The sequence below is a fragment of the Saimiri boliviensis genome, chromosome 13 (genome assembly GCF_048565385.1).
Source record: "Saimiri boliviensis isolate mSaiBol1 chromosome 13, mSaiBol1.pri, whole genome shotgun sequence".
NCBI lineage: Eukaryota > Metazoa > Chordata > Mammalia > Primates > Cebidae > Saimiri > Saimiri boliviensis.
Genome location: NC_133461.1, coordinates 63,595,654 through 63,884,011, shown reverse-complemented (window position 1 = coordinate 63,884,011; position 288,358 = coordinate 63,595,654). Strand labels below are relative to the sequence as shown.

At 43.4% G+C, this 288,358-nt stretch overlaps 1 protein-coding gene and 3 pseudogenes across 2 annotated transcripts; 3 read left to right on the top strand and 1 right to left on the bottom strand.

Moving 5' to 3' along the window:
* Positions 1–51,308: 51,308 nt before the first annotated feature.
* LOC101041708 (mitochondrial nicotinamide adenine dinucleotide transporter SLC25A51-like) lies at positions 51,309–52,818 on the bottom strand (annotated as a pseudogene).
* A 16,278-nt stretch (positions 52,819–69,096) lies between these two features.
* LOC101041401 (T-complex protein 1 subunit beta pseudogene) lies at positions 69,097–71,019 on the top strand (annotated as a pseudogene). The gene has a single exon (XR_012513182.1). The product of XR_012513182.1 is annotated as a T-complex protein 1 subunit beta pseudogene (transcript).
* A 5,172-nt stretch (positions 71,020–76,191) lies between these two features.
* LAMA1 (laminin subunit alpha 1) lies at positions 76,192–256,833 on the top strand. The gene is made up of 63 exons (XM_003924833.4): positions 76,192–76,340; positions 114,693–114,863; positions 115,059–115,171; positions 143,881–144,123; positions 145,913–146,092; positions 148,852–148,941; positions 150,935–151,052; positions 152,037–152,215; positions 152,863–152,968; positions 154,917–155,077; positions 156,503–156,643; positions 157,695–157,868; positions 159,346–159,447; positions 160,737–160,948; positions 162,515–162,626; positions 163,443–163,553; positions 169,732–169,859; positions 171,624–171,710; positions 172,744–172,955; positions 179,038–179,144; positions 179,770–179,950; positions 180,568–180,704; positions 182,293–182,529; positions 184,238–184,381; positions 184,897–185,076; positions 185,974–186,159; positions 187,031–187,158; positions 187,806–187,926; positions 189,321–189,458; positions 194,595–194,716; positions 197,159–197,245; positions 197,510–197,703; positions 199,834–199,976; positions 201,943–202,032; positions 204,762–204,873; positions 205,780–205,942; positions 211,943–212,153; positions 212,324–212,440; positions 212,561–212,724; positions 214,738–214,873; positions 215,666–215,759; positions 217,269–217,385; positions 220,106–220,288; positions 220,605–220,759; positions 222,421–222,564; positions 223,459–223,592; positions 225,328–225,478; positions 226,553–226,677; positions 231,129–231,279; positions 232,001–232,145; positions 232,625–232,766; positions 235,372–235,486; positions 235,672–235,845; positions 238,132–238,283; positions 239,324–239,509; positions 240,923–241,052; positions 242,493–242,605; positions 246,997–247,186; positions 248,668–248,826; positions 249,365–249,518; positions 250,617–250,750; positions 255,175–255,397; positions 256,337–256,833. The coding sequence occupies exons 1-63, from the start codon at positions 76,268–76,270 to the stop codon at positions 256,495–256,497; spliced, it is 9,243 nt and encodes a 3,080-aa protein (XP_003924882.1). The 5' UTR covers positions 76,192–76,267; the 3' UTR covers positions 256,498–256,833.
* Positions 256,834–265,020: 8,187 nt separating this feature from the next.
* Positions 265,021–265,121, top strand: LOC120361716 (U6 spliceosomal RNA; annotated as a pseudogene).
* The last annotated feature ends 23,237 nt before the right edge of the window (positions 265,122–288,358 follow it).

Here is a 288,358-nt window from a genome sequence, read left to right as displayed (position 1 = left end):
TGCAACCTCCACCTCTCAGGTCCCGGTTCAAGCAATTCTCCTACCTCAGCCTCCCAAGTAGCTGGGATTACAGGCATGAGCCACCATGCCCAGCTAATTTTTGTATTTTTTAGTAGAGATGGGGTTTCACCATGTTGGCCAGTCTGGTCTTGAACTCCTGACCTTGTGATCCGTCCACTTCGGCCTCCCAATGTGCTGGGATTACAGGCGTGAACCACCGTGCCTGGCCGACATAATGATACTATACTCAGAGAAAATGTTATGTATGGTTTCAGTCTTTTGAAAATATAGGGACTTGCTTTATGGCCTAGTGTGTGGTCAATTTCTGTAAATGTCCTTGTGTACTGGAAAATAATTTGTCTTCCACCACTGTTGGGTCTGGTGTTACATGTGTATATATTTGACCAAATTGTTAACTGTCATATTCAAATCTTCTCTATCATTATAAATTTTTTCATACTTATCATCTCCTGAGAGATGTATATATTCTAAGTTATGTCAACTTTTAAAAATACATTCACAGCTATAATGTAGAAGTTGCAAAAGATGCATAAAAGTTTTAAATTGTTATATCTTCCTAGTTAACTGGAACTTAATAAGAAACCCCCTCCAAGTTCATCCATGTAGTAACATATGACAGAATTTCCTTCTATTTTAAGGCTCTATAGTATTCTATTGTGCGTGTATACCACTATGTACCATGTCATCTTTATCCATTTATTCGTTAATGGACATTTAGGTTGATTTTGTAAGTTGGCTATTGTGAATGATACTGCAATGAACACAGCAGTGCGGACATCTTTTCCACATACCTAGTTCAACTATTTTGGATAAATACCCAGAAGTGGAATCTCTGGCTTATATTTAGTCTATTTTTGGTTTTTTTTGAGAAACCTCCAAAAAGGCAGGGACAGAAAGACAAAGACTGCTTGTCTTCCCTTACAGGTGGAATCTAAATCACTTGGATTCCTAGAAGCAGAATGGAATAGGCTGGTGATTACTAGAGGCTGGGCTGGGGGACTTGAGGAGATGTTGGTCAAGGGGTACCAAGTCTCAGACGGGAGGAATAAGGTTTTCCTTGGAGATCTATTACACGGCATGGTGAATATAGTTAATAAGTGTATTGTACATTTCAAAGTTGCTCAGGTGGTACATTTTAAATGCTTTAACTACAAAAAAGGAAAGCATTTGAGGGAATGGATATGCTAATTAGTTTGATTTGTGATGATTATATTGTATTCATAAATCATAACATCACTTTGTGTACCACAAATATATACAATTATAATTTGTCAATTTACAATAAAATAAAATTCTTAAAAAGAAAACATAAAAAAGCACCAGCCTCAGTGGCTCATGCCTGTAATCCCAGCGCTTTGGGAGGCCGAGGTGTGTGGATCATCTGAGGTCGGGAGTTTGAGACCAGCCTCACCAACATGGAGAAACATGGGCTCTACTAAAAATACAAAATTAGCTAGGCGTGGTGGCACACACCTGTAATCCCAGCTACTGGGGAGGCTGAGGCAGGAGAATTGCTTAAACATGGGAGGCAAAGGTTGCAGTGAGCCAAGATCGTGCCATTGCACTCCATCTTGGGGAATAAGAGTGAAACTCTGTTTCAAAACAAAAAAGAAGCACCCTGTGTTACCAATTTTGGGGGTTTTGTTGCCATAAGATCTGTTTTGCTTACTATTAACAGGTTTCTTCTGGTTAGTGTTCGGATGGTTTACCTTTTTCTTTTCTTTTTACTTTCAACCTTTCTGGATCCTGTATATTTTAGATGCTTTTAAAAAATAGTTACTGCAGCCAGGCACGGTGGATCACGCTTGTAATTCCAGCACTTCCGGAGGCCAAGGTGGATGGATCACCTGACATCAGGAGTTTGAGACCACCCTGGCCTACATGGTGAAACTTTGTCTCTACTGAAAAGAAAGACAAGAACTAGTTGGGCATGGTGGTTCATGAATGTAGTCCCAGCTACTCTGGAGGCTGAGGCAGGAGAATTGCTTGAACCTGGGAGGCAGAGGTTGCAGTGAGCCAAGATCATGCCATTGCAATTCAGCTTGAGCAACAGAGCTAGACTCCATCTCAAAAATAAATAAATAAAATAAAAATAAACAGCTTATAATTATTTTCTTTTAGTAATTTCTCTCTAAAATCATTGTCATTTTGCTGAAACTTTTAGCATGTTAATGTGAATTATAATTGGTGTTTAATTTGGATTCATTTCTACCATATTATTTGTGCTTTTTGTTTTCTGAGACAGAGTATCCCTCTCTTGCCAGGCTGGAGTCCAGTGACACGATCTCGGCTCATGGCAACTTCTGCCTCCCAGGTTCAAGTGATTCTCCTGCCTCTGCCTCTCTCCAGGTGCGCGCCACCACGCCTAGCTATATTTTGTAATTTTAGTAGAGATGGGGTTTCACCATGTTGGCCAGGATGGTCTCGATCTCCTGATCTTGAGACCAGCCTGCCTTGCCCTCCCAAGGTGCTGGGACTTACAGGCATGAGCCACTGTGCCTGGCCGTTATTTGTGATTTTTATTTGTTCATCTTGTTTTTTGTTGTTATTTATTTTTCTCTCATTCCTTGTCTTCTTGCATTGATTGAATACTTTTTCCATTCTATTTCTTGGTTGAATTTCAATTGTTTTGGGGGTACAGGTGGTTTTGGTTACATGGATAAGTTTTTTAGTGGTGGTTTCAGAGATTTTACTGCATCTGTCACCTGAGCAGTGAACATTGTACCCAATATGTAGACTATTATCCCTCACCACCCCCAGCCTTCGCCTCACAAGTGCCTGAAGTCCATTATATCATTCTTATGCCTCTGTGTCCTCATAGCTTAGCTCCCACTTATTAGTAAGAACATAACGATATTTGGTTTTCCATTCCTGAGTTACTTCACTTAGAATAATGGCCTCCCCCTCCATCCAAGTTGCTACAAAAGACATTTTTTCATTCCTTTTTATGGCTGAGTAGTATTCCGTCATGTATATACACCACGTTTTCTTTATCCCTTCATTGATTGATGGGCACTTAGATTGGTTTCATATCTTTGCAACTGCCAGTTGTGCTGCTATAAACATGCATGTGCATCTGTCTGTTTCATATAGTGACTTCTTTTCCTTTGAGTAGATACCCAGTAGTGAGATTGCCGGATCGAATGGTCTATTTCTTTGGAAACAATTGTGGCAGTTATGCATATTTCTTTTTTATTGGTTTATTCATTCCTCTTTTAAAAAACGTTGACAACCAACTATATTCTAGGCACTGTCATGGGTGCTTGGGAAAAGACTGATATGCAAAGTAGAAAAGTCCTGGCCAGGTGTGGTGGCTCACGCCTGTAATCCCAGCCACTTTGGGATCACCTGAGGTGATCAGGCAGGCGGATCACCTGAGGTCAGGAGTTTGAGACCAGCCTGGCTAACATAGCAAAACCCTGTCTCTACTAAAAATACAAAAATTAGCCAGGTGTGGTGGCTGGTGCCTGTAATTTCAGCTACTCAGGAGGCTGAGACAGGAGAATCGCTTAAACCTGGGAAGCAGAGGTTTCAGTGAGCCGAGATCGCGCCATTGCACTCCACTTTCCTTTTCATGAAATATGCCTGTCACAATTTCTTTAACAGAGGTTGGTGGCTGGAAAACGCTCTGTTTTATCAATTTAAATGTGATTTTATTTATGTTCATTTCTGATAGATTTTTTTGCTAAGAATACAATTCTGAGTTGATATCTATTTTCTCAGTTATTATTATTGTTAATGTTTTGAGGCAGAGTCTCACTTTTTTTTTTTTTTTTTTTGAGATGGGGTCTTGCTTTGTTGCCAGGCTGGAGTACAGTGGTGTGATCTTGGCTCACTGCAACCTCCATCTCCCGGGTTCAAGTGATTCCCCTGCCTCAGCCTCCTGAGTAGCTGGGACTACAGGCGTGTGCCACCATGTCTGGCTAATGTTTTGTATTTTAGCAGAGACGGAGTTTCACCATGGCCAAGATGGTCTCGATCTCCTGACCTCATGATCTGTCCACCTCGGCCTCCCAAAGTTCTGGGATTACAGGTGTGAGCCACAGTGCCCGGCTGAGTCTCATTCTTATTGCCCAGGCTGGAGTGCAGTGACATAATCTTGGCTCACTGCAACCTCCACCTCCTGGGTTCAAGTGATTCTCTTGCCTCAGTCTCCTAAGTATCTGGGATTATAGGCACCTGCCACCACACCTGGCTAATTTTTTTGTATTTTTAGTATAGACAGGGTTTCACCATGATAGCCAGGCTGGTCTCAAACTCCTGACGTCAGGTGATCCACCCACCTCAGCCTCCCAAAGTGCTGAGATTACAGACGTGAGCCACTGCACCTGGTCTGACATCTATTTTCTCTAAGGACATTGAAAATACTATTTCTGGCCGGGCGTGGTGGTTCATGCCTGTAATCCCAGCACTTTGGGAGGCCGAGGCGGGTAGATCACCTGCGATCAGGAGTTTGAAACTAGTTTGGCCAACATGGTGAAAGCTTGTCTACTAAAAAATACAAAAAAAAAAAAAAAAAAAAAATTAGCCGGCCATCGTGGTACACACCTGCAATCTCAGTAACTGGGGAGGCTGAGGCAGGAGAATCACTTGAACCCAGGAGGCAGAGGTTGAGGTAAGCTGAGATTGTGCCACTGGGTTCCAGCCTGGGTGACAGACAGAGATCCCGTCTAAGGGAAAAAAAAAAAAAAAAAAAAAAACAAAAACTATAATATTATTTCCCTCTCCTGAGCCTCCCACTGTTGCCAGTGAGAAATCAGATCTCAGACTAAATGTCATTCAAATGTAGTTAATCTGTGTTTTCTAACTGGCTTTTACAAAGGTCTCTTTGTCTTTGTCTTACTATGACATAACTACATGTACATTTGTTTCTTTTAATTGTGCTTGGAAATTGTTGTGTTTAGTTCATTTGTGAGTCAAAGCCTTTTATCAGTTCTGAAAAATCCACAGCTATTATCTCTTCAAATATTGCCTTTGTTCCCTTCATATATTAGACCTTTTCCCTGTAGCTTCCACATCTCTTAACATCTCTGTCCTGTTTTCCCTGTTTGTCTCAGGCATGGCACTGAGCTCTGATTAATTTCTTTAATTATGAAATTAATTGAATGAAATAAAATGAAATAACGTTCATTTTGCTAATTCTCATCAGGTACAAATGAACAGCTGCCAAAACCTTTCAACGGTTTTCATGTCAGTCATTACACCTATCTTGCCTATAAATTTTACGTTTACTTTTAAACTTGCTTTTTTAAAAGCTGTTTTAAGCTTCCAGTTTTATTTCATTAAAACATACTAGACATTCTTATTTTATATCCTGTGTCTGATGATTCCAATACTTGCTGTCTTTGTGGTCTAGTTCTGCTGTTGTTATTTTTGCCAGCTCTTGAGAGTGCTGACTTGATCCCTTGTGTGCTTTGTGGTTTTCAGTATGAAGTTTATGTTTCTTGGAACTTTACATGAGGGGATTCTTTGAAGGTAATGCCTGCGCAGACGATCTCATCTGCTTTTGGTCATAGTCTCAGAGCACACCAACCCTGGACTATCACAAGCTGAATTATGGCTTGGAAAAGTTCGGGACCACCAAAACGGAATGAATTCAAGGTAAAAACCTATAGAAGACCACGTGGTAATGATACATTTTCAAGGAAAATTTATTGTTCACTCTACCTGAAGGGTGTAAGCTAGGCAACTAGCCTTACAGTCTCCGGAGTAGGATACTGATTGCCTTAGTCTACCTTGACACCAAGGAGGTAACTGCTTAAGGCTCCAGCTTATCACAAGGGGATCTCTTTCTTGCGCTAGACGTGAAAACCAAAGTCCAAGATACCAGGTTTGGCAAATGCACTGCGGGCTGAAGCTCTCTCCTATCTACTTCCGATTTCAGGTCCTCCTTTCATTTAGTTTTGGCCTCTGTGCATGCCTTACATTCTTGGTGGTTTATCAGTGGATTATAATTTTTTTTTTGTAGTCCAGCATATTTAGTTTATACAGATGGAAGAAATGGTCAGGGTCTCTCATACCCAGACTGTTGGAATCTCAAGTCCTTCACTGCCATTTCATTTTAACCTTAACAGTTGCCATATTATATCATCACAGGCTGATTTACTGTAATTGAAAAGATGCTGCTTTTGGAAAATATGCTTCCTTTGTCACCACAGATGGTTTTTAAAAACATATGTAGGGAGAGAAAAGAACAGAATAAAGGAACCAAGGTCTTCCATGAGGTACAGAGGGTTAAGTGGGAGATGGGATGAATTAGCTCTCCAGCAGAGACAGTGAGCCTCTCACATGCACACACATTCCTGTGGCCAGCACAGGCACATTTAAAAGGCTTGGGCAGGATACACAGTCCCAAATAATCACTGCTGGAGGTAGCCAGGACTCCAAATTTGGATCCTATTCCAGAACACATATTAAGACTTAATTTGTTTTTGATCCATCAGATTCTGCTCATGAAAGCCAATTGCCTTGAAACTCATTTTCCGTGTGTTTGTATCAGAAACTCTGTAGCTAACCCTGAATTATTGGATTTGTATTTGCCTGCAATTTCAAACAACTGTGAATGTTTCACTTTCTGGTTCAATGTCTGATCTTCTCTTTGATCATTTCGTCGGATGTGAAAAATGGTAGGTTAATACTAAATGTTAACCATCTCTCGATGGCTTCCATTTCTCAATTTCCTTTGGTGGTAGCTTTCCTCTAATATGGTAAGTGAATGCGATTAGAGTGTGGATGAATCACATTAACACATGTTCATATTCAGTACTGATAGAGTCTGAAGACATATTTCTCCTCTGTCAAACCTTCTCCAGTATATTATCAAATCTTTATTGATTTGATTTTTCTGTGCAATTTGTGGGTCTGAGTAACTTGGCCTTTGGGTGTCTTTCAGTTTAACTTTCAAAGTCTGCTGGGAATCGTTTTTCTCTTGTCTTACATTAACTTAATTATGCAGAATAATTTTCCATCTGGATGAGTGAAGAACTAAAAAGGGCAATAATTGATGTCACAAATTTCTTCTAAGCTTGGTTCAGGCTCAGAGAAGGTTTTGAAAAGAAAAATTGGATATGTTTTTCTTTTCTTGGCATTTCATCATTTCCCCAAATGTATTTGTGGCAGCTGTTGAACCATATTTATCAATTTCTCATGAAAATTCAGTTAAAACATTTTGTTCTTACCAGTAGTCTAGCAAAATAAGCTATTCTTTTAATAAATCCTGGAGATTATATTTTGATGTTAAGATGAGTGAGTGTTTTAAGATAATTAAATTCACTTTTATCTGTGTTTATTCAGATTTCATTATTTACATGTATGTATATAGTGTAAAGTCTTTCAGTTACAAAAAGAATAACGGATATATTATGTAACTTCTTCCTAATTGATAATTAGTATTTTCACCTATGTTCAGAATAATCTGCCTGTGAAAATCTGCAATAAAATGAGGTTTAAATCTGAATTTGTGCTCACTTCACAGGGTTCCTGTTAGCTGGTGTGAGCATGTAGTACCCCCATTATGTCGCTAGGGGGAGGTGTTGGTCCTTCATTACTCAGTGAAGCAGCGCCGGCCTCTGCCGCCTCTGCGTCTGTGAAGCTACTTTCTGAGTAGGAGTGGTTCACTATCATTTCATGCTTGGCACCATTACGAAAACTCTGTAATCATTCAGAGAGGCAGCAAAGCACTAGGAGAAAGAAGCTGATAAACTCGATCAGATACCTTGAAAACTTCTAAAGAACATTCAGCTGGCTTAGAGCTCATCATCAAATCCTAACAACTTCTCTAATAGAGAAAGTAAAATTATGAAAATTCCATACAAAGAACACATTTCATTAAAGTTGAAAGGGACAGTAGGTTAAGAGTTACATGATGAATGGACCCAGAACTGCTTATTAAAGTATAAACGGCCATGAAAATGTTGTCAATCAACCAGGCCTGCTTTTTACTTTTTTCTTTTTCAGTTCAGTTCAAAGAACCTGGTGATATTCAGCCCTCACCAGCCAGGGGGTGTAAGGGAGGTCATATAAATACTGACAGATGAATTTTTGCTAGCTTGATAAACCCATTTTGTAACTGCCATACCTCAGCCGCATTTGGATGTCTTCCCCCTATTCTAGAATCTTCTTGGAGCACATCTGCTCTCAGGAGCCCCATGGTTGCCCCTGGATGCTTCATTTTCATCAGCCTCATTTCCTTAAGTCAGTTTCCAGGCCTATCTCTGGGTATCCTCAGTCTCACTTGAAGGTAAGGGGGATGGTTCTTCAAAAATATTAAATTAATGGATTTCTCACTTCTTTCCCCTGGAAGTCATGTCCCATGGCAGGCACTAGACCGTTTATGAAGTGGGTAAGGTAGATCAGAGAGAGAAATGTGGGCCAGGCATGGTGGCTCAAACCTGTAATCCCAGCACTTTGGAAGACCAAGGCTGGTGGGATGGCTTGAACCTAGGCGTTTGAGACAAGCCTAGGCAACATGGTGAAACTGTCTCTACCAAAAGTACTAAAAGGAACCAGATGTAGTGGCACATGCCTGTAGTCCCAGCTACTCAGGAGGCTGAGGCCAGAGGCTTGCTTGAGCCCAGGAGGTTGAGGCTTTAGTGAGCCAAGATGGCGCCACTGCACTCCAGCCTGGGCGACGGAGTGAGACATTAGCTCAAAGAAAAGAAAAAGAGAAGTGATAAGAAAACTTCCACCTAGAAAGAGAAAGGAAGGCTGGGCACCGTGGTTTATGTCTGTAATCCCAGCACCTTGGGAGGTCAAGGCAGGTGGATCACCTGAGATCAGGAGTTCAAGACCAGACTGGCCCAACATGAGGAAACCCTGTTTCAACTAAAAATACAAAAAAATTAGCTGGGTGCGCATGCCTGTAATCCCAGCTACTTTGGGAGTTTGAGGCAGGAGAAGTGCTTGAACCTGGGAGGTGGAGGTTGCTGTGAGCCAAGATTGTGCCATTGCACTCCAGCCTGGGTGACAAGAGCAAAACTCTGTCTCACAAAAGAGAGAGAGAGAGAGAGAGAGAGAGAGAGAGAGAGAAAAGGACAGTGAGAGCTGGAGCTTCTGGCTCCTGCCAGCAACAGGCTGGAGCATGGGGGATACGATAGAGAAGGGGCCTGTTAAGGGCTGAACTGCATTCCCCAAACTCAGCTGCTGCAGTCTAAAACCCAGTACCTCAGAATATGGCTGTTTGCAGAGGGTTCTTTAAAGAGGGGATCAAGGTAAAATGAGGTCATTAGGGTGGGCCCGGATCCAATCTGACTGGCGTCCCCATAGTCAGCCCACAACCCGGTGGCCAGGAGGGACAGGCCTGCCTCAGCCTGCTGCAGGTGCCATAGCAAAGAATCATGGGCTGGGAGGCTGAAGCAAGACATGTCCAAGACATGTGGACGTGGAGACCCACACAGAGGGAAGACCACGTGAGGACACAGGAAGAAGACAGCCATCCAAGCCAAGGAGAAGCCCCATGAGAACCCACCCCTGCTGACACTTTGGTCTTGGACTTCAGCCTCCAGAACTCAGAGGAAATAAGTTTCTGTTGCTTCAGCCTCCCAGCCCATGATTCTTTGTTATGGCGCCTGCAGCAGACAGAGGCAGGCCTAACTGTCCTTCCTGGCTAGTGGGTTGTGGGCTGACTATGAATCGGCTGGTGGGCTCTGAGGGCAGAAGCTTCCTTGTTCTGCTTCCCGTTGGGATTATGGGCAGAAAGGCTCTGAGAGTCGTTGATCCAACATGAGGTTCCTGTTAGTCTGCAGCATCGCCAGGGATGGAAGAACACATCTCAGCTGCCCAGGTCTCCCTTGGCTCCTGGGATGCCCAGCAGATCCCTAACCCTGGTGTGGGCCAGATGGAAGGTGCAGAAGGCCACTCACGTGTGAGAGGACAAGCTGAGGGGGACAGTGGTCTCTGTGAGGGAAAATCCTGGGCCCCATAAGCCAACACAGCAGAGCAACTGCCTGGCTAGGGAGCGCATGGAGTCACAGTTGGCCTCTGCTCCTTGGCGAGGAAGGTGGGGCCGGGCCAGTGGGGAGAGGCTGGGCCAGCTGACCTGAAAGGGTGGTGGCAGCAGTGATCAGTGACCAGGGTGGCAGTTACCGTGGCTGAGGGGCCAGAGGATCCCGAGAGCAGCACAGGCCCCAGCTACAGAGCTCAGGCTTCTTTGCCCAGGCGCTTTTGGAAGATAAAGGAGAGGGCGTGGGTGTGGGCTGCTGACAGAGGGAGCGTTCTCCTGTCAAAGGCAAACTGCAGCAGATGCAACATCCCCGTCTACCTGGCAGGGATGGGAAACTACAGCTTTCCTAGGAATCTGCAAATTTCCATGCATGGAGCCTAGGGGTGGCAAACGCAGCTCTGGATTCCAGGGCTGGCCACCCCTGGTCCTGCTACACTGCAAAAAAGTTCCAAGTGTCATCTGGGCACTTTGCCCAAACGGTGGAAGGACACTACTCTCTGATCACCTGTCCCTCGTAAAATGTCCCAATGGTCCCTCTTTTGTGTGTGTGTGTGTGTGTGCGATGGAGTCTCGCTTTGTCACTCAGGCTGGAGTGCAGTGGTACAATCTTGGCTCACTGCAACCTCCACCTCCTGGGTTCAAGCAGTTCTCCTGCCTCAGCCTCCCGAGCAGCTGGGACTACAGGCACGCACCACCATGCCAAATAATTTTTGTATTTTTTTAGTAGAGACGGGGTTTCACCATGTTGGCCAGGATGGTCTCGATCTCTTGACCTCGTGATTCACCCGCCTCGGCCTCCCAAAGTGCTGGGATTACAGGCGTGAGCCACCGTACCCAGCTAATGTTGGTATTTGGTAGAGATGGGGTCTCATTATGTTGCCCAGGCTGATGTCGAACTCCTGGGCTCAAGAGATCCTCCTGCTTCAGCCTCCCAAAGTGCTAAGATTACAGGCGTCAGCCACTGTGCCTAACTCTGAGCAACAATTTTCACAGGAAACCAACCAGGGCTCCAAAGGATCCGGCAATTTAAATAATGCAACATTCCAAAGTGCAGGATGAAGTGATCTTCTCCCCAGTGCTTTCTGAACCAAGGAAATGTTCAGCTAATGCATGTTCCTGCGCCCAGAGGCATAGCAGCCTCTTCCCTTCCCACTGACAAGGGTCACGTTGTCTTGTCTTCACACAAACTATAGGCTTGAAGGCCAGCTATTGTCTTGAGAGAGAAGTTTCCAGATTCCCCAGCCCTGTCTTAGCACAGCAACCAGCAAGGAAGGCTGTGCCGCTCAGAGCAAATCCCTGGGCTTGCCCAGCCTCCAGGTGGGGTGGGCGCTGGTCCTGGGCTGAGAGCCATCTGGCTGTGGCTTTGGTCACTTAGGCTCCCGGGCCTTTGTTTCATCATCCGTAGGGAGGAGAGGATATTAGATAAAGTCTGTGTAAGGCTAAATGGGCCAATGTGAGCACCTTCCCACCTGGGCCCATGCTAAGCTCTTCATCAACATGAACCATCATGGTATGGGGCAGGGGGGTCTACTTTTTGTCCGTAGGGGAAAGAATGGGAGAGACATCTCAAAAAAAGCAAATAGAAGTAGGACTCCTAATTCCTCTCTCAGGGACACTCTGAAAGGGAAGGGAGGAGCGATCGCTCTCCAGCCATCCCTGCACCCTGAGGAGCAGTTCCAGAAAGGCACACATAGGAAAGCATTCATGGTGATTCCAGAGCGGTGTGACTGTGGGGTCGCTCCACACAGGAATCGAGGCAGTCATGCCCCGGAGGCCCTGTCGGGGAGTGCAGAATGGGCTGCGGTGGCCTGGAGCTTCGCAGAGAACCCCACAAAGCTGCAGAGGAGAAGGTGCCTAGGAAGCCGACAGGTGTAAGAAAGGCTCAGGCCTATGGTGGCAGGGGTTTTGGGCGGTGTCTCAGAAGAAGCAGGGACACCCCCAGCCCCCAGCCCCAGCTCAGTAAGCCTAGCTGTGTGGGTCTCAGATGGCTAGGGGCCTGCAGCCCCAACAACCAAGAGGCCATGCCAAGGACAGCACCTGGGGACAGCACCCTCCAAGGACCCACTGAGGTAGGGCCCCCATCCACACCTCAGAGCTGTCTTCTTGAACCCAGTTAGTTCAACCTTGCTCTAGCCGAGCCCCAAAAATGCCCATAGACACCCCAATGCCACCAGATCTGAAGAAGGTTTTAAAAAGGGCAAGTCAGTGTGGAAAGATAGGATGTTCTGGACAATTGCAGTTAAATTATCTTAATTTTGCCAACTTGGTAAAAACAGATGACCCTTTGAAGATATTACCGGGGTGCCTCCTAGGCCTTACAAGAGACTTAAGTGAGTGGGGAGCCTAAAGGTTGCTTGGTTTCCCCATATGCTCTGGTCTACTGGAAAGAACTGAAATCTCAAAGGAAACTGGGGATATGGTGAATTTTCCTCCCGATTATATCTCTGCCCCATTCTGTTTGCTGAAGCTAAAATCCAGTTCCATTTAGAGAAAGGCTTAACCCACTGGCTTTGGAAGATAAAGTAGATTGGGTAGTAAAGAGCTACATGTTAATGAATTAAAGCCTGCTTACAAAAACCTCGTCATCAAAAATGGGATTTGAGGCAGGTTCATAAAATACAATTTATCCTTAAATGTTCCCTTGGTAATGATTGTGCAGGATGTGAACATTAATCTCTGAGACCTTGGACTTTAAATTCTTAATCTAATTGTTGCCTACTTTCTTAGGCTTCCTGACCTTTCATAGCCAAGGAGTTTATTGTTATAGGCTTTCTGCTTTATGGGGTGGTTTTTAAATTTTTAACTACTCTGGGGTAGCACATAGAGAATATCTCATAATGGCTGCAAGCACAATCTTTGGCAAAATAAAGCCACTGCAGGTTAATTAAGAAATTTAGAAGATTCTTCCACAGACAACTCTGCGCCCTGAGAGGAAAGGTTATAATTAAGATGGATTCAGTGTCATTAGGATCATTTAAAATGCCAAAGCTTCAAAAAATGAAGATAATAAAGTCAGCGGGAGAACACGCACTATGCGTTCAACGGGTTTATTGGATGAACTGACCTTGCTAAGAAAAAGGAAAAAGGAACTTTTGTTCTTCCCACCACTGTCTTCACACCGGCGCCCCGCTGATCTCCGTTCCTAAGGCCTGGAAGATGTCCTTGAGCTTTCCCTGTGACTTAGGGATTAGAGCAATCTCCTTCTGAGATTAAAAAGTGACTTTCAGAGATTAGAGCCATCTCTTTCTGAGACGTTACAAAGTCCAGACCCTTTGACTCAAAATGCAAAAGTCTCATTCGATGGAAAGCTTCCACTGCCCCGGCCTGAGCTGGGTTTGGCAGCTCTAGGCTGGTTTCTGGCTTCTCCGGGGCAGGGTGAAGGGTGGGGCAGACAGGGAGAGGGGGCTTCTTGCGTAAGGTTGTGGCCATCTGGTGTGGCAGTGGTGCCATGATGACGGTCTGGAGGGCTGTTCTTGTGGATTCTTCAGGCACACACACAGCTGGAGATATTGCATGAGGCCCCTCCCTGAAGGAAGCAAAGCAGCCTCTGGGTGACTTCCTGAGACGGGCTGTCAGGCCTTGCTTCCACACCACAGAGCCCCTGTCTGTTGGGTCCCCCTCTCCATAAGGAGATCTTCCTGGGCAGAGCCATCTTTGAAGTTGGCTCCAACTTGGCTCAGTTTCCCTTCCCTTCCTGCAGGGCAGGTTCCACCCTGCACCACCACCTCTCTGCTCCTGGGGACAGTGTCCACCATCTCTTGCCTTCACACTTTTCTAGGTGAGAGCCAGGGGGTGGTCCCGGGGTGGGGGGCACCCGACCTGGGGGCTCCCCTACAGCTCCCACAAGGCCCTGCATCCTGCCCTGCTCTTCTGGCCCAGGGCCTGGGGACCTCCCCTCCTCGGCAAACCTTCAGCAGCAGAACACGCCCTTTGGAAGTAGTAGCTGGGACTGCAGTCTATTCTCTTACACTGTCAGCTGTTTTCAAAGAAATCGCCTTTTCCAGCTGGGCGCGGTGGCTCACGCCTGTAATCCCAGCACTTTGGGAGGCTGAGGCGGGCGGATCACGAGGTCAAGAGATCGAGACCATCCTGGTCAACATAGTGAAACCCCGTCTCTACTAAAAATACAAAAAATTAGCTGGGCATGGTGGCGCGTGCCTATAATCCCAGCTACTCAGGAGGCTGAGGCAGGAGAATTGCCTGAACCCAGGAGGCGGAGGTTGCGTTGAGCCGAGATCGCGCCATTGCACTCCAGCCTGGGTAACCAGAGCGAAACTCCGTCTCAAAAAAAAAAAAAAAAAAAAAAAGAAATCGCCTTTTGCCCCAACCATTCTCATCTCTTTTATTTTTATTTATTTATTTAAATGGACAGAGTCTCACTCTGTTACCCAGGCTGGAGTGCAATGGTGTGATCTTGGCTCACTGCAACCTCTGCTTCCCAGGTTCAAGTGATTCTTTAGCCTCAGCCTCCCCAGTAGCTGGGATTACAGGCACCCACCACCACATCTGGCTAATTTTTGTATTTTTAGTAGAGATGGTGTTTCACCATGGTGGCCAAGCTGGTCTCGAACTCCTGACCTTAGGTGATCCACCCGCCTTGGCCTCCCAAAGTGTTAGAATTATGGGTGTGAGCCACCACATCCAGCCCGTTCTTATCTCTTTGAGATTATAAATGGATGAAAAGTGAGTGACATTCGGGGCTGCACAATTGGCTTTGGGCCCGCCCTGAGCAAGTTCTGCCCAGATGGCCTCGCACCACTTTCTAGAATGCAGAGGCCATGGTGACGCATCGTTCTCAGCTTCAGGGCCTCACTTGAAATTCTTTTTTTTTTTTTTTTTTTTGAGACGGAGTTTCGCTCTTGTTACCCAGGCTGGAGTGCAATGGCACGATCTCAGCTCACCGCAACCTCCGCCTCCTGGGTTCAGGCAATTCTCCTGCCTCAGCCTCCTGAGTAGCTGGGATTACAGGCACGCACCACCATGCCCAGCTAATTTTTTGTATTTTTAGTAGAGAGGGGGTTTCACCATGTTAACCAGGATGGTCTCGATCTCTCGACCTCGTGATCCACCCGCCTCGGCCTCCCAAAGTGCTGGGTTACAGGCTTGGGCCACCGCGCCCGGCCTTTTTTTTTTTTTGAGACGGAGTTTCGCTCTTGTTACCCAGGCTGGAGTGCAATGGCGCGATCTCGGCTCACCGCAACCTCCGCCTCCTGGGTTCAGGCAATTCTCCTGCCTCAGCCTCCTGAGTGGCTGGGATTACAGGCACGCACTACCATGCCCAGCTAATTTTTTGTAATTTTAGTAGAGACGGGGTTTCACCATGTTGACCAGGATGGTCTCGATCTCTTGACCTCATGATCCGCCCGCCTCAGCCTCCCAAAGTGCTGGGATTACAGGCTTGAGCCACTGCGCCCGGCTGAAATTCTTAGACAACATAGAAAACCTGTTGTTTATGAAATTCATGCCTTATGATGATCTGAGGGAAATTCTTCCTGGTGCAAATTCATGGAATGCAAATACTTTTCCTTCTGGTATCATTGACTGATACAGGAAGGCAGGGCTGGCTTGAGTGCGAATCGCCACAGCCATGCACAGTGTGGGCATCCACTGGGTGAAAGGCTTTTATGGACATCTGATCCTCCATAGACATTCAGTTCTCAGAGTCTGGAGTCACAGACATTATCTTCCAGGTGAGGAAACAGACACAGGGACATCATGTGACTTGCCCAAGGTCAACCAGCTTCTAAGTGGTAGAGATGAGGTCAGACCTCAGAGCTATTCTGTCTCAAGGCTTGTTTTCTCTTATGCCCTCTGGCTTGATAATTATTATGAAAGTGCTTGAGGCTGCTGTCACCTCTGTCTCCTGCTGCTTCTTCTAAAGCCCTGAGCAAATCAATCAACTCAGTAAATGTGTTAACGATGGTTTAGATCGGTCAGGTGTTAAACACAGCTCCTCAACTTGGGGGCAGCATTCAAGGCCCTTAGGGGTTTACTGGGGAAACAGCCTAGTATCTGGAAGACTAGTGAGAGAGCAGGGGAGGCTGTGGAACAGCAGGGACTAGCGTGCGGTGGAGGCTGTAAGTGGCAAGAGGGGAAGTCATTGGGACGGAGGGTCGTGGGGGGTTGAGGAGGAGGAGGGCTTCCAGGTAATCATGGAAGCACAGATAGGAGCGCGTGCGAGCACAAGGTGGTGAGGCGGGGTCTCCCAGGTCAAGTGCAGGTGGCTAGCGGGGACATACGCAGGGTGTGAGGAGGGTCATGGCTCACTTTCCTGGAGCTTCTGTAACAAAGCACCACCAACTGGCTGCTTAAAAAGCAGAAGCTGACTATCTCAGAGTCTGAAGCTAGAAGTCCAAGGTCAAGGGGGTCAGTAGGGCCACGCTCTTGCTGAAACCCACAGGGGCTTCTTCCTTGCCTCTCCCAGCTGCTGGTGTTGCCAGCAACCTGTAGCATTCCTCAGCGTGCAGCCGCGTCACCGCGTCCTCCGCCTGCATCGCCTGCATCGCCTGCGGCCTCCCGCCCCAGGTCTGGGTCTCTTCTCCTCTTTAGGAGCACCAGCCGTTTGATTAGGGTCTGCTTACTCCAGTATGACCTCAGTTAACCTTAACTAACCACATCTCCAACAGCCCTTTTTCCAAATAACATCACATTCTGAGGTATGGAGGCTAGGACTTTTTACCTTTTTGAGGGGACACACTCAACCCTTGACCTGGAAAACTTCTGCTGTTCCTTGTAGCGTAGAGTTCAAGTCTAAGAATGAGGGGCACCCAAACTTGCTTAGTCTGTCCTCGGCCCCTTCTCCCTTCTTCCCATTCGTCAATCTCCTGCTCACTTTACGACAAGCTTCCTGGGCTCCCAGGCCAGAGGCACACTGTGGTGTTGGTGGGCTCTGTCTCCTGTCCCCACAGTCCCCACTCCAGATCATGCTCAGTACCACCTCCTTCGCTGTGCCTTGCTTCCGCCTTCACCTGGAGGAAGAAGGAATTCCCCGTGGCATTTTCTTTAGAGCACTGTCACAGCATTCACTGTGCGATTCAGTTACCTAGCTGTGATCCCATGTTAACTCAGCTGATCACCTGCTTTGGGTTTGGGGCTCACTGAGTGATAGGGTTGTTAGGATCCCAGCCAGCCCCCCGGAACCACTGAACCCCTAATCCGGTTGAAGTAAAACGCTGCATGTGATGACTGGCCAAACAGTGTAAGAAGACACCATCTTCCCACGTGGTAGGGGCAGGTGCTTCCAGAGTGCAGGCCAGGTGTCCACAGGTGATGTGTGCCAGGCAGGGGACCCGGGAGGAGAAGTGATGGGGTCACGGGCTCTGGCTGTTTTAGGACAGCAGGAAGGCTGTGAGGGAGAGGGAGGCAGAAGGAAAAGAAGGAGGGAAAGGGAATTCTAGGCGGCTGCCACTGAAACGGAAGAGGAGCTCTTTTGCCCAAAACCGTAGGCGAAGGACCCAAGGTGGGGGACAGGGTTTGGTGAGTGAGCAGGTTCTAAGCATGCCACATGGAATACAGAATAAGAAACTGCATCTGGAGATAATGTTTCTTGGGGAGTGACAGATTATTACCAAAGACAGATGAAGTAATAGAATCACTCCAGTTCCACGCAGGAAGCCATGCTGCGCTTCTCCGGCTGCACGGATCAGCAGTGCCATCTAGTGGGGCTCGGAGCAAACTGTCGTGGTCTGGAAGGCGCGACCTAGTCCTCTTTCTTGCCAAAACGCGCAATTACTGCATTCGTGTTCAGTATGACTTACTGCAGGTTAGGATTAAACTTTAATGCTTTTTCATTTATTTTATTATTTTATTAAACCATAATTTATTTATTAAGTTCATTTCATTTATTTTATTAAACCATAATGCTTTTTCATTTAAAACGGTTGGGAGGGGTGAAGGGAGAAAACTGTTCTGTAGCTCTGAACAACACTTCGTCATTCAAAACCGAGAACGATGTGCCTCCCAGGCCTGAGGTCAGCCCGGGCACGACCCTGGTCTCGGGGGATGTGGTGTGGAAAGCGCAGAAAAACTTGTGTTCACTCCCTCGTTGAAGAGAATCTCTTCACACTTGCACTCTAAGAGATTATGGGGAGAGAACTTTGACTTTATGCAATTCCCAGAACACTCGAAAGTCCATGTCTTCGTTTTTATTTTGAGTTAATAGTAAATGTTATCTCTGCCATCCCAGGAACAGGCTCATTTTTGCTCCTCCCACCTCTCTGACTGTAGGTGCTTCCCATGGGAGCTGTCCTCAGTCCTTGTCCCTCGAGTCCCAAGACTTTACCTGCCATGAAGATGCTGATGACACATGTGTCTACATCTGCACCCCCCACCCCCCCCCCCACACACACACCATCTCTCTGCTTACTTCCCAATCCACCTGCCTGAATGCCTAGCAGTCATCTCCATCTAGATGACTTGCTGGCACCTAAAACTCAACATCCAAAGTCAATTCAGTATCCTTAAATCCGTCCCTCTTACTTTCTTTTCCTTGGCTGAAGGCGTAACGCCCACCAGGTTCCCCCCAAGCCGGATATCCTGGCACCATTCATTCTTGGCTCTTTGATCTCTTGAATCACAGCTGCTTCAGCCGTAAGGCACAGTGCTGGGACCATAAAGAGTGCAATAGTTTACATAGACAATTCAGGAATCAAAAGTCCTTCAAACAGAAATGATATAAAAGCTAACATGTACATGGTGTGGTTTGCGTGGCAGGCACAGACCTAATACTGTAGTGATTTAATCACCATTCAAATGTATTGGTCCATTTATGCAATCAAATTCTCACTGCAACTCTGAGCTAAGTATGATTATTATTTGTTTTATAGATGAGGAAACTGAGGCATAAACCTGTTAAGAAACTTGAAAAGTTCACTGGGGCCGAGTGTGGTGGCTCACACCTGCAATCCTAGCACTTGGGAGGCTGAGGCAGGCAGATCACTTGAGGTCAGGAGTTCAAGACCAGCCTGGCCAACACGGTGAAACCCCGTCTCTACCCAAAAGTATAAAAAATCAGCCAAATGTGGTGCAGCCCTGTAATCCCAGGTACTCAGGAGGCTGAGGCAGGAGAATCACTTGAACCCAGGAGGTGGAGGTTGCAGTGAGCCAAGATCATACCCTGCACTCCAGCCTGGGTGACAGATCGAGATTCCACCTCAAAAAAAAAAAAAAGTTAATTGAATGGTTGGGTAAAAATATATCATTGCTGCCTTCTGGGAACTCATAGTTATAGAAGAGAGTCAGATAGGCGGCAACCACTTACGTGTGTGGAAGGGCTGTAATGGGGATGTGTAGAAGGCTCCCCAAGGATGGGGATATACTCACGTATGTCTGAGATGAGACAGGGACCTGTACTTTGGTGAGATGTGAAGGATGAACATTAGTTTGAGTCTCCACCTTTCTCAATCCCAGTGTGTGGGATTTAATTCAAGCCTATCACATTTCATTCAAGCCTCATTAGGGGTGTGTCATTCATGGCAGGCTCATAACGCTACAGGAATAACCCCCAAATCCCGGGGACCTCATGCACTAAAGGTTTCTTTTCACTGACACTACACATTGGTGCAGGTCAAATGGGGCTGAGCTCAGTGCCATCTCTCGGGGTCCCAGGCTGATGGAGGTTCCAGCTGGACACAAGTTCGCAATCACTGAAGCAGTGATAAGGGGCTGTGGCAACTCACACATGGCGGGGCCGGCCATGGTGGCTCACACCTGTAATCCCAGCACTTTGGGAACCCAAGGCAGGCAGATCATCTGAGGTCAGGAGTTCAAGACCAGCCTGATCAACATGGCAAAACCCTGTCTCTACTAAAAATACAAAATGAGCTGGGCATAGTGGCATGCGCCTGTAAATCCAAGCTACTTGGGAGGCTGAGGCAGGAGAATTGCTTGAAGGAAGGCGGAGGTTGCAGGTTGTGGTGAGCTGAGATGGTGCTATTGCACTCCAGCCTGGGCAACAGAGCAAAGCTCCATCTCAAAAACAAACAAACAAACAAAAAGAAAAAAGAAAAACTTCCATCCAGAAGGATGCAACACAAGTGACTCCTGCCAGGTATTTTTGGCCAAGAGAGTTGCATGCCCACATGGGACTACCAAAGTCACGAGGAATTATAATCCTACCAGGTCCCTGAAGAAGGCAAAATGGATATTTGTGAACTATCCTAATGGCTGCCATGGGGCTGGGGGCTGCAAGTGTGTTCTCTGAACATGATCACATGACTGGTGCCTGACTCAGGTGTGGAAACAAAGCAGCCATGGCAGCAGGAGGGAAGAGGCTGTGCTGGGATGGCCCACATTCTTATGGTGGCAAGGCAGGGGGCAGTGATGCCAAGCACAGAGATAAAAATAACTAGATTTTTATAGCTCTTACTATGTGCCTATCACTGCCCTAAGTGCTTTACATATATCAACTCACTTGACTCTTCAACCTAAGGCCCTAATAATTGTAGAGCTACAGAAGAATCCCTCTCCAGAAGAATCCCTCTCCAGAAGAATCCTCTCAGAGGGTTTCTCGTATCTAAGCTGTCTCTTCTTTTCACTCTAACACCTCACCAGTATGCTCTGTAACATCCTAAACCCAAAGCAAAGTCAATAGACTGAGTAACCACATTCTTTTGCAGCAGGGTGTTATCAGTTTGGTGGGAGCTGGAGGATAAGACTCATCCTCCAGTTTCCATTTAGAATATGGCTTCAAGATGATAAAGTTGGCCAGTGTCCTGTCTCCGGGATAAACATTTGCATCCAGGGATTTGACGGTGGCTAGGGAGACACCTAGCAAACAATGTGAGCTTTTTAATCCCTAGGGTTCACACATGAGTACATTTCTTGAATGAATTTGGGTGGCCTTTGGCAGAAGCCAGATTGTTGAAGGGACAGTGGGATCCCCTAGAGAGAACTTGTACTTAGCAACAGAGCAGTAGGGTGGAGCTAGGGAAGCCTGGGTCAGGGTCCTAGGTGCAGTGATACTCAAATCCAAACACCCTGTTCATTTTCTGCTGCTAACACAGAATACACAGACTGGGTAATTTTATTTTTACAAAGAGATTTATTTGGCTCACAGAAGCTGGGACGTACAAGATTAAAAGCTGCGTCTGGCAAGGGAGGGCATCATGTGGTGACAGACCCTGGGAGAGAGGGACAAAAAGGGGGCTGAACTCCCCAACTTATGAATCTCCCATTTCTGAGATAATGACTTTAATTCTTTCATAAGAGCAGAGCCCCTATGACCTAATCATCTCTTTAAGGTCCCATTTCTTTTTTCTTTTTAGACAGAGTTTCGCTATTATTTCCCAGGCTGGAGTACAATGGTGCGATCTCGGCTCACTGCAACCTCCACCTCCCAGGTTCAAGTGATTCTCCTGCCCCAGCCTCCCGAGTAGGTGAGACTACAGGCATACCCCACCATGCCTGGCTAATTTTGTGTTTTTTTAATAGTAGAGACAGGGTTTCTCCATGTTGGTCAGGCTGGTTTCGAACTCCCAACCTCAGATGATCTGCCTGCCTTGGACTCCCAAAGTGCTGGGATTACAAACGTGAGCCACCACACCCAGCCGGTCCCATTTCGTAATGCTGTCACGTGGCAATTAAATTTCAACATGAGTTCTGGAGGGGACATTCAAACCATAGCACATGGAAATTGAAAATGCTGTAACACTCTGTAAGGAAACAGTGAGCGTTTCAGAGCTCCAGCTGTGGGGCAGCATCTTCACAGAATTGCCATGGGTTGGCTTCTCAGAAGCATGGAGAGGGTTCTGCCATCATTCCCACCATGACTCATACCTATAGAGCTTGAGCAGTCCTAAATGCTCTACATACACTAACTGCCACAACTGTGGCAAGTAGGTGCTATGGTTATATTATCTTATAGATGAAAAGTCGCAGAAAGGTTAAATGATTTGCATAGGTCACACTGCTGATAAGTTTAAGAGTCAGATTTCAATCCAGTCAGTCTGGTTCTAGGCATTGGAAAGCTGTGAATATTAGAAAGAAAAATGGAATGGAATTAAATTCTAAAGAGAATCAGACCACTTTATTGTGAGCTGAGAGTGTCCCTATTTTCTTCGCTGGGGGGTAGTCCTCAAGTCTGGGCACAGGCTGAGAACTAGTATTGGCCTGGGCAGAGGAAATTGCTGAAGGAAAAAAAAAAAACAGAAGCAGAGTTTTTGTGGCCATATAAATTGGCTTAATGAGTTGAGACCTAGAGTGGAACCAAATGAAAGGCAGGTTTTCCATTTCCTGATTGCTAGATCACAGGATGAGTCTACTGGATTAAGCTAGAAAGGAATAGTAAAAATCTCTCACAATCTCACTTTGCTTGAGAGACAGATTCCACTTAGAGGGGGAGTCCTGCAAAAAACATACAACAGACCTCTGTGGTCTTCCTCCCAAAAATCTGTAACCACCATCTAATCATGAGTAAAAAACCAGAACAATTCCAATAGATGGACATCCATGAAATACCTGAACAGTACTCCTTAAAACTGTGAAGGTCATTGAAAACAAGAGAAGTCTGAGAAATCGACACAGCCAATAGCAGCATAAAGAGATATGACAAGTGGCCGAGCGCAGTGGCTCACGCCTGTAATCCCAGCGCTTTGGGAGGCTGAGGTGGGCAGATCACAAGGTCAAGAGATCAAGACCATCCTGGCCAACATGGTGAAACCCCATCTCTACTAAAAATACAAAAAAATTAGCTGGGAGTGGTGGCGTGCACCTGTAGTCCCAGCTACTCGGGAGGCTGAGGCAGGAGAATTGCTTGAACCCCGGGAGGCGGAGGTTGCAGTGATCCCAGATCTCGCCACTGCACTCTAGCCTGGCCACAGAGTAAGACTCCATCTCAAAAAAAAAAAAAAAAAAAAAAAAAAAAAAAAAAAAAAAGATATGACAAGCAAATGCAAGGTGGTATTCTGAATGGGAACATAAAAAGGATATTAGGTAAAAGTAAGGAAGTCAGAATAAATGACAGACTTTGTTAATGGTAATGGATCCACGTCGATTCATTAATTGTAACAAGTGTGCCATTCTAGAGTAACAGGTTCATGACAGGTGGAAACAGAGTAACGTGCATATGGGAACTCTCTACTAACTTTTTAATTTTCTGTAAACTTAAAAATGTTCTAAAAATAAAGTTTCTGTAAAAAGTATTGCTCAGAAGGAACAATAATAATGTTTACGAGCTTTTTAACCAGCAAAAAGGAGAATATTTGGCTCCAATGCCACAAAAACTGTGAAGGAATAAATGAGATAAAACTGTTGTGAGATTCTCATGTTGTTTGGGAAGTGGTAAAGTAGTGGAAAAGATAATCACTGATGAATCTTTCTCACAAATATACAAGGTGATATGGTTAAATGGACATTTGAAAACCAATTTATATAATTCATGTCATTAACAAAATAAAGGGGAAAAACCTATATGAGAATCTCAATAGATGAGAAAAAATGATTTAATAAAATTTAACACTTTTTAATGATAGAAATCAAAACAATTATAAATGAACTTTTTTTTTTTTTTGAGACGAAGTCTCACTTTGTTACCGAGCTGGAGTGCAGTGGCATGATCTCGGCTCACTGCAAACTCTGTGTCCCAGGTTCAAACGATTCTCCTGCCTCAGCCTCCCGAGTAGCTGGGACTACAGGCGTGCACCACCACGCCCAGCTAATTTTTGTATTTTTAGTAAAGATGGGGTTTCTCCATGTTGGCCAGGCTGGTTTTGATCTCTTAACATTGTGATCTGCCCGCCTCGGCCTCCCAAAGTGCTGGGATTACAGCCATGAGCCACTGTGCCCGGCCTAAAGGAACTTCTTAAATCAAATAAAGTATATCTTCAAAATGCCCTGTTAATTGTTTATTAAATTTTTAACAATTCTCTTGATTTTTCAAAATAAGAAAAGAATGTCACTTATTCGAGTTTCTGGTCAACATTTTATTAATGGTCTTAGCTGATGTAATAAGCCAAGAAAATTACATTTTAAAAATAAAGACTGGAGAAGAGGAAGTAAATCTATCTTTATCTGCAAGTGTTAAGACTTGTATACAAAGATAATACTAGCAACAAATAATTGGAAAACAAGTTTGTTTGTTTTTTTAAGACAGAGACTTGCTCTGTCACCCAGGCTGGAGTGCAATGGCATAATTTTGGTCTCTACCTCTCAGGTTCAAGCAATTCTCCTGCTTCAGCTCCCAAGTAGCTGAGATTACAGGTGCCCACCACCACACCTGGCTAATTTTTTGTATTTTTAGTAGAGCCAGGGTTTCACCACGTTGGCCAGGCTGGTCTTGAACTCCTGACCACAAGTGATCCACTCACCTCGGCCTCCTAGTGTATGAGCCACCACACCAAGCCCAAAGAACAATATCATCTGTGTTACTTAAGCAGTTTCAATACTAGACAAGAACAGCTCCAAGATGTATTATCATAGCCCAATAAAACTAAAGACCAATATTATATATGAATATTAAGGCAAAAGGAGCTAAATAAGGAACAAAGAATTATGGTAAATAATTCAGAATGCCATAACCAGGTGGTGGTTATGCCAGAAATCCCCCAAAAAATTTATTAGAAAATACATTAATATATTTCACCATAATAATAGATAAAATGAGGAAAAGCATATTGTATCTCTCTAGAGAAGCATGTCCAATAGGAAGATAAAGTGAGCCACATGGGTAATTTTAGTTATTCTAGAAGCCATATTTCAACTAAGTAAAAAGAAACAGGTAAAACAAATTTGAATGATATTTTATTTAACCCGATATATCTAAAATGTGCTGTCCCAGCTCACTGCAATTCAGACATAAAATTTTCATTGGAAAAGCTTGATCTGCATTAAGATTTAATGAAGTTTAAGATTAAAAAGTAGAGCCGGGCGCGGTGGCTCAAGCCTGTAATCCCAGCACTTTGGGAGGCTGAGGCGGGTGGATCACAAGGTCGAGAGATGGAGACCAACCTGGTCAACATGGTGAAACCCCGTCTCTACTAAAAATATAAAAAATTAGCTGGATTGAGGCCGGGCGCGGTGGCTCAAGCCTGTAATCCCAGCACTTTGGGAGGCCGAGGCGGGTGGATCACGAGGTCGAGAGATCGAGACCATCCTGGTCAACATAGTGAAACCCCGTCTCTACTAAAAATACAAAAAATTAGCTGGGCATGGTGGCGCGTGCCTGTAATCCCAGCTACTCAGGAGGCTGAGGCAGGAGAATTGCCTGAACCCAGGAGGCGGAGGTTGTGGTGAGCCGAGATCGCGCCATTGCACTCCAGCCTGGGTAATAAGAGCGAAACTCCGTCTCAAAAAAAAAAAAAAAAAAGATTAAAAAGTAGAATTATATATCCAAGTTGCGAACATACTTGAGTTTTTCTTTTTCTTTTTTTTTTTTTTTTGAGACAGAGTGTCGCTCTTGTTACCCAGGCTGGAGTGCAATGGCGCGATCTCGGCTCATCGCAACCTCCGCCTCCTGGGTTCAGGCAATTCTCCTGCCTCAGCCTCCTGAGTAGCTGGGACTACAGGCACAGGCCACCATGCCCAGCTAATTTTTTGTATTTTTAGTAGAGACGGGGTTTCACCACGTTGACCAGGATGGTCTCGATCTCTTGACCTCGTGATCCACCCGCCTCAGCCTCCCAAAGTGCTGGGATTACAGGCTTGAGCCACCGCGCCCGGCGAGTTTTTCAATACTGGATTATCAGTCTTAAAATTTAGTTAAATTAAAATTAAATTAAAAAGTTAGTTCCTTGACTGGGCGCAGTGGCTCTCGCCTGTAATCCCAGTACTTTGAGAGGCCTAGGTGGGCGGATCACAAGGTCAGGAGATGGAGATCATCCTGGCTAACACGGTGAAACCCCCTATCTACTAAAAATACAAAAAAATTAGCTAGGTGTGGTGGTCACGCCTGCAGTCCCAGCTATTCAGGAGGCTGAGGCAGGAAAACCGTTTGAACCTGGGAGGTGGAGGTTGCAGCAAGCAGAGATGGCGCCACTGCACTCCAGCCTTTGTGACACAGCAAGACTCCCCTCTCTCTCTTTTTTTTTAAAGACCTCAGGTGATCCACCCGCCTTGGCCTCCAAAGTGCTTGGATTACAGGCGTGAGCCACCACGCCCAGCTGCAAGACTCCTTCTAAAAAAAAAAAAAATTAGTTCCTCAATCACATTAGCCAAATTTCAAGTGTTCACGAGCCAGGCACAGGAGGTAGTGGTTACCTTATTGAACAGCACACTTCTAGATGACGAAAAAGAATTTGATAAAATCATCTTACATTCTCGATTTTAAAATCTCTGTCCACTTCTCTGGGGTTTCAAGTAGTTCTTTTTAGAGGCAACCAATGTTAACTTAGAGAAACCCTGAGGGAGACATTACTTGTATACTCCTTTTTTCCTTTTGAATTTGTACTAAGTTCGTCATAACACACGAAGACAAAATAAAACGAATCACTTTTAAATCTTTTTCATACAAAATTTTAACAAAACTTTTCATGAATGTAAACATCTTGGTGAAGAATTTAGTGAGTGCAAATGTCCATGAGGCTTTTTTGCAGGGGTGATAAAAATGTTCTTACAATACTGTGGCAATGATTATGTAACCAGTAAATTTCCTATTAAAAGTCATTGATTTGTACTCTTAAAAAATAAATGGATTTAACTGTATATAAATTATATCTTGATAAAGCTCTTAAATAAGTTTACTCCATATATGGATTCATGTAGATATAGCTGTAACATATAGATATAAACATAGACACAAACACAGATACAGACATAGAGAAAGTAACATACAGGTAATTTAAAAAAAATAACTTCCTGATTATCTACTATATATTAGGTACTTACAGATATTATATGTAATGATGACAACTTTTCCAGACAGGAATTAGGAATCCCATTTTACAGATAAAAAAACTGCAACTCAGAGATATTGGGTGTAGCTGGTAGTAAGTGACAGGGCGGAGAGCTGAGCTTGGGCCATCCAAGGCCTGTTCTTATCTGGGTCCACTTTATTGCCTCTAGTACGAGAATATCCCCGAATAATCTAGCCTGGAAGCCAGAATACCAGAGCTTCCTAGCATTCTCTCCTGGGATGCAAACCATAAAACTACGGCTGACATCTGAAAGGAGGAGAAAGAGGGAAGATTTAGGCAGTGGTTGGTGCCTCCGTGAGTCAGTGGACAAACATTCCCCCTAGAAACAGTCTCAAGCTCTGAGGAATGCCTGCCCTCCCGCTCCATACACAGCCCAGGATTCCTGCTCCCTGCTCCGTCCGCCTCAGTCTCCTGATTTGGGGCTTCCTTCTACTCCCATGCCATACCCAACATGTTCATTCCAACCCAGCCTTGCAACAAAGCCCTCCAGACGCCACCTCTCTGAAGTCATCCCAGAGTTTACAGTTCAGGTAGAAGAACTACAGCAAGCCCAGGGCTCAGGGAACCACCAGAGCAAGTTCTCCAAAACTGTCACCTTTTGAAGGGATAAAGGTAGTACGTACAGGTGATGATTGCTTTTTACGAAGTTCAAGAGAACTTGGAGGAAGCAGTGTGAAAGCAAGAGCTGGAGGCTTTTCCAGGTGGTGAAAGGAGTCAGTGGTTCGCAGAGCCCTGCTGGGGCCTTCTTCCTGAATCAGCCCACCCCACCAGAAATCAGAGCCACACTATGCCCCTGGCTGCAGTCTCGATAAAGTTTGCCTTGTTATCTTGAAAAAGAATACTTTGGGTTAGTTTGCTTTGCTTTGTTAAGGCTTTTATCGGAAGATAAGGCGAGCTGACTTAGTTGGAGGCTGTAGGTTCATCGTTGCTGTCACTGATAGGTTCAGAACAGGCAGACTGCTTCCTTTAGCTGGAAATCAGGGAGCACACATATGAACATGTCCACTGAAGACATTCCCCTTCCTCCCTCTCTCTCCCTCTGCTCAGAAATGAGTAGGTTCTACAATAACAGTGTTAGAAGATGGAGAAATTGTCCCAGGTTTGAGCCCAGAATTGGCTCTGTGCAGCAAACTAGAAATCCCTAGGTCTATTTCTTTGCCCTTTTGGAACACTTGGGAGGCCCCCACAAAGAGCACCATATTAGTGCCCTCAGGCCATCTACCACCCTTCTGCCATTTGCTTTACCTTGTTCTGTTACCTGTCTTCCTGATTTGCTCCCTTGCGAGGTATCTATTTAATCAGGTGTGAGTTAATTTAATCAAATCCTAGGAAGGGATGGAGATAGAGTTATTCAATGGCTTCTTTTCTGGCACAAGGCTAAATGCCCCAAACACTCAGGGAAGCGCAATAGTTAAAGTACAAGAATCTCTCTTACTCACAGTTTAATCATTTTTTTCCTTGCCTAATGTTAAATAGTACTTTGATTGAAGGTCACTCTTGCACCTCAATAAATAAATAAAACTGCTTGCATTTCTCAAGTATGTTTATATTTCATTTCACATCACCTAGTAACCAAGCCCTTTTTTCATGTGACACCCTTTAACTTGCTAACCAAATGACTGATATTTTGTCCAAAACTTAGCCCTGGGAATGGGGAGAAGAAACAATGTATTTGTCAATGTGTTGGTTCCTTCAGCTTAATGCACAATCGCTAGAGTCAGTGATACATTAACTCAAACTTCCAACTAGTCTGTCCTGGAAACCGTAAAGTCTACACTCCAGTGGATAACTCGATTGCACTCTTGTATTTAATGTTATGGGGGTGTCTTAATCTGTTTTTCTTCCTTATAACAGAAAACCTGAACCCGGGTAATATATAAAGAAGATGAATTCATGTCTTACAATTATGGAGGCTGAGAAGTCCAAGGTCAAGGGGCCACATCTGGTGGAGACTGTCTACAGAGTCTCAAGGTGGAGTAGGGCAATCACCACTTAAAACCTCACCTCTTGCCGGGCGCGGTGGCTCAAGCCTGTAATCCCAGCACTTTGGGAGGCCGAGGCGGGTGGATCACGAGGTCGAGAGATTGAGACCATCCTGGTCAACATGGTGAAACCCCGTCTCTATTAAAAATACAAAAAATCAGCTGGGCATGGTGGCGCGTGCCTGTAATCCCAGCTACTCCAGAGGCTGAGGCAGGAGAATTGCTTGAACCCAGGAGGCGGAGGTTGCGGTGAGCCGAGATCGCACCATTGCACTCCAGCCTGGGTAACAAGAGCGAAACTCCATCTCAAAACAAAACAAAACAAAACAAAACAAAACAAAAAAAAAAACCTCACCTCTTAATAATGGGACTTTGTGGGGCCAGGTGCAGGGGCTCACTCCTGTAATCCCAGCACTTTGGGAGGCTGAGGAGGCTGGATTACCTGAGATCAGGAGTTCAAGACCAGCCTGGCCAACATGGTGAAACCTCATCTCTACTAAAAATACAGAAGTTAGCTGGGTGTGGTGGTGGGCACCTGTAATTCTAGCTACCTGGGAGGCTGAGACAGGAGAATCACATGAACCCAGAAGGTGGAGGTTGCAGTGAGCTGAGATCGCACCACTGCATTCCAGCCTGGGTGACAAGAACAAAACTCCCTCTTAATAATAATAATAATAATAATAATAATAATGGGACTTTGGGGCTTAAATTTCAACATGAGTTTCACATGGGACAAATAATCACACCACAAGTGGGGGAAAACAGCAAGCAACAGTTAAACATTTTAGTTAAATCTTCATGATTGCCTGTTGGGCTCATTATTCTCCACCTGCCCCTAGCTCCCTTCTCTGTCCTCTTCTGCCTGCCTCCTGCCTCCAGAGGATCCCCATGAATACTTCACCTGGGCTCCCTGTCCAGCTTGCATCTGGTGGATTTAGCCTGCAAAGACACCAGCAAGAGACAGAGGAGCGAGGAGGAGACAGCGGTCAGAGTACATCTGCCTGGCTTCCACCCTGCTTTGGCACCCTGTCGTCAGCTCTGTCCTCCCATGACTATGCTGCCCTTATAAAGACGGGTATGGCTTCACCAGATGGAATTTTTCCCAAACAAAGAAAAAATAGGCTAGAAAGGAAGAATATAACCCACTGGGCTAAAAGGCATCACAGGCACCGAGAGACTCTGGGAACTGACATCAAAGGTAGGTCAGGCCTCGTTGCTGAGGGTCAGAGCCAGGCAGGAGGGTTTCAAATTACCTGGAAGGCTGAGGTGGGAGCTTATTCCGTGAGATGCATCTGGCAGCAGTTTAGAGGAGAGATTGAGAGAGATATGAGACACAGGATGTCAAAGAAGTGATTGCAGCCAGGCTCGGTGGCTCACTCCTGTAATCCTGGCACTTTGGGAGGCCGAGACGGGTGGATCACCTGAGGTCAGGAGTTCGAGACTAGTCTGGCCAACATGGTGAAACCCCGTCTCTACTAAAAATACAAAAATTATCTAGGTGTGGTGGTGAGTGGGTGTCATCTCAGCTACTCGGGAGGCTTAGATAGGAGAAGTGCTTGAATCTGGGAGGTGGAGGTTGCAGTGAACTGAGATCATGCCATTGCACACCGGCCTGGGCAACAAGAATAAAACTCTGTCTCCAAGAAAAAGAAGACAGAGAGGTTATTGTTGATATCCTTTCTTGAGCAGAAAGACTGAAAAGTGGGTGTTGAGAAGGAGATGGAATGGTGTTAGAGGAAGACCCTTGGACAAGCCCTATATTTAGAGAAGGGACAATGTCATGGAGCTAGGGCAGAAACTGCTATTTGCCTACTTGGCAAATTCACCTTGAAATTATTGCTTAGGTAAGGCAATGTGATTTTACTTGGTGTGAAGAAATTCCCCACCTAAAAAATTACCTTGGTGTGAAGAAATTTACTTGGTGTGAAGAAATTCCCCACCTCCCTTAATGCTAGGCTGGGCCATGTTCTGGCCAAAGAGATATAAGTAAAACACGCAGAACTTGGAAATAAATTAACTTAACAGAAGCTGAATCTGGAAGTCATACCTTTTTTTTTTTTTTTTTTTTTCCTGCTTGTTGCTTTAGCTCCAAATGCAGACGTGTTGGCTGAAACTCCAGCAGTCACGCTGGGCCCTGAGATGACACTCAGGTGAAGCCTCAAAGCAAGAACGATGGGGCAGAAAGAACGAAATGCCCTGGGTTCCTGAAGATTCTCTGGAAAGCCCTTGTCAGTCCTGGACTAGCTACCTTTGGTGCTCTTCTGAGTGAGAAAACAAACATGTTTGTGTTTAAGCCACGATTGTGTTGGGTTTTCTTTTATATGCAGCTGATTTTTTTTTTTTTTTTTTAGACAGAGTCTTGCTCTGTTGCCCAGGCTGGACTGCAGCGGTGCCTCCTCGGCTCACGGAAATCTTCATCTCCCAGGTTCAAGTGATTCTCTTGCCTCAGCCTCCCAAGTCTCTGGGATTACAGGCATACACCACCACACCCAGGTAATTTTTGTATTTTTAGTAGAGACCAGGTTTCACCATACCGGTCAGACTGGTCTCCAACTCCTGATCTCAAATGATCCACCTGCCTCAGCCTCTCAAAGCGCTGGGTTTACAGGCATGAGCCACCGTGCCCAGCCTATGAATTTTATATGGACTGATATAAAACTGAACAGAATCAATGGCAAAGAAAAGAGAGGCCAGAAGGTAGCTTGTCGACTGCAAAAAGAGCCAGGGAGTCGGAGCATGCTTGAGGTTAAAAGACAAACAATAAGGATGAAAGTATTTTTGATACATGTGGCTGAAATGCGATCAAGGGGATGTCCTCAAATCCACCTTCCTTTTTTAAAAATTTTTTTTATTGCATTTTAGGTTTTGGGGTACATGTGAAGAACATGCAAGATTGTTGCATAGGTACACACATGGCAGCGTGATTTGCTGCCTTCCTCCCCATCACCTATATCTGGCATTTCTCCCCATGCTATCTCTCCCCAACTCCCCACCCCACACTGTCCCTCCCCTATTTCTCCCTGACAGACCCCAGTGTGTGATGCTCCCCTCCCTGTGTCCATGTGTTCTCACTGTTCAACACCCACCTATGAGTGAGAACATGCGGTGTTTGATTTTCTGTTCTTGTGTCAGTTTGCTGAGAATGGTGGTTTCCAGGTTCATCCATGTCCCTACAAAGGACACGAACTTATCCTTTTTGATGGCTGCATAATATTCCATGGTGTATATGTGCCACATTTTCCCTTTCCAGTCTATCATTGATGGGCATTTGGGTTGGTTCCAGGTCTTTGCTATTGTAAACTGTGCTGCAATGAACATTCATGTGCATATGTCCTTATTGTAGAACGATTTATAATCCTTTGGATATATACCCAGTAATGGGATTGCTGGGTCAAATGTTATTTCTATTTCTAGGTCTTTGAGGAATTGCCACACTGCCTTCCACGATGGTTGAACTAGTTTACACTCCCACCAACAGTGTAAAAGTGTTCCTATTTCTCCACATCCTCTCCAGCATCTGTTGTCTCCCGATTTTTTAATGATCGTCATTCTAACTGGCTTGAGGTGGTATCTCAATGTGGTTATGATTTGCATTTCTCTAATGACCAGTGATGATGAGCATTTTTTCATGTTTGTTGGCCTCATCTATGTCTTCTATTGTATAGTGCCTGTTCATATCTTTCACCCACTTTTGAATGGCCTTCTTTGTTTTTTTCTTGTAAATCTGTTTTAGTTCTTTCTAGATTCTGGATATCAGTCCTTTGTCAGTGGGTAAACTGCAAAAATTTTTCCCTTTCTGTTGGTTGCCGATTCACTCTAATAACTGTTTCTTTTTCTGTGCAGAAGCTGTGGAGTTTAATTAGGTCCCATTTATGTATCTTGGCTTTTGTTGCCATTGCTTTTGGTGTTTTCATCATGAAGTCCTTGCCTACGCCTATGTCCTGAATGGTTTTGCCTAGATTTTCTTCTAGGGTTTTTATGGTGTTTGATCTTATGTTTAAGTCTCTAATCCATCTGGAGTTAATTTTAGTGTAAGGTGTCAAGAAGGGGTACCTTCCTTTTTTTTTTTTTTACAGAGTCTCACTCTTGCTGCCCAGGCTGGAGTACAATGGCATGATCCCGGCTCACTGCAACCTCTGCCTTCTGGATTCAAGCAATTCTCCTGCCTCAACCTCCTGAGTCGCTGGGATTACAGGCACTTGCCACCACGCCCAGCTAATTTTTGTATTTTTAGTAGAGACAGAATTTTACTTTGTTGGCCAGACTGGCCTTGAACTTCTGACCTCAGATGATCCACCTGCCTCGGCCTCCCAAAGTGCTGAGATTACAGGCGTGAGCCACTGTGCCCGGCCGTCCACCTTCATTTTAAAACCCCTTTGTTTCCTTTAAGATTAAATTGAAATACCTGGGTCCCCACTCTCTCTACCTCACCTACTGTGGGAAGTCTGTGCCTGTCGCCATCTCCAGAGCATCTGCTGGAGGGTTCTACCAGAGTCCCTCCTCACCACCTGTTCAGAACCCCTTGTCCTGAGGACCTCTCAGGGGCCAGGCAGCAACTTGCCACTTTCTTCTTTACCTCCTCACCCAGGACACCGCCTCCTCCCTCATCTCACAGAGCTTCCCTAACACGAGGCGATTTCAGCAGGGTGAGGTTTTGAAGTGCAACAGAACATACCCCTGTTGTATAATTTCTCCACCTGCAACTACAAAGAAGTCACATTCGTGTGTGTGTGTGTGTGTGTGTGTGTGCGCGCGCGTGTGCACATGCTTGCAGTAGAGATGAGGTTTCACCCTGCTGGTCAGGCTTGTCTCAAGCTCCTAACCTCAGTGATCTGCCTGCTTCGGCCTCCCAAAGTGCTGGGATCACAGGCATGAGCCACGGTGCCAGGACGAGAAGTCACATTCTGTGCCACTTCCTTCGTGGCCCCATCTACTGCTGTTTTGCTTGAACCCCTCTCTCCCTGCCAAGACCCCGCCCTCTCCTCTCTCAGCTCTCCCTTTCAGTCCAGGTATCTCACAACTTCGTCTTTCCAGCTTCTCCATTAGGGAAAGACTTAAGGGTTGCATCATTACTTTAAAAAAATATTCTCGTGGGCTGGGCATGGTGGCTCATACCTGTAATCCCAGCACTTTGGGAAGCCAAGGCAGGAGGATCACCTGAGGTCGGAATTCAAGACCCTCCTGATCAACATGGTGAAACCCCATCTCTATTTAAAAAAAGAATTATCTTGAGCAGGGAAATTTGGTTTTCTTTGTTGTAACCCTTGCCCATAGACATTACTTGCCGGAGAATTCATCAGAGCCAAAGGGCTCATATGGCGTTTTACAAAACAAAAGGTACCTGAATCCCAGATCTCCATCCTGGCAACATGAAAAACAGGCTAGAGCTTTGAACTGAAGGTTTCTTTTAACTTGGGTCAGATCTCAGACTTAGGCAGTTTGACTCTGCCTCTAAGCGGAAGGAGTCAGTAGAACACTGCTGTTTTCATATGGCCAGAGCAGGGGTCCAGGACTCACGGTTCCTGTTTCTCTTCCTGATGCATATGACAAAGTGTTAATATCTCTTACATAATAAACCCTTGGACATTAATAAGTCATAGAAAAGTAGCCAAGCAAGTTATTCAATGAAGAAAACATACATATGGGCAATGAATTTATTTATTTATTTATTTATTTAATTTATTTTTGGAGAGGGAATTTCACTCTTGTTGCCCAGGCTGGAGTGCAACGGCAAGATCTTGGCTCACTGCAACCTCTGCCTCCCAGGTTCACGAGATTTTCCTGCCTCAGTCTCCCAAGTATCTGAGATTACAGGCACATGCTACCATGCCCGTCTATTTTTTTTATATTTTTAGTAGAGATGGGGTTTCACCATGTTGGCCAGGCTGGTCCCGAACTCCTGTCCATCTGCCTCGGCCTCCCAAAGTGCTGGGATTACAGGCACGAGCCACTGCGCCTGGCCGAATTTATTACTTAACGTCTCTCCGCATCATGTAATGACGAGGTATACTTTTTATTATAATGTTAGCAAAGGCAACACTTTAATGTCGACAATATGTCAGCGTGGGTGAGGGTGGGGAGGAAGCGGCTATTCTCATACACTGGTAGTGCATGTCCTTATTTTGGTTTGTCTTCATCTGCCTCCCAGGCCTTTGGCTGCTTGCCCAGTGAAAAACTCCAGATACCACAAGAGCAGCTTTGCGTCTTAGCACTGCAGATCACCTTGGCTTCCCCTGTGAAGGCCAGTCTCTGGCCTGCGGATCGAGCTTCCCTAGCAGCTGCCCTCTACCCAAAAGGGAAGGGAAGTTAGCACCCCACGGCCTGTGAGAGACAACAGCTGGTAATTTCTCTCCCTCTTTTTTTCCAGCAGACTGTTCCAAGGCGCAGTCGATCCCTATGACATTTCCAGAAACATTCTCTTTACAAAGCAACTGAGTTTTTGCAAGAAGTTATGACCCGCTGTGAAAGACATCTCTTTACTTTGCTCTCTTTCCTTCGTATTTCCTTTTTTCCCTCTTGCTTGCTCTCTCAAGACAGCACACCCTCAGTAGAGTATTCACGTGTAAGCTACGTATCAGACTCAGTTTTCTAAGACACTAGAGAGGTGGTAAAGTAGTATAACTTTTTTGGAGGGCAGTTTGGCAAAACATAGCAAATTGTAAAAGAATGCATGTAATTTTTTTATTGTGGTAAAATAGAAATAACATAAACTCTACCATCACAACTGTTTTAAGTGTACAGTGCAGTGGCATTAAGTACATTCACATGGCTGTGCAGTCGTCACCAGCATCCAGAGCCTTCTCATCATTGCAAACTGAAACTCCGTGCCCACTAAACAACAGCTCCCTTCCTTCCTTCCCCCAGGCCATGGTAAGCACCAGTCTACTTTCTGTCTCTAGGAATCTGTCCACTCTAAGTGCCTCAAATAAGTGAAACCACAGAGTATCTGTCCTGCTGTGTCTGGCTTACTTCATTTGGCATTCTGTCTTCAAAGCTCATCCATGTTTTACCGTCACGTGTCAGAATTCCCTTCCTGCCTAAGTCTGAATAACATTCTAGTGTGTGTGTGTGTGTGTGTGTGTGTGTGTGTGTGTGTACACTACAATTTGTTTATCCATTCCTTCAGCAATGGACACCTGGGTGGTATTCACCTTTTGACTATTGCGAATAATGCCGCTATGAACATGGGTGTACAAACATCTGTTTGAGTCTCTGCTTTCAATTCTCTGGGGTATATGCCCAGAATTCTATGCTTACTAGAGCATACAGAACTCTGTTTAATTTTTTGAATAAGCACCATTTCATGGTGACTGCACCCTAAAACATGTATATACTTTGTTTTTTTTTTTTTTTTTTTAATTTGCTTTTTTTTTTTCAGACAGAGTTTTGCTGTCACCCAGACTGAAGTGCAACGGTGTGATATCAGCTCTCTGCAACCTCCACCTCCCCAGTTCAAGCAGTTAGTTTTCTTGCCTCAGCCTCCGGAGTAGCTGGGATTACAGGTAACTGTCACCACGCCCGGCTAATTTTTTGTATTTTTATTAGAGACAAGGTTTCACCATGTTGGCCAGGATGGTCTTAAACTCCTGACCTAAGGTGATCCACCCACCTGGGCCTCCCAAAGTGCTGGGATTACAGGCATGAGCCACTGTGCCCAGCCAACGTGTTTATACTGGTAACACAGGAATCACTTCTAGAGAGTGATCCTAAGGAAATGAAAGACAGCCGTAGTGCTTCTGCTGAATTAACATTTTGATATTCAATTTTCATTGATATTTGTGTTTCTCTGTTGATATATTTACATAATATACATTTTTGTATATGTACATACAAAAAGCTGAATACGTTTTTAATGAAAGGTATTTGTAAAAGTCTTGAGTGACATTCCAGATGAAATTGATAGAGCACTAACATCTTGTGAAGACATTTTCAAAGTCAAGCTGAGGAGTGTCTGCAAGAGTTCTATACCTCACATGCTGTAGGGGCTAAAAGAGGCATCAGAGCAAAATTAATCACACAGCAGTTGTATTCTTGAATTATCTTCAGAACACAATGTTTTAGGCATTTAATCTTACCGTATCTGTAACAAAGAATTTGACTGGTCTTTGTCCTCAGTTCCTAGGAGGTAACCTCTACACTCTTGGAATTTCCAGAGTGATTGGCATTTCTTTGTTATTCACGGCAGGCCCAGGGGACTACACCTGACAGTTCATGCTAAGAAGGTGACTTGTGGTGGCCCTCTCCATACTTTATACTGATAAGGTGGCTTGGGATAGGGACTGGCCTCAGCAGAAAAACCAACCACATAATTATAGGATTGGGGCTTTGAGCCACATGCTATCAGTGTGACCTCTGAAGAAGGATGGGAACTGGAGATGGAGTCACATGGGCAACAATTCAATATGAAACACCAGTAAAATTCTGGACACTGAAGCCCAGATTAGCTTCCCTGGTTAAGAGTACTCTGTCCAGAGCAGGGCACAGTGGCTCACACCTGTAATTTCAGCATTTTGGGAGGCTGAGGCAGCGATCGCTTGAGGTCAGGAGTTTGAGACCAGCCTGGCCAACATGGTGAAATCCCATCTGTACTGAAAATACAAAAATTAGCTGGGTGTGGCACATACCTATAGTCCTAGCTACCAGGGAGGCTAAGGTGGGAGGATCACTGAACTGGGAGGTGGAGGTTGCAGTGAGCCGAGATCACACCACTGCACTCCAGCCTGGGTGACAGAGCCAGACCCTGTCTTAAAAAAAAAAAAAAGACTGTTCATATTGTGCACGTCAATGTGCTGGATTGTTGAGGAAAGGGGGAGATGCATCCCTGAGGATGACGGGAGGTTTTGCATTTTGAATCCTCCCAGACCTCACCCTGTGCTTCTCTCTGTCTGGCTGGTTTTAATTTGTATCTTTTTGTTATAATAAAACTGTAATTGTAAATAGCTCTCCTGAGTGATATGGATCATTCTAGCAAATTATCAAACCTGAAGGAGTCTATGAGGACCCCCAAATTTGTAGCCAGCCGGTCAGAAGTGAGGCAGCCTTGGGAATCCCCAAACTTGTGGCTGGTATCTGAAGTGAGACTGGTCTTGTGGAGGGCTGTGCCCTTACCTGTGAAGTTTGGCTTAATTTTGAGTGCCATAGTAGTTTGCCTTTTTATATCATCACTTTTGCTATTTTTTTTTTCTTTTTTTGAGACAGAGTCTTGCTCTGTTGCCCAGGCTAGAGTGCAGTGGCACGATCTCAGCTTACTGCAATCTCCACCTCCCGGGTTCAAGTGATTCTCCAGCCTCAGCTTCCCCAGTAGCTGGGACTACAGGTTCGTGCCACTGTGTCCCACTGATTTTTGTATTTTTAGTAGAGGCGGAGTTTTACCATGTTGGCCAGTCTGGTCTCGAACTCCTGACCTCTGGTGATCCGCCCACCTCATCCTCCCCTAAAGTGCTGGGACTATGGGTGTGAGCCACTGCTCCCGGCCTTTGCTATCTTATAGTTACGTTTTTGATAAGCACTAGGGTTTGATGTTTATATGTAATGAGGAACACTAAGTAATGAGAAATTTGTTCCTTGTTAGCATTTTTATGAAAACATTTGAATTTTAGGTCTAGATTAGCCATAAGTAATGTGTATTTGGAGAAGTGCATAAATGTTTGTTTAAAAACGATGTTCTTCACCAATTTTTTTTAAGATCCAAAGTTTGGAAACAATCTACAAACAGCTTTTGAAGAAATGCAGATAGTAAATATATACTAGACCATCTCTAGAGGATGTGGGACAGAAAGACATTTCCAGGTGGAAAGGACTGTTGAAGAAATGTGGTTTATTTGTTTACTTATTTATTTTTAGAGACAGGGTCTTGTTCTGTCACCCAGGCTGGAGTGCTGTGGTGGCATCATAGCTCACTGCAGCCTCAAACTCCTGGGCTCAAGTGATCCTCCTGCCTCAGCTTCTCAAGTAGCTTAGACTACAGGCTTGAGCTACCACATCCAGCTCTTGAAATCTGGTTTAGAAAGTCTCAGTTCTGGCTGCATGTGGTGGCTCATGCCGGTAATCCCAGCACTTTGGGAGGCTGAGGTGGGCAGATCACCAGAGGTCAGGAGTTCGAGACCAGCTTGGCCAACATGGTGAAACCCTGTCTCTACTAAAAATACAAAAATTAGCCAGGCATGGTGGCAGGCACCTGTAATCCCAGCTTCTTGGGAGGCAGAGGCAGGAGACTCATTTGAACCCAGAAGGCGGAGGTTGTAGTGAACCAAGATTGCGCCACTGCACTCCAGCCTGGGCAACACTGTATCCAAAAAAAAAAAAAAAGAACGTCTTGGTTCCCCAGAAAAAAAAAAAAAGAGGGATGCTTCTTCCCTTCCATCCACCCCTCTTTTTACCCCTGTTCTTCCAGAGCAGGAAATGCCCTATCCCATCAGTCAAGGTGTTGGTTAGGTCCCACTTGATAGTTGACGGGGCCACTGGGCACCAGGAGTCCTATACTCACGGGCTCTCGCTCTGCTGTGCCCTGCAGTTAAGCTGCTAGGACTCTCAGGAAAACCTAGCTAGACCTCTGCACTTCTGCTATCTCTGATTTTTTTAAATATATGTTTTATTGCATTTTAGGTTTTGCGGTACATGTGAAGAATATGCAAGATTGTTGCATAGGTCACGCATGGCAGTGTGGTTTGCTGCCTTCCTCCCCATCACCTATATCTGGCATTTCTCCTGATGTTCTCCCTCCCCAACTCACCACCCCCCGCCATCCCTCCCTTATTTACCCCCAACAGACCCCAGTGTGTGATCCTCCCCTCCCTGTGTCCATGTGTTCTCATTGTTCAACACCCGCCTATGAGTGAGAACATGCAGTGTTTGATTTTCTGTTCCTGTGTCAGTTTGCTGATAATGATGGTTTCCAGGTTCATCCATGTCCCTACAAAGGACACGAACTCATTGTTTTTTTTATGGCTGCATAGAATGATCTTCTCTTATACTAATTCTCTTCCCGGAGCTCTCCATTTCCTCAGTCAGTGAGCTAAACTGAACCTGGCTCCGTGCTAGAGGACTGGCCATCTCTTCTCTCTCTCTCTCTCTTTCTCTCAGCAGGGTGAGCAGGCTTATTAATGTGATAGACAGAACTCTAAGAGTAATTCTCGGGGCCCTCTTCCTTGTGTGTGAAAACATCACTCGTGTGATTACGTTATGCTATATGCTAAAGAGAGATTACATGAGTGGCCCTAATCTAATCACATGAATCCTTTAAGCTTCAAAAGCTTTCTCAGGCTGGTCATCGAAGGGAAAGTCAGAGAGATTTGAAGCCTAAGAAAGCTCACTGTTGCTGGCTTGAAGATGGAAGAGATGGTGTATGAAGAGGACCAGAGAGTGGCTTCTAGGAGCTGACAGCAGTCCCAAGACAACATTTAGCATGAAAATGGGGACTTTTGCCCTGCGACCATGTGGCACTGAATTCTGCCAATGAGCTGAATGAGGCTGAAGGCAGATTCTGCCCCCGATCCACCGTTTCCAGAGAAGAGCCCCAGCCTTTGAGACCGTAAACAGGGAACCTAAATGAGCCCACCTAGACTTCGGACCTTATTAACTTGAGGTAATAAATGAGTGTCATTTTAAGTTGCTGGTTTGTGATAATTTGTTACACACAATAGAATGCTAACACAATGACCTCACTATTTAAACAGCATGAGCTACCGGAATTCCACTGAGCCTGTTATCTCATCTATAAAACAGGAACACTAACACCAGATGGGTTTGTTGCGTAGTTTAAATGAAACAATAAACGTAAAAAAAAAAACTTTGTAGAGTGCTGAGAAAAAAGTGTGTCGTATTCTTATTATCATTACTGAGCATGTGCTTGAACTGGGCCCAGTTGGTGGCCTGGTGTCTTCATTTTTATCCCATTAAGAGTGGGGCAGTGTGGGCGGGGCACAGTGTCTCATGCCTGTAATCCCAGCACTTTGGGAGGCCGAGGCGGGCGGATCACGAGGTCAAGAGATCGAGACCATCCTGGTCAACATGATGAAACCCTGTCTCTACTAAAAATACAAAAAATTAGCTGGGCATGGTGGCGCGTGCCTGTAAACCCAGCTACTCAGGAGGCTGAGGCAGGAGAATTGCCTGAACCCGGGAGGCGGAGGTTGCGGTGAGCCGAGATCGCGCCATTGCACTCCAGCCTGGGTAACAAGAGCGAAACTCCGTCTCAAAAAAAAAAAAAAAAAAAGAGGCCACCTAAGAGGATTACAGCATCCTTTGGAAGTATACTGTTAACAAATGTTTAATTGTCTCATCTCAAAAAAGGTAGGAGGGAGACTGAGGGAGATTGCCTTGCCCTTTGTGTTTTCGGTGTCTGTGACAAAGATGATCTTTTACAGACATCTTCTTCCTTGTGTTCTCCCAGCAATACTTCCCAGATATCCCTTTTCTGCCATCAGCAGGGCTTCTTGTGTCTCAATGCAAGCTTTCCTGGATTTCACAGGTATGTTAGTAACTCTTTCTCCTTGCCCTCGGGTGTTAGGAGATAGTTCCATTTAACTCTGACTCTGGTGATCTTTCTGTTACATTTCCCACAATCTCTAAAGCCCACGCATAGACATGTTTCAACCAGTTACACACATAATGGAAGAAGGAGTAGCATTGTTAGGATTAGATTTTTGAGACAAGCAAAGACGAGCTCTCATGTTTCTTCAAGCATATTTTTTTTCCCCAAAAAAGGATCAAAATGTTCTGAAAATGAATTAAATATATAATTGCCCACAGCCTAATTTAGAAAACATTAAGATAAGAGTAACAGCTTTTTTTTTTTTTTTTTTGAGACGGAGTTTTACTCTTGTTGCCCAGCTGGAGTGCAATGGAATGATCTCTGCTCACTGCAACCTACGCTTCCCAAGTTCAAGTGATTCTCCTGCCTTAGCCTCCTAAATGTCTGTGATTACAGGCATGTGCCACCATGCCCAGCTAATTTTGTATTTTTAGTAGAGATGGGGTTTCACCATGCTAGTCAGGCTGATCTCAAACTCCTAACTTTGGGTGATCCACCTGTCTCAGCCTCTCAAAGTGCTGGGATGACAGGTATGAACTATCTAGCCAGCCAACGGTAATAACTTCTGAAATAAAATGTTTCATGTTTGCTTCTAAAAAGTGAAGGATATCTAGGATTTTTTCGTCAATTGAAAAAAAATAGGCTGGGCACTGTGGCTCACACCTGTGATCTCAGCACTTTGGGAGGCCGAGGTGGGCAGATTAGGAAGTCAGGAGTTCGAGACCAGCCTGACCAACATGGTAAAACCTCTCTCTACTAAAAATACAAAAATCAGCCGGGCATGGCGATGCACGCCTGTAATCCTAGTTACATGGGAGGCACTGAGTCAGGAGAATCACTTGAACCCAGGAGGCAGAGGTTGCAGAAGTCAGGATTGCACCACTGCACTCCAGCCTGGGTGACAGAGCAAGATTCCATCTCAAAAAAGAAAAAAAAAATACGTAAACGGCAGAAGGAAATACATTTAGGTCTATCTCTATCTCTCTAACTCTCTATATATGAGTCTGAATGTTTCTTTCTGTTATTAGGTCAATGTTTTAAATAAAAATACATTATTATTATGACTAAAATTATTTGGAAAGGTTTTGCTTTTTTGTTTTCTCATTTGATTTTTATTTATTTATTTGTTTTGAGACAGAGTCTCGCTCTGTTACCGAGCTGGAGTGCAGTGGTGCGATCCTGACTCACTACAACTGTTGCCCCCTGGGTTCAAGCGATTCTCCCGCCTCAGCCTCCTGGGATTACAGGCGCTTGCCACCACACCCAGGAAATTTTTGTATTTTTAGTAGAGACGGGATTTCACCATGTTGACCAAGCTGGTTCAAACTCCTGACCTCAGGTGATCTGCTTGCCTCGGCCTCCCAAAGTGCTGGGATTACAGGCCCGAGCCACTACACCAGGCCGGCCTCATTTAATTTAAATATGCACATTATGTAATAGGCATGTCAAGAGTCTGTTCATTTAAAATCAAGGTTACCTAACATTTTGATGCATGCAGACATTTCTGAAAACTTAACTTGATTCATTCATTCATTAGCCACCTTTATATTTTCTTCTTTTATTAAATATGTTCTATCATTTCGTTAATGTGGTTATTGGTTTGTAACCTTGTTTTTTTCTATTTTGGAGTATAAGTGCTTCAAAGGCAGGCACCATAATACTTATCTCTGCATCTCCTATAATTCTTGGCACCATGTCTCACTCCCCATGTTTTTATTAAATTCAATTTCAAAAAATTAAATTGGCCTGGCAAGGTTACTCACAACTGCAATCTCAGCACTCTGGCAGGCCAAGGTGGGCAGAATACCTGAGGTCGGGAGTTTGAGACTGGCCTGGCCAACATGGTGAAACTGCATCTCTACTAAAAACAAAAAATTATCTGGGCGTGGTGGCAGGTGCCCATAGTGCCAGCTACTCGGGAGGCTGATGCAGAATAATCACTTGAACCCAGGAGGTGGGGAATGCAGTGAGCCCAGATCATGCCACTTCATTCCAGCCTGGGCAACAGAGTGAGACTCCATCTCAAAAAAAAAAAAAAAAAAAAAAAAAAATCAAATTAAATTAAATCAACCAAACTGGCAAAAATCTGGTGATATGTATATTTGGAAGAATGTGACAGGATGGTTTTGGCTGTAAGTAACAGAAAATACAATGGAAATTTGTTTGAACAGTGTTTTCAGTGTATCTCACATAAAAAGAAGTCTGAAAGTAGCTGGCTCCAGTTTGGTTAATTCAATAGCCCAGCAATGTCATGTAGGACAGATGATTGGCTCTTTCTATTTGCCATCTTCAGGGTGTCAGCTACTACCCTTGGTGGTCACAGAATTCTAGGCATCATATTCTCACGTAATAATGTCTAAAGGCTAGAATAGAGGGCACTCCTTAGTTCTGTCCCTTTTCTAAGTCTAAATAAAATGATTCCAAATCATCACATTATAAATTAACCTTAGAGTCAAGGCTGCTCTGGAACTGCCTTTAAAAAGTCTGAAAGCAGGCTGATGGCTTTTTTGGCCTCAGCCCACCCCCACCCCCCCAAAAAAAAAGTCTGAAAGCAGTCAGGGATGGTGGCTCACATCTGTAATCCCAGCACTTTGGGAGGCCAGGGCAGGCGGATCACAAGGTCAAGAGATCGAGATCATCCTGGCCAACATGGTGAAACTCTGTCTCTACTAAAAATACAAAAATTAGCTGGGTGTGGTGGCATGCGCCTGTGGTCCCAGCTACTCGGGAGGCTGAGGCAGGAGAATCACTTGAACCCAGGAGGCAGAGGTTGCAGTGAGTCGAGATCATGCCACTGTACTGCAGCCTGGCAACAGAGCAAGACTCTGTCTTAAAAAAAAAAAAGTGAAAGCAAATTTTGATAGCATCAAACTGATCTGAATTAATTTAACTAAATGCCAAAACAAAACCAAAACATGTTTAAAGAAGCAAAATAGGCTGGGCTCGATGGCTCATGTCTGTAATCCCAGCACTTTGGGAGGATGAGGTGGGAGGATCATGAGGTCAGGAGTTTGAGACCACTCTGGCCAACATAGTGAAACTCCGTCTCTACTAAAGATACAAAAAATTATTTGGGTGTGGTGGTGCAGGCCTGTAATCTCGGCTACTTGGGAGGCTGAGGCAGGAGAATTGATTGAACCTGGGAGGCAGAGGTTACAATGAGCCAAGATTGTGCCATTTCACTCCAGCCTGGGCGACAGGGCAAGACTCTATCTAAAAAAAAAAAAAAAAAAAAGAAATGCAATAAAATCTAGCAGAAAACAAAGTAAAAAGTGTAGCAAGTACATTAAAAAATTACTTGGCATGCAAAGAAAAAGGAAGCTATAACCCATAACAACCAGTAAAATCAATCAACAAAAACAGATCCACAAATGACAAAGCTATAGTGAGAATGTGATAGAAAAATGAAATATGTAAAAAAAAAAAATTCAAATGGAGTTTCTAGAGATGAAAAATACAGTAAATGGAATTACCAGCAGATTAGACACCAGAAGAAAAGCTCAGCAAATTTGCACACAAAGCAACAGAAACTATATAAAAATAAGAAAAGGAAAAAAGATTAAAAATCATTGGAGATCTGTGACCTGTAGGACAATATCACGCTGTGTAACATACATATAATTTGAGTCCTGGAAGAAGAGTAAATACAGGGAGAATATAAAAATATTTGAAGAAATAATGGCCAAAATTTTCCTAGTTTCATGAAGATGATACACAAACCTAAGAATCTCAATATACTCCAGGCAGAATATATAGAAAACCACACCAAGATACATTCTATTTGAACTGCTCAAAATCAGCAATAAAGACAGAATTACAAAAGCAGGCAGGAAAACAAGATATATTGCATTTAGAGGAACAAAGATAAGAGTTACAGCAAAGATACAGATACTCAAAGACAAGAGTTAATACTTTCTGACTCCTCATCAGAAAATATATAAACCGAAAGAGCAATGTCCTTAAAGTGCTGAAATAAAACAACTGTCAATGTAGACTTCTATTCCTGATGAAAATATGTTTCAACAATAAGAGTGAAACCATTTCCAAACAAGCACAAGCTGAGAAAATTTATCACCAGCAGATCTGCCATACACAATGCATTAAAAGAATTTCTTCAAGCAAAAGAAAAATGAAACAAGATTTGCACAACAGATTCCATAATCCAAATACGGCAAATTTGTGAATAAAATAGAGATTTTTTCCTTAGTTTTAAATTTTATTAGAAAAGTCTGTGCCTATCTAAATCAAAAATAACCATGTATTGAGGTTTATAATATACATAGGAATAAAACGTGGGGCAACCACAGCATAAATAATTTCTATACAGTGAAGCTTACAACAATAACTAGAAAATCATAACTAAAAAGAAGTAGCATTAATAAACCATTGTTAGACATAAAATAGAATAATGTAGAATGCTGAGTCAAGCCAAGACATGTCAGAAAAGAGAAAAAGAGGAACAAAGAACAGATTGGGCAAATAGAAAAGAAATAGGAAGGTGCTAGGTTTGAACCCATCCATATTGAGACTTACATTACTTGTAAATCACATAGATTTTCCAATTAAAAGGCAGGGATTGTTAGATTGGATAATAAAGTTAGCCCAACTATATACTGTGAACAAGAAACTTACCTTAAACATGAAGATATGCCTAGGTTAAAAGTTGCAAACATGAATCAAATGAAAAGCATTTACATTAGACAAAGCAGATTTCGGAACAAGAAATTTGAGCAGGAATAAAAAGAGACATTTCATAATAATAAAGAGATCAATTCATTAGAGAACATAACCACCACAGATGTCCTTACTTCTAGTAACAGAGTTTTCAACACACATGAAACAAAAACAGAAACGAAAGGAAAAATTGGCAAATCCACAAACATTGTTGGGTACTTTAACACTCTCTTTCCAACAATAAATACAACCAATAGACAATGAATAGACAAGAACCAACCTATCCACCAATTTGACCTAGTTGGCAATCATTAAATACTCTGCCAAACAACAAAATACAAATTTTCTCAAAATGCACACATAGCATTTATCAAAATAGACCATATTCTGGACCTTAAGACAAGTCTTAATAAATTTAAAAGAATTGAAGTCATACAAAATATGTTATCTGAGTACAGCTGAATTAAACTAGAAATCAACAACAGACAGATAACTGAAAAATACCCAAATACTTGGAAATTAAACAATACACAAAACCAAAATGCATCAAAATATGTGAGGTATAGCTAAAGCAGTTCTTAGATGAAAATTTATAGTGAAATGTTAATGTCAAAAAAGAAGAAAGTTATTGAATCAGTCCAAGCTTCTACCTAAGGCAACTAGAAAAAAAAAAAAAAAAAAAAGCAAATTAAACCCAAAGTAAGCAGAAAAGTGAAAATAATAGAGACCAGAAATAGGTGAAAGAGGACGCAGTAAAACAATAGAGGAAATCAGTGAGACCAAAAGCTGGCTCTTGAAAAGATCGATGAACTTGAAAAAGCTCTATGAAGACTGATGAAAAAAGAGTGAGAGAAAATAAATTATTAATATCACAGATGAGAGTGGTGATATTCCTTGAAAACCTGTGGACATCAAGATGGGGTGGGGCACGGTGGCTCATGTCTGTGACTCCAGAACTTTGGGAGGTTGAGGTATGCGGATCACCAGAGGTCAGGAGTTTGAGACCAGCCCAGACAACATGGTGAAACCCCATTTCTACTAAAAATAAAAAAATTAGCTGGGTGCGGTGGTGCATGCCTGTAATCCCAGCTACTCGGGGGCGGGCCTGAGGCAGGAGAATCGCTTGAGCCCAGAAGGTGGAGGTTGCAGTGAGCTGAGATTGTGCCATTGCACTCCAGCCTGGGCGACAGAGTGAGACTCCAACTCAGAAACAAAGCAAGCAAACAAATAAAAAAACTCCTTAACAAAATTTCAGCAAATTGAATCCAATAATACATAAAGTGAATAAACATTATTACTAAATAGAGTTTCTCCAAGAGATGTAAGGCCAACCTAACACATTGGAAAACCACGAGGCATGAACCCTCACCAGACACCAAACCTGCCAGCAGCTTGACCTGGATGGACTTCCAAGCCTCTACAACTGTGAGAAACAATTTCTGTTCTTGATAAATGACTCAGTTGGTGGTATTTCATTACAGCAGCACAGACAGACTAAGACAGTCACATCCTGTGATATCGGCTGTAGGTTTTTTGAACAAGTGCTTTATCAGGTTGAGGACGTTCCCTTCTCTTCCTAGTTGCCTGAGAGTTTTTATCATATAAATGTCAATTATCCTCAAGTACTTTCACTGTATCTGTTGAGGGTGATCCTATGGGTTTTCCCTCATAGATTGTGCCATCTAAGTGTCGTCCTATGATGGAACAGCGGAAGACAGAAAAATCACATCCACAAGCCTCCATCCCTCCGTTTTTGTTTGTTTGTTTTTTCAGATGGAGTCTCTCTCTTGTTGCCCAGGCTGGAGTGCAATGGCAAGACGGCTCACTGCAGCCTCTGCCTCCTGGGTTCAAGGAATTTCCTGCCTCAGCCTCCTGAGTAGCTGGGATTACAGGCCCCTACCACCACACATGACTAATTTGGTAATTTTAGTAGAGATAGAGTTTCACCGTGTTGACCAGGCTGGTCTCAAACTCCTGGCCTCAGGTGATTCCCCCTCCTTGGCCTCTCAAAGTGCTAGGATTGCAGACATTGAGTCTCCGTGCCTGGCCCCACAAACCCTTTTAGTAAGAGCCCTAATCCATTCATGACGGCAGAGTCCTCAGAACTAAATCACCTCCCCAAAGCCCCACATCTTAATACTACCAATATGGGGATTAAATTTCAACATGAATTTTGGAGGGGACACAAATATTTAAACCACAGCAGTGACTTCCATCCAAAGAGTACAGTGGGGAAAAGGACAAGAAAGCAAGAGTAACTTCACAGTGGAGAAACCTGACAAACGCTACATGAGCCAGGTGGTCAAGATCAACATTAAGAGTCACAGCTCAGCTGGGCGAAGTGGCTCTCGCCTGTAATCCCAGCACTTTGGGAGGCCCAGGTGGGCAGATCATGGGCTCATCTTGGCCAACGGTAAAACCCCATCTCTACTAAAAATACAAAAATTAGCAGCGTGTGGTGTTGTACGCCTGTAGTCCCAGCTACTCGGGAGGCTGAGGCAGGAGAATTGCTTGAACCCAGGAGGTGGAGGTTGCAGTGAGCCAAGATGGCGCCACTGCACTCCAGCCTGGCAACAGAGGGAGACTCCGTCTCAAAAAGAAGAAAACAAACTAACAAACGTCACAGCTCATGTAGACTGCGTGTGTATGTGTATGTGTGGCGGGGAGTATGATAGGATGTGATGAAAATGACACTTTACCTCTGTCTTCTTCCTCCTAAGATCCATAAACCCAACCTAATCATGAGAAAAAAACACCAAGTTCCAGTAGAAAAACATCCTACAAAATTCCTGACCAGTACTCCTCAAAACTGTCCCAAGTCATCAGAAACAAGGAAAGTCTGAGAAACTTTCATAGCCAAGAAAAGCTAAATAGATATGATGATTAAACATAATGTGATGTCCTGTGGAATCCTAGAAGCGAATAAGGACATTAGGTAAAAACTAGGAAAGTGTGAATAATGTGTGGACTTTAGTTAATAGGAATGTATTGATATTGGTTAAATAACTGCAGCAAATATACCATTCTAATGGAAGGTGTTAATAGTAGGGGAAACTGTGTACACGATGGGAGAGTACGTGAGAATTTTCCTATCCACTTACTTTTTCTGTAAATCTGAAAGTTTTTAAAAAATTGTTTTAATTAAAAAGTTACCAGGGCCGGCCGGGCGCGGTGGCTCAAGCCTGTAATCCCAGCACTTTGGGAGGCCGAGGTGGGTGGATCACGAAGTCAAAAGATTGAGACCGTCCTGGTCAACATGGTGAAACCCCGTCTCTACTAAAAATACAAAAAATTAGCTGGGCATGGTGGCACGTGCCTGTAATCCCAGCTACTCAGGAGGCTGAGGCAGGAGAATTGCCTGAACCCAGGAGGCGAAGGTTGCGGTGAGCCGAGATCGCGCCATTGCACTTCAGCGTGGGTAACAAGAGTGAAACTCCGTCTCAAAAAAAAAAAAAAAAAATGTTACCAGGGCCGGGCACAGTGGCTCATGCCTGTAGTCCCAGCACTTTGTGAGGCCAAGGTGGGTGGATCACCTGAAGTCAGGAGTTCAAGATCAGCATGACTAGCGTGGAGAAACTTCATCTCTACTAAAAATACGAAATTAGCCAAGCGTGGTGGCTCATGCCTGTAATCCCAACTACTTGTGAGTCTGAGGCAGGAGAATTACTTGAGCCCAGGAGGCGGAGGTTTCGGTGAGCCAAGATCGCACCATCACACTCCAGTCTGGGCAACAAGAGCAAAACTCCATCTAAAAAAACAAAAAAAAAACAAAAAAAACAAAAAACCAAAGTTACCAGCCAGACACAGTGGCTCATGCCTGTAATCCCACATTGAGGGATGAGGCAGGTGGATCACCTGAGGTCAGGAGTTCAAGACCAGCCTGGGCAACATGGTGAAACCCTGTCTCAAATAAACATACAAAAAAATAGCTGGGCATGGTGGTGTGCACCTGTAATCCCAGCTACTTGGGAGGCTGTGGCACGACAATCACTTGAACCCAGGAGGCTGAGGCTGCAGTGAGCAAAGATCCCGCCACTGCATTCCAGTCTGAGCAACAGAGCAAGATTCCGTCTCAAGAAAAAAAAAAAAAAAGCTACCATTAAGAAAATGAAAAGACCAGCAGAAAATGGAAAAACATGCCTGATAAAGAATTTACATCCAGAATACATGTAGAACTTTTCTATTTAATTTTCTATTTAATATTTTATTTAGAAAGACTAAGAACTGAATTAAAAAGAAAATAAGCAAAAGACTTGAACAGACACTTCACCAAAGAAGATCATGCAAATGGCAAATAAGCACAGGAAAAGATGTTCAGTATCAGACCATATCATATAATTTAACATTGGTAAATGCAAATTAAACTATGATGAGATACCATTACTAGAATTGTTGCTATTTAAAAAAAAACAAAAACAAAAAACTGATAGGCCAGGCGCTGTAACTCACGCCTGTAATCCCAGCACTTTGGGAGGTCAAGGTGGGTGGATCATTTGAGGTCAGGTGTTGGAGACCAGCCTCGCCAACTGGTGAAACCCTGTCTCTACTAAAAATATAAAAAAAATAACTGGTCATGGTAGTGCATGCCTGTAGTCCCAGCTACTGGGGAGACTGAGGCAGAAGAATCACTTGAACCCGGAAGGTGGAAAGGTTGCAGTGAGCCGAGATCATGCCACTGCTCCACTGCACTCCAGTCTGGGTGACAGAGGAAGACTCTGCCTCAAAACAAACAAACAAAAACAAACAAACACCTTTAACAAATACCAAATGTAAACGAGGATGTGAAGCTACTAGAAATCTGGAATTTTATATTGTTGATGGGAGTATCACTTTGGAAAGTACTTTTGCAGCTTCTTAAAGAGTTCATAGATACTTACAGTGCAATTCAGAAATCCAGCTCCACGCGAAGATTTGCATTTGATGTTTATAACAGGTTTATGCAGGAAAACGGTGCGTCATCTAAATTGATAAATCAATTGAGGTACACTTATGTAATGGAAAGCTTCTCAGCTATAAAAAAGAATGGACTACTGACTCACACATCAGAATGGATGAATCTCAACAGCATTATGTAAAGTGAAAGAGAAGAAGATAAAGACAAACACTGTATAATTCCATTTATTGCTTTTTTTTTCTATTAGAAGGTTTTATTCTGTTTTATTAATGCTTAAAGAAAACAGCTTTGCCCATAGCTCACTGTGGCCTGGAGTCATGACACCAACTTATATTTGGCCAATTAAGAAAGAGGCCAAACTGCATTCTTCTTAGAAGTTCTATCCAGTTGATAAATGGAACTTAACTGATTTTTTTTTTCATATAACCTTTGACAAGAACTCATAAGTTGCATCGATTATGACCCAAGAGATAAGGGACCGATGGTAATTCTGATGGGCACCTCTGAAAAGATTTATCAGTTTTCCATCCAATTCCAGGCAGATGTTTTGGAAAATCTTGAGGAAGGAAAGACTGAAATTCCCCACCAGTCTGAGACTGTATGTTTTTACAACCTTAATTGGAAAAAAGCAAGCATCCCAACGTGGCACCCAATAGACCTCTACAGAGAAAACCATTGACCAAATGAGCACTAGGAGTCGTTGTGGTAGGCAGATGCTCCTTAATGGGACCTTGAAGGCCGAAAAAAAGATATTGCTGAGTCCATTCCAGAAAGAATGGGCACCAAACCTCGATAACGTTCTCCAATTCCATGACATTTCCGTACCTTGAAAGCCTGATAAGTAGTGGGGGCAGTGGCTCACACCTGTAATCCCAGCATTTTGGGAGGCTGAGGTGGGCAGATCACGAGGTCAAGAGATCAAGACCATCTTGGCCAACATAGTGAAACCCATCTCTACTAAAATGCAAAAGTTAGCTGGGTGTGGTGGCGTGTGCCTGTAGTCCCTGCTACTTGGGAGGCTGAGGCAGAAGAATTGCTTGAACCCGGGAGGTGGGTTGCAGTGAGCTGAGAGTGTGCCACTGCACTCCACCTGGCTCCTTGAGACAGAGCTTTGCTCTGTCTCAAAAAAAAAAGCAAGCCTGATAAGTGCTGGTACATTTGTCAGGATGCTTGTGGTTTTAAAGCAATGTCTGAACTCTTTCCAGTGGAACGAAAATTGCTTCTGTTGTCCCTGCAAGCACTGCCGCCACGCCATGGGCTGCAAACTCTGGAGCACTGAAGTGTTTGTGGAAAAGGCGGGCTCAATTCTCATACAGACCGAATGTAAGTGCAAGTGGAGTTGCCTTTTTTTTTTTTTTTTTTTTTTTTTGAGGTGGAGTCTTGCTCTATCACCAGGCTGGATTGCAGTGGCGCAACATGGGCTCACCGCAACCTTCCCTTTCTAGGTTAAAGTGATTCTCCTGCCTCAGCCTCCTGAGTAAGTGGGACTACAGGCTCCCGCCACCATGCCCAGCTTATTTTTGTATTTTTAGTAGAAACAGAGTTTCACCATGTTGGGCAGGAGGGTCTCGATCTCTTGACCTTGTAATCTGCCAGCCTGGACCTCCTCAAGTGCTGGGATTACAGGCACGAGCCACCGCACGTGGCCGTGTAGTCTTCTGCATCAATGGGGGAAGGATTCCAGGATACACGTTTTGAAATCCATCCCTTCTCATCGGGTTTTGCCATACAGCTGCTGTTGAGAGGGACCTTTTGATTGGGAAATGTGATTGGTACGTGTTGAAGGCTGCGCAGCAGCCATGCAAGTAATGCTTCATCTCACCAACATTTGTAAATAAGGTGATATATCTTGTTTTGAAGATGTTAGTATTGGTGGCCTCTTTTCATGAGCTTCTGAATCCATCATGTTGCTTAAGATCTTTCTTTTTCATGAAGGACTTTTAAAAATGTGTAACACCATCTGAGCCTGGAGATTTGCGGGATGATAGCTCTTTGATAATGTTTCCAGTTGCTTCCATTGTTATTATTTTGTTAAGTTACCTATTCTGGAGTCAATTTTGAGAACTGGATTTCCCATCGCCAAGGCGTCCTGCAGGATGGCAAGTGAGCCAGGGCCCACGAAGGCACTTATATTTCCATGCATGTGAAAAATTTGAAGGGGCTAGCTTGTAGTGACATAAAGCAGGACAGTGGTTTCCAGAAAGAGTTGACTGGAAACTGACTAGAAAAGACAGTAGGAAACTTTTCGAGGGTAAGGAAAATGTTTTCTATCATGAATATGGAAGTGGCTGTAATTGTTTACATTTGTCAATCTTACCGAATTGTAAACTTAAAATTGCTCGATTTTCTTCTCCATAGAATATACCTCAATAATGTTGATTAGGAAAAGGAGTTTGTATCTGAGCCAATCACTGGCAAACAGAATAGAATTACCTTGATCAACTTCTGTTTATCAAGATTCACTCCCCGGGGTGAGAAAGAGCTCATCTTCCCTCAAAACAGCCTGTCATCAACCTGTAAGGAAGGTAGGGTCACAACCAGTGTCTTCTTCCCTGGGTCATCTACATGCAGGCTTTGGAGAACACAAATGCCCTCACTGAAATGACAGACTCTTCATCTCATAATTAAAATCCAACCTTTCCTGAATAGCAATTAACTACTGAGCCAAAACTGTGCAGAATGTTAATGAGAAATAGCCATTCAATTAGAAGTCACACATCAAACAAAACCTCCAGCTCAATAAGCAGGCGACCAAAAAACAGTAGATTAAGCTCCCCCAGAACAAGCTGTGACGCTGTGACCAACACAAGTGGTATGTGACCTTCTTTTAACTCCTCTTTTCCTTCGCTCCGTATGGGTCATTTTATTTTCAGTCCTTGGCTGCTTAGCTTGTCCCTCTGGCTTTGAAGGGAGGTCATTTTTGGCCTAACTTAGAGAGGAAAGGCATATGCTACTTAGCTCCTGAAATGTTTATTTTTCTCCACTACATATGTTTTGCTTCCTTCTCTAACGTCTGTACTGAAATGTAAGAAGTCTGCCTTACACCAATGGATCTCATTACAATGGGCCTAGGCTGGTCCCAGCTTCTCCCTAGTATTTTATGCAGGAGTTATAAAGCTATGCATAACTTCTGCTTTGCTACTAGCGATGCATTATTGGTACTTAAGGAATTCAGGCACAGATTAACTAAGACCTGGTATCAGCTCACTTGAAACATCTGATATTTAAGGAAGTCAACCTAATAGAAAAATAATCGGTGCATTCTTTCAGATTCTTTAGGTTCTAGATACTTTAGGAATGTAGGTAATCAAAAAACAAACAAGCCTGGCTTCCTTATCTCAGTCTCTTCTCTTTGTAAAAGCCCTCCATGAGTTAATAAAGCTGTAAAGCTGTGACCTGGGCTCTAAAGAAGGTTAATATGAGAATCTGTTTGAATTGCACTGTGTCTTGGAAACCTGTAACTAAAAGTATTGTCCATTATGCTGATAATCCACAAATATATTCACTCTTGAAATTATTTATGTTGCCGGGCGTGGTGGCTCAAGCCTGTAATCCCAGCACTTTGGGAGGCTGAGGCGGGTGGATCACGAGGTCAAGAGATCGAGACCATCCTGGTCAACATGGTGAAACCCCGTCTCTACTAAAAATACAAAAAATTAGCTGGGTATGGTGGCACGTGCCTGTAATCCCAGCTACTCAGGAGGCTGAGGCAGGAGAATTGCCTGAACCCAGGAGGCGGAGGTTGCGGTGAGCCGAGATCGCGCCATTGCACTCCAGCCTGGGTAACAAGAGCGAAACTCCGTCTCAAAAAAAAAAAAAAAAAAAAAAAAAATTTCTCATGGGGCGCGGTGGCTCAAGCCTGTAATCCCAGCATTTTGGGAGGCCGTGGCGGGTGGATCACGAGGTCAAGAGATCGAGACCATCCTGGTCAACATGGTGAAACCCCGTCTCTACTAAAAATACAAAAAATTAGCTGGGCATGGTGGCATGTGCCTGTAATCCCAGCTACTTAGGAAGCTGAGGCAGGAGAATTGCCTGAACCCAGGAGGCGGAGGTTGCGGTGAGCCGAGATCGTGCCATTGCACTCCAGCCTGGGTAACAAGAGGGAAACTCCGTCTCAAAAAAAAAAAAAAAAAAAAAAAAAACGAAGAATTTCTCTGCAGTCCTCATTGGCACTATTTTCCTAATATTTCTGGTTCTTCTCCACTTACAGGCACATAATAAGACCCCACTCTCACGGTTTCTTGAGGTTAGGTATGACCAGGTGACTTGCCGTGGCCTATGGAATATAAACAGAAACTTCAAGAGCCAGTGTGTGACTTTCTTCTTTGCTTGCCTCAGTTGGAAGACTATGTTAAAACGAAGCTTCCATCAGCTTGGATCTCTGAGTTACAATAGTGAACAGAGGCCACTGCTAATCCACAATAATGGAGAAAGAGATCTCTGTGGTTTTATGCTTCAGAGATTTGGCACGCGTCTGTTTCTGCAGTATAGTCTAGCACATCCCCATGTTATGTCCTCTCCCGGGCTGTGCTTTAATTTTTCTGTTTTTGTAGTATTGTACAGCACTTTTCACATCCTATATTTCATTGGCTATTTCAGGACTTAGTTTGCATTCTGTTTTTCATTTTACACCTTATTATCCATCACTATTCTTAGAGACATCAATATTCATGTTTACGACCTTTAGCATCTTAGACTCATAGTTCCTGCCCACCTTACCTTTAGAAATTTCCTTCTTCATATCAGCAAAATCACTAAATCAAACCTTTCTTGCAAATTCCAAACTCCACACCCCTCTGCCTGGATTCATCTTGATTAAGCTACTTAAGACATTGCCTGCCTGTTTCCTCACTGAAAAACAATGCGAATCAGCATATCTTATCTCCTAGGGCTGCCACAGGGATTCAGTGAGACAACGCACAAAAGCCTTGCGCCCAGTCTCTGGCATGTTACAGGTAGGGAGCTGCTGGCTTTAATAATTATCGTCATTATAATGTGTTGTCAGCAACTGCTCTCTACCACACTCTAAAGACTTACTCTCCATTATTGACATTTCGGATATTTTGTTCTCATTCTAATTTTGTTTTTAATTTGTAATTTTTGATCTACCAGCTTCCTTTGACAAGGAAGGACCCCTCCTATGTTTTAGCTCCATGCATCCTGGCTATGGCTCCCCCTAAATCACTCATCCCTTAGCCTGGAGTTGACTACAGATGCATGAATCAGCCCAGGAAGGCCAGCAGAAAAAGCATTAAACTGAGCCTGTCTAGCTGGCAATTCACAGAATCAACTTGAGGAAAACAGATGATTGTTTATTGTTAAGTTTGGGGATTGGTTTATGAAACACAGCAAAAATGAAAGTACACTTTTTAGCTCTGCAGACTTAAGCAGGTTAGCCAGTCTCTGTGAACCTCTGTTGTTTTACCCACAAAACAGGAATTGTATGGTTGGGTGCGGTGGCACATGCCTGCGATCCCAGTACTTTGGGAGGCCAAAGCAGGTGGATCACCTGAGGTCAGAAGTTTGTGACCAGCCTGACTAACATGGTGAAACTGTGTCTCTACTAAATTAAAAGAAAAAAAAAAAAAAAAAAAAAACAACTGGACATGGTGGTGCCTGCCTGTAATTCGAGCTACTTGGAAGGCTGAGACAGGAGGATCACTTGTACCTGGGAGGCATAGGTTGCAGTGAGCCGAGATTGTGCCATTGCACTCCAGCCTGGGCAACAAGAGCGAAACTCCGTCTAAAAGAAATGGGAATCAGCTGGGCGCGGTGGCTCAAGCCTGTAATCCCAGCACTTTGGGAGGCTGAGGCGGGTGGATCACGAGGTCGAGAGATCGAGACCATCCTGGTCAACATGGTGAAACCCCGTCTCTACTAAAGATACAAAAAATTAGCTGGGCATGGTGGCACGTGCCTGTAATCCCAGCTACTCAGGAGGCTGAGGCAGGAGAATTGCCTGAACCCAGGAGGCGGAGGTTGCGGTGAGCCGAGATCGCGCCATTGCACTCCAGCCTGGGTAACAAGAGCGAAACTCAGTCTCAAAAACAAACAAACAAACAAACAAACGAAATGGGAATCGTATTTATCTTGCATATGAGGATTAAGCAACTGGCATAGTAGTGGCTCAGCAAAGGGCATGTCACTTATCTTCTCTGTAACTTTCTGGTGTCCTCATCATGACCATTCTTTCCTCCTTTGTCCTTTCTCCTTCCTCAAATGTCCCCACTCCAGCTCTCACCTTCAATGGGTCAGTCCTGGAACCCCTTTTTGGGGAAGACTCCCACCATCTGCTAGGAGCCCTCTTGTCTTGCTTTCACTTCAGTTCTCCGTGACCTTTCTCTGCACAGTCTCCACTTGGTCAGTTCCTGTACATCAGTGACTTTGAGATCATGCAGAGAAGCCTGGATCCCCTGGCCTCAGCCACAACCTCCATCTGTCTTGAATTTCCAGCTGTTTTTCTAACACTGCCATTTGACTATCTGGTAACATCAAAATGACAACAATCAAACTGAGCTCATGATTTCCTCTCCCATTGGTTCACCTTCCATCCAACCGTTGTTTTTTTTTCATTCTCAGAAAGAAAATTTTAAGTCCACAATGTCCTTGATCATCTGCATCCAATTAGTCACTAAGTCATGTTTCGTCTTTTGAAATCTCATCCTCTTCCTCCTTCTTCATTCCCACTGCCACATTTCTCTTCCGTCTCCCACCTCCACCCTCATGGCCACTTCCATTTCTCTTCATTCCACTCTTTCTGTTTACTGCTAGCAGATAGATTTTCCTTTTCTTAAAAAAAAAAAAAAAAAAAATTCGTTTTGTTCTTGTGCTTAAGAACTGATAATAGGCCGGACATGGTGGCTCCTACTTGCAATCCCAGCATTTTGGGAGGCCGAGGCCGGCGGATCTCTTGAGGTTAGGAGTTTGAGACCAACCTGACCAACATGGCGAAACCCAATCTCTACTAAAAATACAAAAATTAGCCGGGAGTGGCGGCATGCATCTGTAATCCCAGCTACCTGGGAGACTGAGGCAAGAGAATCACTTGAACTTGGGAGGCAGAGCCAAGGTCATACCACTGCACTCCAGCCTGGGTGATAGAGTGAGACTCCATCTCAAAAAAAATGATAATGATTTTACATTGACTCTGCTTAAAGCTCAAATTCCTCACCCTGGCTTATTCCTACACATGTGGTTTACCTGCAGGATTCAGGCATATCTCCCACCTCTCACTAATTGCTCCATGCAAAGGGTCCTTTCTTTTTTTTTCTTTTTTTTTTTTTCTTTTTAGACATAGTCTCACTCTCTGACCCAGGCTGGAGTGCAGTGGCACAATCTTGGCTCACTGCAACCTCCACCTCCGAGGTTCAAGCAATTCTCTTGCCTCAGTCTCCCAAATAGCTGGGACTACAGGCATGTGCCACCATGACTGGCTAATTTTTTTGTATTTTTAGTAGAAATGTGGTTTCACCATCTTGGCCAGGTTGGACAAAGGGTCCTTCCTTCCTTCCCTCCCTCTCTCCTCCCTCCCTCTCTCCCTCCCTCTCTCTCTTTCTTTCTTTAAAGATAAAGTCTCACTCTATTGCCCAGCTGGAGTGCAGTGGCACAATCTCATCTCACTGCAACCTCCACCTCCTGGGTTCAAGTGATTCTTCTGCCTCAGCCTCCCGAGTAGCTGGGACTACAGGCATGTACCACCACACCCAGCGAATTTTTGTATTTTTAGTAGAGACGGGGTTTTGCCATGTTGGTCAAGCTGGTCTTGAACTCCTGACCTCATGATCCACCCACCTTGGCCTCCCAAAGTGCTGGGATTACAGGCGTGAGCCACTGCGCCCGACCAAAGTGTCCTTTCTTAATACAGTATCTCCATAGACAGATCCTGAAGCAAAGATCAAAATGCTGATGCTTTACGCTTTATTTGAGATATGCAAATCCATAGCAACAAAGAGGAAAATGAAGAGTGAAGGAGGAGAGATGGGGAGAAACCTAGACTGATGTGTGACTGCCTGGTGCTGCTTCACCGGGAAGAAACCCAGCATGGGCTTGGCGGGCATGTCTGCACCCTGGACTTGTCCAAATGGGCTGCTAGGGGAAACTGGGCCTGGCAGAGGTGCAGAGTAGCGAGAAACAGGAAGAGAGCCTCAGCCTGGCTCTCTCCCTCTTCTATTTCTCATTGGCCAAAATTCATCCCGTGGGGAGTAAACTGCTCCCCACTTCTGGGTTTCATCATCTATCCCATTCAGTTGTTACTTAGGTTACCTGATTATACACAGTGTGGCGTGGTGTTTCACCCAAGTCCAGAAGTGTGGGGAGGAGGAGAAACCACCAACAGCCAGGAAAAAACCAGACAGAAGAGCCCAACAGCCTCAGGGAGGGGGCCCACCAGGTTTGCAACCCATAGAGCCTGCCTGTAGCTCTGCCCCATCCGAACATTTCCAGGGTTGTCTCTATGTCCCTGCCAAAGTGATTCCCTACAACTTTTTTCTGTTTTGTTGTGCCTTTAAAAACTAGGCCTGTGCTGGGCGCGGTGGCTCAAGCCTGTAATCTCAGCACTTTGGGAGGCCGAGGCGGGTGGATCACGAGGTCAGGAGATCGAGACCATCCTGGTCAACATAGTGAAACCCTGTCTCTACTAAAAATACAAAAAATTAGCTGGGCGTGGTGGCGCATGCCTGTAATCCCAGCTACCAGGAGGCTGAGACAGGAGAATTGCCTGAACCCAGGAGGCGGAGGTTGCGGTGAGCCGAAATCGCGCCATTGCACTCCAGCCTGGGTAACAAGAGCGAAACTCCGTCTCAAAAAAAAAAACAAAAACAAAAACAAAAAAAAAAACTAGGCTTATCCTGCAATGACTGCTGGCATCTCACCCACTTCGTGGAGCTCTTCCCTCCCGTCCACCTGTGGAAGACAGGTGCCGTCTTGCTTGCTGGCCAGCAGCATCCTCCTCCCTGAGCACTCCCTTCTCTGTCTGGGGGAGGATTCCCCATGGGTGAAACTTTGTTTTCCTCTTTCTCACTCCCAGCTCCTACTGTGGAAGAGAAGGGAAGGTCAAGGCTTCTCCACCGCCCACCTGGGGCACACAACATAAGCTCAGCCAATCAGTTACTGGTTCTCCAGGCCTTGAGCCTTGAGCTGAAACAAAGATGCAGCGAACATTTGAAGGTCAGACAGCTCCGGGCGCTGCAGTCTGCTTCAGCTGGACTGTTTTTGGTGGGTGACCTTGGCCACGGATTCGTTGCATCGCATCTGTGACTCTCTTAGTTCCTGTTTACCAAGTCCTGCTCTCCAGGTTCCTGTCGATTCTGTGATCCCCGTTCTCCCTGCTGTGCTATCCCTCTGATTGACTTGCCTTTGTTTAAGGTGGCCAGAGGTAGCTTTTGTTGCGTGCGACTCAGAACTGTTTATTCTTAGCAGGTTACATTACTTTCTGCCACCTTGGGACTTTTATACCATTTGGAGCTTAGCATATGAAACATGCTTAGCATAATGCCTGGAACATAGCAAACACACAACTGCGACCAAACTATGTTATTGTCAAAATCAACAAATATTTGTCAAGTTTCAGACACTGTGGGGGAGTGGAAAAACAAAATAAACTGAGAAGAAGCATGGGTTTCTTATTTAATAGGAAAAACATGTCTATAAAATCAACAACAGTTGCAGCAGAGATTGTATTACAGAGTCGGGGCCACAAGGAAGCAAGTGGTTGGTGAGTTCTGGAACAATCATAGAAGGCTTCCTGGGGGAGGAGATGTTTGACTTGGGTCCTGAAGAAAGACCAGGAATTTAAAAGTGGGGAAAGGTGGGGCGGGGCGTTACAGATAGTGGGAAATGCAGCTGAGCTCTAAATGGATGGGGGACTGCTCAGTGGGAGAGTGAAGAGTTTAGGGTAGGGAGTGTGATTGCCTGGGAATCTAAAGGCCCCTTAGTGACCGTGGGTGGGAGTTGAAATGAGACGGGTTGGCATGATTCTCTAGTCACCTTCAGTGGCCATGGTGCAGTTAGTCATCTCTCACTGTGAAAGTGGAGTTGGAGATTTAAGCAGAATAAGTGAGACAATGGGTGTAAAGTACGATTTGAAGATTCAATACATAGTAACTGTTGTTCTTACCACTGTCATTAGAGGTAGTAACTGCTGTGACCACTACTTTTTTTTTTGAGACAGTCTTGCTTTGTCGCTCAGGCTGGAATGCAATGGTGCAATCTCGGCTCACTGCAACTCTGTCTCCCAGGTTCAAGCAATTCTCATGCCTCAGCCTCCTAAGTAGCTGGGACTAGTGGTGCCTACCACCACGAGTGACTAATTTTTTGTATTTTAGTAGAGACGGGACTTCACCATGTTGCCCAGGGTGGCCTCGAACTCCTGAGCTCAGGCAATCTGCCTACCTAGACCTCCCAAAGTGTTAGGATTATAGGCGTGAGCCACTGTGCCCAGCCAGTGACTACTACTTCTAGCAAAAGATGCAGTTATATTCATTTTACAGAGGAAGGAAACTGAGCCTCAGAAAAGGTAATTGACCTGTCGAATGGTCAAATAGCTAACAATTTCTAGAGCCACAATTTTAATTTCAGTCTTCTGACCTTCACATATCCAAGGTATTACTTCTCGAGATTAAATGAGATCCTGTAAAATGCTTTTTTTTTTTTTTTTTTGAGAAGGAGTTTCGCTCTTGTTACCCAGGCTGGAGTGCAATGGCGCAATCTCGGCTCACCGCAACCTCCGCCTCCTGGGCTCAGGCAATTCTCCTGCCTCAGCCTCCTGAGGAGCTGGGATTACAGGCACGCACCACCATGCCCAGCTAATTTTTTGTATTTTTAGTAGAGACGGGGTTTCACCATGTTGACCAGGTTGGTCTCGAACTCTCGACCTTGTGATCCACCCGCCTCGGCCTCCCAAAGTGCTGGGATTACAGGCTTGAGCCAACCGCGCCCGGCGTAAAATGCTTTTTGATAAAAGAATATTGCCTTGTCAGGCAACTGATCCTGTTAACTAGTAAGATCTTCTTCCTAAAATTTGAATATTGTCCTTGCCACTAAGCCAATGCCAGATTTACGGGTTATTTATCTCAAATTTGGCTTCTTGATGACAGGTCTGGAGGTATGTCACAAAATGACACAAGTGGAGATCGTGAGACAAACATGAATAGAAGAAGCTCTTGGAGAACCGAAAGTTAAAATATTGTAGAATATTTGTCTCCATGGGGAACGAACAGTAGGAGAACTTAGTTAAAAGCTGAAGGAAGCTCCAATAATAGTGAGCAGTGTGATGCAAATGCCATAATGACAAGTATCTTTATAAACATGTATTTCTGACTTTTTAGATAATTGGTGTCCAGCTATAAATTTCTTATTTGCTGCTACTGTTGCAAACTTCGCTTTCGAAGTCTGACTTTCCTGTTGAAAGGCTGCATTGTTACGGATACCCAGCAGGCAGAGGTGTCCTGCAGAGACCCAGGGACAAATGCTGTCTACATGTCCGTATGAACAGCTGTCTTCTGGACCCCTCCAATTTGGCTTCCTCTTCCTCTATAAAAGAAAAACACACCCACCAAGTTCCCTAAGGATCAATTCCCTGCCAAAACAATTTTTTTTGAGTCTTTTTAGTGTTTGTTATAGCTGGTTGCTATTTTACGGTAACCTCCAACCACTCCTTGGCTTTAGGGAGCTGCCCTTTCCCAGCTTGCATCTCCCCTCTGGGTCTCTAAGTGCTTCTTGCTAAATAGGTAGACAGATAATTGTTCATCTCTTTGCATATGTCCAACTGCCTTTTGTAACCATGCGTTGAAAAGCTGCCCGCCTCCATTAGAGCCCCACTTTATCGTCTTACGGCAGTTGTCCAGCGCTCTTCCTAACCTATGGTGATGAAGATGGTATCCTAGAAGAAACTAATTATTGAATGTTTACTTGATGCCAGGAACTATGCTAACAATGCTGTGTTCATTATGTCATTCAATTCTCACCTTTTAGTATACATCTTATTTTTATCCCCATTTTATAGTAAAATGGAGATATTTTATAGTAAAGTGAGTAAACTGAGGACAAGAAAGTTATATAATTTTCCACAAATTACCCAGTCAAGTAAATGTGACAGCTGGTATTTGGTCCCAGGCAGTCTGATTCTGGTATTTTTTTTTTAACCACTGCTATTTCTCGTGTAAAATCTTTGTTAAATCTTATTTAAGTGCATTTTTTAGATTATCCTCTGGAAATCAGCTATGTAAATGTAAAATACTATAAGCCCCTTGAGACGCAATTAAATGTCAAAAAACAAACGCTGTCTGGTGCTGTGGCACATCCTGTAGTCTCTGCTGTACTACAGGCTGGGGCAGGAGGATTTCTTGAGGTCAGGAGTTCTGGCCTGGAGTATGCTGTGTCAATCAGGCATCCACACTGAGTTCCACAGCAGGATGGTGATCTCCCAGGAGTGGGGGACAACCAGGTTGCCTCAGGAGGGGTGAACTGGCAAAGGCAGGAAATGGAGAAGGTCAACACTGTCGTGCTGATCAATAGTGGGACTGTACTGTGAATAGCACTGTACTCCCTCTTGGGCAATGTAGCAAGACCTCTTTTTTTTTTGAGACTCTGTCGCCCAGGCTGGAGTGCAATGCTTTCAGCTCACTGCAACCTCCACCTCCTGAGTTCAAGCAATTCTCCTGCCTTAGCCTCCCAAGTAGCTGGGACTACAGGCACACACCACCATACCCAGCTAATTTTTGAATTTTTTTTTTGAGACTTAGTCTCACTCTTGCCACCCTGGCTAGAGTACAGTGGTGTGATCTTGGCTCACTGCAACCTTTACCTCCCTGGTTCAAGCTATTCTCCTACCTCAGCCTCCTGAGTAGCTGGTGTTACAGGTGCCCACCACCATGCCTGGCTAAGTTTTATACTTTTTAGTAGAGATGGGGTTTTACCGTGTTGGCCAGTCTGGTCTCGAACTTCCGACCTCAGGTGATCTGCCCTCCTTGACCTCCCAAAGCACAGGGATTACAGGCATGAGCTACTGAGCCTGCCCTAATTTTTGTATTTTTAGTAGAGTCAGGGATTTGCCATGTTGGCCAGGCTGACCTCAGGTGATCCACCCACCTAGGCTTCCCATAGTGCTGGGATTATAAGTCTGAACCAACAGATCAGGCCAGCCTCATCTCTTTACTAAAAGAAAAAAAGAGGCCGGGCGGGGTGGCTCACGCCTGTAATCCAAGCACTCTGGAGGCCAAGACGGGTGGATCACCTGAGGTCGGGAGTTCCAGACCAGCCTGACCAACATGGTGAAACCCCATCTTAAAAAAAAAAAAAAAAAAAAAAGTGTTTGAAGTGAAAAATAAAAAAGGAAAGCAGATGCTATCTGACATTCTCTATGGTCCTTAATGGCAGGTAGCTATATTAACATAAAAAGGTGCATTAGTACCCAATTTCAAGTGACAGAAAGCCAACTCAAAATAGTGAAAGAAAGACGAAAGTTTAGTGGTGTGTGGATATAAGGAAGAATTGAAAAAACAAGATGGTGCTGAGGCTCACATAACCCCCGCCTTAAATAAAAGTCTAAGATGGTGATGGTGATTTGCCAAGCCACAGAGGGAGGTAGTCAGAGTGGGAGGCGTGTCCTAGGGATAAGGTCACCTTGTGCAAATTGGATATTCTTCTTCTTCTCTCTTTTTTTTTTTTTTTTTTTTTGAAACAGAGTTTCTCTCTGTTACCCAGGCTGGAGTGCAGTGGCATGATCTTGGCTCACTGCAACCTCTGCCTCCCAGGTTCAAGAGATTCTCCTGCCTCAGCCTCCTGAGTAGCTGGGAGTACAGGTACATATCACCACCTCTGGCTAAATTTTGTATTTTTAGTAGAGATGGTGTTTTGCCACTTTAGTCAAGCTGGTCTTGAACTCCTGATCTCAAGTGATCCACCCGCTTCAGCCTCCCAAAGTCCTGGGATTACAGGCATGAGCCACCATGCCTGGCCTGGATATTCTTCTGCTAAGCACAGAGCCATGGGAGGCGAGCCTCAGAAAGTGTGAGGAGAAGTGGTTAGATCATTCCACAGATGTTCTGTATAACAGAGAAGCTAGGAAATTTCTATTAAAAATGTTCTCTAAGAACTGCTGTCAAAGGTAAAGACCTAAATCGAATGGGAATAATTGTTTTCATTTAACAAGCAAATGTGAGGCTTCTGATATTAATCATTTTACTCATGTGGTTCTATACTCTTGCAAACAAGAGTAACGGGGTTTTGAAGAGTAAAAATTTCCCTGACACTGAAGCAGATATACAACAATGTCTGAGGCAAAGAAAAGCCATGGATACCCAGAACAACAACAATTTTGTGAGAAATATTGAAATGAGAACGTAATATCTAAATCAAAATTATTTGAAAGTTAAGAAATTTAGAATTAGAAAGAGGCATTCTATTCAGGACTAGAACATACTCAGGATAAGATTCAGCTTTTTTTGTTTTGTTTTGTTTTGAGATGGAGTCTTGCTCTGTCACCAGGCTGGAGTGCATTGGCACGATCTCAGCTCATTGCAATCTCTGCCTCCCAGGTTCAAGCGATTCTCCTGCTGCAGGCTTCCATGTAGCTGGAACTATAGACGCGTGTCACCATGCCCAGTTAATTTTTGTATTTTTAGTAGAGACAGGGTTTCACCATGTTGGCCAGGATGTTATCAATCTCTTGACCTTGAGGTCCGCCCTCCTCAGCCTCCCAAAGTGCTGGGATTACAGGCATGAGTCACCTGACCCGGCAATCCTTCCTCAGTTTTGAGGGAGGATTTGTTTTCTTTTCTTCTGGAGTTGACTCCTGTGGAGTAGCTACTTTATTATTTAAGTTTAATACATTTCTTTTTTTTTATTTTAAAATATATAATCTGGCTGGGCATGGTGGCTCACGCCTATAATCCCAGCACTTTGGGAGGCTGAGGTGGGCGGATCACGAGGTCAGGAGATTGAGACCATCTGGGTCAACATGGTGAAACCCCATCTCTACCAAAAATACAAAAATTAGCAGGGTGTGGTGACACGTGCCTGTAGTCCCAGCTGCTAGGGAGGCTGGGGTAGGAGAACTGCTTGAACCTGGAGGCAGAGGTTGCAGTGAGCTGAGATAGTGCCATTGCACTCCAGCCTGGACAACTAGAGCAAAACTCTGTCTCAAAAAAAAAAAAAAAAAATATATATATATATATATATACACACATATATGTATATATGTGTGTGTGTGTGTATATTTTATATTATATATATTTTTTATATACATACACACATATATATAATCTGTTGGGAAGCCAATTACTTTTGTTAGCTGCATAAAGGAAGAGCCTGGTTATTCAGGTTATAGGATAGTCTAGGTTGCCTTTATAAAGGACTCTATAATACAACGGCTTAAATCAAATACTATTTTATCTCTTTCAGCCATTAGGCAGTCTAGGCAGCCAGATGGCTCTTTTTCATACAGTTATTAACTTTCATCTCATCTCGTGGCTTCTCCATCCTCCAGAAGTGGTCTTCATTGTGGGGTTAAAGGAGCGTGGCAGAACAGCATCCGAGTTGAAGGTGAAAGGGGACACACCCTGTGTCTGGAGCAAGGAGGTCATGTTTGGTGGCAGGGCCTCAAGTTTTACATCTCACCTCTGCTCATGTCCTGTTGACCTGAACCTAGTCAGAGCCTGTGATGGACCACATGTTTAGCTTCCCCCCAAATTCATGTGTTCAAGCCCTTTTCCCCAGTGTGCCTGTATTTGGAAATGGGGCCTCTGAGAAAGTAATTAAGGTTAAATGAGATCATAAGAGTGGGGCTCTGATCCAATAGGATTTGTGTTCTTATAAGAAGAGACACTCGCCGGGCGCGGTGGCTCAAGCCTGTAATCCCAGCACTTTGGGAGGCTGAGGCGGGTGGATCACGAGGTCGAGAGATCGAGACCATCCTGGTCAACATAGTGAAACCCCGTCTCTACTAAAGGTGCAAAAAATTAGCTGGGCATGGTGGCGTGTGCCTGTAATCCCAGCTACTTAGGAGGCTGAGGCAGGAGAATTGCCTGAACCCAGGAGGCGGAGGTTGTGGTGAGCCGAGATCGCGCCATTGCACTCCAGCCTGGGTAACAAGAGCGAAACTCCGTCTCAAAAAAAAAAAAAAAAAAAGAAGAGACACTCATGAAAGCTTGCTCTTTATCTCCACCATGTGAGGTCACAGTGAGAAGGCGGCTGCCTGCAAGCCAGGAAGAGAGCCCTCATCAGAAAGCGAATGCTGCCAGACCTTGATCTGGGACTTCCAGCCTCCAGAACTACAGAAATAAGTTTCTGTTGTTTAAGCCTCCCAGCCTGTGATATTTTGTTACAGCAACCTGGGCAGACTAATACAGATTTAAACCCAGCTTTGAAGGAGGCTGGCAATGCAGTGCCCACCTGGGTGACTTAGTGGGTGACTAAGGGCTCAGAAGGAGAGGAACCTGGATTTCGGGAAGCAACTGTCAGTCTGTCACCTAGGGCTATGAACAGAGTCCTGCGTATCACTTTATAGCCTCTTTGTCCAAATGGTTCCCAGAGTTTACGGCACTTCTTGCACAAAAACCAAAGCTTATAAACCTCATGAATAGCCGGGCGCGGTGGCTCAAGCCTGTAATCCCAGCACTTTGGGAGGCCGAGGCGGGTGGATCACGAGGTCAAGAGATGGAGACCATCCTGGTCAACATGGTGAAACCCCGTCTCTACCAAAAATACAACAATTAGCTGGGCATGGTGGCACGTGCCTGTAATCCCAGCTACTCAGGAGGCTGAGGCAGGAGAATTGCCTGAACCCAGGAGGTGGAGGTTGCAGTGAGCCGAGATTGCGCCATTGCACTCCAGCCTGGGTAACAAGAACGAAACTCCATCTCAAAAAAAAAAAAAACCTCATGAATAGCCATTTCGTCCCTCCCCAGACCCCAGGTTCTCTGCTGCTGTCCTCTGAGACCTCTATTCCTCCTTCTCTTTTTTCCAGTATTTTAGATAATTTATTCTCTTCCTTCTGCTTTTTATTACAGGCACAAATGGAATCTTCAGGCTCTACTTCAGTGTTAATATAGATACTTATTTTCCACCCTAACTTCATCTCCACTTGCTTCCTGGGACATAGTCTTTGTCTAATGTATTAGTTCCCTACTGCTACTGTAACAAATTATCACACACTCCTTGACCATAAAACAATACACATTTATTATCTTATAGTTCCGGAATTCCAAAGTCCAAAATGAGTTTCACTTGGGCAAACTCAAGGTGTCCTTACAGCTGGTTCTTTCTGGAGGCTCTAGGGGAAGATCTGTGTCCTCGCCTTCCCAGGATCCAGATCTGTGTCTTCACCTGCCCACATTCCAGGTCTCATCATCCCCACCCCCATGTTCAAAACCAGCAATGGCTGGTTGAGTCCTCACATTGAATCACTGAGTCTTTCTCTCCTAGTCTCTCTTTCATTTATAAAGACTTCTGTTGATGACATTGGTCTGCTGGTGAATCCTGGATAATCTCCCCATCTTAAGATCTTATTTAATCACATTTGCAAAGGGCCTTTGTCAGGTAATATAACATATTTCCAGGTTCCAGCCACTAGGACATGGGGCATGCACCTTGAGGGGCCATTTTTGCCGTCCATCTCTAATTTGCCTTCATTGACTGCTAGTCCTTCCAATCCTCACCCTGGCCTAAGGTTAAGGGTCTCAACCACCTTATTTCTAGCCGTGAGACATTAAGGAGCCTTTCCTATGGTCAGCCCCTCAAGACTCTGACACCATAACCAATTCTAGGAACTGACCTCTTGCCTCTATCCTTGTAACCAAGCCCCTAGCTTTACGCTGCTGTTTCCTGCCTGGGTCCTGGTGTGATGTTCCTGTGTCCAACTCCCTACCTTGTATCTCAGTTCCTTTAGAACTAAGAGGCAGCTGGCTGGGCACAGTGGCTCACACCTGTAATCCCAGCACTTTGGGAGGCCAAGGCGGGCGGATCACGAGGTCAGGAGACTGAGACCATTCTGGCCAACATAGTGAAATCCCGTCTCTACTAAAAATACAAAACTTAGCTGGGCATAGTGGCACAAGCCTACAATCCCAGCTGCTTGGGAGGCTGAGGCAGGAGAATCACTTGAACTAGGGAGTCAGAGATTGCAGTGAGCCGAGATCATGCCACTGCCATCCAGCCTGGCGACATTGCATGAGACTCTGCCTAAAATAAAAAAGAACTGATCTGTCGGCTCCTGAGCACGAGTTGGGAAGGGATCCACTTGTGTGTGGAATCCCTCGGAACCATGGCGTCCCTTTCTCTTACACCTGTTAACATCTTCAAGGCAGGAGCTGATGAAGAGAGAGCAGAGACAGCTCATCTGTCTTCTTTTATTGGTGCCATCGCCATTGGAGACTTGGTAAAGAGCACCTTGGGACCCAAAGGCATGAACAAAATTCTTCTAAGCAGTGGACGAGATGCCTCTCTTATGGTAACCAATGATGGTGCCACTATTCTGAAAAACATTGGTGTTGACAATCCAGCAGCTAAAGTTTTAGTTGATATGTCAAGGGTTCAAGATGATGAAGTTGGTGATGGCACTACCTCTGTTACCGTTTTAGCAGCAGAATTATTAAGGGAAGCAGAATCTTTAATTGCAAAAAAGATTCATCCACAGACCATCATAGCGGGTTGGAGAGAAGCCACAAAGGCTGCAAGAGAGGCTCTGTTGAGTTCTGCAGTCGATCATGGTTCCGATGAAGTTAAATTTTGTCAAGATTTAATGAATATTGGGGGCACGACATTATCCTCAAAACTTCTTACTCATCACAAAGACCACTTTACGAAATTAGCTGTAGAAGCTGTTCTCAGACTGAAAGGCTCTGGCAACCTGGAGGCAATTCATATTATCAAGAAGCTAGGAGGAAGTTTGGCAGATTCCTATTTAGATGAAGGCTTTCTGTTGGATAAAAAAATTGGAGTAAATCAACCAAAACGAATTGAAGATGCTAAAATTCTTATTGCAAATACTGGTATGGATACAGACAAGATAAAGATATTTGGTTCCCGGGTAAGAGTTGATTCTACAGCAAAGGTTGCAGAAATAGAACATGCGGAAAAGGAAAAAATGAAGGAGAAAGTTGAACGTATTCTTAAGCATGGAATAAATTGCTTCATTAACAGGCAGTTAATTTATAATTATCCCGAACAGCTCTTTGGTGCTGCTGGTGTCATGGCTATTGAGCATGCAGATTTTGCAGGTGTGGAACGCCTAGCTCTTGTCACAGGTGGTGAAATTGCCTCTACCTTTGATCACCCAGAATTGGTAAAGCTTGGAAGTTGCAAACTTATTGAGGAAGTCATGATTGGAGAAGACAAACTCATTCACTTTTCTGGGGTTGCCCTTGGTGAGGCTTGTACCATTGTTTCACGTGGTGCCACTCAACAAATTTTGGATGAAGCTGAAAGATCTTTGCATGACGCTCTTTGTGTTCTTGCACAAACTGTAAAGGACTCTAGAACAGTTTATGGAGGAGGCTGTTCGGAGATGTTGATGGCTCATGCTGTGACCCAGCTTGCCAATAGAACAACAGGCAAAGAAGCTGTTGCAATGGAGTCTTACGCTAAAGCACTGAGAATGTTGCCAACCATCATAGCTGACAATGCAGGCTATGACAGTGCAGACCTAGTGGCACAGCTCAGAGCTGCTCACAGTGAAGGCAATACCACTGCTGGACTGGATATGAGGGAAGGCACCATTGGAGATATGGCTTTCCTGGGTATAACAGAAAGTTTTCAAGTAAAGCGTCAAGTTCTTCTAAGTGCAGCTGAAGCAGCAGAAGTGATTCTGTGTGTGGACAACATCATCAAAGCGGCACCCAGGAAACGTGTCCCTGATCGCCACCCGTGTTAAGCACTTCCATGTGCTGTTGATCTCTGGACCAATTTCTAGCAAAGTTGTGTTTGAAAGATAGCCTCTTAAAGAAGACAGTGCAATCTGTTTATCGGTGCCCATTATATCCTTAAGTTTGCACATTTAGCTGACCTTCTCTTTTAACATGGGTCTAATTTATTTGCCACATAATTTTCCATACAAATCAGTTGATTTAAAAGTTCATTTCTCATACTGTGCATTAAAATAAAAATTTGAACAGTTAAAAAAAAAAAAAGAACTAAGAGGCAGCCTTGCTTGTACCAACTCTCCAGAGAAGCAGTCCTGTCCTGTCCTGTATTCTGGGCACCATGGCTGGATGCTGGGTGTCAGGATATGGGAAAAACACTTGCCAGGCTGGGCTTCTTCATATGGCCTGTGACCATGCTCCTCTGAATGTGGCTCCCACAGCCTGCTCCACCCCCAATGACCAGAACCTGGTTGGTCTACTTGCAGGAACAGGTTGGTCTAGCTGTGTTTCTGAAACTTTGCTTCACATTAGAATTTCCTGGAGACCATTAGAAATACCTAGACATCCAAGCTGTACCTCATACCAACTGAATCACAATCGTTGGGGGTGGAAACCAGCATCAATATTGTTTAAATTCTTCCACTGATTTCAATTTTCAGACAAGATGGAGAACAAACAAGCCAGCAAGCTAAGTGCTGCCCAAAATGTGCTCTGCCTGTCCGCAGCATTGGTGTCTTGGGGAGCTTGTTAGAAATGCAGGAACTCAGGCCTCCAACCCAGAGCTACTGAATTAGAATTTGATTTCAACAGAATCTCTGAAGGGAATTGAAAGCTCCCATTTATCTAATCCCAATCTGTGTGAGCCCTGGTTTTGAAAATGGTCATAATCAAGCCTTTTTTTTTTCTAACGTTAAAAAACATAATAGTTATTAGTGAAATTACTGAAATAAGAATTCAGACCCCAGCACTTTGGAAGGCTGAGGTGGGCAGGTCACTTGAGCTCAGGAGTTCAAGATCAGCTTGGGCAACAGGGTAAAACCCAGCTCTGCAAAAACAAACAAACAAACAAACAAACTGAAAGAAGAAGAAGTAAATAATAATAATAATAAGGTTAGCCGAATGTGGCTGTGTGCGCCCGCAGTCCCAATTACTCAGGAGGCCGAGGTGGGTGACCATGGAGCTTAGGAGGCTGAGGCTGCAGTGAGCCAACATCATGCCACTGCATTCCGGCCTAGGTGACAGAATGGGACCCTGTGTCTCAAAAAAAGAAAAAAAGAGAAAAAGGAATTCATCTTTATTGATCATTTGGCATGTGCTAGGCAGACTGCTGGCGACTTCCATACATTGGCTCATTTAATGCTTAAAATAAGCCTTCTTAGCAAAACCTTCCCAAACTGCCCAATCAGCACCCGGTCCTTGCATTCTTTATCTTAATAACCAGATATTTCCTTGATAGCACTTATTAAACTTATGATTATTTTTTCTTTTTTCTGCCTTAACCATCAGACTGCATGCTCCACATGGTTGGGAAATGTCATATGTCTTTCTCATTTCATGGTATATCCTTAGCACTGGCACTTAGCAGCCACTTAAAACATGTTTATTGAATGAAAGAAGTAGGCACTATTGCTATCTCTATTTTACAGATGAGGAACTTGCCCAAGATGTCGCTGCTAGTAAGCGTGGGGGAAGAATGTGAACCATCACTAAGCCAGGCCTGAGCTTTTCTTGACTATCTACAATACCCATAACCCTACTCACCTTCTGACCACCTCAACACAACTGTTTACTTCTATATGTTGTTTCTTCATTCCTTGTTTGTATATGTGCTTTTTTTTTTTTTTTTTTTTTTTTCTGAGACGGAGTTTCGCTCTTGTTGCCCAGGCTGGAGTGTAATGACACGATCTTGGCTCACCACAGTCTCTGCTTCCTGGGTTCAAGTGATTCTCCTGTCTCAGCTGGGATTACAGGCATGCACCACCACGCCTAGCTAATTTTGTATTTTTAGTAGAGTTGGGGTTTCTCCATGTTGGTCAGGTCTTGAACTCCTGACCTCAGGTGATCCGCTGGCTTTGGCCTCCCAATGTGCTGAGATTACAGCCATGAGGCATCACACCCGGCCCCATGTGCTTATTTTCTATGTATAATTGCAATCAGAATGTTCATGTTATTTGGAATTTTGCTTTTCTTACTTAACATATGAGTTTTTTTAATTGTAAAAGTTTCATAATTTAAAAATAGCTACATAATAGCCTATCACATTGATTTATAAATTACTTAACCATTTTAACTATTGCTTGGCATTTAGGCATTTTCAATTGTTCATTATTTATAGGTGACTTTGAAGCAAGCATCTTTTTGTGTCTAGTTGAGTTGAAATTTTACTTTCTCACAAAACATGAACATTCTTGTTATAATGATTTTCAGCTTGAACAAGCCAGCCCTGCAGTTTCATGATGCTCTAGGTAATTTAGGTATTTTCCAAGCATGCTAAAGATTGGAAAAATTTGTACCGCAGGGCTTTAAAAGATGTGTAGAATTATGACATTTTGACTGCTGCATTTTATCCAAGTTTGTTCTGAATTCTTCTTTAGTTGAAATCTTTCTATTTCTGAGCAGTGATGAGTAATGCCAATTTGCAAATTTGATGCTTCCTATTCACTCCTCAGATGTGCTGACCACTTGCCTCCCTTGAAATTACACATGTGAGATACCTGCTTGTAGTTCAAAGATAAGTTTCCACTGAACTCCAGCCTAAATTTCTAGGAACCCAAGATATGGGGAGTCCCAGGGTATGGGGACACCCCTTGTGATTCCTCCAGTTTGCTTTTGATCAACATCCTCTGTGATTTCAGAGTGGTGTTGTAAAGGGCTATGGACTAGAAACCAGACCTGGGGTCTAGCTCTAGACCAGACCTTTGCTGACAGGAGAACTCACTTCCTTATCTCTTGGCAAGCATTTCAGAGCTGTGAGGATCCCAAAAGATAATCTGTATGAATGCCAGATCTTAAGACACACTGAAATATACATATCTAATGTGTAAAGGTGTGTGTAGTTACTTCAGTGCAGAAATGCTTATAATTCTGCATTTTATTAGCTATGTGCCTAATGCTATAATACTTGATCATTTATTAAGTACTAAATTTACTTATTTAATAATTAAGTACTTAGTAACAATAGTTAAGAACATCTGCATTTTAAATTTAGTATTGTACTGAGTACTCAGGGAACTATATTGCATCCTTTTTAAAGGGTCAAACTATCCTTTTGTTCAGTACTTCCATGATTTTAAAAAATTAATAGATCGTGGCCAGGCGCGGTGGCTCTCGCCTGTAATCCCAGCACTCTGGGAGGCCGAGGTGGGCGGATCACGAGGTCAGGAGGCTGAGGCATGAGAATTGCTTGAACCGGGACCCCGAAGGCAGGGGCTGCAGTAAGCCAAGGTCGCGCCACTGCACTCCAGCCTGGGATACAGAGCAAGACTCTGTCTCCAAATTTAAAAAAAACAAAACAAAAAAAAAACAAAAAAAAACCTGCCAAGTGTGTGCCTATGCAACAATCTTGCATGTTCATCACATGTACCCCAAAACCTAAAATGCAATTAAAAAAATTAATAGATCGCTAATTATTTTTTAAATTTTTTTATTTTTTTGAGACGGAGTTTCGCTCTTGTTACCCAGGCTGGAGTGCAATGGCGCGATCTCGGCTCACCGCAACCTCCGCCTCCTGGGTTCAGGCAATTCTCCTGCCTCAGCCTCCTGAGTAGCTGGGATTACAGGCACGCGCCACCATGCCCAGCTAATTTTTTATATTTTTAGTAGAGACGGGGTTTCACTATGTTGACCAGGATGGTCTCGATCTCTTGACCTCGTGATCCACCCGCCTGGGCCTCCCAAAGTGCTGGGATTACAGGCGTGAGCCACTGCGCCCGGCTAGTTCGCTAAGTATTATAACTTTATATTCTACTTGTTAGATGTGTAAGGAAGTGTCCTCAGAAAAACAGGAACTGATAAGAGCTGTCAAATGAATTCACACAAGTGAGAGAGAAAAAAAAAAGAAAATGAGATCGTGGGATGATAACGAGACATTGTCCCCGTATGTTTATATTGAGAAAATATGAAATTTGCAAAATGTTATGAATACTTTTTTGGGGGACAGAGTTTCACTCTGTTGCCCAGGCTGGAGTGCAGCGGTGCCATCTCAGCTCACAGTAACCTCCGCCCTCCGGGTTCAAGCTCTTCTCCTGTCTCAGCCTCCCAAGTAACTGCCACTGCAAACGCGGGTCACCACGCCCGGCTAATTTTTTTTTTTTTTTTTTGAGACGGAGTTTTGCTCTTGTTACCCAGGCTGGAGTGCAATGGCGCGATCTCGGCTCACCGCAACCTCTGCCTCCTGGGTTCAGGCAATTCTCCTGCCTCAGCCTCCTGAGTAGCTGGGATTACAGGCACGCGCCACCGTGCCCAGCTAATTTTTTGTATTTTTAGTAGAGACGGGGTTTCACCATGTTGACCAGGATGGTCTCAGTCTCTCGACCTCGTGATCCACCCGCCTCGGCCTCCCAAAGTACTGGGATTACAGGCTTGAGCCACCGCGCCCGGCCAGATGAGGTTTCATCATGTTAGCCGGGCTGGTTTCCAATTCCTGACCTCTGGTGATCCACCCGCCTCAGCCTCCCAAAGTGGTGGAATTACAGGCCTGAACCACTGCGCCCAGCCGATACTTTTGATAGGAAAAAAAGAAGAAATTAAAAATTCTTTAACCAGGACCATACATAGTAAAAACAAACAAACAAACAAAAACAAAACAAAACAAAACAAAACAAAAACAACAACAAAAAAGAACAAAGCAGTTGAAATCGCGTGTCAGGAGCACGTCCTCTTTCTCTAGCGAAAAGCGTATCTAATGATAATAATTAAGTCCAAGTGACCTTTCTTGCTTTCCTTAGGCAAACAAAGTGGGGAACAAGTTGCAACTCATTTTCAGAAAAAATCCTCAAGTCTTCTGCCCACGCGGAGAGGGCGGCGGGTCCGCCGAGACCGGGTGGCGTCCCGAGGGGTCGCTTTTCGCCCAGCTCCCAGCAGGAGCTCGAGGGTCGGTCCCAGGGACTGCAGGGCCGCGGCGAGGCGGGCAGGGTCAGCAGGGCACATACTTTCTCGCAATCCACCCTCCCGGGCCACCGCAGCCCAGTTTCTCCTCCCCTCAGCCCACCTTCTCCGCCCAACCCCTACTCGAAGCCTGGCGGCGGCCGCGGTCACCCTGGCCTCCCAGACCTGGGGGCCGCTAGCGCTGGGTCCCCGCGGCCAAGCTGAGCACCCCCGGGGAGGGGTCTGGGCAGCCGAGCCTGGCCGGGGCGGGGCGGGACGCCGCCGGGGGGTGTGTCCGAGGGCGGCTGGCGGGAGGGGCGGCAGGGACGCCAGGGGCAGCGCGGCCGGGGCAGGGCAGACTCGCGTCCCGCGGAGCCTTCCAAGCAGGAGCGCGGCTTTCTCTCCGGACCCACGGAGCGGCGGCGGCGGCAACATGCACTGCGGCGGCGCGTGGGGCGCGCTCCTGGCCTCGCTGCTGTGGGTCGCCGCGCGGTGCCAGCAAAGAGGTGAGCCCGGCCTGGGTCCCTGCGTCCTTGAGTCCCGGTCCCCGGCAGGCAGGCGGGCGGGGGCGGCTGCGGACAAAGCCTGGCGTGTTGGGGCTGCTGGAGTCCGGGCGCGCATCTTGGACCGCCTCGCCTCAGACTGGGGGCTTCGGACACGTGGATCTCCCGCGCTGGCCGGGGAGGGCGTGATGGGGGGTGGTTTCAGTGCCTGGGCTGCGCGGCAGCGGGTGGCGGGGCTGCTGGCGGGAGCCGGGAATGAATGGGGAAGGAGCTCTCCTGAGTCGCCCTCATTGTCCGACTGCGCTAGCTGGGTCGCCGCAGCGGGGGAAGATCGGACTCCTCTGGGCCACTCGCAGCCGGGCGGGCTAGCAGGGAGAGATGCGGAGAGAAATGCGCCCCTCGCCAGCCGTCCCGGGGAGGGGACCCGCAGGCAGTGTCCGGGAGCCACGAATGCACCTTCTTGACCCGGGCGCGCTCTTTGTGCTATAGGCGAAGTGTCCAGACCCGCTCATTACCCGCGCAGGTTTGACCGTGGGCGCGCCCGGGCGAGGGACCGGCGGAGAAGGGGGCACCTTGTTTGAACGTTACACCGATTGAGAACAGAAATTCAAAGCTAGTGTTCCGTTTCTGTCCTTGCGGCGGCGGGGGAGGGGGTGAGGGGGTGGAGAAGAGAGAGAGGGAGAGGATTCTTTTCCCTTTCGGGGGACTTTCCCAGTCCCCACGACACCTCCAGAGTTAAGTCTTCGCAGAGTGGCTTCGTGTTGGCTACGCAGCCACAAATATTTGTTGAAAACATCTTAAAGTGTGCAACACATGACAAAGGGCGTATTCCCACAAATACGAACTTCATCAAAAAACAAAACAAAACAAAACAAAACAACAACAACAAAAAAACTACAGGTCAAAAGTAGTGGGCAGAATTCGCAATGCCCTCGTGGGAAACGTGTGTTTGGGCATTGTGCTGAGTTGTGAGCTCTGCAGAAACGCGACCATCTCATTCATTCAAGCATTCATGATGGAAGCACTGGACCGGAGCTGGAAACGCAGCTTTGAATAGCTGCGAGTCTGCTGAGCGGAGCCCGGCTGGGAGCAAGGGAATTTACATAGTTATCAGCCAGAAGAAAGGAGCCTTTCGGGAGGGAGAGGAGCCTTTGACTCTGCTAGCGGACTCGTGTCTATCAGGCTGCTGAAAGTGAACAGGTCCCGGTTTCCCACAGAGTAGAGAAAGAGCAGCTTGCCTCAGCTTATTGTTCCCCGAAATGGAAAGTCTTAGACTGAGGAGATGCCCTGAGGGTTGTCCTGGCCCCTCCAGGCTCCGCACTTGGTTATGAATGGTGTTTGGAGAAAGTGGAACCTCACGGGGCTTTCCTGCTTTGAGATGTTGCGGAAAACCTCCCAGGGCAGGAGCCCTTGAATGTTTCCGTTTTTGCCTTCCGCACCCCACCAACCCTCACCCTTCCTAACTAGTATCCTTGAGGGAGTTTTGATTTATTTTTATTTATTTACTTATTTTTTTTTTTTGAGACGGAGAGTCACTCTGTCGCCCAGGCTGGAGTGCAGTGGCGCCAGCGCGGCTCACTGCAAACTCCGCCTCCCGGGTTCAAGCGATTCTCCTGCCTCAGCCTCCTGAGTAGCTGGAACTACAGGCGCCTGTCGCCATGCCCGGCTAATTTTTTTTTTTTTTTTTTTTTTTTTTTTTTTTTTTTTGAGACGGAGTTTCGCTCTTGTTATCCAGGCTGGAGTGCAGTGGCGCGATCTCGGCTCACCGCAACCTCCGCCTCCTGGGTTCAGGCAATTCTCCTGCCTCAGCCTCCTAAGTAGCTGGGATTACAGGCACGCACCACCATGCCCAGCTATTTTTTTTTTTTTTTTTTTTTTTTTGTATTTTTAGTAGAGACGGGGTTTCACCATGTTGACCAAGATGGTCTCGATCTCTTGACCTTGTGATCCACCCGCCTCGGCCTCCCAAAGTGCTGGGATTACAGGCTTGAGCCACCGCGCCTGGCCTTTTTTTTTTTTTTTTTTTTTTTTTTAAGTATTTTTAGTAGAGACCGGGTTTCATCATATTGGCCAGACTGGTCTCTAACTCCTGACCTGGTGATTCACCGGCCTCAGCCTCCCAAAGTGCTGGGATTAACGGCGTGAGCCACCGCGCGCGGCCTGATTTTTTTTTTTTTTTTTTAAAGAAAGATTTTGTGCCCCATGAATAGCATGGATTACTAGTAAAGGTGTGTGTTTTGGTGGTAATACAATAATCCTGACTTGCAAATCACCTGCAAGTTAGCTATCTAGCGCTTACCTTTTGTGTAACTTATCATTTTCAATTAACGTTCAGATTGTTAGAAGTTCCCCATCATTTTTGCAGCCTCTCTGAGTTACCCTACGACTCACAGTCTATGACCTGATGGCTCACTTTCTTTCGAAATATAACCTGTTTCAAGTGAGCTCCTCCTACGTATTGAATAGGAGGTATTGTGTTAAATTAAATAACGTGTTAAATTCATAGCTGGCAATCACATAAAATTATATTTGCTGCACCACTTCTGTTTGAAACCATCCCCCTTATTTTCTAAACAAAATAGACAATTCTAAGTATAGAAAAAAAATCTATGAGTAAAGGAAAATTCACTTCATTCTCATATATGACAGTATTCAAGTTTTGCAAGTATGTAATCCACAGTAAATTATGCATGCCTGAATTGATTTTGAAGGTGCATTTTTCTTTTCTGTTGCTGTATTCTCTAACTAAGGAACCGTGAAAGATATTGATTGTAGCAATTGGAAACAAGTGTATGTGTAATAGAAGCATCATTGCCCATCTCCTGTGTAGCCTGGACTTCAGCCCATTCCTTTTTTCCCTCTTCTTTTGCAGACATTAAATAGAAAGCCTACATCTGTAGTTAATCTAGTGTGATTGAGAATTCAGATATAACAAGATTAGAATAAATAACATACACTGATCTTTAGTGACTTGTGCCACTCTTAGAATTGCACTGCTTTATAAATTCGTATCATAAAATGTTTCTGGGACCATTTATTTCAAAGTAATGATCCTTGAAACACTGTACCATTTTATATTAATTCATTCATAAAATCCTACGGACATTCATTTTCATGTAGAATAAATTGTCGTGGGGAAATAACACAAGCACTATCTTTAAGCTTCAGGTGTTTAATTCTCTGGCTTTACTAGCTGTGGTAAATTGGGCACATAACCTGTGTTTTAGTTACACCATCTGTAAAATGGGAATTATAATAGTGCCTATCTGGAAGGGATGTTAATGATTAAACGAAATAATGTGAGAAAAGTTATTAGACCTCAACAAGCATGCTTACCTATGTTCATCATTATTACTATTTTATAAACAACTAATATTTTTAAGCTATAATTCGCCAAAAAGCATGGTTGTTTAGAAATTTGGCATCTGGATTTGGAATCAAATAGTCTTGGGCTCAAATGCCAGACTTGTCACTTTGATTAGCCACAGCCAAGGCTAAGTTGCTTAACTTCTCTGAATGTCCCCTTACTAGCTATAAAGTGGATGGCATTGATATGGTTAAATAATAGCTGAAGAATATTAGCACAGTGTGGGGCGTGTCATAGGCATTCACTGCCCGATGGTTATTACTGTTATGCCTATTGTACATGCTTATCATCCTCGACAGCCTCTCTCTTTCATTGCTGAAATCCATTTGGTCATTAAGACTTGTTGATTTTGCCTCCTGAAAATCTGTTCAGTTTCTCTCCCATTTTTTATTCCCTCTGCTGGCTAGGCTTAGGAATTGTTTGTTTTTCACAGGAAATGGTGTGACAGTACACTCAGCAGGCCAGCAGCCTCACCTCTTCCCCGCTCCTTAACCGAGCCATCGCTGACATGTTTCTAGAATCACCATTTAGATGATCACTCCTGCTCTTGTTTAAAATCCTTTCCATTTCTCACCATTTCTTTATCAAATTACTTAATGTTCCCCAGTGTGGCTGACTTTCCTTCCTTTGTGTTCAAGCAGGTGTTCTTCTTTGGTGTGCCCTTTCGTTCCACCATCCGTCTCCTGGGCCCACCCCATGGGTTTAGATTGATGTGCCCCAAACCCCTCACTTTATAAGAGGCACACAATGACAATATTCTGCTGCATCACATCGTGGGTAAAGCCAGGAGGCTGGGACCCCAGCTGGCCTGCTGTCTCAGAGCTGAGAAGCATTATCTGGTACACACCTGCACCTATTTGTAGCTAACCAGTGTTTCCTGGCACATGTGCTATTAAGTGCTGGACACGTCTTTCATCTGGGTTCTAAAGAACCCTGGAAGACCTTCCCAGCCTCTCTCTGCTGAAGTATTTGTTAGACCCCTTCCCTGGATTCCCAGAGCTTTCCCTGCTCAATGCTTTTGTCTTGTCAATAATTGGCTTGCTTATCTGTCTCACCTTCTCGCTCAGGCTTCTCAAGGGCAGGGACTGCTTTATTCATATCTGTTGATTGTTTTGCAGTGTTTCTAGCAGCTAGTAGCCACTTCTCATTGTTGAACTAAGCTGAAATGAATATTTTTATTTAGGAATTAACTTTAAAAGTATTTTGAATATATAATCTACATTTATGTTACAAAATGGAACAGGTACTCTAGGGTATGTAGAAAAAAAGTTAAGACATTGTCACCCTCTTTTGAGGTAACCATTGCCTTTAGTTTTTTGGGTAAGCTTCTAAAGGTGTTTCTTCAGGTAACTTTTATTTATTTATTAATATTTATTTTTTCTTTGAGATGGAATCTCACTCTGTCACTGAGGCTGGAGTGCAGTGGCATGATCTCGGCTCACTGCAACCTCACCTCCTGGGTTCAAGCGATTCTCCTGCCTCAGCCTCTCGAGCAGATGGGACTACAGGCGCCTGCCACCATGCCTGGCTAATTTTTGTATTTTTAGTAGAGATGGGGTTTCACCGTGTTGATCAGGCTGGATAGTCTCGAACTCCTGACCTCAAGTGGTCCACCTGCCGTGGCCTCCCAAAGTGCTGGGATTACAGACATGAGCCACTGAGCCCGGCTCAGGTAACTTTTCAAAGCAAGCTACATCATAAAACTTACTACTTCCCTAATAGTGTAAGAGGGGCGCTAGTGATTTTCTGACAAAACATGGATACATGGAACAGTATCCCTCTCTCCACTGCCCTCTGCTCATACTAACTTCTTCACTGGACCTTGTGCAGGATATTAACACATCACTTAGTAAATGTATATACTTGCAAACTTTTGACCTTGCAACTTGTCCTTCCAAGCAGGTCTTTGACAGAAAAGTATTATTAGAGCAGTGTTTCCTAGATCTTTTGGGGTTTAAAATATTGATTGATTTCATGCTGTTGTACTACTTCTAAAAGTATTGTTTACCATAGCATTAATAAGCTATTTTTAAGCCATAGAGAATTTTAAAAAATATATTTTAGAACTTTATCATTTATGATAGAGGAGTTTGAGAATAATTTTATTAAACGTTAAGGATAAGTTAATATATTGACCAATAAGTATGACTTATTACTGGAACGCTATGGTAGGTACAGAAAAACTTTATTTAAAAAAAAATTACTATATTTTTTTTTGAGACAGAGTCTCACTCTGTCACCCAGGCTGGAGTGCAGTAGTGTGATCTTTGCTCACTGCAACCTCCGCCTCCTGGGTTCAAGTGATTCTCCTGCCTCAGCCTTCCGAGAAGCTGGGACTACAGGCACATGTCACCACGCCTGGCTAATTTTTTGTATTTTTAGTAGAGATGAGGTTTCACCCTGTTAGCCAGGATGGTCTCAATCTCTTGACCTCAGGATCCACCCATCTTGGCCTCCCAAAGTGCTGGGATTATAGGCATAAGCCACCGTGCCCAGCTAAAAAAAAATTTCTAATGCATAAGCCTATATGTTGAATATAAAAATTAATTGATAGCAGCTGGACAGAACTCTGGAACTTAGACCTAAGTTGACGTTTTTCATCACATTCCTCGGAAATGTTTGGATGAAGAAGATAAACTATCATCTCCTAAGAATGATGTATGTAGGTTATTTACAAGTTTGCAAATAATTATTTTACCTTTTTTATTTCTGAATAACTAATATGCATCCATGGGCAATTGAATAAACCAAGGCATTGCAAAATTAATGAGGAGAAAAAACGCTTCATAGAAGTAATTTAGTTACGGTCATGAACTTTGATTCTGTTGGAACATGTCTATCAGGGAGCTGTTTCAGCATAAAATACCACACGATAGCTGGGTTCATTGTATTTTCATGTCCTTTATACTGGGGGTGACAGTCAGTGCCCAGAGTAACCATTTGATAATAAATAGCCAGAATCTTCCCACTTGTGTCTTTGTTTTCTCAAGGCTGGCTCCTTTCCTTGGGTTAACTTGTTCCTAGTCTTGCTTGGGGGCAAGAGACAGACAATGGAGGCAGTGAGAATCCAAATCAGCTTGGTGAATAACGTTCTTGCCTAGGTAAGCATTTATCTGGAAGTGTTCATTCAGAAATGGTGGCGGAGAAACAACCCGAAATCAGCAGTGTGATTTCAGTGGGTGTGCACATTTTTTTTTTTTTTAATCAGCCATTTGAAGTTTGAATCTTTTCATTCCAGAAGTTATCTTTGAAGTCTGATCTGCTGGCCCAGCAGGCAGTATGACTGACATTCTTGTGCCAGAGAGCCTCCTGTATAGCTGGTGGGAATGTCAATTTCAGATCCATGTGTATTTATGGAAAGTGCCATCTTTTCTCATTCCCGAAAGTATTTCCTGCATCTTGTTCCATTGCTCCATAATTTCCTGCCAGAACCTCTGGAAATTATGTGTCTCTGACCATAGCAGTGTTAAAGAAGATCATTCAATTTAGCAGATCATTTTTAGTTAAAAGAGAACAATTAGAGGGGGGGAAAAAACCCTTGCACCACAGTGTTGATTATGATACGCCATTCTTTTTTCTTTTGTTTTTCCTTTGATATGGAGTCTTACTCTGTTGCCTAAGCTGGAGTGCAGTGGCTCAATCTCGGCTCACTGCAACTTCTGCCTCCCGGGTTCAAGCGATTTGCCGGCCTCAGCCTCCTGAGTAGCTGGGATTATAGGTGCCTACTACCATGCGAGGGTAATCTTTATATTATTAATAGATATGGGGTTTTGCCATGTTGGCCAGGATGATCTTGAAGTCCTGGTCTCAAAGTGATCCTCCTGCCTCAGCCTCCCAAAGTTCTGAGATTACAGGTGTGAGCCACCATGCCCAGCCTACACCACACATTTAGATGTCTTCCAGCCTTATGGTAATGACAGAATTTTACCCACAACAAGTGGAATCTTGTTATCTCTAGCCCAAGACAAGGAATTTGTTCCTTCTCCTGATGGCTGCCATCCCTCTATCTGCTGTTCTTGGGATTCTTTCAGTTACCTAGTTTTCAGCTTCCTTTTCTGATTTTTTTTTTCTGTACCCCCTTATCCAAATTGTCTTCCTGAATTTTGTTTCTTTCCTTGAAAAACTTCCTGTTTTTTTGTTTCAGTTTCTCTCTGTTAGCACTGCAAATGCTCACCAGCTATAGTGTAACTGACGGCTCTTACTGGGTCTCTGATGCTAGCCCGCGTCCTTTTGTTTAATCTAGTCCTGCACTACAGTTAGAGAAACCTCGCCAAAATACTGCCTTCATAATGTGCTCCCTCAGCTCCTGCCCACCTGCTGCAGCCCTCCGTGATCCCTCCAAGTTTAGTCACAGCTACCCTGCCCTTCTCCACACCTTTCTGTAGCTGAACTATTAGCTTCTGTTTTCAGGGATCTCCTTCCTGTGTAACTACACGTGGTATATTGACTTGCAGCTGTGTGACTTTGTTCCATGACTCCCTCACCTGAAATGTACTCCCGTTTCCCACCTAAAATCTAACCCGACCACTCATACACAGGCTGCAACATACCAACCCTAGGAGAGCCTCAATGTGATGGCCTGTTTCCACTGTCTCACTTTTGGGTTGTATTTTGTGATAAATTGGGGTTCCCAGCCAGCCAGAGTTGCCCTCTGGTCCTCTTTTGAATGGCATGGAGAATGCCATGAGCCAATATCAAAAAGAAGGGACATTTCTGTTTCAAAGATCAAAACCTTCGCTTCCAGCATTTCTTTGAATTACGAAAACAATTCCAGGGTGGTTCTAGTGTTAAAACCTGGGTCATTAGTAGTGGGAAGGCAGTAACACTGAGAAATTCCCCACAGGTAGTCAGGTTGCCTGAGCAACCATAAGGCCAGTCCTGGACTCTGGATAACAACCCCAGCCCTGGCTCCTCTCTGGGTAGGAGGTCCTTCAGCCTCTTAGATTTTGTTCCATCCAATCAAATGGATTGCAGTTCATTTCATCTGGGTAGGAACCAAAATCTGTGTTTCAAAAAACCTTTTCTCATATTGTATCCAGAGGTACAAGGGCCTTTTCAGTTGGTCTTCAAGCAGACCTTTTGGGTTTCTGGCTTAAATAGTTGTTTCCAGAACTCTTCCTGACACTGCTTGCTTTCTATCCCTGCAGCTGTGTCCTGTGGTGGGCTAGCACTCTTTCCCCACCCCTCAAAATCCACAGTCTGTCTTCTCAGCCCTTTTATCTGAATCTCCAACTCTGTCATTTCTACCTTTGCTTTTTTTTTTTTTTTTGAGACAGAGTCCCCCACTGTTGCCCAGGCTGTAGTACAGTGGCACGATCTCAGCTCACTGCAACCTCCGCCTCCTGGGTTCAAGCAATTCTACTGCCTCAGCCTCCGGAGTAGCTGGGGCTACAGGTGTGTGCCACCAACCCAGCTAATTTTTTTTTTACTTTCAGTGGAGACGGGGTTTCACCATGTTGGCCAGGATGGTCTCGATCTCTTGACCTCATGATCTGTCCTCCTCGGCCTCCCAAAGTGCTGGGATTACAGGTGTGAGCCACTGCATCTGGCCTCTACCTTTGCTTTCGTACAAAATAAGTTTTTCCAACTCTTCAGCACTTCACCCCTGGCTTCCGGGGCACACTTTTGTTCCTTCTAGGAGTTTGGAGTGGGAAGGATTGGAGATCATGCATCCATATGTGAATGTTTTTGGAAACTCCCAGCGTTTTGCTTTAAAAGGGAGTTAGAATTTTTTTTTCCTCTGAGATGGAGCCTTGCTATGTCACCCAGGTTGGAGTGCAGTGGCACAATCTTGACTCTAACGTCTGCCTACCGGGTTCAAGCAATTCTCTTGCCTCAGCTTCCTGAGTAGCTGGGAGTGGCCTGCCACCACAGCCACCTAATTTTTGTATTTTTAGTAGAGACAGGGTTTCACCATGATGGCAGCCTGTTCTTGGACTCCTGACCTCAAGTGATCGGCCTGCTTCAGCCTCCCAAAGTGGTGGAATTACAGATGTGAGCCACTGTGCCCAGCTGGGAGTTAGCATTGATTGATTGACTGATTGATTGAGAGTCTTGCTCTGTCACCCAGACTGGAATCCTGGAGTACCGTGGCATGATCTCAGCTCACTGCAACCTCCACCTCCCTGGTTCAAGTGATTCTTCTGCTTTAGCCTCCCAAGTAGCTGGGACTAAAGGCACATGCCACCACAGCTGGCTAATTTTTGTACATTTAGTAGAGACAGGGTTTCACTGTGTTGGCCAGGCTTGTCTGGAACTCCTGACTTTGTGATCCGCCTGCCTTAGCCTCCCAAAGTGCTGGAATTACAGGCGTGAGCCAGCTCGACTGGTCGGAAGTTAGTATTTTAAAGAGTTAACACCTCGTTGGAGAGGAGAATAGTATTTCCTGGTAGGATTATTGTCATCTGTATTCAGTTTTTAAAACTTTTTTCATGCACTTGCTCATTCACGTGTTCACTTATTCATCCATGCATTGAAGACATGTTGGGACCTCCCCTCTTCCAGGCCCTGGGTCAAGGATGCTCAGAGGTAATGTGTCTGGAGAACCCTGTCAGCCGCCTTCCTCGCTGTGAATCCACAGCACTTCTTGACATTCTTGGGGTATTTGCTTTTGAAGTCCAAGGAACTGAAAAGTACATGTATCAAAAGGAATTTTCTCCATAAGAAATGATGACCAAGGAAGGAGGTAAGGAGTTAAAGTCACAGGAGTGGACATTGCCATCTATGTTCTGCTTGCTCATGTTCATGTAAGTTAGGAGTGGAATGACTAGGCCAGGTCTTGGGCAGAGGAAGGCGGGGGAGGAGGGGCAGAGGTGTGCAGCACTCACTGGCTGCATTGTTGGAGGAACAGGGTCAGCTTCTACACCAGATGCCACTGTTGGTGAATGGCTGTTTCCCTTAGGCTTCCTTTTCTCCATGGAGAACTCAGAGTCATCTGCTTGGCCAGCCCTTCTGTTTCTGTCAGAAGAGCAGACTCAAACAGTGACACAGAAGTTCCCTCTCTGGGCTGCACATTAAATTTCAATAATACCAATACCCAGGGCTTACCCCCAGGGATTATATGTCCTGTCTGGGATGGGGGTCCTATCATTTGCATTTTTAAAACACTTTTGGCCAGGCATGGTGGCTCATGCCTGTAATCCCAGCACTTTGGGAGGCTGAGACAGGCACATCATGAGGTCAAGAGATCAAGCCCATCCTGGCCAACATGGTGAAACCCTGTCCCTACTAAAAATACAAAAATTACCTGGGCATGGTGGTGCGTGCCTGTAGACCCAGCTACTGAGGAGGCTGAGTCAAGAGAATTGCTTGAACCTGGGAGGCAGAGGTTGCAGTGATCCAAGATCGCCCCACTGCACTCCAGCCTGGTGACTGGTGATAAAGCAAGACTCTGTGTCATTAAAAAAAAAAAAAAAAAAAAAAAAGCTTCCCAGTTGATTCCACTGCACAACCAGGGTTGAGAACGACTCAGTTAATATTATAAACTTTGTTGATGAATGTAGCTTACGCAGCAATGCAAGGAGGCAAGATCTGCAACCACCCCTCTTTTGTCTGTAGGGTGCAAGTTGTCGCATTGATCCCATCTTGCCTGCTGCAGACCACAGGCTAGCTCTCTGTACATAACAGATGTGGGAATACTCAGGCCCCAACTGACTCTCCTCACTTCATGTCTGTTTGCGGATATTCCCACAGCTCTGTGAAGTGGGGATAAGATAACAGCACCCACACACCTCAGAGCTGTGAGCAACCTCTGCACTTAGATGGAGCCCACGTCGGATCAGCGAAGTGGCTCAGGGAAAGCCAGTTTCTTCTGTGTCCTCATTGTCCCTTGTATAGTGTTTTTCACTCGGAAAGTTCTCATTTGATGCTTCACTGTCGTGCTCCTGTTTAAATGGGCTTCCCCACAGTTTAGTCTTGCTTTGCTGACTTGCTCATTCACCAAGACCCTTCTTTCTTTGAAAAATACTCCTCATCAAATATGACATTTAGAGTCCTCATGTTTGGGGTTACAGTGTGTTATTGCAGAATTGGGTGTTGATCGATCTGGTGTTGCACTGAATTGTTCATTCTTTAATGAATTCATCCAAAATTTACTAAGTGTCTTGCATATTCAGGCGTTATTCTGTGCCACATCTCTTCTTTCTCAGCACCTTTAAATGAACAGGTCACCGCAGCCTCTTCTGAGATTATCTGGGCCCCACCTTCTCCCCTGATACAACCTGCTGATCTCCCTTGCACCTTCTCACGTCTCGTGACTCCAGGGTGTAGCTGTCTTTATTCACCTACTGCTCCTGTCCTCTTCTGCTCTTGTCTTTTTATATTTATTTATTTATTTAGGTGGAGTGTCACTCTGTCACCCAGGCTGGAGTGCAGTGGCATGATCTTGGCTCACTGCAACCTCCACCTCCCAGGTTAAAGTGATTCTCCTGCCTCAGCCTCCCAAGCAGCTGAACTACAGGCACCAGCCTTTGTGCCCGGCTAACTTTTGTATTTTTGTAGGGATGGGGTTTCACCACGTTGGTTAGGCTGGTCTTGAGCTCCTGACTGTAGTTGATCCGCCTGCCTCGGCCTCCCACAGTGCTGGGCTTACAGGCGTGAGCCACTGTACCTGGCGTGCTCTTGTCTTTAACTGATGGTTCATTATGCATGTGCTTTCCTGGCCTGCTTCAGAAGTTTTCCTCAATATTTGGCTTATTATTCCTCTTCCACCCAACAAAATAAGAGCCATTTTCCTTTCTACATCCCTGTCACGCACAGACACACATGCACACACACACCCCTCCTACACATCCACCTATATTGACTTACAGACCAGCTGCCTACCTGGCTTCCCTGCCGCAGGCACTTGGAGTGATATCGCACTAACCCCAACAGAGCGGGGCGAGAACCTGGGCCTGGGTGTGGAACAGGTTCTTTTGGGGTGGGACAGGTTCTTCTGGAAGGGCCAGTCCAGCTGCACGTGCTGGGATGGTCTAATGTAGCCCGAAATGTAACAGTTTGGAAGAGCCCAGAAAGCTGTTGGCATTGGAAGTTCCCCTGAGTTAATGGACTGTGACACTGACCTGTCATCCCATCCCTGTTGAAATGTTTTAATGGCATCTCGGTCTCTACTAAGTGGGACTTCCAAGGCCCTCTGTGATCTGACCCTGCTCAGACCTCTCCACACCACTGCTAACCACATCTTGGCCATTCTGTGATATCTGTGGTTCCATGAGATCCACATTATTGGTGGATAATGTGACCTTTATTTCACCTGTGGCACTCTGACTTATTCCAGGCTGTCATTCTCCTAATTGCTTCCATAACGATTTCTCTGTACATCTGACTAGTACATCATTTTGCAACTATTTGTTGACTTGCCTGTCTCTCCTTAAGGGCTGAGAGTTTTGCCTATATTTCTAACACCCAGCAGAGTGCCTGACATACAGTGTAGTTCCTGTAAATATCTGTTGAATGAACAGATCCCAATACAGACAAACAATGGAAATCTATTAATAGTGGGTATTGTTTTGAGACCGGAGAGATGGGCAGAGGGGGTTAGGGAAGTCCCTAGTTAGGAAGCAGAGTGATGATCTCTCCGGGGAAGGGCAGGGACTGGCTCCAGGAGGCTAGGAGACCTCAGTGGGTCACATAGGCAGGATTTTTTTTTCAGGGGTGGGGGATGGAGTCTCGCTCTGTTACCCAGGCTGGAGTGCAGTGGCGCAATCTTGGCTCACTGAAACGTCTACCTCCTGGGTACAAGTGATTCTTCTGCGTCAGCCTCCCAAGTATCTGGGACTACAGGCACCCACCATCATGTCTGGCTAATTTTTTCTTTTTTTTTTTTTTTTTTTTGTATTTTTAGTAGAGATAGTGGTTCATCATGTTGGCCAGACTGGTCTCAAACTCCTGACCTCAGGGGATCCACCCACCTCGACCTCCCAAACTGTTGGGATTACAGGTGTGAGCCCTGGCGCTAGGCTTCAGGTAGGATTTAAGGACAGGGAATAAGGAAGAATCTAGGTAATCAGACTAAGAAAAAGAATGGACAGACCTTTTTGGAACCAAGGCCTCTGCTCACATTTTAAACCAGAGTACATGGTCAGGAGCAAGCTAGCAGCAGAAACAGGAAGTTCAGACATTCTCTGCACTCATGAGTGGAGTCCAAATATGGATACAGAAAATCCACAGAATCTGGTAGCCAGGAGGACCCTGATGACTTGAAGACATTATTAATTTGGCATGTTCTCATCTACCCAATCAATACAAAAGAGAAATGGATTACATTTTTTGTAATGGGATTATTTACTGATGATGAGTATTCCATTCAGCCTTAAAACTTAGATTATATTCAGCAAAAACTTATTTCTAGATTTAGAGCCACTGACCTCTAAGCATCTCAAGCCAGAAATTCATCAACACATGTAGTCAACAAGTATTTGTTGAGTTTCTAGGAAGTGCCATAGAGGTGACAGGTGGACCTTGTACTCCAGACCCCATTGCTAGGAGTCAAGCATGAGAAATTCCAGGAATCCTACTAAGTGTGTTCCTCAGTTCAGATTTGGGAGAGATTTCTGTTTCTGAAGGTCTCAAACACCTGTATCACTCCACTTATTTCTGTGGGATAGTATCATTGTCAACAGAAGGAGAATTCTAAGTTAACCCTATATTTCTACTGCATGAAGTCTCCTTTTAAAGAATATCACTTCAAAATACTCTTTGTGGCTGCAGACTTGTCGGCATTTGCTGAGTAGTGAGATTTTTACATATGGTAGTTTTTTTTTTTTTTTTTAAGGGAACTCTACCTGCATGGCTTTAAAGGACTTTCTTTAAGTGAGAGAACAGCTGTTCTCCTCCAGGCGTTCTGGGCTAAGACATCCTCCTCCTCTCAGGAACAGAACAAAGGCATACAGAATTTATGTCACAGATGGATTTTTGTTTGATAAAAATCACTTATTACTGAACGGAAGAATGGCCCATTCTCTTTAGAAATATGAACATAACATCTCCTGTGTCTTCAGTGGTTTCTAACTTTGTTGGTTTAGTTTTAATTGTTATTGTTGACTGAATTTAAATGGGCCTCATTTTATATGATCAAACTTTCCCTGAAAATGTGTGTATAAGATGGCTTTCTCTAAAAGGAATCAAATTCAATATTAAAATAACTCCAAAATAATATTTGAAGGTATCAGCTAATAAAGAAAATAAACCATTCTTTGGTTGCTGTTGTAGGGGCCAGATGTGGTGCCTCACACCTATAATCTCAGCACTTTGAGAGGCCGAGGCAGGAAGATCCCTTGAGCCCAGGAGTTTGAGACCAGGTACACGAGGGTTGGTTAGTCCCTACAATCTGACCACATAGACAATCACAAGAGAGTAACTTGGACCCAACACAAACTTCCACAGTCCATGTTGTGAACATCCGGCAGTGACTAGCATGCAGATGCACAACAAGTTCTAGGTCGCATCCTTCAAACTGATAGTCACAGCTTTCTGTCTTTTTGGGTATTCAGACTTCTCTCTTGGTGATTGGCAGCCTTCCTAATGCTGGGTACACGACATTTCAGGGATCAAGCCTTAGGTTCCAACACCTTCCTTCAGGATGTGAGTTTCAGGCTTCATGAATTTATACCAGGTACTTACAAGGGTGAGGAGAATCTCTGTTTTAAAGGCTTCATTGTAGCATCATCATATACCCTAAACTTCTGCCAGTTGTAAGTGTACAGTTTAATGTTTTTAGTAAATTTAGAGGGCTGTGCAGTTGTCACCACAATCTGGTGTGAACACTTCCAAGACTGCAGAAAGCGTCATCATTTTTATTTGTGCCCAGCCCCTGCTCCCATCCTTACTCTGAGCCCCAGCAATCATCTGCTCTCTGTACTTTAAGTGCCTTTTCTGGAAATTTCACATACATGGAGTCATACAAAATGGAGTCTTTTTTTTTTTTTTTTTTTTTTTGAGACTGAGTCCAGGTCTGTCGCCCTCCAGTTCTGTCACCCAGGCTGGAGTGCAGTGGTGATCTCGGCTCATTGCAACCTCCACCTCCCAGGCTCAAGTGCTTCTCCTGCCTCAGCCTCCCAAGCAGCTGGGATTACAGGCGTGAGCCACCACGCCCAGCCTAATTGTTGTATTTTTAGTAGAGGCAGGGTTTTGCCATGTTGGCCAGGGTAGTCTGGAACTCCTGACCTCAAGTGATCTGCCTGCCTTGGCCTCCCAAAGTGCTGGGATTATAGGCATAAGCCACCATGCCTGACCAAAACAGAGTCTTTTGTGTTTACTTCTTTCACTTAGTATTTCCTGGGTTCATCTACGTTGTGGCATATATCAATAGTGTTCTACTTTATTGCTGAATAGTATTCCAGTGTATAGTTACACCACATTTTATTTATCCAATCACCAGTTGATGGACATTTTGATTGTTTTCAGTGTTTTGGAGCTCTCTGGAATAATGCTGTAAACATCCACATACAATTCTTTGTTTAGATATAGGTTTCGTTTCTCTTGCGTGAAATTCCTAGGATTAGAATATGGATCATGTGATAAGTTTGTGTTTTCCAAAGTGTCTGCACCATTTTTCAGCCCTACCAGCCGTGTCTAATTGCTCCGGCTTCCCCATATTCTTACCAACACTATGTGTTACCTTTCTGATGATAGACATACAATGAGTTCAAAGTGGTATCTCATGGTATTACTTTGTATTTCTCCAATGATTAATTACATTGAACCATCTTTTCAGGTGCTTCGTAGCCATTCGTATATTTTGGTGAAATAGCTATTCAAATATTGTGCCAAATTTGTAATCAGGTTGTTTGTATGCTTAGTTAAGAGTTTTGCATATTTTCCGGATAGACATCCTTTATCAGACATGTGATTTGAAAGTATTTTCTCCCAGTCTATGCTTGTTTTTTTATATTCTTAATGGTATGTTTTGTAGTGCCATATATATATTTTTTATTTTGGTGAGGTTCATTTTATCAATTGTTTTCTTTTGTGGATTATTCTTTTTGTGTCATATTTGAGAATTATTTGCCTAATCCAAGATCTCAGATTTTCCTCTGGAAAGTTTATAATTTAGCTCTTACATTTAGGTCTTATGATCCATTCGAGTTAGTTTCTATGTATGGTAAGGAGTCAGGGTTCTAAGTTCACTTTTTGCATATAGATAATCCAGTGGTCCCAACAACGTTTGTTGAAAATACAAAATTGCCTTTGTACTTTTGCTATAAATCAATTGACCATAAATATAAGTGTAAATTTTTAGACTCTATTTTGTTCTGTTGATCTATGCATCTGTTTTTATGCTAATATCACACTGTCTGGACGTCTTTGGCTTTGTAGCAAGTTTTGAAATAGGTAGTTGTAAGTCATTCAGCTTTGTTAACTTTTTCTAAAGTGCTTTAACTGTTCTAGGTCATTTGTATTTCCAATCATATTAGCTTGTCAATTTCTACAAAAAAAAAAAAAAAAAAAACAGCTGAGATTTTGATAGCAATTTGGTGGAATCTACAGATCAATTTAAGGAGAAATGTTGTCTAACAATATTGAATCTTCCTGTCTATGAATAAGACATGTCTTTTTATTCATTTAGATCTTCTTTAATTTCTCACCCCAAATTTTTATAGGTTTTCAGTGTATAAAAGTCCTATCATTGAATTTTTCTTGAATTTCTTGAATTTTCTTGAATTTCTTTTGTTCAGATTTTTTTGTCAACTATTTTGTTCCTTTTGAATAGAGAAGACTGGTGTGGATGGAGAGCTGATCCAGCCATTCTGTGCCTCTCCTGTTTCCAGGATCTCATTGTTACAATTTTGGCTGGTCCAGCTATCGGTTGCACGAACCCTAATGGGACTAAAGCCTCAGGCCAGCCCAGCTGTGAGCTATCCCCATTCATTTTCTACCAAGGTCACTTCTTTTGCTGATAAGATCATTAGGCATGTGCTTTCACTCTGCTTCAAATCAAGCCAGACTTCTTCATCAGTGGAGCTGCGGCTTTCACAGCTAGCTCTACCTTAGGAAACTCCCCTGCCAATGGACTGGGGTGAGAATGGAGCCACCTCTGCTGGAAAGCCGCTTTCTTCCATGCGTCTTACTCAAAACTCTAGCAGTTTTTCCTAAAGAAAAGCTTCCCAGTTTGTTGTTTGACTTCAGGAATTTTCAGAGCCCTGAAATGGTTGTTTTTGAAAATTTTGTTCTCTTACATAATTTTTTGGGGTGGGAGAGAATTTGTCAGCTCCCTTATTATGCCATAGACAAAAGTTGCTCTTAAAAAAAATATACATATATATATGTGTGTGTGTAAATATATATATATATATATATATATATATATATATATATATATATAGCTTGAAACTATGTATTCAAGAGAGAGGAGAGAGAGACAGAGAGAGAGAGAGAGACAGAGAGAGAGAGAGACAGAGAGAGGGAGGGAGAGAGTCAGTCTTGCTCGGTCACCTAGGCTGGAGTTCAGTGGTGTGATCTTGGCTCACTGCAGCCTTGACCTCCTGGGCTCAAGTGATCCTCCCCACCTCAGCTTCCTGAGTAGCTGGGACTACAGACATGCACTACGATACCCAGCTAATTAAAAAAAAAAATATATATATATATATATATATTTTGTGTGTGTGTGTGTGTGTGTGTGTGGAGATGGTGTCTCCCTATGTTGCCCAGGCTGGTGATATACTTCTGGGCTCAAGCAGTCTTCCTGCCTTGACCTCCTAAAATGCTGGGATTACAGATGTGAGCCACAGTGCCCCACTCTAGAATATTGTAATTGATATAGAGACCTTGACCACCAAGAATTTCACCATTAACAACCCACTGATTTTACCAATATCCGATTGCTATATTCTCTCTGGTAATTAACAAAGTGCTGATGTCATGGAGACAGAGAGAGCAGGGTGCCTCTGGAATGTGGGCAGTATTCCCAACTGGAGTACCAGCAGACTACTCAGGAAGATACCTCACCTGTTTTAATTCTAGTTGTTTAACCTGTGTCTCTCTGACACACAATATATACCATAGCACAGTCTATACTGAAGTATTTTCAAGCTATTTAACTGGATTTTCACGTTTAGTCAGACCTCAGTTAATATCCCCAGTTTGAGTAATTGTCAGCACACTGAAGTAAAGGAGAATTCTGTGGGAATTGTAGTCCCTGAGAGGAAACAGATGCCAAATTCAAAGCAGTGCTATATGGGCTGCTTGGGCCCATAGCCTCAGAAGCTAAGAGAGAGCTGGCACTCTCCTGGAAACCAGAGGCCCTTCAACTTGCCAACCTTCTTCAGTGCTGGAGCCTGGGGGCTGGAGACAGGAAGGGGAGGGCTCCGGGAGGAGAGGGATAGAATGTGCGACCCAGAACTGAAATGAAAAATACTCACTGTTCTGTGTGCACATCGTAGTGGATTGTGCAATGAGGATAGAACATTTGAGTGCTAATGGTTTGTTTTAAAAGAAAACATTAAAGAAGACTCATATAAACGTGGTTTAAGAGAGTGGTGTATTAATGTGGTCTAGCCTGGGTTTTGATGCCTTCATTACCAAAGTGTGGACATAAAGTAAATTTTCCCTCACTGTATTGTCATAATAAAAATATAGGGAAGAACTTAGGAAACCAAAGGAAACACATTTTTGATATTTTATTTTAATGAGAGCCAAGGCGAGGGGGAGAGAGAAAAAGAGAGAGAGAGAGAGAGAGAGAGAGAGAGAGAGAGAGAGAGAGGTGTCCTGAGGTAACCAGGGAACAGCTTGTCAATTTCTACAAAAAAGCCAGCCAAGGGATTTTGCCGGAGTTGATGGAATCTATTTGGGGAGAATTGCTATCTCAAAGTGTTAAATCTTCCTATCTACAAAAAAGAATTTTATTTTTATTCATTTAGAACTTCTTCAGCCGGGTGTGGTGGTGGGTGCCTGTAATCCTAGCTACTCAGGAGGCTGAGGCAGGAGACTTGCTTGAATCTGGTAGGTAGAGGTTGCAGTGAGTGGAGATCACGCCACTCCACTTCAGTCAGGGTGACAGAGCGAGACTCCATCTCAAATAAATAAATAAATAAAAGAACTTTTAAAATTTCTTAGAAAAATTTTTATAGGTTTTCAGTGTATTGGTCTTGAATTTATTTTGTTAAATGGCTCAAGCCTGTAATCCCAGCACTTAGGGAGGCTGAAGTCGGCAGATCACGAGGTCAAGAGAGCAAAACCATCCTGGCCAATGTGGTGAAACCCCGTCTCTACTAAAAAATACAAAAATTAGCCGGGTGTGGTGGTGTGCGCCTGTAGTCCTGGCTACTGGGGAGGCTGAGGCAGGAGAATTGCTTGAACTCAGGAGGCGGAGGTTGCAGTGAGCCGAGATCATGCCACTGCACTCCAGCTTGGAACCTGGTGACAGAGCAAGACTCTGTCTCAAAAAAAAAAAAAAAAAAAAAAAAAAAAAAAAAAAAACGAAGAAAAGAAAGAAAAATTTTCCTATTTTCTTCTTTTTGAATAAAACTGAGAAATGTATGGTTCTGGGCACTGCCTGTGGGGATGGGGCCTGAGGTGCACTGCTTTGACTTAATAGATTTCCCGGGTTGTTACTGAGTTGAACTTGTTCACATGTCACGTCTTTAATTTGGAACCCTTGAAGTTTTTCCTCTTAACAGTCAGCCAAAAACCTTTGTTTTAACTGAAGTACCACACTGCCTGTAAAGATAGTTGCCAAACAACTCCAAGACTGAATGAAGAGTGAGGAATCTGGAGTTCTGGTTAGTGACAGAGAGCTGCTGGAAGGAGTGAGATCTTGTGCCAAGTTTGGCTGAATTGATTAAACTCAGGGTGTTTGAGCTGGAAAAAAGGCCTAGGAGATCACCTAATTTGTTGAACTCAATGCAGCATCGCTTAGACACTTGTTAACTCGAAGCATCTCAGCCTGACTCCAGACCTACTGAATCAGTTCACGTGGAGACCTTTGGGATGGGCATAGAAGAGACTGAGAAGTTGCTTAAGGGAAACCACAAGTCGTAGTATGATGTATGATGTATGTATGTAGCATGATATATATAGCATGGAGACAAAGAGAAACAGGGTTCAAGAAAGAGAGAAAGATGATTTTTGACAAAAGCTGCTGCCAGTTCAGTATGCTGAAAATAAACTGCTTGTTGGGTTTTCCGAGATGAACGCAATGGAGATCTTACAAAGGACATTTTTTTTTTTTTTTTTTTTTTTTTAGCACAGTCTAGCTCTGTCGCCCAGGCTGGAGTGCAGTATACAATCTTTGCTCACTCTAACCTCCGTCTCCCAGGTTCAAGTGATTCTCCTACCTCAGCCTCCCGAGTAGTTGGGACTACAGGCATGTGCCATCATGCCCAGCTAATTTTTGTATTTTTGGTAGAGACAGGATTTCGCTGTGTTAGCCAGGATGGTCTTGATCTCCTGACCTCGTGATCTGACTGCCTCGGCCTCCCAAAGTGCTGGGATTGCAGGTGTGAGCCCCCGCCCTGGCCAGCATCCTTAGTGATTAAAAAGAGCAGCTTCCCCATTGACGCTAAGTGAAGAGAGAACGTGAGGTACAGAATTGGAGACAATTAAGACAATTCTTATTGTAAACAGCCTTAATCTAGTAATAGCCTTTCGAAAAAGAGAAACACTACCAAGTTTAATGTATATGTGTTTATAAAGAGGTGGCTTAACTTCAGGGAAAAATGGTACTAGAACTGAGAAAATATAGTGTTATCAATCCCAGTGAGAATAATTAAGATAATTTAACTCCACGCACCTGTGATCAGAGTGTTTAGTTGTTAAATATATTTGTCTACCATTGGTGCATAAGGTGAAAGGTAACTCAAATGATTTCTTTGTCTGTAAGATGATCCTCTAGATATGGACTGCAATAAAAGTAACTCTAATCCTGTGGATCCAGCCACCTTGGGGTCTTCATGCTGGTGTTCTGTTAGAGGTGGTGATGCATTTGATATCTCAAGTGCTAAATGATTTGATCAGAGGTGCTGGTCACTGCACATTTTTAAGTACAATTTCCTCTTGCAGCCACCACTAGGCACGTGCAGGACCAGTCATGTAAATTGAGGAGCCAGTGCAAAATGAAAACCTGGGACTCTGTTTAAATTATTAAACATTTCAAGACAGTTTCAGCATAGCTTGGTGAAACTCATAGTTTCACCAAGAGTGATTGTACAGATCACGTACTCATGAAGTGGTCCTCAGCACATGCCTGGGATAGTGAAACAAGGATGCTAAAGTGTTAAAACATAAGCAAGTAAAATCCGTGCCATCAGGTGCAGCAGTGGCAGAAGAAAGGAGAAGAAATAACCAAGACCTTTAGGGATTTGTAGAAAAGTTCATGGTCTTTGGACGTGTTTAGGCTGTTAGAAAACTGGTGTTTTAAGTATTTAAATAGAGGATATAAATATTGCAAGTGTTATAAATGAGCTAAGCAAAATTTGATATAGCTGCATTTTAATCCAACAGAGTTGTCATTATTCAACCTAAAGGCTGCACTGGCTTTTTAATTTTTCACCTGTAAGGATTAAGAAGGAGAGAGGTACAGTGAGTTCTCAGGACAATGGGAATGATATGAAATTTTAAATATATTGCATGTTGTGCTGCTATTGTGTTTTGCCTAAGTGCAATAATTTTAATCAGGTTGAATATTTAAATTACTGCCCTTGGCCCTTGGCAACAAAAGAGAAAACCACTTCATGATGAATGAATTAAGGTTCTTTTCTCTGCAACTAAACTTGAAATGAAAAATGAAAATGAAAAATCACAGTGCCATTGAATATGAATGTTTAAATGAACCATTGTGAGAGGAGTAGGTGGATACTGATAACACACTGTTTTTCTGCAGAAAGTATTTTGTACCTAACTTGTTCATACCAAGTGTTTATCTCATAGTAAAAATCGCTGCCTTTTTCAAGGACACCTTGAGCACATTGCTAGGGAAATGGAACTCTTAGCAAAACCCTGCTAAATCCTTTGGCTTACCACCCCATCTTGTTTTCTGATTAAATTTCTCTTCATCGTCCCACATGAGGGGAAAAAAAACAACTGTGTTAAATACCAGATTCCCGAGAGTTTGGATTTGAATTTTTTCTCACTGTTTGTATGGGGTCTTTATTCCCTCCCTCCCTCCCTCTGTTCATCCTCCCCACCTCCCTCCCCTCCCCTTTCCCTCCCTTTCCTTCCTTCCTCCCCTTCCCTTCTCCCTCTCCCGTTCCCCCTCCCCTCTCTTCCTTCTCTCCTTCCCTCCTTCCCTCCCTCCCTCCCTCCCTCCCTCCTTCCTTCCTTCCTTCCTTCCTTCTTTCCTTCCCTCCGCCTCTCTCTATTTCTCTCTTTCTATTCTCTTTCTTTCCTTCAATATCTCTCCCTGTCTTTCTTTGTCACCACCCCCATATTTTCTTGTCCTGTGCTGGAAACGGCTTTGGTGCTTGCCTGGTGGAATCTCTAGAATATCTTAAAGTTTTTCTTTTACTAACAGCCATTAATGATTAAATTGGTTTAGTCCAAAAACCAAGTCTTGTATTTGCTTTTGAGGAAGCAGGCTATTCTCACCTTAGTGCTTCTACATGAAGCTGAAAGAGCTCCCTGCTTAGAGTGACTAAAGTCACCTTTCTTAAAAAGATGCTCCCAAGTGTTAGAGATCTCTTTATTTGAGTCATAAAATAACTGACTGGTGGTTTTGAATAGTTCTCTTTGGAAATGAGAGTCCTGCTTTACATTAAGCAGGCGAAACTTTGATGTATTTCACCTATTTAAGCCTTAGTTTTGATTTTTTAGTATTTAAACATACTGAGAATACTGGTCTTTGAGACACAAAACAAGTTCATTTAGTAGTAGTTTAAAATAATTTTTAATTTATAACAAATAAGCGGAAGGAGAATTTCTGTCAGCAGGGTACGCCTGTTATGGGAACATGTTTAGCGGCAAGTTTCCCAAGGAGAGGGTCCGGGAATAAGGAAGCGTTTATTGTAGGAGCCACCGTCACTTGCTGATGGGTCAGAGGCAGAGCTGATGCCTTGTGGAGATACGCAGTATTGGGAACACACGTTCATGTGTGCTTTATTTTCTTTCTTTCTTTCTTTTTTTTTTTTTTTTTTTTTTGGCCCTTTTATGTTTGGCTCTCCTAAAAAGATCAAAGAATGGCTCTGTCCCTCCTTTGAAGTCCTTTAGCATGTCCAGTTCTCTCTCCTGCTCACTTCACTTTCTTTCTTTTTTTTTAAAGAGAGGAAAAAAAGAAAAAAAGAATGAAAGAGAGAAAGAGGAAGAGAAAGAGGGAGAGAGAACAGGAGTCTTGCTTTATTGCCCAGGCTAGAGTGCAGTCTAAAAATGGGTATTGAAAACCTCTTTTATGCCAATACTTGTGCTTAACAGTGGAGACAGGAAGGAATAAGGGAGGAAGATAACAAACAAGCAGCCAAACAATATTTCATTGAAACCTGTGAAGTGCTATGCAATTACTGAGGAGTGATTTACTTCCAATTATGTAGTCACTTTTAGAGTAGGTGTGATGTGGTACTGAGAAGAATGTATGTTTTGTGGATTTGGGGTCGAGAGTTCTATAAATGCTTTTTAAGTTTACTTGTTCTGGGTCTGAGTTCATGTCCTGGATATCCTTGTTAATTTTCTGTCTCGTTGATCTGTCTAATATTGACAATGTGATGTTAAAATCTCCCACTATTGTTGTGTGGAAGTCTAAGCCTCTTAATAAGTCATAAAGAACTTGCCTTATCTATCTGGGTGCTCCTGTATTGGGTGCCTATATATTTAGGATCGTTAGCTCTTCTTGTTGCATTGATCCTTTTACCATTATGTAATGTCCTTTTTTGCCTCTTTTGATCTTTGTTGCTTTAAAGTCTATTTTATCAGAGGCGAGAATTGCAACTCCTGCTTTTTATTTACTTATTTATTTATTTTGCTCTCCATTTGGTTGGTGAATCTTCCTCCATCCCTTTGTTTTGAGTCTTTGTGTATCCTTGCATGTGAGATGGGTCTGGATGCAGCATACCGATGGGTTCTGGCTTTTTATCCAATTTGCCTGTCTGTGCCTTTTGATGGGGGCATTTAGTCGATTTAAATTTAGAATTAATAATAATATATGTGAGTTTATACTGCCATTTGATGCTAGCTGGCTGTTTTGCCCATTAGTTGATGTAAATTCTTCATTATGTTGATGCTTTTTACCTTTTGGTATATTTTTGGAAAGGCTGATACTGGTTGTTCCTTTCTATGTGTAGTGGTTCTTTCAGAAGCTCTTGTAAAGCAGGCCTGGTGATGATGAAATCTCTGAGTACTTGCTTGTTCACAAAAGATTTTATTTCTCCTTCACTTATGAAGCTTAGTTTGGCTGGATATGAAATTCTGGGTTGAAAGTTCTTTTCTTTAAGGATGTTGAATATTGGCCCCCACTCTCTTCTGGCTTGAAGGGTTTCTGCTGAGAGATCTGCTGTGAGTCTGATGGGCTTCCCTTTGTGGGTAACCTGACCTTTCTCTCTGGCTGCCCTTAGCATTTTGTCCTTCATTTCAACCCTGGTGAATCTGATGATTATGTGCCTTGGGGTTGCTCTTCTTGAGGAATATCTTTGTGGTGTTCTCTGTATTACCTGGAGTTAAATATTGTCCTGCATTGCTAGATTGGGAAAGTTTTCCTGAATAATGTCCTGAAGAATATTTTCCAACTTGGATTCATTCTCTTCGTCACATTCAGGTACACCTATCAAACATAGATTAAGTCTTTTCACATAGTCCCATATTTCTTGGAGACTTTACTCATTCCTTTTTACCCTTTTTTCTCTAATCTTGTCTTCTCATTTTCTTTCATTGAGTTGGTCTTTGACCTCTGATATCCTTTCTTCTGCTTGATCAGTTAGACTGTTAAAACTTGTGCATACTTCGCTAAGTTCTTGTGCTGTGTTTTTCAGCTCCATCAATTCACTTATATTCATCTCTAAATTGTCTACAGTTAGTGCTCGACTTACGACCATGATTGGTTCTGACAGACTGGTCGTAACACGATTTGGTCATAAGTTGAGTAGGCAATACATACAGTACTGTGAAATGATGTTATAAAAATCTTTAAGTCATATTTTATCATAATTTTCTTTCATTATTGTTATATATCATAATTTTCTTTGTTCATTTTATGCCATTTGTATCATCTCTACACCATTTTGTTTCTTATTTTTACATTCATCAGGTTTAAGTAAAACACTGCATTACCAGTACAACTGGTTTAATATTTGCAAAACATACAAAATTACAAAATACAGGTGCATACAAAAATACAAAATACAGGTGTAAAAAATACCGTAGGAAACATTTTCCTAATTGCAAAACTTATTGAAATATATAAACATGTATGAAACATTTTATTGGCCGCTGGTGCTTGGCTGTGGATCATTGATGTTGTCATCTGAGGCAGCAGTTGGGGTTACGTTTTTTTCATAAACATAGTGAGCTTTGTCTGAATTGTATGTTTCTTTTTTCTTCATAAATTTCACGATACGGATGAAACATGTCGTGCGCTATCCGTTCAATCCTTGCAAATCGTTCGATATTTGGGTCCATTGCTTTGAAATGTATAAGAAGTTTAATCAGTAAAGATAAACCGTCTGATAATCCCTTAGTGGTGAACTTTTTTTCTGGCTCCTCCTCTTCTTTCTCTGCTTCTCTTCTTTCTTCTTCCGCCACTCTTTCTTCTTCCAGTTCGATTAGGTCTTCATTTGTAAGTTCTCCGGATTCTTTGTCTAGCAACTCTTCGACATCTTCCATTTCACACTCCTAAGAAAGGTCTGAGGCGTAGACAAAGACAATTTCCTCTTGGTAGACATCTTGGGAGGGGTTTGATGAAAAATATCCAAGACGCAAAACACAAATTGCTGTACAAGTCTGGGATAACAGTTCAAATGGTGCACACGGAGATGGTAGTGCTGCCGGAAGCTGGTCCGCACTGTCGTACGCTCAGCTGGGCAACGTTTGCTCTGCCAGACGTGGAGCAGTTGTGGCTAGCGATTGTGGTCGTAAAGTTGAATGGTCGTAAGTTGCATAGGTCGTAAGTCGATCAATACCTGTATTCTCGTTAGCATTTCATCAAACTTTTTTTCAAGGTTCTTAGTTTCTTTGCATTGGGTTAGAACACGTTCTTTTAGCTCACAGAAATTTCTTATTCTCCAGCTTCTGAAGCCTGATTCTGACAATTCATGAGACTCATTCTGCATCAGGCCTTGTTCCCTTGCTGATGAGGAGCTGCGATCCCCTGAAGGAGGAGAGGCATTCTGATTTCGGATGTTTTCAGCCTTTTTGCGCTGGTTTCTTCCCATCTTTGTGGATTTATCCACCTGTTGTTTTTGTAATTGCTGACTTTCAGATTGGGTCTCTGAGTGGACATCCAGCTTGTTGGTGGTGATGTTATTTCTGTTTCTTTGTTTTCCTTCGGCAGATGCCCCTCCCTTGCAGAGCTGGACCTTCCCGGGTTCAGCTGTGCTTGCTGTGAAACTCTCAACCATCAGCATTTCCAATTGCTGTTTTTTTGTGGGGGTGGGACCAGCCGAGCCGATCTCCTGGCTCTCCGCCTCAGAGCCCCCTTTTTTTCTTTTCCTAATTGAACGGTCAATTCTCTCCCAAGTGCCCCAGTCGCTAGCCGAAAAGGTGCCAGGATCTATGCAATTTCCCGTACAGTGACCATGCTGGCTGAAATAGCAGCACTGAGATTTGTGGCTCCTTCTTGCCTGGGAATCTCCTGGTCTGGCTCCTGGCTTCAGTCCTCTTTTCAATCAACTGAATGGGTGACTCTGCCTTCCTGGAGCTCCAAACGCCAACCAAAAGGGCACCCAGTCCCGCATACTGCACACTGAGAACCACCGTGCTGGGGCCTGGCAAAACAGCTGCACCAGCCAAAAGAGTTGCGCTGGTGACCCGTGGGGCTCCTCCGCTGGGAATCTCCTGGTCCGTAGGCAACAAAAATTCGTCTGGAAGTCTGGCGTCCACTCCCTGCACCTTCACTGGGAGCTGCAATCCTGAGCTGTTGCTGGTCGGCCATCTTGCATCTATCTCGCTTTCTTTTCTTTTCTTTGTTTTTTTTTTTTTTTTTTTTTTTTTTTTTTTGAGAAGGAGTTTCGCTCTTCTTACCCAGGCTGGAGTGCCATGGCACAATCTCAGCTCACTGCAACCTCCACCTCCTGGGTTCAGGCAATTCTCCTGCCTCAGCCTCCTGAGTAGCTGGGGTTCTCACTTTATTTTCAAACACATGTACTTTATGATGCATGGCCCTATTTGTATTGTTTTCTGGGGAAATAAAAGGTTTCAGTGAAGGTGAATTTTACCACAGCTTGTAAACAGCCTCCTGAACCTGTCAGGGATGCATTGCTCTAAATCATTTCAGTTTTATTCTTCCTCCGTCTCCACCCCTCATCCCTTCCCTGTGTGGCCACAGCCCTCAGCATTGAAACATATCCCTGAAAACATGCTGGAGCATCAAATGTGAGAAATCTGATAATAATTACATTTGAAGAGGATGATTTTATTCCCCAGAGGGATAAAACCTTGCTCAGGCAACAGGGGCGCATTGAGGTCGGGGTTGGAGCAGCTGCCCACCCCAGGTCACTGGGCCTTCACAATCCACTTGGGCAAAAGGTCATGGGCCTCCTGGCTGCCTTGTTCCAGGGATGCATGGGATCCTGGAAGAGGAGGTAGGGCAAGGAGACTAGCAGAGTCACCTCCGCCTGGCCTTCTCCCTCGCTCTTAACTCCTTGCACCTTTCCCACCAGTGTTCTTTCTCTCTCTCTCTCTCTTTTTTTTTTTTTTTGGCCCAGGCTGGAGTGCAGTGACATGATCTCGGCTCACTGCAATGTCTGCCTCCTGGGTTCAAGTGATTCTCTTGCCTCAACTTCCCGAGTAGCTGGAACTACAGGCGCTCCACTGCGCCTAGCTAATTTGTTGTATTTTTAGTAGAGATGAGGTTCACCATCATCTCCTGATGGTGGTCTTGAACTCCTGACCTCAAATGATTTGCCTGCCTCAGCCTCCCAAAGTGCTGAGATGGCCCCTACCAGCGTTCTTGACCTTTTTGGTACCAGTCAATCCCTTTGACAAAGCTTGTGTTTTAGTTGCTGTTTTTTTAAGAGACAAAGTCTCACTCTGTCTCCCAGGGTGGAGGGCAGTGGCAAGATCATAGCTCTCTGCAACCTCGAGCCCCTAGGCTCAAGCAATCCTCTTGCCTTAGCCTACCCAGAAGCTGGGATTACAGACATGAGCCTCTGTGTCCAGCCTCTCAGCATATTTTTAAATGCATAAAGAATGTATTAGAGACCAGGCACAGTGGCTCATGCCTGTAATCTCAGCACGTTGGGAGGCTGAGATGGAAGGATTATTTGGGTGCCAGGAGTTCGACCAGGCTGGGCAATATTGAGAGATGCTGTCTACCAGAAAAATAAATAAAATAAAATAAAATAAACCAGGCATGGTGCATGTGCCATAGCCTCAGGGACTTGTGAGGCTGCGGTGGGAGGACAGCTTGGGCACGGGAGCTCGAGGCAGCACTGAGCTGCACCGCTGCACTCCAGCTTGGGCAACAGAGCAAAAACTGGTCTCCAAAAAATAAAATAATGATAATAATAAATAATTATTTAAAACAAAAAATGTTAGAAAGCCTGGTATGTTAAAATTCAGTGCTACCCTGCACAGCTAGCCCCTTCTCATTTTTTACATAACCTGTTCAATGTCACCTCCTGAGATGCCTTCCCTTGTTGGCTTTTGTGACAATTAGAGAAGAGATTGTGATTTACAAATGTGCAGTTAACTTACAGGGGCGCAACTACTCAGTGCTGCAAAGCCAATAGCAGCAAGAGCAATAAAAGAGAAAAAGGCAGGGAGGAAGGAGGGGAGGAAGGGAGGAAGGGTAGAGGGAGTAGACGAATCTTGCAGTGGGCCCATGCCTCGGCGAGCCCTGAGCTGAGCTGAGGTCAGCCTTTCCTTTAGGCCTCTCTCACCGTGCACATCCCTCTGGGCTAAGAGTGTTTCTTCTGTTTTGAGGTACGTGCTTTTCATACCCAGTGAAAGCACTGAAGGCCAACCACTACTTCTAAAACTGAAGAGAAACAGATTCAAATATATAAGCTGTAATCATGAAAGTATAATTATATTTGAAGAAACTTGTATTAGTGACACCCACTGATGATAGGAAAATCATAGCAGCTATTTGTTGAGATCTTAATCCACTGTATGAAACCCTTTGCCTATATCTCATTGATTTGCTAACAAAAACGTTTGCCTGGGTGCTGTACTTCTCATCGCTCAAATAGAGAGACTGGGAGGTAAAGCTCCCGGCCAAGGCCACACTGCTGGCAGCTGGTAGACCTGGAATTCACACTGGGGGCTGCCTGACTTGAAGCCTGGGTTTTTCCTCCTTACCAATGCCATCATTCCTAGGCACTAGCGATCTCAGAGTTTGGATTCCAACAGCATTGATATAAAATACATGATTAGAATTAACATTTCCATTTGAAGCCTTGAACACATAGGTTAGACACTCAATATGCCATATTTAAATAGAACTTACTGTCTTGCAATAATTCCGCATGATGTAGACTTACCCATATGCTGGGGAGTGGGCTGGGGAAGGAAGAGCTGTTGCCATGGGCGTCGGCTGGGAGCAAAGCTATCCTGCCAGGGTCCTCTGGCTTCCAAAGCCAAGAAGGCGGGGGGCATCATCTGTTTCTCTTCCAACTCATCTTATGGTAGGAGCTGCACAGAAGCAACTTCCCTGCCAGTGCTCACCCGCTGTTCATCCATTCCTATCCTGGAAGGTAGTGACAAAATCTGATTCTTAAGAATTGGAAGGTTAACCTATAAAGGGATAGATTTAAAGACTTGGTGAACTTGAGTTTTACCTGTAGCACCTCAACCAGGACTTGTTACTTCTACCAAAACTCTCACTCGTTATGATATTTTTGTCATATTTCTGAAGCCATCACAGGACATTTTATAGATCTTTCTTTTTTTAGATGAAAACATCTTAATAGCTGAGGAAATTGAGGCTGAGAAGTTGACTTGCCCAAAGACGCAGAGTTGGCTGGAGGTGGCACCAGGTGGCACCAACTTCAGTCCAAAACACAAAGAAGCAAAGAATAATAATTTTGCTCTATATTTCTATTTGGTTCTTTTGTCCAAGAAGATCAAAGAATTACCAGACTACGTCCCTTCACCTTTGTGCACATTGAATGGAGAAAAGTTTTTCTCACCTCATTTTCCAAATAGTGAGAAAGATCATGGTGGGCAAATTTAGCTGGTAGTTTATTAAGATAAAATTAAGAATCACAGCATCTCTCACCCCTGTACCCCAGCACTTTGGGAGGCCGAGGCGGGTGTATCATGAGGTCAGGAGTTTAAGACCAGACTGGCCAACATGGTGAAACCCCATCTCTACTAAAAAATACAAAAATTAGCTGGGCACGGTGGCTCGTGCCTGTAATCCTAGCTACTTGGGAGGCTGAGGTAGAATTGCTTGAACCAGGACCTGGGAGGTGGAGGTTGTAGTGAGCCGAGATCGCACCACTGCACAGCATCTCAGGGAAAAAGGACTCATAGAGGTATTCATTTAATAGCTGAGGAAATTCAGGCTGAGAAGTTCCCCAAAGACACAGAGTCGGCTGGAGCTGGCACCAGGCTGAGACCAGATTTTAGGTCTTCCTGAGGGAGAGGGAGAGGGATGGATCTCCTTCGGCTTACTCATTCTTCCGCTCAGGCATTACTGGCATTCAGTCGAGCCAGATGCTGATCTAGGGCCATTTTTGTTTTTATTTTTTGGAAAAGGATAGTGGGGGAGAAGAATTGGGGAGAGACAAGTCAGTCAATTAATGATCTCTGTATGAATGTGTGCAATGTGCACAATGGGGCATGCTGAGTTGATGTAGAACAGAAGACATTCGCCTGGGGTTCAGGAAATATCTGGGCTTGGCTGGAAGGATGAGTGTGGTGTGAATGGATCTATGAAAGGTACAAAGGGAAGGAAATTGAAATGGATCTAAAGAGCGTGGAGAGGAGTCAGTGGAAGATGTTGTATCTGTCCTTGTCTGAATGCATGCCCTTCTATTTCTGCCTAGATGATGGCTGACCATTTCTCTTGCTCTAGAATCTCTCCTCAAACCTGTTTTCAAATATTGCTGCAGTTTTACTATTATCCTTATCCACATCGATGAGTAGAAGCCGCTCTTTCCTTCTTGGTTGTGAGAACCCTGGGGTCAGGAAAGTTCGGTCATTCATCATAGTGCCCCAGAGGTGCCTGGTACAGTGCTGCGCACCTAAGAGGTACTTGTTAAAAGTTTATTGACTTTAATCAAACATTCATTCTCACCTGCTTTTTCTGATGAATATGTGCAAATCATGGAGATGTTACTGAACAGAATCCAGCCATCCTCCAAAATTCATGTCATTAGAAACCTTAATCTTATTAATCTAGAATACTTATATTATTAGAATACCTTGATATTATTATCCTGGAACATTATTAAATATTCCAGGATTTTTCACTGAATCATGCTCTCTGTAGTTGTTGGAGGTGCTGTTTTTATTGCTTAGTCAGAGGCTACCAGGTTTCAAAGAACGTACTGATTAACAGGCGAGCTTCTTTCTAATACCAGCCTTCTGCGATCAAATTATAGAGTTCACGTAGGCAAATGGGTGAGATTAAGAGTAAAATAAATAGAAAACAAAATGTATTTGAATGTTTTTTAAAAAATCACAAATTTCTCAATTTAGATTGAGAAACTTAGAAACTTAAATTCCTTTTTTCCCAAATTTCTCCATGGATTGAATAAGTAGCTCTGGTTTTCAAAATAAAAACTCCCAACACCAGAAGCCACCCTGATTATTTAACCATATGAAATATTCATACTATTTTATTTCGTTCTGGAAAAAAATGATCTGGAAATACTGCCCCAGATCCTCTAGCTAAGAATTGCAAATCGGCCAGGCACTGTGGCTCATGCCTGTAATCCAAACACTTTGGAAGCGAGGCGGGCAGTTCATGAGGTCAGGGGATCGAGACCATCCTGGCTAAGACAGCGAAACCCTATCTCTACTAAAAATACAAAAAATTATCTAGGCATGGTGGCATGCACCTGTAGTTCCAGCTATTCGGGAGGCTGAGGCAGGAGAATCGCTTGCACTCGGGAGGCTGAAGTTGCAGTGAGCCAAGGTTGTGCCACTGTACTTCATCCTGGGAGATGGAGTGAGACTCTGTCTCAAAAAAAAAAGAAAAAAAAGAATTGCAAATCATTTTCTTTTCAGAACATCACATTGATTTTAAGTATGGATCAAGCAAATATAACATTTTATAGAACACAAAAACTTTTTTTTCTCAAAATGGAAAAAAACTCACACTTCACTTACACACAAATGAATTAAGACTTTGAACACTTGGCTTCTGAATTATTTGAAAAATATTGGTGAAGAAGTTGTTGTAATGAGCCTCAGGCCTAGCCAACATTTTAGATACTTTAGTTTTAAGACAGGGAAAATATATTCTGCTGGGAAGAAATCCAAAAGCCTCTAAAAATGAATTATTAAATGATCTGGAAGTGTCTCAGGTGTGGGAGTTATGGTAGTAGCACTGTTGTCTGTCACCTTGGTGGGAATCTTCCAGTAGGTTAACATGGTCCTGAAATGCACTTCAAAAGGCCAAGTGTACTCCGGCTATGAGGAAGGTGTTTAAAAATAAAAACTACTAGTGAATGAGAGGGAATTTATTTCATGCTTGATGGAGTTTGGCTTTATAAATTTTTTAGCTGCCAGTTAAATCCACAGATAGAGAAATGATTCCATTGTGTGTCCTGAGTGAAAGAAAAAAAGTATAAATTAGTATCACAATAACAGTAACTAAAGTGAATAACATTTCTCAACAAAAAAACATGCAGACTAATTTACGAGGTCCTTGATGAAGTAGTAGGAAAACTGTGTCATGCTATGTAGCTACAGTCCTTGTTCTACCTTTGATTTGTATGTGTAAAACCAGACATTGCTTCTTGGTGTGGTCCTGATCCTAATGCTCCTTCTCACTCTCTGATTTCCTAGCCCTCCTCCTGCTCAATGCTCATGTGCTTCCCCTTTACTGAAATATTTCAGTAGTCTGCAAGGAGTCAGCAACCTGAGGGAGTTTTTTAAAAAAATTCTGTTTAAAACATGCTTGCTCTAGTAGACTTTTCTAACCTTATTTTCTTTTCTTTTATTTTCTTTTTTTTTTTTCTTTTGTTTCTTTTCTTTTCTTTGGAGTCTCACTTTATTGCCCAGGCTGGAGTGCAGTGGCATGATCTTGGCTCACTGCAACCTCCACCTCTCAGGTTTAAGCAATTCTCTTGCCTCAGCCTCCCAAGTAGCTGAGACCACAGGTGTGTGCCACCACTAATTTTTTTGGATTTTTAGTAGAGATGGATTGGCCAAGTGGGTCTTGAACTCCTGACCTCAAGTGATCCACCCGCCTTGACCTCCCAAAGTGCTGGGATTACAGGTGTGAGCCCCCACATCTGGCCCCAACCTTCTTTTCATCTTTGAACAGATGTGTTTCTTTGCAACAAAAGAATAGTGATTACTCAGGCTGGGTGTGATGGCTCATGCCTATAATGCCAGCACTTCGGGAGGCTGAGGCGGGCGGATCACAAGGTCAAGGGATCGAGACCATCCTGGCCAGCATGGTAAAACCCTGTGTCTACTAAAAATATAAAAATTAGCCAGGAGTGTGGTGTGTGCCTATAGTCCCAGCGACTCGAGAGGCTGAGGCAGGAGAATCACTTGAACCCGTGAGGCACAGGTTGTAGTGAGCCAAGATCGTGCCACTGCACTCCAGCCTAGAAACAGAGCCAGACTCCGTCTCAAAAAAAAAAAAAAAAGAATAGTGATTACTCTATAACTATGAAAAGGGAATGAATATAATATGTAAGGCATCCTTTTTAGTGAAGATTTTTTTTTTCAAATATTAGCTTATCTGAGAAGGAAGATTTAGTTTTAGTGAAAAACAACCCAGATATTTTTATGAAATTAATTATTCGAAGGTTTTACTTGCATAGGCATGCGAATGAAGTATATTTCTTCTAAATATACTTTCAATAAAAAAGCAATCTTTCTTTTCATTAACAGTAAATTTAGGACAGTCAGATGAGAAACCTGTCTAGTGTAGACAGCTGCCTGATGCTGATTACTATAATTGAGATCTTATTCTCCAAAAACAGTTAAATTTATGTTCATGAGGTCTGAGCTGCTTTTTCTTGGTGGCTCAGGGCAAAGACTCCAGCGTACAGGACGGGTGGTGCCCCCATGACTCCCTGGCCCCCTGCCCTCCTCAATAACAAGGTCCTGCAGTTCCTCAGTGGGGAGAGGCCCGGGGCAGGTAGTGGGGAGTTCTTTTGATGTCCTGCAGCTGGTAGGGGTGAATAAGAAGTAAGTGGGAACATTGGTTAACTGGTGAAGTATTTGTTGTTAATAGAGAAATGCGTTGTTAAGTCAGTTCTTGTAACCTTGGTTTCTTTTTCTTGCTTGACTAGTCTGTGTGAAGGGAATGGATACAGTTGATTGTGCTGTAAATCTAAATGTATGTATTACAGAACCAGAAAAATGTCATTTTAGCTGTTTGGACAAAACACCATAGTTTAAAAGCATATTTTATTTTAAATGATTAGCTCATGGAGAAATTAGAATCAGAATACTAGAATATTATGGTCATAAAGGATGGAGGAAATTATTAATTATCTTAGAACCAAATAGAATAAATGTCAGTACCAGCTGCAGGTAAGTACCACACAAAAGAATGTATGTGTTACTGTAAGAGCTACATTATTACATAAAATGCAAGTGTCTAGCTACTGGTTGATGAAGATAATAATTTGGGGAGCTGCATGATTAAACATAATGACTCGTATGGTTCCTCATAAAGCATTTTTTACTCTTTTTAAATTAAAAAGGAAGTCCCTTTACAGGAATATGATAAAATAAGCATCTTAAAAATGAAAATAAATATATAAACATAGTATATAATGTAAGTCTGTGTTATGTTTCAAAATGAAGAATAATAGAGTACAAATATTAAATAACTGTTTTCTCTTGAGGGGATAAGGACTTATTGCCAGAATGGGGACCTTCCATTTGAGTAGAATTACTAACAGGTAGTTCTGTTTTATGTAAAAAGTTTTTGAAAGACTACCTAATTTTTTTTTAATAGATGCATGGTAAGTTTTTTAGTGTAGCAAGTGTTAGAAAAAGAACCATTTTTGTTTTATGATTTAAAATATTAAAATGTTTATAATGGAAAAGATCATTGAACATATTAGGCAGTGCCTAAAAAATAACAATTGAAGCAATGAATTCCTTCTGTGTTACTAAAATTATACTGGGCTATTTTCAATTTCACTGAAGAATAAACATTTCAGTAATGGTATTTCTATATGGTTTTTACAAAGAGAAGATTATGTTCTGTGATCTTTTAAGATCAAGTTGTAGTATGTTAGAGAAACACCACTTAGCTGAGTCCCAGCACGCTCTCAGCTCAGCGTCCGTGTCTGGAGAACGTCTCTTCAACATCATGTACACCATTGTGTCTAGATCTTTACAGAATCTTCACTGCTATCATCCCCTTTTACCAAGACAAAGTTAAATCTCCAAAGAACTGAATGGTGGTACTTTATTCACAGCCATCCAGAGATTGTTTCCTGAGTAGTTTGGACCTTGTCCTGATCCCAGCTGCTTAAAGATAAAATCAGTACAAAGGCACAGATCAATAATGACTTGAAAAGCGTTTTGAAAACAGTCTCTGTATTCTAAAATTTTATCCACCAAAGAAAACAAGAGTAAAGAAAGAGAAAAGAGAGAAAGAAAAACATCCTAGATAATAACAGAAAAGACTGTAAATACTGCCAGAGGCAACCGGACCCAAGTGAGGACAGAATAAATGCCCTTCTTTCAAGGGAAAGATATTTGAATTGTATTGATAAATATATGCATTGGATCATTTGAAACTTTTCTTAAAGTCTTTTCAAAACATTTTATTGTAAACATTTTCAATTAGAAAAGTAGAAAAATTTTACAGGGAACACCCATCCTCTTGCCTTGATTTTTCTTTGTTTTCAGACTGAGTCTTGCTCTGTTGCCCAGGCTGGAGTGCAGTGGTGCGATTTCGGCTCACTGCAACCTCTGCCTCCTGGATTCGAGCGATTCTCCTGCCTCAGCCTCCTGAGTAGCTGGCATTACAGGCCTGTACCACCACACCTGGCTAATTTTTGTATTTTTGGTAGAGACGTAGTTTCACCAGGTTGGCCAGGCTGGTCTCGAACCTCAAGTGGTCCACTCACCTCGGTCTCCCGAACTGCTGGGATTACAGGCATGAGCCACCGCCTGGCCAATTTTTTTCAATTAACATGTACTGTACTTTATTTATCAAATATCTAACCATGTTTCTTCATCGCCCTACTTATATACCAAGTCAGTTTTTATTTTAGATACAGGGGCTACATATGCAGGATTGTTCTCTGGGCATATTGCATAATACTGAGGTTTAAGGTACAAATAATCTCATCACCGAGGTACTGAGCACAGTCCCCAGTGGTTTGTTTTTCAGGCCTTGCCTCTTGCCCTCGCTCCCCACTCTTGTGCCCAGTGTCTGTTGCTGACATCTTTGTGTCCATGAGTACCCAGTGTTTAGCTGCCACTTACAAATGAATAGTATTTGGCTTTCTGTTCCTTCATTAATTTGCTTAGGATAATTGCCTCCAGCTGCATCCATGTTGCTGCAAAGGACACGATTTCATTATCTTGTGGCTGGATAGTATTTCATGCTGCATTTGTACCACATTTTCTATCCAATCCACTATTGACCGGCACCTAAGCTGATCCCATGTCATTGCTATTGGGAATAGTGCTGCGATGAAAATATGAGTGCATATGCTTTTTTTTGGGGGGGGGGGGGCGGGGATGGAGTTTCTCTCTTGCTGCCCGGGCTGGAGTACAGTGGCATGATCTGCCGGTACATGGCTCACTGCAACCTCCGCCTCCAGGGTTCAAGTGATTCCCTTGCCTCAGCCTCACGAGTAGCCAGGACTACAAGCGTGCACCACTACACCCGGCTAATTTTTGTGTTTTTAGTAGAAACGAGGTTTCACCGTGATGGTCAGGCTGGTCTCGAACTCCAGACCTCAAGTGATCCACCCGCCCTCATCTCCCAAAGTGCTGGGATCACAGGCATGAGCCATCACACCCGGCTCATGTGTCTTTTTGGTAGAACGATTTATTTTCCTTTGGGAATATACCCAGCAATGGGACTGCTGGGTTGTGGTAGTTTTGTTTAAATTTCCTTGAGAAATTTCCAAACTGCTTTCCACAGTGGCTGAACTAATTTACACTCCCACCAATAGTATTCCTTTTTCTCCACAGCTTCACCAATAGCTGTTGTTTTTTGGCTTTTTAATAATAGACATTCTGACTAGTGTGACATGGTATATGACTGGAAGCCAGCTTACTTTTTGATGCATTTCGAAGTGAGTTGGAGACATAAGTACACTTTATTCCTAAACATTTCCGCATGTGCATTGGTATTTTTTATGATTCCTTTATTTTTTTGAGGTAGAATGTACATACACTAAGATACATGGATCTACCCATACTCATTCTATGATTTTTCACAACTGCGTCTGCCTTTGAAACACAAAGCTTTACTGAGAAACGAGCATATTACCCTAGAAAGTTCCTCTGTCCTTTCACAGTCAATCCCCACCCCTGCAACAATGTTTTGACTTTTTCCCATAGAGGAATTTTGCTTCTCCTAGAATTTCATACGGATGAAACCATGCTGTGGATCTTGTGTTTGTGTAAGGATTCCTTCACTCAGTGCATAGACTTTCAATCTCCTTCTGAGATTGAAAGGAGATTGAAATGGGGTAAGGATGGGGTAAGATTGAAAGAAGGAGATTGAAATGGGGTAAGGATGGGGTAAGCTCATTCTTTGGATTTCAAGTGGCTCAGCTGATACGGTGCATTTTGACTTTCAGGCCTGTTTCCTGCCATTCTCAATCTTGCCAGCAATGCTCACATCAGCACCAATGCCACCTGTGGCGAGAAAGGGCCCGAGATGTTCTGCAAACTTGTGGAGCACGTGCCGGGTCGGCCGGTCCGAAACCCACAGTGCCGGGTCTGTGATGGCAACAGCGCAAACCCCAGAGGCAAGTGTCACACCTCCGTTTCTGACTTCCATGGGAATGTGCACTTTCTGAAATGAGGACTGAGACTTCTGTTAGGAAGCCAGAAGCGTTGTGTCACCTTCATTACCATTTGTTTCCACTAGCATTACGGTTTAATACTTAAGAAATTTAAAGCAAGAGCTAAGAGGAGTTCATGTTTTTCTTTTCTTTTAACAGAACGTCATCCAATATCACATGCCATAGATGGCACCAATAACTGGTGGCAAAGCCCCAGTATTCAGAATGGGAGAGAGTATCACTGGGTCACAATCACTCTGGACTTAAGACAGGTAAGTGAGGCCAGAACCATTGAAGAGTGTCTATGGGCTGCTGAACTGTGGTCTTCTGATGACTTTTGGGAAAGTCTGGCTTCTTTCTGAACATGTTTACATTCTGGTCTCACTGTTTTCCATGAGGCGAAGGCAAGTGCTTTACCGAAGGAGTCCCTAGTGCCATTTCTTGTCATTTTTATCATTCCCATGTGTCTTTGGGGAGATGAGTGAAATTGCTTCCATATGGTTGATGCTCTTTGAAGCTGTGTCAGCAGAGCACACTCATCCATCCAGGATACTGTATAGGCTATTTGCTGGCTGCTGACAGATGCATGGCGAGGGAGGGGGGAATACACGTGTATTTCCTATCTTTGAGCTTACTGTCTTGCTATTGTCATTGCGCAAGTTATTGTGTAAGGATTATATAAGGCGAGAAGAAAAAAAATAACAAGGCAGTGTTAAACCTCTTGACTGTGTTTCCCCTGCCAGATGCAGTCTGTCTGGGCCAGGTAAGCTGGAGTTGCCCAATACTAACCTAAGCAGAGCCTTCAGCATAAGTTGGGAAAGGGAAGGTATGACTGACTCCAGGCACACCTGCATCCTCTTACCTTGCTTCAAATATGATATGAGCCCCAGTTGCCCTGATGTTCCTGGGAAAGGAAAAGAAAAGAAAAGGAGCCTGAGTGGAAGGAATGAAAGAGAGATGGCAGGTGTTTTGGAGATGTTGTCCAGGTTCTGATTGGAGCTCTCCAGAAAACTATCTCATGAATTCTTGTTTATTTCCATTCGGTTTCTCTTGTTAGAACTCATAAATTTCATGTAAAATATGAGATTGGTTAAAAGAGACAAATAATTGTGAATTGTAGGATTTAAATAAGAATATGGGGATTTAATGACAATCAGAATTCTTTAAATAAGTGATAGTTTTAAAATATGCAGGATTTTTTTTTTTATGGAGTCTCTGTCACCAAGCTGGAGTGCAGTGATGCGATCTCAGCTCACTGCAACCTCTGCCTCCCGAGTTTAAGTGATTCTGCTGTCTCAGCCTCTGGAGTACCTGCGCTACAGATGTGTGCCACCATGCTCGGCTATTTTTTCTGTATTTTTAGTAGAGAAGTGGTTTCACCATGTTGGCCAGGATGGTATCGATCTCTTGACCTCAGGATCTGCCCACCTCAGCCTCCCAGAGTGCTGGGATTATAGGCAAGAGCCACCACACACAGCCAAGAGCTCCTTTTTGACTCCGGCCTTTGTGTTTATCTGAGTGGTAAGAATGGTTCTCTGGAAGATTTTGGTTTTCCTAACACCTTTCTAACATATTTTCTTTTTTCTAAAGGAAAAGTAAAATTGTGTTCATTATTAGGAATATAATATTATCTGAGCCTGGCCAAATTAAGACCTGGTGGTGAGTCTGTCCTTTGTCTTGAAATGTGTCATGCTTGACTTCATCCTGAAGGGATGGACTAAGTCAGTCTGAGGAATTCCAGAAGGGAGTATCCACTTTAGATATGTAAGGCATATTTCAAAAAGCAAACATAGACATAGAGCTACAGACCGCTTTAGGTAATTTTTAGTGTTTTAGGGTAGGCTCTTAAATAAGATCACTTAAAATAATTAGTCTTCAGAAATTTCTGTCCCTACAGTATAAAAATTCTGCTGTGCTTTCAGTTTTTTTTTTTAAAGCACATTATGCTTATATTTGATCAAGCTTTTTTTATATTTATTTATTTATTGAACCTTTTTTATTGCAAACACTTTTGAATATGCAGAAATTGTATTACTACAGTGAATACACACATATCCACCCTTGAGATTTGGGGATTTTAAAACAGTGGACCATGTTCATTTCAGTGAATTGCAGTCATCATAACATTTTACCAATTCTTCGGTTTTTGTCTTTAAAAAAAAAAAGACCTTTGTTCTAAATAGATACCATGCCATTTTAGCCCCCTTGGGCAAAAGTAACAATAATTTCTTAATAACTCTTTTGCCATCCAGATTCATTTTCTTAATTTATCCACTAGTGTCTTTTACTGCCTTTTTTTAAAAACCAGGATCCAGTAAGGACCACTTGTTGCATTGGATTATTATACTTCTTAAATCTCTTCTAATCTTAATTGTCCTTCAGATAAAAAAATGATATTAAATATGTGACTAGCCTAGCCTAGTTGTCTTGTAGAATGTGCCACCTTCTGGGTTTGTCAGATTGTTTCATCATGGTTTTATTTAACATATTCTTTGGTGCTCTCTATTTCCTTTACACCAAATTCATCTCTAGAGACCTGATTAGATTTCAGTTAAATATTTTTTGCAAGAGCACATCACCAGCAATCCTGGCTACATCCTCTCGCCTCACATCAGGAGGCATCCAGGGCTGGTTGTCCCACCAGTAGTGATGCTAAATTTGAATTCTGCTTGGGTGTTAAAAGTCAGGTTTTTCCCTTGTAAAGTTACCTCCTGTTTTCTCCCCCATATCCTCCTTGTTTCTCAGATCTCACTGACATTCAGATCTATAGAGGGTTCTGATGGTTTTTCTTCTCTTGCCAAAGTCTGTGTGTTTCCTTGTTAAGCTAGCCATTAGCCAACCACCGGTTATTTTCTAGACTATATACTCCATGAGGGATGGGACCACAGCTGTCTTCTCCTCCTTTTCTCTCTCTTCCCTTTCCTTTCCTGGTTATTATTTATAGAGGGATGTCTTGTTCACTCCTACACACCCAGACACTGGCACAGTTGAGGCACTGAGTCAGTAATTGCAGTGTGAATCAGTGCTTTGTTGTTGTTGTTGTTTGTTTTGAGATGGAGTCTCACTCTGTCACCCAGGCTGGAGTGCACTGGCACGATCTCAGCTCACTGCAACCTCCACCTTCCAGGTTCAAGTGATTCACCCACCTCAGCCTCTCAAGTAGCTGGGACTACAGGCACATGACACTGTGTCCAGCTAATTTTTGTATTTTTAGTAGAGATGTGGTTGCATCATATTGCCCAGGCTAGTCTTGAACTCCTGACCTCAAGAGATCTGTCTGCCTTGGCCTCCCAAAGTGCTGGGATTACAGGTGCGAGCCACCACACCCGGACCAGTGCCTTTTTTTTTTTTTTTTTTTAACCCTTTTCCCTTCCTCTTTTCTTATTCACAATCTGATTTAAAAAGGACAAGGAACAAACTTTTCAACTGCTTTGCTTCAGTTTTGTAAAAATGTAAAATCTAAAGTATAGATTTCTAAAGTAAAATTATAGGTAGACCTTAGTTTTATCAAGAGTTGTAAAACCTAATATTACAAATGTGTTCATGTGACGGTAAATATCAGCTCTTGAGGTTTTATGACCAAATTAGCTGCATTCTGTGTTCATATGCTAACATTGATCCTGTTCCTGATTCTCTAATTGATGATAGCTGTCAAAATTATAGCATTTTTAGCTTTTATGTATTATGTTTGGTTATCTACAAGACAAACTAAAGATTCAAAAGTAGTCTTATCAGAAAGTCCATAAATGTCATATGATTTGCAATAAGCTTTAACTACAGAGTGTTTATTTTAGTAACTTATTACAAGAGGAATAATGATATTTACTTCTTTGCTTCTTTAAAATAATGTCTATTATTCATTTCTTTCATTGATTCATGATATTTCGGAAGACACACTATCAGATATCTAGCAATATCTTACTTTTAAAAAATCATGGGAATTTCATGTGTGTGGTAATTTTAAGAAAAGTAAAGCATAGTCATCAACTTTAACAAATGTAAAATTAACATATGTTGTGGTCTCCCTTAATATAATACTGCTCACCATCAAGTGGTTTAGGAACTCATAAATCAGTACTACCATTGAACAGTGATCTTTTTTGACAACTTAAAATTTAAAAGAAATTATTCTGAAAGAGCATGCACATTTCATGAATCTTGCATTTACGATTGTCAAAAATCTTACGGGTTCCACAAATTATATCAAATTTATTTTCTATGGCAGCATTTCACAGTAGAACAGCACAAAAATTTCCTGTTTGAGAAATACTGTTTTAAGAGTTAATACACTGATCAGATGAAAAGATGTTCAACGTCATTATTCAAGGAAATGAAAACCAAAACCACAATAAGATACTGCTTCACACCCACTCGGATTGCTGTATTAAGAGTTGGAAAATAATAAGTGTTGATGAGGATGTGAAGAAAGTGGAAGCTTTGTGTCCTGTGGGTGGAAATGTAAAATGGCACAGTGTTGTGAAAAACAGTATGGTTGATCCTCAGAAGTAAACACAGAATTACAGCAATTCCACTACTAGGGAATGCCCTAAATAATTCAAAGTAGGGACTCAAAGAGATGCCAGTGTTCAGAGCAGCATTATTCAAAGTAGCCAGGAGGTAGAAGCAACCCAGATGTCCATCAATGGGTGAATGGATAGAAAAAACAGGGTATGTGCATACAATCAAATCTTAGCCATAAAAAGGAATGAAATTTTGGCACATATCACAGCATGTATGTACCCTGGGAACATTATGCAAAGTGAAAGAAGCCACACACAAAAGAAGAAATATTATGTGAATCAATTCAGATGAAGTACCTGGAGTAGTCAATTCTCAGAGACAGAAAGTGGACTGGTGGTTGCCAGGGGCTGGGGGGAGAGAGGGTGGGGAGTTGTTTAATGGGTACAGAGTTTCAGTTTGAAAGTTCTGGTAATGATGATTGCACACTAGTATGAATATACTTAATGCCACTGAATTTTACACTTAAACATGGCTAAAGTTGTGGTTTTTATGTTATGTATATTTTTCTACAATTAAAAAAGAAAACTTATGCACTGTGAAATGCTTGGTGTATTATGTCAGCCAGGGTCCAGTCAGGAAAATGCAAGCCATGCCAGTCATTCAAAAGCACAAATTTGGCCGGGCACGGTGGCTTACGCCTGTAAGCCCAGCACTTTGGGAGGCTGAAGTGGGTGGATTACCTGCGGTGACGAGTTTGACACCAGCCTGACCAACATGGAGAAACCAGTCTCTGCTAAATATACAAAATTAGCCAGGCATGGAGGCACATGCCTATAATCCCAGCTACTCCGGAAGCTGAGGCAGGAGAATCACTTGAATCCGGGAGGCAGGGGTTGCAGTGAGCCAAGATTGCACCACTGCACTCCAGCCAGGGCAACAGGAGTAAAACTCCGTCTCAAAAAAATAAAAGAAAAAAGAAAAAAAAGAAAAAGAAAAGGAAGGCATAAATTTAGTGTGAGGAATTGGTTTGACAGCGTGTGTTCGGAAGCTGGGAGAGGGAGCAGGAAGGTAACTTGGGGATGGTAATGGTGGAGGAGGCAGCAACGCAGGAGGGTGAGATTATAGCACCTAGAATGTAGGAAGAAAGTCCCTTATCTTTCAGGATGTTCTTCTGGGGGTCCTGGAAAGCTGGAGGCTGAGTCAGCTGCTGCAGCCAAGGCAGAGGACCGCTTGGGCAAGGCTGATAGGACCTGAAAGGAGACAGGGAGAAGTCCTGCCTTCTTCCGCCAGCCCTCCAACCTCCCACTGGTGTTGCCGTCAGGGAGCATCAGTTTGCAGCGTCTCAGCCCCAGCATCAAAAGCTGGGCTGCCAGGTGCTTAGCAACCAGCACAAACACTGTCTTCTTAGCAGGTGGTCACTGGTACCAGTATACTAGCAAACAGAGACAGAGCAGCCCTCAACATCCTGGGGCAGTACTTTGTTAATTGTGGCAGTCAGCCACATCCTAAATATGCTCATGTTAAGTTTTTTAGATTAAATTTGGAATGAAAAGGCAAATTTTAGAATTCTCCTGGAGAAATCATGGACTGCTGTCTAATACATTACAGACTTGGTTCCCTTGGTTCTCAGCTGAGAAATGGCATCAGGGAATCAGCTGGGTCCTGAGACCGTCAGGACAGGGATGGAGGATATAAAGCAGCAGTTCCATTTGTGTACTAACTCTTGGGTTTTGGTGGCGTGATGTGGTGGAGATACATGAAATGTGGTAGGGTGATATATACGAAGTGAAATCTGATAGCATGAACGATGTAGAGCACCTCACAAACTCGTCACATTTAATAAACCCGAGTTTTCTTTCCCTCTGTCATATTTCTAATCCACAAGTTACTTTAGATATCCAAAGACCTTCTGATATCACCAAGGGAAATGTTAAACAAGGCCTTAATAGAATCTAATTACAGTTAGCTAACAGGAATAAGGAGTGCAGTTATGCAGATTTTGAGAAAATAAATTCATAACTCAGTAACTATTGTTTTCTGATTAGGATATTAAGATGGAATCATCATAGATAAATGGAAGATACAGATAAGTGTAAACAGGCAGAAACCCATCATCTCTTCACTCTGTAACAATCACTAATTGGTATCTTGGGATATTTACTTCGTCATTTGCATACAATTCTGTGCATTTCATAATGCTACGATAATACCATCATGTATTACATACTTACTGTACCAGACACTGTGCTGTGCACTTGATCAGGATTATGTCATTGAATTCTCACAATCGCCTTTGAGTTGGCTCCTGTTATTATTCCCTTTTGACAGATGATGAAACTGAGACTTACACTGTTAAAGAAGCTTACTCAAGGGTAGGATGCCCTGAAGCTTAAGCCCCTGGGCTCTTCATCATTGCACCGCTCTGACCCTCCAGCCGAGACATTATGTGAACATATAAATTTGTGTTCTAATGTTTTATGTAACTTTATAGCATGAGCATTTCCCAGTATAACTGAAACTCATGATTAATAATTGTTAAAGCTGCGTTAATAGTTTCTATATAGCTTACCCATCATTTGCCTAATAATTCTCAGGCCTGACATTTTGGCGCTTTCTCTGTTATGGGTAATAATTTGAGCTTTCAGTGAAAAAAGGTTCATTTCATACATACACCAGTGAAGTAATATAGTGAATATAAATCATGTTCAAGGTTCATATGACAAATTTATAGTTAATTTTGTTTTGAGCATCTTTTAAAAGAGGAATGTTATTGACACCTACATATATAGAAATGTATAGGTATAGGTTACAGGTATAGCATTTTTTTCTCATCCATATTATTTCATTTGCCTTTCCCAACAATTCTGGAATGTGAGTGATCTCTATGCAGGTTCAAAAATCACAGCACAGCCGGGTGTGGTGGCTTAAGCCTGTAATCCCAGCACTTTGGGAGGCTGAGGCGGGTGGATCACGAGGTCAAGAGATCGAGACCACCCTGGTCAACATGGTGAAACCCCGTCTCTACTAATAGTGCAAAAAATTAGCTGAGCATGGTGGCGCGTGCCTGTAATCCCAGCTACTCCGGAGGCTGAGGCAGGAGAATTGCCTGAACCCAGGAGGCGGAGGTTGCGGTGAGCCGAGAGCGCGCCATTGCACTCCAGCCTGGGTAACAAGAGCGAAACTCCGTCTCAAAAAAAAAAAAAAAAAAAAAAAAATCGCAGCACAGAGCAAACGGGTCACAGGCTTGCCCAGAGTCTACGGCTGCCTGTGCTCAAACTAGGCCTGGAAACCGGGACCTCTGCTTCCCTTGACACCATGCTACTGCGTCTCCTTGTCTTTGGTCTCCAGTGATTGTTTTCCTTTGATCTAACTTTCTGGGGAGATTGGCAAGAGCTCTTGCAATTCCCTCTTGATGTTGGGAGTGTTCAGATTCTAACCCCTTCCCTCTTGTTCTGTTTGTCTGCACCGCGGCTCTGAGGGGTCCTCTCTCTCCCCTGTGAATCCAGCAGGGTATTTACACTTCCTCCTTGCTTTTGCAGTGGATGGTAGAATTGGGTGCTACCTAACATTTTTTCTGGCCAAGAAACAGGAAAGTAAATCAGTATTTTCTACTTTCCTTAAAATACTTTTAAACTCGACAGACATTTCACTGGAAGCAAGGGTCAGATTTGTGAGTTAAGATGTGTAATGGTCTTTTAGAAGATAAGATCTGTTTTGTAAAAAAGGAGTTTCCTATGGCATTGAAAATAAAGCTGCCTTTTGGAGCAGGGCTTTATTTTATGTGTAGGTTTAATTAGGAAGTAGCACTTTGTTGTGGGAACATAATCACAGAGAAGCCTTTGTTTTATGCAAACCTTTAGACAAGAGCTGCTTGTTTGCTGGGTTTTGTAAAATCTCATTAATTCAGATGTCAGTTGTTTTTTTCCCCCAAAGTTCTAAAAAATTGACCAGTACTGGGTGAGGTTTATTATTATATCATTCAAATACGAAGTGTTCATTAAGCACATTGACAGGGCCAACAAAAAAAATAGGCAAATTTCACATTCTTAAGATAAAATCTTTAAAGACTGGTGACAAGAATTGCATGTAAATTGCAGCTTCTCATTACCAGTGGGTTTTGGCTGTTCCTGAAAAGAGGGTAGGCAGAGACCCTTCCTAGAAGCACTCAGATAGAAATGACTTTCACTGTATGCTTGTTTGTACTCATAATTATTCTGTTCCAGTTTTCTATTAGTTCATGCTGGCCTCCACCAGTTTCAAATATTAAGGTTTTTTTTTGTTTCGTTTTGTTTTGTTTTAATTTGCTTGGTAAAATAAATAGATTGGAAGAAATCTTAAGCTCATCATTATGATTTGGAAGTAAGCCACCCAAAATTCCTGCCTTTCAGGCATTTTTATCTTTGTTGTCATGTTCTCTGTGAAGCTGCTACCCTCAGAAATAGGTCTTTCATTATCTGATTTTATTTTCTCATACGTAGCTTCTCTGCTGGTTATCCATTGTGTAAGAAATCACTGGAAACTTTATGGCTTAAAACAACAACATTCATTTTATATGTTTCCCGATTTCAGTGGGGTCAGGATTCAGGAAGGTCCTGGCTAAGTGTGTATATCTAAGGCTGCAGACCATGGGGGCTAGAGTTGGAGCAGCTTAGGGGAGAAGGTCTCTGGGGCAGCTGAAGGAAGGGGTTCAGGGCACCTGGGGAAGAGAGTGCTGGACCAGCTGAGAGAAGGTCCGTGGGGCAGCTGGAGGCTATGTTCAAGAGAGTTCAGAGCTTCTCTGTGTGGTCTTTCCACGTGTACACGTGTGCTTCCTCACAGCATGGTGGCCTTAAGGCAGCTTGCTTATAGGGCAGCCCAGGGCAGGAGGCAGAAGTTGTGTCCCCTCTTAGACCTGGTTTCCAGTCACACAGTGCCAGTTTCCCTGTCCTCTGTAAGCCACCCAGTCACTCAGATCCGCAGAGATTCAAGTTGGGAAAGATAGACCAGCCTTGCTTGTCAATGAGAGGAGGGCTGAGGAATTTGAGGCCTGTTTTAAAACTACTACTGCCTCAGCCTTCTAAAAGGGTCTTTTTCTGGAGGCTTTAATCTTGGCAGCCTTGCATAGCTTATCTTGGAGGGGGCCCGAACCCTTGGTTTTAGGTGAGGTGAAGAGCTTGGAGGAACCAAACAGGAATGCGCAGATTGCTCTTTTAATAATAAGTGAACTGAACAAGTGAAAACAATGGAGGCCAGGCTTTAGGAACATGATGGAGTTTTGTTTCTTGACAAGATTTGTATTTAAGCTTTCTCACTTGTGCATTATCAGTGGGGTTTGCCAAATGGTCCAGGATAACTATTTTGCCATTTGGCAGAGATCAGTTTTCTCTAGGTTTTCAGCGACCGAGGTTTGGCCGGAGTGTTTCAGTGTCTCCACCCAGCAGGGCTTCTTGCACTGGGCCTGGGAGGATTCAGGGAAATCCGTGAAGACGGCTTTGCAGGATTGGAACACAATATGCTTTTCATATCCTCAACTGTTTTGGCATCAAAGTAAAGCTTTTTGTATATTTATGGGGAAAAAAGGGAAGTCCGTTCTGGAATTATTATTTCTTCCTGTTATAGTGAAGCTGAAAAAAAGGGATAAGTTGTAATTTCTGAAGAAAAATTTCTTTGAAAAATATAGTGCAGTTTGGTATCCATACCAGCTTTTCTTTTCTTTTTATGCATTGGCTTAGCTTCTACTCAGATTGCAGCATGACCATCTTTAAAAACAAAGCTGTAACAACATTAAAAAAAATGGCTTATAAAAACCTCAGCTAGACCCCAAAATATCTCTTGTGATTTTAATGTCTTCAGTGGATCTTTTCTCTACACAGAACTTCCTTTATTTTGATGTACTAGTAACACATAATAGCAGAAATTTTTTAAACTATAGAAAACCATTAGAAAAAATTACTTTAAAAAATCACCTGTAATTCTAACAATTAGGTAACTTTTGCTCTATTGCATCGTATCTGAGAACACTGAATATATTCAAGAAATTATAGTATGTCTGCCTTGTGTGTGCTGGGATCTCAGGATTCATCGATGAACAAGACAATAATCAAATCCACGTTAAGCCCTTCATGCAGAGAAAGTGCACAACACATGGGTGGTTCGTACACTATGTTGGTTATTAGCAGTGATGAGCAGGGTTGCTTTCATTGCAAGTTTGAGGCAGGCCCCAGCCCTCAAGGGGCTTCTAGTCTGGTGGGGAAAAAGAGGCTTCTGCTGAGTGGTGTAGGCTGTGCAGGGGCAGGGTGTGCACGGAGAACACATAGGAAGGACCACTTGGTGATTCAAGGAAACAATGGGAACAGGCCCCACTGGAGGAAGGGAGGAGGGAATACAGGAGGAAGCAGCAGGAAAGAGCAGGGTAGGAAAGATCTGGAAATTGGAAAGTCTGGCATGTCTGTAGAGCTGACATAGTACATTCAGCCCTAGAGTAAACATTTAATCTCGTTGTTTTTTTTTTTCTATTTATTGAGACATAATTGACATACAGTGAAATGCACAGATCTGAGTGTATAGTTGGGTGAGTTTTGATAAATACAGACACTTGTATAAGCCATTCCCTCGTCAAGGTACAAAATGTTTCCATCATCCCAAAAGGTTTCTCCACTCCCTTTCCAGCCAATTCCCCACTTGCTCTCCTCCCTCCCACCAGAGGAACCAGTCTTGAATTTTTTTTTCACTTTAGAAGTGTTTTGCCTGTGAGATGACTTCTTATCAGTGGAATCACAGTGTGTCCTTTTTTTGTGTCTGGCTTCTTTCTGTGAGCATGAGGTTTGTCAGGCTCACGTGCCGTTGCTTGTATGAGTGGCTTGTTCCATGCATTTCTGCATAGTATTTCACTTTATAGATATACCAACATCTATTTATCCATTGTCTTTCTGGTTTCCCCAGTTTTTGTCTATTGTAAAAATGCTGCTGTGAACATTCTTATGAAAGTCTTTTTCTGGGTGTGTGTTTTCATTTATCTGGGAGTGGAACTGGCCACAAGGTATGTGTATATTTAACTTTATAAAACATTGGCAAAGCACTGTCCAGAAAGTGCCTCCAGGCTGAAAGCAAAGCAATCCTGGCTCTTCTCCCTGGAGTCCCTGTCCTGTGCTGCCTGCTGTCCAGTATTTGAAACCCATTCTTTATATGCTGTGTCCAGAATTCCAGCTATTTTCCCTGTAGGAGAGCCAGGTGGTACCAGTTTCTTCTTTATGGAGAGAAGTAAAATTCCTCTAGTAATTTTTAATGGCAGAATGATATTTCATCATCTGGCTACACAATAATTCATTTAACCTGTACCCATTGAAAGACGTTTAAGGTGTTTCGAATTTGGGGCTATTCTAAATTATGCTGCAACAAATATTTGAATATTTTATAGCTGTTACGGTAATTTGTTTTTTAGTGTCGATTCTAAAAATTTAGATTATTTGATTAAATGCTTGAACTTTTTAAAAACGTGATTTCTATTGCCTTATTTTTTAAAAAAACATTGCTCAATTTATATGCTCAGTAACAGTGACAAAGTGTGTTTCACAACTCCTTGGCGATATGGAGATTAGAATTTTCTTTTCTTTTTTTCAGACAGAGTTTCACTCTTGTTGCCCAGGCTGGAGTGCAATGGTGTGATCTCAGCTCACTGCAACCTTGCCTCCTGGGTTCAAGTGATTCTCCTGCCTCTGCCTCCTGAGTAGCTGAGATTACAGGCATGTGCCATTACGCCCGGCTAATTTTGTATTTTTCTAGTAGAGACAGGGTTTCTCCATGTTGGACAGGCTGGTCTCAAACTCCTGACCTCAGGTGATCCACCTGCCTTGGCCTCCCAAAGTGCTGGGATTACAGGCATGAGCCACTGCACCTGGCCAGAATTTTGTTTTCTTATTTTTTTTGTCCTATGCTAATTGAATAGCAGAGACTTTTAAAAAATATATTTATAATTAGTTGTTATGTCACTGTACTTTACATCTCTTTAGGAGCAATGAGCTAAATTCAGATGCTTAAACAAGGTTTGGTCTGGTTTATTATCTTCACATGTATAAATTGTGTCATGATTACCAATATCTATTGAGGCAATCAAATCGATATAACATGATGGTGACATTTTTAGATTTTGGATATCAGGAGGCTGGACAGACTTTTCAAGTTATATTCTAACCAAAGGAAAAAAAGCTGATTTGACTCTAAGTTTCATTATTTTGACAAGTGCCAGTTGTCATAGAATAATAGGGAACATAGGGAAATTGATTAAAAATCTGATACCTTACCTGTGTATTGTGCATTTTATCAAGTGCTTTCCTATTCATTATTTTGTCTTACACTTACATGAAAAATCTGAAGAATGTGTAGATTTGTATCCATGTCATTCATGAATATGTACTGGGATGTAGAGAACACATCCTCTGGATTTGTCATTTTAAGCCTAAATGATGGAAAACATTCAATTTAGTTTTAAAGTCTCTAGATGATAGGAAATTAAAAACATATTACTCACCTATCACTACGTTTTTGCAGGGGAAAATGGGTGATTGTGGAATTCTAACTCCGAAAGCGCTGGTTTTGGTGAGATGGCCAGGCTGCCAAAGTGCAATGAGGGTAGAGACTTCTCAGTGACCAGGACAGGTGCCTGTTGATGCCAGGGCACCTCCTCAGACCTGTGGTCTCTTTGCAATTTGTATGCAGGCACTTAGAAAGCAGTGACCCGCTCTGGCCTACCCATTTTGGAAATGAAGGCTGGGAAAACTGTGAAGTCAAATTAAAACATGCAGATAATTAGCCGGATGGCATAGCTGTACAAACTGAGGTAGCCTGGGAAATTTGGTAAAGGCTTAAAACTATTAGCTTCTGTTCAGCAACTGGGCTGTTTTTTTTTTTTTTTTTTTTTCTTTTTGAGACAGTCTCACTCTGTCACCCAGGCTGGAGTGCAGTGGTGCGATCTCAGCTCACTGCAACCTCCATCTCCTTGGTTCCAGCCATTCTTGTGCCTCAGCCTTCTGAGTAGCTGGAACTACAGATGCATGCCATCATACCTGGCTAATTTTTGTATTTTTAGTAGAGAGAAAATTTCGCCATTCTGCCCAGGCTGGTCTTGAGCTCCTGGCCTCAAGCAATTCACCCACCTTGGCCTCCCAAAGTGCTGGGATTACAGGTATGAGCCACCGCACCTGACCATAAGCTTTCTTATCAGTTGAGAATTATTAGAATATGTGTAATTGTTTGTTTCTGTGTTTTAAAAAGTATAGACTAGTTTTTAGAGAAGGTTTAGGTTTATAGAAAAATTGAATGGAAAGTACGGAGAATTCCCCTTACACCCCTCTGTATGATAGTTTTTGGGTCAAATTTTGGCTATTACTAATCACACTTTTAAGAGAAAGTGACTGATCCAGTGCAGTTTCAACAATTTATTTTTTCTTTTTCTTTTCTTTTCTTTCTTTCTTTCTTTTCTTTTCTTTTCTTTTCTTTCTTTTCTTTTTTTTTTTTTTTTGATACAGAGTTTCACTCTTGTTGCCCAGGCTGGAGTGCAATGGTGCAGTCTTGGATCAAGCAATTCTTCTGCCTCAGCCTCCTGAGTAGTTGTGATTACAGGCATGCACCACCAAGCCCAGCTAATTTTGCATGTTTAGTAGAGAGACGTTTCACAGTGTTGGTCAGCCTTGTCTCGAACTCGCGACCTCAGGTGCTTTCTGCCTGCCTTGGCCTCCCAGAGTGTTGGGATTATAGGCGTGAGCCGTCACACCCAACCAATTGCAACAGTTTCTAAGACCTTTTCCTCTATAGTATTTACAATATAATCATGAGAATTATCAATCATATAATTTAAGAATTTTTGCTTTTCCTACCATTTAGTGGTATGTCATCAGAGGATATTTACATGTGTTCTTCCTATGGCAGAAGTGCCAGTTAAATAACCACTTAGTAGGTGTCCATTGGGATGAACAATTTTAGGATCATCTACAACTTTATGCCAGTCTTAATCAGTCTTATAGACCAAGACAGGCAAGAAATGGGTCTGCCCCAGGTCAGCTTGCTGTTCAGGAAATACCACCAAGGAGAAAGCACTGTCTGAACAGTGAGTATTTCACTGTAGAGCCCTCAGTTTGGGGCTCCGATTTTGTATTTTTTGAAGTATCATCGTGCCTTGCCAGAACTCAGTAAGAATGTGACTGAAATCAGGTCATGAGAAAGATAAGATTTCAGACATCCCCTCGGAGCTGTTTGCTTGACCTTCGCTGACTTAATTGGTTTCTGTGGAGTTTGCCCCTGCCTAGAAATACCACATTCCTACTCATTTTCAACTTAGCTCAGTCTTTCACAAGGTTGTGTCTTCATACCATTCACTTCTCATCTCTTTTTCTGGAGGGGGTGTTTTTACCATCGTAACCTTTTTTTGGTATAAAAGCAGCATATTCTTTATTTTGCATAATTAAATTTCAGAAGAAAATGAACAAAATAAACAACGAAAAAACACAATACACAACATCCAATCCTGCCGTCAGAGTAGGGAGGGAATGGAGGCTTGACACTCTTGCTTCCAGTCTTCAACACAGGGACAGGAGAAAATAAAAAACACACAGTAGTCGTCAGTAGGGAGAACCAGGTGGGACAGGGGCCCTCAGTGGGAGCCATTTTCACCATTTTTAAGTGTGCAGCTCGGTGGCATTAAGTACAGCCAGGTTTTTGTGCAACCATCAGCACCATCCACCCCCAGAACTTCCCATCTTCCCAGGTGGAAACACCACACCCCTTCAACACCAACTCCACGTTCCTTTCTTTCCCCAGCCTGAGGTAGCCTTCATTCAACTTCTGTCTCTGAAGTTGATTACTCTGGGTAATCAAGCTTACATAACTGGAATCATAGTCTATTTGCCCTTTTATGTCTGGCTTATTTCACTTAGCATACATAATGTCCTCAAGGTTTATCTATGTTGTAGCATGTATTAAAATTTCCTTCCTTTTTAAGACAGAATAATATACCATTGTACGTGTAGAACACATTTGGTTTAGCCATTCATCCATCCACCGATACTTAGGCGGTTTCCACCTTTTAGCTGCTGTGAATAGTGCTGCTGGGAATATTGGCTTACACATGTGTTTGAGTCCCTCCTTTCCCGGAGGAGGAATTGCTGCATCATATTGTAATTCTATGATTAATTTTTTGAGAAACCACCATACTGTTTTCCATGTACTGGCACTATTTTACAGCCCCACTGCATCTTTTTAAAAAATAAACAAAAGCCTTCCTATATACTATGTATCCTATATATTTGGATGGTCTCCTTTAAAAAATAAGCTTTAAATGTGGTGATTTGTCAGTTGGATACTCAAGGAAGTTAGATGTGTCTAAAGATAAAGGAGAATCTCCAAGTAGAATATAGACCAAGGATCCATATAAAAGGTGAAATTTTACACATACACAGAAAACAATACTTTCTCATCTCTCTAGTGTTATAACCGTAAACAATTCAGCTAGATTTAGTGACCAAAGGAAAGAAAACACATGGTTATTGTTTCTGGGTGTTGTAAATGTGTAACTAACAGGTTAATGTTTAATGGAGTTCGTTAAGTACAGATTCACACACTTTTTCTAGGCAGTATCACCTGTTGGATATTCAAGGCTTAATATTAAGGGCCCCTTTTGCTGTCATCAGGTGCGACGGTCCTGTGTTTTCTCATGAGAAGGCATGAGAAGAAGGGATGCGAGCTGTAGGCTCTTCACCATGGCTACATCAGCTGGGGCAAAAACAGGTCAATTTGAGGACTCAAAGAGGTGAAAAGAAGTTGAGTTGTCAGACGTTTTCAGCCAGAAATTCCCTGGGGCTGACGCAAGACAGGGGAAGTGTGGGCTCTGGGGCCATATGAGGCGGGAGAGAACCCTGCGCTCTTCCTACAGCGGAGAGCCCTGCTTGGCCTCTTTGTGTTTTCCTTCTCACTCACATTTTGACCTTTTAGAAAACCCTGTAAGACCATTGCTTTTTTCTCTGCTATGGTCTCCTGGTGTTTGCAAAGTCAGCACCGCATCTCTCATGATTTCCAGGCACCAACATCCAATTCTGTGACCTTCAGCCCTGGTGATCCTGCAGCTCCTTGGTTGCAAGTTTTGGGATGGTCAGAGTTTTACCGGTGTTCACAAAGATCTACGTGATGGCCCATGGCCCTGGCCAGGCCCCCGGTGGCTCTCTCCTGCCATCTTTGCACTCCCTCCTCTGTGCTTTGCACTCAGAGTTCCCGTCCCTGACCCTCCACACCTTTGCTCCAGTTACCTGAGGGCATTGGGTCACAAAGACCTCCATCCACTGCCATATTTGTGGCACTTGCTGTAGTCCCTGTGACAAAGCAGATGCTCGGTTAACAATGACGGAACGAAGCTTCAGTGAAAAATTGTTAGTGGGCATCCCTCGTCCGCAGCCTCCTAGGTCCATGTGGGGTGCTCCTCTGCTCACCCCTCCCCCGCATCCTCAAGGGAGGAGCAGTCATTGCCCTAATTAGGAGACTGCTGACTGTCTGCCCCAGGGCATGCAAGTGCTCTTCTTTTCCTATTCAGGCTGTTCTCAGATGCACAGGTTCTGACCCACAGGACATAGCTTCTGGGGCAGGTCCACAAGTGCCCACTCAGGCTGTGACGCAGGAGGGAGTGTGTCACACAAGCCTCCACTGCGCCCACCTACACCACATCCTCCAGTTTTGCTTTTATCTGGAATATTGCAGACTGCTTTTTCCAATCTCCATGACAGATTTCTGAGCCTACTTCCACAGTCAGAAGAGGAAGGAAGGGATACCATTCACTGTCACCACCGTCCCAACGTGAACGAATGGGGAACTGCATTTCGGAGCAAAGCCTAGTGTGATTTCAAAGGCTAAGATACTCCTAGGTGAAACCTCGATAGTTCCAGCCAAGGCAGTGGTTAGGAGTTGGAGAATAGAAAAGGTGCCTTTCGGATTTCTCACTTCTGCGAATGGCCTGTAATGGCATTTCACAAGTGGGTTTATATCATTTTAGGGGCACTTGGTTGTCACATGGCGCTTACGAGGCGGGGAAAAGAAATGAAGATCCCCGCAAAGAGCATCTGGGGACATGCCTGGCTGTGGTTTTGAGGTAGTTCCAGCTAATTTTCTACAAATTTAACAAAATCACCAAGAACACTTGGTCAGCTTGAGCAATAGGAACAATTATAGGGAGAAATATACGTTGAGACGAGGAATGGAAACCAGCCTCTTACTTCTCTGATGTATTTCTTAGATAAAGTGGTTCAACACTTTTTTCGGGGGATGAGGGACAGGGTCTGGCTGGAGTGCAGCGGCACCATCATGGCTCACTGCAGCCTCAACCCCCTGGGCTCAAGTGATCCTCCCACGTCAGCCTCTTCACGGCTGGGACTACAGGTGTGTGCCACCATGCCTGGCTGACTTTTTTGTAGTTTTTACAGAGACGGAGTTTTGCCACGTTGCCCAGGCTGGTCTAAAATTCCTGGGCTCAAGCCATCTGCCCACCTTGGCCTCCCAAAGTGCTGGGATTATAGGCGTGAGCCACCACCCCCAGCCTGCACACTTTTAAAAACAACAATACTATTAGTCATCCTCAAATGGAAATGGTGACATCTGGACCGTGGGTCAGCCGGTGGTTGGGCTCCGTTTGAAATCACTTTTCTTACTGATGGAAGACAGAGCTACTTCTGACAGGTGTTTGAAGTATTCCTTTCCTGCCTTCAGATTACTGATCGTGGGTTACTATTTACGTTTTAAATGGGACTGGTATCTCTGTGCCCTCTATTTGTCAGTAATTGTTTTTCTTACTTTGGCTTTTCCTCAATATCCACTTTAAGTATCTCAGCATAGTTCCAAAGGAGCATTCCTAGATTGAGACATGAATCTGAAGAATTTTAAGGAAAGAAATCTGCTTGATCTAAATTTGTCACTACTGACAGCCAGTCTCTCCTCCCCCAATAAAAACAAAAGGCAAAAAAAAAAAAAAAAAAGAAAGAAAGAAAGGAGCAAAAAAGAGAAAAGTTACTGGACATGGACATGTTTTGTTTTGTTTTAATTTTGGGACATGTTTATTTTGCACATTTAATGGTAGCACCATATGTAAAGAGAAGCAAATCATGTTTTATTCTAAAATGTTCTCATTTATGAAGCTTTTTTTTTTTTTTTGGTCTGTTCAGTGTACTGCTCTTAAAATGAGGGAATAACAGTTAAAACTACCAGCTGAAATATAATATAAACGACATTTCAAGTAATTGCTCTGAGAACCGTATTTAAAATGTGTACCGCAGGCATGCTTCCTTCCCTCAGCTCCCTAGCCTCTCTGTTTTTCCTAGCTTTTGTTGCCGCTTCACACGCTCATCAATTCACTAAGTGCTTTCGTGATTGACATGCTATAAAACTGGACGCGAGTCATATCTGCATTAGTAATTAGCCTCCTATCAAATAACGGCTTGTTTATTCATGACTAGTACGTATTCATTCAAATGGTCACTTCACAGTTCATTCTCTAATAATTTCAGGAGACATAAAACTTAGCACAAAATCGCCACTTTCACAGGGATAATTGAGCAGTATTATTTATCAGATGCACTCAACTGTTCATCTAACCCTCTTTTGTCTAGGAAAAGTTCATTTCCTTCGTGCAAGAGAGAAAACATTCCTTCATTCACTGTTCAGTTACCACCATGGAGGCAGGTAGGGCCTTCTATGGAGTGTTTTCAGAGAGGAGTTGTGCTTGGTATTGAGCCCTGTAGATTTCCTGAGAGCATGCGGAGAACAGCTGCTCTGTCTGTGGAGAGGAGAGGCTTCACTTCTCTCTGCACATGGGAAGTTGACCTCTGATGCTGGAAAACTAGGTTATCTGTATTTTTTAGACATCTGTGCCTGAGATGGATTTAATATATTTAAGTTAAGATTGAGGCCCACATGAACATTCCTGTCTGGATTCCTCTTTAGAAAGCGGTGTTTGATGTGTGCCTACTTTATTTATGTGACACTGTTTATATGCATTCCAGCGATCATTAACAAAGGCTACTTGGTGGAAAATCGTGATGAAAGTGGATTTAAAAATGGCTGTATCAGCTGCAGGTTTAGCAAGACTACATTGACTCTGAGTCTAGTGAGAACCCCTGCGTCATCAATTTGTGTTCAGCCAACCTTAAATCCAGAGAAAAGGCAGTTTAGTCAACCATGCGAAAAAAAGGCAAAAGAAATATTGTGGACTTTACTGGGACAAGGGTTTATAATTCTCTATACTGGCCGGGCATGGTGGCTCATGCCTGTAATCTCAGCACTTTCGGAGGCTGAGGTGTGTGGATCACCTGAGGTCAGGAGTCTGAGACCAGCCTGGCCAACATGGTGAAACCCTGACTCTACTAAAAATAAAAACAAATTAGCTGGGCATGGTGATGGGCGCCTGTAATCCCAGCTACTCGGGAGGCTGAGGCAGGAGAATTGCTTGAACCCAGGAGGCAGAGGTTGCAGTGAGCTGAGATTGCACCATTGCATTCCAGCTTGGATGACAAGTGAAACTTCGTCTCAAAAAAAGAAAAAAAAAATTCTATATACTAACAGAGAATCCTTCAGTTTTTCTACATTATGTATAAGACCAATTTGTCAACACACGATTGGTGAATTGGGCTTCTATTAATCAGCTTGGGCTATTGTAACAAGTAGCACCGACTGGGCAGCTGAAGCAAGAGACATTGATGTCCTCACAGTTCTGGAGGCTGAAGTCCAAAGTCCAGGGGTGAGCAGAGTTGCTTTCTTCTGGCTCATAGTGCTTCTTCTCCCTCAGTCCTCACATGGTCTCCCCTCTGTACTATCTGTGTCCTAATCTGCTTTCCTTATGACACCAGAAATATTGAAATAGGGCCATTACAATGACCTCATTTAACTTAATCACCTCTTTAAAGATGCTGTTGCCAGATACAGACATACTCTGAGCTACTGGAGGTTAGAACGTCAATATATGAAGTTTGGGGGAGACAGTTCAGCCCATAATGGGGCAAAGTGAAGACACATTGTATTTAGATTCTTCATAGCACCGTTTTCCTCTTTATCAGACTTAACCACTCTCAGGACCCCTAGTTTGTTTCCTGGTCTCCAGTTTGGGGACCTTGAGGACTATTGAGAAATTTTGGGAACAATGGCCAACATCATAAGGAAGGCTTTGATAAAGATAAAAGTTGACTAACTCCTTGCTTGAGAGCTTGTCCTGAAGTTTTCGCTATGGTTGTTCTTCCATTTGGTATCATTTTCTCACTTATGACTAAGCTCTCAGAATAAAAGCTGGCAAAGGGTTGATAAAGTACTGGAACATGGTATTGAAATAACTGTGGATGAGTTGTGGTTCACATCTGTAATTATGGCACTCTGGGAGGTCAAGGTGGGTAAATCACTTGAGCCCAAGAGTTCAAGACCAGCCTGGGCAATATAGTGAGACTCTGTCTCTATAAATAAAATGTTAAAAAAAAAGTCAGCCAGGTATGGTGTGACTGCTTGCGGTTACAACTATTTGGGAGGCTGAGGTAGGAGAATCTCTTGAGCCCAAGGCTATAGTGAGCTGTGACCATGCCACTGCACTCCAGCCTGGGTGACAGAACGAGATCCTATCTCAAAAGAAAGAAAGAAAACAGAAAGAAAGAAAGATAAAGAAAGGAAGAAAGGAGAAAGAGGAAGGAAGGAGGGAGGGAGGGAGGAAAGGAGGAAGGGAAGGGAAGAAGGAAGAAAGGACACTAGTTGATGTAAGACGGTGGAAAAACTGGATTAGGATCCTATCTCAAAAGAAAGGAAATAAAGAAAGAAAGGAAAGGAAGGAAGGAAGGAAAGAAGGAAGGAGAGAGAGAGAGAAAGAGGGAGGGAGGGAGGGAGGGACAAAGCGGGGTGAGGAAGGAAGGAAGGGAAGGAAGGGCACTGGTTGGAGTAAGAGGGTGGAAAAAAACGGATTAGGATTTACCAGTTGTCTCAGCCTGGGATTTCTTTCCTTTTCTTTGCAATTATAGAATAGTGCAGCACAGTGCTTAAGAGAACAAACTGGCCAGTCGCGGCGGCTCACACCTGTAATCCAAGCAATTTGGGAGGCAGAGGCGGGTGGATCACAAGGTCGAGAGATCGAGACCATCGTGGCCAATATGGTGAAACCCTATCTCTACTAAAAAAAAAAAAAAAAAAAAAAAAAAAAAAATTAGCTGGGCGTGGTGGAGCATTTCTGTAGTCCCAGCTACTTGGGAGGCTGAGGCAGGAGAATTGCTTGAACCCAGGAGGGGAAGTTGCAGTGAGTGGAGGTTGCACCACTGCACTCCAGCCTGGCAACAGAGTGACACTCTGTCTCAAAAAAAAAAAAAAAAAAAAAAAAAGCAAGCACATATTGCCTGGGTTCAAGCCCTGCCATATACAGTTCAGCACCTGTGAGATCATCTTGCGAAGATTGCCTAATCTTTCTGTGCCCCAATATTCTCATGTGTAATCGGGGGAAATGACAGTACTTACTTCATAAGAAGAATGTAGTTGTAAGAATTCAACGAGTTGTCAGGACGTGGTGCCTCATGTCTTTAATCCTAGCACTTTGGGAGGTGTGGATCACTTGAGGTCAGGAGTTTGAGACCAGCCTGCCTAACATGGTGAAACCCCGTGTCTACTAAAAATACAAAAATCAGTTGGGCATGGTGGCGGGCACCTGTAATTCCAGCTACTCCGGAGGCTGAGGCAGGCGAATCACTGGACCCCAGGAGGCGGAGGTTACAGTGAGTTGAGATCATGCCACTGTACTCCAGCCTGGGTGACAGAACGAGACACTGTCTGGAAAAAAAAAAAAAAAAATTCCAAGTGTTAGTAATGCTAACGAAGCACGTGGCACTGGCATTGGCCACGGTAAGTGCTCCATGGCAGCAGCAGTCGTTCATCTTTGTTTCTTGCACACTCTCCACCCTCTCCCCCTGCCCAGCAGAGTAACTGGAAGAGCTGCCACTGTGCTTCACGTGTCAACCTGGTCTCCAAGCGAATGCAGGAATCTTCTTGTTTCTTTCTTGGTATTACAAAAAGGAAAGTCCAGTGACTCTAGGTGTGTGTGGACATTTGGGGGCAGGCAGTAGAGAGGGTGGCTGAGGACTCTGGAGTTGACACCACCTGGTTTCTTTTGGTACCTGCAACTCAGTAGTTTGTTTCTTGACCTCTCTTTTCATCAGTTTCCAAATGTGTCAAATGGGGTCGTTTGGGATTAAATGAGATGATATATGTGTAAAGCTCTTAACGTGCATATGGTAAACTTGTTAGTTCTTTCCATTTTCAAGTGTGAAATTGAAAGACACAAAGATACATTCTGTTTCCGATGTCTTTGTAAATGACCTTGACTTTTCTCCCTCCCAAATCGGCTGCCTGATAACCCTGGCTCACGTGGCACCTCTACTTTGTAGAGTTGAGTTTCACATGTGCATCTGTAATGAATGATCACAACCCACATATTCATAGAGTTCAGCTTTTATGATGCAGACATTTACAAAACAATTGGACAGTGATGAGTAGCTGTGAAGATGTTCTCCATTGTCCTCCTTGTGAAAACCCTGAGCACATTATTTCACTTCTAACGCACTTTAGAAACAGTGGTTGTCTTCGAAAGGAAAGTAGCACCTGTGCAGAGATAGCCAAAACATCTGACATGCTGAAATCATTTGCAGACTAAAATCAACTGGAGAACGTTTCTGGCACGTGGAAAGAGTTACCATAATGAGATAGAATCATTAGTCCCTGTTGATTCTATGGAATTCTAGAAACAGGGAAAAGAAAAGCAAAGAAATAAAAACCAAGAAAACCAGGCAATTAGAGTAAATTAACAACTTCCTTCCCAAGACATATACACATACGTGTATATGTGTAAATTTTTTGGGGGGTGGAAGGATGGAGTCTCGCTCTTTCACCCAGGCTGGAGTGCAGTGGCATGATCTTGGCTCACTGCAGCCTCTGCCACCTGGGTTCTAGGAATTCTCTGGCCTCAGCCTCCCAAGTAGCTGGGATTACAGGCATCCACCAGTATGCCTGGCTAATTTTTGTGTGTGTATGTGTTTTTTTTTTTTTTAGTAGAGATGGGGTTTCACCATGTTGGCCAGGCTTGTCTCAAACTCCTGACCTCAAGTGATCTGCCCACCTCCGCCTCCCAAAGTGCTGGGATTACAGGCGTGAGCCACCACGCCCGACCTAAATTTTTATGTATACATATATATATTTACACACACACACACACACACACACATATGCATATATACATATGATATATGATAATTGTATATGTATTATATATATTCACATTATTCAAGGGTCAATTGTATATATATATATTTTATATATAGTATATATTTATATATATTATATATATATTTATATATATTTGTATATATAAATATATATTATATATATTTATATATATTATATATATATACAATTGTATATATTATATATATATATACACAATTGACCCTTGAATAATGTGAGAATTTGGGGTGCCAACCCCCCAGGCAATAAAAAAATTCATGATTAACTTTTGACTCCCCAAAAAACTTAACTACTAATAGCCTACTATTGACTTGTAGCCTTGCTGATAACATAAACAGCTAACACATATTTTATGTGTTGTATATATTATATGCTATATTCTTACAATAAAGTAAGCTAGAGAAAACAAATTGTTATTAAAATTGTAAAGAAGAGGCTGGGCCTGGTGGCTCACACCTATAATCCCAGCACTTTGGGAGACTGAGGTGGGCGGATCACCTGAGGTCAGGAGTTTGAGACCAGCCTGACCAATACAGTGAAACCCTGTCTCTACTAAAAATACAGATAAATTAGTTGGGCGTAGTGGCGTGCGTCTGTAGTCCAGCTACTCGGGAGGCTGAGACAGGAAGATTGCTTAAACCCAGGAGGCAGAGGTTGCAGTGAACTGAGATTGTACCACTCTACTCTAGCCTGGGTGACTGAGTGAGACTCTGTCAAAAAAAATAATAATAATAACTGTAAAGAAGAGACAATATTATATTTACTGTTCACTAAGTGGAAGCGAATCATCATGAAGGTCCTCATCCTTGTCGTCTTCACATTGAGTAGGCTGAGCAGGAGGACGAAGAGGGGTTGATTTTGCTGTCTTAGGAGTGGCAGAGGCACTCAAAAAAATTCGTTTATAAGTGGGCCTATGCAGTTCAAACCCGTGCTGTTTAAGGGTCAACTGTACACACACATTTAGACGTACATTTGCACAAATGTATTGCATACCTGTTTTAAAAATGAAAAATACTGGACTTCGGTTTTTTAAAAAGTTCCCATATCCATCCAAGTTAGAGGAAGTCTGGAGTCAGTAGCAGTTCACATGGAGAAAGGCATTTTTTGGTTACTGTTGCTTGCTACCCCAACCTGAGTTAACAATCTAAGTTTACTCTCAGAAAAGTGAATGCCTGCTAAGGCTGAATGACTAAAACAAGTGATGTGATATTTTCACTATGTTCTTTACAATTCAGAAAACATTTGGAGTTCTCTATTCAGTTCCTGGGAGCTGCATGTTTTTTTTTTTTTGAGACGGAATTTCGCTCTTGTTACCCAGGCTGGAGTACAATGGCGCGATCTAGGCTCACCGCAACCTCCGCCTCCTGGGCTCAGGCAATTCTCCTGCCTCAGCCTCCTGAGTAGCTGGGATTACAGGCACGCGCCACCATGCCCAGCTAGTTTTTTGTATTTTTAGTAGAGATGGGGTTTCACCATGTTGACCAGGTTGGTCTCGATCTCTCGACCTTGTGATCCACCCACCTCGGCCTCCCAAAGTGCTGGGTTTACAGGCTTGAGCCACCACGCCCGGCCTGCATTTTAAAATAAAGTTGTGTCCAGAGCCTTATGACAAGGCAAGGATGTCTTGTTAAATGATGAATTTTTTCAAGAAACTAGAATATAGAGGCTAAAAATGAGAGACTCTGGAGGTGATATATGATAGTTGTGCTCAGGTACTTGAAGGACAGTTACATGAAGGTGGATTCCAAGATCTTTTCTGCATCTCCAGCAAGTAGAATATTACGGAGGAGCTTGAATAATGTCAAAAAAGATTCTCTGGCCAGGCACAGTGGCTCAAGCCTGTAATCCCAGCACTTTGGGAAGTCGAGGTGGGTGGACCATTTGAGCCCAGGAGTTTGAGATCAGCCTGGGCAACATAGCAAGACCCTGTCACATGAAAAAATGCAAAAATTATCCAGGTGTGGTGGTGCATGCTACTCTGGAGGCTGAGGTGGGAGGATCACCTGAGCCCAGGAGGTTGGGACTGTGGGGAGCTGATACCATGCCACTGCACTCCAGCAGCCTGGGCAACAGAGTGAGACCTTGTCTCAAAAACAAACAAACAAACAAACAAAATCCTCTAATGAGGGGGCTGTCATAAAAAAAGGACTGTCTTAGGAGCTAATGACTTTCCTGTCACTGGAAGTACTTAGAGAAGGCCTGGGTTTTTGGAAACATAATTCCTTCTCAGTGCTAGATTTTGAGTTAGATATCTACCAGGGTCCCTTCCAAATCCAGGATTTGTCCGGCTAGTCTCCTCCTGCTGGTAATAGTCATCTACATTCATTTTTTTTCTCCAGTTTGTTTTCTCATTACTCTGACTTTTTTTTTTTTTTTTTTTTTTTGAGACAGAGTTTCGCTCTTATTGCCCAGGCTGGAGTGCAATGGCGCGATCTCGGCTCACCACAACCTCCGCCTCCTGGGTTCAGGCAATTCTCCTGCCTCAGCTTCCTGAGTAGCTGGGATTACAGGCACGCGCCACCATGCCCAGCTAATTTTTAGTGTTTTTAGTAAAGACGGGGTTTCACCATGTTGACCAGGATGGTCTCGATCTCTTGACCTCGTGATCCACCCGCCTCGGCCTCCCAAAGTGCTGGGATTATAGGCTTGAGCCACCGCGCCCGGCCCGACTTTTGTTTTTTTTAAATTAATAGACATGTTTGGGAACACTTTTAGGTTTATAGAAAATTGAGCAGAAAGTACAAAGTTCCATACTCCTCACCCTCTCCCTCCCCTCTGGTTTTGCCCACTGTTAACATCTTGCATTAGGATGGTACATTTGTTATAATTGGTGAAACAATATTGGTGCATTATTATTGTTGAGTCCGTAGTGTACATGAGGGTTCACTCTTGGTGTGGTACATTCTGTGTATTTAGACAAATGTGTAACGAGATATTCCCACCATTAGAGTAAGCAGGTGGTTTCACTGCCCTAAAAATCTCTGCTCCGCCTACTCATCTCTCCTTTCCTCCCCCTGAGCCCCTGGCAGCCACTGATCTTTTTGCTGTCTTCATAGTTTTGCCTTTTACACAATGTCATACAGTTGAAATCATATAGTATGTAACATTTTCAGATTGGCTTCTTTCACTTGGTAATTTTTTTTTTTTTTTTTTTTTTTTTTTTTTTGAGATGGAATTTCACTCTTGTTGCCCAGGCTGGAGCACAGTGGTGCAATCTCAGCTCACTGCAACCTCAGCTTCCCAGGTTCAAGCTATTCTCTGGCCTCAGCCTTGCAAGTAGCTGGGATTACAGGCATGCACCTCCATGCCTGGCTAATTTTTTGTATTTAGTAGAGATGGGGTTTTCCGTGTTGGTTAGGCTGGTCTCGAACTCCTGACCTCAGGTGATCTGCCTACCTTGGCCTCCCAAAGTCCTGGGAGCTGGGATTACAGGCATGAGCCACCATGCCCAGCCTTATTTATTTATTTAAAGACAGAGTTTCACTCTGTAGCCCAAGCTGGAGTGCAGTGGCATGATCTCAACTCACTGCAACCTCCGCCTCCCAGGCTCAAGTGATTCTTGTGCCTGAGCTTCCTGAGTAGTGGGGACTACAGGTGTGCACCACCACACCTGGCTAATTTTTTCTATTTTAGTGGAGATAAGGTTTTCACATGTTGCCCTGGGTGGTCTCAAACTCCTGAGCTCAGGCGATCCACCAGCCTCAGTCTCCCAAAGTTCTGGGATTACAGGCATGAGCCACTGTGCCTGGCCAGTAATATGCATTTGAAGTTCTTTCATGTCTTTTTGTGGCTTGATAATTCATTTCTTTTATTCATAATATTTTATTGTCTGGCTGCAACATAGCATGTGTTTCCATTCACCTGTTAAAGGACTACTTGGTTGCTTCCAAGTTTTGGCAATGTTGGTGCAGGTTTTTGTGTGGACCTAAGTTTTTAGTTCCTTCGGGCAAATACCCAGGAGCATGATTGCTGAGTATGGTGAGCATTTTTAGTTTTGTAAGCAACTGCCAAACTATCTTCCAAAGAGGCTGAACCATTTTGTATTCCCACCGAAAATGAATGAGAGTTCCTGTTGTTCCACATCCTCACCAGCCTTTGGTATTCTCAGTGTTTTGGATTTTAGCCATTTTGTAGATGTGTAGTGGGCTTTTTTCTCATAGTTAGATGTGTTATCTCCAAATCACTATGAAAAATGCTTTTAACACTATTATTAATGTAACATAATGCCAATATCTTTCAGAATCCAAATAAAGACTGGAAACAAGAAAAAGCTTTTATGTTCATACCAATATTGATAATAATAATAACACAAATTTATTTGTATTTTTTTAGTTTATTCTGAAAACAAATTCCACTAGGAGGTGATTCACGAGACGCATTTCTGATTAACATGTATAAGCAGCTATACGCCAAAGCTTCGATTTTGGCAATCGATGTATACCAGTTCTCAAGATGCAGTTTTGTTTTTGAATAGCTGCTACTGATTCTATTTCCCCCCGCCTCCCCTCCTCTCCCCTCCCCTCCCTTCTTCTTCTTCTTTTTTTTTTTTCTTTTGAGATGGGGTCTCACTCTGTTGCACAGGCTGGACTGCAACCTCCACCTCATGGGTTCCATCAATTCTCCTGCCTCAGTCTCCCCAGTAGCTGGGACTATAGGTGTATGTCACCATGCAAAGCTAATTTTTTTTTTTTTTTTTTTTTGTATTTTTAGTAGAGATGGGATTTCACCATGTTAGCCAGGATGGTCTTAATCTCCTGCCTTTGTAATTCACCTGTCCTGGCCTCCCAAAGTGCTGGCATTACAGGTGTGAGCCACCATGCCTGGCCTTGATTTTATTTTTTAAAAAATTTATTCTATGTATTTAAGGTGTACGACTTGATTTGATACACTTATACACTGTGAAATAATCATCACAATCCAGATAATTAATATATTTAGCACTTCACATAGTTACCCTTTTGTGTATATGATGAATACTTAAGACCTACCGTTTTAATAAATAAATTTTGAGTATTCAGTACAGTGTTGTTACCTTCCCTTATATCTCCAGAAGTTACTCCTCTTGCGTAACTATAACTTCGTATGCATTGACCAATACCTCCCTGTTCCCCTCTCCCACAGCCCGCGGCAGCCACTATTCTATTGATTCTGAGTTCAACTATCTTAGATTCTACATTTAAGTGAGATCATGCAATAGCTCTCATTCTGGGCCTGGCTTATATCGATTCTGGATTGAGACTTTTCAGTGTCTTTGTTTCAGGTGTTTCAAGTCGCATATGTCATCATTAAAGCTGCCAATGCACCTCGACCTGGAAACTGGATTTTGGAGCGTTCTCTGGACGGCACCACATTCAGCCCCTGGCAGTATTATGCAGTCAGTGACTCAGAGTGTTTGTCTCGTTACAATATAACTCCAAGACGAGGCCCACCCACTTACCGGGCTGACGATGAAGTGATCTGCACCTCCTACTATTCCAGACTGGTGCCACTTGAACATGGAGAGGTAGGTATGGTGCCCACTGTGGCAAGATCTGTTTCCTCATCAGAGTCTGCCTGCATCAAATGTTAAGACAGGCATCATCAGCCGGGCACAGTCTCTTACGTCTGTAATCCCAGCACTTTGGGAGGTCGAGTCAGGCAGATCACCTGAGGTCAAGTGTTTGAGGCCAGCCTGACCAATGTGGAAAAACCCTGTCTCTACAAAAAATACAAAAATTAGCCAGGTGTAATGGCACATGTCTGTAATCCCAGCTACTTGGGAGGCTGAAGCAGGAGAATTACTTGAACCCGGGAGGTGGAAGTTGCGGTGAGCTGAGATTGCGCCATTGCACTCCATTCCGGGCAACAAGTGTGAAACTCCTCAAAAAAAAAAAACAACAAAAAAAAACAGGCATTGTCAGAGCCAACGTCAAACACTCACAATTGATCTCTGTCAATACAAAGATCTTTAATATAATCATCTACCTCTATTTAAAGTGGCCTTGAATTGTGTCTATGATGAGTAATTTCACAATCAATATAGTTGACCCTGTTGACTTCCTGTCTTCAGGGAGGCTCTCAGTCTTCACTCTGCTGTGATTTCACATTATGCCTTCAGACCCTCCTTCAGATCATCTTCCCTGCAGCACCAGGGCAAGGTTTGTTGAAATATTAGAGAGCTAAAATGTCCCTCAAAGTTGTAGTTCTCGGTTTTTCAGTGTTCTCCTCTCACTGGTGGGTGGTGAGCACTGGAGACTCTTCAAGTCTTGCAGCTCAGTGCCCAGCTCGCTCAGATTGTACGCACTTCCTTAAAGTCAGAGTATAATGAAAAACAGCTCATTCTTTAGTAGCACCTGGCTGTATGGGATGAGACTACAAAAACTCTCCAGTGCTCTTTGCGGTGGGAACTCTGCAGCAAGCTGTGCGTTGTTTCAAGAGCAGAGATTAATTAAGAGAGCCTGTATCACTCAAGCTTTGTGGAATTTTTTTTTTTTGTTCTTCTTGAAGCCTATTCATAACATTTAAAATTTGCTTCAGAGAAGTTGTAGCCTAATGACAGATGCTGAACTACCCTAACCACACGAGGAGAAATGGTCCTCTTAAAAGGTTTTCAGCAATAATGCCATTATGTGATGAATGTCACAGTCTTTGTTCTTCGCATTCTAGTCTGGATCCACATCTGATCTTCGGCAAGTGAAGGTTTTCTTTTATATCAAATTTTAAAGTTTGAGTCATAACTTACATTCAGGAAAGCATACAGATTTTAAGTATATAGCATATCTGAAACACTGAAATAGATAACTTCAATAAACTGAAGATACTGAGATAATGGTAATTCACAAGTAATTAACAAATCTTAGATGGATTTTTACAAGAAACTAGTTTTTTGTTTTGATTTTAGATAGTATCTCTTAAATATTTTGTCCTGACATTAGACAATCCGGGCTATATTTTTGCCTGCTTAAAATTGACGTTTGTGGCTGAGTACAGTGGCTCTTGCCTGGAATCCCAGCACTTTGGGAGGCCAAAGCAGGTGTATCACCTGAGGTCAGAAGTTCAAGACGAACCTGGTCAACATGGTGAAACTCCATCTCTACTAAAAATACAAAAATTAGCCAGGCGTGGTGCATACCTGCAGTCCCAGCTACTCACGAGGTTGAGGCAGGAGAACTGCTTGATCCTGGGAAGTGGAGGTTACAGTGAGCCAAGATCGCGCCACTGCACTCCAGCCTGGGTGACAAAGCCAGACTCCATCTAAACAAACAAACACAAACAAAGTTGATGTTTGTTTATTTCGATGCCTTCCTCTTCAGATTCATACATCACTCATCAATGGCAGACCAAGCGCTGACGATCTTTCACCCAAGTTGCTAGAATTCACTTCTGCACGATATATTCGCCTTCGCTTACAACGCATTAGAACGCTCAATGCAGATCTCATGACGCTTAGCCACCGGGAACCTAAAGACCTGGATCCTATTGTTACCAGACGCGTGAGTATGCGACAGCACTCCTGCCACTGTGAAAGATTCACTTTATTTAAGGGAACTCTTATTTTTCTTCTTTCCTTTTTGGTTGATCTTTCCCCCACATGTTGGCCTTTTTTTTTCCCCCCTAGCGGCTATATCTTCATTTCCTGTAAGATTGCCATGTATCATTTGTTACAGATGCTGCCTTTAGGTGATGGGCCGAAATCCTGTCCTCAGGCCCCTTATCCATCCCACCCCATAGTGCCATAATGTGGTGAATGTCATGGTCTTTGTTCTTAACATTCTAGTCTGGTTCCACATCTGATCTTCAGCAAGTGAGGGTTTTCTTTTATATCAAATTTTAAAGTTTGGGGCACTTACTTACATTCAGGAAAACATACAGATTTTAAGTATATAGTTAAGTGTATAAGACTGGTGTGGCAAAAATTCTCTTCTTTTTCTCTTTATGCCTCTTTCTTTACATTTCTTGCTAGCACTTTCTAGTTGGCAAGATGTGGCAAAAATTGTCATAGCCCTTCAATAACCCAGGAGTGGGATTACTAAGTTATGGAGTAGCTGGATGTTTAACTTAAAAAAAAAAAATGCTAAACTTATATCAAAAGTAGTTGTATCCAGCTGGGTGTTGTGGCTCACGTGTGTAATCCCAACACTTTGGGAGGCTGAAATGGGAGGGTCACTGGAGCCTGGGAGTTTGGGATCAGGCTGGGCAATATGGTGAGACCTCAACTCTATTTAAAAAAAGAGGAGCGGGCCGGGCACGGTGGTGCACACCTGTAATCCCAGCATGTTGGGAGGCCGAGGTGGGTGGATTACGAGGTCAGGAGTTCGAGACCAGCCTGACCAACATGGTGAAACCCTGCCTTTACTAAAAAAAAAAAAAAAATGCTGGGTGTGATGGTGCGCGCCTGTAATCTCAGTTACTCAGGAGGCTGAGGCAGGAGAATCACTTGAACCCAGGAGGCGGAGGTTGCAGTGAGCCAAGATCGTGCCACTGCACTTCAGCCTGGGCAACACTCTGTCTCGAAAACAAAAACAAAAACGGCAGTTGTATCCTTCCGTAGTCTGACCAGGAATGTGTGAGAGTTCTGGCTGCACCACACACTCTTAGCTATTTAGTGCTGTCAGTCATTTCTCTGCCGGCTCTTCCTATGTGCATGCATTGGCATTTTGTGATGTTAATTTGTGTTTCTCTGATGACTAATGTTGACAATGTGATTACTAGTATCCAATCAGAGTTTTTTTTGGTCCAGTTTAAAATTGGACAAAAAATAAGCCTCCTTATTACTGACTTATAAAAGATTTTTATGCTTTTTTGTATGAATCCTTCATCAGATATGTACATATTGCAAACATATCTGTTCTACTGGGTGCTTGCGCGTTCACTTTCCTATGACTTTTGATGAGCAGAGGTTTTGTGATGAATCCCAATTTATCATGTTTTCTTTTGTGGTTAATGCTTTCTATGACCTCTCAAAAAACATTAGCTTATCCCAAAGTTGCCAAGATATCACCATAGGCTTTCTTTTAGTAGCTTTATAGTTTTAGCTTTTACATTTATAATTCATTTCATATTAATTTCTTTTGCTTGGTGTGAGGAAGAAGTGAAAGTCTTTTTTTTTTCTATATGCGTGTGCAATCGCTCCAGCATCATTTGTTGAGAATACTTTACTTGTTTTGGGGCCCTTGTTGAAAACTATTCAACCTTATTATTGTGGGTTTATTTCTGAACTCTACTGTTCTGTAGATCTATGTGTCTATTCTCATCTATTTGTCTATTCTGTAGATCTATTTGTCTATTCTTGGTTACTGAAGATTTATAGTAGGTTTGAGGGGTCAGGTTTCTTGTATTTCCTTATACATTTTAAATCACTTTAATTTCTATTAAAAAAATAAAGCCTGCTAAGATTTTCATTGGGATTCCATTAATTCTTTAGACCAATTTGGAAAGAATTTTTGAAGACATTTTAACAATGTTGAGTCATCCAATCTGTGAACATGCTATAACTTTTCACTTCTATAAGTCTTCTTTAACTCCCCTTGGCAGTGTTTTATTGTTTATTTGAAAAGATCTTGTTCAGTAATTCTCAATAATGTTCAATAATGAAAAAAGAAATCAAAGGCACCCATTAGTAAGAGTAAACTTATTTGTAGATGACATGGTTATGTAAGCAGAAAATCTACAAAACAACTACCAGAAATAAGTGAATTTAACAATGTGGTAAAATACAAACTCAACAAACAAAAATGAATCACATTTTTAGACACTAGCAATGAACAATGGAAAATGAAATCTAAAAAGAAGTCTATTAACACCAGCATGTAAAAACATAGAGAAGTGAGAAAAGCATTTTATTCTGTTAATGTGATTTGCATTTCTTGATTTGTGTGTGGTAAACTAACTTTGCATTCTGGGATAATTCTTACTTGTTCCTGATCTTTTCTGTAGTGTTATATCCAATTTCCCATATTTTTTTAGGGTTTTTAATAACGATTTTTGAAAGATTACTCACTTGATTAAAGATGCAGCCAAGTTGGGGGATTTTTTTAGACTTCTGTGGGTTCTGTTGAGCTAATTTGAGCGTAATTCATTTTAGTTGAGCACAGGATTCCTTGTGCATGAAATATAATTGTTAAATGTACATATAATTATATTTTAGATTACCAATAAAAACCCTTAAACACATGAAATATTTGTTGCTGTGGCAACATTTTCATTTCACTGAAATTGAGGTTTTAATTTTTGTTCATAACTTTTTCCTTAGTATTATTATTCAATAAAGGACATTTCTGTCGGAGGCATGTGTATCTGCTATGGCCATGCTAGTAGCTGCCCATGGGACGAAACTACAAAGGTGAGTTCTAGTATTTTACATTTTGCTAAAACTTCAAAAGAGAAATTGTAGCTATATTTGCATTACTCTTTTTTTATTCAAAGCAAACATGGAAAGGTATAAAATTACACTGCAAAAAAACAGATTTTCAGAAATTTATTGTCTTCTTTAACAATTTCATTTTGCTTTGGAGGATATATTTCTAATTAAGTTCTTACAATGCTTTTTTTTTTTTTTTTGTGGTAAAATAGCCCTAACATAAAATTTACCATTTGAAAGTGTACTGTTCAGTGGTCTTATTAATTTTGAAGCTCTTCTGTCTATAAGAACATGAAACAGACAACATATGCAGTTATAAATTATGTTTACATTTATTTTTTAAAAGAAGTTTTCCACTTTGGGAGGCCGAGGCGGGCAGATCATGAGGTCAGGAGATCGAGACCATCCTGGCCATGGTGAAATTCATCTCTAATAAAATACAAAAAATTAGCCGGGTGTGGTGGCCTACACCTGTAGTCCCAGCTACTCAGGAGGCTGAGGCAGGGGAATTGCTTGAATTTGCGAGATGGAGGTTGCAGTGAGCCAAGATCATGCCACTGTACTCCAGCCTGGCAAAAGAGCAAGACTGTCTCAAAAAAAAAAAAAAAAAAAAAAAAAGTCTTCTTTTTCTCCCCTTCCATTTTTTTGGTACTACATTAAGATTTAAAAGGGGCATGGTGGCTCCCGTATTTAATCCCAGGACTTTGGGAGGCTGAGGCTGGTGGGTCACTGGAGGCTAGGAATTTGAGACCAGCCTGGCTAATATGACAAACCCCGTCCTTACTGAAAATACAAAAATTAGTGAGGTGTGGTGGTGTGCACCTGTAATCCCAGTTACTTGAGAGGTTGAGGCATGAGAATCGCTTGAACCTGGGAGGTGGAGGTTGCAGTGCGCCGAGATCATGCTGTTGCACTCCAGCCTGGGTGACAGAGTGAGACTCTGTCTCAATTAAAAAAAAAAAAGATTAAAAGGTTTATCTGTTTTAACATAGTATTAAATGAATAATATAACGTCTTCTCCATTTATTTATTTCTTTATTTCATTTTTGAGATGGAGTTTCACCCTTGTTGCCCAGGCTGGAGTGCAATGGTGTGTTCTCGGCTCACTACAACCTCTGCCTCCCGGGTTCAAGCAATTCTCCTGCCTCAGTCTCCCAAGTAGCTGGTATTACAGGTGCCCAGCACCATGCCCACCTAATTTTTTTTTGTATTTTTACTAAAGATGGGGTTTCACCATGTTGACCAGGCTGGTTACAATATCTTTTATGAAGTTACTTCTTATTTTCCTCTAATCTTTGTAGTTCTTTTTTTTTTTTTTGAAACAGAGTCTTGCTCTGTCACTGGGTGCCAGTCTGGAGTGCAGTGGTGCAATCTCAGCTCACTGCAATCTCCGCTTCCTGGGTTCAAGCAATTCTCCTGCCTCAGCCTCCCAAATAGCTGGAACTACAGGTGCGTGCCACCATGACCAGCTAATTTTTGTATTTTTTAGTAGAGATGGGGTTTCACCATGTTGGCCAGGATGGTCTCGATCTCTTGACCTCTTGATCCTCCCACCTCAGCCTCCCAAAGTGCTGTGATTACAGTTGTAAGCCACCCCGCCCGGCCATCCTTGTAATTCTTTACCTCTTGAATAGGACTATTCTATTATCAGTGCTGAAAACTATATAGAAGAACACTAAGAAAATTATTAATAGGAGCTTCTAAACCCTTACTGTCCATGTATCTCTTTTAGAATTTTTTTGTTAGCTAAGTCATATTCTGGTTTTGCTTTACTCCTCTTCATTTCTGTTTATAATCAGGTTGTTTGTATATATTGGCAGCTAAAAATTAAAAACCAGTTTGCTTTGATGATAATCGTACATCTTCTGTTGTGAGGTCTTGCCACATATTTGACAGATAGGTTCTTTTCATCCTAAAATTAAGAAAAAGAAGCAGATACATTTTCTGATCCAGTTTTGGCTTCCTTATTGTATAGAAACTGCAGTGTCAATGTGAGCATAATACTTGTGGGGAGAGCTGTGACAGGTGCTGTCCTGGATACCATCAGCAGCCCTGGAGGCCAGGAACCGTGTCCTCCGGCAATACATGTGAAGGTCAGTACATTTAGAATCTGAAGGTCAGTACCCTCTTCCTCTTAATACGTTTAAGTTTGTGGTTGTCTTAACTACTTTTATAGTTAGCAGATAACTTACTTTGTTAGACATTTAAGTAGTTTCCAAGGCCGCAGATTATCTTAAAATTTCAACTGGTGTGGCTAAATTTATCTTTGTGGGTTTGCTATTGTATCTAAAAGTCCCCCTTCCCATATAGCCTATCATTCTGTATTAATTTAATTTTATGTTTTACCATGGGATCTGCCAGGTTGTATATTCTGTAGCGATTTAGATTTAATTTTTAAATAGACAATATATTCACAAGATTCCTACATCTAACAATATGTAAAAGTATATAGTAAAAAGCATGACTTCCACTTCATCTCCCTCCTTTGCACTTTGTATTATTTTCTAGTATGTCCCTCCCAAAATTGTTATGCATATAAAGCATACATTAATGTATCCCTGCAGCCAATACAGTTCTTACACAGAAGACCATGTACTATGTATGCCATTATACGTATCACTTTTTATATTTAACAATGTATCTTGAAATTCTTTCTATATTAGCAATTTGAAATGCTGTTTTTAAAAACAGTTGCAGAGTTCCATTATACAAATGTAGTATAATTTATTAAACAACTGCCTATGGATGAGTATTTTGATGGTGGCTAGTCTCTTGTCCACACAAACAATGGTGCCGTAATTAACCGTGTATGTGTCCTCCTCGAGTGGGCAAGTACTTTTTCTGCAAAATATAATCCCAGGAGATGGTTTGCTGGATCAAATGGGTATGCGCATTTATTATTTTGACATTAGTAGCTCTTCCCAATTGTCCTCCATAGTATTACCTGTATCTTATTAAAATTATTTATTCTAGGATTTTAATTTAGCCTAGAGTTACAGAACTCACTTAAGGAGGTTAAGCGTTTTCTTCCTATAAGGCATGCTGTGTAAATAAACTATGTTAAAATATTCTTCTAGCATGTAATTGTCACAATAAAGCCAAAGACTGTTACTACGATGAAAATGTGGCAAAGCAGAAGAAAAGTTTGAATACTGCTGGACAGTTCAGAGGAGGAGGGGTCTGCCTAAATTGCTTGCAGAACACCATGGGAATCAACTGTGAAACCTGCATTGATGGATATTATAGACCACACAAAGTAAGAATATTTCTTTGCCATAGCTGATCTTCATCATCTTCCCCAGGTGGAAAGGAGACTTTGCCAAGTCTTAACCTTTGTATTGGAGACTTTTGTAATATTTCATTTATATCCTTGTTATGCTGGTAGTGTTTTTATATATGTATTTCCTATTCTATCTGTCCTGCTTTCCTTGCTCAAAGTAGGATGTCAGTCATTGTTATTTAACTTGAATTCAGGGGCCCATTAGCTATGAAATCCTGGGTCAAAATAGCAACTGTAGACACGAAAAGTCAGCCATAACTAAACCAGCTGTCTCTTGCCTGTAGGAGGCGTTAATTGACTTGATATGCAGTTCTTACATGGGCCCTGTGTTGGTCTGGTTATAATGTGGCTCTGAGAGACAGCAGAGCGAGGGGGGCTGGATAGCAGGGATCATGGAAAAGGATGGCACTTTGCTAATGGTACTAACTACTGTCACCATAAAAAAATGTTTGGGCTTCCTGGCTTGAGATCACCTTATCTTCCTGAAACCTGCTCTCCACCCCCATGCACAAAATCATTGTAATAGTCCCATCTTGAGTAAAATCCAATACCTTCTTATTGATACTATTGTGAACATTGCTGTTATTTCTAGAAAGATAATCAGGGCAACCTCTGCCTTTCAGGTGTCTCCTTATGAGGATGAGCCTTGCCGCCCCTGTGACTGTGACCCTGTGGGCTCCCTCAGTTCTGTCTGTGTTAAGGATGACCGGCATTCTGACCTACATAATGGTAAGTACTTGATTCATTTTTTGTGCTTGCAGTTGATTTTGTGTGTGTGGAATATTTGCACATACTGGAACTATTACCATTATGTAGGCAGTTGGTAACATGATTCTTTATTGATTCTTTTGTTCACCAAACACGTATCAAGCACCTACTATGTGTCAGGCAGTTTCTGAGGGCCTGAGAATATGTACCTAACAAGGTAGTCAAAGTCCCTGCTCACGGAAACACTAAACAAACAAGTTTATGGGTGATATAATGCCAGGTCGAGAGGTATTGTCATGGACATAAAGCAAAATTAGGAGTCATGAATGGAGGGTGATGGGGTAATGAGGTGACAGTGTTGGGGTGATGCAATGACATTTGAGCAGTTAATTGAGCACTGGATGAAAGAAGAAATGAGGCTCATTTTAAAGCCATGTGTGGAACACAGTAAATAGCATTGCTCTGCTTAGCTTTTAGAAGACATTTGGAGGGCTTTGGCATCTATCATTTCACAGAGCAAGCAAGTCCGCTGGTTAACTTGGTAAATGTCAGAGTTCTTTCCATTTCAAAAACTGGCAAATTGACTTGCAAATATCAGAGTCTCCTGCATAGGTTGCGTCTGTTCAAACACTCCTGTAACCTCATTAAATTCTCAGCCACTGGCAGTTAAAATGGATATCGACCAGCAGGGATGGATAGGGCCCCCAGGAATGGGGAGGGTAAATTACCCAACTGACTGGATTCTTACACGCAACTGATGATGGGATGATGATGATAATGATAAAGATGATGGTAGTGATAGTGGTGGTGACATTGACCCTCAGTTGAGTTCATTTAAAAATATATATCATTTAAACTTTTCAACCATAGCAGATAGAAATTACTTAACCCACTTTATAGGCAAGGAAACTGCAGCTCAGAGCAGTTCAGAAATGTGGCCGAGAAGACACAGCCGGAAGGTTTCAGAGCGGACACTAAAAAAAAAGATAGTACTTGCTGCTCTCTGCCACGTGCCTGTGTGCTTTTCTTTTACAAAATAGTTTTATAATTTACAATGATACAGTTTTCCCATTTGAAGTCTACAATTCCTTGTTTTGGTGTATTGGTACCACCATCACCACAATCTAAGAGTTGAACATTTTCGTCACCCCGTAAAGAAGCCTCTTACAAACTAGCTGTCACTTCTTACTTTCCTGCAGCTTCTTCTCCCAGCCGCTGAAAATTATTAACCAGCTTTTTTTTTTTTTTTTTGCGGATTTACCTATTGTGAACATTCATAGAAATGGAACCATATATGTTGGTTTTTGGTGACTGGTTTCTTTCCTTTAGTATGTTTTCAAGGTCATCTGTATTGTAGCATGTATCAGTATTTCATTCCTTTTAACTACCAAATAATATTTCATAGTATGGACATACCATGTTTTATATATCCATTTGTCAGTTGATGAACATTTGAATTGCTTCTACTTTGGGGCTAGTAAGAATAATGCTACTAGGGACATTCATGTACAAGTGTTTTGTGGATGTATGTTTTTATTTTATTGGGTGTTTACTTAGGAGTGAAATTGCTGGATCCTGTGGTAACTCTATGCTAAACATTTTGAAGAAGTGTCAAAGGGTTTTCCAAAGTCACTGTACCATTTTTTATTCCCAGCTCCCTCCATGGGTTTCATCTCTGTTTTCTTTCTTTAAACAAGGAGTCGGCAAACTATGGCCCATGGGCCAAATCCAGCACACTGCCTGTTCTTTATGAATAACGTCTTATTGGAACGGAGATATAGCCATTTGCCTGTGTATTCTCTATGGCTGTGTTTGAATAATAATGGCTGAGCTGAGACTGCAAATGAGGCTCCGAGGCCAAAAAGCCTAAAATAGACATTCTCTGACCCTTTACAGAAAACGTTTGCCAACCCCTACTTGAAACTTCTTTTGCCCTCCTGTTGGGTCATTGCCATTGTTGTCTTTCTAGGGAAGTGGCCGGGTCAGTGCCCATGTAAGGAAGGCTATGCAGGAGAAAAATGTGATCACTGCCAAGTTGGCTATAAGGATTACCCGAACTGTGTCCCCTGTGGGTGCAACCCAGTGGGTAGTGCCAATGATGAGCCCTGCGCAGGGCCCTGCCTTTGTAAGGTAAGTGGGGAGGTCAGAGACACTCCTGAGCATCCTTTGAGCTTCTTTGGAAAAGGAGTGTTTTTCATTGGCTCCGATGATTGGTTCTTGAGCAAAGTGGTAAGGTTTAAGCAGAACTCCCCTTACCCCTTCTGAGAAGCATTACAAACCACACCCAGTTGGCTGTATTGTATGTGCTTGGACTTACATGGGCATCTGGCTTGCTTTTTTTGTACCTCTGGCAATGGTCATATATTCCAGAGGCATTTCTGTGGCTTCTTAGAGGACACCAAGCACTGCATACCTTTATATTCCCACCTCCCTCTGTGGGCCTCATCTCTGGGTTCTTTCTTTAAACCAGGAGTTGGTAAACTATAGCCCATAGGCCAAATCCAACACACTGCCTGTTTGTGTGGCTAAAGTTTTATTGGAACAGATCTGTATCCATTTGCTTATGTATTTTCATTTTCTTTTCTTTTTTTTAAAGATGAACTCCGGCTCTGTCACCCAGGCTGGAGTGCAGTGGCATGATCTCGGCTCACTGCAACCTCCGCCTCCCGGGGGCAAGTGATTTTTCTGCCTCAGCCTCCCGAGTAGTTGGGACTACAGCCCTGCTAATTTTTTGTATTTTTTGTGGAGACGGGGTTTCACAATGTTGAACAGAATGGTCTTGGTCTCTTGACCTTGTGATCCACCCGCCTCGGTCTCCCAAAGTGTTGGGATTACAGGCGTGAGCCACCGCGCCCGGCCTGCCTATATATCATCTATGACTGCGTTCAACCAATAGAGGCTACGTTGAGTAGTTGCCAAAGAGATGCTATGGACCCCTGGCTTAATTCTATGACATTCTTTTCCAGCTTTGTATTTGGAGGAGAACCAGATTGACGTTAAATTTCTAAGAATACCAATTAAAGGCAGATATGTTATTTTGAGTTTCTCTTAAAAAGGAGTTGAATAGTCATAAGAAATGCATTAATGTGGTTCCAGTGAGGGGTTTTATTTGGCCTTATAATAATAACAATTTTCTCATAATGCATAGGACATTCCAATGTACCTATGTGCGTATTCCCACCTATGTAATCTTAGGCACATATGTACATGACTGGAAATAATCTTGAGCATTTACGAATAAGACAGAAAATTCTATAGCTCTCTTCGAATTTTGAAATGCTTGAAAGATCAGTGAAAATGGAAGATTGAAAACAAAACAAAACAAAACAATTTAAACGGAATGACCGAGTTCTAAGATCTTCAGCCTTGTTCTTGACTACAAAATCAAATGATATATATTTCAAAATTTCTGTTCTGGAAATATTGACTTTATGAGGCCTCACCTTTGGATGTTTATTTACCTGTCTCTGTGGACCACTGCCTGTCTTGTTAATGTCATTGTATTCTCTCTGGACACACTGGTTTCAAAAGCTAATCTTCTACCCCAACTTACAGGAAAACGTCGAGGGGAAAGCCTGTGATCGCTGCAAGCCAGGATTCTATAACTTGAAGGAAAAAAACCCCCAGGGCTGCTCCGAGTGCTTCTGCTTCGGCGTTTCTGATGTCTGCAGCAGCCTCTCTTGGCCTGTTGGGCAGGTGGGAGGCGCTATCAGTGTGGCGGGATTTAATGAGCAGGTCGTATTGCGCAAGCTCGCACGAGCCGTGCTAGGAGAAATGAGGATGACTTCCCCAGTGACACCACTCTCATCCCTTTGCAGTGACACCAACGTGGGTCAAAGGCAGCCAGTCCTCTGTCCCTCAAGTTTCTTTATAGGTCATGTGCTTACTCCCTCACACATTTCTCTAGAAAAAACAGGATGATGTGGCACTGGAGAACATGTCATGTTTCAGTTTCTTCTGTGGGGAAATGGATTGGGTAGGGAGGTCAGATCTCACCCCACCTGCCCCTGCTACTCTCAGGCCAGGGAGCTCAGCGGGCCATGGGGCCAGGGGAGTTTTCCAGCTCTAAGAGCCAAAGGAGTAGGAGGCCCTCCAGTGGCAAGGATGGGAACAGCAGCAGGAGGTACGGGGTTTATGAATGCAGGAAAGTTGTTTTGGGAGTGGGGAGTTCTGGGGTGATGGGCTCAAGAGGGGTGTTCAGTGATAGCTAAGAGAAGTGGAGACAGTGTGATGGCTGCAGGCAAGGCAGGAGCCTCTCAGTAGGGACTTCCCACTGGTGACTGCTGTGGCCACCATACTGGGGGGAGTGCCATCACTTCTATGTAGGTGACACATTGGGAGTATACGATCTAGAGGTTATCTTTGTACATTTTTCAGCATTTGGGTAAAAAGCGGGAAACAATGAAGAAGAGGGAGTCAGAATTAGCAACAGACATTTCGCTTACTGCATTTATGATGCTCTCTGCTGTCTTAAAGTCTATACCCATGACCTTTACAGTTTTGCTCATTTGTTTGCTTATACTGGGTCTGCATTTGGAGTAGTGGGACTTGTTCTCAGGCTCTCCTGGTTCTTTACTAGTGGAAGGGTCAAGGGTCATGAGGTTCAACAGCCACAGGTGTTTTGTTAATGCCATCCCTAGAGAAGCTTTCTGGCCCATCTCTTCATTGTGAAAATATTACTGCTGCACTGGGTGAAATCTAAGGTAAGTTCTATTTCATACGTCAACATTCTTGATTCTTTTTTAAGGTGAACAATATGTCTGGGTGGCTGGTCACCGACTTGATCAGTCCCAGGAAGATCCCGTCTCAGCAAGATGTGCTGGGCGGGCGCCACCAGGTCAGCATCAACAACACCGCAGTCATGCAGAGGCTGGCACCCAGGTACTACTGGGCGGCGCCCGAGGCCTACCTCGGAAATAAGGTGCGTGCGTCCCTGCAGTAGTGACATCTGCAACAAAGATCTCAGGGAACACTGAGAAAGAACTTGTGCTGTCTGCACCATAGGTAGTCTTACAGCGCAAGTGAGTGTCGGACAGCATTTCACAGCCTGTGCTTGCATCTGATGATATGCAGGTTTTCTAGCCTTGTTAAACTTTATATTGTATCTTCAAATAAGAGCTTCTGCTCTTCTGGTCTGGTTCCCGAGCAGTGTGTGTGGTGAAGTCTCATTCCCATCTCTGAGATAAACTTCCTGGGTCCCCGGACCACTTGTTGATGAAGTGTCCATCACATTCCCGCTTGGTTTAGTTTGCCATAGGCTCAGCGGAGCAGGTCCAGGGCTTAGTGGAGGGCCTGGCCTGCAGAAAACAGCTCAGGGAAGGTTCCAGCAATGGAACTACTGTGCTGCTCACTCACTTTCAGTATCGTGGCAGGCTGTGCTCATCTGAAGTTCACATTTAGGAACAGATGGAATAATTTCTGCTTTTGTTATGTTTCAAGAAAATGCAAAATGGTGCTTCTGCAATGTGGACGTTGGTGTGCAGGGTTGAACCTTCCTTGCAGTGATGTGTTCCCATTCCCCTTCCCCAGTTATGCCACAACTCTCCAGATTCCGATTGATCTGAAATTTATTCTCAAGAATCCATCTCAATTATTGTAGCTTCCTGCTTTCCTGACTGGGCGTTTGTTTTGCTTTAAAGTAATGGCACACTTGCATGCTAGTGTAGTCTTATAGCTTGGAACACTTCTACTTAATTTGATGGTTATATTTTCATTTTAAAGCTTGTTTTATATATTTTTAAGGAGTATTTATTTTTGAAATGTTTGTTTTTTTCATCAAATTATAATCCTGCAACACGTGTTCTGTTTATATGATTTTATCAGCAGAGTTCAATGATTTTTTTTCTCTTGATATCACCTTTCCAATTTTATGGTGCAAAATTGGGTTCTAAACACTATATTGCTGTCACTTACCCATCATAAAGAAAATCTTTATTTTATATTGAAGGACATCTTATCAGAGGAAATATCTTTAGTCCTTTCTCTAACTAGCAAATCAAACATGTTGTCTATTGTCCTATAAGGAGGATGCTGAAATCAAAATGTGGAGATTGTAGACGTGGGTCAAACTCCTCATCCCCTAAATTACTTAAGTGAAGTAAATCTCTATTGTGTGATTAACAAAAGTTCGTAGTGATTTACCTTGTGGTCTCTAACAGAGTGCATTCTTCTGTGCTTTCAAACAATGTCCTGCATTTTGGTGATATTGAGTAAACAAAACGTTTATAAATATACTTCCCCTTCACTGCCTTTAATGTGAATTTCCTTGCCTGTCATGGCCGTGGGGATAGCTGGCAGCCTAGTGGTTTGCCGATGGATCCCAGTGACCACTTCCTCTTCCTTGATTGTTGCTGTGATTGTTTTCCCCTTTCGTGTTCATTCTCGCTTAAACATTTCAGCTGACTGCATTTGGTGGATTCCTGAAATACACGGTGTCTTACGATATTCCAGTGGAGACGGTAGACAGTAACCTCATGTCGCACACTGACGTCATCATTAAGGTGATCGTTTTTGCCTTGATTTTGCTATAGAGCTTAGGGCTTAGTGGGATGATAGTTTATGACTGAAAGTGAATAGGTGAGGCCATCCCAGCAAGGAGCTGGTGGCCAGGTGGCCATTCAGCAGAGCCTGGCCTTGTGTAGGGATGACTGAGATGGTGACTATGAGAATCTGTCTTTGAGCCCATTTCTGGAGTTGCCTCAGGACAGCACCTGCAGCTCTTCTCTTCATCTCCAGGGTGTACCCATCCTTTCACATTTAAAAAGGGAAGAGAGCTGGGTTTGGTGGCTTATGCTTATAATGTAAATGCTTTGGGAGGTTGAGATAGGAGGATCGTTTGAGGCCAGGAGTTTGAGACCAGTCTGGGCAACATAGTGAGACATCCTCTTCCAAAAAATCTTAGCCAGGCACTGTGGCACGTACCTGTAATCCCAGATACTCAGGGGGCTGAAGTGGGAGGATGGTTCAGCGCAGGAGTTCAAGGCTATAGTGAGCTATGATCACACCACTGTATTCCAACCTGGGTGACAAAGAGGGAGCCTATCTTTAAAAAAAAAACTTAAGTTAAAAGGAGACAAATTTTTGTTTTGACCTTGAATCTACTACTCTTTTAAGTCCCCCTTTCCCATGCCACTTTGTCTCTCAGATGAATGGATTAGGCAGTGCTTGGCAGTAAAGGACAGTAGATATGTTGCCATGTTTGTCCTCAGCCTCTGTCCCCATTCCCACATCCTCAGTTTCCATAAAAAGACCCAGATCAGCCCCACTCAGGAGGGCTCCCCACATGGTAATGTCCCAGGGTGGGGGCACGTTTGGGCAGAAACCAATCCAGGTTCTCATGTCCTTTCACCTGGAGCTATCTGCACTTCCATCTCCAGCCCGAACAGTTGCAGACACACATGGTAAATCACTATCGTTAACAGCAAGTTGATGAAAAGCTGGAGCTATGTTTACACATTTTTTCTACTTCTGCACTTTAGTTAAAGATTAGAGGTGTCAGTTGGGTTGCTTTGATAAAATCTGTGGGCAACTGCATGACTTTATTTCTTTTCCAAGATCCCAGCAAAATACACAGCCTTTCAGTTTATTACTAGAACCCCGGTAAAAAGAATACAATGAAACACCTTTTCTCTGATAATTCTGGGCCAAGAGCTATACACACCATTGTGTTCGCCACAAGACTCTAGGCACCAATGAAAAACCATGTTGCTGAATCCAAAATTTGATTTGATTTTTTATTTTGTCATTAAATTAAATGACAGATATCTTTTCTCTTGTTTTTAAATGTTAGGGGAATGGACTCACTTTAGGCACACAGGCTGAGGGTCTGTCACTGCAACCCTATGAAGAGTACCTAAATGTGGTTGAAATTGTGCCTGAGAACTTCCAAGATTTTAACAGCAGAAAGCAGATTGATCGTGACCAGCTGATGACTGTCCTTGCCAATGTGACACATCTTTTAATCAGAGCCAGCTACAATTCTGCAAAAATGGCTCTTTACAGGTATGTATTGAAAATGGAGGAAAAACTTATGGGGAAGTTACTTCAATTTTATCCTTATTTATTAATATATATTTTAAGCTTAACATATTTTACATTCATTATATTAAGGACAGAGCTAAAGGAACTGGCTATCTTAAAAATCATTACGTTTATAAATGTAATTTTATTGAAAACATAAGAACAATTGTCCACAACAAGCGAATCCAGTAGAATACAGACTTGACATTAGGACAAGAAACTTTCAAAGGGGGTTTCTGGGAAATGCCCGATGAGTTAGCAATTGTCTGGACCATATTGCATGTTGCTCCTGGTTCTCACTATCCTAATGGTAATAGTCTTAGTTAATGGCCTTAGTTCTTTTTTTTATTTTGAGAAGGAGTCTCACTCTGCTACCCAGGCTGGAGTGCAGTGGCATGATCTCAGCTCACTGCAAACTCCACCTCCCAGATTCAAGCGATTCTCCTGCCTCAGCCTCCCAAGTGGCTGGGATTACAGGCGCCAGCCACCATGCCTAGTTAACTTTTGTATTTTTAGTAGAGATGGGGTTTCACCATGTTGCTCAGGCTGGTTTCGAACTCCTGACTTCAGGTGGTCTGCCTGCCTCAGCCTCCCAAAGTTCTGGGATTACAGGCATGAGCCACTGTGTCTGGCCATGGTCTTCGTTTTTACACAGTCCATTTAAGTGAATTTATCCATCGTTGGTCATTTTATTACTTTGAGGAGGGTGACTTCTGGCAATGCCGTGCCAAGCATAAAATTCTATGCAGCTAGGCCAGGCGCGGTGGCTCACGCCTGTAATCCCAGTACTTTGGGAGACCAAGGAGGGAGGATCACAAGGTCAGGAGATCAGGATCATCTTGGCCAACATGGCGAAACTCTGTCTCTACTAAAAGTACAGAAGTTACCTGGGCATGTTGGTGCATGTCTGTAATCCCACTTACTGGGGAGGCTGAGGCAGGAGAATCCCTTGAACCTGGGAGTTGGAGGTTGCAGTGAGCCAAGATCGCGCCACTGCATCCCAGCCTGGACACATAGCGAGACTTTGTCTCAAATCAAACAAACCAACAATTAACCAGGCATGGTCAGGCACGCCAGTAGTTCCAGCTACCTGGGAGGCTGAGGCATGAGAATTGTTTGCACCTAGGAGGCAGAGGTTGCAGTGAGCTAAGGTCATGCCACTGCACTCCAGTCAGGGTGGCACAGCAAGACTGTCTCAAAAAAAGAAAATAAAAAAATAGTTGTATGCACCTAACACAAGCATACCATGACACATTTAGGAATAATCTTTGTATTTGTGATAATTGAATGGACTAATTTTTCTGAGGTGCTTCCACCCCAAATAAACAACACCAGACCTTTCCCACAGTAGTCTGGGCAACAGCACGTCTCTGAAGGCATTTCCAGGGAATAATGATGGCTCCCGGAGACCATATTATCGTGAAAGACCTTTAGTTATTTTTAAAAATCACATCACCCTTTTGTTGGATTTAAATCTTTCAGGAGCCCATGTTCATTGAGGGGTGAGATGTGTTTGTGAGCATGTGAGTCACATAATAATGTTTGTAGGTTGGAGTCCGTCTCTTTGGACGTAGCCAGCCCTAATGCCATCGACCTGGCAGTGGCTGCTGAAGTGGAACACTGTGAATGTCCGCAAGGCTACACGGGGACCTCCTGTGAGGTGACGCTTCTCCTCTCTTCTGTCTTTTTCCTTTCACTCCTTCCTAAGGGGTAAACAGCGTACTGAAGGTGATGTCACGGCAAACATTTGAAGTTCGGCTTTAGCAACCCAGTGGTTGGCTCAGACTTTTGGGGGCAATAGAAATATTAGAAGTCACATTGTTTAAAAAAAATCAGATTCCTCCACCAGGGATGGGCTGGGGCACCAGGCAACATTCTGACTTACTACTGCCCTCCTGCCTTAGTCAACAGGAAACCTGCAATACCCGTGCCATTGACCATGTTTCTAAGGAGGATGGAACTTGATCATATTTGAACATTTGCAGATCACCAGCATGTGACCCGGGCAGCTTTAGACAAGCCAGGCCTACTTTGAGACCTTTTGTGGCCCCTGGCTGGTTTACTTTGGTAGGCTCCACCTTCCATGTGAAATAAATGAAAATCCACCTACAATCCTCAACAAATCTGTTGCTAAAAATATTTTGAAATTACTTGGACAAATGTATTGATGCTAATACCATAACAAGAATAGATCATAAGACCCATCACACAACCATTAAGTGTGTGTGTGTATGTTTCTGCCTTTAAAAAGAAATAAGGAACTGGATTATGGTGATGTTTGCAGAGCTCAGTATTTTTTTTTTTTTAACTACAAATCATTCAATTGTACACTTAAAATGGGAGAATTTTGTAGCATGTAAATGATACCTCAGCAAGGATGTTTGAGAAAAGAGAAAGATATTTCTGTACTGATAGGCGACTGAGCAGTTTACGTTTGTACGTAGTGGAAGGAGGATGACCTGCCTTTCTCTTGCAGTCGTGCCTCTCTGGCTATTACCGAGTGGATGGAATACTCTTTGGAGGAATTTGTCAACCCTGTGAATGCCACGACCATGCAGCTGAGTGCGACGTGCACGGCGTTTGCATTGTGAGTCCCTCGCCCAAGTTCAGGTGCCCTCTCCTCCCGCTTCAGAGCCATTTGCTGTGTACAAGTGATTTTTTTTTAAAGTGCTTCCTCCGTGGAATAACCCTGGCCTCATAGACCCCGAAGAAAATTTACAGATCTAAGCTCATATCATGAAATGTTTCCTGTGTGGTTTTTTTTTTTTTTTAAAGTCACTTTGGTAATAGTGGAAAAGGGATCTAAAATTTCATTATAGTTTCTTTATTAGAACAATATAAAGGAATTGTTTTTATTTGCTGAGGCTATAAAGCAATAGAAATGTAGAAACTGTTGTCCACTTATTAAATAGAAAGGATAAGATCTTTGAGATGGGAGCGCTATTAGTTATTTATTTGAGGCAGGGTCTTACCTCGTCACCCAGGCTGGAGTGCAGTGGCACCGACACCGCTGACTGCAGTCCTGGACCTTCTGGGTTCAAGTGGTCCCCCTGCCTCAGCCCTCCAAGTAGCTGAGGCCACAGGCAATGCTGGTATTTTTTTTTTTTTTTTTTTTTTTTTTTTTTTTTGAGACGGAGTTTCGCTCTTGTTACCCAGGCTGGAGTGCAATGGTGCAATCTCGGCTCACCGCAACCTCCGTCTCCTGGGTTCAGGCAATTCTCCTGCCTCTGCCTCCTGAGTAGCTGGGATTACAGGCACACGCCACCATGCCCAGCTAATTTTTTTGTATCTTTAGTAGAGACGGGGTTTCACCATGTTGACCAGGATGGTCTCAATCTCTTGACCTCGTGATCCACCCGCCTCGGCCTCCCAAAGTGCTGGGATTACAGGCTTAAGCCACCGTGCCCGGCAGTGCTGGTATTTTTTAAATCATGATATTACGTAATATACCATAAGAAGATGAATAAAATATAATCACACTCACTTATATACCATGCTTTATAGTTAGTCGGGATAAATTCATGAAACAGGTCCCTCTTTCATGCAATATGAGTTGAAACAGGGCTTAAGAAATAGGTAATCCTGAGGATGAACTATGGGGCAGGTATGGGGCAGGACTTGCTTCTTAACTTCAATCAGGAATTCTTCTAGGCTGTATGCTTTGAAGCCAGGCCACACTCTGGGGTCTCATGGGTTCGATCCTCAGAGGTGGAGTGACTGCTAATCAGCGGTACCCTGGTCACCTGGAAGGGAAATGTTCATGCTTTTTCCAAAAGGGATTGACTGAGTCACAGAGTTGGAAAAACTTAATTACCAGGCCCAGGGGAGAAGATCTCAGAATGATGCCCAGCGTGGCTTATTCTATCTAGATTAATTTTTCTTTCTTCTGTAAGTAAAGTTTTAATTTTGCCCTTTGTTCTGTAAGCAAAGCTTCTGTAGGAATTGCGCGAAGGGGCGGTTTTCAGGCAGACTCAGTCCCTCCAGGATTGCTTTCCTCAGGTGCACAGCTGCCAACCACTTAATGAGGTTGTTGCTTTTTTCACCTCCTTTCCTTTGCCACTTGGGTTTGCAAGGCCTCCTGCCAGCATTTGGGGTGGGGTGGGGTTGGGGGACAGCAGGCTGTGGTCTCTCATGCGTCCATTAATGTATGTTTACAAATATATATGCTCATCGTGAAAGTGCTCAATAGCAACTGGCCTTAAAGCTTTAATTGTAATAAATAATAACTTTGCAGCTTTAAACATGTTTTGGAAATAATTTTAGACTTCCAAAGAGCTATGAAAGAGTTATAAAAGTACAGCGGGTTCTGGAGTAAGCCTCCCCCGGTATCCCCTAATGCTGCCATCCTGCATAGCCAGAGTATAGTTATCAAAATGAAGAAGGGGCACAGTGGGATTAACTGAACTCCACTCCGCTTTCCGATGTCGTCAGTTTTCCGATCATGCTCCTTTCTTTTTCTAGGATCAAACCCAGGACGCCATACCATTCAATGACCTTGTCTCCTTAGCCTCCTCTCCTCTGGGACAACTAGTTCCTCACTCCCTTGTCCTTCATGACTATGGCATTTTTGAAGAGCCCTGGTCACTCTGTGGAATGTTCCTCCGCCAGGGCTTGTCTGAGGCGTTCCTATGACTAGGTTGAGGTGATGCATTTTTGGCCAGAGACATGGAGGTGCTGTGCCCTCTCATTGTGACCAGAGGGATATGATATCCGTCTTCTTCCTGGGGCTGTGAATGTGGGTCACTTGAATTAGGTGATGTCTGCCAGGCTTTTCCACTCTAAAATTACTATTTTCCTCATGTTTAACAACTAATGTTTCAGAGGGGCAGAAATAAAAAAAGTTGTATTAGAATTTAAGGAAATACAGTCAATGTGGTAGCGTCATTTATCTGTTTCATCTAACTTTGCCTTTTTTCTAATCAATTGTTAAAAGAAGCCATTAATTCTTCCTTTTATGTAGTGGCTCATAGCCCTGGGCCTTTCATATAACCATCTAGCTTCCAGGAGTTGATTATTTTTATAGTTCATTAGAGACAAGGTTCCAGTTTCTCTCAGAGCCCCTGTTTTCTCTCTGCGCTCTCTCTGCCCTTTGTTAGAAGGAGAAACCTGTTTCTTTTCCTTGCAGCTTGGCGTGAGTTAGAAAAGAGAGTGGCATCACGGGAAACTGAGCATGTCTTGGGCCCTCAGGTCTTTCTTTTTTCAATCAAGAGATGTTTTTCCTCCTCACGGAGAGAAACAGTCTTATTCCTTCACATACCAGATCCACTGTCAAGGACAGTCAGGTGACGGGCTGGTGGCACATACCTGAAAACACACTGACACAGACCCTCAACAGAACTACACATGAGTTTCCTCAAAGAGAAGGAGCACAATCTGATTCCTTTGTCAGAGAAAACAGACCATAGACATCTCCCAAATAAGCATTATCAAATATTTAAAAATGAAATTGCAGTTATTGTGCAGAATACTTTTAGCTCAAACATGTAACCCTTTACTAAGAACAGTTGCGCCTTTTTTTTTTTTTTTTTTTTTTTTTTTTGAGACAGAGTTTTACTCTTGTTTCCCAGGCTGGAGTGCAGTAGCATGATCTGGGCTAACTGCAACTCTGCCTCTCAGGTTCAAGTGATTCTCCTGCCTTAGCCTCCCGAGTAGCTGGGATTAAAGCACCCACCACCATGCCTGGCTAATTTTTTTTTTGTATTTTTAGGCGAGTCGGGGTTTCACCATGTTGTGCAGGCTGGTCTCGAACTCCTGACCTCAGGTGATCCACCTGCCTCTGCCTCCCAGAGTGCTGGGATTCCAGGTGTGAGCCACTGTGCCCAGCCACATCTTGAATTAATTTGAATTCATTAGCAAAATCAAGGTCCTAAGAAGGAGGAGAAGGGAAAAAAGTCTAAGACCCTGTTGTCTGAGGACCAGCAATGGGAGCATTGCCTGGGAGCTTGCTAGAAGTACAGAAACTCAGGTCCCATCTCAGACCCCCCGAATCAGAATCTACAGGTAACCCAGGTGCATTTATTAATATATTCGCATTCCAGCTTAGATGCTCTGGTCTAGGGTAACCCTGAGTAAAACTGGTGAAGCCCTGGAGTAAAATGGATGTAATAACAAATGCTTACAATTCCAAATTAAATGTAATAGACGGGAAAACTTGAATCAACCTGAGAAATGATGGAAATGTATATGGTTAGAAACTGAAAATACTATTTAAATTGCTAGATGAAAAATGACCAATAAAAGTCTGTAAAATGAGTGGCTCTAAGAGTAGGGGACAAGGGAAAGTGGGAGCCAAGGTGCACACCAAGAGGAGCAGCCGCACAGGTGTGCAGAGCAGCCCCGCTGTCCTGGAGCCTGTCGCTGCCCCGGGGGTCGCTGCTGCCTGGTCCTGGCCCCAGTGCCCACCTCCCCTCCCCTCCCTGCCCTTTGCTCCTGCACACCTACTGTCCACCGGGTTCAGCACAACTGCACTTTCTTTCAAAATGTTTTAAATGAGGGGGAAAGTTTTTCATATTTTTTCACGTATGTACCATTTCCAATGCTCTTCATTCGCTGGTATAAATCCACGCTTTCATCTGGTAGGTACCCCTCCTTTCTGCAGCCTGGGTTGTTAGCCTTTCTCTGGGGCAGATCTGCTGGTTGACAGATTCTCTTAAGGCTCCTTTATCTGAAAAAGGCTTTATTCTGCCTTTGGTTTTGAAATTGATTTTTGCAGATTTCTCTTTCAGTTCTTTAAAATTGTTCTGTTAGCCGTGGCTTACATGGCTTCAGCTGAGAAGCTGGTGGTCATCTGTGTATTTCTGTGTGTTATTCTGTCTTTTTTCCCTGCCTGCTGTTAAGATGGTCTTTGTGTCCCTGGGTTTGAGCACTGACTGTGCGTTGGTGTGGAGTTCTTTATGCTGGGGTTTATTGAGCTTCTGGAATTTGTGAGTTTGTAGCTAACAAGTTACAAAAAGTTTTAACTAAATATCTTTTCACCTTCCAGCTCCAATCTAATTGCACGTGACATTGATCCAGAGATGATGGAGGCTGGGTTCTTTTAAGTTGTTTTTTCCTCGAATTTGAGTTTCTGTTGTTTTCAAATTCACTGGTCTCTTCTCCTGCGATGTGGACTCTGATGGGATGCCCACCCCTTCAATACTTCAGTCCTCTTGGTCCTACTTTATATCTTGCATTTCTCTTTTCAAAGTGTTTATGTTTCCTTCAAGACTTTGAGCATGTTTATAATAGCTTTTTTGTTTTTGTTTTGAGACAGAGTCTTGCTCTGTCGCCCAGGCTGGAGTGCAGTGGCGTGATCTCGGCTCACTGCAACCTCTGCCTCCCGGGTTCAAGCAATCCTCCCATCTCAGCCTCCCAAGTAGCTGGGATTACAGGTGCCCGCCACCATGCCTGGCTAATTTTTGTGTTTTTAGTAGAGACAGGTTTCTCCATGTTGGCCAGGTTGGTCTCGAACTCCTGACCTCAGGTTACCCACCTGCCTCAGCCTCCCAAAGTGCTGGGATTACAGGTGTGAACTGCCACGCCCGGCCTATAATAGCATTTTAAATGCCTGCCAATTGCATCGTCTCTGTGATTCCTGGGTATGTTTCTAATGACTGTTTTTTTTTTTCCTGATGATGGATTTCTTATTATTATTATTATTTTTTTGCTTCTCATGTCTCGTAGTTTTGATCCTCCATTTAAAAAAAGAAAACCTCTTTATTTGGAAATAATTTGGAATTTACCCACAATTTGTAAGAATAAGAATGGTAGGTAGAACACCTGCCATTAATCTAGACTGCCCTCTTGTTACCCCTTTGCCTTCTTAATATCATTATCCATCTACCTAACTAATTATAATATGTTTTTCGAAACTGTTCGAGAATAAGTTGCATAGACAATGGCCATTTCAGTGTGTATATCACTCTGAATAGGCTCTTCTCTTAATAACCACAGAACGCTTATCAACTTAAGTAAATTTAATGCTGATACTCTGCTTTTTCTAACCTACCACCTGCTTCTCAGTTTTGTCAGTTGACCCCGTTATGGCCTGTATAGCATTCTTCCCTCCAGCACAGGCCCCCAGCTAGGATCAGGTATTGAATTTTATCATCATATCTCTTAGGCTCTTTAATAGGAAATGTTTCTACTGCCTTTTTTGGTATTTTATGCTATTGGCATCTTGAATAATATAATCATTTTAAAAAAATCTAATGTGCTTGGTTCTGGGCTCTTCTTTTGTTTCTCATGGATGATTCACGCTGGTATACTTGGTCAAGGACGAGTTAATCAGAGCGCTGCCAATGGGGGTCCCAGGGTCTGTCTGGCCCTCACTGGTGATGTTAATTCTGATTACACAGGCAAGGTGTTGGTCAATTTCTCCACTATATATGAACTATTCTTTCCTTCTGTAAGTAGAAAACAGTTGGAGGTGGAGACTATAAGACCACGTGCACATCTCACTCTTCATCAGAATTTCCGATTAGAGGGAGCAGTCGGACCGTCTGGCTGAAGGGGCACTTGCTGTCATGTTTGCAAAGGCTTGACCCTCCACCTCCACCCCTGTCATGCTCACCAGTCAGAGAGAAAGTGCTCAGGTTTCTCATTTATGCAAATGACACTTGCTGGTATTAATCTGAAAACAGAAGGCCTTCCTCATACAGCTTAGAGTTTGGTGACTGGTTTTAGCATTTTGTCTTTTTTTTCCACTTGGACTTTAAGTTGCTTGTAGATAAATCCGAAAATCCTTTAAAACAATCTGAGCTGATTCTTCTGGTGCATGTTCCTAGGCATGCGCGCACAACACCACCGGCGACCACTGTGAGCGGTGCTTGCCCGGCTTCTACGGGGAGCCTTCCCGAGGGACCCCTGGGGACTGCCAGCCCTGCGCCTGCCCTCTCACCATGGCCACCAACAAGTAAGCCTCGGACCTCATCAGGCGTTCCTGCCAGCATGGTCAGGATTCCCACCCAGATGCCTACTAATGTCTTCAGAGAAAGACTTTGTGTGTAATAAGTGTGTAAATTTTGCCCAGTGGCAATGGATTTGGGTTAAAAACAGAGGGGTGGATTATTTTCTTGTAAACAAAAGTTTGGTGTATTAAAATAGGCAAGAAAAGGTGTGTGCCAGCAAGGACAGATGTACGCTGTTTTCCTTCTAGGTTCTTCCTGGTTATCCACTGGGTTAGGAGGTAGAGGAGATACAGAGAGGAGTAAAACATTGTCCCTCGACTTAGGGAGTTTTTGATCTAATGCCCAAAATACGCACATATGAGGCTAAACAAGAATAGTCTGGCCGGGCGCGGTGGCTCAAGCCTGTAATCCCAGCACGTTGGGAGGCCGAGGCGGGTGGATCACAAGGTCGAGAGATCGAGACCATCCTGGTCAACATGGTGAAACCCCGTCTCTACTAAAAGTGCAAAAAATTAGCTGGGCATGGTGGCACGTGCCTGTAATCCCAGCTACTCAGGAGGCTGAGGCAGGAGAATTGCCTGAGCCCAGGAGGCGGAGGTTGCGGTGAGCCGAGATCGCGCCATTGCACTCCAGCCTGGGTAACAAGGGCGAAACTCCGTCTCAAAAAAAAAAAAAAAAAAGAATAGTCTGAATCCATTCATTGATTCAACAGATATTTACGGAGTGCCTACTGTGTCCTGGGTTTTACAGCAGGTGTTCTGAATTGCAAACAGTTCTCACCTGGCTGTGGGCCCCAGGGGACTCAGTGTGGTTGTGATTGTAATGAGGCCTGTCCACTAAATGGTGGGGTGGAGGGAGAGCAGTGTCCAGCTTACCTAGGTGAGTGCAGGAAACTCTTATCTCAGACTTGCAGGAGAAGGAATTCCACAGGCAGCGTAGACGGATGTTCCAGGCAGATGGAGCTGGGCGTGCCATGGCATGGCAGCAGGAACAGGCGCTGCCCATTTGAGGAATTGCAGCAGGCCATGGAACAGAAGGCATGGAAGGGCGTGGAAGGAGAGGCAAGGCCTTGTCATCATGCTGGGCAGGTGTGCCCCACAGCTTAAAAGCCTCTTTGTCTCTCGCTGGTTTAACTTTTAGAATTCTTCCTCCATCTACTCTCAAAGAATTCCCCTAGGGATTTATATTTGAAATTCCAGCATATAAAAAGGATGCAATCAGGGTTACTTGCGATGAAACTGGGGGTGGATACTGTCATCCACCCTGCATCAGCTCTCTGGGGTTTAGAAATAGGGTTTGAACGGGGCTTCAGTCAGCAGGAGGTCTCCGGAGAGCTGCAAGAGCCCCCTGACCATGCTGGGTTTGGGCGAGCTCACTTTTGCCCTGGTATGGGCAGGGCTCTGAGGCGGGGAACCCAGCATCCCAGGAGCACCCAAGCAGGCCTCCTGGAGGAAGCGTCAGCTGGGTTGGGCACTGGGGCTAAGCTGGATTAACCCTGGCAGAGGGTGGGGAAGCAGGCGTGCTGTGGGCTGAGAACAAGAGGACTAGAGAGGAGGAGCAAGGGTCGGTGCCCGGATCATGGGACCAGGAGTCGGTGAGGCGTTGAGGCTCACAAAGTGGGCTGGATGACGAGAGGCTCTGAGTTCTGAGCCAAGCAGGTCTCACTGAAAGTTTGTAAGCACAGGAGTGGTAGAAATTCAGTAGTTTAAATATTTAGAAATTCAGCTTCATTCACTGGAAAAATTTGTTCATTTCTAATGTTTTGACAGTTTCAGCCCCACCTGCCACCTCAATGACGGCGACGAAGTGGTCTGTGACCAGTGTGCTCCAGGCTACTCAGGAGCTTGGTGTGAGAGGTACTGTACATCCACTGGCTTCAAAACGCTGCATTCACATTTTCAAAACTGAATACAAATTCTATGTGTTTATTTTTAAATGCATTGTTAAGTGTGGTTTTTGAGTTTTGATGCATAATTGTTAGTTTTGATGCATAATTGTTATTTCATAAAATCATTGAGAACAATCAGTATTTCATTTTTTAAAATTAATGTTAAACGTTGCTGAGAATTTTTAAAGAACAGTACTCTTTTTCCCTGGCTAGTCGGACTTTCTCATCAAGAACAATAGACTGGGGCATGGTGCCCCATGCCTGTAATCCCAGCACTTTGGGAGGTCAGGTGGGTGGATCACCTGAGGTCAGGAGTTCGAGACCAGCCTGACTAACATGATGAAACCTGGTTTCTTCAAAAATACCTATATATATATATATTAGCCAGGTATGACGGCAGGTGCCTGTAATCCCAGCTACTCGGGAGGCTGAGACAGGAGAATCACTTGAACCCAGGAGGTGGAGGTTGCAGTGAGTGGAGATCGCACCGTTGCACTCCAGCCTGGGAGACAGAGTGAGACTCCGTCTCAGGAAAATAAAACAAAAAAAACAAAACAGCAATAGGAAGCAGCAAGGAGTCAGTATCCGTAGTTGACACATTTGAATATTCCATTGCTCCTGGCTGTTCTGGAGATGACAGGTGGTATGGTTGAGTAGCATCTTCTGGCTCCTGAAAGCCAGTGCTGGCTTTCCCATGTGTGAATCTCAGTGCCCAGCTCTGGCCGAGCCTGGAGGAGGCTGTGTGGCACCCAGAGTGGTCAGGGGTGGGTTGGAGCTGGCAGTGGACATGGGTACGTGTCCACAGGATTTATGACTCATTTTGGAGGCTCTTCCCCTTCCTCACAATGGATGAATGCCTGAGTGTGAAATCATATCCCTTTCACAGTAAATCTCAGGGAAGAGTCAGCTTGATTTATTAGCCATTCAGGGAGTCCCTGGATAGTGTGGTAAGGCCTTAAGTAATTGCATTTGTCTGATCCCACTTTCAATCTTTGATACAGATGTGCAGACGGTTACTATGGAAACCCAACAGCGCCTGGCAAATCTTGTGTCCCCTGTGACTGCAGCGGCAACGTGGACCCTGAGGAGGCTGGTCACTGTGACTCAGTCACCGGGGAGTGCCTGAAGTGCCTGGGGAACACAGACGGCGCCCACTGTGAACGGTGTGCTGACGGGTTCTTCGGAGACGCTGTGACAGCCAAGAACTGCCGTGGTGAGTGCGCCAGTGTGGAGTCAGGTCGGCTGTTTAGCACCATCTACCTGCCTGTGTCAAACAGGGCCCAGCTTAGGAGGTCTCACTCTCTTGAGGGGTTCCTTGGGTTAATGCTGGGTCTCTGATCAAATACAGACCCGAGCCCCAGTTTTTCCTCAGATACCCTCTGCTGAGCTTGGTTAGTCACCACCCATAGGGGTCAGTGGCCTGGAAAGGTGCAGCCTGCTGTTCCAGCAGCCAGCGTGACTTGACAGAGTTCTGGCTCTGCTCCCGGTGACTGAAATGAAAGTCGGGAAGCTCAGAGCCTGTTACATTCGTAAGGGAGATGCTTCAGGGGTTGCATGAGGCAGATGGGATTCCAAGCTGAAGGGTGCAAAATGGTAAGACTGTAACCCCGGAAACCCAGTGAAGCACCCTGTGACGCATCTTAGCCTTCTGCGCCAAAACTACCTGACCCCCACGTCGTTCTGCTGAATTTGGGCCTTGAAATTACGGATCATGGAGAAAACTAGACTCTCCTATACTGCAGATGACCTGGCCAGAGGGATGATTCGGCCCTCAGATATTGAAGGAGTGAATGAACAATAGTGGCAACTGTAAATTATTTTGAGTATTTCATATAAATGCCAAATTCATCCTATGGTATTACAACATAGGGACACAAGAGGGCACCAGCGATACGGAAAACGTCTTTTTCCGATGCACAGGTGGAGAGATTGGAAATGTTTTCTAGCCCTGGGCCAATCAAACTGATCTTCAGCAGGTGGCCACCTTGCTCAGCTAACATACCAGGATAATTATGACAATGGAATTTGTATGCTTCACAGTTTACAGAATGTTTGTATCATTTTTATTTTTTTTGAGACAGAGTTTTGCTCTTGTTGCCCAGGCTGGAGTGCAATGTCACAATCTCAGCTCAAGGCAACCTCCACCTTCCGGGTTCAAGCGATTCTCCTGCCTCAGCCTCCCGAGTAGCTGGGATTAGAGGCACTCACCATCACACCCATTTTGTATTTTTAGTAGAGAAGAGGTTTCTCTGTATCGGTCAGGCTGGTCTTGAACTCCCAACCTTAGGGGATCTGCCTGCCTTGGCCTCCCAAAGTGTTGGCATTATAGGCATGAGCCACCACACCTGGCCCCTTTGTGTCATTTTCATGTCACTTCTTTCCATCTTTACTGCAAGCCTTAGTGATTCATTCCTCTGTTCATTCATTGTTTATTAAATGTCTGGTATTTCCCGGACACTATACTGTGACAGGTAGTTGGGAAATTATGGTTCAAGTCTGCTAAGAAGCTACACATGATGATGGTATAGGGGGAGAAACACACCTGTGGATCCAGGAGTTGGAGTCTGACTAATGTGAGTTTGATTCTAGGACCAACTGTGTGACATTGGGCAAATTTATTAGCCTCTCTGAGCCACTATTTTGTTATTCATAAAATGGATATAATTATATGTGTATACTAAAGCCTTTCTGAGAAGTCAGTGGGATAACATTTAAAGTTCTAAACATGAAATAAATAGTAGCTATTATAATTACTCATAATAAACGATCATTTTTATATTTTCAAACCACTGCTTTCCAATGGAAACATAATGTAAACCACACATGCAATTTACCATTTTTTTAGTAGCCACATTTTTCAGTAGTAAAAAGAAGTAGGTGAAATGTATTTTAATAATATATTTTATCTGTGCTGATATATTAAAAATTAGCATTTTGTCATGTGATCAAGTTTTAAAAGTATTAAAGCAATATTTACTTTCTTTTTTAGTACAATCATCAAAATTGAGTGTCTATTTTATAGCCCTGCTCAATTAGGATGCTAAATTTTCTTCAGAAATATTTGATCTGTATGTTGATTACAGAATATTTACAGTTGAAAAGGTGGTTCAAATATATTTAAAGATTTTCCATCCCGTACCAAAAATTATTTTCTTTCTTTCTTACTTTTTTTTTTTTTTTTTGAGTCAGAGGTTTGCTCTTGTCACCCAGACTGGAGTGCAATGGTGTGACCTTGGCTCACTGCAACCTCCGCCTGCTGGGTTCAAGCAATTCTCCTGCCTCAATCTACAGAGTATCTGGGATTACAGGTGCCTGCTGCTACACCTGGCTAATTTTTTTTTTTTTTTTTTTTTTTCTGGTAGAGACAGGGTTTCACCATGTTGGCCAGGCTGGTCTTGAACTCTTGATCTCGGGTGATCCACCTACCTTGGCCTCCCAAAGTGCTGGGATTACAGGCATGAGCCACCGTGCCCAGCCAATTACTTTCTTTAATATTGGCATCCACATTGACAAAACTGCTTCAGTATTTAAATTTAAACTCAATTAGAGATTCGGGTCTTCAGTTGCATAAGCCACATCGCCAGTGTTTGGTAGACACGTGTCGTTAGTGGCCACAGGGCAGGACTGTGAAGGTCAAGGCGATGAATGACTGGCCCGGGGTGCACTTGAAGGCAGACAGGATGGGCAGGCCCATCAGCCCAGGGCAGCCACGACTGCCTCCTGAAGGGAGTTCTGTTCGTCTGAGACTTGAAGGATGGGAAGGAGAGTCTCAAGAAGAGTGACCAATGTGGGCAGATGGGCCCAGGCAAGCAGGCAGGCCCTGCCCGAGGTGGAAGCTGGAGAGAAGAGTGGCCAGAATGGAAAAGACAGAGACAGGGAGGGGAGGTCTCGGGCTGACAGGTGCGAAGCAGTCACATCACACTGGAAGGGTCTCGTGTGCAGTGCTGAGGTGCTGAGGTGCTGAGGTCACTTCGTCCTCCCTGGCCTGGGACTTGGCAGCAACTTGCACAGACATGAGTGATTGGAGCTGTGTGTTTAAATATCGCCAGTGTGGAGAGACTGGCTGCAGGGGTGTTGGGATAGGAGACAAGACTGGAAATGAATCATGCTGGAAAGCGTTGATGAGGGCTTCAGGTAGGGCCCTTGCCATAGAGATAAAAGAGAAGACATAAACTAGGTGTTCGTGACAGGTTGGAGGTGGGGGAAGGACAGGTAGAGGGGCTGGAACTGGGATTTGGGTCTGGCCTGGGCTAGCAGGGGTGACGCTGTCCAGGCTGTCTCTAGTTTCTGAGCACTCACAGCTTTTACTCATTTCTCATCCTCTCTCTCGAATCCCCGCGCTTCGATAAGACAAAGTCCTGTGAGCTGTTTCTGTATATTTCACAAGCAATCCCTCCATTTCTATAGCAGGATTCCCTCTATGGACTTCCGGTAGGGCCCCCCATTCTTCTATAATACTATAGTCTATTAGGTTAAACCAGGTGAAAGTGCCGGTGTTGTACGTGATTGATCTTCTCCAAAGCAAGCGCGTGTAGTTCAACCCAATATTTATCTGTTTACCGGCCCCTATCTCAGACTCACTTGAAGCTTGGTAGGAGGAGGAACTGATCATCAGGTTCACCTTCTGCCTCTGCTGTGGGGCAGCAGCTGCAGCCAGGGGTGTGGACAGGCCATCCAGGTAGAGTAGAGTGCAGGGGGAGATGAGGGTGGTGAGAAACCCCACAGAGCTCTAATGTTAAAGGAATCTTATATTAAATAAGTTAAATGAGTATAATTTTTATATTGTGAGCGCCTGAGAATTAGAACATATATAAAGTACCTGGCTATTCAGTAATCGGCCACAAATAATACTATTTTAAGTTAGTACTATTTATAATATGCATACTATTTTGATTAAGAATTACTATAAAATAGGCCAGGCATGGTGGCTCATGCCTGTAATCCTAACACTTTGGGAGGCCAAGGCAGGTGGATCACCTGAGGTCAAGAGTTCGAGATCAGCCTGGCCAACATGGCAAAACCCATCATTACCAAAAATACAAAAATTAGCTGGGTGTGGTGGTGGGTGCCTATAATCCTAGCTGCTCGGGAGGCTGAGGTGGGAAGATCACTTGAGTCTGGGAGGTGGAAGTGGCAGTAAACCGAGATTGTGCCACTGCACTCCAGCCTGGGTGACAGAGACCCTGTCTCAAAAAAAAAAAAAAAAAAAAAAAAAAGAACCACAGTAATTATTACTACAGAGAGAGAACTGGTAATAGCTGTGTGACCTATGGAAAGCTAGCTAATCTTCTTAAGTTATAGACTTCACACCAAAAATAGAGAACATGATTTCGCCTCCCTCCTTGGTTTGCAATGAAAGTACAAATACTGAATGTGACAGGCTCAGACTGACAGACACATCATACAGTGAATATGATTTTTTAAATCATCATCAATAGTTGCATTGATCATACTTGCATTGAACTTTAAATATTCCTCAGAGAAAGGAGGTGGCTTTAAATGAGACATGGACAGGGAGACACCTGAGGAACAGGAGGAAGGACAGGAGAGTGGGTGTCCCGAAAACCGCAGTAAGAGGGTGATACAAAAGGAAGAACGAGGTCATGGAGTCCCTTCTACAGAGCTATGTGGTAAAAGGGGGACCGGAATCTGCTCCCTGAGTTTGGTGCCTGGGAAATCCCTGGAGACTTTAGGGAGAACAGTTGTAGCAGACAAGGGGCCAGGAGGACACTAGGCAAAGTTGGATTGGACAGATGTGCCAGGGAGGTGGGCGCTCCGATGGAGGCTCAAAAGGGGGGCACTCCGATGTCTTGTCTTGTGGTTGATGGGGGGGCAGTGGAGAAGGATGTGCCGGGGAGTTAGCAGCAGAGCCCACATGGTCCAGCTACGGGGTTGACGGAGCAAGTCCCTGAAGGGCACCATTGAATGGAGTCTCCTGTGGGACTGCAGCGTTAAGGCACTGTTTCCCACTCCAGGAAAACGGATGGCCAGGCTGGCCTCAGTCATGACGGAGGCGGATCCCAGTGCATTTCCTCTGCCCGCAACCTTCCCGTCCCTTGTCCAGCACTCTTGCTTCGGCCTCCAGGCTGTGTTTGGGCTTTCCATTACTCGTGAAGTTTTTTTCTTTTTTCTTGTATCGTTATGTCATGGCACACATTGTACATGTTCTGAGTCCACGCATTCGTAAACTGTGCCTGGGATATTTTGTCAGGCTACAGATTAAGTATTCTTTTCTTTCTTTCTTTCTTTTTTGATGAAGTTTCAGTCTTGACGTCCAAGCTAGAGTGTAATGGTGTGATCTCGGCTCACTGCAACCTCTGCCTCTTGGGTTCAAGTGATTCTCCTGCTTCCTCCTCCCGAGTACCTGGGATTACAGATACTTGCCACCATGCCCAGCTAATTTTTGTATTTTTAGTAGAAACAGGGTTTTTACTAAAGTAGAAAGAGCTCAAGATCAGTCTGGTCTTGAACTTGAACCCTGTCTCTACTGAAAAAAAGTGTGAACATCGAATGTTCACATATTTTTTCCTTTAGGGTTTCACCATGTTAGCCAGGCTGGTCTTGAACTCCTGACCTCAGGTCATCTGCCCACCTCAGCATCCCAAAGTGCTGGGATTACAAGCATGAGCCACTGTGCCAAGCCAACGTATTACATATTCTAACTGAAGTGCTTATTGAAGGTTCCCCTGTGAATATTTATTAAATATATTGTGGACCCGTAAGATCGCATCACTTTGCAAAGGTAGGGGACTTTGTGGCTTGAAGCATCGTGTTGTAACTATAGGTAAAATGGAGCCATCTGGCCTGAAACTACAAATGACTCATGACTTAGAACTGGAATATCGTATTTAATGAAAAGATATTTTTCATTAAATTTATAATATTAATATGTATTATATTTTAACTGAGCTTTAAAATATTAAACATGTACCTGACTGGAATCAGAGCAAATGGCAAAGTTGATATTGAAATCTCCATTGCATGTTTTTCATGGGAATTTGTAGCTCATTTAAAAAACATCAAGGAATTCATGATATTGATTAAGCAAATTTGCTAATTATTATCTTAATAGCGTCAATGTTTTTTTCCTGTGATGGATCTTTCCAGCAACCCTGTTTTAGTTTACTCTTCAGAAAAATGCTAAACTTTTAAAGTTATTGCTAATAATAGTATTTTTAGTTTTGTAATTTGAAACATCGAATGTTCACATTTTTTTTTCCTTTGGGGATTAAGGATTTTATGATAACTGTACTAAGAAGTGAGGGTTAATATGTCTTTGTGTGCATATGTGTTAGCCTGTGAATGCCATGAGAAAGGCTCCCATTCTGCCATGTGCCATCTTGAGACGGGGCTCTGTGACTGCAAACCAAACGTGACTGGACAGAAGTGTGACCAGTGCTTGGTAAGAGGCATGTGACTAATTGACACCTTAGCCTTGGTACAGAGGCAATTGAATCTATGACTCAGAAGGAGCTAAGTCCCCAAGTGTATTAGTCTGTTCTCACACTGCTATAAAGATACTACCTAAGACTGGGCAATTTATCAACAAAGGAGGTTTAATTGACTCACAGTTTCGAATGGCTGGGGAGGCCTCAGGAAACTTAACAATCATGGTGGAAGGAGAGGCAGGCACCTTCTTCACGAGGCAGCAGGAGAGAGTGAGAGCATGTGAAGGAGGAACTGTCACCACTTAGAAAACCATCAGCTCTCATGAGAATTCACTATCACGAGAACAGCATGGGGGAGCTGCCCCTATGATCAAGTCACCTTTCTCCTTCGACACACAGGGATTACAATTCCATTTGAGATTTGGGTGGGCACACAGAGCCAAACCATGTCACAAAGCATGGCTAGCGAGTGCCGTGCCTATCTAGAGAATGGACGCTCACTGTAAAGGGAGAGCGATTGTGTCATGAAAGCTTTATGATTCTATGACATATCCTGTGTGTGTTCTGGAGCATTCTGATATGGGAGTCATTTATTAAAACATATGTTGGTTTCCATGTTCTCCCCCTCTGGTGAAACAGCGTGGCTACTATGGGCTGGACTCAGGCCATGGCTGCCAGCCCTGCAACTGCAGCACGGCAGGCTCCGTGTCAGATGACTGCACAGATGAAGGCCAATGTCACTGCATCCCAGGTGTGGCAGGGAAAAGGTGTGACAGGTGTGCCCGTGGCTTCTACACATACCAGGATGGTAGCTGTACACGTAAGCCTTGATTTCCTTGTTTGAGACTTGGCAGGCATTCCCGGACCTTTCCTTGGGCCCTCCCTCTACTTCCAACTAATTTTGATTAAGTGCCTTTCCTTTTTCTCTTCTTTCCCGGGAGGATTTCATACCCTTTTTCTCGCTTCTGATCCCTATCAGGGTACAAGCCTAAGTTTTGGTCATGACTGTTTCCTACTAATTGTGGGAGCTTAGATTCATTACTTACCTTGGCTTGGCCTCAGTTTTCTCCTCTGTAAAATGGGGATGCTAATGAGAATCTTCATTGAGAAGTTAGTGTAGGTGCTATATACAAAGTCCTCAGCACGACATTTGGCATGCAGTAAGGGCTCAGTAAATGTTGGCTCCCCCTGTGCTCACCTAGCGGTGTCGTCTTCACTCTTCTCTCTATTTCCCCTGCCCTGTCCCCATTTCCCCTCTTCCTCCAGCATCTCCTGACATGGAGGGCTGGCCACCTCCATGAGACATGAGGGGTCTTGGGAACTGTGAGGCATCTTTTAGGAGCGAGAAGGTTGGCTTGGACTCTTAATAAAACGGAAGTAGCAGCATCAGCTCTCAGCCCTCCCAGATGTGTAACACAGCATTCATTTTTATTTCAGCCTGTGACTGTCCACATACTCGGAACACCTGTGACCCAGAAACTGGAGCATGTGTATGTCCCCCTCACACACAGGGTGGGAAGTGTGAAGAATGTGAGGATGGGCACTGGGGCTACGACCTGGAGGTGGGGTGCCAGGTGAGCTCTGTCACCCACACTCTTGCTTAACTGAGAGTTGCTTTGCTTTCGCGAGTTGTAGGCCTTTTCTTCTGTGTATTTGCTGGACTTTAACCGGTCGAATAGCTTTGTGATTTTTTTAATTAAAAAACTCAAATGTGGACCAGGCCTAGTGGCTCACACCTGTAATCACTGTACTTTGGGAGGCTGAGGCAGGGGGATCATTTGAATCCAGGAATTCAAGACCAACCTGGGCAACAAAGCGAGACCCTGCCTTTGCAAAAAATAATGATAAAAAAATTTAGCCTGACATGGTGGCACATGCCTGTGGTCCCAGCTACTTGGGAGCCTGAGGCAGGGGGATTAATTGAGCCTGGGGATTCAAGGCTGTAGTGAGCTGTGATCGCACCACTTCACTTCAGCCTGAACAACAGAGAAAGACCCTACCTTAAAAAACAAAAACAAAGGACCTCAGTGCAGATGGTAGGAATCAAAGTGGAAGACACGACACCCTTAAAACACCTTATTCTAGGTTTTCTTCAAGAACCTAGTTGTTACATCAATAGTTAGAAAATCCAAAAAATATTTGAGTGCTCTTTGAATATATTGTGCAATGTATACTATCTTCCAAGAGAAAGTTATAAATCACTTTACTGGGGGTTTGTGTCCAACCTTTGGGGCCTCCAGTATTCTATGCAGACTTCTTCAGTTAAAGTTGGTTATAGTTTGTGTTTTGAAAACAATAGGAAATTACTTTTTTTGAGACGCAGTCTGGCTCTGTCACCAGGCTGGAGTGCAGTGGTGTGATCTCGGCTCACTGCAACCTCTGCCTCCCAGGTTCAAGCGATTCTCCTGCCTCAGCCTCCCGAGTAGCTGGGACTACAGGCACGTGCCGCCGTGCCCAGCTAATTTTTGTATTTTTAGTAGAGATGGGATTTCACCATGTCGGCCAGGATGGTCTTGATCTCTTGACCTCGTGATCTGCCCACCTTGGCCTCCCAAAGTGCTGGGGTGTGAGTCTCTGTGCCCAGCCAGGAAATTACTTTTTTTTTTTTTTTTTGAAACAGAGCCTTGCTCTGTCACCCAGGCTGGAGTGCAGTGGTGCCATCGAAGCTCACTGTATCCTCGACCTCTTGGGCTCAAGCAATCCTCCCGCTTCAGCCCCGCAAGTGGCTGGGATTACAGTCCCAGCTAATTTTTTCATTACTTGTAGAGATGGGATCTCACTGTGTTGTCCAGGCTGGTCTCAAACTGCTGGGCTCAAGTGATCTTCCGACTTCTACATCCCAGAGTGCTGGGATTACAGACATGAGCCACTATACCTGGCCTGATTTCTACAGTAATTTTGTTAGCCTGTTTTGACCTAGTAGATTTAATTTCAGTCCACAATTTTGGCCCCAGGCAGATATGCCACTAAGATGCACAAATTTTCAGCAACACAGTGCCCGTCTCCTGTTGGCACTTGGCAAAGTGAATCCATGGAGCAATAGCAAGAGGGAGAGGGTTCATTTGTAGAACTTCCCACATGTAGTGTTTTGCCGTAATTCAAAACTGCAGATTTAGAAGCATCAAATCTGCCTTTTTATTGAGTTGCTTTCCCGCCTCTCAGGCCTGCAATTGCAGTCTCGTGGGATCGACCCATCATCAGTGCGACATGGTCACTGGCCATTGCCAGTGCAAGTCGAAATTTGGTGGCCGGGACTGCGATCAGTGCTCCTTAGGTTACAGAGGCTTTCCTGACTGTGTTCCCTGTGACTGTGACCTGAGGGGGACGTCGGGGGACACCTGCAACCTGGAGCAGGGTCTCTGCAGCTGTGCGAAGGAAACCGGAGCCTGCTCTTGCAAGGTATTTGCCTTTCATCCTCCTCTTTCTTCCTCTCTCTGGCTCCTCATCGTGACTCTTGGGCTTTGACTATATACCCAATCAGCCAGGTTTGAGATGCTTCTCCGAGTGAGTTCACACTCCCTTCCACAGCTGAGTTCAAAGTCTCTCAGGCTTCTCTAAAGTGATGGATGATTTTCAAAATTGAATTTTTACTGTTAAAAGCATCAGATGATGGAACCGATTTGAGAACTGCCCTGAGTTTTTGGTCATATATCCCAGAGGCTGAGTGGCTGCATTTCTTGAGTATGCAGGTGAGGCAGGTACCTCAGGGCTTTGGGATCTGTAATGTGATCTCTGTGAGGTTATTGGGCTCTCGTATGTGCTGGCCACACTGACGGAAATCAGGGTTTATTTTCCTGAGAGGCAAGATTTCAGCATCATTATAAGTTTTGTGTATTTTCGTTACTTTTCCCGATGTGCTTTGCTATCAGGAGTCAGAGCCGCTTTCTCAGGTCCTTTTTCCTATGGGTGGTGAGATGGAAGCCCTCTGGCTTGATGATGGTAATGACTTGATGGGTGACTGGAGATAAAAAGGAAAACTCATGTAGATATTATGGTCTGGGAGTAATGGAAGCCTCAGTCTCCCTATTTTCTGCCACATTTTTTTTTTTTTTTTTTTTTTTTTTTTTTGAGACAGAGTCTCGCTCTGTCACCCAAGCTGCAGTGCAATGGCATGATCTCGGCTCACTGCCACCTCTGCCTCCCTGGTCAAGCGATTCTCCTGCCTCAGCCTCCTGAGTAGCTGGGACTACAGATGTGCGCTATCATGTCCAGCTATTTTTTTTTTTTTTTTTTTTTTTTTTTTTTTGGTATTTTTAGTAGGGAAGGAGTTTCACCACTTTGGTCAGGCTGATCTTAAACTCCTGATCTCGGGTGATCTACCTACCTCAGCCTCCCAAAGTGTCATGTCAGGATTACAGGCATGAGCCATGGCACTCAGCCTCTGCCACATCTTATAATAACAGTTATGATGAGAGATGATAGAGCTCCAGACCCTGTCTTAATAATCACCAGAGCTGGGCGCGGTGGCTCATGCTTGCAATCCTGGCACTTTGGGAGGCCGAGGTGGGCAGATCACCTGAGGTCAGGAGATCGAGACCATCTTGGCCAACGTGGTGAAACCCCATCTCTACTAAAAATACAAAAAATAGCTGAGTATGGTGGCACGTGCTTGTAGTCCCTTGGGAGGCTGAGGCAGAAGCATTGCTTGAACTTAGGAGGCAGAGATTGCAGTCAGCCAAGATTGTGCCACTGCACTCCAGCCTGGTGACCGGGTGAGACTTCGTCTCAAAAAACAAAATAATAATAATAATAATAATAATAATAATAACAATAATAATCACCTGGCCGGTGGCTTGCATGCCCAGGGATCATCAGAATCGCCTGGGGACTCGAGGCAGCTTCCAGAGCTGCCTCGGACATTCTCATCAGGGAAGCTATTTTCCAAAAGCTTCCAAGATGATTCTGATAATCATCTGTGTTTGAGAATCACTGATTAGGTCTTTGAGAAAACTGACACTCAGAGAGCTCAGGGCCTGGCTGGAGGAAACGGATGCTTGTGCATCTATAATTATTTTTAAAATTATGTTTGTGTTTTATTTTGTTTGTTTGTTCAGAAGTCACATTTCTTTTCCAGACAAAAACAAATCCTTTACTTGTTCCCTTCTAGGAGAACGTCTTTGGCCCTCAGTGCAGCAAGTGTCGAGAGGGCACCTTCGCTCTCCGTGCAGACAACCCCCTGGGGTGCTCCCCCTGCTTCTGCTCCGGGCTGTCCCACCTCTGCTCAGAGCTGGAGGGCTACATGAGGACCCCAGTAAGTCACACACAGCCGAAATGTCCTGCTTCTAACCCCACTCCCCTTGGGAGGTGGTTGAGGGTGGGAGACACAGTCAAGTGTTCACATTAAATTTTGCTTTTATAGCATCAGAAATTCTAGGAAGCTAATTTGGGTGAGAGCATGAATCAGAGCTCGGCTTCTGCTGGCCACGGAAGTAAATGGAGCTTGAATGAAAGGCTCTTCGTGTTGTTCCTTAGCTAATCTACGAAAAGCTTTCATTGGAGAGAAGATAAAACGGCAGAATCTCAGTCGTCTTCTGCATGTCATGGAGCATTTCCCCAGAGGAGCAACAGTTTGGGCCTACACGCAATAGTTTAAAGCACTTTCTGTTCATTTTCAGCCAGATGTTTGGTTTAAAGGAAAAGTCTTCACTGTTTCTGTTTGAATAGTGAAGCTGTTTCATCTGTGAAACAATGGTGGAATCTCAAGAACGAAACTGGAGTGGGAAGTTCACGTTTTGAAGTGCACGTTCTCTCCCTTTCATGGCTTAGGTAACGCTGAGCTCCGATCAGCCTCTTCTGCGTGTGGTTTCTCAGAGTAACCTGAGGGGCACGACCGAGGGGGTGTACTACCAGGCCCCCGACTTCCTGCTGGACGCCGTCACAGTGCGGCAGCACGTCCATGCAGAGCCGTTTTACTGGCGGCTGCCGCAGCAGTTCCAGAGTGACCAGGTGAGGGCTGCGCTTCCTGGGAGATATGGAAATCATTTAAAATCACCATAGTCTGGGCTGGCCTGTCATTTAAAGAAGTGGTTATTAATTCCTCTTTTAATTGGGCTCAGAGAAGTTTAATGCTTATAAAAGTCTCAAATATATGGTTCCTTAAAATTTTTCATTCATTTTAAAAGTTTTTTAAAAAGTTACATTATATTAATTTGGTTCTTCCTAAAGCACTCAGTCAAAAAACATGTACAGTCATTTGTCACCTAACAATGGAGATACATTCTGGGGAATGTGTCATTAGATGCAAACGTTGTGATATTATAATCTCATGAGACCATGGGTGGTGTATATGTGGTTTGTCATGGACTGAAATGTCTTTACATGGTATGGGACTGTACTGTATTTACTAATATTCTCTCTATACAAACCTGGGTGCTATGGCCTGGGGGGCCCATTCAAGGAATCATCACTCATTTTGGGGGGGAAAGACTACTGTAAAAGAGTCATGAAAGGGATCAGTTGAATTTTTTGTTTATATAAGCATTGGAGTCTGTGTATGAATTCACCCTGATTTTTACAATTCGCAAATAGGCATCCAGTTCTCCTTGAGATATGGAGATTTTTAATTTAAAGGAATCTGAAAATAAATTCCATCACTACCACATTGATTTGTTATTTTGAAGCTTACTTTTGCTTGTATTCTCAAAAAGAACTATGTAACTTAGGTCAACTTAATAATCCATAATTAAATGGAATTAGAAGAAATAAAATTCCAGACAACGTATTTCACCCATGAGATGTATTTTTAAGCTATGAGATTTCTCTCATATGGTGGCAGGCTTGCAATAAAATGTTTTTGAACCAAAGCTTTGTCAGATAAGTAAACAACACTTTATTATTTGCTAGCTCATGGCCTACGGTGGCAAACTAAAGTACAGCGTGGCCTTCTATTCTTTGGATGGCGTCGGCACCTCCAATTTTGAGCCTCAAGTTCTCATCAAAGGTGGTCGGACCAGAAAGCAAGTCATTTACATGGATGCGCCAGCCCCAGAGAATGGAGTGAGACAGGAACAGGAAGTAGCAATGAGAGAGGTGATAATGGGATCTTTTCATATAAGTTCCTTAAAGCTATCAACTTTGCTATGGATGTAGTGAAAGCTAAAAGCCATTAATAAGAGAATGAGCAGCCAGGAGTGGTAGGTCACACCTGTAATCCCAGCACTTTGGGAGGCCAAGGTGGGTGGATCACCTGAGGTCAGGAGTTGGAGACCAGCCTGGGGAACATAGTGAAACCCCATCTCCACTAAAAATAGAAAAATTAGCCGGGCATGGTGGTGCATGCCTATAGTCCCAGCTACTTGGGAGGCTGAGGTGGGATAATCGCTTGAACCTGGGAAGCAGAGGTTGCAGTGAGCCGAGATTGCACCACTGTACTCCAGCCTGGGCAGCAGAGCGAAACTGTCTCAAAAAAAAAAAAAAAAAAAGAGAGAGAGAGACTGAGCAAGAAGACCCTGCAAAATTCCAGTGGGATTAGCAGGATTTCCAAAAACAATTCAAATTTCAAATTCTCAAGAAATGTACGTCAGGCTTATGTCAATTTAGTGGGCACTACATCTTAAATTCTTTATCTTGATATATTATTTTCAAACTGCATAGAGATAGTGGTACAGAAGGCTTTGGACTTGCTCAGATTTGGGAAGTGTCTGTTATTCTTCCAGCAGATCTTTACGGGATGTTCACTGTGTGGCTGGCTCTGTCACATGGTAATGTATATCTGTTGATAAATGGGACTGACCCTGTGCTGGCCCATGGAGGTTTCAGGAGGTCGTCAGTTATACACAGCGGCATGCACAGAACGGGGCTTGTTTCTGGAGAAATTTATAAAAGAATTTATTCTTAATAAGTTTTATGCCTGTCAGAATTTGGCCTCTGAGCTTAATTGAATGTGTTTCTCATTCTACAGAATTATTGGAAATATTTTAACTCTGTTTCTGAAAAACCTGTCACTCGAGAGGATTTTATGTCTGTCCTTAGCAATATTGAGTACATCCTCATCAAGGCCTCGTATGGTCAAGGATTACAGCAAAGCAGGTACTTGGAGCCTCTAGAATTTTGACTGTTATTTTGATATTTGAAAGCAAACTGAAAGATGTTGACTCATTGCACTTCCATTACCTACTATTTTTATTAACACGTGTAGGTCAGTTCCCTACCAAAACGTTGTTAAATATTAATATCATTTTGGAATACGTGAGTTATAACTTAAATTATCCACCTACAGATATAAAATATAAGAACATCATAGTGGAACCTTGGCTGAAGATAAAATGCAAAAAAAAAAAAACAAAACAAAAAAACAAACCAAACAACTGCTATTTTCTGCCCATGAAAACTGAAAGCCCATGTCTTCATAATGATATATAAAGAATGCTGTTACCTACTCATCTAATACTTTAGCCCATAAAGAAAGCCATTAAGTCTTGGCCTAATCGGCATTTCAACAGGTCTTTTATGTGTACTTCTGTGTCATTATTTTTAAATACTAAAATGTCCAAAACGTGTCCTGACAGTACTAATGTGCTTTACACATTTCACTTATAATCACAAGCGGGAGCTCCTCCGAACACGGAGCAAAGCTCTGGTTTCTTATGTATGCAAATGTTAGGTCACGTGCTATGTTTCGAGAAAGTTTTTCAAATGTTAGCATTCTCTCTCTTCTTGACATAATGGCTGCACAGAATCTCAGACATTTCAATGGAGGTTGCCAGAAAGGCTGAAAAGCTGCATCCAGAAGACAAGGTTGCATCTCTTTTAGAGAATTGTGTCTGTCCTCCTGGCACTGCAGGATTCTCATGTCAGGTAGGAAGATTCTCGTCAAAATCTGTCTCCTGGGTTTGAGTTGAATTGTGCTTGTTACAGCAACTCCAAGAGATGAACAGAACTTATGTGTATCTACTGTATCATTTATTTCTTTTTTTGAATTAAAAAAGAAATTAAGTTTGGTAAAATGTATGTAGTAGTGTACAGTGTACCAGGCTGGAGTGCAGTGGCACAACCTCAGCTCACTGCAACCTCCACCTCCCGGGTCCCAGTTCAAGCAATTCTCCTTCCTCAGCCTCCCAAGTAGCTGGTATTACAGGCATGAGCCACCATGCCCAACTAATTTTTGCATTTTTTAGTAGAGATAGGGTTTCACCATGTTGGCCAGTCTGGTCTTGAACTTCTGACCTCATGATCTGCCTGCCTTGGCCTCCCAAAGTTCTGGGATTACAGGCATGAGCCCCTGCACTTGGCCTACCCTCAGAACTTTTTATCCCAAACGCAAACTCTGCACTCATTAAACACTAGCTCCCCAGTTCCTCCCTCCCCGGGCCCCAACAACCACTATGCGCCTTTTGGTCTCTATGTATTTGACCACTCTAGGGCCCACTTATAAGTGGAGTAATACATGGCGCCTGCCTGTAATCTCAGCTACTCAGAGGCTGAGGCAGGAGAATCGCTTGAACCTGGGAGGCGGAGGCTGCAGTGAGCCAAGATCGAGCCATTGTACTAGAGCCTGGGCAACAGAGTGAGACTTTGTCTCAAAAATAAATAAATAAAGTAAGTAAGTAAGTGGAGTAATACAAAATTTGTCTTTTTGTGAATGGCTTGTTTCACTTAGCATTAGGTCCTCTAGGCTCATCCATGTTGTAGTATGCATCAGAATTTCCCTCCTTTTTAAGGCTGAGTAATATTCCATTGTACATACATGCTACATTTAGCTTTTCCATTAATCTGACAAGGAATAAACTTGGGTGGCTTCCCCATCTTGGCTATTGTGAATAAAATAATGCTGCTATGAACATAGGGGTTGAAATATCCCCTTGAGATTCTGCTTTCAGATCTTTTGGGTGTGTGCCCGAAAGTGGACTTGGAGAATCATATGGTACTTGAATTTTCCATCTTTGGAGAGACAGAAACGGTATAGCTGCTGGTTTTTAGTGTACCATTTTACACTCTCATTGGCAGTGTACAGGGTTCCAGTTTCTCACCAACACTTGTCAGTTTTTGTTTTTTTGATAGTTGATATTCTAACAGGTGTGAGGTGGTATCACCTTGTGTTTTTGATTTGTATTTCCCTGATGATAGAGATGTTGAACTTCTTCTCATATACCTGTTGGTCATTTCTGTGTCTCCTTTAGGGAAATGTCTATTCAAGTCCTTGACTCACTTTTTAATCAGACTTCTTTGTCCTCCCTTTTGCATCCCTGCAGGACTGTGCCCCTGGGTACCACAGAGGGAAGCTCCCAGCGTGGGGTGGCAGGGGACCGCGCCCTCTGATTGCTCCTTGTGTGCCCTGCAATTGCAACAACCATAGTGACACCTGTGACCCCAACACTGGGAAGTGTCTGGTATGCTGGTTTGTGGGGGTGCTTGCCTGAGCTTAGAATTCAGGTGGACTCTTGAGTGTCAGATTTCTGGTCTAAGTCACAGCTGTGCCTTGGTTTAGTGAGAGGTTAAATTTAGCTGAATATAAAATATAAACATATTTCCTTGAGGAGGGCATAGCTTAGTAGTTGTGACCTTCTCAGTGGAAATTCTTTTATAAATTTTACTTTCTTGATGAATATATTTATGGGCATCAATTTGGGAATTACGGTCATGCACCAAATAACGTTTCCTTCGGGTCCACAACATATCGCATATGGGACAGTGGTCCTATAAGTCTATCATACTGTATTTTCACTGTACCTTTTCTATGTTAGATAGAGTTAGGTGCACAAATATTTACCACTGTGTTGCAACTGCCTACAGTATTCAGTACAGTAACATGCTGGACAGATTTGTGGCTCTACCACGTGGCCTCGGTATATAGTCAGCTGTGCCAGCTAGGTTTGTGTAAGTGTACTCTATGATGTTCACACAGGGACGAAATCAGCTAGGGATGCATTTCTCAGAAAGGATCCGCATCTTTAAGTGACGCATGACTATAGTTGCATGCCTTGTTTTTAATTGCAGTACTGGTGGCCATACTCAAAATAAATGAGAACTGTGTCTGATAAAGTTTTGGGGCTCACATGGGAATTTTAAAATAAGTTAATGCCAGTGTTGAAAATGTATTTATCTGTGTAAAGTATTGCCTTCTCCTTTCATTTAAAAAAAAATGCATATTCTTGGCCTGGTGCGGTGGCTCATGCCTATAATCCCAGCACTTTGGGAGGCCAAGGTAAGCAGATTGCCTGAGGTCAGGAGTTCGAAACCAGCTTGGCCAACATGACGAAACCCTGTCTTTGCTAAAGATACAGAAACATAGCTGGGCATGGTGGCAGGTGCCTGTAATCCCAACTACTTGGGAGGCTGAGGCAGGGAGAATCACTTGAACCTGGGAGGCAGAGATTGCAGTGAGCTGAGATCGCGCCAGTGCACTTCAGCCAGGGCAACAGAGCCAGACTCCATCTCAAAAAAAAAAAAAAAAAAGCATGTTTTCTAGGGGATGATAACACAGCACATTATTATTTACATGTTAGTGTGTGTTTGTTTCTCAGCCACCTTCTCCTAGACCAAGATTGGTCTCAGGGACACGTGGAGAGCTCTGACCACTGTAAACGATTAAGCGACCCAGACAGAAGCCTTGCAGCTGTGACTCAGGACAGACTCCTGTGTCCATGATTTTGTTTAAGCCAATGAGGCAGATAAAAAAATAATCCGATGTTTGTTTCCTACTCCTGAAGGCTCATGCTTTGCAATAACTCAGGTGGAAACACTGAGTACTGGTATAAATTGTTCCAAGATTAACTCGTCTTGGGTAAAATAATGCATTGAAGGGAAATGAGCGACCCACCAAGAACACACCCGAAGCCTTGGAGATCCTGGGTGTGGCCCAATCGCCAGAAAACGCAGGAGCCAGAACAGAGGAATCAGGACTGCAGCTTCCCAGCCTGCCTCCTGCCACATTTTGATTTCGACGTTTCCCGCTTTTTACAGATCTGTATTCTGCGTTTGTCCCTAGGGACTTCTTCATGCATGGTCACCACTTACTGCCAATTCCTGTCACCAGAGGCCATTATAAACAAAGACTGGTATCTGGGCTTAGAGGATGGGATTTCAGGGTTGCAGTGCTTCTTCTATTCTTGTCAGAGTCCCTTCAGATTTTTTTTTTTTTTTGAGATGGATTTTTTTGTTTTTTTTTTTGAGATGGAATCTTGCTCTGTCACCCAGCCTGGAGTGCAATGGCACAATCTGCTCACTACAACCTCCCCTCCTGGGTTCAAGTGATTCTCCTGCCTTAGCTTTCTGTGTAGCTGGGATTACAGGTGCCCCCAACCCCCACCACGCTCAGCTAATTTTTGTATTTTTAGTTGAGACGGGGATTCACCATATTGGCCAGGCTGGTTTCAAACTCCTGATCTCAAATGATCCTCCTGCCTTGACCTCTTAAAGTGCTACAGTTACAGGCATGAGCCACTGCCTCTAGCCATCCCTTCAGATCTTAAGTCTGAATTGTAACATCCATGCCAGGCAGTAATTTAGTGTGTATTTTACATGCCTCCAGCAATGGAGAGCTCAATCCCAGAGCTGCGCCTTTGGGCAGCTCTGATTCTTCCTGGACCCAGTGCCCATGGACCATGCATCTGTTGGTGCAGTTTTATTCTTTGGAGCTGTTGAGATAAACCATGAGTTCAGATTTATCCATGAAAAGTGATGGGATCAGCCGGGCACAGTGGCTTATGCCTGTAATCCAGGCACTTTGGGAGGCAGAGGCAGGCGGATCGTGAGGTCAAGAGATCGAGACCATGGTGAAACCCTGTCTCTACTAAAAAATACAAAAATTAGCTGGGTGTGGTGGCACGCACCTGTGGTCCCAGCTACTTGGGTGGCTGAGGCAGGAGAATTGCTTGAACCCGGGAGATGGAGGTTGCAGTGAACCGAGATCGTGCCGCTGCACTCCAGCCTGGTGCCTGGCAACAGAGCAAGACTCTGTCTCAAAAAAGAAGAAGAAAAAGAAAAAAGAAAAGTGGTGGGATCTTAACAAATACCTTGTGAAACTACTTGATCAAATCCCTCTTTCCCATGTCCAAAGGCTCTGAATCTTCAGCCCTCCCAGTCACATACCCTCACATACCTGGAGGCCGGATGGAGTGGTCACGGGTTCATTCACCAGCTGGGGGAGTGCATGTCACCATTTGTCTTCAGTATCGTGCCCTGAGCCTAACGCCTTTGCTCCTGGAGTCGGTGGGAGCATCCCTCCCTAACTCGAGGTGCTACGTTCCACGGCACAGCCGGAACAGCATAGTCGTGCCCACCCTGTCACTGCCGCCTCACCACGTTGACTAGACACAAGACCCTTGCACTCTTCCCCCCAGTACTGCGCCTCAGTCCCTTCTTCCTTGCTCTTCGAGCTCACGACCTTCCTTTCTGTCCTCAGTTTTTCTAATCCTTTTGTGGTTTAGTGCAATTCATTTCCCCTCAACAAAACCTCCTAAGCGCTCCCTCTGTACTTATTGTACAGGTGGATGTGAAGACCTTTTGGGATCTGATTTTGTCATCAGATAGGATGTTTAGGTCACTGGGTGTTTGGTATTACCATAAAAGTGATTGATTGGAAGCATGGCTTGGAAGCGCGTGGGGAGACTGAGGACCAGGGCGGTAGCTTGGGAGCCCCTCTTCCTGGTTACCCCTGCCCTACCACCACCTTCTGGGAGATACAACTGAACCTTTTTACATCAACGAAAAATTGGCAGGCATTCTCTGTGCATTCCCCATAGCAACGAATTCAGCCCACACGTCAGTTCTCATTAGAAGGTCCTTCTTTCCTCGCCACTCTTGGGGAAGCTTGTCTTTGCTTCTCTAGGGAGCCCACAGTCCATCTAGGGGGAGTTGGTGTTAGCAGTGGAAAACCTTAAAATCTTCAATTCTCTCTCATCATCTGATATTTATTCCTTGTCAGGTTTAGGCCATGTGATTAAAACATGTCTTTAGCACATTTACTTTTCAAGAGAGAGATTACAAATTTTACTTCTAAAGAGAGATCAGTTTGAGAGGTCAAGTAGATCCCAGTAAAATTTATCTTCATCAGGAAAAAAAAAAAAAAAGGAATAGAACTTTAAAATGGAAAATACTAGAATTTTTAAAAAATTTAAATGAACTTAAAATCGTCTTTTTTTTAACATGCAAAAAGATTTCTTTCCTCTCACTGCCAAGGATAAAAATGTGGGTCAGTCTGGGAGTTTGCTCAGGGGCTCCTTGGTGATCCTGGTTTTTCTACATCAGACACGGAATCTTGTGCCCAGGGGCTGAGTAAATAGAGAATTGAGCAAATGACAATTTCAAATTGGAATCAGATGGCAAGAACTGCTTGTTCTTTTAACTTTAAAAATGTGTACTCTTGGCCAGGCGTGGTGGCTCACGCCTGTAATCCCAGCATTTGGGAGGCTGAGGCAGGTGGATCACTTGAGGTCAGGAGTTTGAGACCAGCCTGACCAACATGGTGAAACCCCTTCTCCACTGAAAATACAAAAATTAGCTGGGCATGGTGGCACAGTGCCTGTAGTCCCAGCTACTCGGACTGAGGCGGGAGAATTGCATGAACCCAGGAGGTGGAAATTACAGTGAGCTGAGATCGTGCCACTGCACTCCAGGTGACAGAGTGAGACTCTGTCTCAAAAAACAAAAACAAAAACAAAACAAAACAAAATAAAAAACTGTACTCTTTTTAACAGGAAGACTATAGTCCAAAGGATAATAGAAAATTTAACTGGAAATGTCACACGAGGTGGCTCAGGCATGTAGTCCCAGCTACTTAGGAGGCAGGAAGATCACCTGAGGCCAGGAGTTTGAGACCAGCCTGAGCAACATAGCCAGACCCCTTATCAGTAAAAAAGAAAGTTAAAAATTAGCCAGGCATGGTGATGTGAAAGGCTACGTGAAAGGCTGAGGCAGGAGGACCATTGAGAGCCTGGGAGGGCAAAGCTGCATTAAGCTAGTATTGCACCACTGCACTCCAGCCTGGGCGACGCAGGGAGACCTCGTCTCTTAAAAAAAAAAAAAAAAAAATTAACTGGAACTTAGTTGTTGATTGCAGTAATCTATTATTGGTGATCTAAAACCATGAGTTTTCGTCCCTCGTTGTCTGTTTCCTGAATCCTCTATCCATTCTTCAGCTCCTCACATGTGGTTGTTGAACCCTGACTATGTGCAAAACTGGTATTTCAGATTTTTTTCGGGGGGGGGACACTAAATATTTTTAATCTATGTTTTAAAGTTCTGAAAACTACTTTTAGGGCCCTTGTGTCTATTTTCCTTAAGAATAAGGTCCTAGTAATTTCTTGGCTGTATTGGATGAATGCAGTCTTATGATGAATGAAAGCCGCAGAACTGGAAATGTATCCAGGATTTTTAAAATATGGAGGAAAATGCCCCCCCTTTCCTGAAGAATGTTTTTAAAGGCTGGCTGATAGAACATGTGGCAGTGCTTAGCTACTACCAGATAAGAAGTATTTCTAACAATCTCCCATTTTTTCCCTCTTCCTTTAAATGTGGGCTCCCAGAACTGCAGCGATAACACAGCAGGTGACCATTGCGAAGTGTGTGCTTCTGGCTACTACGGGAAGGTGACTGGCTCAGCAAATGACTGTGCTCTGTGTGCCTGTCCTCACAGCCCCCCTGCCAGGTGAGCCCCAACAGGTGCAGCCTGGCATGCTGGGCTGCCCAGGGCTGCTTCCAGTTCAGCCTCCTTTTCAAGGGTCTCTGAGTGGTCTGTGTTGATGAATATTCTCCATGGGTTGCAAAAGGCTAATTTTAAGAAAAAGCATTCATTCTCAAAAGCATTGGAAGAGAATCGTTTCAAAAGCAAAGCATCTGTGTTGCTATAGGATGTTTGGATGGAACCAGTTAAAGAAAGGACTTTTAGGTTTTGTTTTTTTATGACTCATTTTAGCCCACAGCATATGTATCCAATCTGCATGGAAATGAATTTTTATTAATTTTATTGATAATGATACAAAAGAACCCAATTGCCATTTAAGGGAATGGGGTTAGAATTTATGTAAGCCGGTGCCTAAGTGCTGAAATGCCACATGGTGATAAAATTGGGAATAGTTTCTACCTTGTACTCATGATGCTTATACAGAATTATCTCAATACAGAAAGGAACCAGAGATTTTTAAAGTGAGAATTAGAATATCAAAGAATCTTTTTTTTTTTTTTTTTTTTGAGATGGAGTTTCGCTCTTGTTACCCAGGCTGGAGTGCAATGGCGCGATCTCGGCTCACCGCAACCTCCGCCTCCTGGGTTTAGGCAATTCTCCTGCCTCAGCCTCCTGAGTAGCTGGGATTACAGGCACGCGCCACCATGCCCAGCTAATTTTTTGTATTTTTAGTAGAGATGGGGTTAATCTTCTTTGGTTCAAATGAATTGTAATTCATCAATAATATTTCATTATCACTTAGAATATTTGGCAAGGTATTGAACATATAAAGGTCAAATGCTGACTTTTGATATACTGAAAAGAAGTCTTCCTTTTAATATTTGTTTGAATCTTCTATTTTTTATTGCCTCCAAGTAAAGGACACCTGACGGTGAGTACCGAATGAGAGGCACTTTGTGCACTTCCCTTGCAAGCTATGAAGCATCCTAAAATTTGTTGTTATTAGTGCTTATCTTTTGTATTAAATCTACATCTGTAAAATTTGACTCATCAATTCCATTTTTATAGTCTATGCTATAGAAATGCATTCATGTGTGTGTAAAGATGGATGTGTTTAGCATTGCTTGTACTCAGGAATGGGGAAAATGGAAATAATCTACTTACAGGGAATTGATCATATACGTTGTATTACATTCCTGGAGTGAAATATTGTACAAACATGGAGCAAAGCATAAGGCATATCTGTAGGCACAGAATTGGAGACATGGCTAATTGAAGTACGTAATTGAATATGTAGCGTGATGCTATTTTGGAAAATATTCACATCTGCATGTCTATTCATACCCATCTATAGGTGGCGATATGTGCCCAGAGAAGTATTTGGAAGGACATTTTATCCCACTACTTTGTGCATTTCTGTACTGTTTGAATATTTTACTTCTTCAGTCCTAAAAAGGTTATAAACATCCCTGAAGTCCACATCAATAAATTAAAGTCTGTGCTGTCAGGAAGAGATTGTGAGGATGTGAACATTCTGTGTGTGCTCTAAATCTGAGATGTCCTAACAAACACATGCTTTATTTTCTACATATTTTGTTTCCATTGAAGTCTGTCTCTTTACTATTTTAAGGAGGGAAAAAGGTCAGAAGTGGTGTGGCACTGATAACTGATGCTGGAAACCTCACCTTGCTAACCAAAGGAACCAGACTTGGCTCTAACGCGTTTGGCTTTTTATTGTTGTCTCCGGTAGTTTGTATACGCCCAGCTCAGCCTTTAGATGGCGCATTGGTCATTTGAAACGTGAAGGCAGAGGGCAGGGGACATTGAGAAAAAGGAATAAAACAAAAGCAGAAACCCATGAATAAGGAGATGAAATCCTAGTCGATGATTAAACTTTGAGAGGCTCTGTCATTTTGCTTCTGGTAGCCTACCGCATAACGCCCTGCCTGCCTTTAGGTCCGTTGATTCTCAAGTTCTGCCTCACTCTCTTGGCTTTGCTTCCCCGGCTTGCCTTTCTCATCTTTCATTACAGTCAATAAAGTTCTGTTTGTCAGCGTGTGTTCAGCCATCTTCCCCCTGCTGTTTTTCATGCTTGCTCATTGTTGTTTCAACTCTCTGACCACTTTATCACCTAGTAAACAAAGACCCTTTTTCCCTGGCACACTCTCTTGTTGGGTGGCTAATTAATGATAATCCCTAAGGTCAGTCTTCTTCCACTTCACATTCACACGATTGTCCCTGGACAGGGTCTCATGAATGTCCTTTGGATACAAGATGTGAGTGCATCATTGATTGCGTTTATTTTCCTTCTTTTTGCCCAGTAGATTGTAAGCTCTAAAAAGCTATGTGTAATCACATTAACTTTGAGACCAGTATGGTGTATCCTTAGAATAATGAATAATAAGTACCTTCAGAAAGATGGAAGTTGTATATCTGAAAACTCAAAAAGAAATTCTTTTCCTCCAGTTTTAGTCCCACTTGTGTCTTGGAAGGTGACCACGATTTCCGTTGTGACGCCTGTCTCCCGGGCTATGAAGGACAACTTTGTGAAAGGTACGCGGGTGAATTGTCATGCAGAAATCCTTGGGGTACTCTGTTCCTTTTATAAGGTATTGGGCATATCTACTATAGTGATCTGGGAGTCATTATTAATTTGAATGTCCCTGATTGAAATAGGACCTCATTACTGTTCTGAAACAAGTTTTCCCAAGATGAATGGATCTGTGCTTTGCATTTCATTGGATGGAAATGGTTACTGTTGCGAGTTAGAAGCTGTTGTTGACCTTCCTGTCTACCTACATCCCTTCTTTTCTGTAGGTGCTCCTTGGGCTATTATGGGAACCCTCAAACACCAGGTGGCAGTTGCCAGAAGTGTGATTGTAACCCTCACGGCTCTGTCCACGATGACTGTGACCGCACATCTGGGCAGTGCGCCTGCAGGCTGGGGGCCTCGGGGATCCGGTGCGAGGAGTGTGAACTGAGGCACATTCTGGTGGAAACGGCTTGTGTTTGTGAGTATTTCTCCTGTAAATGTGTAAAGATGGTTTTTCCTCCCAAATGTATCAGGAAAGAAGTGGTGACAGCACGCTACAGTGTCAGTAGGATATAGAACGTCCTATTTTATCTTATATTTTATTTTCATTTTATTATTTTCTAAGATTGCTGTTACATCTGCTGAACTAAACCTTTCATCGTGCATTTTCTAGCTGAGGCCGGAAGTGCTAAGATACGAGTTTATTTCTCTGGCACTCAGAGCAGCACAGAGGTTTCAACTTTCTCATTTAGAGGCATTAGTATTTCCTTTAGTGGAGCCAGGAGTGACTCAGCATGGGAGAGGAAACAGCTTTTTGGGGTTCTCATTTGTGTTGCCCAAATTTCATGATAGCTTCCGCTCTTGGCGATCATGGATTTTTTTCTATTTCTTTTCTCTTTTCTTTCTTTCTTTCTTTCCTTCTTTCCTTCTTTCTTTTTCTTTCTTTCTTTCTCTTTCTTTCCCTTCCTTCCTTCCTTCCTTCCTTCCTTCCTTCCTTCCTTCCTTCCTTCCCTCCTTCCTTCCTTCCTTCCCTCCTTCCTTCCTTCCTTCCTTCCTTCCTTCCTTCTTTGACAGAGTCTTGCTCTGTTGACAGGCTGGAGTGCATGGAGTGCAGTGGCGAGATCTCAGCTCACTGCAGTCTCCGCCTCCCAGGTTTAGGCAATTATCCTGTCTTAGCCTCCCAAGTAGCTGGGATTACAGGCACATGCCACCATGCCCAGCTAATTTTTTTGTTTTTAGTAGAGACGAGGTTTCACCTTGTTGTCCAGGCTGGTCTTGAACTCCTCACCTCATGATCCACCCACCTTGGCCTCCCAAAGTGCTGGGATTACAGGCATGAGCCATTGCGCCTGGCCTCTTTTTTTTTTTTTTTTTTTTTTTTGAGACGGAGTTTCGCTCTTGTTACCCAGGCTGGAGTGCAATGGCGCGATCTCGGCTCACCGCAACCTCCGCCTCCTGGGTTCAGGCAATTCTCCTGCCTGAGCCTCCCAAGTAGGTGGGATTATAGGCACACGCCACCATGCCCAGCTAATTTTTTGTATTTTTAGTAGAGACGGGGTTTCACCATGTTGGCCAGGTTGGTCTCGATCTCTTGACCTCGTGATCCACCCGCCTCGGCCTCCCAAAGTGCTGGGATTACAGGCTTGAGCCACCGCGCCCGGCCTGCGCCTGGCCTCTTTTTTTGTTTTGAGACGGAGTCTTGCTCCATCCCCCAAGCTGGAGGGCAACGATGAGATCTTGGCTCACTGCAACCTCCACCTCCCAGATTCAAGTAATTCTGCTTCAGCCTCCCAGGTAGCTGGGATCACAGGTACCCACCACCTCACCTGGCTCATTTTGGTGTTTTTAGTAGACACAGGGTTTCACCAAGTTGACCAAGCTGGTCTTGTACTCCTGACCTCAGGCAATCCGCCTGCCTTGGCCTCCCACTGTGCTGGGATTACAGGTGTGAGTCACCACACCCGGCCTACCATGGATTTTGTTAGTTTTGTTTTTCCAGTTATTTATTTTGCCAGCAACTGCATGATAGTCACCTTGGGATGTCTTCTCAGGGTTTCATGGGGAAGAGAAGAAGGCATGTTGGGATCATGGCATTGGAGACCTTTTTTGCTTTTACTTTTGTGTTAAGTATAGGTACAAACACTCCCACTATTCTCTCCAGTGTCCCTCACTTGTACTTGCGAAAGATGCATTTGCAAACCGTCTGAGGAGGTGACAGAGCAGGCTGTGGAAGGAAATGCTGGGATTCAGTGAGTGGGTCCTAGTTAAAGATGAGCCAGGCACCATAAAGATGGGGGCAATAGAATGAAATATGTGCCAGAACTGGGCGTCACTCTCAGCCTTAGCTGTTTCTTTCTGTGTGACCTCAGGGAAGTTCCTTATCTGATCTGAGTCTTGGCATCGTTATTGAATAGGGGCTTAGCACTTCCTGCCACGTGACCCATGGCACAGTTGGAGTGAGAATGAGATCAGATGTGCACATGGGTCTTGGAGTGTACTCTAACCACATATGTCATTTTCACAAAACAGCTTATGCAGCCCTGTGGAAAAAACGGGCAGACCACATCGCATTAACTTTGACCCTCCTTTTTAAACATTTTTCGTATAGCCTGTGACGATGAGTGTACAGGTGTGCTGCTGAATGGCTTGGATGAGATCGGTGATGCCATTCTTTCTCTGAACCTCACTGGCATTGTCCCTGTCCCATATGGAATTTTGTCAAACCTGGAAAATACAACTAAATATCTCCAGGTAGGTGTTAGAAATACAGAGCTGGACAGACACTTAACCTCTCTCATTCAGGGATGTAGTGAGTGGGAATGGTGGGAGTCATTCCATGTGTCCTCCCTGACGGTACGAGAGCCCAGCTTTCGTCGGCCCCCGCGGGCAGGTTTCCAGCCTTTCCTTGACTGTAACCAGGGACCAGCACTTGCTTATCTTGCATGCTAACGTGTTTCACGGTGGGACAGCTGTCGTTGGTCTCTAGAGGACTCCTTATAAATGCTGCCCTCTGTGGTCCTCTTTCTGCCTTTTGGGATAAGACCAAGTCTACTTGCTTTCCTGTAACACAACTTTGGCTATTTGTAAACAGCTGCCCTATTATAAAAGCGGAAGACAAATCTGAACGGTATCTTCTTTAAAGTTGGCTCATGCTGACGATGAACCATTTTCTTTAAGTATATTGTTCTTCTCTTCACTAGAGTTGCAGGACACAAAAGTCTCTCCTCCCTGGAAAACTATATTAAATGTCTGTCAGTAAGTCAGAATTTTATGTTTTCATCAACAGGGCCTGGGTCAAAAAAGGATGAGGAGTTAAGAAATTAACTTAGTAGACAGCATCTTACTATAGCATTTTTATTTTATTTTATTTTATTTATTTATTTATTTATTTATTTTTGAGACAAGGTCTCCCTCAGTCACCCAGGTTAGTGTGCAGTGGCGCAGCTATGGCTCACTGCAGCCTTAATCTCCCGAGCTCAAGGGATCCTCCTGCCTTAACCTCCCAAGTAGCTGAGACTACAGGCGCGCACCACCATGCCCCGCTAGTTTTTTTACTTTTATTTTTAGTAGAGATGAGATGCCTAGGCTGGTCTTGAACTCCTAAGCTCAAGCTATCCTCCCACCTTGACCTCCCAGATAGCTGGGATTGCAGGCGTGAGGCACCGCACCTGACCCACTTTTAATTCTAATTGGAAAACAATGTGATTCTTAAATTTTGCTTTATATGTACATTAGAATTTGACATAATCTAGACAGTGTGCCAAGCAGCAATAAAAAGGGTGGCCATTCCTAAATGCCTTTTCTTAGATAAGAGCTTTCCTCAAACTGAACACTTCCTTAGGTGTGTGTGTGTGTTTATGTGTGCGTTGGGATGGGGTTGGTTCTGTGAGCCCTCTTGATGTGCAGTAGTCTTTTATCTATAATGGTAGTTAAGAAAGATTAGGGACTTCTAAGAGATGTTTCTATGTTATATTTTCCTCAAACAGCAAAAAGTGTTTTTGAAAAATGAGAGCTTTTACATCTATTAAAACAAAGAATATTTAATTTTTTTCCCAATCAGTCTGTACACAATCAGTATGTTACCTGCCAATCTGGGTCCCCAGGTTATAACTCTTTTATATTTATCAAGGAAGACAAATGTTTGATTTAAATTTTAACTTGTTTTGAATGATTTGCTCTAAATAAGCCACTTGTCCATTTCCTTTCAGTAACTTTTTGTGTTTGTGTAGAATATTCATTGAGTTTTAAGATTTAAATAAAACCATACAAGTAAAGAAATTAGAAGAATGTTGGCGTAAGTGATGCACTTTATTTTTAGTATTTAGAAAGCTTTCTTTATTGAATTCTTTTGTAGTTTAGCCTAACAGGCGTTTTCTCTTAGGTGTTGCAATTATAGTTAAATTTTTGTGACTCTGCTATTGAAATAAAGCCAGACTTTTATCTGAGAATTGCAGCAGTATCAGATTCTGCTTAACACGCCAGATTTTAAATTTATATCTGTATCAGAAATATAATACAAAGGATGGCAGTATGGAATCATGTCACTATAATTGAAACCTAAGTAAATATGATCCATTTTTGTTTTTTTTAAATGACAGTTCCAAGGAAATAAGAATTTCTTTCTGTGACCAAAAAAAGAAATAACAAGCGCCTCTTAGTTAAGAAGCAAAACATTTTACTTTGAAGCATCGTAATTTGTTTCCTCCATTCTTCCTAGGAATCTTTATTAAAAGAAAATACGCAAAAGGACCTGGGAAAAATTAAGCTTGAAGGTGTTGCAGAAGAAACAGATAAACTGCAAGAGAAGGTAAAGTCTCTCCATAATGAGCCAGCCTTCCTCCAGGTCCCTCATATCAGCCCTCCTGAGCAATTGCCTTGGGGCTGTCTGGAAGGTTCTGATTAGATCACGCCAGTCTCTTTATCCCACGAGCTGTGCTCCAGGTACTTTCTCCTCAAATTGGTTTTGACCTTGCCAGTTTCTGTGGCTTAGTGGGAAAAGGCTCCCAACTTAATGTATCTTATCATCTCTGTTGAGGACAGAGTCGGGGAAGTCTCTTGGCTCTGACTTTCATTTTCTCATTGGAAAAAAGGGTGGGGATGAAAAGATTGCTGAGGTTTCTTCCTTCTAAATTCATTCAATAACCAAGCACGTGGTGAGCACAGCAGCACTGACTGAACACCAGTAATGCTCTCTGCAGCTCGCTGGGCAGAGCAGAGAGGGCACAGACCTCATGATGTGGTTGGTGTCTGTGCAGCCTTCAGGCTTCAGGCTAGGGTGGTTCTGATTTTAGGGCCCCGAGTGGCAAGTGAGCTTGTTTTTATGTCATCAGGGAATTATTTATTCTGTTTAGCCTGTGCCAGAGGAATGGCATTTAGTGACCTAAAAAAGAATCTCCTCCTCTGCAAGTGGTGAGGGAGGACTATTGTCAAATTTACTGTTTTTTCTTTTTCTTTTTTTTAAATTATACTTTAAGTTCTGGGGTACATGTGCAGAGTGTTCAGGTTTCTTACATAATTATACACGTGCCATGGTGGTTTGCTACACCCACATCACCCCATCATCTACGTTAGGTATTTCTCCTAATGCTATCCCTTCCCTACCTCCCCACCCCGGACAGGCCCTGGTGTGTGATGTTCCCCTCCCTGTGTCCATGTGTTCTCATTGTTCAATTCCCACTGATGAGTGAGAACATGTGGTGTTTGGTTTCTGTTCCCGCGCTAGTTTGCTGAGAACGATGGTTTCCAGCTTCATCCATGTCCCTGCAAAGGACATGAACTCATCCTTTTTTATGGCTGCATAATATTCATGGTGTATATATGCCACATTTTCTTTGTCCAGTTTATGATTGATGGGCATTTGGGTTGGTTTCAAGTCTTTGCCATTGTGAACAGTGCTGCAATAAACATACGTGTGCATGTGTCTTTATAATCGAATGATTTATAATCCTTTGGGTGTATACCCAGTAACGGGATTGCTGGACCAAATGGTATTTCTAATTCTAGATCCTTGAAGAATCGCCACACTGACTATTTTTTTCATTTATGAATTTCGTGTGTGCATGTGCATGCACTCACGAGTGTGTGTGTGTGTGTGTGTGTGTGTGTGTGTGTGTGTACTGTGATGGTGTATCTATACATATGGAGATTTAATCTCTATCAACATACACAAACATCACCCTAAAATATATAGTGGCCAGGCACAGTGGCTCATGCCTGTAATCCCAGAACTTTGGGAGGCCGAGGCAGGTGGATCACCTGAGGTCAGAAGTTCAAGACCAGCCTGACCAACAAGGTGAAACCGTATCTCTACCAACAATACAAAAATTAGCTAGGTGCAGTGGCAGGTGCCTGTAGTCCCAGCTACTCTGGAGGCTGAGACAGGAGAATTGCTTGAACTCAGGAGGTGGAGGCTGCACTGAGCCGAGATGACGCCACTGCACTCCAGCTGGGCAACAGAGCAAGACTCTGTCTCAAAAAAAAAAAAAAAAAGCATAGTTTGCCTCCTGTTAATTTAAAATTAATGATGTTTTAGAAAGAGTTTAAGGGTTAACGTTTGGGCTTAAGTACCTCATCAAGCAAACATTTGATTGGAAGCGATAGACTGATTAAAATAAATTCTCTCTATCCATTAAAGAAGACTCTCTTTGGTCTTGACTAGAAGATACTTTTAAACCCAATCTGAGTTACTTCACATTTTTGGAAATTATAAACAACCTTTCCATTTACAAATAGTAAAAATCTCAGTAAAAATAACAGGGGAGGACAGCTAAATGTCAGCCCCTGGGCTGCTGACCTCACGGCCATCGTCTTGTTTCGTTCTCGTAACAGCCTCAGGAGGTAAGCATCACTGTTTCTCAGCTGTTACTGGCAGTGCTGGGGGTGTCTGGGTCTATCCACCGCCTGGCGGAATCAGGTCCAAAACCAGCTTGCCCGATTCCGTGTTCTTAACTCCTAGATCAGGCATCCCCAAACTTTTTACACAGGGGGCCAGTTCACTGTCCCTCAGACCGTTGGAGGGCCGCCACATACTGTGCTCCTCTCACTGACCATCAATGAAAGAGGTGCCCCTTCCTGAAGTGTGGCGGGGGGCCAGATAAATGGCCTCAGGGGGCCGCATGTGGCCCGCGGGCCATAGTTTGGGGAAGGCTGTCCTAGACACTAATGTCTCATAGGCCATACAAATGATTAAGGTTTACTTTCTATATTCTATATACTTGGGTTTTAAAGTGAATTGAGGGCCTTCACAGTATAGGCACTAGAAGAACCTGTAGTTTAATAGCCAATTAGGCTGCTTTTGAAAACATACCCATCTTTTCTTACGCTGAGTGAGTTGTAAATTATTTCATCAACTAGTTAGTTTATTTCTAACCCCAAAAAACTAACCTCGGCTTGCGTGATAGTGCTCATCTTTACTCTATATTCTGGAATGTATGTTGTTGTTTATAAGCAGCAACAATGGAATACTGAAGCTTGCATTTTAAAGTCAAGCTAATTACTTAAAGTCAAACTAACTTGAGACTTTTATTTTTCCGCCAGCTCACTAGAGTGGTAGTGAATACCCAAAAGGTGAATAGGGCAACTGAGAGAATCTTCAAGGAGAGTCAAGACCTGGCCACAGCCATTGAGAGGCTGCAGATGAACATCAAAGGTAGTGTGGGCGTGTCTAATTTGAAGTGTCTGTGCTTATCTAGTAAGAAGTCACCATTGCTTTATTAAACATATGAATAGATGTATATGTCTTGCATTGGGCTTTCTGGAACCAGAGGGACTTGGAATAGTTTGGGGTTCCTGAAGTGTGCAAGCTTTAGTCTTTCACTGAGAATTTTAGCTTGAAAAAAATGCATATTTCTCTTTATTTTCTGCATTATGCCTAAAACTTAGATCCTAATTCTCAAGTCCTGTTACGGTAAAGTTGCTATGGTACCTCCCCTTCATTTGCCCAGAATAGGAGCTGACAGGATTTAGGACTTCAGTTTGGTACCAAGTATATCCATCATATTTGAATAATTGAATCACTTCTCAGTTGGGTGTGCTCTGGCTTTTAGCATGCTAGTTTTAGTTTTCTGGCTACCAGAAACATATGATCACTTTTCTCTTTATATGGGCTTACAAAATACAGAATCCAATGCAAATTAGACTTTATAGGGCAAAAGGTAAAGAAATTATTATAACAAATTATGTTTAATAAAAAGAATAGGGTCAAGCACTGGTGGTTTGTTTATATAGTAAATATTTCTTGAGAACATTTATTTTTCATGTACAGATGTCTCTGCCAGGTACAAGAAAATGGTGAGGTTGACACGATGTCCCTGCCCTTAAGGAGTTTATTGGTGCTTGGGAAGACTTTGAAATAGACCAGTAATCCCAAGTTCATGAGTGTTTAGTTAGGGGATGTGCAGAATACATTGGGATATGCCAGGTGGCCTGGTTTGGCATGGAGGTCCAACTCAGCTTAGGTAAACAGCAGTCCTCAGCAGAGAAGGTTCTAGGTTTTTTACTTGGTACTAGCCACTTTTGAGAGGCTTATTAAATGATTGGTGACTTTTCTCCATAGAAATTTTTGAAAAGGCAAGGACTTTAAATCAGACTTTGGATGAAGATTTCCTGCTACTTAATTCTACTCTTCAGAACATGCAACAGAACGCTACATTGTTGCTAGAAATCATGCAGATAAGAGACTTCACACAGTTGCATCAAAATGCCACCCTTGAACTCAAGTAAGTTCATAATTACCATTCACAGTGCAACCAAGTAGAGAGAGAAACTTGGATGCTATCTCCAAAGGAGAAGGAGGTATCATGGATGGAACGTGCTCACTGGGAATGGAATATTCTAAGAGAATAGAAGGGGTCATGTAGTCAAGTAAATGAAGAGATGGGTACTGACCCCTTCAAATATAGAAAGGTGTAATCTGTGCACTGAGTATAATCTGTCTTTGTGCTATCATGCAATAGCTTCTGTTCTTTTCTGTGATTCTGGGACATTTCCACCTAGCACAAACAACAGAGCCTCATGGTACTCTCTATTGCAAATCAAGTATAAGGCAGTGAACTCTCATAGAAAAAAATGGTTGGTGGCCACCCATACCATGAACTCTAAGACAGGTCAACATTATGCTAGAATAATTGAGCTCTGTTACCTGAAAAAGTACAGTTACGTTGAAAGCCATAATGTGAAGTGACACAGAGACCACAAAGCATTCTTACACGCAGTCACAAGGAGTTTGGAATTTCCTTTCCAACTTTTTTCTTAGCATTTCCGCACAGTTAATTACTTGGTATGCTAGCACAAGCTGTCTCTCTGCCAGGCTGTGATGAATGTCTGAAGTGCTGTTATAAATAGTTACACAATACTTCATTAAAACTCTGTTCTTGATAGTGAGATATTGAAATTGTGTTGTGATGGACTTCTTTTGCAAATCTTTTATATATTTTTCTAGTTTGAAATATTAAACATTTGTTTATATATACTGCTTATCTCTCTTCTTTTTCTGTATTTCAGATTATTATCAGGGTAAATATTAAGAAGTAGAATTATTGGCTGGGCACGGTGTTTCATGCTTGCAATGCCAACACTTTGGGAGGCTGAGGTCAGGAGTTCAAAAGCAGCCTGGCCAACAAGACGAAACCCTGTCTCTACTAAAAATACAAAAATTAGCCAGGCATAGTGGTGGATGTCTATAATGCCAGCTACTCAGGAGGCTGAGGCAGGAGAATTGCTTGAACTTGGGAAGCGGAGGTTGCAGAGAGCCGAGATCATGCCACCGTACTCTAGCCTGGGCCACAGAGCAAGACTCCATCTCAATTAAAAAAAAAAAAAAAAAAAAAAGAAATGGAATTATTTAGTCAAAGAATTTGTATTTTAAGGATTCCTAACATGTGCTTCCCAAATAATTTTTTTAAATATTTTTTTAAAACAACGTGCACTGCCACCAGCAACACACTAGAGGGTGGAGTATGTCTTTTTCATCATAGAGCATAATATTTGATGCTGATTTGTTAGGTGAAAAGCAAAAGGAGGCGCTTACAGTTGAATGCATTTTGGAGAGAGGACCAGTAGTCTAATTACTAGAATAATAGGGCCTTGGAAGGGCTCTGAGATAACTGGAATCTAAAGGCCATGGGGGGAATGAGAGGATGGTGCAGTCCCTGGAAATGGGCGTGAGCGGCTGTCTATGGAGCCCCTCCTCTGTGCCAGGAGGGTGCCGGCTTCTCACATTGTGTTCCGTGATCATCTCAGTGTTTCCAGGTAGGGGAGAATCCAGCTGTGGAAACTGAGGTCCAGAGAGTTTAAGTAACTTGCCCTATATTAAGGATAATAAGAACCCTGATCACAAATCTGACAAAAGGAAGTGGCATTTGAGACGCGGTCCATTAAAGATGGGCGGATGGAATTTGGACAGTCAGAGACATTGAGGGCCTTTCTGGGGACAGGGAAACAAGATCTTAATCTAGAATAGGGGGCGAGCCGTGGAGTGAGGGAACACTGGAGCCAAAGAAGCCCAGCTGAAGTTTGCATCAAATGTGAGAGGCAATGGGCAGTGATGACAGAAGCTGAGTTTCGTGCGTTAGTCCTGCAGCTGAGACTACACACTGAGGCTTCAGCTGTGCTCCCCTCAGGCGTCTCCATCCAGGGCTTCCCAGGACCTGCCCACCCTTGAGGTGACCCCCCTGGGCTGGCTCTGCTCCCTAAGCTTCTTCAGCCCCACCCCCACACATGAGTTTGTGGGGGGCATGTGAAGGTTGGAGATTCCCAGGCCCACCCTGCAGATCCTAGGGACTCATTTTGTGGGGCTGTGCCTTCCCACCATTACCCTTCCGAGGTTCATTCATTCATTCATTCATTCAGCAAAATGACCTGAACCCCAGTGGTAAGCATTGTTCCAGGAGTTGGGGACATACAAGAGAACAATACAGCCTTTTGCCCACTCCTGGTCCATCTGGGGAAAGTTTATTTTCTGAATATGCACGTTAAATACAATATCTCTGTAAGAAATTTTAAAAGAGAGGTAAAATTTTCATCTATAGAATGATGTTACTATCTACGCTATAATCAGATGACATTATATAGTCCTCAATGACTTAGACAAGATTAACCCCCTCCCCCCCCAAAAAAAAACCCACTCAGCACTCTTCATTAGCTTCCTCCAGCTAAAATTGACAGAGGAAACTGGTGTTTCTCAAGCTGTGTTCCTCTACAACACTAGTGTCACATGAACTGCTAGGCAGACTGTGAGCAAAGATTATCCTTCCTAGGATCTGCAAGGTGGGCCTGGGACTCTCCATCCTTAACAAGCTCCCCAGCAACTCAGATGTGTAGGGGGCTGAGGAAGGTTAGGGAGCGGAGCCCAGCCCTAGGTGCCGTCTCTAGGATGGGTGGGTCCTGGGACACCCTGGTTGGAGAGGCCTGAGAGGATGGGGAGAGGCAGGGCCAGCCCCCACCCCCACCTGTTCTTCTCAGTGCCTTCTGAGCCACCCCTACTGGTGGGGACCTCTAGGACCCCTTTCTCTGTCACTGCCATTCTGGTTTCACTTGGAATAAAGCTATTTATAAGATTGCTGATCTCTCTGATTTGTAGGTAAAAGTATTACTAAAGAGACTTTTTGTTTTAAAAAGCAAGAGTCTAAGATGTATTCTCTGGCTTCCACTTTCTGGTTTTTCAGAGATGATCCTTATATATATGCCATTTCAAATTACATGGATTATTTTAGGAATTATCTGCCTTCTAATTATAATTCTTAGAAAATTGGTGGTTCATGCTGGAGCATGGCAGTCATACAGATGAGAAGTTTAGCACACAGACTGATGGCTTTTCATGCTGTGTCGGGGGTCTCCAGAAATACCACCACATTCAGAGTTTCAACAGGACCCCCAGGATTCAGCATATAACTGTATTATGGCTAAGATTTATTAAGGAGGTACAGCCAGATTGGACAAAAGAGTCCGGAGGGATCCATGAAATCTCTCCATGTGGGGTCCCAGAGAGCACTCCTTCCCCAGCAAGAAAAATTCGGCAACGTGTGTGTGACGTTTCTGCCCAGGGAACCTTGCCGGAGATTCAGGATCTGGGGTTTTTATTGGAGCTCTACTGGTAGGCACCCTCTGCCTAGCACATAGCTAGACTCTAGACTCCCAGAAGGAAAGCAGGTGTTCAGCATAAACCATGTTGCTTGCACAGACAGCCCAGCTAGTGAGCTACTCTCAGCAATGAGGGATCGGCGGGAACATACCTGCCTCACCAGCAGGACTTTTGAAGGAGAGCGGACTCCTGCCTGCTACGTCGACCCTTTACTGCACATTTCGGATTACTGTTTCTAGTTGTTTTTCAAGTGTTTGCTGTGCTGATATCCCAGACCTATTGAAAGATTTTTCTTTCTTTCTTTCCACCTTTTTTCTTTTTCTTTTTCTTTCTTTTTCTTTTTCTCTTTCTTTCCTTCCTTCCTGCCTTCCTTTTTGTCTTTCTTTTCTTCTTTTCTTTCTTCCTTCCATTCCTTTCCTTTCTTTTCCTTCCTTCCCTCCCTCCCTCCCTCTCTCCCTCCCTCCCTGTCTCCCTCCCTTCCTTCCTTCTTTTCTTTCTTGTCTTTCTGATGGAGTCTTGCTCTGTCACCCAGATTGAGGGCAGTGGTGCGATCTCGGCTCACTGCAACCTCCGCCTCCTGGGTTCAAGTGATTCTCCCACCTCAGCCTCCAGAGTAACTGGGATCACAGGCACTCACCATCATGCCGAGCTAATTTTTGTATTTTTGTAGAGTTGGGGTTTCACCATGTTGGCCAGGCTGATCTTGAACTCCCAACCTCAGGTGATCCACCCACCTTGGCCTCCCAAAGTGCTGGATTACAGGCATGAGCAACTGTGCCCAGCCAAAGAGATTTCATTAAAGAAGCACGTTCCATGACACAGTGTCTACTAAGGAGAGACAAGTTCTGTACTGAGGTCCTCTCAAAGCTTTTAGTATGCTCATGCACATCAGCAGCCCCGTGGAGGATTTGGCTATACTTCTTTCATCCTGGAATATTTGTTCAAGTAATCTGCCTGGCATTTCATGGGACACTGGTGTTGTAGAGGAACATAGTTGAGAAATACCAGTTTCCTCTGTTAATTTTGCTAGAAGAAGCTAATGAAGAGTACCGAGGGGGGTTTTTTGTTGGTTAATCTTGTTCAAGTCATTGAGGACTGCATCATTTCATGTGATCGTAGTTTAGATAGTAGAGTCATCTGTAGATGAAAAGTTCGCCTCTATTTTGAACTTTCTTATTTTTCTTTTTGAGACGGGCTCACTCTGTCTCCCAGGCTGGAGTGCAGTGGCACCATCTCAGCCCACTGCAACCTCCACCTCCCAGGCTCAAGTGATCCTTCCACTTCAGCCTCCCAAGTAGCTGGGACTACAGGCACACACGCCACCATGCCTGGCTAATTTATTTTAAACTTTCTTAGAGAGATATCCTATTTAATAATAGGAAGTAATAGATTCATGATCAGACATTAGAAATATATTGGATTTGTTTGTGTTTTTATGTATGTGTTTTAGTTCTTATTGCCTACTCAAATGCAACGTCTTTATTATCATTAAAAGTTATATGTATGTTTAAATAACTCCTGATGTTATTCTAATAATGTCAGAGTTCAAATTTATATCCTTGAAAAATGTTTTTGATCGTGTCTTAACCTGGTGACCTGATACCTGTGAAAGCTGAGGGCATTTTAGAAGGCATTTTCCATAGAATTTTTCAGTTCTTTTGACAAATTGAAATGAAAAGTTAATAGGATATATCCAAGCACTGCGAGGATTTGTAGTGTGAAATTTTATTATTCTATGCAGCTAAAAATTTGAAATTGATTTAAATAAGCAATTTGATGTCATTCATATTTATAAAGATATAGGAAAAAATCTTTTGATATTCTAAAGCTTGCATTTATCCATGGTGCAAATTATATCTTTTTGTCAATTTGAATTTGAAAGCTTTTATAAAATCTGTTTCTTCTTAACTAGCTGCAGAAAATCCTTTTATTACATAAATTAACTGATAAATTCATAACAAATCACTGAATAGCCTTCTTTCAATTTCTTGCCGTATGATATATAATGCAAGGTTGCAGTTCCCACTAACACAGAATGCTGTCCCAATTTCCTGAATCCAGATTCACGGAGATGATCTTTTTAAATTCCATTACTAAAATGTATTAGAAAGTTTGTGTTGGGATCCCCACGAAGCCCACTCTCCACAAGTTTACCAGGAAATTTTGGGAGGAGGGTTTTAATGAGCTTCATCATTTATAAAATCATCAGTGCTGATAAAAGAAGTAAAGCTTTGAAAGCTTCAAGCCTTTTGCCTGCTCATGGTCATCCTAACTAGCTTACCTTGAAATACTCATGAGTTGAAAGGTCACTGGGCCTGTAAATTTCAGCAAACTGTATAGGAACGTGGAACATCACTGTGCACGTGTACAAGTACTGTTTACATCCTGGCATGAATGAATGTATCTGTGAGATGCACCATTGAAAAAAAAAGATAATTTGTTAAGGATAAAATAGAAACATACCATACCTGTAGCTATCTTAGAAAAATTGTTTCCACTCTTAAGAAGTTATGATCTATCATTTACAGTTTCAAAAAAAGACTAGGCATAAATATGTATAAATTTTTTCTACTATTATTTCAGAGATAGGAGTTTTGTTGTTCATTTACTTACTATGTGAACCATTCATATTTATCAGGGCTGCTGAAGATTTATTGTCACAAATTCAGGAAAATTACCAGAAGCCTCTGGAAGAATTGGAGTTATTAAAAGAAGCAGCAAATCACCTCCTTTCAAAACACAACAATGAACTAAAGGCGGCTGAGGCGCTTGTGAGGGAAGCCGAGGCAAAGACCCAGGAAAGCAACCACTTGCTGCTCATGGTCAATGCCAACCTGAGAGAAATCACTGTGAGTCTGACTTGCTCGCTCCTTCTCAATTAGAATGGGTAACAAAATACTTCAATGTAAGCAATTGAAAGTGAGCCTTGTGCACTGACTTCTGCTCATAGCATTAGGCACAAAGCTCAGAAGCAGAGTTGCTTTTATGAAGCATCCTTAAAAGGCCATTTCTGCTGTAGGATAAAAAGCTACATGTTCAAGAAGAACAAAATGTGACTTCAGAGCTCATTGCCCAAGGAAGAGAACTGATAGATGCTGCGGCTGTACAAACAGATGCTGTGCAAGTTGCTCTAGAGGTGAGTTACAACTCAGCACCATACAGTTTTTGAAGAATCTTAACACATCTTGTCTGTATGCACACATATCCGTTATTAAATAGATGTGCATATATTTACAACATTAATTTCTCCATGTAGCACTTAGAGCGTCACCAGGATGAGCTATTTTTATGGACTGCCAAAATCAGGCACCATGTAGATGACCTGGTCATGCACATGTCCCAGAGGAAAGCACTCGACCTGGTCTACAGAGCTGAGGACCATGCAGCTGAGTTCCAGAGACTAGCAGATGTTCTGGACAGGTAGGACCACACCCTTGTGGGAATGTGAGAGCTTGCAATTTATTGCTCAGAGAAAACAAAGTTGGATGTTTTTATCACAGTGACGGGTCACTCTTCTTCCTTTGTGTAAGAATGAGCACTGCTGTTTTATTTACCTGGCAAGTTGGATTTCCTCGTATCTGCTAACATAGCTACCATTGGCATACGTAGATGATGGAAAAATGCAAATAATGGGACAGGACTTAAAACACATAGTATGCTACAGTATCAAGCCATCAAGGCTTTGTTAAGCACCTGCTGAGTGCTCAGGGCTTTGTTAGGTTGCAGGTGGGACAGAATGAAGTTATTAATTTCTTTACAGATCCGGCCTTTTTGGAGTATGATTTGGGTGGAGGATGTGGCTGCCCACTCTCTACCTACAGAAGGGTTAAGATTTTCTTTTCCAATCCCTGAGAGATAGCGCCTCCAATTATTTTCTACCACCTGAAAGTCTGCCATTGTAACACAATTACTTTAACTTATATTTTTTGGGTATTTTAAAAATATATACTCAACTTGCTAAAAGTGCCTGTAAACAAGAAGCACTTAGAGCGTCACCAGGATGAGCTATTTTTAGGCCAGTCGTTTCAAGCTTGTCTGCACATTGGAATAATCTGGGGAGCTTCGTAAGATACCGATGCCTTTGTCCCTTAGCTACTGTCCCCCTAAACATTGTGACCTAGAGGGTCTGGGATGTAGCCTCGGTTTTTTTAACCCTCAGGTGATTCTCATGTGCAGCAAATGTGGGAACCAATGTTTTGGGTGTTATTAGTGATTTACACAATACTGTGAATTAATTGGTAAATTTCTTTCTTTCTTTTTTTTTAATTTGCTATGTGTTATGGGTAGAAAGTCTGACCACACTGGGAAGATGTATGTGTCTGTGTGTGCATGTTCTGTGGAAAGGGAAAGAAGAGTATCTCCTTATTTGAAAAATGCTGACATAAAAGATTAGTTCACACAACAAAAGCAATTAAAAATGATATAAGATAGAATATTGCATAAATTCTGTGCTAGATTGCATACTGTTTCCTAATATGTCATAGGGATCAGTAGTGGAAAATGGCATTAGATACTAGCTCTTTTCATAAGCTTTCATCCTTTCCCCCAGAGAGAAAAAAATACTCTGACTCCATACCTAGCCAAAACAAGACCTTTATCACTTCATATGAGTAGCAGAAGCAATTTGGTGTGATACACAAAGTTAAATTATTATCTTTTGTTTATAAATCACAGAATTTTGCCAGTCCAGTAGTAACAAGCAGTAACTGCCAATACTCGGTCTGGGAATTGCCCGACTTAATAACCTTGGAAAGAAAATGAAGTGAATTACTCAGCAGGCAAAGATGTGCCCATTGCCAGACTTCATTTTCAAGACAGAGAGCAGTGGATGACGTTGTGCCTTTACCAGTTACCAAGTTCCTAAGCAATGTGCCTGCTTGTTGGAATGATGTGCAGCTGGTTAAAATACTAGCTGATCCTCCTTCAAAATCTCTAGTGAACTTTGTAAAATTGTCATATGCCGTTTGAGGGATATGATTCAGTGGCCTCAGGTCTGCTTAGGAACACCTGCTGGCGGTTAACAAGTATGTTGCAGGGAGTTGATAACCAACATGAACGTGCAGCGGCACCCTAGACACACGCAGGGGATTGGAGCATGGGTTGGGGGATGCTGAGGGCAGCTGGTGGAAAGGGATAAGTTGTTGTCTAAGGGAAACAGCAATAGTCTCTTTGGTGTTGGTTACATAGCAGTTGTTTTTTTTTTTTTACATAGCAGTTTTCAGTGTTATTATGACAATGGCACTATGGCTTCTCAAAGATTACTTTTGAAGTTACATGGGAACCCATAGGTTGTTATCTTTTACGGATGATACTTTTCTAAGGTGAAATTACATAGGAGGCTTTCAAGACTAGTAGGCACTTAGGATTTTTGTGAGTGAATCGGCAAGTTTGATTTAGTTTATAATAACATTTCTAAATATGCTGCTTTGATAGTAACCTTGAAAACGTCAGAGATATGTCCCTGAATGCCACCAGTGCAGCCCATGTCCATTACAACATCCAGAGCCTGATTGACGAATCAGAGGAACTGGCCAGAGATGCTCACAGGACTGTGACAGAGATGACCCTGGTAGGAAATGCCGTGGGCTTCTGGGTTTGAGCAAAGACTCAGTGGCCCCATTTTCTGCCTATTAACATTCGTTTCTGATGGAATCTGTTTCTGGCTTCTGTCATCATGTGATCTGTTTGAATTTTTTAAGGTCATAAGTACTTCTTTAGACAGACTAGAAACCAGTGTAGAAATGAGAGCAATCTCACATTTCCTTGCACCAGAAATGATAATGCTACTTGATATATACTGGAGACATTTTTCTTTAACCATGGTGAAAATCTCTATTGGATGGCTAGTTTCCTTCCTTATCTACTTAAAAATGTCTTTGTGGCCAGGTGCAGTGGCTCAAGCCTGTAATCCCAGCATTTTGGGAGGCCGAGGGAGGTGGATCACAAGGTCAGGAGTTCAAGACCAGCCTGGCCAAGATGGTGAAAACCCATCTCTACTAAAAAATACAAAAATTAGGCAGGCATGGTAGCACTTGCCTGTAATCCTAGCTACTGGGGAGGCTGAGGCAGGAGAATCACTTGAACCCCGGGGGGCAGAGGTTGCATTGAGCCAAGATCACATGACACTGAACTCCAGCCTAGGTGACAGAGTGAAACTCTGTCTCAAAAAAAAAAAAAAAAAAAAAAAAAATGCCTTTGTGTCCTCTCACCTCAGCCGTTTTAAATTGCGGTATATGGTACCCAGCTGACTTTCTTGCTGGGAACGTGGCTGGGGGCTACTCTGATGAAGTCGCTTCCTCCATCCCCAGCAGGACTCCACTGTGCCCTGCTCTCACCATGCTTAAGTGGTTCTGTTTTCCAGTTCTCAGAAACCCTTGTTTCTAATGGGAAAGCGGCCATGCAGCACAGCTCCAAATTTCTAAAAGAAGGAGACAACCTCAGCAGGAAGCTTCCAGGTCAGTGTGTGGCTCAGGCAATGTAGACAGGCAGAGTGAGTGTGAGCATCTCACTGAGCATCAGCCTCTAAAAATGTTTTCCTCGTGTGAAGCAACTTGAAGCTTAGCATTTCTATGTCCCATTTCTATTCCAATTTCCTATCATATAAACTTCCTATAATTTGGCATTTTTATTCTAGTGATAATCTGTTCCTTTATTGTGCAGTTGCCTCTATCTTTAACCTGTCCTTAATGATGGAATCCTCCACTCACTGCCAGAGCTCGGAACGTTCACTGTCCTTCCTGGGGTTTGCTGGGTTATCTTGGATTGTGTGTGTTCCCCTAGTTGTCACAGTTCCTTGAGGAGGTCGCTTATGCTTGACATTTCTTTTACCTTTCTCATGGGACTAACATCATGTTAGACTCACGGTAGGTTCTCATTTATTAATTATTCAATTAAATCATAATTGACTCATCCATTTTTCCAAAAAATGCCTATGTAGCTTAGTTTGTCCTAAAGTTTCAAGAAAGAATGACTTGGCATATGTAAGGGCGATTCATCCAATCAACAGAAACCAAAATGGCAGCAGGAATCTGTCGTGTGAGAGAAACCATGTAGTTATACAATTTTTATAACAAATAGTGTGCTTTTCACCATAATACATTCTAATATATCAAAAATACCAAGATTTCTGGAGGAGCAAATAGTGGGCCATACACGCAGCTTATAGCCTTTACAGATGACTTACTTCCAAGTTTAATGCTGGATCCTTCCACAGCTGTCTGCAAAGGCCCAGATACGTGCATAATTTTTTTTTCTCTCTGAGTGACACAATTTAGAATTTATGTTGTCGTCTCACAGTATTGAAAATGCATATTGGTGTTGATGGGCTGTAGTCTCAGTCTGTTCAAGTAGAGGCACTTCATAGGTAGTGAAATTGGGAACTTGTTGGCAATTAAAATGTCCCACTTTAACCATGTGCTCAAAATCTAAATGTGATTGTATGTTATGAACAGAAATTTTAAAAATAAAAGCTGTGATCAAACTTGAGAAGGAGATTGAGGTGAGTTCCAGTTGGGTGGCCAGAAGGAAATAGAAAGGGAAGAGGATTGGCCAGAGACGCGGGTGGGAGATTGTGAGGAAGACTCCCACCTTAGGGGTTTTACAACCCAGAGGAGAAAGGAGGTCAAGATTCAGGTGGGGAAGGGAAGTTAGTGCATCTGGTTAAGACTGAGTGACTTAAACATAGCTCTTCATCCTTGAGCTCTAGTAAAATCGGACATGAAACTTAAGTAGAAATGTTAATGAAAAAGTCAACAAACAAACTAGAGAAAATGATATATCAAGCTAGAAATACACTCTTAATTTCTATAATGAATGGTGCTCAGTTTTGCTGGGAAACCTGTCAATATCGGTAGTCTCTTTAGAAAGCTATGGATTCTGTAGATGGTCAAGAATGATAAAGCTGTTGCCTAGGCAACTTTTTAGTAGGCTAACCTGAAAGGAAACACTTTTTTCCCTTTAAATAGGTATTGCATTGGAACTGAGTGAACTGAGAAATAAGACAAACAGATTTCAAGAGAATGCTGATGAAATTACCAGGCAGACCAATGAATCACTCTTGATACTTAGAGCAATTCCTGAAGGTGAGTGGAAAGGACTTTCTTGCTTTAAATAATGTCTTCTCATTGTAAAAGCATCACCCAGGAGCATAAGGCAGTCCTGCCTCAAGACTGATCAAGGCTCTAGCTCAAAAAAGCAGACTAAGATTGGCAGAATTTTTACTTGCAAAGGAATATAATTTAGAAATGAAAATCACTGCTTTTTAAAATAATGTCACAATACATGCATCAAACTACTAGAATTATAGTCTTAACAACAGAGATTGCATAGTACCATCTGAATTGCTTACTTTTGAAATGGGCTTGGCACATTGCTTAGAGGAAGAAGGACCGTTGAAAGTCAGCAAGTGAGGAATCTGGAATGTGCTTTACCTGCCTTAGGGGAAAATGCCAGTTTCATTATGAACGTGGCAAACTGAAGACTGCTTGCTTGGCCATCTTCTTTAGTGAGGCAGGAAAACATCAGGCTCACTGATCACTTTAATACTGGTGATTTAGAAATGTGGCATTCATTAAAATTGTAAATAGGATAATTTTTACAGTGTAATACAAATGAACTATGCTGCAGTACATTATGTACATCACCTTAAACTTCTCTTTTGTTCTTTTGTTGTTTTTTACTTTTTTTTTTAATCTTTGAGATGGAGTCTTGCTCTGTCGCCCAGGCTGGCATGGAGTGGCGCCATCTCGGCTCACTGCAACCTCTGCCTTCTGGGTTCAAGCAATTCTCCTGCCTCAGCCTCCTGAGTAGCTGGGACTCTAGGCGTGCAGCACCACCCGACTAATTTTGTATTTTTAGTAGAGATGGGGCTTTACCATGTTGGTCAGGCTGATCTCACACTCCTGACCTCAGGTGATTCGCCCGCCTCGGCCTCCCAAAGTGCTGGATTACAGGCGTGAGCCACCATGCCTGGCTTGTTTTTTACTTTTAAAATTGTTGTTTTGTAGAGACCAGGTCTCACTTGTTGCCCAGATTGGTCTTGAACTCTTGGCCTCAAGCAACCCTCTTGCCTTGGCCTCCCAAAGTGCTGGGATTACAGGCCTGAGCCACTGTGCCCGTTCTTTTTTTCTTAATAAGTATCTTTTGAAAAAGTCTTCTGAAGTGCTCAAAGGAGCACTATAAAATGCTTTAAAGCCATTAAAAACGAGAAGCCGCAAAGTCCTTCTGTCTGCAGGGTTTCTGTTTGTAAGCATGGAAGTTACCTAGGGAAACTGGGCACGGCTGCATTGCTCTTACTTCTTCTTTTTTTTTGAGACGGAATTTCGCTCTTGTTACCCAGCCTGGAGTGCAATGGCGCGATCTCGGCTCACCGCAACCTCCGCCTCCTGGGTTCAGGCAATTCTCCTGCCTCAGCCTCCTGCGTAGCTGGGATTATAGGCACGCGCCACCATGCCCAGCTAATTTTTTGTATTTTTAGTAGAGACGGGGTTTCACCATGTTGACCAGGTTGGTCTCGATCTCTTGACCTTGTGATCCACCCGCCTCGGCCTCCCAAAGTGCTGGGATTACAGGCTTGAGCCACCGCGCCCGGCCTTGCTCTTACTTCTTACCTTGAACAATGGAGCATTTTCTGATCCGAAAGATTTTTTTTTTTTTTTTGGTTTTCTTTTTTTATAAGGACGCTATGGTATATTTTGACTAAATGCTTAATAACGCTGTTATTTGAAAATAATTTCAAGCTTACAGAAAAGTTGTAAGAAAAGTGAAAAGGCCACCTGTATACCCCTTTTTGAGCTTTTTCTGCTGTAAATGTTTTGCCCCACTTGTATGTGATTAAATACTTCAAAAATGAGTAACAGTGCCTTTTAAAAATCCTCACCCAGGGCCAGGCGTGGTGCCTTACGCCTGTAATCCCAGCACTTTGGGAGGCCAAGGTGCGCAGATCACAAGGTCAGGAGTTCAAGACCAGCCTGACCAACATGGTGAAACCATGCCTCTACTAAAAATATAAAAAATTAGCTGGATGTGGTGGCACATGCCTGTAATCCCAGCTACTCAGGAGGCTGAGGCAGGAGAATCACTTGAACCTGGGAATCGGAGGTTGCAGTGAGCCAAGATCTCACCATTGCACTCCAGCCTGGGCGACAGAGCAAGACTGTCTCAAAAAACAAACAAACAAACAAACACAAACAAATCCTCACCCCGATTTTCTAGAATAACCAAATTCTAATTTACCTTGAGTGGGTGTTTAGGCGTTGTTCTGCTATTACTTCTAGCAGCCAGTCAATGCTATGGGAAAATACCTCTTCCTCTAACCTAAGACATTTTCACCATAGCTGCAGATCTAGAATCCAAATCTTTATTATCCAGACATGAAAGGATATGGAGAACATGTTTCATGAAGATGAGAAGGGGGTGATGGAAAAGGACTCAAATAAACAAGTTTAGCTAATTAACATGTAAGACACTGATCACACAGTGATTGGCCGTTGCTTTTGTGATCTCACTGTGTATTGAAATAATATTCCAGAGCATTATTAACAAAAATTATTTCATTTGTCCCTAAAAGGGGAGCATAGGGCATATGATATGCAGCTTTAATATTGCCAGTAGAAACAAGAAGCTCTTAGGCCATTGACCACTGCCTGAAAGAAAAAAAAGCAAACGAGCAAGCTTCAGTTTGTGTTCAGCATCAGTAATAGGACAGTAATATATTTCTGTGTGAAATTACGTTTGGTGTAGTTTTATTCTTTTCTCTGTGTGTAAGCACCAAAGTGCATACTTGTATATACATTTATTTTAGGTATAAGAGACAAAGGAGCCAAAACCAAAGAGCTGGCCACGTCTGCAAGCGAGAGCGCGGTGAGCACGCTGAGGGACGTGGTGGAGCTGAGCCGGGAGCTGCTGACCACATCGGCCAGCCTGTCCAGGGTCAACACCACGTTACAAGAGACGCACCAGCTACTGCAGGACTCCACCATGGCCAGTACGTCAGCGCTCTTCCTTCCAGCTGGGACCATCTGCGTCATGCAGATGTGGAGCTAGTTAAGCACACATGGTGGTGCATTGTTCACCACACTTCTGAGAAGTAAAAGGATGCCAACATCTGGATCAGCCTGTATAAAGAGAAGGGCCATGGGCAATGCATGCTACTGGTGCATGTTTTAATCTATGTATCGAATGTCGTGGATTTGATTATTAGGGTGCTGTTTTACCTAGTGCATTGTTAATGGACAATCAATAATCTTCTTTTCCCCCCTCTCCAACTTCCTTGCCACCCCTTGCCTTCTTGTATTTGTTAGCTCTGTTGGCTGGAAGAAAAGTTAAAGATGTGGAAACTCAAGCCAACCTTTTGTTTGATCGATTGAAGCCTTTAAAGGTGTTAGAAGAGAATCTGAGCAGAAACCTATCAGAAATTAAACTGCTGATCAGCCAGGCCCGGAAACAAGCAGCTTCTGTGAGTTTGGGGCCCCGTGTCTTTCATAACTGGGCTCTCGGTCACATGTGGTCCCAGGGAATTCATGCAGACATGGCTCTCAGTCGCACTGGGTTCCTTAGGACTCCCAGAGACCCAGATCCCAATAATCCGGGCTTCCTCACAGCCCTGTCTAGGTATATTTAAAGCCAATAACCAGCTTCATTGTCTTTGAGTTCTGCTTTTATTCAGCATGCTTCAAAATGTTGTTAGAAAAGAGATCTCTATGTCTTTATGGAGATTCATCATTATAGACTAAATTTAAAGCTATTAGGCTGGATGGTGTGGAACATGTCAAATCTACAGGTTGACAACACTCTAAGCTTATCGGTTGCATGTGGTGTTATTTCTTCATTTTACCAACTTAGTTTTGATACTCCAAGTAGTCTTTAAAATGTTTGCATAGTATGAGCCTCATCCTGGAGTTGTCTGAGAAAACAGCTTGTATGCACACAAAGGCTGCACAAATCCAGGTCGCTAAATGCCTAAAGCACTGGACACCTGGAGCGGTTCAAGCATGAGAAAATGTTTTACCCATGGCACGTGGCACTGGCTGTGCTCCAAGGGAAAAAAGTTTTCTTTTGAGAGAATGTGTAGCTGTCATGTGATTGGGGACTTCCAGAGGATGAATGCAGCCTCTGGGCTTGCATTTGTCTGCCTGAGGCTTTCTAGGTGAGAAAAAGGAGCACAGGGCTCTCTCTTTTCCTCTCAAGTTTCTTTGCTATTGGAAAAAAGAATGTTGGTAACCGTGAGCTCTGGCTTCCATCTGTTTCAGTTACAGTTGCTAAATACATATAGGCTGGGCATGGTAGCTCACGCTCATAACTCCCACGGTTTGGGAGGTCGAAGTGGGAGGATTGCTTGAGACCAGGAATTTGAAATGAGCCTAGGGAACATAGTGAGACCCTGTCTCTGCTAAAAACAAATAGTAATAATAATAATAATAATAATAATAATAATAACCAGGCTTAGTGGTGTGAACCGGTAGTCCCAGCTACTCAGGAGGCTGAGGCCAGAGGATTGCTTGAGCCTAGGAGTTCAAGGCTGCAGTGAGCTATGATCACACCACTGCACTTCAGCCTGGACAACAGGGTAAGACCCTGTCTGTAAATAAGTAAATAAATAAATGTAAGCCCAAGGAATGGCTCTTGATGTTATGGTTAACACCAAACTTAGACTCTTTAAGACTAATGTAAGATATAAATGCAAAGAATTACTACTCAAAGAAATATGTAGTAAATGCAATAATTACTCTGTAAATATTTGCCGAGTAAATAAATACGTTACCTCTCCATTTATTCACCAAATGATGATCAAATATCCTCTGTGTCAGGCAAAAAGATTCCCAGGTGATAAGATCCTTGTCTTTAAGGAATTAAATCTTACGTGAGCAAGATGGTTTCCTATGTAAAATAACTTATTAAAAACGAACACTGATTTTCTCATGTTTAAACACTTGACTAAATGAAATCATTTCTATTACCATCTGATATGTCACTTTATTAAACATGAATCATTGTGTATTATCAAGAGAAGAAACCTGCCTCAGTGAAAATTCATTACAGAATAGCATTACTGAGCTGCTGGTTAGCTGCCGGTGTGTGTCACTAAATGGTGGAGACACTTTCATTTTCCTTCTACAGATTAAAGTTGCTGTGTCTGCAGACAGAGATTGCATCCGGGCCTACCAGCCTCAGATTTCCTCCACTAACTACAACACCTTAATACTAAATGTTAAGACACACGAACCCGATAATCTTCTCTTCTACCTCGGTAGCAGCACCACTGTAAGTATGGACATTTGGAAGACAACACTGAGTCTTCTATGCATTTCTAGATTTCTCTGAATTTTTACTTATTTGGTAAAGAAATAGTCCTTAGTGAAATCTCTAAATCTTCCATAGGACTAATCTTTGTTAAAATGGTAGCATTAGATTTAAAATGAGCAAACGACCAAATTGAATGCCTGTGAGAAGGAAAGTGACATTTCTGAAGGATGCCATCTTAATCGCAAGCCCTGGGGATGGAACTTTTTTGTGATTCCTCCATGACCCCTGGAGTGACTGAATATTCAGAATCATGAAGCTGCCTCAGGTTTTTCTTGCCAAGCATTCCAGTGGTCCCCAGACTACAAGTGCCTATGAAAGGTCTTTGATACCTTGGGTGTGTCAGTGAGAACAGAAGCCTTGGGTGTGTAGGGCAGAAGATGTTCACAAGCACATGTACCATCTAAAATGTCTTCTTAGGAGATCAGATGCAAATCACATGCAAGTCTGTGACAGGGGTGGGGGCTCACGGCTCCTGTCGTACTACGTATTTCACATCCATGTCTTACCTTGGATGCTGGGCAAACGAGCAAGCTCAGTGCCTTCCCTGGTGCTCCCTGTGGACTGCCTGTGACCCTTGACGAATTTTCCTGGGGACTCTATGGGAGTCATTGAGGAGGGCCATGCCAGGCATGCAGGGAGGCACTAAAGTCCCTAGGTCCATGAGTCATGCCCCAGCTCCAGGGAGGGGACCATTTCAAACAAAAGAAAATAGATTGTGCGGTTTTGCTTTTTATTAATTTATTTATTTTTAAGAATAGAGAAAACACCGTAAGAATTGAGTCTTTAAAGCATTCTGGTGATCAGCGAACAGTCCAGTGTGTAAACTGATCCCTGCCCATGCCCTGCCCCCAGTCTGATTTTCTTGCAGTGGAGATGCGACGAGGGAAAGTGGCCGTCCTGTGGGACCTGGGCTCCGGGTCAACACGCTTGGAGTTTCCAGACTTTCCCATTGATGACGACAGATGGCACAGTATCCATGCAACCAGGTGGTAGAGAATGTTCTCTCAGAGCAGCTCTCTTTTTTAAAGTGTGTCTTGTAATAATTATATGCTTGTAACATCATATAATAAGCTTTGAAACTTCTGGAAAGTCAAATTATAACCAAACAATACTCAGTTTAGGTTAGCGGTAGAAATAAGCATTTGTTACAAATGACAGAACACTTCTTTTTAAAGGCTGAGTCATATTCCATTGTGTATTTGTGCATAAAATACATTTTCTTTATCCATTCACACATTGATGGTTAATTATTCTACATCATATCCAAAAATCATAATATCCTTTTGCAACTCGGAATTATGTACAACTATAATTTGTCAATATATAATAAAAAATTAATTCAAGGCTAGGCACGGTGGCTCGCACCTGTAATCCCAAGACTTTGGGAGGCTGAGGCAGGTGGATCACCTGAGGTCAGGAGTTCAAGACCAGCCTGGCCAACATGGTGAAACCTTGTCTCTACTGAAAACACAAGAAAATTAGCTGGGCATGGTGGCAGGCACCTGTAATTCCAGCTACTTCAGGAAGCTGAGAATCGCTTGAACCCAGAAGGTGGAAGTTGCAGTGGGCCAAGATCATGCCATTGCACTCCAGCCTGGGCAACAAGAGTGAAACTCTGTCTCAAAAAAAAAAAAAAAAAAAAAAAAAAAAAGTTCAAAAATGTTTTAAAAAGAAATTAAGATATGGATTTTTTTCTTACTACAGGAGAAACTAACTTGTTACCAAAATCAACAATCAAAAGAAGAAAAAACTGAGAAGCCTATGTTACCTCTAGAATGTCTAAAATGTCTAAAAGTTTAGGTTACCTATAGAATGTTACCTTTAGTGACCAGGCATGGTGGCTCACTCCTATAATCCCAGTATTTTGGGAGGCTGAGGTGGGAGGAGTTTGAGCAACAAGGAGTTTGAGATTAGCCTGGACAACATAGAGAGACCCTGTCTCTAAAAGAATGTAAAAATTTATCCAGGCCCAGTGGCATGTGCCTGTAGTCTTAGCTACTCGGGAGCCTCAGGCAGGGAATCACCGGAGCACAGGAGGCCGAGGCTGCAGTGAGCTATGATCACACTATGATCACACTACCGCACTCCAGTCTGGGAGACAGAGCAAGACCTGTCTCTAAAAAAATTAAAAAATAAAGAATGTTACTTTTAGAAAGTCTATGGGTAAGGCAGCCAACCTGATAAAATGTTTATTCCCCAGGAAAGAGGAGTAAAGTGTGGCATGGTAGAAATTGCATGTGGCTGGCAGCGCATTGCATGTAGACAGGACAGAAAATAAGAATGCAGGTGGGGGGTGCATTTTCTTAAAATTCAGGCACAAAGCAAAATTCTTCCTCTTAAAATCCCTCTCCGGAGGTAATCACTTTTGAGCAGCTTTAAGTATATGTTTTCTTTTCACTTTTCCATAATGTTATGATGTGTTGGGAATTTTTTATTTACAAAATGGGATAATCATTACAGAGTAGACATATATTCAGATACAATTTAGCTCAAGTCAAATGTTTTAAGCAGGGAGGCAACATGATGAAATTTCTGTTTCAGAAGAACTACTTTTTAAGATTTGGGGGCAGCAGGCAAGACTGGAAGCCAGGAGATCAGCAGGGGATGCTGTTGTGGGGCCCTCTGGGAGAAGTGGATGGTGGGTGTGAAGGAAACATGGGGATGTATGTATGCCAACTTGAAATTCTGAAAGTTCCTTTTGCAATTCTTTATGACCCTTAGATTTGGAAACATGGGTTCATTGAGTGTAAAGGAAATAAACTCAAATCAAAATCCACCAACAAAAACAAGTAAATCCCCTGGGACAGCCAAGGTTCTGGACGTAAACAATTCAACACTCATGTTCGTTGGAGGTCTTGGAGGACAAATCAAGGTAACATTCTGAGAGTTCTTCTGAACAGGACTGATTGGCTGAGTTTTGTCTGTATATAAAAGTCATGGGCCAGGCAGGTTGGCTCTGGCCTGTAATCCCAGGACTTTGGGAGACTGAGGCAGGTGCATCACCTGAGGTCGGGAGTTTGAGACCAGCCTGACCAACATGAAGAAACCCTGTCTCTACTAAAAATACAAAATTAGCCGGGCATGGTGCTGCATGCCTGTAGTCCCAGCTACTCAGGAGGCTGAGGCAGGAGAATCGCTTGAACCCCTGGAGGCAGAGGTTGCAGTGAGCCAAGATCGCACCATTGCACTCCAGCCTGGGCAGCAAGAGTGAAACTCGGTCTCAAAAAAAAAAAAGTAAATAAAAGAGTCATGTGTTTAGACGGTGGAATATATCCTAGGCAGATGAAGATGTTTCTGCTCCTGTTGTTTTGCTTCCTGACAGTTCCTCTGCAGAGCTGGGCTGGTTTCGTACAGTAAAGGGTGATGCTTATCTGTAGCATAAATGGAGAAAAAGCCAATGGCTCATCTTGCTATTCGGGTTTCTTTCCGAATGGGTAACAGGAAATTCAATGCTCCATGTTAATTTCTGTGAAGTTTCTTTATCTCTAGTCTAGCTCTAGTTGGTAGTTGATTAATACTAATTAGTGTTTAGCAAAAATGCCCACCATATTTATTTGATTGTATTCGTTATTCTCTCACCAAACATAATTGCATTTTTCTGGACGTGGTTCAATGCTCTGAAGTGGGGGTCCAGCTCTCAGGTCCTGCTGGGCCCTCTCTACCAGTCACACTCTTGGCTCTCTGTTTTTTCACCCGTACAACACGCCTTTCTCTAGCAACCCTAGTCACTGAGATGAGCTTTAAGATCCTCCCCAGTCATCACTCGTTCCACTTCATAACTGAAAGGAAATCCAGTGATTACAAACCGGCCTTTTTTCTAATGTTCTCCCTAACAAATTTGGATCTGTTAGATTGAAGCTCCCAGGGAGAAATTGTGTGCACTTGGAGAATTTATTTTGCTTCGTCAGGTATGTATTGGTTATGTTTGTTTGCTTGTTTGCATTAGAAATCTCCTGCTGTGAAGGTTACTCATTTTAAAGGCTGCTTGGGAGAGGCCTTCCTGAATGGAAAATCGATCGGCCTGTGGAACTATATTGAAAGGGAAGGCAGGTGTCGTGGGTGCTTCGGAAGGTAAGAAGTCTCCATGATTTAGAACATAGTATGTCTTGCTGTTAACATCTGAAAAATGCTGGAATAATTTATTAATACATGCACATCAAGAAAGGACAGAGTTTGTGATATTGCTGGTCTTATTGCAAAGGATATAATGTAGATTAGTTACTGAGAGAAGCACAGGTATCATTTTTAACCCTTTAAAAAGAAGTAGTCTTTTTCCTATACCTTGTATGCTTTGATCATGGATTGTAAATCCTAAAAGTTTCAGACAATTTCTCAAACAACCTTCTGTCTCAGCCACAGCCAAATCTTCAGTAAATCATGGTACATTTTTATTTTGAAAATACCTCCAAGGATAAGAATTTTTTCATGCATGGTCAATTTTTACAGATAAGTACTTTTTAAATTCCAAACCAAGTTCTCTAATTCCAGAAATAAAATGCATTAGGAAATAGAGAAAAATCAGTATCTTTTTGCATATATTGATATAAAGACTTTAATGACTTAATCTTAACAGAGCACAGCATCTTCCCCCCAGCCCTGTTATTTTATAACAAAATAACCGCAACTCCTTAAGTATGTAAGACCTGTTTTCCATCACTTTAGTAATTAAGACAATAAATTGCCTTTTTCCATTAAAGAAATGTAACATCTGATATAATTTATCTTGTCTAATGGGCTGCTCTGTCCAGATGGATCTCTGTAATTAACAGTGAGCAGTGACAAGATCAGATAAAGCAACTCACAATTTTCATTTTGTCATTCTCAGGTCTGTAGTTTACGCCTTCTCTTCACTATTTTCTCCTCCCTTTGCTTGTTTAAAAACTTAGGACTAGAGGCTTGGTGATTGTAGCCTTAGGAATGAAAAAGAATATTGGGTTTAGAGTCTAAGTTTCTTAAGCTTCTGGCCCAAGTCCCCCACCAAAATTTTTTTCGGTGGCTTTGGATAGTAAGTTTCTTCACCTCACTGAGATTTGGTTTCTTTTTCCAGAAAAGAGGAATGATCATCATACTTGTCTTACCCACCTCTAAAAATTATTGTGATGAACACACAGCATCATGTGTATGAAAATACTTTATAAACTTGAAACACTTTGTCAGTGTTTATCACTGGTCTCCTACAGTGATGTGGCTTTACTTTGTAGGTAAATGTCACAGGATTTTTTTTTTTTTTTTTTTTTTTTGGTCAATAAATGTGTGAAAAAGCATGGCTTTGTAATTGGCAACTATGATAAAAAAAAAAATATGTTATTGCCTCGCGAGGTAATGACAGGCACTGCTCCAGAGTTGCAGTATTTCCCAAACTCGCTTGACCTTGAACCCTTTTGGAAAAGGTGCCTCATGCCTATAATCCCAGCACTTTGGGAGGACCAGGCAGGTGGATTGCTTGAGCCCAGGAGTTCGAGACCAGCTTGGGCAACATGGAGAAACCTCCTCTCTACAAAAAATACAAAAATTAGCCGGTCATGGTGGTGTGTGCCTGTAGTCCCACCTACTCTGGAGGCTGAGGTGAGAGGATTACTTGAGCCCCTGCACTTCTGCCTGGGTGACAGTAAGATCCTGTCTCAAAAAAAAAAAAAAAAAAATGTGTCCGGAGTTGCTTTTGTTTCATAAAGCATACTTTGTCAACTGCTGACATAGGCACGGACTGGCACTTTATGTCTGGTGGTAAATTGATTGAACTGTCTTCATTTTAGGTAAAGTCCCCCCTGCACCTCTTCTCCTGTTAGACAAAAACTTTAGTTCAAAGAGTTAATAACCTAATTCTAGTAACAATCCAGTTTAGCAGACTTGGACGGTAATTCCTTGACCCTTTCACGTTTGTGTATAATTTGCCATTATTAAATCAGTACAGTCAATTGATGTCTTCTAGATTTTTAAAAAAATTTTGAATGTTTACTCTTAAATGTGATTTATATTACCAAGTAAATGAACTGAAACTTTTTATTCCTCTTTGAACATATTATTACACTTGTACATGGTATCACTGTTTGTAATTACGAGCAATCTCTTACATTCTCCAAGGATATTACAAAATTAAGCATTGTTAATTAACTGATCGTTAGAATTGGTTCTAACAATCCCAGCAAAAGAACATGGAAAGACCCTTTATTTAATTAACAGGCATAATCCTTGCATTATTTACAAGTGAACATTGTGAGAGAGTGCTGGCTACGAGGCTGGCCTTTGACACAAGTCAGTCACCTGTGTTCTGGGCCCTCTGCTAGGTACCGGCCATGCCCACATGGCTCACAAATGTCCTCAGATATCTCATGGCTCAGATATATGACTTAGGGGAAAACGCCTGTATAGAAAGCAGAAAATGCATGGGCTGTGGCAAGGGGCCATAGTTGGAGAAGTAGCATCCCAAGCCTGGGCCAGGGTTAGCTCACGCCCTTGCATGGCAGTAGCAGGGCATGCTCGTAGGTCAGATCAGGATTATCCAAATCTCATGACGGAGCCCTAGGAGGACCAGGGAGGTCTGGTGGTTATTCCAGACTCACGGGGCTGAGCGCTGCGGAGGGCGGGCATCACCCCAGGCCTGCCTGATTGCAGGCTCCCACGTGAACCTACAGGTAATGAATGGGGCATTTCTAAGGCTGGAACAGAGCTGTCCATGAAGTGCTGTGATGAACTGAGCATTCATTTGTCCTGGGCCCTTATGGAGGCAAGGCCCGCTTGGGAAACAGGCACCTGGGCCGACTGTTGAGGCACATGTGCCTCTGGTCATAGTCGGGAAGCCGGCCAGGGCTCTGGGAGAAGTTCAGGGAAGTGACTGACGTGGGGACAAATCTTCGATCGTGTTCAGTCATCATTTCATTTGAGGTCCCTCTCTTCATGGCCACTGCACTTCAGCAGGTCACGTTGAGGGAGAGAACCCAGTAGCAGAGCCCTCACGTTCTTGAGAGAGGAGGCCTGACGGGCTCTGGGGAGGGACAAAGCCCCTACCTTCTTGAGAGAGGAGGGTTCACATGCTCTGGGGAGGGAAGGGCCGTGCACTGAGGACCAAGACAGATGTCTGGAGTTTTGCTTGAAACCTGGCTTTATGATTTCTTGGGGTGTGTCTATGAGCAAGGTCCTTTAATCTATGAGGCTTAGCTTTTCATAGGCAAAAGTGGGGACCGGCCGATGGAGGCCCTCTAAACACAGCAGAATAATGAGAGAGAACATCTGCTGTGTGCCGGGCACTGTTCTAAGAACTTTGCCTGGGGTAGCCCTCCCAGAGAGGTTTTATGGTTATCCCAGTTTTACAGATGAAGGGAAGGGCACACAGAGAGGTTAGGTGACTTTTCCAAGTTCATACAGCTAGTATGTTGGGGGCCTGGGATTTGAACCCCAGTAGTCTAGAGCCTCTATCCTTAGGCACATGCAACTGTGGTTGGCCAAGAGGTAGAGCAATAGAACATATGGCTAGGAAGCCACAGGCTTAAGAATTAAAGACTGAAGAATTAAGCCACAATTGAAAAATGTATGCCGTGCATTTCTTTTAAGTTATAATTCCTAAAAGAGACTACATGATAGAAATTGTTGAAAAAGCAACAGCGCAGGTAATTTATACATTTGAAACCTCAGGTTTCATAAAGCACTATTTTTTGCTTTTTAATTTTGTTTTATCATCCATGGAAACAATTTTACTGTTTGGTTAGACTGCCTTGCCTGGAGATGTGGCACTGAGTTTGCTTGTTACACCTCTAACTGAGAAAAGTTCAAACTCCTACCCCAAAACCATCCTCATCCAAATTTTACTCTCAAGCCTTATGTTATTCCTGAAGATTATTTTTGGAACATAATTATGATCTGTTCCAGATGAATGGCTTTGTAATTAACTAGTGAGTCAAGTCAGCCCTTTGCTGTGTTGGAGGAGAAGACCAGGAAACACACTCACCTGAAAATGCCCTGGGCTATGTTATAAACCTGTTGTAACCCATGTGCTCCTCTCTAAGTATGAAGTGTGTCTTTAAGCTCATCCTGCAGATTTTTGAGGATGTCAGTGATTGTTTTGTGAAATGATGCTCCCGATATATGGGCACATACTTGTTTTTCATCATAGCTCTAGTTTACCTGAGGTATTAGTTAAAACCTCATCAGCAGAATGAAAATGTCAATATAAAAATTATTCTGAAGGCACCAGAATTAGGAAACAACAGTTACATTCAAGGAGATTAGAATAAACAAATCCAGTTGATAAATGAAATATTTATAGCAGTTATCTTCCTGTAAAGAAATGTCTTTTTACCGCAATGAATACTGCCTACATTAACCTTACTTTCCTTATAAAGCAGCTGGGCATTTGTCTTGCATCTTCTCATGGCAAGCATATTTTTAAATATTATCATCTACACTTGATACGAAATTATGGAACTAATAGCTCTACCGTAATCTTTGTGAGGGAGAGCTCAGTAACTACACCGCTGGTTCTCTCTACCCTCCTGAGAATGGATTCTATTTCATCTCTTCTGTTGCAGCTCCCAGAATGAAGACGCTTCCTTCCATTTTGACGGAAGTGGGTACTCTGTCGTGGAGAAGTTACTTCCGGCTACCGTGACCCAGATAATCATGCTTTTTAGTACCTTTTCACCTAATGGACTTCTTCTCTACCTGGGTTCATATGGCACAGTAAGAGTCTTTATGGGGCCCTAGGTCCTACTGTGTACACACATTTAGATTGCTATGAGGTTGTTTATGTTTAATGAGGATTTACTAGTTAAATATGTATATATGTATACCATACGATTTTTGTGAGCATATACTAGTATTAATATGTGTATGTGCTAAACAATTGCTTCATTTTAAATTATTTATTATATTAATACAAATTCGTTGCAGACCCTTTAGAAAATATAGAACAACATCAAGCAGAAACTAGACTTCTGGTCTTTATAGATATTGATTAGACATTAGTTTTTAAAATTTGAGCTCGAATAATATGTCTTGTTCTGGGTTCACTGTGACCACAGTGACATAATTTGAATTCCATCCACGGGACTTTCATGTTCTCGTTCACATCTCATGTGCTGGTGGTTTCTTTCAGTCTTCTGGTTTTATTTTTTAGGATTGGCCCCTTGTCAGTCTGAATATAAAAGATACAAGGAGATTCCACTTCTCTTACTGAATTGTCGATTTTGGTAACAATGAATAGTGTTTCGTTTCTATTAGGATAGTGTCCTAAAAAGCTTTTGTGGGATTTTTGGTTTCATAGCCGATACATCTCTGGCTGTGGGGCCAGATCCAGTTTGCTCAGTTTGACTTTGGAAGGTTTTGGCCATCCCTGACTTGAAGAGAAAGGGAAACTTGGGATAAAGCTATAACCTGGGGAACTGTGTTCTCTTCTTTACAGAAAGACTTTGTATCCATCGAGCTGGTTCACGGCAGAGTGAAGGTCATGACTGACTTGGGTTCAGGACCCCTCACCCTTTTGACAGACAGACGTTATAATAATGGAACCTGGTACAAAATTGCCTTCCAGCGGAACCGGAAGCAAGGTATGGGCACAGACAGAGTCACCAGATGTTGGTCATCCTCGTAGGAATAGAAATCTTTTCAAAATCAGCAGTCTTTATTCCACAGTAGTTTCCTGGGTATTGAATGATAGTCTACTTCAAAGCCATCGTTGTCTTTGGAATACTAACTAACAGGATTCACATTTTGCTGGAGGAGTGTTACACTTGCATTTGCCTGTGATTTCCAAGTGTGTTATTTAACATTAAATGCTGAACTGGAAGCAGGAATCAAATCCACTCTATTTTCTTGCACATGCGTATCGCTCTCATTTACCAATGCATATTGACTTTGGTAGAGAGGATTTTCACTTGTCCTTCAATAGCAAAGAACAGCTGATCAAATTTGTAGAATCTAAAAGAATATGTCTTTGTAAATGAACTCTGTTGCCGGAAGTTTGCATTTTACTTTAACGTGGAAAGGGATTTTCCTTTTCTTATCTCTTGACTGTGCTCTCCTTTAGGAGTCCTAGCAGTTACCGATGCCCATAACACCAGTGATAAAGAAACCAAGCAGGGCGAGACTCCGGGAGCATCTTCCGACCTCAACCGCCTCGACAAGGATCCGATTTATGTGGGTGGATTACCAAGGTCAAGAGCTGTAAGGTATGATATTAAGTTGCAGAATTTTCATGTCCCTGATTTCCAACCATATTAGCTTGCTAGAGCTGAGAAGGGATTGTATCACAAACCAGGTGGCTTAAACCACGGAAATGTATTCCTTTCCAGTTCTAGAGACTGCAAGTCCAAAAGCAAGGTGTTGGCAGGGCTTTCCTCCTTTTGAGGTCTGTGAGAGAGAATGTGTCCCCTGTTCCTAGCTTCTGGTACCTTCAGCCATTCCTTGGCCTGTGTCTCATGTCCAAATTTCCCCTTTTTATAAGGACAACAGTCATGTTGGATAAAGACTTACCCTAATGACCACACTTTAAATTGATTACATCTGCAAAGACCTTTTTCCATATGAAGGTCACATTCGCACATCAGAAGGATCAAGACTGCCACATCTTTTGCGAGAACACAGTTCGGCCTGTAACATCTGCTTTTATTTCTTCAAAGTAGTCTGTGTCATATGACTTGAGAAGCAGAGCAGGCTTTCTGCAGAAAAATTCGTGATTTTATATGTATTGCCTTTAGAACATCTAAATCTTGTTACTGTGCCGTATTTGGAGACCACACTTGCTGTCACACTTCATTCCCCCTCTCTGGACATTTTTATAGTAGTAAAATGTCTTTAAAGGCAAAAAAAAAAAAAAAAAAAAAAGGAATCATGCTTTCTGCAGACTTTTCTGGATTAGCCTTTGTGCGGTTAGACTGAATAATGTATGTGCAAGTTGCAAGACCAGCATCAGGAGTGGGATGAAATGGCACAGGACGTACAATGGAATCTTTGCGGAGACTGATTCATGTTGATCTTTGTGATTTTACTGATTTACAGAAACTTTGTGTGGCTGGTTCATTGTCCTCAGTTTTGTAATTTTTGTTTGTAATTAAGCTCTAAGTTTCTTTCACACCATTAAAAAAAGACACTTATGAAAGTCCAATAGTCAGGGCAAGAGAGCTTGCAGGGAGTGGGGTCATCAAATGTCTAAAATGGGCCACTCAGTTTAGGGTCAGCAAATGACCATTTGTAGCCATGCTCTGTCTTTAGGTCAGGTTCTTTCAGAAAATCCTCCTACATGGCACAGAGATGTAGCCATTCAGTTGCTATGATGAGCAGCCTTTTATAGAGAGAGCCACTTCTCCACTGCCCCCCTTCTCTTTGCCAGGAATCTTGGAAAGTCCCAAGGAACATAGTTTGAACCACAGCCACCTCCTGATCTTAGAAATGAATCCATTTAAACCTCAGGGGAGTTGGTCGCTTGCTAAGTCTCACCTCCCTGCCAAGACGGAGGCAGGACTGGAAGCTGTCTCCAAATTCCATCCCAGATTCGCGCCCTGTCATGCTGGGACCAGGACTGAGGCCTCCCTGTGGTCATGGCTATGTCCTAGTACATCTGGACTTTGCCTAGATGGCCCAGTGTAGACAACGTGGGAAAGGACAGATACCCAAATTACAGATGTTCGCAGCAGAAGAGACTTGGTTGTCATCAAAGCCAGCCTCTTCATTTACATGGACAGAACTTGAGATCCGGAAAGGTTTAAATTTGCCCCAAATCATATTGTTGCTTAATGGTCCATAGCTCATTGTTTAACATGAGAAAAAATGAGGTGTCACTGTGACAGGAAACCATGTTATTGCAAAGCTCTCCTGTCAAGAGCTGGTACAGAAGAGTGCAGCTGGGAGATGTATGTCACCCCCCCCACCCCACCTATATTTTGGAAATAAGAGCTGGACCATATTATAGTCTGACCTCAGCCAGGAGGTCACTGGTAAGAAAAATATGATATTGACTTGAACATTGAGAAATAGGGTTTGGGATAATCCCAGACTTCACCAAATGCAGTTACTTCCTTTAGGACAAAATTCATGGATATGCATCGTAAACAGCAGCCAATGACTTCCTTTCCTGGCAGTCAGACCCTGGGGAATGGCATTACCTGCACTTGGCCCCATGGGAAGCAAACATTCTACTCTACATGGAGACTGGATTATAATCTGTGTGCTGCACTTCCCTTATGACTGTGCACTGTCTTTCTTATTATTGGCCTGTTTTTTCTGTAGGTGGCCATCCAAGTAGCCAGACTCACTAAGTTTGCTCCCTTTCTCTAGTCCTAAGGAGAGTAGGAGAGTATTTGTTTGACCCGAAGTTCTCACGATCAAGATTGTTCTTGGAGGCCAAGACATTTCTGCAGACTAATACATGGAAACAGGTTTTCCAGAAATACAGGGTCTTTTTTTTCCTTTTTCTTTTTCTTTTGCTTGGGGACAGGATCTTTTTCTGTCACCCAGGCTGGTGTGCAGTAGAACAATCATGGCTCATTGAAGCCTCAAACTCCTGGGCTCAAGCAATCCTCCTGCCTCAGTCTCTGGAACTACAAGTGCATGTCACCATGCCTGGCTAATTTTTTATTTTTTGTAGAGACAGGGTCTCACTATGTTGCCCAGGCTGGTCTCAAACTCTTGGGCTCAGGTGATCCTCCCACTTCAGCCTCCCAAAATGCTGGGATTAACAGACATAAGCCACTGTACCTGGCCCAATTGTATTTCTTCTTAAAACAATAGAATTTAAAAATCCAAATTTTGTGGTGGTTCTCATGCCCTTCCCTACAGGAAAAGTGTCACCACCAAAAGCTTCGTGGGCTGCATCAAGAACCTGGAAATATCCAGATCGACCTTTGACTTACTCAGAAATTCCTATGGAGTGAGAAAAGGCTGTTTACTGGAGGTAGGAAGCATTGTCATTAATATTCAAATGAGTTTCCATAAATGTCCATTGAGTCATCAACATCATAACTTAAACCAGTGGGGTGGATAGAAAAGAGATGATGGGGAAACCAGCAGTGCCCTCCCCACGGAAGGTCTGGCCGCTGCTGGGAACTCACCATACTGTTTCATTTCCTCTGTGACCAGCCCATCCGCAGTGTTAGCTTCTTGAAAGGCGGCTACATTGAATTGCCCCCCAAGTCTTTGTCACCGGAATCGGAATGGCTGGTAACATTTGCCACCACAAACAGCAGTGGCATCATCCTGGCTGCCCTCGGTGGGGATGTGGAGAAGCAGGGTAATCGTGAGCAGGCACACGTGGTGAGTAGGGCCGGTGCTCCTGAGCCCCGAGCTCAGGAAATAACTTTGGGAAATGAAACGATGAATGGAAAATGACTGACTCATAAACATTTATTGTTGCTGTGTTCCTGGTTGTTTATGGATGTGCATTTTCAATAAGTAAAAGTTATTATTGCTGAATGTCATCCCCTTATGAATCAGTGATTTTTTTTTATATTGCATAATCCATCTTCCTTGTCTAGTGACTGAAGAAAAAGTTATTTGCTGTCTACCGCTAATTTTTTAAAAACTCATTCAGATAACATGCACTGAGTTTTCTTCCCCATGTTGTGGTCATTTCTCTTCATCCCGAGGCTAAAACAGCAGTCCTTAAATTCTGTTCGGGTCTTCAGTCTACTGCTGGACCAAGCAAGATTTTCTTTATCTATTATAGGATTGAAAGGAGCAGCAAGAGGAATGTGGCCTGTGATAAGCACAGTAAACTCACAGGGGGAGAGGAGAGAAAAGATGACAGTTTTCTTTATTCATATTCCATTTCAAGAGCCTAGATGATATTTCCCCATCCTCTGCTCAAATTTGTGTCTATCACATAATTTGAAGAGACTTTACAGAATGTTAGCACACCGTCTTAATGAAGGAGAGTCCATGCAGCCAAAAATCTATAGAATGCCGTCTTTTACTCTGCAAGATACTTTACAGACATTGCTGTGTCATGATCACAGCCATGCTGCATGGGGAATGCTGCTTCCTACATCTTGCTGAGGAAGAAATGGGTTCAGAGAGGCCAGACACGGTGGCTCACGCCTGTAATCTCACCACTTTGGGAGGCCAAGGCAGGAGAGTTGGTTGAACCTGGGAGGCAGAGGTTGCAGTGAGCTGAGATCATGCCACTGCACTCCAGCTTGAGCGACAGAATGAGACTCTGTCTCAAAAAAGCAAAAACAACAACAACAACAACAAAAAAAAAAAACAGAAAAGAAATGGGTTCAGAGAGCCTGGTAAACCTGACCAAGGTCACACGACTGGTATGCTGAGTCAGAACTGGAGCATCAGCTTGCAGAACCCAAACATGTCACGACATGCCTGCGAAAGCGCTGACAGTGACTAAGACTGGTTAATGGGCTCCACTGGTCTTTTTGTTGGTTTGTTTTTGGTTGAGCCAAAATGTATATAACCTAAAATCAACCATTTCAAAGTGAACAATTCAGCAGCATTTAGTACATTCACAATGTTGCAAGGCCACCTCTTCTATCTAATTGCAAACATTTTTGTCACTCAAAATAAAAGCCTATCCCATTAATTAGTCACTCCCCAGTCCCCTCTCTCCCTACTCCTGGCAACCACCAATTTGCTTTCTGTCTCTATAGATGGATTTACCTATTCTGGATATTTCATACAAATGGAATCATACAAGATATGATATCTTGCTCCTTTCACTTAGCATGTTTTTGAAGTTCCTCCCCATTGTAGCATGGATCAATACTTCATTCCTTTTTATGGCTAAGTAATATTCCACTATATGCACATACTACAGTTTGTTCATCAGTTACTTCATGGATGAGCTTTGGGGCATTTCTGCCTTTTAGCTATTATGAATAATGCTATGAACATATGTGGATAAGTATTTGTTTAATTCCCTGTCTTCAGTTCCTCAGGGCATATACTTAGGAGTGGAATCAATAATCATATGGTAATTCTATGCTTAACTTTTTGAGGAACTGCCAAACATTTTCTCCATTAGTCTTAGTAAGGTTACTTTCAAATCAAAGTGTGCTTACTAAGTCAGCAAAAAAGGATAATATGAGTCATTGCTAGCAAGGGTGTTGTGAGATGCTCATATTCCAGTCCTCCTGGTGGCACTATAAACTACCTCTTTTCAATGTGGCCAAAAAAAAAAAAAAAAAAAAAAAAGTAAGGGCCTTAAACAACATCACTGGAAAAATAATTAAATATTCATATGTGTGGTAAAAAGTTGGAAAGTACTTTCAGTTTCATTGATAAAAAGACAAATTACAATGTATCTACTTATTGGCATATAATGTAGCAATAAACAATAAATATGAGGCCATGCAGAAATGGAAATCTTTAAATCTTCAGCAGTAATAGCATAATGCAGAATATAAATTATATGAACAGAAATTAGAAAGTAATATACAAAGTTTAAAATTGTGGCAGATGATGATATTCTTAAGGAATTGCTCTACTCACTTGATATTAATCTTTGCACATGATCTTCATAAGACGAAAGTTTTCTAAATCATATAGTAATGTGTTTTGTCTGGGAAATTCTCTATGCAACCTCCCCAGCCCTTCTTTTCCATCATGCTGATCGGAGGCAACATTGAGGTACATGTCAATCCTGGGGATGGGACAAGCCTGAGAAAAGCTCTCCTGCACTCTCCCATGGGCACATGCAGCGACGGACAGGCACATTCCGTCTCCTTGGTCAGGAATCGGAGGTACTTATACATGGCAAGGCAGTGTGTAATGAGGGTGTGGTGAGCTCAGAGGGAACACGGGAGTAACTTTACGATGGTACCCTGGGCAGCTGGATGACTGGGATCATCAGCATCCAAATAATTCTAGAACCTTGCTAGAATTCCTCCCTGGGAATCAATTTCATCTGCTTTGTAATAAGATACTTGTAGAATTTTTATAATTAAACAACTTTAACTCTGCCCTTTGCTGGGGCCCAGGATAAATTGTATTTACGTTGGATTAATTCTGTGGCAAATAGTACTACAGTATTAGTACATAGTATTATGTCAATAGTAAATAGCATTTTATGGACATTCCTGTATATTTACCTCCAAAACTGTAGACTGAATGCTTTAAAAGTACGCTGGGCATTTTCAACACAGGTAAAGAGGAAAGAAAGAAAGAAAGAAAAAAAAAAACCTCTCCAAAAAGCAATCTAATTTAATGGATATTTAATAACATTCCATTTGTTGCTGAAAAATGTTCAATTGTGAGTTTTTTCTTTCTCTCTCTCTCTCTCTCTCTTTTTTTTTTTTTTTTTTTTTGAGATGGAGTCTCACTCTGTGGCCCAGGCTGGAGTTCAGTGACGCAATCTGAGCTCACTGCAACTTCCGCCTCCCAGGTGCAAGCAATTCTCCTGCCTCAGCCTCCCAAGTAGCTGGGATTATGGGTGCACACCACCATGCCCTACTATTTTTTGTATTTTAGTAGACATGAGGTTTCACCATGTTGCCTAGGCTGGTCTTAAACTCCTGAACTCAGGCAATCTGCTCACCTTGGCCTCCCAAAGGTTCTCACCTGTAATCACAGGTGTGCTGGGATTACAGGTGTGAGCCACTGTGCCCAGTGTGAGTTTTAATTTTCAAGATTCACCTTTTTGGTTACAGATAGTATCTTCTTAAAATGCACCTTTAGGGAACTTTTTTATTCAGTAAGAACTTGCGGGAATTATGGACTAAAATGGAATTATTATTTCATTATATTTAAAGCTTTTCATTTATTTTCTCCCTTGGTATTTTAGAATTATCACTGTCCAATTGGATGAGAACAATCCCGTAGAAGTGAAGTTGAGCCCCTTAGTAGAAAGCAGGACAATAAATGTGTCCCATCTGTACATTGGGGGAATTCCAGAGCGAGAGGGGACATCGCTGCTTAAAATGAGAAGATCGTTCCATGGCTGTATCAAAAACCTGATCTTTAATTTGGAGTAAGTGTATCTGCTCTCTGCATGTTCTTGCATTTTCTGACCTTCCATGGTGAGTGCTAACACTAATCTGAAATCTAACTTTACTGAAAATTTTGCAAGGTCCCAAATAATGAGTTCTATCATAAAAGTCTCCTCAAATGGATTTTATTGGATTGGAATGACAGACAGATCTGGTCATCATACTTTAAAAACAATTGCTGAACATCTGCTCTTTATGGATGGTCCATAAAGAGCCAGAATTTAAATGTATTTCTGACATGCATTTGAAGGAACAGAGGGATTTTGTGATGTAAGTCTCTTGTTGTGTTGGGATACTGATTTGAAGGAGCTGTTTACTATTGGGCTACTAGCAGCTTCAGGTTATTAATGGCTTCCCCAAAAAACAATGACTGTATAATTAAGAACTAGAAGCCTCCATTCCCTGTGTGGGGCTCATGATGAAGAAAAGAACTGACATGTGCCCATAGGCAGTTCATTCCTCCTTGCTCACCCCCTGCCTCTGGACAGGGTGCCGATAGGAGACAAGCTGTGCTCTGCTCTGTGCGACCAGCATCTGCCCAGGAGAACCTGGATGTGCCCTGGGCACCAGGAAACCGAGGCTCCCTCCTGGCTGGGTCACTGACTTGCCTAGTGACCTTGAATGAAGTATAGGATCTTTCATGGTCACAATGTCCTTCTCTGTGAAATTACCTCTTAGGAGTCCCTGAAATTTGCAAGAATAAAACATAGCATTGGGTTTCAATACAATCATGATGTCAGAGTTCGGTTTAGATTTTTGTACATGTTTATGTTTATTCTCTCAGTTGTCTGTTCATTCATTCATTCATTCATTCATTTATTAATGAGGCATCTTCATGCTCCCGAAAGTCATGGGGTTGGGGACTCGATAGGGCAGAAATGTTTCTGTGGAGTTCCCAGCTGTGCCCTGGGAAAGTGCCAGGGGGACCTGTGTGGGCAGAGGACATAGCCCAGGACCTGCAGAGTGAAGGTGCATATGACAGGTGTAGCCCACGACCTCCTGGGGAGGGGAAGCCTGTAAACAAGAAATCAGTGTTTAGTGGAGATCACTGTGCAGTGCTTGGGAACTAGAGACAAAAATGTGTCCCTGAGGCAGCCTAGTCAAGGCTTCGGGAGGAGGTGATAACATCTGAGCTGACCTGGGGGGTGCTCAGGAATGGCCAGGGTCTAACACGGGGATATGCCTGGCTGGGTGCCATTGCAAGCAGAACATCAGACAAGAAATATTGAAGGTAGCATGTCTGGATTCAGTGAAGGACTGGCACTTCAGTTACTCTAAGAGAAATATATACATGGTTTTTAATTGATTTTCATTGTACAGAAATCAGGTGACTTGGGTTCATGTACTGGTTTGTGATATCCTGATTTTGAAAACACTGTCTTGTTTCTACCTAGACTTTTGGATTTCAACAGTGCAGTTGGCCATGAGGAAGTCGACTTGGACACCTGCTGGCTGTCAGAAAGGCCTAAGCCAGCTCCCAATGAAGAGGACAGCGAGCTCCCGCGAGAGCCCCGGGCTTTTCCGGTAGGAGCAGGTTCCTTTACTATTAATCAGGTCCAGTGAGCAAAATAGGGCCCAGAATAGAGGGAGTTAAAATGGGGTCTTGCTGTAAAGGTGCTGCAAAAGCTGGAGCTGGAGCTGGGCTTAAAATCAGAGCAGGAACAGGATGGGGAAGGATGTCCCAAGCAACTGGATGACACGGCCCAGCATTTACAGATTGCAGGCCCCAATGCCTAGGCTGTCCATCAGGCTGACACATGATATGCTTTTGGCAGAGTTTCTGTAAGGACTCATTGTCAACTTACATTTAGCCGGGAGAGCATGAAAATAATACTTCATGTAAAGCTATCATGCACATCTTTGTTGCTTTAAAAAAAAAAAAAAAAAAAAGCCTGGCATGGTGGCTCACACCTGTAATCCCAGCACTTTGGGAGGCCAAGGCAGGCAGATCACCTAAGGTAAGGAGTTCAAGACCACCCTGCCCAATATGGTGAAACTAAAAATACAAAAAGTAGCTGGGCATGGTGGTGTGCACCTGTAATCCCAGCTACTGGGGAGGCTGAAGCAGAAGAATTGCTTGAACCTGGGAGGCGGAAGTTGCAGTGAGCCAAGATCACGCCACTGCACTCCAGCCTGGGCAACAGAGCGAGAATCCATCTCAAAAAAAAAAATGATTTGTTTCATTTCGGAAAAGCCAGTTCTGGCCAAATATTTTGAATGGCAGCCATTGTTATTTTTCATTTTCTCCCCCTCTGCTTTCTGTTTCCCTGGTTTAAAGCATGCACTCTAATCATTTAGAAGATGGCAGAAGCATCCAAGAGCAGGACCTTCTGAGCAGGGCCAGTCTTTGAGTCCTGGGCAGTTTTCATGGTAGCATCAGCCCACATTGAGCCAGAAAACAGCATCTGGGACCCCCGTGACTTGGGCACTATCAGGGCAGCCAGCAGATGGTTGCACAGGGTGCAGGGGCCCTTCCCACCTGGCTCCTCTTGCCTGCACCTTGCCCTGTCAGTATGGACCTAGGTTCACACTCTGAGGCCCTGCGAGAACTGTCACCTGAGGGCATCTCCAGTTTTCCAGTGCCTGGGCCGCAGCTGATCTCTGCGGCTGTATCCTCAGGGTCATTCCCAGGAGCCTCAGGTCATGGCATGGGCCGAGGGAGACAGCAAAGCCTTTGCGCCTTAAGTCTGATGAAAATTTGTAGGGGAGACTCCAGTGTCTGTGTGAATTTCAGTGAAGTTGAGTGGGATTAAAGTGAAAGGCAGAAGCTCTAAGTGCCTTCTCAGGGAGATAAAGGGCTGGTGAGAGGAGCATTTAAACCAAAGCTGGAGTGAGTGCCAACAGGTTGGTTGTTGCTGCTTTAATAGGATTGCTTTGGAGATGGCTCTTCACGGCGGAACACGTGTGTGTCAGTGGGTCTCAGGCTGCGGGTGGTGGCTAAGTGTCCCTGCGTGTCTCTTACAGGAACAGTGCGCGGCGGATGCAGCTCCGGAGTACATTCCCAGCGCTCACCAGTTTGGCCTCACACAAAACAGCCATTTAATTCTGCCTTTTAATCAGTCGGCCGTCAGAAAGAAGTGAGTATTGTTCTAAAGTCCTCATGCGGCGTCTGGTTGCTAGATGGGTGTGGACGTTCTCCAGCCACAGAGTCTTTTCCAAAAGAAGCTGCTTTTATTTTATGATGAAGTGCTTGACTTGCAACCAAATGGCAGAGAGGAAGCAGAGGGCTAGGAACTCAGCGTTGGTGCAAATCACATGCTTTCCTGGTGGTTCACTGGGGAGTCTGGTTTCTGCCTTTCCTCTTCTGGAGGTGGCTGGCTGCCCGTCTCTGTGTGCATGTAAGGAAGTGTGTGGGGCATCTAAATCAAGTCTCCTGATCTATCGTTGTTTGGGCTTTCAACCCCATTCCACTTTAAGCATTCACTAGTCTGAGGTCTTTGTCTACCCAAACTCTTTCACTGTGCTGGCCAAATCCCAGGTGCCACACATACCCCTCTCTGCACCTTCTGCCCCTCACATCTACCTGTCCCTGGGACCCTTCTGCCAAGGGAAGATCTCAAGGCCTGGAACTTGGGGCTCCCGGATGCCACGTTGCTCTTTTCTCCTCCTTCGGTCCTCCAGCTCACCTACCAGGCTTGCCTTCAGACTCTGCCACGCTCTGCCCATCTTGTCATTGGCTGTGAGTAGCACCCTGTGACACCCCCCACCCCCGACACACACCTGGGCTCCTGCCTGTCTTCTGCAGCTCCTGCCATCACTCTGGGAATTCAGCAGCCACCTAACACCTGATCTTTCCATGTTCAAACTGTGATCTGTGGAAGGTATTTTCCTGCCTCCTCTGCCAGCCTCTCCCACGGTCATACCCTTGCCTGCTCCACGGTTATCCATCCCTCTCACAGTCTCAACTTTAAAAGCCTCCTACTAGCCAAGCCCTTTCTCCCCTTCTCCTCTGTGTGCCTCCCCACTCCTGCCGGTTTTCAGCTGTATGGAGACCTCTCGGCCTCTAGCCCTAATGCCCTCCCACCACTGTCTCCCCTCTTCTCTAGCCCTACATCACAGCGCATCCTCCCAGGTAGGTTCCAGGCCAGGGTTACAGGTGTTCCTCTGCAAACTGCCTTAACCCTTTGCCTCTCCCACTCCTGCCAGCTCAGGTCAAAGCCAACATTCTGCCGTCTCTGTGCCAGAATCCACACAGGAGACCAAGGCTGGGGAGACGCCCTTCTCCTTCCTAGCTGGTTTGACTTGAATAGCATAGCCATCAGTCTCAGATGGAGCCTCCAAATGACACGGGAGCCAGTGCATCGCTCTGCTGTGTTCACGGTTTTTACTCTCCGTGATGACTTGCTTATAGCTGTTGTAGCTCAGAGCCCTGTGCACCGCAGCCTCTCTTCACACCCCAGCTGATGACTTGCCTCATTGAGAAGAAAGAGCTCCTTCATCCAGCCGGGTGCAGTGGCTCATGCCTGTAATTTCAACACTTTGGGAGGCTGAGGCAGGCAGATCACGAGATCGGGAGACTGAGACCATCCTAATAACACGGTGAAACCCTGTCTGTATTAAAACATACCAAAAAAAAAAAAAAAAAAAAAAAAAAAAGCAGGGCATGGTGGCTCACATCTGTAGTCCTAGCTACTCGGGAGACTGAGATAGAAGAATCGCTTGAACCCAGGAGGTGGAGGTTGCCGTGAGCCGAGGTCACACCACTGCACTCCAGCCTGGGTGACAGAGCGAAACTCCATATCAAAGAAAAAAAAAAAAAAAGCTCTTTCATCTGTCCACCACCAAAAAGACTAGACCCTGCCTTTGTTCCTGACCCTCTGTCTCTTCTTCTGCTACCACAGATGAAGGGTCCTTGTTCCTAGTAAAGCCCACCCAGCCCCAGCTTGTCCTCTGGACCCTGTCGGCCCTCTCCTCCCTAGGACATGCGCAGCAACCACTCCTCACTCCTCAGTGCACACTCCCCCAGCACGCAGCCACCACCGTCAGTCACCCCATAGTCAGCAGTGACAGCAAGAGCAGCGAACTACGGTGCTGAAGGTTGACACAGAGATTTTACACAGATGACCCAGTTTACTCCTCATAATTCTTTTATGAGGAAGATATTATTATTATCTCCATTTTACAGATAAAGAGATTGAGGTATAGGGAGCCTGGGGCATCTGCTCAAAGTCACACTGCTAGTAAATGGCAGAGCTGGGATTTGAACCCAGGTCTTGTGGCTCCAGAGTCTGTGCCTATACAGCAGTTTCCCCTTGTCCTTGAGGGATACGTTTCAGGACCCCCAGTCGTTGCTTGAAACCTTGTCTAATACCCGAACCTCATATACATTGTGTTTTCCTGTACAGTACATGTATAGCTACCATAAAGTTGAATATATAAATTAGGCACAGGAAGACATTAACAATAACTAAGAATAAGATAGAAGAATTATAACAATATGCCAACACCACTCCTCTTGTGCCTTGGGAGCATTTTTGAGTAAAATCAGGGTGACCTGAACACAAGCCCTGCTATACTGCCACAGTTGATCTGCGAACTCGGATGGCTGTGAAGGGACCAGCAGGCACATGGTTCACATGGCGTGAATCCACTGGACACAGGCAAGATTCACTTCCTGGGCAGGACCACATGGGATGGCATGAGATCTCATCACGCTACTCAGAATAATGCCCAGTTTAAAACTTCCGCATTATTTCTGGAACTTGCCGTTTAATATTTTCAAACCTCAGTTGACTGCAGGTAACTGAAACCTCAAAAAGCGAAATCTTGGAAGGCAAAACCGCAAATAAGAAGGGACTGCTGTAACCTCTGGGCTCCACCCCCTGTCCACTTTGCCCTTCCACAGCAGAACCACCCCCTCCCCCAGGAGATGCCACATCTCCCTCACACACATGCTCAGTACCTGGCTCTGTTTCCCAGCAAGGCGGCTTGACAGCGCTGCCCTTTCTTCAGGGACCGTTTCGTTCTCTAACAGTCTGATCAGCCTCCTGCACGCCTCTGGCTGCTCTTGAGAGAGTTACTTGAGACCCACGTGTAGCTACATCATGATCGTGCGGGGCCCCCTGTACTGGGCTCCCAGCAGTCCCTGGACTTCGTTGGCTGCCACAGCCCCACACATTCCTGGTTCCCTGCTCCTCTCTCGGCCCCGCGCTTCTTCAGTCCCCCAGCTAAGAGCGCAGGGCCCCTTCCACATGCTTTCCCAGGGTGGCCTTCTATGTTCCGGTTGCTTTAACATGCCACCTAGATACGGCAGTATCCACCCGTGTTGCTCTGGCCTCCACTTAGAACTTGGGGTTCGTGGGCCCACCGAGATCTCTGTGTGGACTGGGACGGGTTCCTCAGCCACTCAGCATCTCTATGTGGACTGGGACAGGTTTCTGGGTCACTCAGCATCTCTGCGTAGACTGGGACAGGATCCTTGGCCTCTTGACCTCTCTGTGTGGGCTGGGACAGGTTCCTCAGCCACTCAGCATCTCTGTGTGGACTGGTGCTCATCACCTGAAAGGAATTCACAGGTTTCCTCAGTCCTGCCTCCTGCTCTTTGTCATTGGTACAGGCACAATCACCATTCCCCTGGTTGTCCAAGGCCAAACCTAGAGGCTGTTTTTTATTTTATTTTTTCTCACTCTGCAAATCCAGTCCATCTGCAAGTCCTCGTGCTTCTTCCTCCAGAAAGTTTCCTGAATCTGTTTTGAGTCCCTGCTGCCACCCTGGTCTAAGCCACCCACTCCTCCCTGTGGGCTGTAGTAACAGCTGCCTGACGGGGCCTGCTTCACCCCTGGCTTCCTGACCTGTTCTTCTGTTTAGACAGAGGATCTCCTAAAGGGATTCTCAGCCACTCCCACTTTCAAAGCCCTCCTGTTACTTCCCACTGTGCTGAAAATCCAAACACTCTCAAAGCCCCTCCTCCCTGTGATGGATCCACACCCGCCCTGTGTTGTCCCTGGGTGCTCCTGTGACACCATGGTTCCTCTGACAGGGCCCGCCCAGGCTCAGCCTTCCTCCACGCCTGCAGTGGCTCTGGTTCCCCGTGGCCTCAGGTGGGCTTCCTGCTGTCCACCGTCATCAAACTCCTCACTTTGCAGGGGCTTGCCCCTTTCTGTCATTGAGAAGTCAGCTGAAATAGCAGCTTTGCTGAGTTATCTGCATTGATTACTTAAGGTCGCCACACCAGTTGGCCTCTGTACCCACTTTAACGCTCTGATGTATTTCTGAATTAGTTTCATGAGCAAAGGGATCTTCCTCTTTGTTGAGGGCTTTATCCTCATTCTAAAACAGTTCCAGCAGACAGAGGTAGGCAGTAACAACTCGTTAAATGAATGGGTGCATAAATGAATGAAGGAATGAGTGTCCCTCCCTCCTGAGGTTCAATATAAATGTTGAAACAATTGTTGGGTCCTCTCTTCGAGGTTTTAAAAATGAAAAGTAGAAGCTTCCTTTCTCAACGCTGCGCCCTTGTTTTCCCCAGGCTCTCGGTTCAGCTAAGTATCCGCACGTTCGCCTCCAGCGGCCTGATTTACTACACCGCTCATCAGAACCAAGCAGACTATGCCGCGCTCCAGCTGCACGGGGGCCGCCTCCACTTCATGTTTGACCTTGGCAAAGGCAAAACACAGGTCTCTCACCCTGCACTGCTCAGCGATGGCAAGTGGCACACGGTACGATCTCAGGAGGTTTGTGGTGGCTGCGTCTGAGTTCTATTCAATTAATCACAGGGGTTCACTCCATTTCCCAAAGGCGCATTATCTCCATTAATCTCTATCTCACTCTGCGTGTCTGGTATCTCCCCCAGAGACTGCAGGTCTCGAAGGCAGGGGGATCTTTTCTGCTGCTGAAATATCCCCAGGGCCTTGCCTAATACCTGGCGTGACATAGACACTCAGCAGATATTGGCGGGTTGAACAAAAGGTACTAGACATGTTCTTGACTTGGCAAGGAGTATGTAAAGCCCACCCATGGCGTGAAAGGACCGAGCCTGCCCTCATGGCGTTTGCTTTCTGATAACCAGGACTCTGGAGCATTTTCTGGTCTGCAGTATGCTTTATCCGTGCCTGTAATTAGCCAGCTGGGTTGTCCTTGCCCATTATGTGCAGAAAAGCAAATGCACTGAGAACAGCAGGTTTTGCAGCAAAGAAAGAGTAATTATTGCAGGGGCAACTTGCCAGGAGATAATTCGCAAAGCCACCTCCCCCAAGAATTCAAGGACTAGGGTTAAAGCCTTCTGTAAACAAGGATCGTTTGGCAGCCAGCGGGGGGTGAGGACTGGCACATGCTGATTGATTGGACTGGGGAAAAAGTCATAAGGGGGTTGAAGGTGTCTTCTTGTGCTGAGTTAGTTCTTGGGTAGGAGCTGCTGCTCTAGGTGGCTCCAGTTGGTTCATATTGAATGCAAAGTCTGAAAAATGTCTCAAATGCCAGTCTTAGATTGTACAATAGCAATGTTTTCTATAGGGGCAACTGGGGAAGTCACAAAGCTTGTGACTATTGGCTATGTGATTCCCAAGTAATAAGTAGTTTAAAAAGGCAAATTATAAAGCAATGACTGGTTAGAGTTCATGCCTACATCTTAGTAGAAGAAACAATGGCTGGTTAGAGTTTATGCCTGTATCTTAGCAGAATACAGGCCCCCATCACAATTCCAATCTTGTGGCACTTCCTTAATTTTACAAAGGCGATTTTGGTCCCTGAGCAAGGAGGGAGTTAGTTTTGGTAAGATACTGTTATCATGTTTGTTTTAAAGTATGACCTAAATTCCTCCCATTTCAGGAAGGGAATGTTATCTTTGTTTTAAACTATCAATACGTTCCTCCCATAGCTAGACTGAATTAGCAAAGACAGCTTATGAGGTTAGAAGCAAGATGGAGTCAGTTATGTCAAATTCCTCTTTCTGTCATCGTTTTTCTATGTCAGATTTCTTTAACTGTCATAGTTTTTGCAAAGACACTTTCCTGTCTACCTCCTTTCTTCTGCCATATTCTTCAGCCACTTCTCATCAGCAACTGTCTAAAAATTTGAGCCATCCTTTAGGATTGCATTCAGGTTCTTACAGCTCTCAGGAGCAGCTGTTGCAAGCATACATACATCTGTTAAAGTTTTCTCAGATTCCTTAAAAATGATGCATGTTTTCACTTTGCTGTAGGTTAAGACAGACTACGTCAGAAGAAAAGGCTTCATAACGGTTGATGGCCAAGAGTCCCCAATAGTGACCGTGGTGGGCGACGCAACCACGCTGGATGTGGAGGGGCTCTTCTACCTAGGAGGCCTGCCCTCCCAGTACCGGGCCAGGAACATTGGAAATGTAAGCAGCACTTTTCGTACTCACATTTTACCTTCATCGTGGTTGTGCTTATTTTGTAGAAGAGCATACCTAGCCCATCACATCTCTGTTTAAATTACCTTGTTTGAACCTGGGGCTTGGCTGCATGAGGTTGACTTTGCAGGCATGTCCACAGATCATGTGCGGGGGTCACCCCTCAGCACCCGATCAGTCTTTCCAGCCTGTTAGTTCATGAACATTCCCCTTCCACAGCCACATGGGCACAGCACTATTTAGGGAAGCCCAGCAAATGCATATTCGCACATTAGTAAACTCAGCATTTTTTGATTTCCACAATATTTCACTAAAATAATAGAAAACACTTCCACTGCAAGATACTCAAATGGTAGCTCTAACATAGACATTCATGTGAAGTCTTGTGGCAATTAAAGTTTTAAAACAAAAAGATGACATTGTAATGTGTTTTGTTGAGACCAGTCTGATGAAGCGGAAGGAAAATGTGTCCAAGCACTTCCTGTTAGAATCACCACCGTCTACTCTTGCATGTCATTTGGCTTAGATCACCCACAGCATCTCTGCTTGCATTGGGGACATGACGGTTAACAGCAAACAGCTGGACAAGGACCACCTGGTATCTGCCTTTGCGGTGAATAGGTGCTTCTCAGTGGCCCAGGAAGGAACGTTCTTTGACGGAAGCGGATATGTAGCTCTTGGTATGTGTTAGCAACACTCTGGAAAGCCTATCCCCGGATGAGCCTATATTCTAAAATGACACAGATCCAAGAGTATAAGACAGGACCCACTGGACAAGGCTGCAGGAAAACCACATTGAGTTCGGTATTCCATTGATTTCCTAATTTCTTGGCATACAAAGCGTTCTCAGGTCTTGTGCGATCTGGATGGCCTGACGAAGTCTTCTCCCGCCAGGAGCGGTGTGACCGTTGACAGAGGCCAGACACGGGGTGCTAGTTTCATCTGTATTTTCTCCAAGTTCTGTAAGGCACACTCACTGTCCAAGTTAAGAAAGGGCTTTGAACTAAAACTCAGCAGCATAAAATGTCTAGATCAGCTGGTGCCAGGGAGGCTGGGCAGAAGTTTGGGTGGGGAAGAAGGGGAAGCCAGCGGAACATCTCTCATTCTCTGTGCTTCCTGTCTCCTGTTCCTGAGGCTCAGGCTCTAGCCCTGCAGGGCAGCCCCCTCCATGGTCTCAGCCCCTCTTGTTCCCCCCCAGATCGGGGCATACCATCTTCTCCCCTTTTCCCTTCAGCACTGGGCATGGTAACAACTGCCTGCTGTTGCTAATAGCCCCAATGTGGCTCTTCAGCTTTATCGCCTGCATTGAAAAATCATTCCATTCCATCCCCACCTTTAACAAACTTAGTATGCATTCTGATACATTCAGTAAATTATGATTTGCCCAGTACACAGATACTAGGAAAATAACATGGACTATGCTCGGATGATGATAAAGGGATTCCAGGAATTAAATCCCAACAGTCCGCGGGAAAGGCAGGGTGGGCGTGTCCATGGGGTGAGGCAGGGCCACGTGCTTCTGCAGCCACAGATGAAGGAGGCGCCTGCTTCTGCTCTGGCCTGGCTGACGGTGTATGTCTTCTTTAAAAGCTCCTTGTCATCTCCCAGATGTGGAAGCCGAGGCTCAGAGGGCCGGAGTGACCTGCTGGTGGGGATGGAGCTGGATCCAAAGGAGGAGCTAGAGCCAGGTCCCCCCGGTCCCCGAGCCAGGAGCCCAGATGCACAGCCTGGGCCTGGCAGCGTTCACCCCTGACTCAGGCTGTCCTTGTGTGTTACAGTCAAAGAGGGCTACAAAGTTCGGTCAGAGCTGAACATCACCCTGGAGTTTCGAACTTCCTCACAGAATGGCGTCCTTCTGGGCATCAGCACTGCCAAAGTGGATGCCATTGGACTAGAGCTCGTGGATGGCAAGGTGGGTACTTCCTCTCCATGGGGCCTCCCTCCCCCAGTGTCGGAGACAGAGCAATTGAGAAACAGCAGATTCACGTTCACAACTATCCATTTTCATGGAGACAAACAATGGTCCCATTAATATTTAAAAAACAGATATTGCTTAAAAAACATTTTTATTTTATTTATTTTAAAAGGCTTTAAAAAAATAACCTTTTATATGTTTCAAATTAAGCTTTCAGCAAAACTGCAACTATAAGACAGAGAACTTGTTTTCCTGAAACATCTGAGAATAAGCTGCTGACCTGATGCCCTATCCCTTTTCATTTGGAAATTATTACAGATTCATAGGAAGTTGAAATGAAACGTACAGGGAGGGCCCATGCACCCTTCAGCTGGGTTTCCCAGTGGCAGCATTATGCTTTTTTTTTTTTTTTTTTTTTTAAGACTGAGTTTTACTCTTGTTAACCAGGCTGGAGTGCAGTGGTATGATCTCGGCTCACTGCAACCTTCGCCTCCGCCTCCCAGGTTCAAGCGATTCTCCTGCCTCAGCCTCCTGAATAGCTGGGATTACAGGTGCAGGCCACTACGCCAGGCTAATTTTTTTTATTTTTTAGTAGACACGGGGTTTCATCATGTTGATCAGATAGGTCTCAAACTCCTGACCTTGTGATCTCCCAAAGTGCTGGGATTACAAGCATTATGCATTTTTCTAGGACAACGTCAAATCTGTGCCATGGACATCAGAACAATCCATAGAGCTTATTCAGTTGCACTGTTTATGCAGGCACACGTGTGCATGTGTGTGTGTGTGGGCATGAGTATGTGTGTGTAGCGTCGCACAATTTTATTACGTGTAGCTTGTGATACGTATGTGCAACCATCACCACAGTCAAGATAATTACTTGTATCAATATCATAAGGCTCCCCCTTAATGCCCCATCATGACCACACCCAACCCCTGCACGCCTAAGCCCAGGCAACCAATAATCTGTCATTTATCTAATTGCTGTTTCTCCATTGTTAGGCATCATTCTGAGATCAGATTTTCACACTCAACCTGATTTTGGGAGGTTCGTCTGGGTGGTTGTGCATATTAGCAGTCGTTCCTAGTTTGTTTTTTTTTTTTTTTTTAGAAAAGGAGTCTCACTCTGTTACCCAGGCTGGAAAGCAACAGTGTGATCTCGGCTCACTGCAACATCCACCTCCTGGGTTCAAACAAGTCTCCTGCCTCAGCCTCTTGAGTAGCTGGCATTACAGGCACCTCCCACCATGCCCAGCTAATTTTTCTATTCTTTTTTTAGTAGAGACAGGGTCTTGCCATGTTGGCTAGGCTGGTCCTGAACTCCTGAGCTCAGGTGATCCACCTGCCCTGGCCTCCCAAAGTTCTGGGATTACAGTCATGAGCCACCATGCCCAGCCAGTCCATTCCTTTTTGTGGTAGGGTATTACTCCGTGGGATGGACATACCACACTAAAATTTTTTTATGTAAAACATGTTATTTTTCTATGACAATTCTGCTCTTGCTTTTCTTTAGTTTTTTTTTTTGAGACGGAGTTTCACTCTTGTTGCCCAGGCTGGAGTGCAATGGCGCGATCTCGGCTCACCGCAACCTCCGCCTCCTGGGTTCAGGCAATTCTCCTGCCTCAGCCTCCTGAGTAGCTGGGATTACAGGCACACACCACCATGCCCAGCTAATTTTTAGTATTTTTAGTAGAGACGGGGTTTCACCATGTTGACCAGGATGGTCTCGATCTCTCGACCTCGTGATCCACCCGCCTCGGCCTCCCAAAGTGCTGGGATTACAGGCTTGAGCCACCGCACCCGGCCTGCTCTTGCTTTTCAACCTCTCATGTCCCTCTCCGGCTGGCAACAAAATGAACTCAACAATTTGCAGTACTAGTACTTTAGTCTTGTGCTTGAAAACTGCCTCCTTCATACAGTTTCTTCCAGTTCTCACTCTCCTTCCTCTCCCCTTTGGGGCTGGCTGGGTGCAGGCAGGATGCGGGGAAGGGAGCCTCGGTCACCATTCTCCTTTCTGTGGGCTCTCTCATGGACAGCAGTTGAGCCGTAGCTCAGTCTCCTGGCCTTCAGTCTTCAGGGCAGCCTCTTATAGTGAGTGGTCTCTGGGGCCTCGGGATTGCCCCCGCGATGGGACTGCTCCTGGAGAGTTTGGCCAGTGTCCCTTGTGGCTCAGGCTTCCCATCCTGGTTGTCATGGGTAGTGCCACCTCTTCATCTTCAGCCACCTTCCCCCTTCCCCGTGGGGTCATGTGCAAACTTGTGAATTTCTGCCAAGCCGCACATAGACCTCGGGGAATCAGTGATAGGGTCTATCTGGTCCTCTCTCTACCTAACTACATTTTACCAGCATTTCTGCAGCACTGAAGTCAACGCTTGTTGGTGGAAGTCAACGCTTGCATTTTCCAACACTAGTGCCTTTGAAAGGCAAGGAACAAGTCTCCATGTTCTAGATTCCCTAGGACTTACCAGTTGTTTCTAGCATTTTCCTACTTACTCCCTGCTGGGTTTTGACCCCCTAGGACAGGCGTCCCCAAACTTTTTACACAGGGGACCAGTTCACTGTCCCTCAGACCATTGGAGGGCCGCCACACACTGTGCTCCTCTCACTGACCACCAATGAAAGAGGTGCCCCTTCCTGAAGTGCGGTGGGGGGCCGGATAAATGACCTCAGGGGACCGCATGTGGCCTGCGGGCCATAGTTTGGGGACGCCTGCCCTAGGATATCCTGGAGTGGGGGTGGGAGGATCATGTCTGACCTCCTGCCCTTCACCTCTTTTCTGATTCATGTCAAAACAGACACCTTGATGTCATATTGCTGCCTCTCTACACTGACTTACAGCCAACTTTATCCCTCATCTATACTTTAAAAACTTTTGTATATATTTGCATGTTTTTGTGCGACATCTAAAAAATGTTATCAGGGGCCAGGTACAGTGGCTTATGCCTGTAATCCCAAAACTTTAAGAGGCTGAGGCAGGAGGATTGCTTGAGCCCAGGAGTTTGAGACTAGCCTGGACAGTGTAGCGACAACGTCTCTATTTTTGGAAAATATTTTATTTAGATAAATAAAAAATAAAAAATGCAATCAGAAGTGTAACTGCTGCAAACAATGTAATTTTCTGTTGTATGATACATTTTACCTCTTCCTGGATTATTATTTATAGTTCTTTTTGTTAACATTTTTAGTTGTTGCCTAAGGGTTTATGACTTGTATCTTTAAGTTGTCACAGTCCACCTTGAAATAATTAATACTGAACAGTTTCGTTTATAGCATAAGAATCTTCAAAAAGTGCACTCGAAATTCTTTCCTCCTGGCTTAGTCAGCTTGGGGTGCCAGAACAAAGTACCACAGACTATGTGGCATAAACAAAGGAAACTTACTTTCTTGTAATTCTAGAGACTGGATGTCGGAGATCAATGTGTCAGCAGGGTTCTGCCTACTGAGGCCTCTCTCTTTGACTTACAGATGACTCGTCTCCCTGTGTTCTCACGTGGTCTTCCTTCTTTGCATGCCTGTGTCCTAATCTCTTATAAAGACACAGTCAGATTGGATTAGAGCCCCCCTAGTGACCTTATCTTTACTTACTTACCTCTTTAAAAGTTCCATCTTCAAATACAATCACATTCCTGAGGTACTGGGGGTTAGGACTTCAGCCTATGAATTTGGGAGGGGCGGTCTTCAGCCCATAACACCTCCTATCTTTTGGAAAGCTGAGATCTTTTTACTTGCTGTAGGAGAGCATCTATAATTCATCAGAAGAGAGTTAGTAAATATTTGCTCATAGGTGCTGTCAGTGGGTATGACTGGGCAGGGCACGGTGGCTCAAGCCTGTAATCCCAACGCTGTGAAAAGTCGAGGTGGGCAAATCACCTGAGGTCAGGAGTTCGAGACCAGCCTGGGCAACATGGTGAAACCTGTCTCTACTAAAAATACAAAAATCAGCTGGGCATGGTGGCGGGCACCATGTAGTCCCGGCTACATGGGAGGCTAGGCAGGAGATTCACTTGAACCTGGGAGGCAGAGGTTCCAGTGAGCCAAGACCACACCACTGCACTGCAGCCTGGGCAAACAGAGTGAAACTCCATCTCAAATATCAATAAATAAATTAACTAAAAAGTATGACAGGCACCTCCAGTAAGGCTATTAAATCCTAAAATGTCCTAAAAATGAGGGCCTCATTTAAGCATGCAGTGTGCTTGGGCTTATGGTCATGAAGGTGGCTATTTGCCCTTTCTGGAATTCGGGGAATAGTATAACATCTGAATCCTTTAAGAAGCTATTTTTCAAGACCATTTTCTGTTCTTCAAAGTTAGCTCTTCTTTTCAACAGAATGCTGCGATTTTATCCACTCCGAGAGCTTATACCAATGGACTGTGTTCCTTAGGTGCAGAAAAGCTCATCGGGATATTTGCTTTGTTTAGATCTTGTTCCATGTCAACAATGGTGCCGGCAGGATAACAGCCTCATACGAGCCCAAAACCGCCACTGCGCTCTGTGACGGGAAATGGCACACGCTTCAGGCCAACAAAAGCAAACACCGTATCACTCTGAGTGTCGATGGGAACGAAGCCGGTGCCGAAAATCCACACAGCCAGTCTACCTCAGTGGACACCAACAATCCCATTTATGTTGGTGGCTATCCTGGTACGTACAGATAACCTGCTTTTCCACTCAAAAGGGGCACTATCCCTGGAAGCAGTCTTGGTTCAGGTAGATATAGAATAGGGATTGAGAAAGGCACGTGGTTTGGGTGACAAATCCTTTACCATTTTAGAAAGCCTATTTCAAATACCTAAGAATTCTTGGAAAACTTCAAATAATCTACATACAAAAGTTAATCATGGGTTAAGATCTTGAGAATATTGGATCTGATATAAAGGCAGCTGGATGACTTTGCCGAGGGAAATTACGTGACTCTCAGAGCTAGGAATCATTTTAGGGTTGGGGAATCATTTTAGGGAACAAACTTGTGACTCATCTCTCTGGTCAATTTTGGATTAGAATCATGCATTTTAGATGTTCCAAGGAATTGTTGCAAATAATGAAAGAAACATCTGTTGTATGCCTTTTAAACTATGTCTTAAAATTTTATATATTAAAAGTTTCAGCCGGGTGCGGTGGCTCACACCTATAGTCTCAGCACTTTAGGAGGCCAAGGTGGGCAGATCACTTGAGGTCAGGAATTTGAGATCAGCCTGGTCAACATGGTGAAATCCCGTCTCTACTAAAAATACAAAAATAAGCCGGACGTGGTAGGTGGGCGCCTATAATCCCAGCTACTCGGGAAGCTGAGACAGGAGAATCACATGAACCCGGGAGGTGGAGGTTGCAGTGAGCCCAGATTGTGCCACTGCATTCCAGCCTGGGTGACAGAGCGAGATTCCATCTCAAACAAACAACAAAAAAAATGTTTTCTATGAATTCTACTACTCACTGACACCACATATGTGGAAAATATTCTAATTTTGATAGTGAAAAATTAAAAACAAAAAACCCACTTGAGATTATTTCTGTTCCTTTTGTGCTGTGGGTCGAATTTCAACAAAATTAAGCAAGATTTGTCTTCTCTTCTTTCCTGAACAGCTGGCGTGAAGCAAAACTGCCTGAGCAGCCAGACCTCGTTCCGCGGGTGTTTGAGAAAGCTAGCTCTGGTTAAGAGCCCGCAGGTGCAATCCTTGGACTTCAGCAGAGCATTCGAAATGCCAGGAGTTTTCCCTCATTCCTGTCCTGGAACCGAGTCCTGAACTTCCAGCAGAATCTTCAGTAGGAATCACTGCTAATATTTTGAGGCAAAATGTATGTGTGAATTAAGAATCTCTTCAGTTCATATTTCATTTCCAACTCAGGTTACGTGTTTCCGGGGAGAGATTTTGTGTTTATGTTAAACTAAAACCACACGTGCAACAAATACCTCCATTAAATGGTCTAAAATGTAAATTGAATTCTCTGGTTCTCTTTTTTAACATTTTAAAGAATAAATCTCTGTACACACTGAATGTTCCGTTGATTACTTGACAATATTTTATGTTTTTATTTTGGGCTTAAAAAAAAAGTGTCACTACAGATGATACTAGATGAGAGCAGAGTGCGAAGCCTTTTATTTCTTCAGTAAAACACTAAGCTCCAATTTCTACAACAGACAAGCAGTGTCACTGATTAATTCCAGATAAGCACACCAGGTTTTGCCACATAACCTTTCAAGGAGGCTCCAGCAAGTCACAGGGGCACAGGGAGTGAAGGAAGGAGCTGTACCCTCCTTGGACATGGCTTTGTGCTCTCAGGACCTCACCCAACAGTGCATTTTGCAGGATGGAAAGAAAAGATGGCATCATTTTAAGTTAGTGCTTCCTTTATGTCAATTTCATTTTCACCATTTGGAATGCAACTGTTTGCCTTAATCAGCTACTTTTCTGGGATAATGCGTGTCATTTGAAAAGAGGGAACATTTTAAAACCATCTAAGTATATTCTTTTAATGGACCAAGCAGCTGTAAACCCAGATTTCTGAAGTCGCATCCAGTCCTTTCCATGTGCGTCTCAGTCCTGCTCTGTGGCTGCGGCTCCGGTCACAGCGGCCGCTATCCATGTCCTTCAGAAAAATGATCCCATTTTCCACATGCTTACTTGAAGAATGGTCTCCTCCTGTCTTAGCCATGACCTGCTTTTCCAATACAGAGGAGGCCAGAGTCAGTGTCTGTGTCTCCGAGAGATTTTGATTTGATACATAAGGTAGCTGTGCTCCTGGTCCCCTTCCCTGTTCTGTGCCTTTCTTATGTGGGGATCCACACCTCTCGATGGGTATATTTGAAATCTGTGATTCTTTCGCATTTAAATACCTGCATGAAGACGTTTATTAGAGAAAGGCAGCCGCTGGTTGTGGATGTGCTGATGGTTCTGTAGCACCAGGCCATGGGAGGAATGCAGACTCCTGCCGTCAAAGGCAGTTCCTGGGCAGCTGGGCTCAGAAGGGGCACCCACCTGTCTGAGCAGCAGTGCACCCACCCCGGGGACCTCTTCACTGTGCTGTGGGTGGTCTTTGGTTTCATGTTTCTGTGGAAACCAGCGACAGTGGGAGATGAAAGCTCAGACCTTCCAGATCTTGGTCTGCCATGTTGGGTGAGGAAGTGACCAAAACCAGACACTGAGCGCAGACTGTGAAGCTGCCTTGGGCTTTGCACCCCAGCCCTGCCTCCACTGCCCTGTTTAACAGAGTTAAAACGGAGCAGGGGCTTTTCATGGGTACAGCTGTTCATAAGGTCTTTCTGAAAGGATCCCTCAGGGAAAAACCCACCAGCTCCCCCTTGGCCTTTCACAAGCACAGAGTAGAGTGAGCTGGGTGTTGATCTGTCCCGGGACTTTGAGCCTGCGCTCCCAGGTTCGGCTCCAGGTCAGATACCAGCTCTGGCTCTCACTTTGGGTTCTCACACTGATTCCTCAACTCCTCTCGGCAAGTCTGGACCCAGGCTCTTAGAGAGAGTTGCCAGATAAAACACAGAACCCAGGGAAATTTGAATTTCAGATAAACACCACAGACATGATTTTAGTGTAAGCACATGCTAAGTATTGCACAGCATCCTGTGTTTTTCATTTACTAAATCTGGCAGCCCTGCTTTGGAGGACCAAGGGCATAAAAAGATTATGATACTCTTTCCCTCACTGCCAAGTGATTCCAAATAAAAGCAAATCTATGTCTTAAAGCACGTGCAACAAAATCCATTGAAGATCATATGTTTCTCATGATGCCTTTACTGGGATACCCAATTTCTTTCCAAAGTCTATTTTTAGTGCTCAAAGTTATTGTTTAGTCTGTCAATTAATCTAGTACTTTTTTTTTTACTGTGGCAAAATATAGAAAATATCAAATTTACCATTTTAAGCCATGTTTAAGTGTATGCTTTCATGAAATTCAATATATTTATCATGTGCAACCACTACCATTCATCTCCAGAATTCTTTTCCTCTTGTAAACCTAAACCCTGTACCAATTAAACAGTAAGTCTCTGTTCCTTCTTTCCCTTAGCCCCTGGCAACCACCATTCCTTCTGTCTCTCCAAATCTGACCATCCTGGGTACTTCATGTAAGTGACTTACCATAATAGCTTCAAGATTTGCCTGTGTTTAGCATGTGTCAGAATTTTCTCCCTTTTAATTCTGAGTAATAGCCCATTGTATGTATAGACATTTGCTTATTCATTCATCCCTTGATGGGCACCTGGGTTGCGGCCATCTTTAGGCTATTGTGAATAGTGTCACCATGAACGTGGATGCACAAATATCTGTTCAGAGTCTCTGCTTTCAACTCTTTGGGGTATATACCCAGAAGTGGAATTGCTGGATCAGATGGCAAATCTATTTGTAATGTTTATTTTTATTTTTTGATTCAGAGTCTCACTCTGTCACCCAGGCTGGAGCGCAGTGGTGAGATCTTGGCTCACGGCCACCTCTGCCTCCCAGGCTCAAGCAGTTCTGCCTTGGCCTCCCAAGTAGCTGGGACTACAGGTGGGTGCCACCATGCCCAGCTAATTTTTGTATTTTAGTACAGACAGGTTTCACCATGTTGGGCAAGATGGTCTCGAACTCCTGACCTTAAGTGTTCCACCTGCCTAGGCCTCCCAAAGTGTTGGGATTACAGGCATGAGCCATGGCGCCAGGCCTCTATTTGTAATTTTCTGAGAAAGCGCTATACTGTTTTCCATACCATCGGGACAGTTTCTTCATTTGTAAAAGAGATTATGATACCAACCTCAGAAAGCTATCACATATTTAGAAAATGTCAAAAATTTATTTGGAAAGAAAGAGAGCACCTGAATAAGCCACTAACATTGACCGTAGTGAAATTTAATCCTCAGTCAATCACACCTGCCTTCCAAAAACGTCCAAAACCCAGCTAGATTCATAGGCAAGAATTAGTAAACATCAGAAGAAAAGAAAACTGACCAACTCATTTAGCACTGGTGGAATACCTTCATATGAAATCAGCATAAAACAATTATACACCAACTTTACTTAAAAGATATTTAGATATAAATATCTTTTATAAAATACTAACCAATTCAGTCCTTAGGGGAAACAATAACTAACTAAATTTGCAAACTTATAAATTCTTCTTTCCAGTCTTGCATGCAGTAACTTTTTTATTATGGTCAAACATTAGACTTAAGATCCACCTTCTTAATTTTTTTAAAATGCACAATACATTATTGTTTACTATAGGCGCCGTGTTGTACAGACAGCAGACCTCTAGCACTTACTCGCTTGTATAACTGAAACTTTGTTTCTTCATTTTTACTTATTTATTTATTTATTTATTGCCCAGGCTGGAGTGCAATGGCGTGATTTCGGCTCACTGCAACCTCCGCCTCTCGGGTTCAAGTGATTTTTCTGCCTCAGCCTCCCGAACAGCTGGGATTACAGGCACACACCACCACGCCTGGCTAATTTTTGTATTTTTAGTAGAGACTCCTGACCTCGGGTGTTCCGCCCACCTCAGCCTCCCAAAGTGCTGGGATTACAGGCCTGAGTCACCACGCCCAGCACTCTGTGCTTCTGTGAGTTACTATTTTACATATAAGTGGAATCATGCAGTGTATTACTCTGTTTTCGCACTGCTGTAAAGAAATAGCAGAGACTGGGTAATTTATAAAGAAAAGAGGTTTAATTGGCTCACGGTTCTGCAGGCTTTACAGGAAGCTTAACAGCTTTTGCTTCTGGAGAAGCCTCAGGAAATTTCCAATCATGGCAGAAAGCAAAGGGGGAATAAGACATTCCACATGGCAGGAACAGGAGGAAGAGAGAAAAAGTGGGGAGGTGCTACACACTTTCAAACAGCCGGATCTTTCGATAACTCACTCACCATCACAAGGACCTCACCCAGGAGCCGGTGCTAAAGCATGCATGAAGGACCAGCCATCCCCATGATCCAATCACCTCCTGCCAGCCCCCAACCTCCAATACCGGGGATTACAATTCAACATGAGATTTGGACGGGAAGACAAATCCAAACCATATCCTGCCGCATTTGTCCTTTTGTGACTGGCTTATTTCACTTCGCATAACATCCTCCAGGTTTATCCACGTTGTTGTGTATATGGATAGCCTTCTTTTTTCAGACAGGATAATATTCCCTTGTATGCACACACCAGGTTTTCTTTACCCATTCAGCCCTCAATGGATAGCTGGGTTCACCCCGTGTCTTGGCTGTTGTGAATAACGTGCAATGAACATGGGAGGGCAGATATCTCTTTAAGATTTGGATTTCAATTCTTTGGGCTATAGATCTAGAAGTGGGATTTTGGGATCAGATGGCAGTTCTGTTTTTAATTTTTTGAGGAACTTCATGCTGTTTTCCATAATGGCTGTACCAATTGACATTCCCACCAATAGCATACAAGGGTTCCAGCTTCTCCATGTCCTCTCCAACACTTTGACAATAGTCATCCTAACAAGTGTGAAGTCATATGACATCATGATTTTAATTTTCACTTCCCAGCTGACTAGTAACGTTGAGCACCTTTTCATATACCTGCTGGTCATTTGCATGTCTTTTTTGTGAAAAATGTCTAAGTCCTTCACCCATCTTCTAATTGAGTTGTTTTTATTGCAATTGGGTTGTAAAAATTCCTTGTATGTTTTGGATATTCGCTTCTTATCAGATATATAGTTTGCAAATGTCTTCTCCCATTCTGTAGGTTGCCTTTCACTCTGATTGTTTCCTTTGCTGTGCAGTTAGATTTTTAACCGGCTCTTTGTCCCTCTCCCCAGTTTTCCTGCCATTTTCTTTCCAGTTGTATATTGGGTTGATAGTCTCATTTTATTCTGACATTGCAAGCAGGCTGGTTGTTCTCAGAAACGTTCATGGAGATAAACTATGAGGTGAAGAAAAGATGATGGTGTGTTGGCAGTCACACAAATGTCAAAGTGAAAATGAAACAATGAAAGAAAGCCAGATTGTTATAATTTCCCTCCCACTATCATTTTTAACTCCTATATCAATATTCACACCCAGAAAAAAAATTACCTTAGAGAGTGCAGTACAATTGTATTATGTGGCAAAGGCCCTAAAAGCAGAGGATGCTCTGGTGGTTGCAGGAGCCGGGGGTGGGAGAGATGGGGAGATATTGATCCAAGTCCACAAAGTGTCAGTTGCACAGGATGAGTCAGTTCTGAGGATGTAATGTGCAGCATGGTGGCTGCAGTTAATAATATTGTATTTGTATACTTGCAATTTGCTGAGAGAGTAGATCTAAAATATCAACACACACACACACACACACACACACACACACACACACGGTTACTATGAGTTAACCAAAACAAATTCTGGGAATAAATGAGGCCAGCTTAAGACTCCATAGATGCTAAGTCACAGAGCTCTTTATCTTGTAGTTCTAATCAGTATTTAAAATTTGCGGAGGAACTCTTTTAAGGCTCTGAGAAAGTTTTGAGCTTTCCTCCAAAAAATGCAAAAAGTCTCTAATTTTGCATATAATTTCAGTGATTCCCCAAATTCCCTGGAGCTCATGCAAGTGAACTCTTGGTTAAGAATCTCTAATGAACCTGCACTGTGTTTATATGGGCATTCGCTCTATGATTATTTACTTAAAGGTGTATATGTGTTACACTGACTTTTTTATACATGTTATATCTCATTAAAAAAGTATAGAAAAGAGGCAATAAATTAAAAGAAGCAAAGGCTGTTATTTTTGACCTGGAGATTAAGACCTGATTTATGTAATACATTATAGATTTTCCTATATTGTCTACCTGTATAATCATCTTTAGAGTGGTGCATTATAATTAGAATGAAGCACACATGACTGAATATGGAACATCCATGTATCAACACAGTGCCTGAACCAGATAATAACAGTAGATAAAATGCTCTATTAAAATTGCTGGTGCCAGGAGGCATTACCTTACCATGCCATAAATTAAGGGCTAAATTGTGGTGCCATGAGCCAAGTTTTAGAAGGCTTAGAGAGCCCGCCGTAACTAGGCTTTGCAAAGTGTGGGGCAACAGCATAAATGGGAGGCAGCCGATGTACAAAGTGCGTTCATAGCTATAGCTGTGTTTAGCCTGGCAAAGGGGAGGTGCGAGCAAGACACGTGGGTCTAACGGACCAGCCCAAAGCAAGGGAACCCCTAGGAGGAAAGGGATGAGGAGAGAGAGAATAGAGACCACCGGGCCTGGTCCTGGAGCACCCAGCAAAGTCCAGCAGGTACACAGGAGACTACACGGCATGGCTCGGGATGTGGCAGGATTTTCCATCAGGAGAGTGTTATGATGAAATCGTGCACAGGGTGTTGTTATAAGACGGCTGGAGCATGCAGCCTGAGTCGGCTGGTTTGGCAAGAGTAACAAAGTGTAGTTGCTGACCAGGGTGGTGATGGGGACAGGAGGATTGTATAGAAATGTGAGAAACAGCCAGGTGCAGTGGCTCGTGCCTGTAATCCCAGCACTTTGGGAGGCCAAGGCAGACAGATCACGAGGTCAAAAGATCGAGACCATCCTGGCCAACATGGTGAAATCCTGTCTCTACTAAAAATACAAAAATTAGCTGGGCATGGTGGCACATGCCTGTAATCCCAGCTATTCGGGAGGCTGAGGCAGGAGAATTGCTTGAACCCTGGAGGCAGAGGTTGCAATGAGCCAAAATTGCACCACTACGCTCCAGCCTGGTGACAGATCAAGACTCTGTCTCAAAAAAAGAAAAGAAAAGAAAAGAAAAGACACGTGATAGGCTTCACATCACATGTGTTAGCTTTAGGCTGTAAAGGGCTGTGAGGCTTAGCAAGAAGCTTGGGGCAGTGAGAATGATGGTTCCATGAACAGAAGAGATCTCATGAGAAAAATGATGAGGTAAGTTTTGAATGCATTGAGTTTAAGAGGATGATGAGAGCATCTGAAGGGAGATGTCCCGACTGGCTGGATGGAGAGGAATGGTGGTCAGGTAGGTCAGAGAGCTGGCTGATGGGGGGAGGCCCGGGCATTGCTGCCTGCATGGTGTGGCAAGACCACCATCAAGTCCTGGTTGAGGAAACATGAAGATGGACCTGAGAGGTGCCCGCTAAGGCTCACCTGCTGAGGGGCTGTCCCTGGGCAGGACTGCGTGTCAACATTTTCTAAGCACTGCTAGGTTCCCATCAGGGCTCTTCCAAAAAGAGCTGTTCAGTATCTCAGTGGCTGAAATTTATGTTCATTCACATTTCATTTCTTTTGCATTCTGCAAATGGTTTCTGTTACCATGTTTTATTTTCTAAAAGTAGTATTTTTAAAAAAGACCAGAAAATCAGTGATTCTGAGACAAGTTTCACTCCATTTCTTATAACAACAATACTGGTTGGTACCTATGACACTCCCTTCTTATCCAGTGGCAGAAACTTGGTAATGGCTAAGTATGTATTTTTAAATGTCACACAATGCCCTGAGTGTGTTCCCCTCAGCCATAATAAACTCCCCCTCCACACTATTTCCTGCTTTTCCCGCTGGCTTGGAACCCTGACTGAAGACAATTCTCTAGTACCTGCCTCTGTGATATTCTTCCCTGCGTCCTTCCCAGGACCCTTCTCACAGCTGCAAACTGTGTTCCTTACTTATTTCTAATGGAACAGTCAGTCTTTAGCACAGCACTGAATGTTTGAAGGAAGTCAATGGGAAGCGCCGGATCAATTTCCTGGCTTGGACTGCAAAACGGATCTGGGCACCTCTCCTGGCACTTTGTGATATCCGTTTTCTTTTTCTTCTTGAAGTTGTACTGTATTGAAGGTGTATTTCTCTGTCAGGTTCATATTTCATATAGTTTTCAAAATTTCAAAAGTATCACATACATTTCAAGCGTGCATGGCTCCCGTCTGTATTTTATAGCGTGCAGGCACATCTTCGCCTTCCAATGCCCTTGGTAAGTCCTCCTAGACAGCTCCCTGCGGTGCTGACTGCCCTGGAGCTGTTGTGGGTCTTAATGGCTCTAAGTTATGCTGTTTTCCCCTCAGATTGGATGGGCTCCTCAAAGAGCCTCTCATTGTTTCATAGTTCCTTGAAGGCCTATATTCTGTTGGATATTTCTTAGGCATTTCTCCCTAATGTAATAGTTAAAATCCTAAGGACATGGCAGAGGTAGTCAGTAAATAATGATTAAACTGAAGAGTTGTTTCTCATTTTTCTCTAAACATACTTCAGCACTGTCGTTCCTGCATATTTCAAAAGATCTTTGCAAATGTAATTCTTCTGCGCCATCTAATAAGCATTTAAAAAAACAGTATCATGGTCGCTTCAGCAGCATATATATTACACTAAAACCAGAGCGATACAGAGGTTAGCATGGCCCTTGTGCAAGTATGACATGCAAATTCGTGAAGCCTTCCGTAGTTTTTTAAAAAGTCTATTTAATAAAAAATTTAAAAAAGAATTTAAAAATGATGAAATCAGCCATTTTGCAAGATATTTCCAAAAGAAATTTCATAGGCTTTCAAGACTTGTTTCATAATATACAGTTGAAGTTTTCAACTTAATATACCCTGAAATGTAAAAACTATCAGGATTTTTTTTTTCACAGGTTGACAAGGGCAGAGCTCATGTTCCTTTCAAATCCCTTCAGTGTCTGACAGTGGGACCCATACTAGCTGTCTGAAGCAAGGGCTTGGAGGGGAACATAATAAAAATCATGGGTTTCTCTCTGAGTGACATAATTTAAAAAGGATGTTGTCTTCTCACAGTATGTGCTGAGCACAATACTTAATTATAAAGTATCAAAACATGAACTCCAGTGTGAATGCCAAAGAACTGTGGTCTCTGTTCACATCGTTATAAAAGAGTCAAGTTTATAGCAATTTATTTTAACGAGAACCATTCTATGCATCAGTCATTTCATCCATGATGTAATTTTTAGCATGTGTTTGACATGCAAATGTGATTTTCTGATATGAACACGGAACAGTAAAGTCTTTGCTAAAAATGTAACGATGTGGTGATCAGAAGAGAACAATTAGAGGAAGAACATCAGTGAAGGGAGCAGATAGGAGGCTGTGGAGAGTAGACACGCACGTATCAGAGGCTGCACGTGCGGCTTTGCCACCCAGACTAGAAAAGTCGGCAGGATGTAGGTGTGGATAGGAAGTTACTGTGATTAATACTGTGTGGCTTAAATGTAATTCTGCACCCTTGAGGTCTGACTAAATTGAACATGGAATTAAGAAGTATGAGTGAAAATGACAAAAGAGTAAGAAGGAAATGATCTGGACAATTTACTAAGTCTTGCTAGGAAAAATGTTCAAGCTTGGAAGGAGATTCAGTGGAAGGCCTTTGATCTAGGTAGGATTGGAAGTAAACTAAAGAAAACCTTTTTTAGTACTCTAACCTAAAAGGAAACACTTTTTTTTTTTTTTTTTTTTTTTTTTTTTCTGATTAGGTATTACATTGGAATTGAGTGAAATGGAGGGAAGGAATCCTAAAATGTTAAAACCACCAAGCAATCATTGATTTACTGCTGATTCTTACAGCACTTCCCAAAGTTAAGTGGAAAGGGGTGTGTGTGTGTTTGTGTGTGTGTGTGTGTGTGTATGTATTTAAATTAATATAACCACAGAAGGTGGGATAGAACTTGTAGTTTGAATATAACCTAGTTAACTTTTTACTAAAACAGACATCAACATTTTCCAGAGGCCTACAATAGATCCAGAGTCTGCAATACGCGACATTCACAATATCCAGGGTACAACTCAAAATCTCTTGATATACAAACAACCAGGAAAATGGTACCAATTCTCAAGGCAGAAAGACAATCAAACAAATACCAACCTCAAGAGAAAATCATCAGACTTTAAAGCAGCTATTTTTTCTGTGTTCGTAAGATCAGGGAAAGCACACTTCAATTGAATGATATGGTAGAAATTCTCAACAAAAAAATGGAAAATATAAGAAGGAAGCAAATAAAAAATATTGAAATGAAAAATAGAATATATGCAGTAAAAATGATAAAAGGAAAATTAAGTTGAAGGCAGAACAATGAAAATTATCCGATCTATGAAGAGGGATAAAGAGTTTAAAGAAAACAAACTCAGAGTGTCAGGTACCTATGTATTACCATCTAAAGATCTAACATAGTATAAATGGAGTCTCAGAAGGAGAGGACAAAGAGGTTAAAACAGAAAAAAAAATTAGCAAGAACGCCGAGAAACTCCTCAATTTAGTGAAAGACGTAAATGTACAGATTCAAGACACTTAGCAAACTCAAAGGAAACAATGCCTATTATCACATAATAAACTTCTGAATCCTAAGATTACTAAAAAATTCTCGAAAGCAGCTATAAAAAAAAAAAGAGCACACATTACGTAGAGGAGAATCATGACTTAATGTCCGTGATTTCTCATAGAAACCATGAAGTCCAGAAGACAGCAGAACTACATCTTAAACGTACTGAGAGAAAAGAGCTTCTGAACCTATAATTTTATGTCTATTACAAATATCTTTCAGTAATAAATGTGAAATAAAGACATTCTCACCAGAAAGACAATGAAAAGAAGTCATTACCAGTTCCTACTCTTGAGCCCATGGAAAGAACTCTCGTAACTCAGCATGAGATGAACAACCCAATTAAAAATGATCAAAAGATTTGAACAGATATTTTACAAATATGAATGGCCAACACACATAAGAAAACAGGCTCAGCACCATCAGTCATTAGGGAAATGCAAATTAAAAGCACAGGGAGCCCTAACTACATACTTTCTTGGATGGCGAAAAGTGTTGGGAGGATGTGGAGCAACTAGAATTCTTGTACATTCTTGAGGGGTGGGAATGTAAAATATGCTACAACCACTTTGGAAACAGTTTGATAATTTCTTTAGAACTTAAATAGACTTACCATATGTCCCAGGTAAGCTATTCTTGGCTATTTATTAAAGAGAAATAAAAATACATGTCTACGCAAAGATTTATGGCTAAATGTCAGAAGTTTATTTATACTAGCCAAACTCTGGAACTATCCCATCAGTAGAATAGATGAACTGTAGCATACTCCCATAAGGGAATATGATAATACATGCAACAATGTGAATGAATCTCAAATATGATGAATTTTTTAAAGGCTTACATAAAAATACACACTTACCATATTTGTTTCTAAAATTTTTAGAAAATGCCAGGGGATAGGATGAGGGGAGGAATAGGTTACAAACTGGCATGAGAAAACTTGTTGGGTAATGGAACTGTTTACTATGTCGATTATGATGATGGCTTCATGGGTGTAAACATGTATCAAAACCAATCATTTTTAAACAGTGCTGTTCAATAGTACTTAATTATACCTCCATAAAATTATAAAAACTAATCAATTAAAAATGTGGCTTCCCCAAATACCCTCTTTCTTCTTTTTCTTTCTTTCTGGAGATGGAGTCTCACTCTGTTTCCCAGGCTGGAGTACAGTGGCACGATTTTGGCTCACTGCAACCTCTGCCTCCCAGGTTCAAGCAATTCTCCTGCCTTAGCCTTCTGACTAGCTGGGATTACAGGCGCCCACCACCATGCCCAGCTAATTTTTGTATTTTTAGTAAAGATGGGGTTTCATTATGTTGGCCAGGTTGGTCTCGAACTCTTACCTATGGTGATCAGCCTGCCTTGGCCTCCCAAAGTGCTGGGATTACCCCAATCCTGTTTCTTTAGTCAATAGCTATTGACTAAAATCCTCTTTCTTTAGTCAATAGCTAACATTGTGCTGAATGATGAAAGTTTGAAAGCTTCTCCTCTGAGATCAGAAGCAAGACAAGGGGGCCTGGCACAGTGTCTCTCACCTGTAATCCCAGTGAGTGAGGGGCCAAGGGCCTGGAAGAACATATCATATCTGGGAGCGACCTTAGCCCACTGTCTGCAATTAGGTCACATCTTTGGCGAGCCAGCCAGGAGCTACAGCTAAGAACCTGTTACTTCGGAGCAGTGAGTGAGCATATTAGACCCCTCTGACTTGCAATCTGTCCTATCGCTTTAAGGAAACACTGGGAGGCCACGAGGGCAGGGCCCAGCAGGGCCTGGTCACTGATCCAGGCCCCAGCCCATCTTTAAGTGGCGCAGGCCAGCCAGATTTAAAGGCGTAGCTTTTTTTCCAAACCTGCTCTCCCCCTTGACGGCTGCTTCTCCAGGCTAAGTTACCTGAGGGACCTGAGTGCACAGTGGCTGCATTTGCTGAAGCTGTGGGGGAGGAGGGGACGAAGTATGGGGAGGAGGGGACGAAGTATGGACCGGGCCTGTGTGGGACCATGGGATACGCTGTGCTGTGAGCCACAGGCGCGGCTGGGGCAGGCACTCATGGTCTGGACCCAAGTCCCACCTAGTTTTTCCATAGCGTAGGCTGGCTGCCAAAATTTAAAGACACAGCATTTGTGTTTGGGCAACTCTCAGGGAAATCAGAGCCAGTGCATTAAGGGAGTGGCCGAAGGTCCGCTTTTGCAGGGACGCGGTGGAGCAGGGAGGGGGCCCAGTGTGCACGTGGTGGACACCACGGGGCTTCCACCTGCTGTGCCGCAGGGAGCAGCATTTTCATTCAGGGGAGGCTTATGGGAGCTCCCCAGCAAGGTTTTGGGAACAATGGCAAAGGTCCAGTAGCCCTGAGGTTACTGCTTCAAATCCCTGGTAGGGCCAGGCTTGAGTGGGGAAACCTTTCGGGGAATCTAGAAGCTAAAGGCTATGGGACATTGAGTTTTGTGTCACCTGTACATTTCCCAATGCAACTAAATAGTGCCAGAATCTAACATACAATTTGTCTTGCTTAGGATTGGCTCTCTGTATGGCAGAACATCTCCATCTAGAAGACTATAGTTAAACTGGGTCCTAGGCCCAAATAATTGATTTCAGGCCCCACAACCCCTAGGGCATTTTCCTATAATGGAAAATGGGGTGAAGGAGGAGGCCTGGGTCCTGAGGGCATTGTTCGGCCTCAGACACGGCCCCACCTTCTCACCTTCTTTGAATTGTGTGCTCTGAGGTCCCTCTCTAGAAGTTTACCCTCCTAGGGCAGTTTTATAATCGGGCCTGTATTAATTGGACTTTTACTAGGAAATATTAGTACCCACCTCCCAGCCCTCACTGGCCTGGTTCAGGGATGCGCTGGTACAAACCACCCGTTGCAGCAGTCCACATGTCTTTATGGTGGTCACTAAAGGCATGCAGGCAGTGAGCATGAGTATCCATGGTGCTGGTAGCGTGATTAAGTCCAGTACATGGGAGGCTCAAAGATGATCACGCATCTTGGGCATACGGAAATTACAAGTTGCCATGACTGCGGGATGCCCCAGATCTGGCAGCATGATTGGGGGTTGCCCCGGTGCTAGTGATCACAAATTAATAGCCAGGGATGTAAGCATTCCTGTGTTCGACTCCAGTTGGGTGCTGCTATTCCCAAGATAAGGTCCCCATTAAAATGTATCCTGGAGAATTGGGACCAATTTAACACAAGATCTTTTTTTTCTGCCAGATAGCGTGGCTGAAATACCCCCTGCCAAGTGGAAAAACCCGGCCTCCCAAGGGAATTATAGATTATGACACTATTCTACAATTAGACCTGTTTTGTAAAAGCTAGAGTAAATGGTTTGAGATCTCCTATGTGCAACTTTTCTCTTCTCTAAGGAATAAGCCTCAGCTCTGTCAGGCCTGTTCCCCATACCCTACTCAACCCTCAGGACTACCTCCACATTTGGGACCCCCTGTGGCTTCCACCTCCACCAATGCCAACCAGGGCTCCTCAGCCCCCGTACCCCAACAGGAGCTAGAGAAGGCTGAGATGGTCAAGGCATCTCAGGTTACCAGGATGCCCAGACTCTGCCCCCTACAGGCAGTAGGAGGAGAATTTGGCCCGACCAAGGACCAAGGTGCATACCCCATTCTCACTTTCTGACTTAAATCAAGGTGAACTTAGGAAAGTTTTCAGATGACCTGGACAAGTACATAGAAGTTCTGCAGGGCCTGGGTCAGTCCTTCGATTCAGACTGGAAAGATATCATGCTGTTGCTTAATCAAACCCTAACTAGCAATGAGAGAGAGAGGTTGCTCTATCAGCCGCTCAAGAGTTTGAGGACACCTGGTACCTTAGTCAAGTACATGACCTAATGATGCCAGAGGAAAAGGATAGATTTCCTACAGGAAGACAAGCAGTCCCTGGCACAGACCCTCCCTGGGATCTTGATTCAAAACAGGGGGACTGGAGCTGTAGGCATTTCTTGACCTGCATACTTGAGAGATTGAGGCGAATTAGGAAGAAGCCCACGAACCATGCAGTGTTATCCACCATAACTCAGGCAAAGGAAGAAAAGCTAACAGCTTTCATTGAGCGATTGCAGGAGGCCTTAAGAAAGTATACTCCCCTATCACCAAACTCCATCGAGGGTCAGTTAATACTAAATGACAAGTTGATTACGCAGTCAGCAGCAGATATTAGGAAGAAGCTCCAGAAGCTGGCCTTGGGGCCAGAACAAAGTCTAGAATCATTGCTGAACCTGGCAACCTCTGTGTTTTATAATAGAGACCCAGAGGAACAGGCTGAAAGGAATAGGAGAGAACAGAGAAAAGCCACAGCCCTACTCATGGCCCTCAGGTCAGCAGACCCCGGGGGCTCAAATGAGGGGAAGGCTCGGGTTACTACCAGTTTGGCAGAGCTTGGTATCAGTGTGGTCTGAAGGGACATTTGATAAGAAATTGTCCCCAGAGGAATGGACCACCACCTTGTCTTTGCCCACTATGCCAAGAGCACTGGAAAGCACCCTGTCCCAGGGGATGAAGGTTCCCAGGGCCTGAGGCGTCTAACCAGATGACCCGACAGCAGAACTGAGGGTGCCCGGGGCGAGCGCCAGCATGTGTCATCACCCTCACAGAGCCCGGGGAAAGCTGACCATAGAGGGCCAGGAAGCTGATCTCCCCCTGGACACTGGCATGGCCTTCTCAGTATTACTGTTCTGTCCTAAATAGTCGCCCTCCAAGTCTGTAACTGTCTGAGAAGTCCTAGGACAAGCAGTCTCCCAGTATTTCTCTCAGCCCCTAGGAGATGTTTTATGGACGGCTCTTTCTTACTAATGATCTTGTATTAGACAAGGAAACAGTAGATCTAATAAAAGATATAACCTCCTTGGCTAAGTACCAACAGGCTCTTGACACTCTACCTGAAGGACACCCTAGGGAAAAGGGAAAAGAGTTGTTCTGCCCTGGAGACTTGGGCTTGTTAAGTCTCTCCCCTCAGACTCTCCCCCTCTAGGCCAATCTTGGGAAGGACGATTTTCGGTTATTCTGTCTACCCCAATGGCAGTAAAGGTGGTGGGAACTGACTCGTGGATTCATCACACTCGCCTGAAGCCTTGAACACCTCCTGAAAAAAATCATAGGCCCTCCACTCCACAGCCTGACGTTCCAGGAGACGACCCTTCATACACCTGTGAGATGTTAGAGGATCTACATCTGCTCTTCCAACAAAATCCCCAGGAAAGTAACTCCTCATAAGGCTAATTTACATCCTGGCATTAGTAGGACTATAACTTAGTTTTGCTATCTCTCCAGTTATTCCTTTCATGGAGGGGGTGAGGGCGAGTCAAAAAATAGGAAAACTTGGTGCTGGCATTAGAAAAGTTACTACCTCTATTCAGGTACTATAAGTTATCTCAGGAGTTAATTAATAACATAAAAACATTGCTAAATCTCTCTGCAAAGGCGGCTCACTCTGCAAAACAGCTTAACTCTTTGGCTGCCATAGCTCTTTGAAGTAGTAGAGCCCTAAATCTGCTAACAACAGAGAGAGAGGGAGCCTGTTTCTTTCTAGGAAGAAATGCTGCTGCTTTGTAAACCAATTAAGTGTTGTTTTAAACAAAGTTAAAGAACTCAGGAATCAATTGAACACAGGGCTAAAAACCTTCAAGAAATAGTATCTTGGAGCTTAACAACTGGCCATCTTGGCTACATCTTCTCCTAGGCCTGTTTATAACCATTCTGTAATTGTTGGCTTTTCATCTTTAACCATCTTGGCACATTCATTTCTTCTAGAACCGTACAGTCATAAATCATCCTGCCACTGGAACCCCAGATGTCCTTGGCTCGTGAGCTCTATCATGGACCTCAGCATCCATTTGCACCCCTGAAAGGCTCTTCTCCGGAGGAAACATCAACTGCAGGGCCCCTTCTATACCCCATTTCAGCAGGAAGTAGCTAAAGAGTGATCCACGCCCATGTCCCAACAGCAGTTGGACTTTCGTTTTGAGAGGGGAGACTGAGGAAATGTATTCTCTTCCTGGGTCCACAAGGGGGCGTGTTCTCAGCACATACCTCCACCCACTTCTCCATCGGGGAGCGTAGAGGTCTTTGTTTAACGTTCACACGTGCAGGAAGATAGACTGGTCAGGTGAACTTCCTTTGCGCTCTCTCTCTCTCTCTCTCTCTCTCTCTCTCTCTCTCACACACACACACACACACACACACACACACACACGAGCAGACTCCATTTTTGGATCCCCTTCCGTGACATTATGGGAGCTGCTTTTCTTTCTCCTTTTTCTCTTTCTCTGCCTAAATAAATCACTTTCTACAAAACTCTTTTGGGTCCAATATTTACTGAAAATGAGCTCACCACACCCGGCAGGTCCTCTCTCCTATTCTTGGGTGAGTGAGGGACCAAGAGCTTGGAAGAACATATCCTATCGGGGAGCGACCTGAGCCCACCATCTGCAATTTGGTCACACCAGCACTATAGGAGGCTGAGGAAGGTGGATCACCTAAGGTCAAGAGTTCGAGATGAGCCTGGCCAACATAGTGAAACCCCGTCTCTACTAAAAATACAAAAATTAGCTGGGCATGGTGGCAGGTACCTGTAATCCCAGCTACTTGGGAGGTTGAGGCAGGAGAATTGCTTGAACCTGGGAAGTGGAGATTGCAGTGAGCCGAGATCCTGCCATTGCACTCCAGCCTGAGCAACAGAGCAAGACTCCATCTCAAAAAACAAACAAACAAACAAACAAACAAACAAAAATAAAGAACAACACCGAAAGTCACACACTTTCATGCTCATAGAGATAGAAAGTAGAATGGTGAGAATAGTGACTGCCAGGATTGGGGGCCTGGGGAGAATGGGGAAGATGGAAAGTTCTGGTGATGGTTGCACAACGATGTGAATGTACTTACTTAATGCTATAGAACCAAGATTAAAAGTGGTTAAAATAGTGAATTTTGTTATGTATGCTTAAGCACCGTAAGGTAATTATGAAAACATAAAAAGATGACAGCAACATGTTTTGTCTCGGCAAAGTCACCCACACTGAATAAATCCCACAAACAGGCTGATGTTTAAAGGATCCATGTTCAGGCCAGGTGTGGTAGCTCAAGCCTGTAATTCCAGCACTTTGGAAGGCCAAGGTGGATGGATCACCTGAGGTCAAGAGTTCGAGACCAGCCTGGCCGACATGGTGAAACTCTGTCTCTACTAAAAATACAAAAATTAACTGGGCATGGTGGCACATGCCTGTAATCCCAGCTTCTTGGAAAGCTGAGGCAGGAGAACCGCTTGAACCTGGGAGGTGGAGGTTGCAGTGAGCAGAGATTGTGCCACTGCACTCTAGACTGGGTGACAGATTGAGAATCCATCTAAAATAAATAATAAAAAAAAAATCTGTGTTTAGAAGTGGAATTTTAGAAACAGGTAGGTAGAAATACAAAGTCATATTGTGAATATGTGCTCCTAGGAGAGATATCACAGTGAGTTTTTGTGACATAGCAGAAATTCTGTGAAGTTTAACATGCCCTGTCCTACAAATTCAAGGACAGTATCTTAAAACAAAGTCCTGTTTGTGGTCAGTCCTGGGATAGTGTCTTGTATTTCTTTGCAGGTGAATTTGCTCTCAAACTTCACCCTCTCAGCCTATCATTGCCATTCCTATCAACTGCTGCCTGAGAATGAAAATGTGTTCATTCATGAAAATGATTCTAAATTAGGTGTTTTGGGGCTAGTGTGCTTTTCAGCTGGTAACCCAATATTATGCCAAGTCCTACTTCATTAAACATTATGAGATTGAAGGAAAAGATGAGACAAATTCCATGACCCATTAAGTGAGACACAGGGGACGCCCATACTTTGGTCTTAGGAAACAGCTACAGGTGTTTATATTTGTTAGAAAAAATGCAGCATGGTGGATTACAATCAGGGGAAAATATTCATTGGTGCATAGCCAATAACTTAGTTGGCACTTAAAGAGAAATGTAAAATGTTCAATTTCCCACTTCTTTAGGGCCTTACCGAAGCTATTTAGAAAGAGAGCATACATGGACAAAGAGGACGATCAGACTTGTAGATTTCCAGAGATGAAGAGATGAAAGACATCGACAGACGTGAAACACCATCTCCTCAGGCTGATGCTACTTTTATTAGGCTGTTCTTGCATTGCTATAAAGAATACTTGAGCCTGGGTAATTTATAAAGAAAAGAGTTCTGCAAACATGGCACCACATCCGTTTGGCTTCTGATGAGGGCCTCCAGAAGCTTACGATAGTGGTGGAAGGTGAAGGGGGCAGGTACAGCACATGATGAGAACGGAAAAAAAAGAGATAGAGAAGGGGGACGTCCAACTTTTTCAAGAAACCAGATCTCAACCATGAACGAACTGAGCGAGAACTCCCTCGTCACCAAGGGGATGGCAAGAAACCATTCATGAGGGATCCACCCCCAAAATTCCATCACCCCCTCCCACCAGGCCCCACCTCCAACACTGGGAATCACATTTCCACATGAGATTTGCAGAGGACAAACATCCAAACGCACATAATCAGTCATCATTCCTATACCATAGCGACCATAAATAGTGCCTCTTATTCAACAATTCCAATTGGAAATATTTAGTATCAGTACCCACAAAAGTTTCTTTGTACTTGTTTACGAGTTCTGATGTTTTGTTAGGAAAATACTGCCACCTGTTTTCCCCCAGCCAGGGCTCAGCTGAAGTGCCACTGGGTGCAGTTTCTCTCATCTTCTGAGCAGTTAGCCTAAAGCGACCCTGTGTTTTCCTTTTCTCTTTCTCCTCTTCCTCTTCCACGCCGGTGCAAACAAACCCCCAGCGCTTACTTGAAGGTCCTGCATTCTTTCAACCAGGCAAGCACGGCACATTTCGTACCTAAAGATTCTAATCCACAAATGACTTATTTTCTTGACATTGCTGCATGAGTCAATAAAGGATCCAGATAAAACATTAGGCAGATGAGAAAAGGACTAATTGTATATGAAATTCCTTTAAGCAACTTTAAGAAGAAATCATGTTTAAAAGGGAGACGAGAAAAGGAGGGAATTTTTTGTTTTCTTTTGGGTCATTTAGAGCCATAAACAAACCATAGGCTGGAAATGTGGGACCCGGCTCAGTGTACTGAAAAGCAATAGTAATGAAAATAATTCTTTATGTCCCTGGAGTTTCAGGGGTATAGAAAGAGTTCTAGAATTTTCACAAGTGCCCTTACATAGACCATCTCGTTTTGCCGTGATGATCCTACGCAGCCAGCAGAGCAGGTGTGGATGATGTCCCATCATAGAGCACCAAGCCCTGTGTCAGCTGCTAAGCATCTGATCCTAAGCTAAACAGGCATTTGCCCACCCTCACAGAGCTTACTATCCAGCATGCAGGGAGTGGAGTGAGAGTTAGATTAAGTGTTAAAAATATATCAAAACTGTATGTGAGGGGCAAAACACAGCAGACATCTGGTACAGATGGCTGCAGGGGTAACAGCTGCCAGGAGCCAAAGAGGACCTTGGCCTGAGCAGGGGTGCCCAGCGGTGGAAGTGGTGGTTCTTGGGGTGGGCAGAGTCAGCCTGCTGCGAAGGGGCGGGGTGGTGGTGGAGCGGGAAGAGAGCACATGGGAGCGGGGCCAGACCAGCAGTGGGCGTGGCTGTTGGTGAGGTGGGCGGAGTCAGCCTGGGGAGTGGGGTCCCGGAGCATTGGGGCGGGGCAGCCTGTGGCCTGGAGCGGTGGTTGGTGATCTTTGGAGTGGCAGTTGGGCCATTGGGGGGTTGAGCCATTGGGCGCTTGGGCCGTTGGGCGGTTGGACCGGGCGGCCTGGAACTTGGTTGGGGGGGGGGGGTCAGTCATTTAAAAGCTGTGCCCAGTACTGTCGGAAGCAGCCAGTCCAGACCCAGCCTGAAGTGAGCGTCTGCTGGGACAGTATGGCTGGACCCACGTGGCAGGTGCGAGGCCAGGTCACTGCCGATGGAGGAGAAGGAGTAAAGGCCTCGGGCCTTGTGAGGTGTCACCTACAGATGCGCCAGGAGGACTGGGGAGCCCAGGTGTTTCCAGTGAAGCCAGTTGGCAACCTGGCTGCCCTCTCCGAGTGGAAGGCAGAGGGAAATAATCGTATTCACACAGGGTGGATAGGGCGGAGGCCTTCAAGATGGACGGAGCTGTGCTGTCAAGGAGCTCAGGTGGCCTGGTATAGCCCCCCGGGAGGCTGGGCGGGGACCTGGCCGGGGACGCTGGGTGGGTACCTGGGTGGGCACCCTGGGCGGGGACTCTAGGGGGCTCTGCTCGGGTGGAGTCTGGCCTTGACTTCTGAGTCTCGGGAATGCAGGCGGGAGGTCACGGGCAGCGGGAGGAAGCCCAGGCCCCGGGTTTGTGATCTTTACATGAGGGCAGTTCTGAGAAGGGTGGGGGCCCAGCTGTGGCCCCGGGAGGGCCGCCCCAGCTGTTCAATGTGGAGCTGGGGTCTGGCAGACTGCCTTCTTGGATTTGCGAATGTCAGGCACCTGTTTCATTTCTCACTTCAGAGAGACCCAACGGATGGCAATTCCTGGAAGGCCGATTTAGACTTCATTTGTTTTAATAATTTTTGAATTATTATTTTATTTTTTTGTGGGTGCTTAGGTGTATGCAGACAGCTTCAATACAATCTTCTGCTAATCCTTCAGCAATTATAAATGGTTTTTAGTTTTAGCAACCTGAAAAGCAAGTCTATGTGAAGCTCCCCAAAGCTTTGTTTACATGTGAAATACCGAACATTTATTTCTATCTGCCTTTCAAATCAAGAATTCTTTGTTTTGAATTTGTTTGATAAGTAAATATCACAAGTACCAGTTTCATTTATGGTTTTATTAGTGCTTTTCCCTAAATAACAATATGATTTTTAGCACTTTGCCATCTACAGTAAATGTACTTGCCTAATGCAGCTACCAAATATAGATGTTTATGTATATTTATATTAAAAGTCATTAAAATTCAGAATGACTATAAAAACAAATTCAAAATTGTAAATTCATAGATTATATAGCACTGGATTACAGTTGACAAACCTTAAAGCATCACACATTGTAAAAAGGTGCTTCTGGGCATGACAAGTACACAGCTCTTGCCACATGGCCCTGCCACCTTGCAGTGCTGGGGCAACCACACCCAAGCTGCCTATCCCCTGATTAGTGAGGCAGAGTCACTGATACATTGAGGGCTTCAAGGGACATTTCAGACTGTTACATACTTTTCCAAAGCTTTCTCCCATTTGTTCTGCTTGTCTTGACCAATAACAGTTTGCCAACTGGCACCAGACCACAGACTACACTTTGAATAGCATTGTCATAGATTCAAGATTGGCATCTGTCCAGAATGTAAACCTATGCCATGTACCAAATGCTTGTCCAGCAGTAGATGAAGGGATATGCCTGTTCTTGCTCTGGTCTGGCTTATCCCAGCTGATTGCTTGAGTCTTCTTTAAAAGCTCTGCCTCATCACACAGGTGTGGAAGCTGAGGTTCAGAGGGCAGGAATGACCTCCTGTGGGGGTATGCAGCTGGATTCAGAGGAAGAGTGAGATCCAAGTACTCCGAACCCCAGCCAGGAGCCCAAACCCAAATGCACAGCCAGCCAGCCCAGCTCATGCCTCTCTGAGGTTGACTTGGGGCTGTCCTTGTGTGGTTCAAAGAGGGCTACAAAGTCTGGTCAGATGTTAACATCACACTCGAATTTTGTACCTCCTCAGGAAATGGAGTCCTTCTGGGGATCAGCCCTGCCAAAGTGGATGCCATTGGATATAGCTGGTAAACAGCAAGGTAGGTGCTTAATATTCAAAACTCTTTTCTTCCTGGGGTCAGTAGCAGAGTAGTTGGAAAACATGGAACATCCCTAGCACCACCTCCAATTATCTGCTGTAATGGAGTGGAAAAAGGTGTAACATTAAGGGGTTGATAACAAAACACCTTTTAATTACTTTGACAGTACCAATGAGGCATTCTTTCCCTGCTTTTGTCTTGGCAGCTCAGCCCCTGAATGGGTGAGGGTGGAAGGAGACTTCCAAGTTACTCCCCGGGGTAGAACAGGCTGTCCAGGGTTAATGTCTATGAACTCTTTCAATAATTCTATTGATGTCAGCAAAGGCAGAAAGTGGGACATACAGAAACTAGATGTATGTGACCTCGCCATGGGACTCCAGGCTCTTGGGTGGAAAGAAGTACATTTCTTTTTACTTGTTTAATACAGCGACTGGCAAGATGGTCATTAAATCTATGCGGTCTCTTGACACCAGAGAATTTTTTTTCTGAAACAGATTGTATTTCCCCTTTGAGTGTGACAGACTGATCTGTAAGACCCGCCTTTCATCTGATAGCATCTGGGGTTTTTATTATTACAGTTGATAACAAGACCTCTTGAGAAAACAAATGAAATCCAGTTCTTTCACCTTTATACTTTCAGGAAACGGGAGAATGACCTGCCTTGAGATTTGGTAGCCTAATCGTGGGGGCTCTGCACTCAGACAGAGCAAGTCTCTTTTCTTTTTTTCTTTTTAAAGTTTATAAATTTTTCTTCAGAAAATATATACAAAATAATAATAGAAAGGAAATCAATCTATATGCCTGTTCTCTTTCTGGAAACAGTAAGAATATGAACAGAACATGATAGCACCAGACATAAAACATTCATGAAAGAGATAATATATCTAGTTCAGTGATTCTCAACCAAGGGATGTTTTCCACCACCCCAGGGGATATTTGTTTGGAAACATTTTTCATTGTGACAATGGGGGCGTGTGTGTGTGTGTGTGTGTGTGTGTGTGTGTGTGTGACTACTGGCTTCTAGTGGGTGGAGGCCAGATGTACTGTTAAATATCCCACCATGCACAGAACAGTCCCAACCACAAAGAATTGTCCAAAAAATCGTGTCAAGTTGAGAAACCATGATTTATTTGCATCTTTAAGTTCTAAGGTAAAATGGTTGTGGGTTTATGTATATAGTCAGTCACTGGTGTTTTATCCACTGGGGTTTAGCTGTTCTGTATATAAATATATACTAAATATAAATAATTACTAAATATCAATAAAATTTTCTGATTTCCAATTAAAGTATACTTATAAGCTATAAAATTAAAAAAAAAATTTAAAGAACTCCCAATTTGAATGTGCAATTTCTCCCACCTTTAATAGTGTGTAGAGAAGCCAGTATTAAGTCCTGCAATCTTCAGGGCAACTCTTTGCTAAAGGAAGACTGCTTAGGGTAGCAAAAATATTTTTTAAGGCATCAGTTCACCTGTGATGTGAGTACAATCTGAATATACACAAAACATTTTTGTTAGGTCTTTCAGGGTAGTGGCCTAGATTCATGCTGGACTTGGTGTTTGCCTCACAGACTACATCCTCATTTCAGCCCCTCAGACACAGCAGAAACTCCCACCAACTTCATGTCTCCTGAAGAGCTTTTCCAGTAATGCCAAAGTCTGAGGATCTGCCTCTTTCACAAATTTTACTTTATCCACAAACCAATGTGGCGGTCCTTCCTGGAAGCTTGTTTTCAGTACGCCGAGGGCACATTCACTTGTTGAATGGGACCTCCAATTCTGCTCTGCATGTGGATTTTACTGACTTCATATAATTGTCCTTGATAGAAATCAATGATAGTTTATTCAGAACTAGGGGTGAGCTCGGTGTAGCTGACACAGGCTGAAATAATTCCTATAGTTAAGAGAGTTTGGGGATTTCCCCAGTCTGGGCCTGGAGAGTTAGTTTGCTGAATTGAGGGTTTTCTGAAAGCCTCTGCCCGTCTGGCATGTCTTTCCTCGTAAGATAATATTTCTGCATGTGGTGCATATACCTCTACGTGGGATCCTTAGGTGAGAGAGGAATGGCATATGATGGAGGGTTCTGAGAGCATCAGTTGGCTCTTTTATCTGGTATGTCTGCTTCTGTTGATTTTTTTTTTTTTTTTTTTTTTTTTACCATTTTTATCTTAAGGAGTTATTAATCAGTAGAATGTTTTTTCCCACCAGAGGCGGTAGCAACCACGTCTTCTCTATGGAGGTATGCAAGAGCTGTCCAGTTGCATCCTGTCTGGGACAAATCCCCCGGGTTTGCCATCTTGCACCAAGAAGATTAAAGACATGGACACATGTGAGTGGGTTAAGGAGCGTAAAGTTTAATAGGCAGAAGAAAGGAGAGAGGAGAGCAGCCTTCTCTCTCTTTTGAGAGTCATCCAAAAGGGCAAAAGACGTCCTGAGGTGGACTGCAGCAGATTTTATAGGCAGGCTTGACAAGGTGGTGTCTGATTTACCCAGGGACAACAGATTGATTTGATGAGGTGTGACATTTATATGGTGTGCTGGGAAGCCTGGTCAATCCACCCTAATCCTATTATGCAAATGGGTTTTCTGCTTGGCCAGCACCATCTTGTCTGCTCCTTACTGTACATGTGGCTGGCAAAGAGAAGACGGAGCCATCGTTTTGAACATGTCGATTCCCAGGTAACTTTCTTCTATTGGCACAACTGCCGGCATTCCCCTGTGCAAGCTTCCAGCTCGCTTGTCTATGTCTGCTGCTCGATTTTACAGGCTGCTCTTCTTTAAAAAATGATTTGGGGCTGTTTTTCATTAAAAGGAAGACCTTACCAAGGACTTCCTTATTCTCACTATCTGCCTAAATCATTTCTTTTTATCTCCTATATCACAGCTTGGAAGGCACAATACACACAGGTCTTCATGGTCCACCAGGGCTCTACAGCTACGGGCCAGCCAGGAGGCAGACAGCTGCTGGGCGCTCTTCTGAAGCAGGTGAGCACTGGAGTCCCCTGTTTGTTTGCAAAGAGACAGAATGCAGACATCACTGCAGTCATGGTCTCAGCAATATCAACCCTGATCAAGTGGAAGGCCAAGGTCTCTTTCTCACAACTACATAAGGAGAGATGGAGGAGAACACAAAACAGGAAGACATTTTTTCCTTTTTTTCTCATTTTGGGCATCTTTTTATCACAAATGCTGATTTTTGTCAGGGAATCTTTCTTTCTTTGTTTTTTAAAGATGGGGATTCACCATGATGGCCAGGCTGGTCTTGAACTCCTGACCTCGGGTGATTCACCCACCTCGGCCTTCCAAAGTGCTAGGATTACAAGCGTGAACCACCACACCCGGCCCAGGGAATCATTTTTAAGGAACTTCTCCTTCGTGGGCAGGAAAGTTGTGCCCAGCCTTATTTCCTGACCAGAGTTACCGGGCAAGTTTTTCACAGCGCCTACATTGAATGCTGAGCCACCTGAGAAGACTGTGCTTTTGCTCTACTTATTGTAATAGGAACGTTATTTTCTCAGGGTTGTAAGACATTTGTCAAATGATACTGCCTACTTGATTAGGAGACTATCTGAAGAATTATAGCAATATTCAAAAGCTCCTCTCCAGTCTCCAAATGTAATGTAAACTTTTTCTTTTATTTTTTTACAGACAGGATCTCACTCTGTTGCGGAGGCTGGATCACAGCTCACTGCAACCTTGAATTTCTTCCTCAAGAAATCCTCCCTGCTCTGCCTTTCAAAGCACTAGCCACCACTCCCAGCCACTATAATGTAAACCAGGCGTCCCCAAACTTTTTACACAGAGGGCCAGTCCACTGCCCCTCAGACTGTTGGAGGGCCACCACATACTGTGCTCCTCTCACTGACCACCAATGAAAGAGGTGCCCCTTCCCGAAGTGCGGCGGGGGTGGGGTGGGGGGGGCGCGGATAAATGGCCTCAGGGGGCCGCATGTGGCCCACGGGGCCGTAGTTTGGGGACGCCTGATGTAAACTGTCTTCTTTAACATTTCCAATAGTTGCAGAGCAGATGAGATAAGGGTTCTTCTTTACCATTGCTTCAAGTTTCACTCTCTCTTTAAATGATTGAAGGTTGACTTCCATGGTCCCCTAGAGAATGTGGAAAGTGTGTCTTCAGATCCATGTAGTGTTCATGGAACCCCCAGAGAAGGCTGACGTAAAACCCTTTATTTTCTCCCAAATGTCTCAAAAATTTGTATTTCCTGGGTCCAAAGGCTCTGCCAGCCTCTAAAGGCATTTCCATTGTCACTACCATCAGGTGTGAACTGTAATCTGGCACAGTCCCAAGAACTGTCATAATACATGCTGAAGAAACATTGTGATGGTAACTTGCTGTTACCAACTGTGAAGTCATTAGCTAGAGGAATCTTGGGCTGTCTGAAATCTGAAGCACTGTGGAAAGAACAGAAAGATCCTGTCTTTTCCCCACAATTGTTCTACTGGAAGTTGTCATTTTCCACAGGAGACATTCTGTTTTATTTATTTTCTTTTGAGACAGGGTCTCACTCTGTCACCCAGGCTGGAATACACTGTTGCGAACTCAGGCCACTGCTGCCTCCATTGCCTGAGGATTGCCCAAGCAATTCTCCCGCCTCAGTCACCTGAGTAGCTGGAGCCACAGGCCTGCACCACTACGCCCAGCTAATTATTTTTATTTGTAGAGACAAGGTCTCTCTAGCTCACCCAGGCTGGTCTCGAACTCCTGGGCTCAAGTAATCCTCCTGCCATGGCTTCTCAAAGTGCTTGGGATTACAGATATGAGCTACCATGCCTGGCCTCACCGGAGACATTCTTCATGTCCTTCTTGACGGTCTACAAATTTTTTTTTTTTTTTTCTTTTTCTGAGACAGAGTCTTGCTTTGTTACCCAGGCTGGAGTGCAGTGGTGCCATCATAGCTCACTATAGCCTCGAACTCCTGAGCTCAAGGGGTGTTCTCACCTTAGTCTCCTGAGTAGCTGGGACTACAGGCACTTGCCACAAGGCCCAGATAATTTGTTAAATTATTATTATTATTATTTTGTAGAGACAGGGTCTCACTATGTTGCCCAGGCTGGTTTCAAACTCCTGGCCTCAATCTTCTGCCTCAGCCTCCCTAAGTGCTGGCATTACAGGTATCAGCTGTCATGCCTGGCTACAAATCTTAATGTTTTCCCTATGGTTTCCCTTTCTGGTGTTCTTTTCTCAGGTAATCAAAGTGGGTAGAGAATGATCTTTTCCCTAGGCTCCAGTGTGTAAGAATTAAAGAAAAAGGAAAGAAACGCAGACAGTGGCTTGATGGTCAAGGATATTTTAGAGAAAACAACCCTGACGGGCTTCTGGCTGAGTCAGGTCAGAGGCACTCTCTCTTATGGTTTTTAAGGATTCAGGGTGGGAGTGTTTATCAGAGGCTTGAACTGCTTCTGTGTCTCTTTAGTTGTGCTTATCTGGGAGGGAGAGTTGTGTGTCTGTTCCCACACATCTTTCTGTAGTGCAGGTGTATCCCCGAGTCTGCTTTTAGCTTTCCTATCTTAGCGCACCTGAAGGGAAAGGAATGTGCTTATTAAGGCCCACTGTTTTCCTGGGGCCCATTGTATGAAGGTGAAGTTTGGTAGTTACCCAAGAGGCTTTTCCCTCATCTCCCTCTGTGCCCCAGCTGTCTTATCTGTATTTTACTGCCTGCTCTTTCTGGCTGCTTGTAGTTAGAAAAGAAGTGATTTCCTCAAAATGCATGAGGCTGGAAGAGGAGGTGTAACTTAAAGTGACAGTGTTTGTCCAGGATGACGGGGCTCCTACTTTGTCACAGTGGGCATGGGATTCAGGCCACTGCCAGCGAATTTCAGAGCCCACGCACAGAGACCAGAACTACATTGTGAGGGTTTCAAAAATTTAAAAAAAAATGCTTTGTTGAAGTAAAATTGATATGCAATAAACTTGAATATTTAAAATGTACAATTTGGTGAGTTTGGGCATTTGTATACACCCCTGCAACCATCACCACATTCAAGAGAATGAATATACCCATCACTCCTGAAAGTTTCCTCATGTTCTTTGCAGCCCCTCCTTTCTACCCCTCAAACGCTTGATGCACTTTTTCCCCAAAGGCAAGAAGTTAGAAAGCTCCCCTGCACATTTAGCAAGGCTGGTATAATCTGACTCCCAAACAAGGGGAGGAAATTATAAGACAATTAGAGAATACTTTTAACTATTGTATTCAGATGGGAAAGTCTTCAATAAAATACCTGCAACTACAATTGCACCCTATAGACTCCCTGTTCTATAGTGTGCTATATTTCACTAAATCTTTGTTCACCTTGCCAGTTTTCTAATTTCTCTGCAGCTTTAACTTTGGTTGATGCTATAATTTGAATAGCTGACCTTCAAACCTCATGTTGAAATGCAGTCCCCAGTGTTGGAGGTGGGACCATGGTGGGAGAGGTGTTTGGGTTATGGGGGTGGATCACTCATGATTGGTGCTGTCCTCATGGCAATGAGTGGGTTCTCACACGATCAGTTCCCTCCAGAGCCAGTCATTAAAGAGCCTGGCATCTCCCATCCCTCTTGCTTCCTGTCTCATCATATAATGTCTGCACACACTCTTCTGCCATGAGTGGAAACTCCTTGAAGCCCTCACCAGAAGTAGGTGCTATTGCCAGGCTTCTTGTACAACCTGCAGAACCATGAGCCACATGAACACATTTTTGTAAATTATCCAGCCTCCGGTATTCCTTTATAGCAACACATATGGACTAAGACAGTGATATCCTCAGTTTACCCTGACATTGCATGCAGCCTGTCTGTTTCCTCATAAGTTCCCAGAGTAGAAATGTGTTCTGGACAAAGGATGCCAGTGAGTGGCAGTCCCCTACAGTTCAGAAGGAGCAGAACAATGAAACAAGTTGTATTCAATTACAATTTTCTCAGGCCTTTCTATAATTTGTCAACCCCTTGAATAAGTCCATAAATGAAGTACCACAGGTGGGCCAGGAGTGACTTCATTTTGTGTCAAAGACAAAGACTTCTTGGACCTGGAGAATATGGTCCAACAAATAGGCCCTCTACCATAAGGCATTCATTTCTCATTTGGTCTTTCCATGCAGCTGTCTCTAACATGATTCATGGTATTTAGGAGCGATACATGATTAAATGTGAAACATTCATCAACAAATATTTATCAGTTGTCACCTTTTACCTGGACTGGATATTGAGGTGAAAATGGAGAGAGTGCTTTATTAAAATTGTGAGGATCAAGAGGTATACGTGCTTTTAACTTTAAAACACTATAAGACAAAGGGCTAACTTGTAAAATGGATTGGAGTGAATGATTTGGGCATCTGTTAAAATGATATGTGTAACCAGGCTCTGCAGGATGTGTAGGGGCAGCCTTTGTGGTACAATAGCGCAGTTCACAAAGTGCTGTCTGTGGAGACGAGACTTTGGGGATGGGTGGGCGGTACAGACACCGCAGATCTAACCTCCCAACCGAAGCAGAGGGACCCTGCTGTGCAGCAGTGGGAGGGGAAAATGGGCAAAGTAGGTTGGGCCTGATCATGGAGATCCCAGGGGAATTACCCCATGACCATTTCCAGTTGATCCCTTCTCCAAGCAACCCTCTTTTCTAATGTCTATCTCCACAGATTAGCTTTTCCTGCTGTTGAATTTCATGTAAGTGGAATCATGTATTGTTAAAGAAAAATTATTCATGACACTCATTAAAGATGATAAGGCAGACTTTATCATGGGGGCCCTCCGTAATGAGGTTGTGCAGTAGGGGAGAAAGATTTGGCTCCACTCTGAATACAACCAGGACAAGTGGGAGTTTCTTGCCAAAAAGCAGGGTGGGGCTCAGTGGATGGAAAATTCCTAAGAGGAAACATCAAGGCTAGGGAGGTTTTTATTAGAGGAGCTCAACAGTGTTTTTGCTCAAGACAGGCCAGGGTGGGAAGATATGAAGTGTGGGGGGGTGTGAAATTTGATCAGGTAACAATGGTGGAGGATTTTTGATAAACTGACCCAAAAGGATTCTAACGCAACTAAACAAACCAAGCACAGTCTAACTTTTAAGCTTTCAGGGGAGTTAGGTCAAAGAGAGCCTTTGTCAGGGACTCATGTTTGACCTTTTGTATGCAAGATGTTTTTGAAATTCATATTGTTGCATGTGCACTACATTCATTTTTTAAATTGTTGAGTAGTACTCCATTACAGGAATTAACCAAATGTATTTAACCCTTTTCCAGGTTTTGTCTGTTATGAATAAAATCTCATAAGTTCACAAGTATTTGTATGTGTTTTAATTTCTCTTGGGTAATATCTTAGGAGTTGATTTCTAGGTTATAGGGTAGGTACATGGTTATCTTTATACTATATTGCCAGTTTTCCAAATTGGTTCTACTGTTTTAGAGTCCCAGCAGCAATATATGAGAATGCCAGTTGTTGCATGTCTTTGCCAACACTTGGTATGATGTCTATTTTTTTTTTTATTTTTTTTTGAGACGGAGTTTCGCTCTTGTTACCCAGGCTGGAGTGCAATGGCATGATCTCGGCTCACCGCAACCTCCGCCTCCTGGGTTCAGGCAATTCTCCTGCCTCAGCTTCCTGAGTAGCTGGGATTACAGGCACGTGCCACCATGCCCAGCTATTTTTTTGTATTTTTAGTAGAGACGGGGTTTCACCATGTTGACCAGGATGGTCTCGATCTCTCGACCTCGTGATCCACCCGCCTCGGCCTCCCAAAGTGCTGGGATTACAGGCTTGAGCCACCGCGCCCGGCCCTGATGTCTATTTTTAATGTTGAGTATTCTTGTGGTTGCATAGTGCTATCACGTGGTGGTTTAATATGCACTTCTCTGGTAACTGAGGACGTTGAGTACCTTTTTATGCATGTTGACTATTTCTACATTTTTGTGAAGTGTTCAAGTCTTTTGCCCATTGAAAAATTATCTTTTAAAATCACTGATTTGTTAGAGTTCTTTACATATTCTGTGAATTACACACACACAAACATCACACACAAACATATACATTCTTCTTCTAGCTTGCCTTTTAACAGTTTATTTGCTGAGCAGAAATATTAAATGGTATAGATGCAATTTATCAATTATTTCCTTCTATGGCTAAGGTTGTTGTGGTCCTCTTGTAGTGACACAGTGAGAACAGTGTGGTAGAGAGGCCTGTTTCCAATGTCTAGGGAAATGGAACTAAGGACTCTAGCAAAGTCCACTGATATGCAGTGATAAAAATGTTATGCAAATGCAGAGCAACTACCGATAATGAGGTATATGTGTTATATAACATAGAAGGTCCTAAATAAGATGTCATTGCTTGTAAGAGTATTCAAGTGATTATTAGTTGGCAAAATTCAGATGAATATTTCAAGGATGCCTCCTTCCTCCCACGTATCCCTTTCCAACTTCTGTCTGGTCAGAGTAGGTGTAATGTACTGCTGGGAAGAAGAGAGATTATGTCTAATAGGGCCTCTAGCTTCCCTGGAGCTCCTGATTCTTTTCCATCTGCTTGTGTGCTTTGCTGTCAAACAACATTTTGCAGATGTCTTTGGAACTGAGATAATGCCTTGCATCACTTGGTACC

Bases quoted from the DNA above. Each gene is read 5' to 3' on its own strand.
- LAMA1 (XM_003924833.4), top strand. From the start codon at position 76,268: ATGCACTGCGGCGGCGCGTGGGGCGCGCTCCTGGCCTCGCTGCTGTGG. The intron at 179,145-179,769 runs GTAAGAGGCATG...CTGGTGAAACAG, and splicing joins AGAAGTGTGACCAGTGCTTG to CGTGGCTACTATGGGCTGGA. The intron at 197,246-197,509 runs GTACGCGGGTGA...TCTTTTCTGTAG, and splicing joins GAAGGACAACTTTGTGAAAG to GTGCTCCTTGGGCTATTATG.